The sequence below is a fragment of the Lissotriton helveticus genome, chromosome 12 (assembly GCF_964261635.1).
Source record: "Lissotriton helveticus chromosome 12, aLisHel1.1, whole genome shotgun sequence".
NCBI lineage: Eukaryota > Metazoa > Chordata > Amphibia > Caudata > Salamandridae > Lissotriton > Lissotriton helveticus.
In genome coordinates, this window is record NC_136073.1 from 914,701,399 (window position 1) to 914,906,144 (window position 204,746).

General features: G+C 45.4%; 1 protein-coding gene across 1 annotated transcript; it reads right to left on the minus strand.

Annotated features, from left to right (window-relative positions):
* Window positions 1-50,121: 50,121 nt before the first annotated feature.
* LOC144798230 (extracellular calcium-sensing receptor-like) lies at window positions 50,122-152,393 on the minus strand. The gene is made up of 6 exons (XM_078668978.1): window positions 152,176-152,393; window positions 108,195-108,486; window positions 95,306-96,148; window positions 81,432-81,659; window positions 70,272-70,395; window positions 50,122-51,044 (listed from the first exon to the last, which is right to left on the minus strand). Exons 1-6 carry the CDS (start codon window positions 152,391-152,393, stop codon window positions 50,122-50,124), a joined length of 2,628 nt encoding a protein of 875 aa, XP_078525104.1.
* Window positions 152,394-204,746: the final 52,353 nt, after the last annotated feature.

Here is a 204,746-nt window from a genome sequence, read left to right on the forward strand (position 1 = left end):
GCCTCGATTTGATCGGTCACGAACAGAACCTCCTAAGAGTAGTGAAGAGAATTCTGTAGAAGAGCCCATGCAGATTGGAACAGTAAGGGGCCCGCTCTCCATGGAGGAGAGAGAAAAGAGACGTAAAGGCAAATTGTGTATGTATTGTGGTCAGTCGGGCCATTTTGTTAAGGACTGTCCCAAGAAGTCTAAGTCAAATTCGTGGGTAAAAGACAAGCTCCACCAGTAGACGGAGTTGCTCTGGTGGGAGCAGCACAAGAGCCAACTCCCCAGTCACTTCAATTGGCAAATACTCTACAACCGGCAGCTCCACATTTAATTTTATCCTGTATCATTCGGTTTGGAGAATCTCAGGAGGAAATGGTTTCAATAATGTTGGATTCCGGAGCAACTGGAAACTTTTGTGATCTTCAGTTTGCAAAATCATTGGGAATTCGCTTTGAGAAGAAATTGAAACCGGAACCAGTGCGTGCTGTGGACGGCACAGAATTATCATCGGGTCCTATAGCTTTTGATACTGAGAAGATAACTGTGGTGGGTCCGGGAGAACATCGAAGTTATTTAAGTTTCAATCTCATTGACGCACCTCAATTCCAGATGATTCTTGGTCTGCCTTGGCTCACGGAGCATAACCCTCAGATCGATTGGGCTAAGCGTACAGTGGAGATGAATTCCAAATTTTGTGCTGAAAATTGTTTTCATAAACAGTCAGTTCCTTCTCACACTACCTTGTCTGTAAGTCTGGCTAATCAAACACAAATGATTTGTACCGTGGAGATTCCTGAGGTTCCGGAAGAATATCTAGATTTGAAGGAAGTATTCAATGAAAAGGAGGCATCTAAACTACCCCCTCACAGGGAGTACGATTGCAGAATTGAGTTAGAGCCTGGGGCCTCCTTACCTTGTAGTCGAATTTACGCTCTGTCTGAACCTGAGAATCAGCATTTGAAAGAGTATATAGAGCAAAGTTTGGCTAGTGGATTCATCCGTCCTTCGCAGTCTCCTGTTTCTTCCCCGCTCTTTTTTATCCCGAAGAAGGATGGATCTTTGCGAACTTGTATAGACTATCGGGCACTAAATCTGGTCACAAAAAAGAATTGTTACCCTTTACCTCTCATTTCCGAGCTTCTCGATCAAGTGAAGAAAGCCAGTATTTATACCAAGTTGGATTTGAGAGGGGCTTACCATTTGGTGCGAATGGCAGACGGCGAGGAATGGAAAACTGCATTTCGCACTAGATTGGGATTGTTTGAGTATCAAGTGATGCCTTTCGGCCTCTGTAATGCCCCAGCTGCGTTTCAGCATTTTGTAAATGATGTTCTTCGGGAATGTCTAGATCGCTTTGCAGTGGTTTATATTGATGATATACTCATCTTTTCCAACAGTTTAGAGGAACATATCCATCATGTGAGAGCCATTCTGGAGCGGTTATTGCAGACTCAGCTTTTTGTCAAACTGGAGAAATGTGTCTTTCATACTTCCAGAGTAGAATTTCTGGGGTTTATTCTCTCCCCTGAAGGAGTTTTTATGGATGACACCAAGCTGCAAGCAATCAAATCTTGGCCAGCTCCGAGATCTGTCAAGGAAATTCAGAGTTTCCTGGGATTCGCCAATTTCTATCGCCGGTTCATCCAGAGTTTCTCAGAGAAGGTGGGTCCAATCACTCGATTGTTGAAGAAAAATGAACCATTCGTTTGGGGAAAAGAGTCTGAAGAAGCCTTTCAGCAACTGAAAGCGGCTTTTGTATCTGCACCTGTTTTGCAGCATCCTGACCTTACCGAGCCATTTTTTGTGGAAGCTGATGCCTCCAATCTGGCAATTGGAGGGATTTTGTCCCAGCGTCACAAGCAAACTGGTCAGTTGCATCCGGTGGCATATCATTCTAGAAAGTTGTCAACAGCAGAAATAAACTATTGTATTGCTGACAAGGAATTGTTGGCTGTTAAGGATGCATTTAAGGTGTGGAGACATTATTTGCTGGGTGTGAAACATGTAATCACAGTGTTTACGGATCATCGCAATTTACAGTTTTTAAAGTCAGCGAGAACTTTGACTCCACGGCAACTGCGATGGTCTCTTTTCTTTGCTGATTATGATTTTGTTCTGACTTACAAACCTGGAGCTGATAATGGAAAGGCGGATGCCTTATCCCGTTTAAGTCTTGGAGATACTTCGGAAAAGATGGAAGAGGGTTTTATCATTCCACAAGAGAAGATTGTCGCTACAGTAGTAGAGAATGAACTGGAATCCAGAGTCAGAAAAGAATTTCAGGCAATTCGTTTCGCCAATTGGAAAATGGAAGGTCCAGATCGTGAAGTAAGGAATGGAAAGCCTTATTTTCAAGGGAAATTGTTTGTTCCCAATGAAGAATTGCAGACTGAAGTCATCCAGCAGTTTCACGACCATCCGTTGGCAGGACATAAGGGAGCAGTCAAAACTCTTGAACTGGTGAAGAGGAACTTCTTTTGGCCTGGGATGGACGCGCAGATTAGGCAGCACGTCGCCACTTGTAAACTGTGTATTAAGGGCAAGAGTTCTAGGCAATCCCCACAAGGTTTGCTTATGCCTTTACCTGTGGCCCCCTCTCCTTGGCATTCTATCTCCATGGATTTTATTGTAGAGTTACCCACTAGTCAAGGATGTTCTGTCATATGGGTGGTAGTGGATCAGTTTACTAAGATGAGTCACTTCATTCCTCTAAAGGGTTTGCCCACTGCTCCCCAATTGGCCTCTTTGTTTGTTCAGCATGTAGTCAGATTGCATGGGATTCCTAGGGTGGTCATTTCTGATAGAGGGTCCCAATTTGTTTCCCGGTTCTGGAGATCCTTCTTAAAGGGATTGGGAGTGGATTCACGTCTGTCTACCAGTTTTCATCCAGAGACCGATGGACAGACGGAGAGGGTAAATCAAGATCTCGAGCAATACCTTCGTCTGTATTTGATGGACCAAGAGGGCGAATGGCCCTCCCTATTAAGTACTGCGGAGTTTGCTTACAACAACTCAGTTCATTCTGCCACTGGTTACTCCCCATTTTTTCTCAATTCAGGCAGGCATCCAAATATGCTAGTGGGTAGCGAAGAGGTTGAGGTTCCTGCAGCTGAGGAAGTCTTACAGAACTTGCATAAAGCTTTTCAGTCCGCTTCACTGAATCTGTCGAGGGCAAAATCAGATTATAAGAAGCAAGCAGATAAGAAGCGTAGAGAGAGCCCAATTTTTGAAACTGGAGACCAGGTTTGGATCTCCACCCGTCACATGCGATTGGTGGGGAATAGGAAATTCCAGCCTCGATTTATTGGTCCATATTCTGTGATTAGAATGGTGAATCCTGTTTGTGTGAGGGTTGCTCTTCCAAAGTCCATGAAAATTCACCCTACCTTTCATGTCTCTTTGATAAAACGGAATCCACCAAATCTCAGACGAGAACTTCCACCAACCCCCATCCAAGTTCAATCAGCAGAAGAATTCGAGGTAAAAAGGATTTTGGACTCCAAATGGAGAAAAGACAGTCTGTACTACTTAGTCGATTGGAAAGGTTTTGGTCCTGAGGATCGATCGTGGGAGCCGAGTCAGAATGTTCATGCTCCACGATTGGTATTGGAATTTCACAAGACTATCCTCAGAAACCTAGAGAGGGGGCTTTGGTGGGGGGTACTGTCAGATCCCAGTTTCAGATTGGTAGGCAGATTCCCAAACCTTCTTTTAGGTTAAAGTCTGTGCAAGCTTCTCCATTCCCTGTTTGGAGTTGGAGGCAGCTATGGTCAGAAGTGATTGCAAAAAGATGCTGAGTTAGATTTTCTTAGCATTATACAACTAGGAATCAGTTGTTGTAAATACTTCCTGGTTGGGCCATTGTAATCCAAGGTTAGCATTCTAGTCTTTTTAAACTGTCGGCCATTTTGTGCGCTCGCGTTTTATACGCGGCACACTTCAACTGAAGTTTCTGACGGTTCAGACGTGTTCCTGTTTCGTCGTCTGAATGCCGTTAATTCTGAGCACTAAGTGTCCGTTTGGTTCTGGCAGCATTCAAAACTTGAAGGCAGCGTATTCTGCGGACTTCGTTTGAGTTAGCTCCGACTCTTCTGTTGCGTGCAGCTAGCAGCGCAACCTTCTGGGAGCTTCTGTACCTCATGAAACTCTTCTCGTTCAGTAAGAAGTCACGGTAGGCTGTGCCGAGTAATTCAGCAGTTTCAGTTCCAGTACTGCGGTAAGAGTTTCAGCTCCGAGTGTAGTCTGTTCCTACTAGGAAGTCTTGGTTACCTGCAGTAATTCAATTTAATCCAGTCATAGCATGGAGTGATGCCATTTTCTGAATGAAACTCTGTTGAACTATTTAAAATTACTTTGGAACATTACGAGTGCAGTAACTCGTTTTGGAATCTATCTGCCAATTGTACTGAAGATTATTTCAACCAGCACCATCAAGTAAATTGGGGTATTATTATATGCATATGATATTACGTTAGTTTACCACCTGTAATTCTTCTGAGAACTGCCAAGATTACCATTACATACAGAGACTATTTCCAGCCATTCAGCAACTGGATATTTAATGCTCATTTAAGAGAGAGGCTAATGTCCACACATAATAAGGTAAAGAGAGAGAGCAGAGATATAAACAGGTTAGAGAGAGAGTGAAATATTCAGTGAATGGGACTGTATTAATGTGTGCTTACTGTTTCAGGTGAATTCCAGCCTGTATAGCTGAGAAGACGAAGACACCTGTGTGGCAGTCTCTCTTGTCTTTCCACTTCCCCTTTCCCCGTCGCTTCTGCTCTTGGAGAAATCCAGGTGCAGGGGAGTCAGGGAGTTGGGAATTATTCAGCTGGGTGAATTCCTTCAAGCCATCAGCTCCCACGGAAACCTTGGAGTCCAGGTACTTTCTGACACGGAACCGCTCCGTCATCAGCGTCGGTTGAGCTGTGCTGATGACGGAGCGGTTCCGTCACGGCCCACCCAGCTCGATAGAACGCTCATGCGCGAATTCCGCGCCTGCGCTGAGCGTTCTATTGAGCGGGGCGGGCCGTGACGGAACCCCTCCGTCACGAGCACAGCTCAACCGACGCTCGTGACGGAGCGGCTCCGTCACGAGCATGCGGCCGCCGCGCGGCCGCCCCAAACAGTTAGCACTGCGGCGGAATAGCCGCCGCAGTGAAGGTGTTAATCTTCCCAACGGCCCCCAGCGCCGAGGAACCCCTATGTGGGTGATTCGTGCGCTATACAAGTACTGGATTTATTTATTTATTAACACAAGCAGGGCAGCCTGGTTTATAACTTTAGTAACTCTTTTATTCCAGTAAATTAATTGTTTATTCCCCTGAAGATGGGACAGGTTATTGTTGATTTTTGGTCGGTTACCCTCAAAGCAGTATCAAGTTTAATGCTACACCTGCTCCCTGTGCCCTGCCATGTGCTTGTCACATGAGGAAAGCATCAAGAAGACACAGGGAGTCAACTTTCTTCCAGGTAACCACTGCAAAATGTGAACATGTAAACATCCTCAAACAGCTATGGAATGATCAAGAAATAGGAATAACACCTGACACAACCAGTGACTGAAGGAAGCACAATGGCTGCAGGAAGCCTACACATAGCTGCTCTCTGTACATTATGTGTGGTGTGTTGTTGTGCTGAGATGAGCAGACGGCAGGTTGCCCAGCAGACCAAAAACAGAGAGAGGGTTACAGAAAAAGGAAATAAAAAACAGAGATTTAATGCAGTTAACACCCAACTGCTAAGTTCTTCCACACACAAGAAGAGACTGAGACACATCAACAACAGCTAGAACTTGGATTAATATGAAAACATACATCTGAACCTAGACAAAGAGGGAGGCAAAGGAAGTAACAGAGGCCAGGATGTTTTACTGTTGCCTGGCAGAAGTCTGTAAGCAATGCTGGTTACCCTTCTGTCCTAAAGCCCCGCCTTAAACCAACAACTGGCAAAGGTACAGGGCAGCAAAAGCTTCATAGGAACCGGGCTCACAGGATTAAGGGACTAGAAGAAGCTAGAAAATTAAATGTGCGGAGTACAAATCAGATGGATACCTACCATTTGTATCCCTCCAGATGCAAAGCTAGGACACGGTGTGGGGGATGCGACAACATCTCAACAGCACCTAAAAAGGCAAGAGAAGGAGGTGATGAGTTTCTGTCAGAAAGGATTAGGTCAAAAACAGATTAGACACCAGCAAGGGTGCCACAGATGTGATGTGTCTACTCTTGTACCAGAAGAGGAGAAGGTGAGGTAAAGTAAGCCTTCTTGAACCCCCAACAACATGTTACTCCTTGTTGCTTCACACCTCTGACATTCCCTCTCCGGAGCACACCTGCAACCAACTAACATCCCAACACCCATGCACATCTAGGCGCCTACAAACCGACACTGGCCCATGCATCTGCTGGTCTGGGTGAACACGTTTGCATCTATATGCACTGGGGACAGCCCTGCCGGTGAGCACACATCTATATGAACTGGGGACAGCCCTGCCAGTGAGCACACTTGCATCTACATGCACTGGGGCGCCCTGACCGTGAGCACACTTGCATCTACATGCACTGGGGCGCCCTGACGGTGAGCACACTTGCATCTTTATGCACTGGGGACAGCTCTGCCGGTGAGCACACTTGCATCTATATGTACTGGGGCACCCTGTCGGTAAGTACACTTGCATCTACATGCACTGGGGACAGCGCTGTCGGTGAGTACACTTGCATCTATATGCACTGGGGTGCCCTGTCGGGTAAGCATGCTCACGTCTATATGCACTGGGGCGCCCTGCCAGTGAGCACGCTCGCATCTATATGCACTGGGGGCAACCCTGCCAGTGAGCACGCTCTCGTCTATATGCGTTATGGTCAGCCCTGCCAGTGAGCACACTTGCATCCATATGCACTGGGAACAACCCTGCTGGTGAGCATGCTTGCATCTATATGCACTGGGGACTGCCCTGCCGGTGAGCACACATCTATATGAAGTGGGGACAGCTCTGCCGGTGAGCACACTTGCATCTACATGCACTGGGGTGCCCTGTCGGTGAGCACACTTGCATCTATATGCACTGGGGACAGTTCTGCCGGTGAGCACACTTGCATCTATATCCACTGGGGCACCCTGTCGTTGAGTACACTTGCATCTATATGCACTGGGGCACGCTGTCGGTGAGTACACTTGCATCTATATGCACTGGGGACAGCTCTGACTGTGAGCACACTTGCATCTATATGCACTGGGGTGCCCTGATGGTGAGAATGCTCACATCTATATGCACTGGGGCACCCTGCCGGTGAGCACGCTCACGTCTATATGCACTGGGGGCAACCCTGCCGGTGAGCACGCTCTCGTCTATATGCACTGGGGACAGCCCTGCCGGTGAGCACGTTTGCATCTATATGCACTGGGGACAGCCCTGCCGGTGAGCACACTTGCATCTATATGTACTGGGGCATCCTGTCGGTAAGTACACTCTCATCTATATGCACTGGGGACAGCGCTGATGGTGAGCACACTTGCATCTATATGCACTGGGGTGCCCTGTCGGTGAGCATGCTCACATCTATATGCAATGGGGCGCCCTGCCGGTGAGCACGCTCGCATCTATATGCACTGGGGGCAACAATGCCGGTGAGCATGCTCTCGTCTATATGCGCTGGGGACAGCCCTGCCAGTGAGCACACTTGCATCCATATGCACTGGGAACAACCCTGCTGGTGAGCATGCTTGCATCTATATGCACTGGGGACTGCCCTGCCGGTGAGCACACATCTATATGAAGTGGGGACAGCTCTGCCGGTGAGCACACTTGCATCTACATGCACTGGGGTGCCCTGTCGGTGAGCACACTTGCATCTATATGCACTGGGGACAGTTCTGCCGGTGAGCACACTTGCATCTATATCCACTGGGGCACCCTGTCGTTGAGTACACTTGCATCTATATGCACTGGTGACAGCGCTGACTGTGAGCACACTTGCATCTATATGCACTGGGGTGCCCTGATGGTGAGAATGCTCACATCTATATGCACTGGGGCCCCCTGCCGGTGAGCACGCTCACGTCTATATGCACTGGGGGCAACCCTGCCGGTGAGCACGCTCTCGTCTATATGCACTGGGGACAGCCCTGCCGGTGAGCACGTTTGCATCTATATGCACTGGGGACAGCCCTGCCGGTGAGCACACTTGCATCTACAAGTACTGGGGCGCCCTGACGGTGAGCACACTTGCATCTACATGCACTGGGGCACCCTGACGGTGAGCACACTTGCATCTATATGCACTGGGGTGCCCTGCCGGTGAACACACTTGCATCTTTATGCACTGTAGCACGCTGTCGGTGAGTACACTTGCATCTATATGCCCTGGGGACAGCTTTGACGGTGACCACGCTCGCATCTATATGCACTGGGGGCAACGCTGCCGGTGAGCACGCTCTCGTCTATATGCGTTAGGGGCAGCCCTGCCAGTGAGCACACTTGCATCTACATGCACTGGGGCGCCCTGACGGTAAGCACACTTGCATCTATATGCACTGGGGTGCCCTGCCGGTGAGCACACTTGCATCTTTATGCACTGGGGACAGCCCCGCCGGTGAGCACACTTGCATCTATATGTACTGGGGCACCCTGTCGGTAAGTACACTTGCATCTACATGCACTGGGGACAGCGCTGACGGTGAGTACACTTGCATCTATATGCACTGGGTTGCCCTGTCGGTGAGCATGCTCACATCTATATGCACTGGGGCGCCCTGCCACTGAGCACACATGCATCCATATGCACTGGGAACAACCCTACTGGTGAGCATGCTTGCATCTACATGCACTGGGGACAGCCCTGCCGGTGAGCACACATCTCTATGAACTGGGGACAGCCCTGCCGGTGAGCACACTTGCATCTACATGCACTGGGGCGCCGTGATGAGGAGCACACTTGCATCTATATGCACTAGGGACAGCCCTGCCGGTGAGCACACTTGCATCTATAGGCACTGGAGACAGCCCTGCCGGTGAGCACACTTGCATCTATATCCACTGGGGCACGCTGTCGGTGAGTACACTGCCATCTATATGCACTGGGGACAGCTCTGACGGTGACCACAATCGCATCTATATGCACTGGGGGCAACCCTGCCGGTGAGCACGCTCTCATCTATATGCGTTAGGGACAGCCCTGCCAGTGAGCACACTTGCATCCATATGCACTGGGGTGCCCTGACGGTGAGCACACTTGCATCTACATGCACTGGGGTGCCCTGACGGTGAGCACACTTGCATCTATATGCACTGGGGTGCCCTGCCGGTGAGCACGTTTGCATCTATATGCACTGGGGACAGCCCTGCCGGTGAGCACACTTGCATCTATATGTACTGGGGCATCCTGTCGGTAAGTACACTCTCATCTATATGCACTGGGGACAGCGCTGATGGTGAGCACACTTGCATCTATATGCACTGGGGTGCCCTGTCGGTGAGCATGCTCACATCTATATGCAATGGGGCGCCCTGCCGGTGAGCACGCTCGCATCTATATGCACTGGGGGCAACCCTGCCGGTGAGCACGCTCTCGTCTATATGCGCTGGGGACAGCCCTGCCAGTGAGCACACTTGCATCCATATGCACTGGGAACAACCCTGCTGGTGAGCATGCTTGCATCTATATGCACTGGGGACAGCTCTGCCGGTGAGCACACTTGCATCTACATGCACTGGGGTGCCCTGTCGGTGAGCACACTTGCATCTATATGCACTGGGGACAGTTCTGCCGGTGAGCACACTTGCATCTATATCCACTGGGGCACCCTGTCGGTAAGTACACTTGCATCTACATGCACTAGGGACAGTGCTGACGGTGAGCACACTTGCATCTATATGCACTGGGGTGCCCTGATGGTGAGAATGCTCACATCTATATGCACTGGGGCCCCCTGCCGGTGAGCACGCTCACGTCTATATGCACTGGGGGCAACGCTGCCGGTGAGCACGCTCTCGTCTATATGCGTTAGGGGCAGCCCTGCCAGTGAGCACACTTGCATCTACATGCACTGGGGCGCCCTGACGGTAAGCACACTTGCATCTATATGCACTGGGGTGCCCTGCCGGTGAGCACACTTGCATCTTTATGCACTGGAGACAGCCCTGCCGGTGAGCACACTTGCATCTATATGTACTGGGGCACCCTGTCGGTAAGTACACTTGCATCTACATGCACTGGGGACAGCGCTGACGGTGAGTACACTTGCATCTATATGCACTGGGGCGCCGTGATGGGGAGCACACTTGCATCTATATGCACTAGGGACAGCCCTGCCGGTGAGCACACTTGCATCTATAGGCACTGGAGACATCCCTGCCGGTGAGCACACTTGCATCTATATCCACTGGGGCACGCTGTCGGTGAGTACACTGCCATCTATATGCACTGGGGACAGCTCTGACGGTGACCACAATCGCATCTATATGCACTGGGGGCAACCCTGCCGGTGAGCACGCTCTCATCGATATGCGTTAGGGACAGCCCTGCCAGTGAGCACACTTGCATCCATATGCACTGGGGTGCCCTGACGGTGAGCACACTCGCATCTACATGCACTGGGGTGCCCTGACGGTGAGCACACTTGCATCTATATGCACTGGGGTGCCCTGCCGGTGAGCACGTTTGCATCTATATGCACTGGGGACAGCCCTGCCGGTGAGCACACTTGCATCTATATGTACTGGGGCATCCTGTCGGTAAGTACACTCTCATCTATATGCACTGGGGACAGCGCTGACTGTGAGCACACTTGCATCTATATGCACTGGGGTGCCCTGTCGGTGAGCATGCTCACATCTATATGCACTGGGGCCCCCTGCCGGTGAGCACGCTCACGTCTATATGCACTGGGGTCAACCCTGCCGGTGAGCACACTTGCATCTATATGCACTGGGGACAGTTCTGCCGGTGAGCACACTTGCATTTATATCCACTGGGGCACCCTGTCGTTGAGTACACTTGCATCTACATGCACTGGGGCACGCTGTCGGTGAGTACACTTGCATCTATATGCACTGGGGACAGCGCTGACTGTGAGCACACTTGCATCTATATGCACTGGGGTGCCCTGATGGTGAGAATGCTCACATCTATATGCACTGGGGTCCCCTGCCGGTGAGTACACTTGCATCTATATGCACTGGGGCGACATGATGGGGAGCACACTTGCATCTATATGCACTAGGGACAGCCCTGCCGGTGAGCACACTTGCATCTATAGGCACTGGAGACAGCCCTGCCGGTGAGCACACTTGCATCTATATCCACTGGGGCACGCTGTCGGTGAGTACACTGCCATCTATATGCACTGGGGACAGCTCTGACGGTGACCACAATCGCATCTATATGCACTGGGGGCAACCCTGCCGGTGAGCACGCTCTCATCTATATGCGTTAGGGACAGCCCTGCCAGTGAGCACACTTGCATCCATATGCACTGGGGTGCCCTGACGGTGAGCACACTTGCATCTACATGCACTGGGGTGCCCTGACGGTGAGCACACTTGCATCTATATGCACTGGGGTGCCCTGCCGGTGAGCACGTTTGCATCTATATGCACTGGGGACAGCCCTGCCGGTGAGCACACTTGCATCTATATGTACTGGGGCATCCTGTCGGTAAGTACACTCTCATCTATATGCACTGGGGACAGCGCTGATGGTGAGCACACTTGCATCTATATGCACTGGGGTGCCCTGTCGGTGAGCATGCTCACATCTATATGCAATGGGGCGCCCTGCCGGTGAGCACGCTCGCATCTATATGCACTGGGGGCAACCCTGCCGGTGAGCACGCTCTCGTCTATATGCGCTGGGGACAGCCCTGCCAGTGAGCACACTTGCATCCATATGCACTGGGAACAACCCTGCTGGTGAGCATGCTTGCATCTATATGCACTGGGGACAGCTCTGCCGGTGAGCACACTTGCATCTACATGCACTGGGGTGCCCTGTCGGTGAGCACACTTGCATCTATATGCACTGGGGACAGTTCTGCCGGTGAGCACACTTGCATCTATATCCACTGGGGCACCCTGTCGGTAAGTACACTAGCATCTACATGCACTAGGGACAGTGCTGACGGTGAGCACACTTGCATCTATATCCACTGGGGCACCCTTTCGTTGAGTACACTTGCATCTATATGCACTGGGGCACGCTGTCGGTGAGTACACTTGCATCTATATGCACTGGGGACAGCGCTGACTGTGAGCACACTTGCATCTATATGCACTGGGGTGCCCTGATGGTGAGAATGCTCACATCTATATGCACTGGGGCCCCCTGCCGGTGAGCACGCTCACGTCTATATGCACTGGGGGCAACCCTGCCGGTGAGCACACTTGCATCTATATGCACTGGGGACAGTTCTGCCGGTGAGCACACTTGCATTTATATCCACTGGGGCACCCTGTCGTTGAGTACACTTGCATCTACATGCACTGGGGCACGCTGTCGGTGAGTACACTTGCATCTATATGCACTGGGAACAGCGCTGACTGTGAGCACACTTGCATCTATATGCACTGGGGTGCCCTGATGGTGAGAATGCTCACATCTATATGCACTGGGGTCCCCTGCCGGTGAGCACGCTCTCGTCTATATGCACTGGGGACAGCCCTGCCGGTGAGCACACTTGCATCCATATGCACTGGAAACAACCCTGCTGGTGAGCACGCTTGCATCTATATGCACTGGGGACAGCCCTTCCAGTGAGCACACATCTATATGAACTGGGGACAGCCCTGCCGGTGAGCACACATCTATATGAACTGGGGACAGCCCTGCCGGTGAGCACACATCTATATGAACTGGGGACAGCCCTGCCGGTAAGCATGCGTCTATATGCACTAGGAACAACCCTGCCACTGAGATCACATCTATATGCACTGGGGAAAACCCTGCCGGTGAGCACATTTGCATCTATATGCACTGGAACAACCCTGCAGGTGAGCACGCCTGCGTCTATATGCACTGGGAACAACCCTGCCACTGAGCTCGCGTATATATGCACTGGGAACAAGCCTGCAGGTGAGCATGCTTGTGTCTATAAGCACTGGGCACAGCCCTGCTGGTGAGTACGCTCACCCCTATATGCACTGGAGACAACCCTGCCGGTGAGCACGCTCACGTCTATATGCATTGGGGACAACCCTACCAGTGAGCACTCTCGCGTCTATATGCACTGGGAACAACCCTGCCACTGAGCTTGCGTCTATTTGCACTGGGGACAACCCTGCCAGTGAGCACGCTCGTGTCTATATGCACTGGGAACAACCCGGCCGGTGAGCAAGCTTGCGTCTATATGCGCTGGGAACAACCCTGCCACTGAGCTTGCGTCTATATGCACTGGGGACAACCCTGCTGGTGAGCACGCTCGTGTCTATATGCACTGGTGACAATCCTGCCGGTGAGCACACTTGCATTTATATGCACTGGGGACAACCCTGTCGGTGAGCACATGTCTATGTGCATTGGGGACAGCCCTGCCGGTGAGCACACATCTATATGTACTGGGGACAGCCCTGCCGTGAGCACACGTCTGTATGCACTCGGGACAACCCTGCCAGTGTGCATGCATCTATATGCACTGGGAACAACCCTGCCGGTGATCACGCTCGCATCTATATGCACTAAGGACAGCCCTGCTAGTGAGCACACATCTATATGTACTGGGAACAGATTTGCCGGTGAGCACACGTCTGTATGCACTCGGGGCAACCCTGCCAGTGAGCACGCATCTATATGCACTGGGGATAGCCCTGCCAGTGAGAACACCTCTATATGTTCTGAGGACTGCCCTGCTGGTGAGCACACATCTATATGTACTGGGGACAACCCTGCCGGTGTGCACACATCTATATGCTCAGGGGCAGCCCTGCTGTTGAACACATGTCTATATGCACTGGGGACAACCCTGCCAGTGTGCACGCATCTATATGTTCTGGGGCAACCCTGCCGGTGAGCACACGTCTGTATGCACTCGGGACAACCATGTCAGTGTGCTCGCGTCTATATGGACTGGGGATAGCTCCGCCGGTGAGCACACCTCTATATGTTGTGAGGACGGCCCTGCTGGTAAGCACGCGTCTATATTCACTGGGGATAACCCTGCCGGTGTGCACGCATCTATATGTACTGAGGACAGCCTTGCCGGTGAGCACACATCTGTATGCACTCGGGACAACCCTGCCAGTGTGAATGCGTCGATATGCACTGGTGATAGCCCTAACGGTGACACATCTCTATATGTTTTGAGGACAGTCCTGCCGGTGAGCACACCTCTATATGCACTGGGGACAACCCTGCCGGTGTGCACACATCTATTTTTTATTTTTATTTTATTTAGGAAGTTTTCTATAGCGCTGTCAAGACCCGGAGGTAGCAGAGCGCTTTACAGTAATAGAATGACAAAAATCTGTATAAACATATACATAACATAAACATGAACATGAACATAACATATGTAAGGTATAAGCATTCAATGAGTGACATTGTAAGCGGAACATGGGTGAGTTGCCGAGCTTCTTTGGTTATGGGATTCACTGTAGTCACATAGTTCAGGGGTTGCTTGCTGACCTCGGTTATCCACAGCCAAGGGAGCGGATCAGGAACAAGGATTTGAGTTGCCTTTTGAATTCCACAAAAGAAGGAATAGTTCTGATGTGCGGGGGGATGGAGTTCCAGATTTTGAAGGAGCAGTCCGCTGTTCTTTTCTTTCTGGTTTTGGGTAGGATGAGCAGGAAGGAGTTAGAGCTTCTCAGATTTCTGGCTTGGCCTGCTTTTTTGAGTTTATTTGCCAGGTATTCGGGTTTGCCGGTATGGAGGGCTTTGTGGGTTAGGCAGGCCGTTCTAAAGTTACTACGCATTTCTACTGGGAGCCATTTGAGTTCCTTGAGTGCTGGGGAGATGTGATCCGATTTTTTGATGCCGGTAATCATTCTAGCTGCAGCATGTAGTGTTGTTTTGATCGGTGCCAAGTTCGATTTCGGGATGCCTGTTAGGATTGCGTTCCCATAGTCTAGTCTTGACAGTACCAGATATTGAGTGGCCAGTTTGAGATCCTTGTTAGGAATGTAGGGTTTGATCTTGTTCAACAGTCTGAGGTTAAAGAAAGCACATTTGGCTGCATTCTTGATGTGTTTTACCATGTTTAGTTTGGGGTCTATGATGATGCCAAGAGATTTAACAGAGTCGGCTAGAGTAAGATTTCCTTTAAGCGCATCGATTGCTTTTAGCCATTCAGTGATTTGAGGGTTGTCTTCCTTGTTCGAGATGAGGAGTGTCTCAGTTTTGTCTGGATTCAGTTTCAAGTGATTGTTTGTCAGCCATTGTTGAACATCTTTCAGGACATTATTTAGTCTATGTATGTCAGTGAGAGAGGAAGTTTCCAAATAGATTTGTGTATCGTCCGCGTAGAGGTGAAAGCGGATGTTGGCTTTTCTGAGTAGCTTGGAAAGTGGTTCCATATAGATGTTAAAAAGCTGAGGCGAGAGCACCGAACCTTGGGGGACGCCCTTATTGACCTGCTGGGTTTCGGAGGTGAAGTTCTTGATTTTTATTATTTGTGTTCGGTTGTGTATGAATGAGGAGAACCATTTGAGAACTACTTCGCCGAGGCCAGCTCTTTCTTGAAGAGCCTTGGTGAGGAGTTTGTGATCCACCGTATCGAATGCTGCAGAAAGGTCAAGGAGAATGAGGAGGTAGCATTTGTCTGAATCCAGAGATCCGTGGATATCGTCTATGATGTTCAGCATCGCTGTTTCTGTGCTGCATCCTTGTCTGAAGCCAGACTGGAGGGGGTCTAGGAGATTGATGTTGTCCAGATGATGAGTCAGTTGCAGGAGTGCCCAGCGTTCCAATGTTTTGGCTAGTAGAGGGAGGTTAGATATTGGTCTGAAGTTGTTCAGGTCTGTTGAGTCAAGACCTGTTTTTTTCAGCAGGGGGGTAACTTGCCCAATTTTTAGGCAGTAAGGGACCACTCCGTTTTTTAGGGAGCTGTTTATGATGTTGCCCCATATAGGTGCAAGAGAGTGCTTCATTTTCATGATTAGTGAGGGAGGGATGGGGTCAGAGATATGAGCTGATGGTTTGAAGGACGAGATCAGCAAGATTATCTCTGCGTCTGGGACGGGGCGGAAGCTAAGCCAGGGGGTGCTCAAAGAGCCGGGAGAGAGAGCCTGAGGAGCAGCCGAATTGGTCTTCTTGGGGTGTGAATTGTTGGGGTCAAGTGAAAGTTCAATTTTTGTGATCTTTTCGTTGAAGAAGTGGGCGAAATTGTCGCAAAGATCTTTGGACGCTAGCACAGAAGAAGACAGTGGTTTGGACGTTTGTTGCCTGATGATGCTGTAAAGTTCCTTCGGTCTATTTTTGGCTATGTCCAGTGCCTCGCGGAAGAAGCTGGATTTTTTGTTTTTGATGTGGTTGTTGTATTTCCTTCGGGCTGCTTTCAGTTGATCACGAAGGATGGCCGTTGGGTTGTTTCTCCACTTTCTTTCCTTGGCTCTTAGAGTTCTCCTTTCTGCGTTGAGGTCAGCGTTGAACCACGTTCTGGAAGGGATAACTCTGCTTCTTTTGAGCTTTAGTGGCGCAAGTTTGTCGAGTATGGACACTAGCTCGGAGTTGTAGCAGTCGATGAGCTCATTGGTGGAAAGGTGCGCTTTGTTGGCCGGAAGAAGAGAGCTTAACTGATCATCCAGGATATCCAGGGGTATTTGAGAGAGGTTTCTTGTCAATTTGGGGGGGTCTTGAGGGGGTTTATGTGAGGTAATGGGGTGATTGATATGAAAGAGGATTATGTGGTGGTCTGACCAGTCGACGGGAAGAATGTGGTTGATCGTGATTGATTTCTTTTGTGAGATGATAGCATCAAGTGTGGCTCCTTTGTAATGAGTCTCCTCGGTGCAATGATGTTGCAGGTTGTTATCATGAAGGAGGCTGGATAGCGATTGGATCTATATGTTCAGGGGCAACGCTGCCGGTGAGCACATGTCTGTATGCACTAGGGACAGCCTTGCCGGTGAGCACACATCTGTATGCAATCGGGACAAACCTGCTAGTGTGAATGTGTCTATATACACTGATGACAGCCCTGTCGGTGAGCACACCTCTATATGTTCCGAGGACGGCCCTGCCAGTGAGCACACCTCTATATGCACTGGGGACAACCCTGCCGGTGTGCACACATCTATATGTTCAGGGGCAACCCTGCCGGTGAGCACACGTCTGTATGCACTGGGAACAGCCCTGCCGATGAGCACACATCCATATGTACTGGGGACAGCCCTACCGGAGAGCACACATCTGTATGCACTTGGGACAACCCTGCCGGTGAGCATGCGTCTATATGCACTGGGGGCAGCCCTGCCGATAAGCACACATCTTTCTTCACTGGGGACAACCCTGCCGGTGAGCACGCTCTCGTCGATACACACTGGGGACAGCCCTGCCAGTGAGCATGTGTCTATACACCCTGGGGACAGTCTTGCTGGTGAGCACACCTCTACATGTTCTGAGGACAGCCCTGCCGGTGAGCACGCGTCTATATGCACTGGGGACAGCCCTGCTGGTGTGCACGCATCTATATGCTCAGGGGGAGCGTTGCAGGTGTGCAGGCATCTATATGTTCAGGGGCTGCCCTGCCAGTGAACACACATCTATATGCACTGGGGACAACCCTGCCGGTGTGAATGCATCTATATGCACTGGGGGCAGCCCTGCCGATAAGCACACATCTTTCTTCACTGGGGACAACCCTGCCGGTGAGCACGCTCTCGTCGATACACACTGGGGACAGCCCTGCCAGTGAGCATGTGTCTATACACACTGGGGACAGTCTTGCTGGTGAGCACACCTCTACATGTTCTGAGGACAGCCCTGCCGGTGAGCACGCGTCTATATGCACTGGGGACAGCCCTGCTGGTGTGCACGCATCTATATGCTCAGGGGGAGCCTTGCAGGTGTGCAGGCATCTATATGTTCAGGGGCTGCCCTGCCAGTGAACACACATCTATATGCACTGGAGACAACCCTGCCGGTGTGCACGCATCTATATGTTCAGGGGCAACCCTGCCGGTGAGCACACATCTATATGCACTGGGGACAACCCTGCCGGTGTGAATGCATCTATATGCACTGGTGATAGACCTGCCGGTGAGCACACCTCTATATATTCTGAGGAGGGCCGTGCCGGTGAGCACACCTCTATATGCACTAGGGACAATCCTGCCGGTGTATCACATCTATATGTTCAACAGGTTGGCAGAAAGGGTCAGTAGAGTGGAAAAGGACACTGAATAGCAGTATTTACAGGAGGAGAGTGAAAAATGATTGTTGAACGGACATGCTCCATCTACGAGGCATGAAAGGTCACCGAAGATGAAGATGTTTCATGGGAAGCTGGATGGGCAAAAGCAGGGTACAACGCATCATCATTGCATCATGCTCAACTACAGTGATGCCAGCTTGATACACATGTGCTTCTTTGAACAGGTCGCCCACAGCAAGAATCTTCAACAGCATAATAAACACCAGTGGAGTGAATAAACTAATATTCAATAAAAGCCTATCCTGCATGAAACCTTTCCTTTTTACAACTGGAAACATAAACTACTCTTCTAGGAAAAGAGTGTAAAATAGGGAAATGAGTGATGGTTGGGGGACACCTTGTCACACTGGGTGGTGTAATATGGATTGGAGCGCTCGGTGTAAAGAAAATCTAAGGTTGTGTCATGACATTATTTTAAGTAACCCTGGGAGTAGTTCGCGAAGTAGCGCTACGCGTAGCTATGCGAAGTGCACTTCCCGAGCTACGTGTAGCTACGCGAACTGCGTAGTGCACTGTGCAAAATGCTGTTTGCACTGATTGCACAGTGCCGGCTGCTTGTCCGCACTGTGCAATCAGTGCAAACCGCGTCTTGCAAGGTGCAAGCGGTCGTTTCTGCCGCTCGAGTAGATTTCTACTCGAGCGGCAGCTTTTTCAAAGCGGACTGGTAGTTTCTCATCACGAGCGGTCGCGAGCATACGCGACTACTCGCAATGGGAAGCCTGATCTCCCCGCATTGAGAATCTCTCCGGGAGGTTTATTTTCCACACTCGCCATCGGCAACTTGATGTTGCTGATCGCGAACGAGGAAAAGTTTCTCTAGGATGTCATTGTCATTTTGCTTGCTCGCGGTTGGCAACTTGACGTTGAGGACCGCGAGCAAACAAAAAATGACCACTGCACTATGCTACTTTACGCTACACGTGTTTGCACTGTGCTACATGCAATTCGCGTAGTGCGAAGTAGCGCAAACTTTGCATACTACGCGAGCGTAGCGTAGTGCTTTGCCCAGGGTTAATTTTATGGGGTACCCCAATAAATCAAAGGACCTGGATATCAATTGATATAAAACAACAATGGTCCTCGATATATCTTCAAAAATCAATGAATGTGTTACTCGTTATTCATATATCAGGAAAATTAGTTTGCAACAATGGACACGAGAATATCACTATTTACAAAAGCCAATATTATATCTCAATATGTATTATAACTGCACTCTTGCAGTCTTTCTTTCATCTAATTGTTTTTTATGAATGTTGTAAATAAATTGAAAATATATTTACTGATAAAAGAGATTGGCTGTCCTTTGGAGTATGTTGGGTACTACATATTGAGATATAATATTGGCTTTTGTAAATAGTGATATTCTCGTGTCCATTGTTGCGAATTAATTTCCCTGATATATGAATAACGAGTAACATATTCATTGATTTTTGAAGATATATCGAGGACCATTGTTGTTTTATATCAGGGTTAATTTTAAGCACGTTTGGAGCTATTTATTCGTGTCACCTGTGTACCAGTACCTATTGCGCTCTTACGAGACAATGTAACGTGTAGTTATAGGGTAATGTTTTTAAGAAAGGTGCCTAATATTTTGTTGCATTTCTCAAATAAACAAATATAAATTCCAGGATGCTAACCACAGAAACATTGGGTTCATTTTCTAAGACTTGAAAATGTTGTGGGGATGTGGTGTCCACAATCAATCAGATATTAGTAAAGATCACTCAAGTTGTGGCAGATATCAAACATTATGCAAAGTACAAACCTGTACATTTCCAAGTATTTTCATGCTAGGATATCTACTGGTGCAAGAATGACAACACTAGGGTATCTACTGGTCCAAGTGTGACCATCCTAGGGTCTTTACTGGTGCAAGTGTGACCATTCTAGGGTATCTACTGGTGCAAGCGTAACCATCCTAGGGTATCTACAGGTGCAAGCATGACCATCCCAGGGTATCTACTGGTGCAAGCGTGACCATCTTAGGGTATCTACTGGTGCAAGCATGACCATCCTAGGGTATCTACTGGTACAAGTGTGACCATCTGGCTCTCTGTGTGCTAGGAACAATTTGGCCATTTTTCGAAAACAACTAAAACTAGAATTCGAAAAGATAATTTTTGTTTTATATTTCCTCTTCTGCTCTCACTGAGCACTATAGCTTTCGGCATGCTCAGTCGGTATTACAGTATATTGACTTTCTAGAGGATTCATAGGGCTTTGTTACTGCAACATCATTTACTTTTAAACATATACTGTTTTTTTAACTATTTTTATACTCATATTTTAGCAATGTTTTTATGCATTTATTATTATGTTGTCCAGTCGATGAGGAGGGGGTGTTATGAACCCCAATGTACCCCAATATAGGCCTAGGTAGTTACACAACCTTGTACCTACATCTGTCCTACCATTGTTCAACATAACGGGTCTGACACTGACCTTTTACCTAGTTTGGTGCTAGATGACTGTCATGTGGTTTCCTTCGAAAACTAGCCTTGTGTATTATGCATGAGGATTTGAAGTATCACAGCAAGATTTCCATCTTCGGCATAAAAACTGTATAAAGGTCACCTCTATCGTCATCCTTGCCCGACATGCCCATAGTACACTTGTAGGTAGAACCCCTAAGGGTACCTTTCGGATATATAAGCATTACATCTTCGCTGGGCAAACCAGTGGAGAAAAAGACTTCCATGCTGACACGGTGACGCGAGGCGCTGAGGTTCCTGCATGCAGACACTCCAGGACGCAGTGGTCTAATATCCCTCGCGTGGTGTCCATCTCGAGACCAAGACGGGGTCCTTCATTCTCTCACATTAGATAATGGGGTTGGCTTCATCCTAACAGGATTCTTGGCTCAACACCTAAGTACATGCTAGGTACACTTAGGTACATCTAGTTAGAGTTGCATGAAAGGAGTATGCATTATTACTGTTATATATTCATATTCTTGCATATATTCATTGTTTTAGCACTATGATAGAATTCTACCTTTTCTTTACTCTGCTGGTGCTTAGAACCATATACATCTGTTTCTGACTCATGGTTGTTGCAGCACATGTATGTTATACTATAATGACGCTGGTTCAATAAATGCTTATTGAAAATGTCCCCATCATTTATTCTTTGTATCTTTCTGAGACAAAGGGAGCACGAGTGACTTTGCCAAAAGTACTGTACTGTTTCCATGATCCCTGAGGGGTCAGGTTGTCATGTTCGATAGTTGTCAGAACCTGTTCGCTCCTTGGTAAGAGGGACTCATAGTGGCACTGTGAGCTAGCTGGTCCACAGACTAACATTATCCTCTAGGAGTGTCTGGAATTGGTCTGAACACCAATCCCTTAGTTTAAGTTGTCTAAATGCGCAGATCCTATTTAGATTTGAAGGAAATGCACAACATGGAACCGCCAACGTTTGTTTGGTTCTTATTTAATGGTCAAATCTGAATAGTTTAGTCCTACTTTCTGAGAGACTTCTACTCACATTTAGCCAGAGACGTCTGGAGTGGGAAGGGAAAATCCGCCGCAGTTGAGTAGATATAGCCTATATATTGGCTGTAGTTTTATTCAAGCTTGAAGGATTATAGCTCACTACATTATGCATAAAACCGTATCTCATTTTCCTTGAAACAATTTTTAACAATGTCTGTCAAAGATAGCGCTGCGGCAGCATTACATACAAATGCAGTGGTAGAGACAGAGCAGGAAGGTGCAATAAATATTTCAACAAATGCTCAACATGTATTTACTTTAAAATTAGAAGATTTTTCAAATCCCAGCATTAGGTGGGACTGTTACCTTTGTGGTTGAGGCACACAAAGCACACAGAACGGAGGTGTTCTATTTGTGGATTAAATTCCCACCTGCAGATGCACGCACACATACATTTCATTCTTTCACTCCAGATGAAATAACAGAAGAATACAATGCATACTGGGACAGAGAGGTCGTCTTACTGTACCAGGAACATGCAAACTGGTATAAAGGCACCCTCCCATACACCACAGAAAAAGTGAGACTCGATCCGCTCAGCAAGACGGATGGACTTGGCTGGTTCAAGCTACTTACACGCCGCATTCAGATGTTGACACATTGCCAATAGCAGACTTACTCCACTACATAAAGAAATAATAAAACTTTACAGAAATCTGACACAGTTTGTTATGGGAACACTCACATTTCAGCCCACAAGGATTACCCCAGCAAGTCAACTACAAGGGACAGCAACTAAAAACACCCCACAAACACTGAACGCAGTTATGGGAAGAATGCCCACTAAACGTGAACAAATGAAATTCTGGATAGCACAGAAAATAGCACAGTTAGAGGCAGTGTTTCCATACACAGGCCCACAACAAAAACACAGAAAATTGACAATCTACTTGCCAATGGGCATAGCTCCAGGATAGAGGATTGTACCACTTGGGGTATGGTTTTCGCTGCCATCTATACCAGGACTCATGGAACCCCTTCAATAGCATTGATGCCAGAAGTATTAAGGCAACTACAGAATGCGTATGGAGCAGAAAATGCTCTAAATTTAGGGATGAGATTAATTGGTAATTTTTCTCAGGTATCTACAATTATCTTAGCAAACATAAAAGGGAAGGCAGCAGCAGTGGCTACACGCAATCAGCTGAGGGAATACACTCCTGCAGGAGCAGGATTTACCAAAAATACTCAAAGATTCTTATGCTCAATTAGGTAGAGATAATTTGGGAGCCAGACCTATGAAACCACAAGTAATGGGTAATCCTGAAAAGGATAACACTAAGCAAACAACAGAATTGCAAAAACATTCATATGCACAGGAGTGAGCAGTACCATTAGCTCCTGCATTATACCGCAATCATGTAGGGTGGGATACTGAGTCTCTTCACCATGAAATTCCATTAAAAATACTCCATCTCCATAGAGAGAGTACCCAATACAACATAATGTGAAAAAACAAGTCACGGTGATCAACTTGTCAACCAAGTTGTAATAGACAATTGCACTTGTTCCATGAATAATCCTTTGTTTCCTGTAATGAAACCTGATAATTCATACCGTCTGGATTAGACAACAGAAATTTGAACACATGCACGAATACATTTGCAGTACAAAATTCACACAGTGCCACATTAATGAATATTATTGGCGGAAAAATACAAAACAACACTAGATATCTCAAATGGATTATTTTGCCAAAATATAGCGCCTGACAGCATACTCAGCCCTAGGCTCTCAGGGTCAATTCTGTAGACTGCCACAAGGGTATAACAATAGCATGGGGTTGTTCTCAGCAAGAGTATCAGAGTTACTTCAAAATTTTGATGAGGAGGCATTGTCCTATGCAGATGATATTTATCTGATGAACGATGAACTATTGGATCATTTGGCCAGGGTGAACAATATCATTTTGGGGTTCGCCTCAGAGGGCTACAAATATAACTTTAAAAAATTTTTGTTTTAGGGATATGAGCTCTAAAGTGAAAAATGTGCACTGCTCCAAACTCCAAAGACTCTGAAGAACTTACAATCCATTTTCAGATTCCAAAATTTTTGCAGAACGTACATTTTGGATTATGCAGAAAGAGTGAAACCTTTCTACAACTTAATTAGACCTGATTTCTCAGTTCAACATTGGACACAGAAGAGGGGCGTGGCTTGGGCGAGCAGCGTAATGGCCGTGCATTAGAACGGCTCCGCCGGCCGGGCCAATTAATCCGATATAGATCCGTCTAACAACACGCAGCACCGAGTTCCAATCGGGCAATAAGTTGTCAGAAACGGGCCGACAGCTGATGGAAGCCGTGCTGAGCCGATAACACCATTAGGGAGGCTGGTGGACTTCGGCACCGCGGCTGGGCCTGGTTGCTGCGTAGAGCCGGTACCTAAATTTGTTGCACGCCCCGGACATAGAGGAGTGGGACCCGGAGGCCGGAACTGCTGTGGCGGACTGCATAAAACCAAAGAGGTTGATGACTGCGGAGGCGGCACTTACCTTTGGACGGCCGTAGACCCGACTCACGCTGTGGGTTTGTGAGAGGCTGGAGCGTGGTTTGGTGAGCCGCTCTCCCACTAGCGATTAGGGGGCGGTCCTGCGGGACGGCCGCGGCTGCTGGGGCTTGCGCGTCCGGGAGAGAGGACGTAAATATAGCTGGCGTTCTCTGGCTGCGGAGGCGCTGGGGAGGCTCTGTGGCAGCGACGGCCTCCCGGGCAATCAGGCGGAAGCACGGAGGACCGGCACAGCGCTGGGGGTCCCGCAGGGCACACCCGCCTATGTAACAGGTGCCAAGAAATAATGGAGGTATGAGCAGCACTCTGCCTGGGCTGAAGTGGCTATAACGCTGTCGATTTGGGGCATTGATACGCAGATGCAGCATACCGGGGGCAAGCATACTGACGAGGGGCCAGCCTGCCAAGATGGTACTGGTAGTTATAGATTTTGGCGCTCAGACTAAGGGCATAAATAGTAGATCCTGAAAGAAGAGCACAGAATACTGGAAGGTAGCGCTACTGAAGGTGGTTCATTGTGCGAACTGGCGGAAGATATTAGCAGCCTATTTGGACAAGGGAGCTGGCGCTGCTGTGCCCGTTGTGTGGTGCTGAAGCGCAACATAGATACCGCTGGGACCTATTGGTCGAGCTGCTTCTGTTGGATTAGAGGGAGGATCGCTCCTGGCGTGTTGTGCAACCTGTAACAACTCTGCGGACTAGTCCGGGTCTGGCTGCAAGGAGAATACATTTGACATCGCAAAGCAGATACCGGCGTATAACAATTTAATTGGACTGCACCGGATGTCAATTTTGACTCCCTGTAAAGAAACGCTGCCTACGTAGAGGTGCTGTTGGAGGGACTCACGATTGTGGTGGGGAGTAGAGGAAAAATGGGGAAGCCGGACACTAGACAGCCTCGGCTCAATTTTGACAAGAAAACCGCAAAGGGGTCTGACGCGGTATCGTCTCATCAGGACCCAGTTGGGGAGAGCGCGGCGAGCCCGCCGCCAACCGACGACATACGTGAAATGTTTAAGGATCTTACAACCAGCCTACAAGGCCTAGATGCCAAGATGGATTCATTGGCTGAAAGAATGGACCGTATAACACAGAGAATGGAGAAACAGGAAGGGCGGGTCAGCCTTCTGGAAACCAGGGTGAAAGAAACTGAGGAGGGGCAGACCGAAATGGACAAGAAAATACGTCAGATGGACGGCGTGTTGTATGCTATACAACAAAAAAATGAGGATTTGGAAGCCAGGTCGAGGCACAATAATATACGCGTTACAGGAATTGCGGAAACCACGGATATCCAAAACATGGAGAAGTACATCGAGACCATGATGATGGATCTTTTTGGTCAGGACCTGTCGGTAATGTTCCTCATTGAATGCGCACATAGTACGCTGGGTCCGAGACCCAGACCTGGAGCGCCGGCGAGGCCAATACTTGCACGCGTCCTCAATTATAGAGATTGCGATACAATATTGAGACTGGCCAGGGAGAGAGGTGATATACAATATAAGGGCAATCATATTGCGCTATACCCGGACTTCACGCTTCAGGTCCAGGCAGCCCGGAGAGAGTTCATTCCTGCAAAAAAGATCTTTCAGCAGTTGAGCACCACGTAGTCTTTGATATATCCGGCCAAATTGAGAGTACAGGGGCCAGGAAAGCCTACTTTTTTCACTGACGCCAAGGCAGCACTCTCATATGCTAAACAATTAGTGAAGGATAATAAGCAGAAGATGGCGGCCAGTGAACAACAGTCTGAACGCACTCTCAGTGACATTGAATGATGATCGGAGGCCCACGAGATGGAGGTTTCAGTACTGATTCCTGGGTAGAGTGCAACTGGGGTCTTATTTTCCGAAGTCTGCAGCCACAGCAATGCTGCATGGGAATTTGTGTCATGTTCAGTTGGACAGTAACTAATCTGGCCATAATTCTAATTTATTGGATTGGATCGGGGTTAAGTGTTCAGTTCCCGGCCACCCTGTCATGAGAACAGGGAAGGTTTGCCGGCAACTCATGTACCCTGCAGGGATGACTCCCGTGGGTTCACTACTGTGGACCATTTGTTTGTAGTTAGGGGAGGTTTGGGGGGCTTTACACAAGCTGATTGGGGGGTTGGTGTGGGTGGGGGGAGAGATGTAAATTTGATTTTCTTCTTTAATATTGTCATGTCATATGCCTCTATGCAAAACACATTGCTGCTTCCAACGTCACAGTTCAATGGTTGGGACGGGTCTGATGCGGGTGTTGTCTCGTGGGCTGATGTCTGTCTCACAACATCCTTGGTTAGGTCATCGGCCTTTAAGCAGCTGACCTCTAATCTTACATATGTACGTCTTGGGTACTCTACATGACAACACTTAAATGCCTTTCCTGGAATGTGAAAGGCTTAAATGATCGCAGAAAGGTCAGACTTGTACATTCTTACCTCCAACGCCACTCAATAGATATCTTTCTATTACAAGAGACCCACTTGGTGCCTGCATCGATTACCACTCTCAAACACTCTAGGTGGGGCGCGGTGGTGGAATCAGGTTTCTCAAATTATTCAAGGGGAGTGGCGATACTGATCTGTAGAGGGCTGCATTGGAAGACACATCACATCATACGCGATAGAGAGGGACGATACATATTATTGATAGGCACACTCTATGACACCCCTGTAGTGCTGGGAAACACATACGGGCCTAACACAGATAATACTGATTTTTTTCCAAACTATACAGCAGAAAATCCATACATTAGACAATGTGGCGGTGTTGTGGGGTGGGGATTTCAATGTCGTGCAGTCACCATCATTGGACAGACAGGGAGCGACCCGCGACCGCCATCCACGCGCAGCAGATATAATGGTTGGAATTATGGATGATCTTGGCTTGGTAGACCCCTGGAGACTCCAAAACCCGACAGCTCGGGAGGGCACTTGCATGACGTATAATCGTAATGCATGGTTGAGGCTGGATTTCTGGCTAGTGACTAGGTACATACAAGTTTGGGTTGCGGATGCCGCCCACCTATCAACAACTCTTTCCGACCACACGCCCATCTCTTGATGCTACAGATTCCGCCACAATATCGCCAGCCGTTTGCCTGGCGTTTTCCGACTGGTGTGTTGAGAGACCAAGTATTCTGTGCAGAATTAAGAGAAAAAATAGTGGATTATTTCTCACGGAAAAGGGTACGGTCGACTCCCCGGGCACACTTTGGGAAGCCTTTTAGGTGGTGATTAGGGGCAATTGCATGGCACTTAAAACCAGTGTTCTGAGGGATATACGTACCACACTAGGTAGACTGGAACGTGAAATAGGGGAATTAGAATGCACAGTCCAACAGAACTTCACACCCATTGACCTGGCACAGTTGAGATCAAAATTGATGGAATATCAGGAGGAGGCGGAGCGAGAGACAGCATATTTGGGAATCACGCACAAGCAAGGAGATACAGGGAAGGGGACAGGGCTGGGAAAACCTTGGCTGGACTGCTTAGAACCCCGAGGGGGGTAAATTATATAACCGAACTTCACACAGAGTCTGATGAAACAGTTCGAACGCCCAGCAAGATCTTGCACACAATGACCCATTTCTACAAACAGCTATACACCTCCCAAAGTAAACCGACCCAGTCAGTGATAGATGAATACCTGGACACTGTAGCCCTGGCCTGGTTCAATAGGGGGCCCAGGGAATATATGGATATGCCTATTACTATAGAAGACATAAAACAGGTGATCGGAGGTATGCCGGCAGATAAATCTCCAGGCGCGGACGGTCTCACAGCAGCCTTTTATAAAGAGTATTACGACATATTAGCTCCGTATCTATTGCAGGTATATATAGAAGCATTGGAAACGGGAGTACTACCCCCCATCCTCAGAGAAGCAACTATCATCACATTGTTAAAACCTGACAAGGACCCCTTCAGGCCAGAGTCATACCGGCCATTGTCATTAATTAATTTGGATGCCAAGATTTACGCTAAGTTGATCGCGAACAGATTACAACCAATGCTACCGCAAATAGCATTGCCTGACCAATCCGGTTTTATCCCGGGTCGCTCAACTGCACATAATCTGAGAACATTGTTTGGGCTATTACACTACTTATCCCCACATGGCCAGGCTATTTTATTTATTTATTTATTTTGAAATTTATAAAGCGCATCATATGCCCGTAGGCGTCTTGGCGCCAAAACTCAGAGGTGCCTCAATATGCTCAATTTACAGTTTTAATTATAGGAAATAATAGGGTGGGGGGTGGAACTTACTGGTCAAACAGCCATGTTTTCAACAGTTTTCTAAATTGTAACAATGTGGGTGTAGATCTAATCACCAATGGAAGCGTGTTCCAAAGTCTGGCTGCAGCATTGGTGAAGCATCTATCTCCCCAAGTGACAGTCTTGGTTCTTGGTACAATAAGTTGAAGTAAATTGGTTGACCTTAATTGTCGAGTGGGGCGATAAAAAATGAGCTTCTGTTTAAGAAACTCCGGCCCTAACTGATGGAGGGCTTTAAAGGTGAGACACAATGTTTTAAATGTAATCCTGTTTTTAACCGTCAGCCAGTGATAGTTCCTGATTACTTGTTTAATCAGTTTAAATTTGGGGGTCCCAGATAGCAGTCTTGCTGCCGCATTCTGGACCAGTTGTAACTTGGCGACCACCCGAGCTTGAGCATTCACAAATAAACCGTTACAGTAATCCAAGGAAGACAGTACCAGTGAGCTCACCACCGTTTTCCCTGCATTTTCTGGGAGAAATGGGATTATATTTCTTAGGAGTTTGAGTTTATAAAATGCTGTGGAAGCTGCTTGATTGGCATGATTAACGAAATTCAGTTCAAAGATGACTCCAAGATTTCTAACTTTCTGCACAGGAGACGGTAGTACTCCAAGTAACGGAGGCCACCAGATTGATGACCAGATGGGAAAAAGTTTACCAAAAATGATCACCTCCGTTTTATCGGAGTTCAGCCTTAAACAGTTGCAGGCTAACGTCAGCATATGTGGTAAGGCTCATCCGGTAGATCTTAATAACCATAGCTAAGTCCGACACATAAATGTTAAAAAGTGTCGGACTCAGGGATGAGCCTTGAGGCACTCCACAGGGTAGAGCTAGGTCGACCGATCTGAATGGCCCCAGAGTTACTGCCTGCGTTCTGCCTGCCAAAAAGGAAGCAAGCAAAGCTCCAGCCTTGGAATGGATACCCAGCTCTCCGACATGGTCAATCAAGATGGAATGATTGACCGTGTTGAAGGCCGCAGATAGATCTAACATAACCAGAACCGCTGTACCACCCTGGTCTCTAATGGCTCTGATATCATCAGCGGCCTTGATGAGCGTAGTCTCGGTACCATGCATTTTCCGAAAGCCAAACTGTGAATCATCGAGCAAATCATTATGTTCAATATATTCTGAAAGCTGAACATTCATTACTTTCTCAACCACTTTGGCTAAGTAAGGCAGGCTGGCAATGGGCCTATAGTTTTTCAGTGACTTTTTATCCAAGCCTGGCTTTTTCAGAAGTGGTTTTAGTAACGTGTTCTTTAACCTATCAGGAAAAACCCCTGATATGAACATCGCATTACAGATTTGCATGGTGAATACAGGAGGAAAAATCTTGGGAGGACAAGGGTCAAGGGCTGAACCTGAATTAATTAGTTTAATGATGTCTGTAATTTGATCCTCATTTGCCTCTTTAAATTGGGCGAATGAGCACTCAAGTTGTTTACTAGAGAAAGTAGATGCTGAATTAGTTGGTTTATTAATCACTGAGAACTCGGCGCAAATATCGTTTACTTTTGAGAAGAAACAATTTGCCAAAGCGTCGCAAAACGCCTGAGAGGGCGGGGGAACCAAATCGAGCGATTTTCCAGCCAATTACTTCACCACCTCATACAGTTGTCTGCTGGAGTTTTTTGCGCTTTCAATTTGTTCCCCATAAAAATTATTTTTGGCCTCAATAATCATTTTTTTGTAGACGGCCAATGTCTGTTTATATGATATTTTACTTTCGCTATCATAGGCTTTTCGCCATTTTCTTTCATGATTCCTGCAGATTTGTTTTTGCTTTCTCAGTGTTTCCGTGAACCAAGGTGCCGAAGGCATCCTCCTATTTCTGGAGATAGTTTTTAAGGGGGCCAATGTCTCTACCGCCGAACCTAGCCAGTCAGAGAATTGCTGCACGGCTACATTAGAATCAACAGAAATGGTCGGCCAGGTGTCAATTAGGGATGTTCTTAAGATCACCTTGTCAATATCCTTCCAAACTCTAAAAGGTTCTTGAGTTGGAGAGTTCTGTTTAGGTTTATTGGCCTGGCTAATGACAATGTTTCTCAGGATAGCAAAATGATCAGACCAGGTAAGGGGCAATATCTCTTTTACTGTTATCTCGTTTATGTTGGTGAAAATGCCGTCCAATGTGTGACCAGCCTCATGTGTAGGTGCTGTTACCAACTGGGCTAATCCTAAAGTGGCAAAATCGGCCATAAGAGATTTGTTTACGGTATCTTCAAGTTTTTCCATATGGAAATTTAGGTCCACCAATACCATAAAGGTATTTTCAATTGCCAGGGGTTCCATAAGTGACATAAACGAGGACAGCAATTCAGCGCGTGCCCCCGGTGGTCTATAAATAAGTGCTCTTTTTAGATTATATGATGGAGTAAGCTTAATGGTGAAGTGCAGAGCTTCGCATGTTTTAGAGGGTATGGGCGAGATTCTAACTGGAAAGTTGTTACGGGTGATAATTGCCAAGCCCCCACCTTTTTTCCCCTGTCTATCTTGCCGATATACAGTAAAACCACTGGGCACAGCCACCACTAAATCAGGGCCAGATGTCTCATCCATCCATGTTTCTGTGATGAAAAGCAAATCTATTTTCTTATCCTGAATCAGGTCGGTGATTTCCTGTCTGTGCCTTCCCAAGGAACGTGCATTTATAAGTGAGATGGTAATGTTCTTAGGCTTGTTATTATGTGATTGAGATGATATGGATTTGTAATAAAAAAACGGTACGAAGATTTTACAACCAGGACAATAGGTACTCACTCCGCCAATGTTGCCGGGGTCGTGTTGGGAGCATACATGCCCCCTAGAGGGTCTCAGCTGATGTAAATCGACTGCGGAGTATCTAATCCATTCGCGCATTGCTGAACCAGGGGTCACGGCGCTAGGCGCGGGCCCGGAGCGGACGGGCTCAGACGGGCTTGCCTTTGGCGCGCCTTTGGCGCACCGCCGGCGCGCCCGCCCGCTGCGCGGACGAGCCAACATTCTCCTTTTATCCAATGCTGAGGAGGGTGGGAGACGTCCAGCTACTGGAACGCCACCCTTCCTTCTCCCAATATGGCGGCTGTAATCCCCGGCGTCAGCACGTAGTCTGCTGCGCTGGGAACAGCGTGGGGAAGCTGCGATTCCTTCCGGTGAGGCTCGCAATATTTAAAAAGGACAGAAGTTTTAAACAAAATGCCACAAATTAATAATAAATGCACACTTTTAAAAAATGAAATTGAGCCCCCGGCTTCCGCCTCAGGGGTGAGACCACAAATGAAGTCTCCACATGTCCAGGCTATAGCAGCCCTGTTGGATGCCACTAAGGCATTCGACTCCTTGGAATGGAAACATCTGTTTACCCTCTTGCCTAAATTAGGATTAAGCCCAATGTTTATTAGTCAGATAGCGGTGATATACAATATGCCAATAGCACGTGTGAGGGTTAATGGGTAAATATCAGAACCGTTTGGTATTACAAGAGGGACAAGGCAGGGGTGTCCACTCTCGCCGTTGCTGTTCGCCGTTGCAACAGAACCACTAGCGGCCAGACTTCGCCAACACCACACACACAGAAGCATAGGTTTTACAGCCAGGGGGCTATTAATATCGATGTATGCAGACGATATGACAGTGTACCTAGTAAATCCCAGAGATAATTTTGATGTAATAATGAGGGAAATGGTTCTGTTTGGTGGTTTGACGGGTATCCAGATTAACTGGCAAAAATCTTCGTTGCTGCCGCTCACGGATGATACGGCCCATTGCGACACTGAATTTCCAATTGGGTGGGCGTTACCTGGGTATATGGGTAAGCAGAAATATGCAAGAAATATGGCTAACCAATTATGGTAAAGTTTTGAATTGGATGGACAGCAAAGTCCAAGGTTGGAGTAAACTTCCATAGTCTCTTATGGGTAGAACAGCCATTATAAAAATGGTGATACACCCCAAGCTTCTCTATTTGTTTGTGAACATACCAATGCCCCTGAATACTCAGTTTTTTAGGAGACTCCGCTCAAGTATTATTGGTCTGGCATGGGCGGGGAGGCAACTCCGGGTCTCATGGAACCTGCTAACACTTCCCTTTGATCAGGGTGGTCTCGGCGCACCTGACTTTGAACTCTATGCATACAGTGTGCAAGCGCAATATCTACACTTTTGGCAACACCCTGCACCGTTTCAACCGCACGTAGCGAGAGAAATAGATAGAGTTGCGCCCACTCCGTTAAATACAGCGCTGTACTGCCCCTACAAACAGCCCAATATGGAAATTGATACAGTGGAAATAACACGCTGGGCATGGAAGAGTATAGCTAAGAGGGCGGGTCATAGTGAGCTTTACGCACCTTCCATGCCACTGGGGGGTAATCCTCTATTAGCACCATTGAAAGACAAAGCCACTACTAAGAGGGCCCAGGCACATGGCCTCCTTCAAGGCAGTGATTTGTATCCGGAGGGCGAATTTCTTACACTCCAGCAGATGTGTAGGCAGCAGGCACCGTCGGCATTGGATATGTTGCTGTACTATCAGCTGAGATCGGCCAGCAGACCTAGATACACAGAGGGGCATATTACCAAGCAATAGCGATAATTATCGCTATTGCTTGGTTAGAGACGAAATTTTACAGCTGAACTGCGGCAATTTTTATCGCAGATAAACCTTGGTATTACCAAGGTTTATCGCAAATGCGATAAAAAACGGCCGCAATGCATGAATATCGCTGAAAAGTCAGCGATATTCATGCATTACCGAGCTAATGCTCTTAGCCATGTTATCCACCTCCCATTGGATAACATGGTGAAGAACTGCTCAGGGCAGGTGTTAGCTTTTGGAGATATTCGCGCTTAGCGCGAATATCTCCAAAAGTTGGTAATAGGAGATAGCGATGTTAGCGACTGTTTCCAGTCGCTAACATCTTGGCACGCCCACTTTGCATGTCATTAGCGATAATTATCGCTGACATGCAAAGTGGGGCCCAAGATGGTCGCTATCTCCTACTAGCTCTCGCTAACTGGTGTTAGCGACAGCTAGGTAATGGGGAGATAATTTTATCTCTGCTTTCTTGGCTTTTAAAGCCAAAAAAGCGGAGATAAATCCCCTTGATAATATGCCCCAGAGTTCTCGAAAGAGCCCACCACGTTAGCTGCCCTGGAGGATATTTTAGCGAACCCCTCTTCTCATAAATTGATAACACGTTTATACAGGGCGACACAAAACCAATCACCTATAACCACTAGTCAGTCTAAAGTACACTGGGAGAGTGAAATTGATTCAGTGATAACTGATGGGCAATGGAGTTTTTGCTGTTCGCAATTGGAACACCTTTCACCTAACTACCGGCTGAGGCTCATTCATTTTAACTTCTTACACAGACTATATCATACACCAATTCAATTACATCGCATGGGCCTACAGCAGACCACGGGATGCTGGAGATGTGGGGCGCTAGACGCGACTTTTTTACATTTGGCATGGTACTGTGGTCCGATAGCTAGATATTTGACTGAAACTGGTAGACACATTGCCAACATTCTTGACACTCCTATACACCTGACCTCACTAGTGGCGCTGCTGGGGTTTGTGGCAGAGATACCAAGGTGCTCCCGCAAACTCGCGGCTATGTTGCTGCTGTTCGCTAAACGGCAGGTCAACATACATTGGGAAAAAAGCAACCCTCCTACAGTAGCCGGATGGATAAATTCGGCAATGTATTGTAGAGACCAACTGACGAATTATTGGGACCTGATGCCTGACAGGTCTAGACCAGTAGACATTTGGGGGCCATTCGAGAGGTGGAGCGGATCACCGTAGTGATGTCTAAATTGTAACTGTAATATCAGGATATAAAGTAGAGAAGGTTACTACGATCAAGGGTCGGCTGAAGGGATACATGTCATAGGACAAAACACAATGAGATGACAAACAATAACTGTGACAGGATAGATGGTAGACAACTGCGTGTGTTTTATATTATGAGGCTTGCAGAAGGGCACTGACATACTACGATGGAACACGAGGGGGAGTTCAGGGGGGAGGTTAGGGTTCCTTTTTAGAAGTTTGTTAGAAATATAGTTTAGTACAATACATAGTTTTGCACACACAGAATCAAAATGTGGAATTATATAGCGAGTATGTGCCAACTAACTGTATGCTGCCGGGCCCCAGGGATGTCGGCTAAACAGCAGTGTAAACTATGCAATAAGGGGGGGGGAATGTACAATGCCGGCCCCAGGGTTGTAGGCTAATTGATGTGCAATCTAAGTGTTTGGAAATAAAGCACTTTTCAACTAATAAAAACAAAAAAACAAAAAAAGCATTGGACACAGGAACACACACATGTCCCCATCCCAAATGTTTATTTCCTTATTTACTTTTCAGTGCCAAACTTGTTTTGCGCTGGAAGGTAGTAACACAACGCAGTGAAAGTGCTTTGCGTTACATAGCTCCAAGTAGGCGTTACATAGACATTCCCATGCTACCACCGATCCCTTTTGGTGTGCATGGTGGTGGGCACTGGTATGTTCTACGCTCTCTGTTAGTGGTGGCAGGGTGAGGCTGTACTGCTATCCACATGTCCCATGGATCTCCCATGATGAATATTAATGAGATTTTGTCTCTATCGTCTTACGATGAATGAACAAGCTTGGTACCCTGCCCATCCCTCCCTCGAAAACCCCCAGTGAAATGGCAAGATCACCCCTCCCCAGAACAAGTTCTCCATTGGTTGACCAAGCTCTGGGCACAGTGGGTGAGTAGCCCCGGCCTGTTTATGCCTGTAGGTGGGGGCAGCCAAAGCCTTCTAGGTGTCAGCAGGGTTCTTGAAATAAAAGGCACCCAAGCCCAGCAACTGTATAATAAATGTAACATAGCAGTAAGGACAATACTACATCATGGAATGACGGGTGGTAGTGGGTCAGTAATATGTCACCATAGGGCTGCACTAAGTGGGCCATTTCAAACATCCCAGTGATAAGCTTACCGTCCCCTCCAGCATTCATTCCAACCATCATGTCACAGGTCTGTTCTTCTGCACAGTGTGTGGACTCCTTCCGGTACAGCCAGCAGTGCTGGTCGACTGATCGCCCTTCACCTTTTTGAGGAGTCAGTTCCTTGTGCAGCCTCAGTGTAAACATGGGGTTTTCCATTGACTGCTCCTCAAAGCTGTGCAGGGTGGAGGCCACCAAGGGTCACAGGAGCTTGCTGGAGTTTTATTTTGACCAACATGAATGAGCTCCTTGATTGGTGTGAGTCTGAGATCACCAGAGTACACCCGGCCAACAACGATGGTGCAAAGAACAAACAGGAGCAGGGTTGTGGCTTGGCTGGGGGCCACCAGAGTCTTGAAGAAGAGTGTCTGGTGGCAGCGAAGCCAGAGGGAGACGGGAGAGTGTACCAAAAATAGAGTGTGCTCGTAATTCTTGAAGTCCATCACATCGAAACACAAGTGATGACAGAGGTGCAGCTGAGTAACCAACCATAGAGTGCTTGGAGCACACCCCATGGAAGGAACTTAACTATTTCAATTTTTAGAGGAGTGCAGGTCTGCCGGCTGCAGAGGTACTCCACCCACATGCTGCTCCTCAGACTACTGAGAGGCTGATGAGAGGTGTTACCTCGAAACCGGGCCGGTCCTCGGATGCTTGTTTCCGTTCTGGGAAGGACATGGCTTTTGTAGTTCGGACTGGACTGTTCCCATGGGGCACAGGGTCAGCGCTGATTTGCATATCGCCATTGTCTAACCCAGGGTGGTGTGGAGTGGAAAAACGATGGATTTGGGCCCAGATCTTTGGACTGGGGTGAATGTGTGACATTGATCCACATTCTGTCCATCACTGTTGTGTTTGCAGGTACCGCTCCTCAGACTACAACACATACAGCAGATCTCATGTGTGTGCAGAGTCCACACCCTGCAGCACACAACACACAGCGGATCTGGTGTGTGTGCTGAGTCCACACCCTGCAGCACACAACACACAGTGGATCTGGTGTGTGTGCTGAGTCCACACCCTGCAGCACACAACACACAGCGGATCAGGTGTGTGTGCTGAGTCCACACCCGGCAGCACACAACACACAGTGGATCTGGTGTGTGTGCTGAGTCCACACCCTGCAGCACACCACACACAGCGGATCAGGTGTGTGTGCTGAGTCCACACCCTGCAGCACACAACACACAGCGGATCAGGTGTGTGTGCTGAGTCCACACCCGGCAGCACACAACACACAGCGGATTAGGTGTGTGTGCTGAGTCCACACCCGGCAGCACACAACACACAGCGGATCTGGTGTGTGTGGTGAGTCCACACCCGGCAGCACACAACACACAGCGGATCTGGTGTGTGTGCTGAGTCCACACCCTGCAGCACACAACACACAGCGGATCAGGTGTGTGTGCTCAGTCCACACCCGGCAGCACACAACACACAGCGGATCAGGTGTGTGTGCTGAGTCCACACCCTGCAGCACACAACACACAGCGGATCTGGTGTGTGTGCATATCCCACACCCGGCAGCCTACAACACATACAGCAGATCCAATGTGTTTGCAGATTTCACACCCTGCAGCCTACAAGACACACAGCATACCCGGTCTGTGTGCAGATCTCTCAACCTGCAGCCTACAACACACACAGCAGATCCGTGTGCAGATTTCACACCCTGCAGTGTCCAACACACACAGCAGATCTAGGTGTGTGTGCAGATTCCACACCCTGCAGTGTACAACACACACAGCAGATCTAGGTGTGTGTGCAGATCTCACACCCTGCAGCCTACAACACACAACGCATATCTAGTGTGTGTGTAGATTCCATACCCTGCAGCCAACAACACACACAGTGGATCCGGTCTGTGTGCAGATCCCACACACTGCAGCCTACAACACACACAGTAGATCCGGTCTGTGTGCAGATCCCACACACTGCAGCCTACAACACACACAGTAGATCCGGTCTTCATGGAGATCCCCGCGTATAGAAGGCAAACAGGTTCCATTGCTGTCTTATGCAGATGATACAGTTCTGATGACCCTAACGGCCAAAAGCCTTAAAAAATGTCTGAATGCGTTTACCGAGTTTATGATGGCATTGGACCTAAAAATAAATTTTAGCAAATCATTTATTAAGGTATGCAGTCCCAATCAAACACAAATAAGAAAATGTATAGTAAAGGAAAAAACTATTGATAAGGTGCCAAATGTTACTTACCTGGGAAATGTTTTTAATAATAAATTAAATTGGGACCATCGAATTGTGGCTAGAATTCAACATAACAGCAGAATAATAAAGGGGCTGTTTCGCTTTGCTTGCAAGGTTGGACATAAGCCGGTAGCAGAAATGATAACTTTTTACAAATCAAAATGTCTGTCAGTAGCTACTTTTGGGGCAGGAGTATGGGCTACCATAAAAGTTCCCAGATTCAGATTTTAGAGAACAAATTATTTTAAAGATTACTGATGATTTCTAGCAGTTCTCCAACACTTTGTTGTCACTCTGAGGTGGGTCTGGAATATATATAAAATAGGATAAATATTGCCCCATTGATTTTATGGGGGAAAATCTGGACTTCAGAGGACTTATTATTCTTAAGGAATATCCTTAGAGATTGTATGAATCTTAATGATGCAATGTCTCCCCCCTGGCTTCGTTATGTCAAAGATACTTTTTATAAAATAGACTTGGAAAATTATTAGGAAAATCCCAATGGTATCCAACCAAACATGAAAGAGGTTATAAAAAATGCATATCGCACTGAATTATGTATGTCTGACCAGGATTATGGGATCCCAGATTGTGCGTTTCTAAGTCAACAGCAATTTTATTGTCTTTTACCTTGCATGTTCAATCGCGTTTCCTTATGACTCGATTTCAACTTTGTACATTGTACTTTCTCTGGGCTTTCCCCAAACAGGCTGGTTGGTGTGAGAGACTAACCCCCTGTCCCTGTAATAATTCAGCCCATCAGAGCACAATGCACTTCATGCTGTTTTACACACTTTATAAAGACCCAAGGGCACGTATCATGAAGCCCATTTTAAAGAAAATCCGTCCTTGTTCGCATCAGGAGGGTTTTGATCACTTGCGGTCACTGTCCCATGCTGCCATCTGCAGCGCTGTGCTTAACTTTATTAGAATCATATTTCTAATCAGGAAGCGTTATGAATCTTAAAATGAATTCAAGTTTTTAATGATTTTATAGGTTTTAATATTTAAGTATAAATGTGTTGTAGAACGGAAGGAGGTCTTTACATTCTTAGAATCTGCATTGGGGTAATATGACTTAGGAAAAGTCAATATGTGTAATGTATTTTTTAATACCTGCACAACACTTTTTTTATTGTTTATTGTTATATTATTAATTAATGTATGTATGCAAACTTTTATGATTCAATTGAATCGAATAAAGTTATTTGAACTGAACTGAGATCCCACACCCTGCAGCCTACAACACACACATCGGATCTGGTCTGCATACATAATCCCACACCCTGCAGCCTACAACACACACATCGGATCTGGTCTGCATACATAATCCCACACCCTGCAGCCTACAATACACAGTAGATCCAATGTGGGTGCAGATCCCACACCCTGCAGCCTAAAACACACACAGTGGATCCGGTGTGTATGCAGAATCCACACCCTGCAGTCTACAGAGCACAGTGGATCCAGTGTGTGTGCAGATCCCACACCCTGCACCCTACAAAACACACAGCGGGTCCAATGTGCGAGCAGATCCCACACCCTGCAGCCTACAATACACATCAGATCTGGTATTTATGCAGATCCCACACCCTGCAGCCTACAATACACATCAGATCTGGTGTGTGTGCATATTCCACACCGTGCAGCGTACAATACTCACAGTGGATCCGGTCCGTGTGCAGATCCCACACCCTGGAGCCTACAAATCACAGCGGATCTGGTGTGTGTGCAGATCCCACACCCGGCAGCCTTTAACAGACACAGCGGATCCGATGTGTGTGTGTAGATTCCACATCCGGCAGCCTACCATACACAGAGCAGATCTGGTGTGCGTGCAGATCCACCACCCTGCAATCTACAACACATACAGCGGATCCGGTGTCTGTGCAGATCCCACACCCTGCGGCCTACAACACACACAGCGGATCCGGTGTGTGCAGAGCCCACACCCTGCAGCCTACAAATCACAGCAGATCTGGTGTGTGTGCAGATCCCACACCCGGCAGCCTTTAACAGACACAGCGGATCCGATGTGTGTGTGTAGATTCCACATCCGGCAGCCTACCATACACAGAGCAGATCTGGTGTGTGTGCAGATCCACCACCCTGCAATCTACAACACATACAGCGGAACCGGTGTCTGTGCAGATCCCACACCCTGCAGCCTACAACACACACAGAGGATCCAGTGTGTGCAGAGCCCACACCCTGCAGCCTACAACACCCACAGCGGATCCGGTGTGTGCAGAGCCCACACCCTGCAGCCTACAAGACACACACCAGATCTGGTGTGTGTACAGATTCTACACACTGCGCCTCCTCGAGTGGCCCTGATGCCACCCGAGGACACGCTGCAAAATTTGATTGGGAGCCCGCGACTGCCAAACCAAAAATCCACATAGTTGGGGGAGGTGGCACCCCCACTGAAGATACATCTATGCCTGTGAAGTACTTCACTAGTCCTTTTCTCTCACATACAAGTTCCTGTTTTCTGCGTGAGTCAGCTCTTGATGATACTGTCCCCAAGTTAGGTAAGTAGTTAGGCAGCTAGTAAAGCCAAATAAGATGAAGCGCCTTAAAGCAGCCGCCCAGTATAGATGAAACAAAAGCTTCTTGTTTCCCAGTCCTGCATCTCTACAATCACCAACAACAAGAGTTGTAGAATGGTTCTGTGTCAGGTGGAGATGTGCGATGCCCCTTTAATGCCAGATGTTGTCCGCACCTCTGAAGTGAGTCCCACACGGGCAGATAGTTTATCCCTCAAGCCACTACCTGTCATTTATCACAAGACTTGCATCGCTTCATCATTCACGGCCTCTGTGGTTGTCCCTCAACATGACAAGACTTTGCACTGCATTCATATTTGTGGGACTAGCATTATTTGTTTATGGCATTTCTCCTGAAGAAGAACCCCCCCCCCAAAAAAAAGGGGTTGAAACGATCATTGACCTCTTGTAATTTTATTAACGTGTCTTCATTAGATAGAGCAGTGAACACAATATTTATCCGTTCTCTGAAGAATTTTATCAATTATGATGTTTTGAATCACTTACACCAGCATGCGGCATCTGTAGTCTTTGTCACCACATAATGTCTCTGTAAATGGTAGTCTTATGCTTAGCTTTGGTTGGATCCCTGAATACTCAGCTGTACTTGAGAAGGCAATTCTTATTTAGGAAAACAGAAATGTTAAAACAAATTATTAAAGGCTACCTGCTTAACCCCTTAAGTGCTGCCGTCGGCCAACGGTCGTCACGGGCACTACCTCCCCAGTGCTGCGCACGACCGTTGGACGTCCAGTTCAGCACCGGATAATGGACAGCGCAGCACTGGGGAGGTTTGTTTACTAGCTTTAAAGGGGTTAAATATGTTCTAAATACTGCCTCTGGGACCCCTAGGATACTGACTTGTGCACAAGGGCAGCTTAACAAGGGTGGCAGTGCAATAATGGTGAAATGTCACATGAAACAATAACTTGGCAAAGACAGGGCAATGCTATGTTAGCAGGAAAAAGGCAGAGAGAGTGAGCTTGGATCAGTCTACATATAAAAAATACACGTTATTTCTCACACTTACTTCAGAGAACAGCTTCAACCCTGCTGCCAGTGCACACTTGATGAACCAAGGGAGGAAGAGGCTATAAAGTATCTTTAGCATCCCCTTGAGGCCAAAGGCTGCTGCATGTCTAGTTACATTTATAATCAATTCCCAAAAGCAACGTTCCTCTTGTCCCCAGAAGGCCACAAGGTGTCTCTCTGGTGCACACACCCAGTTGAGCCTCTGGCCCCTGAAATTAAGCAGCCTGTTGTAATGCCATTCCTGTCAAGGTAGAAAAATAAAACCAAATAAAAACAGAAATGTGTCTGGTTTAATAATCCAAAGTAAAATAAAATTAAGGAAATGCAAAGCAGAGATGAAAAAGCTTGGATAAAGTAGAAAATAAACAAAAAAAGATCAAACTAAACAAAATGTGTTCACCATGTTTAAGACATAGCTACACAACAAAAAGGAAAAAGAGGCTAATTTAGCAAGTAAATGTAAATGAGATACATATAGTAAAGTAGAAACTAGAAACCAAAAGGAGCAATAATTTATCAATGAGCAAGCAGCATTAAGGCAGGAAGCTGGCTGAGGCACACTGTCCTTTGACTGGTGTCTGGTGCCCAGAGGGGCGCCTTTGGCAATGCCACTGTGAGACCCCACCACAAACGCCACCGCTGAACAGGCGCATTCTGCAAAGACAGACCCATGCAGGGATTTCCTCCGGCTGGTGGATGAGGGATGCGCTCATTCTCCTATCAACTAAACCCTGCGTGGCACAACTCTAAAGCATCATGCAAAAGTGCAATGTGAGAGTTGCCAACAACCTTCTCATTTGGAGATCATGGCAAGCTGATTTTTAGTTATCCTGAACTTCGTTTCATGTGCTGAGGTCATAAACTCATTTGTGGGATTTATCTTTAGATGCTGCCTCAAGACAGCTTGAGTTGTCTGTTGTCAAAGACCAATTGTCTACAGCACTTCCATGGCGGGCCATGAACCTCTGAAACCCACTGCTGTGGTATATTTGGTGCAGGACTGTTGCTGCTTCTGGGGGGACACTATAGACCATTGCATATGTTGTTTGAAAGATTAGGAGTGTCCACCTGTGTGTCTATCTTTTCATCCTATTAATCTTTTTCTCAATGTCTGGGAATTTATAAGGATTGATAAAACTTCATCAATCATCAAATTCGCAACTTGGGAACTAGTTTTAGTTCTTAGCTTGACAATGAAGCTCCTTTCATTGCTGAAGTCTTGGATTTACTGAAGCAATCTATGACAAAATGTCACCATACAAACACAAACCATATGCACACCTTCTGCCTCTCTAATACCTCCCAACTGCATTGACTCAGAAGAATCTACTACTCTAATCCCTTCTGTTTTATGCAGCACTAATAATATTTATGTCTTGTCTCATTTTGGATCAGACAAACACGGATCCAACTGGCCCCTAACACTACACACTCATCACAGTTGTTAAGAAGATTATCCACCTGCATTAAGACATCTTTCATTCACTGCAAAGGTCTTGATAAGACACTCTTTTCACTTCTGCCAATTAATAAGAGAGCTCACTATTTTCTACAAGTCATGGTTGCTATATTTAGAGGGTCATTAACTGTGTATGCCTTAGTAGGCTGAGCCAAATCTGGATTTGTATGGACAATAAGTTGCAGGACAAAGTTGAAATGCCTACTCAAGCTAAAACTGTGAAAAAAAGACATTATTGGAATCGATGGCACTGCTTTGACTTCTGGAGCAATGAAGGGGAGTGATGTTCAGGCAAACCCTCCAATTTGAGAAAATCTGTTTTGATTAGTTATATGCACTCTGCTTACCAAATATACTCAGTTCCACTTGGCTGAGACTTTATCATCCAGACAATGATTGAATCGAGACAAACAAGAAATTACCTTTGCATCATTTAAAAAACCTGTATTTTCAGATAACAGCACATCAGAAGACTCAGCCACTGACCTGTTGTGCTCTGCAACAACCTTCATCAGCTCACGCCAAAAGGACATTGCAGGAAGCAAATACTATTCCAGCAACTTATAAAGAATTCACAGATGAATTCAGCAAAACAAAAACCTGATTCTCTTCCCCCTCACAGGAAGTGCAACTGTTGAATCAATGTTATTAATAAAAAACAACTCTATGTGGTCAAATATAACTCTTACTGATTAAAGAAGTTGAGATTTTGAGACAATACCTGCAAGAAAATCTTGATGACTGAATCATTTAGCACTCCACTTCACTAGCAGGAGCACCACTCTCTTTTGTCACTGGAGCCAATGGCGAAAACAGACTTGTATCGATTACAAGGAACTTAATGCAATCACAAATCATAACCAATATTTTCTTCCTGTCATCACTGTAGGCTTTATTAGGTGAAATCTTCCAAGATTTTTACCAAACTGGATCTAAGAGGTGTTTACAACCCACTATGAACAAAAAGGGGATAAGTGGATACTGCCATTAAAACTCACTATGGTGAATTTGAGTACCTTGTGATGCCCTTCGGTCTTTGCAGTGCCCGTGCAGCTTTCCAGCACCTCATGAATTCTATATTCAGAGATCTACGAGATGTATTTACGGCTGTCTACTGGTCTAATAACTTAATATACTCCAAACCATTAGAAGAATGCAGAAAGCAGGTTAGGTAGGCACTCACCACACTCAGAAATATCTTGTTTTATGCGAAGGTGGGAATATTTTCAATTGAGGTACCTCACATCACATTTCTAGGCTTTGCGGTATTAGGATAAGACATCAGTATGGACCCTATAAAGTTAAAAGCAGCGTTGGGGTGGCCCTCTCCACAAACATAGGCATAACTTCGGAGATGCATTTCCCTTGTTAATTTCTACAGGGAAATTGTTCACAATGATTCTATCTTCATGTAGGCTTTTGCAGGGATTCTGCACATACACAGAACTATGCGCAAGAAAATGGGACCTCGGTGTATAGGGTCTAAACGTTCCCCCCACCTTAGTGCCAACGAACCCAGGAACAACTAGATATAATGTTTCCCTCGCTCTCATACTCACAAATGAAAAAACAATGATTAGACAACACAGCACTCCCGGATCTCTCAGGAATCGCCGTAACAAGACAAACCTTTTCGCTCACACTCTCGTACTTGTCCACAATACGATCTGACAGAAATGTGAAAATAGTTGAAAATATTTATTTTAGCCAACATGCTGTATACGAGTAACCACCATCAGTAACATGCATAATATCAATACTGTTAGCATTGCAGCAAGGCCATATATCATAAAGGGAGAGGTCATTTTATAAAGACAGTGGATAAAGGACTATAAGTCCTAACCACCCTCCACTTGGCAACATTTTCAGAATGTTTCCATCTTCATGTAGGCCATAGTTCAGTTGACTTGGTAAAGTAGGAAATTTGTTTCTAAAGAGAAACTAGAGCAAGTGTTCACTTGACTCAAGACCGCTGTCACTTATGCTTCCATTCCAAGACACTCTGGTGACAAACTTCCTTTTATCATTGAAATTGATGTCTCATCCTTTGCCGTAAGGGTAGTTCTTTCACCACATGCACCAGACACTAATAAACTACATCTGATCACTTATTACGCTTGAACTCTGGCAAATACTGAAAAGAAATCTAAGATTTACAACTGAGAACTCCTAGCTGTAAAGGAAGCCTTCTCTCACTGGAGAAATCACTTATTGGGTGCATGTCACAAGAACAGTATGTACTGATTATGAAACCCTATTAGATCTAAGAAGCATGAAGTACACAAATGTGAGACATGCATGTGGGGAACGCTTTATCTTTCACTTTGATTACCACAGAACCTACTGATCAGGAAACAGGCACAGAAAAACTAGCACATTATTGATAAGACAACCACCGTGTGGTGTTTCACTGCTGATGTGTAGGTGCAGCTTCCAGATTCCAATCCCTCCACCTTCTAAGTCCACATCACTGGAATTCGCCTCCTCCTGAGATCAGAGTTTGGCATAGAGTCACCTCATAGTGCCACCTGCTTTCCTTCCACCAAGGAAAGCCAATCTCTAGGTCAATCCTTAGAGGGTTACGGTTAGTGGAGAAGTGTGGCTCACTGGTTAGAGGAGGCAGACCTGGAAGCAGAGGTCAGCCCGGGACCAGGGTTCATTTCCCGGCTCGGCGGGGTCTTGAGTCCTAAAATGTCCATGGACTCGACAATTCTCGCTCCGGTGCCTACTCGATTCACGGGTTCACACTCTGCGACTCTGGGCAATAGCTTGCTTAATCTCCACAACGGCCCCTCGCGGCGGGATGCCTGGCTTTCACCTTGCGGATACCCTGCTGGGGTTATCTCACAGGGGAATACCAGGACGGGTTCCCTAAGCAAGCGCTTAGAAACCACTTGGTGATTTGCGCTATATAAATTCCTGTACATTTACATTTACATTTACACGGAGGTTTGTGCCCCACAACACTCAGGGGTGTACCTATGATGCCACACTAGTTATTGGTTTACTGACCCAAGACAGGTGTAATACACTTTTGGGTTACAGATCACCTTGGAGGGAGGAATCACCCCTACCATAGTGATTGGAGAGAGGTAAGGAACTGTATCTGTCTTGTGCTGGATATACTCTAAGCTGTGTATAATAGGGTGAAGCTGGTAGAGTGAGTTTATTTTCACCAGTGCTCTAGATGGCCACAGAATGCCCTCAGTTCAGAGATTTGTTGCCCTGCTGTGACTGAAGCATGTGTACATAAATGCCTGGAGTACAGCACCCAGTTTGCTGGGCATGTCTTGTTCTTGAGACAGCAGCACATTGAGTACAAGGGTTTCCTAGACCATAGTGACAAGGTGGAGACTCTAACCCATAGTAACCAGGTGGAGACCCTAGACCACAATAACCAGGTGGCGAGCCAAGACAATGGTGACCAGTCAGAGACCCTTGACCACGATAACCAGGTGAAGACCCTAGACCATGGTGACCAGGCCTAGTCTCTAGACCACAATGACCAGGTGGAGACCTTAGACCACAGTGACCAGGTGGAGACTCTTGACCACAGTGACATGGTGAGTCCCTGGACCAAAGAAAACAGGTGAAGACACTACACCAGTTTAACCAGGCGGAGACGCTAGACCACAGTAGCCAGGTGGAGACCCAAGACCACAGTGACCAGGTAGAACCCTAGACCACAGTAACCAGGTGGAGCCCCAAGACCACGGTAACCAGATGGAAACAAGGTGATGAGGTGGTGATCCTAGGTCATGCTCACAAGGTGGAGATCCTAGATCAAGGTGACAAGGTGGAGACTCCAGACCACAGTGACCAGGTGGAGACCCTAGACCACCGTGACCAAGTGGAGACCATGGTAACCAGGTGGAGACCCTAGACCAGGATTACCAGGTGGAGATCCTAGACCACGGTGTCTAGGTGGAAACAAGGTGACACAGTGGAGACCCTAGACCACAGTAACCAGGTGAAGACCCTAGAGCACAGTGACTATGTGGAGACCATGGTAACCAGGTGGACACCCTGGACCACAGTGACCAGGTGGAGACCATGGTAACCAGGTGGAGACCCTGGACCACAGTGACCAAGTAGGGACCCTAGAATATGGTAACCAGGTGGAGACCCAAGACCACAGTGATCATGTGGAGACCATGGTAACCAGGTGGATACCCTGGATCACAGTGACCAGGTGGAGACCATGGTAACCAGGTAGAGACCCTGGACCACAGTGGCCAGGTGGAAATCCTAGCTCATGGTACCCAGGTGGAGACCCTAGACTACAGTGACCAGGTGGAGACCATGGTAACCAGGTGGAAACCCTGGATCACAGCGACCAGGTGGAAACCCTAGACCATGGTAATCAGGTGGAGATCCTAGACCACAGTGTCCAAGTTGAGACCCTGGTAACCAGGTGGAAACTCAAGACAACGGTGACAAGGTGGAGACCCTAGACCAAGGTGACCAGGTGGAGACCCTGATAACCAGGTGGTGACCCTAGACCATGATGACCAGTTGGAGATCCTATACCCACGGCTACTACATGGAAACAAGGTGACACAGTGGAGACCCTAGACCACAGTGACCAGGTGGAGACCCTAGACCACAGTGACCAGGTGGAGACCCTAGACCACAGTGACCAGGTGAAGACCCAGGACCACAGTGACCAGGTGGAGACCCTAGACCACAGTGACCAGGTGAAGACCCTGGACCACAGTGACCAGGTGAAGACCCTGGATCACAGTGCCCAGGTGGAGTGCTCTAGACCACAGTGACCAGGTGGAGACTCTAGACCACAGTGAACAGGTGAAGACCCTGGACCACAGTGACCAGGTGCAGACTCTAGACCACAGTGACCAGGTGGAGACCCTAGACCATGGTGACCAAGTAAAGACCCTAGACCACGGTGACCAGGTGGAGACCCCAGACCTCAGCGACGAGGTCGAGACCTTGGACCACAGTGGCGATCCTTGATCACGGTCACACAGTGGAGATCCTAGATCACAGTGACCAGGTGGATACCCTAGACCAGGGTAACCAGGTGGAGACCCTAGACCACGGTGACCAGGTGGAGACTCTAGACCTCAGTGACCAAGTGGAGAACCTAGACCACAGTGAACAAGTGGAGACCCTAGACCTCAGTGACAAGGTGGAGACCTTGGACCATGGTGGAGTGGTGGAGAACCTTGATCATGGTCCAAGGTGGAGATCCTAGACCACAGTGACCAAGTGGAGAACCTATACCATGGTGGCCAAGTGGAGAACCTAGACCACGGTGACCAGCTGGAGAACCTAGACCTCAGTGACAAGGTCGAATTCATGGACCACACTGGCATGGTGGAGACCCTAGTCCACAATGACTAAGTGGAGACCCTAGACCACAGTGAACAAATGGAGATCCTAGACCACAGTGAACAAGTGGAGACCCTAGACCTCAGTGAGAAGGTCGAGACCTTGGACCACGGTGGCGTGGTGGAGATCCTTGATCATGGTGGAATGGTGGAGATCCTTGATCATGGTCACAAGGTGGAGATTCTAGACCATGGTGACCAAGTGGAGACCCTAGACCACAGTTACTAGGTGGAGACCATACACCTTCGTGGCCAAGTGGATAACCTATACCTCGGTGACAAGGTCGAGGCCCTAGTCCACGGTGACCAGGTGGAGACCCTAGACCTCAGTGACCAAGTGGAGACCCTATACCTCGGTGACAAGGTCCAGACCCTAGACCATGGTGACCAAGTGGAGACCCTAGACCACGGTGACAAGGTCTAGACCTTGGACCACAGTGGCATGGTGGAGATCTTTGATCACGGTGATCAGGTGGAGACCCTAGACCATGGTGACCAAGTGCAGAACCTAGGCCCCAGTGACAAGCTTGAGACCTTGGACCACAGAGGCATGGTGAAGACCCTAGACCGCGGTGGCATGGTGGAGTTCCTTGATCATGGTCACAAGGTGGATATCCTAGACCATGGTTACCAGGTCAAGACCCCACATTGTGGATGTTTGATAATTGTTCATTTCCCCTGAATTGACCGGCATGCTGCATTAGGTCAAGCTAATACATGCTTCCGGAGGGAGCAGAACATAACATAACAGCAAATAATGTCTTTAAATATCTTTAACACACAAATTAAAACATTATTCTCTAAAAAAAGGCTTCAGTTCCAGACCTTCTAATCAAACACTCCTGATTTACAGCATTTAGCTAAATGTTTCACTGGGAGTGGTGTGTTTTTAATGAGTCATGTAGGATGTGTTGTTGCTGTGTTTTTCAAGGGGTTCATTGTGAACATTCTCAATTTGCTAAATTAATTCTAGAAAACTGACAATTATGGAAAATGCAGGTGGCAATAGCAACCGAGAATTTAGGGGAATTATCATCTAAGGACCCGATTCACAGAATGAACTTAAGACTAAATCCTAAACTTACTACTATTTGGTATTCACAGAATGCACTTACTACTTTCGGGATTCACAGAGTGAACTTACTACTTTAGAGATTCACAGAATGAATTTACTACTTTCTGTATTCACAGAATAGATTTAAGACTACTAACTTTACGTCTGCACTCGGGCCGGAAATTCTGGCCTGGAGGCGGAGTTTCCGGCCCGGAGGTGGACCTTCTGGCTTGGGGGTGGAGCTTGTGGCCCGGAGGCGGAGATTGGGGCCCAGAGGTGGAGATTTCAGCCGTGGCTAAATCCCCACCTCTGAGCCAGAAGCTCCGCCCCCAGGCCGGAAGCTCCGCCTCCGGGCCGGAATTTCCGGCCCGAGTGCGGACGTAAAGTTAGTAGTCCTAAATCTATTCTGTGAATACCGAAAGTAGTAAGTTCATTCTGTAAATCCCGAAAGTAGTAAGTTCACTCTGTGAATACCAAATAGTAGTAAGTTTAGGATTTAGTCTTAAGTTCATTCTGTGAATCGGGCCCTATGTTTCTCCAAAGTAACCTCATGTAACAGCCGAAACTCATATTTATATCTTTTATTCAGAGGACTTGACTGTTGCTCCTTAGACTTAAGTGGAGTATCACAGATAAAATGGAATATGAAAGTGGGTTAATTAGCCGGCTATGTTGGAAGATGCATTGGGGAGTCGGTCATCATGCTTAACCAGTGTCGAGGCAAATTCAATACATAGGGAGCTGAGCAGTGCCAGATCTAGAGGGTTCAATGCTGAAGAGGGTTTTCAAGGAATCACAAGCTGATGAGGGCCGAGAAGCAGGTGGCACAATCGCCACAGCACTGAGTCAATATCTTTTCTGTTTAACTTTTTCTCTTCGTCCCATTAAATGTTCCTTAGTGTTCATTTCTGGTCGTAGTAAAATGATGTAAATTTTGGGTAAAAAGATGCAGCTCAGCATCCCAGCACTGGAAGCCAAGATGGCAAAGACCTCGACTGCCACCATATGCTTCCCCCTCGTGCTTAGGTAAGCTGGGATGAAGGAGAACCACACAGTCACAAACACCAGCATGCTGAAGGTGATCAACTTGGCCTCGTTGAAACTGTCCGGCAGTGTCCGGGCAAGAAAAGCCACAATCAGAGTGACCGTAGCCAGAAACCCCATGTATCCGAGCATCAACCAGAAGGCCATTGTGGAGCCCTCATTACATTCACTGATGATTCGCCGAGCTGAGCTCCTGAAATTGAGTTCATGGAACGGTGGTGCAAGAATGAGCCAGGCAGCGCACAGCACGAGCTGCAGAGAAGAACAGACGATGGTGATGCAAAAGGGAACTTTCAATCCCGTCCAGTTCCTCAGCTTGCTACTTGGTCTTGTGGCACCAAATGCAAGCAAAACTGTGATAGTCTTTGCTAGAATGCAAGAAACACATAGAGCAAAGACAGTGCCAAATGCAGCCTGGCGCAGCAGACACGTCCACTGGAGGGGTTGTCCAATGAACATGTAAGGACATAGAAAGCAGAGTATGAGAGCGCAGAGAAGCAGGTAGCTCAGGGGTAAGTTGTTCGCCTTCACCACTGGGGTTTGGTTATATCGGATGAAGATGAGGAAAACCAATAATGAAAAAAAACAGTAGCAGACCGAGAAGCCAGCCAAGACGGCTCCAAGTGGTTCCTGATAAGAGAGATACTCAACAGGTTTCGACACACACCTGTCCTGTCTCTCATTCGGCATCTGGTCTTCTGGGCACTTAAAGCATTCGATGGAGTCTTAAAGGAAGCAGAGAATTGATCAATAACAGTCAATAGAAGATGTTCTAAATACTAAATTCCCAACTTAAGAAATGTAAAGAATACCATAATGAAACAAGAAACGTATGGTGAATTGTTCTTTGAACATTATATTAACTGTAATAAAATACAGATGCTGAACTATATAATGACAAAAACACCTGTGGCTGTGCTAACCCTAAACTAACCTTAACCTTCAAATGTAGGGGGATATGTACAAGAGAAGTGGCAGAGTGAGGTGTTATCCGTCATGGCTTAACGCCTCACTCCACCACTTCAGAAACGCAAGGCCGCACCATATTTATAACAATATGCTGCAGCTTTGTGTTTCCCCCTGTGCTGATGCTACACTTACCACCAATGCAGGCACCCTTGCGCCTTAGAGCAAGGGTGTCTGCGTGCAGAGGAAAGATTGTTTAGGTCCCCCTTCCCGTACATAAACAATCTTGAAATGCAATTTTGCCACTTCTATGTGTGCTGCTTAATGCACAAAATGTAATTTTTTAAAATATTGTTTATGTACAGGAAGGGGGAGCTTCCTACCTTCCTGTACATGAACAATAAAAGGCATTTTGCTTTTTCCATATTTGCTGCACAAGGCAGCAAACATGGAAAAAAAAACAGCCATATGAGACCTTTGTTGGCTGTAAAGCACAGATGCAGTTCAGCTTCCTAGGAAGGGCGGAGTTCTATTGGAACAAACCAATCAGCAATAACTAACACTTTCCATCTCTTTGGAATAGATCCAGATTCATCTCTCCTCTCCATGTGTTTCTAAGGTAATGACAGCTTTGGCTGATAACTCTCTCCTCCTACCCTAAAACAGGTTTATAAATCTAAAACAGAAATGACTGGATCTTTATAATGTACCATATGTATAAGATTATTTTGCAGGCCATGGTCTGGAAGAATTAGTGGATGGGTGATGGTTGAGTCACAAAGAGCAGTTTATGGGGGATTTCTGTAACATAATCCTCAGTTCAACGCCTGGTAGTTATTGCACAGAGCAGGCAGTGTTTATCTAAAGAAAATGTTTGAAAAATATAGCAGCTAAAGAGTTAAAATATCAAAAACACAATGCAATAAAAATACCACTCCAATTTATAAAAATAGAGAGGAATTGAATGAAGTAAAGGACAGAAAAATTACAAAAATCCAAAAAGAGGGACCAGAGATATTATTTTTTAAACTTCAAAATAAAAATAGTTGCAAAAAGCACTAACATCCAATGCAGTCATCTGGTGCGGTACCTAGGTATGATCTATGGCTGACCGTGATGGAGCATGGGTTCGACGTAGAGATAAGGTTCAATCCAGTTTGAAGTTTTACCTCCTGACTTAATCTCTGAAATGGAAGTCAAAATACTCACGGCAGCAGGTTGTGGCTGGGAAGGGTTCCACGAGGTAGAACAGTCAGCAGACCACCAGACGAGGTTCCAGGGAAGCCTTTGCGTTTTAGTGAGAAAGTGCAGAGTGAGAGATATCCAAAATTTCTATCCTCACCAGCCATATACTTTTCGAGCCTTCTACTGATGAAGATTCCTACATTCAGATTTAGTCCCATTTTTGATGCTCAGATTCCCCCAGCAGACGAGGCTGCAAGACGAAGCAGGACAGGGCTTCACGAGGCCAGATACTCTCTCTGCGATGTTCTTCTGAAAAGGATGTGCTGCTGGTGAGAAACCTTCAAGCAGGAGCAACCTGATTCTTTGGTCCAGCTGCAACACACATTTGTCAGATTGACTTGACAAGTCCCAGGTTTCTCACAATATTCGGAGGAGGCCACTTTGACACAGCCACGGGTTCCAGAACCTCAGGACCGGCATTTGGAGTTCAAGACTCACTCCAGTAGAAGCCACCAGCAGGGTCCCGGTCGGGTCCAGTTGGAACTAGTGATCAGGGCTCATCAGGAACAGGGCTTCTGGCAGCTTGGTGGATGCCTATGTCTTCACAGGAGGAGAGCGAACTGACCCTTGGAGTTCACCTCTTTGTCTGGGACAGGTAGGACCAAGTCCAACGTTTCAGGTCTCCTCACATGTCCCAACAGCATGTGCAGTTCTTCTGTCTTCCTCTGATATATTAGTGTTCTGAAGTGGTGCTCAGGGGTGCCACATTTTTGCCTGGCACTACCCTGTGAGTAGGGGTGTCTTCTGGGCACTCCCTATCCACTAACGAAAGGTTACCAGTGGTAACCATGTCTACTTTTCAGCATTTCCCGCATGGCCAACTGCAAACAATCTCACTGTGCCCACCTCTAACTAAAACCAAGATGGCAGAACCTTTTCTCCCCTAAACAGAGCTCATATGCCCACCCCAGAGATGGGGCAAGGGAAATTAACCTCCTCAGTGGTCACTTTTAGAAGTTCTGGGGGCAGATCCTCTACCTTGCCTGTCTGGCTAGCTGGACAAAAGAGCCCAGGCGTCAGCTTATATTTGCTGTAACTTAGTAGACCTGTTTGAAGTTAATGAAATGTTCCTGGGTCCAGCCCAGGTTGTCTTACTACCAAAGGAACGGAACACCTCACTACACTCAACACCTTTTTCTCAACTCTGGGAGTAAGTTCATACCTCATCAAGGGGGCTATCTAGCTCCTAGGTAAAAGCTGGAATCTAATGAAAATAGACTTTTAGAGGCTTTAGGAAAGGAAAAGGTAACTTTCTCAAAGTAGCTTTTTCTAAAATATTTATTGCAAACCCAACATTTGCAGTGAATTGGGTTAGTAAAAAATATTTTTTTAAGTCAGAGAATTAACTTTTTAGCCATTTCCTACATGAAGATAACTTTATTATATCTAATATTGTATCCCAATGATTTCCTATGGGAAAGCTAACCCTGCACCAGCGAAAATAGCTTGTGGGTCCTTGTCACTGTAAGGACATGTTTAACATTAAACTTTTACATGTCCTACTTTTAAATACCATGGGTGGGTAGAAAGACGTACCTAGGGGTGAGTTACTAGTATTTAAAAGGATGATTAAGGCTTGTCAAAAGGGCTTATTTTGGCAGGATGAATCGAAATTTTTAAACTGCATTGGCAGGCTACAGTGTAAGGCCTGCAGTCATGTTTGCACTGTCACTGTAGTGGTTGGTAATAGGCTGCTGCAGACCAATAGTGATATTTAAGAAAGGACCGGGGTACACTCTGACTCATACAGTAGTGACTTATAGGTAAGTTAAATATGCAAATTAAAAGAATAACTGATTTCAATATGTTTTTAGGGTGCGAGCACATGCATTGGGGCTGTTTAGCGGAGTCCCGATGTACAGACTTTAAAAAAAATCAGCATCAGTGCAAATAAATGGAGGCGATCATGCAAGACGAGGTATTTTCCTAGCTTCTGCAATAATCTTTTTATAAGTAAAAACACTTTTGCAACTCACAAAATGTGGTTTTATACTAGTAGAAATATTTACTCTCTCAAAGGTATTTGTGTAAGTGAATCTACTTCCACAGAGAGGAGTGGACATTCCAGAAGGGAATGGGTTGAAAGGTTGTGCACATAGATGATTATTAGCATATAAAGGCCTTTTCCACTCTACTTTCATCCTCAGAATAGTCAGATGCTCTCTTGTCAAGGGCTGGCGTAAATCTCTTTCCAGGGTGGGACTGGAATGGTAACAGCCCCAATCTTGCTGGAAGTGTAGTGGACGAGGTTTCTCTGAGGGCAAATATTCTCTGAAGAGAGAAAGGTTCCTTATCCCATGTACAGTTGCACATATCATATGATTTCATAGGTGGAGGAGTCTTCATGTGCTCGTATTCCACAAGGCGGGCACAAATGTTTCTAACGACATACCTGAAAAACTACAACAGTCACCTCTTTCAAGTGGCACCTTGCAAACCTTGGTAAGTTAAAAAGATGAAAATCAGCACACATGCAAGGGCTCAAAGCTGCAGCTCCAGATTTCAGAATGTTTATCTAAAGTGGGGCTTCAGCTGGTCACATTGTACCCAGATCAGATATCAACATCTAAGACTAAACTCCTTCACCATCCACAGCTAATCAACAAAATACAAACACATTGCGCAAATGAAATCAAGCAGAATTGCATACTCCCTGTGCATACTTAATGCGGTGCTAATGAGCATCTCATGTGAATGTGCGCAGACTGACATAAAACACCACTGTGTCAAGCATCTTGTGTACCCCTACCCCTGTGGACCAGGGATTGGTCAGTCCTTGTAGGGTGCCCAAGTAGGGACTCACAGAATGGGGCAGAAAATGGATCTTCTACATTTTGGGTGTCTGACTTCATAGCCTTTAACAGTGGATTCCTCATATAGGATAATAAATACAGTGCTAATGTTCAACATAACTCGTCTTTAAAGCTGTGCTTCTGTCACTGACATCCCCTCAAGCACTGGTAATAACAGGTGCATTAACCACCACACTAACTTTTCTGGGCCGTGAACAACAGACACAGTCCCTTGGAGTCTGCACACTGCCCTAGCTCTTCCCTCCTCCTCTGCTTGGGCCCCTCTGCTTCTTGTTTGTTGTAATAAGGCACCTTGCATGTATGTACATAGTCAGTCCTTCCAAGTGCGCTGTTCAAGGGTGGATGTATGTCACTCTATGCCTCTGCTTGCTTCTCATTGTGTGTAAATGTTCCTCTCCTCTTTCTCTTTAGTCTTAGCATGTCTTTGGGGGCCTCTTTTTTCCTGTCCCTGTTGGTTTTCTCTTCTCCCTCTTGGTCACTCATTCTGCCTTCTCTGAGTATCACAGTCTTTATAGCATTCCATGACATCCTGCACCCCAACATGTGACTCATGTGCTATTCCATGACCTCCTGCACCCCTCCTTGTGGCTTCTGTGCTATTCCATGACATCCTGCACCCCTCCATGTGACTTGTGTGCTATTCCATGACATCCTGCACCCCTCCTTGTGACTCGTGTGCTATTCCATGACATCCTGCACCCCTCCTTGTGACTCGTGTACTATTCCATGACATCCTGCACCACTCCTTGTGACTCGTGAGCTATTCCATGACATCCTGCACCCCTCCTTGTGACTCGTGTGCTAGTCCATGACCTCCTGCACCCCTCCTTGTCACTCGTGTGCTAGTCCATGACCTCCTGCACCCCTCCTTGTGACTCGTGAGCTATTCCATGACCTCCTGCACCCCTTATTGTGGCTCGTGTGCTATTCCATGACCTCCTGCAACCCTCCTTGTGACTCGTGTGCTATTCCATGACCTCATGCACCCCTCCTTGTGACTCGTGTGCTATTCCATGACATCCTGCAGCCCTCCTTGTGACTCGTGAGCTATTCCATGACATCCTGCACCCCTACTTGTGACTTGTGTGCTATTCCATGACCTCCTGCACCCCTTATTGTGGCTCGTGAGCTATTCCATGACATCCTGCACCCCTCCATGTGACAGGGTGTTATTCCATGACCTCCTGCACCCCTCCTTGTGACTCGTGAGCTATTGCATGACCTCCTGCACCCCTCCATGTGCCTCGTGTGCTATTCCATGACCTCCTGCACCCCTCCATGTGACTTGTGTGCTATTCCATGACCTCCTGCACCCCTCCTTGTGAGAGGTGTGCTAGTCCATGACCTCCTGCACCCCTCCTTGTGACTTGTGTGCTAGTCCATGACCTCCTGCACCCCTCCTTGTGACTTGTGTGCTATTCCATGACATCCTGCACCCCTCCTTGTGACTTGTGTGCTATTCCATGACCTCCTGCACCCCTCCTTGTGACTCGTGAGCTATTCCATGACATCCTGCACCCCTCCTTGTGACTCGTGTGCTAGTCCATGACCTCCTGCACCCCTCCTTGTGACTCGTGTGCTAGTCCATGACCTCCTGCACCCCTCCTTGTGACTCGTGAGCTATTCCATGACCTCCTGCACCCCTTATTGTGGCTCGTGTGCTATTCCATGACCTCCTGCAACCCTCCTTGTGACTCGTGTGCAAGTCCATGACATCCTGCACCCCTCCTTGTGACTCGTGTGCTAGTCCATGACCTCCTGCACCCCTCCTTGTGACTCGTGAGCTATTCCATGGCCTCCTGCACCCCTTATTGTGGCTCGTGTGCTATTCCATGACCTCCTACAACCCTCCTTGTGACTCGTGTGCTATTCCATGACATCCTGCAGCCCTCCTTGTGACTCGTGAGCTATTCCATGACATCCTGCACCCCTACTTGTGACTTGTGTGCTATTCCATGACCTCCTGAACCCCTTATTGTGGCTCGTGAGCTATTCCATGACATCCTGCACCCCTCCATGTGACTCGTGAGCTATTGCATGACCTCCTGCACCCCTCCATGTGACTCGTGTGCTATTCCATGACCTCCTGCACCCCTCCATGTGACTTGTGTGCTATTCCATGACCTCCTGCACCCCTCCTTGTGACTCGTGAGCTATTGCATGACCTCCTGCACCCCTCCATGTGACTCGTGTGCTATTCCATGACCTCCTGCACCCCTCCATGTGACTTGTGTGCTATTCCATGACCTCCTGCACCCCTCCTTGTGAGAGGTGTGCTAGTCCATGACCTCCTGCACCCCTCCTTGTGACTTGTGTGCTAGTCCATGACCTCCTGCACCCCTCCTTCTGACTTGTGTGCTATTCCATGACATCCTGCACCCCTCCTTGTGACTTGTGTGCTATTCCATGACATCCTGCACCCCTCCTTGTGACTCGTGTGCTAGTCCATGACCTCCTGCACCCCTCCTTGTGACTCGTGTGCTAGTCCATGACCTCCTGCACCCCTCCTTGTGACTCGTGAGCTATTCCATGACCTCCTGCACCCCTTATTGTGGCTCGTGTGCTATTCCATGACCTCCTGCAACCCTCCTTGTGACTCGTGTGCAAGTCCATGACATCCTGCACCCCTCCTTGTGACTCGTGTGCTAGTCCATGACCTCCTGCACCCCTCCTTGTGACTCGTGAGCTATTCCATTACCTCCTGCACCCCTTATTGTGGCTCGTGTGCTATTTCATGACCTCCTGCAACCCTCCTTGTGACTCGTGTGCTATTCCATGACCTCATGCACCCCTCCTTGTGACTCGTGTGCTATTCCATGACATTCTGCAGCCCTCCTTGTGACTCGTGAGCTATTCCATGACATCCTGCACCCCTACTTGTGACTTGTGTGCTATTCCATGACCTCCTGCACCCCTTATTGTGGCTCGTGAGCTATTCCATGACATCCTGCACCCCTCCATGTGACAGGGTGTTATTCCATGACCTCCTGCACCCCTCCTTGTGACTCGTGAGCTATTGCATGACCTCCTGCACCCCTCCATGTGACTCGTGTGCTATTCCATGACCTCCTGCACCCCTCCATGTGACTTGTGTGCTATTCCATGACCTCCTGCACCCCTCCTTGTGAGAGGTGTGCTAGTCCATGACCTCCTGCACCCCTCCTTGTGACTTGTGTGCTAGTCCATGACCTCCTGCACCCCTCCTTGTGACTTGTGTGCTATTCCATGACATCCTGCACCCCTCCTTGTGACTTGTGTGCTATTCCATGACATCCTGCACCCCTCCTTGTGACTCGTGAGCTATTCCATGACATCCTGCACCCCTCCTTGTGACTCGTGTGCTAGTCCATGACCTCCTGCACCCCTCCTTGTGACTCGTGTGCTAGTCCATGACCTCCTGCACCCCTCCTTGTGACTCGTGAGCTATTCCATGACCTCCTGCACCCCTTATTGTGGCTCGTGTGCTATTCCATGACCTCCTGCAACCCTCCTTGTGACTCGTGTGCAAGTCCATGACATCCTGCACCCCTCCTTGTGACTCGTGTGCTAGTCCATGACCTCCTGCACCCCTCCTTGTGACTCGTGAGCTATTCCATGACCTCCTGCACCCCTTATTGTGGCTCGTGTGCTATTCCATGACCTCCTGCAACCCTCCTTGTGACTCGTGTGCTATTCCATGACCTCATGCACCCCTCCTTGTGACTCGTGTGCTATTCCATGACATCCTGCAGCCCTTCTTGTGACTTGTGAGCTATTCCATGACATCCTGCACCCCTACTTGTGACTTGTGTGCTATTCCATGACCTCCTGCACCCCTTATTGTGGCTCATGAGCTATTCCATGACATCCTGCACCCCTCCATGTGACAGGGTGTTATTCCATGACCTCCTGCACCCCTCCTTGTGACTCGTGAGCTATTGCATGACCTCCTGCACCCCTCCATGTGACTCGTGTGCTATTCCATGACCTCCTGCACCCCTCCATGTGACTTGTGTGCTATTCCATGACCTCCTGCACCCCTCCTTGTGAGAGGTGTGCTAGTCCATGACCTCCTGCACCCCTCCTTGTGACTTGTGTGCTAGTCCATGACCTCCTGCACCCCTCCTTGTGACTTGTGTGCTATTCCATGACATCCTGCACCTCTCCTTGTGACTTGTGTGCTATTCCATGATCTCCTGCACCCCTTATTGTGGCTTGTGTGCTAGTCCATGACCTCCTGCACCCCTCCTTGTGACTCGTGTGCTATTCCATGACCTCCTGCACCCCTCCTTGTGACTCGTGTGCTAGTCCATGACCTCCTGCACCCCTCCTTGTGACTCGTGTGCTAGTCCATGACCTCCTGCACCCCTCCTTGTGACTCGTGAGCTATTCCATGACCTCCTGCACCCCTTATTGTGGCTCGTGTGCTAGTCCATGACCTCCTGCACCCCTCCTTGTGACTCGTGTGCAAGTCCATGACATCCTGCACCCCTCCTTGTGACTCGTGTGCTAGTCCATGACATCCTGCACCCCTCCTTGTGACTCGTGAGCTATTCCATGACCTCCTGCACCCCTTATTGTGGCTCGTGTGCTATTCCATGACCTCCTGCAACCCTCCTTGTGACTCGTGAGCTATTCCATGACATCCTACACCCTCCTTGTGACTCGTGAGCTATTCCATGACATCCTGCACCCCTACTTGTGACTTGTGTGCTATTCCATGACCTCCTGCACCCCTTATTGTGGCTCGTGTGCTATTCCATGACCTCCTGCAACCCTCCTTGTGACTCGTGAGCTATTCCATGACATCCTGCACCCCTCCTTGTGACTCGTGAGCTATTCCATGACATCCTGCACCCCTCCTTGTGACTTGTGTGCTATTCCATGACCTCCTGCACCCCTCCTTCCTTGTGACTCGTGTGCTATTCCATGACCTCCTGCACCCCTCCTTGTAGCTCCTGTGCTATTCCATGACCTCCTGCACCCCTCCTTGTGACTCGTGAGCTATTATATGACATCCTGCACCCCTCCTTGTGACTCGTGTGCTATTGCATGACCTCCTGCACCCCTCCATGTGACTTGTGTGCTATTCCATGACCTCCTGCACCCCCCTTGTGACATGTGTGCTATTCCATGACCTCCTGCACCCCTCCTAGTGACAGGTGTGCTATTGCATGACCTCCTGCACCCCTCCATGTGACTTGTGTGCTATTCCATGACCTCCTGCACCCCTCCATGTGACTTGTGTGCTATTCCATGACCTCCTGCACCCCTCCTTGTGACTCGGGTGCTATTCCATGACCTCCTGTACCCTCCTTGTGACAGGTGTGCTATTCCATGACATCCTGCACCCCTCCATGTGACTCGTGTGCTATTCCATGACCTCCTGCACCCCTACTTGTGACTTGTGTGCTATTCCATGACCTCCTGCACCCCTCCTTCCTTGTGACTCGTGTGCTATTCCATGACCTCCTGCACCCCCCTTGTGACATGTGTGCTATTCCATGACCTCCTGCGTCACTCTTTGTTACAGGTGTGCTATTCCATGACCTCCTGCACCCCTCCTTGTAGCTCCTGTGCTATTCCATGACCTCCTGCACCCCTCCTTGTGACTCGTGAGCTATTATATGACATCCTGCACCCCTCCTTGTGACTCGTGTGCTATTCCATGACCTCCTGCACCCCTCCTTGTGACAGGTGTGCTATTGCATGACCTCCTGCACCCCTCCATGTGACTTGTGTGCTATGCCATGACATCCTGCACCCCCCTAGTGACATGTGTGCTATTTCATGACCTCCTGCACCCCTCCTTGTGACAGGTGTGCTATTGCATGACCTCCTGCACCCCTCCATGTGACTTGTGTGCTATTCCATGACCTCCTGCACCCCTCCATGTGACTTGTGTGCTATTCCATGACCTCCTGCACCCCTACTTGTGACTCGGGTGCTATTCCATGACCTCCTGTACCCTCCTTGTGACAGATGTGCTATTGCATGACCTCCTGCACCCCTCCATGTGACTTGTGTGCTATTCCATGACCTCCTGCACCCCTCCATGTGACTCGTGTGCTATTCCATGACCTCCTGCACCCCTCCTTGTGACTCGAGTGCTATTCCATGACCTCCTGTACCCTCCTTGTGACAGGTGTGCTATTCCATGACATCCTGCACCCCTCCATGTGACTCGTGTGCTATTCCATGACCGCATGCACCCCTCCTTGGGACTCGTGAGCTATTCCATGACCTCCTGCACCCCTCCTTGTGACTCGTGAGCTATGATATGACATCCTGCACCCCTCCTTGTGACTCGTGAGCTATTCCATGACATCCTGCACCCCTCCTTGTGACTCGAGTGCTATTGCATGACCTCCTGCACCCCTCCATGTGACTTGTGTGCTATTCCATGACATCCTGCACCCCTCCTTGTGTCTTGTGTACTATTCCATGACTTTCTGCACCCCTCATTGTGACTCCTGTGCTATTCCATGACCTCCTGCACCCCTCCTTGTAGCTCCTGTGCTATTCCATGACCTCCTGCACCCCTCCTTGTGACTCGTGAGCTATTCCATGACATCCTGCACCCCTCCTTGTGACTCGTGTGCTATTCCATGACCTCCTGCACCCCTCCTTGTGAGAGGTGTGCTATTGCATGACCTCCTGCACCCTTCCTTGTGACTTGTGTGTTATTCCATGACCTCCTGCACCCCTCCTTGTGACTCTTGTGGTATTCCATGACCTCCTGCACCCCTCCTTGTGACTCGGGTGCTATTCCATGACCTCCTGCACCCCTCCTTGTGACTCTTGTGGTATTCCATGACCTTCTGCACCCCTCCTTGTGACTTGTGTGCTATTCCATGACCTCCTGCACCCCTCCTTGTGACAGGTGTGCTATTCCATGACCTCCTGCACCCCTCCTTGTGGCAGGTGTGCTATTCCATGACCTCCTGCACCCCTGCCGGTGACTTGTGTGCTATTCCATGACCTCCTGCACCCCTCCTTGTGACTCGTGAGCTATTCCATGACATCCTGCACCCCTCCTTGTGGCTTCTGTGCTATTCCATGACCTCCTGCACCCCTCCTTGTGGCTCGTGTGCTATTCCATGACCTCCTGCACCCCTCCTTGTGACATGTGTGGTAGTCCATGACCTCCTGCACCCCTCCTTGTGGCAGGTGTGCTATTCCATGACCTCCTGCACCCCTCCTTGTGGCAGGTGTGCTATTCCATGACATCCTGCACCCCTCCATGTGACTCGTGTGCTATTCCATGACCTCCTGCACCCTTCCTTGTGACTCGTGAGCTATTCCATGACCTCCTGCACCCCTCCTTGTGACATGTGTGGTAGTCCATGACCTCCAGCACCCCTCCTTGTGACTCGTGAGCTATTCCATGACCTCCAGCACCCCTCCTTGTGACTCGTGAGCTATTCCATGACCTCCAGCACCCCTCCTTGTGACTAGTGAGCTATTCCATGACATCCTGCACCCCTACTTGTGACTTGTGTGCTATTCCATGACCTCCTGCACCCCTACTTGTGACTCAGGTGCTATTCCATGACCTCCTGCACCCCTCCTTGTGACTCGTGAGCTATTGCATGACCTCCTGCACCCCTCCATGTGACTCGTGTGCTATTCCATGACCTCCTGCACCCCTACTTGTGGCTTGTGAGCTATTCCATGACCTCCTTCACCCCTCCATGTGACTTGTGTGCTATTCCATGACCTCCTGCACCCCTACTTGTGACTCGGGTGCTATTCCATGACCTCCTGCACCCCTCCTTGTGACTCGTGAGCTATTGCATGACCTCCTGCACCCCTCCATGTGACTCGTGTGCTATTCCATGACCTCCTGCACCCCTCCTTGTGGCTCCTGTGCTATTCCATGACCTCCTGCACCCCTCCTTGTGACTCGTGTGCTATTCCATGACCTCCTGCACCCCTCCTTGTGAGAGGTGTGCTATTCCATGACATCCTGCACCCCTCCATGTGACTCGTGTGCTATTCCATGACCTCCTGCACCCCTCCATGTGACTTGTGTGCTATTCCATGACCTCCTGCACCCCTGCTTGTGACTCGGGTGCTATTCCATGACCTCCTGCACCCCTCCTTGTGACTCGTGAGCTATTGCATGACCTCCTGCACCCCTCCATGTGACTCGTGTGCTATTCCATGACCTCCTGCACCCCTCCTTGTGACTCGTGAGCTATTGCATGACCTCCTGCACCCCTCCTTGTGACTCGTGAGCTATTGCATGACCTCCTGCACCCCTCCTTGTGACTTGTGTGCTATTCCATGACGTCCTGCACCACTGCTTGTGACTCTTGTGATATTCCATGACCTCATGCACCCCTACTTGTGACTCGGGTGCTATTCCATGACATCCTGCACCCCTCCATGTGACTCGTGTGCTATTCCATGACCTCCTGCACCCCTACTTGTGACTCGGGTGCTATTCCATGACATCCTGCACCCCTCCTTGTGACTCGTGTGCTATTCCATGACCTCCTGCACCCCTACTTGTGACTTGGGTGCTATTCCATGACATCCTGCACCCCTCCTTGTGACTCGGGTGCTATTCCATGACATCCTGCACCCCTACTTGTGACTCGGGTGCTATTCCATGACATCCTGCACCCCTCCTTGTGACTCGGGTGCTATTCCATGACATCCTGCACCCCTCCTTGTGACTCGGGTGCTATTCCATGACATCCTGCACCCCTCCTTGTGACAGGTGTGCTATTCCATGACCTTCTGCACCCCTCCTTGTGACAGGTGTGCTATTCCATGACCTCCTGCACCCCTCCTTGTGCCATATGTGGTAGTCCATGACCTCCTGCACCACTCCTTGTGAAAGGTGTGCTACTCCATGACGTTATGCACCCCTCCTTGTGACGGCTGAGCTAGTCCTAGTCCATGAACGCCTGCACCCCTCCTTGTGACAGTTGTATTATTCCATGACATTCTGACGTGAAGTGGAACAGTGAGTTAGATACTACAGCGCAGCATATTAGGACTCGTGTTTTACAAGATTTTTGTTGTTCTAATGACAGGCACTTTATGTGTAAATCTCACCATTATTATTCTCCCACCAATGTGATTGGTTAGAAGTTTTTATATATTTATTTGCAGGTTTGCCTCAAAGTTTATTTCCTTTCTTTACCAAGTTTGGTTTGGTTACATTTGAACATATATTAACTTACACTACAAAAAACGTATTGTTTTTTTCAGGTCATGGCAACACAATCTATTCCTCCTCCAACTACTCATGACGAGCACAGCTCGTCATGAGCCACGGCGCTCCTGTGCTCATGACGAGCTGAGCCGTAACAGGTGCACCGGCTCCAGTGGAACGCTCAGCACAGCAGGGGAATTCTCCCCGCACCTGAGCGTTTCACGGGCCATGACGAGCTGAGCTCATCATGAGCACCGGAGCGCCATAGCTCATGACGAGCTCAGCTCGTCATGAGCATGGGAGGGGTTAACAACACCACTATATCTCATTCCACAAGAGATGCACAAGGTGACAGTGATACGGATTTAAAAGTGGTGGTAGTGGGAAATGTTATTAATTGAGATCAGAAATCAATGAATGTATATATGCCGCCTAAGTGTTTTGTTTCTATAAATAACATTGATGTACACATGTGGGCAGAACTTTGTTCCCCTTTCACTTTGTTAGACAAACAGAAGTTGGGAGAGTTGGGAGCCAAAGAATTAACTCCAACTGACATTGAGCCTCAGGGCTATTGTGGAATTAAATTACCTGTGTGGGGATATTTTAATGTTATGGTGTTGTTTAAAGGGAGAAAAACTGAAGCAAAAATGTATGTGGTAGAAGCAAGAAAATGTTTATTATGATGGAAGGAACAGAAAAACTTGGGTATTATTCTTGATCCAAATCATCCTTTACAAGTTTTATGAACAAATTTTGCCGATAACAAATGGGTTGAGGAGTTTCCTAATTTGTTTAAGGAAGGATTAGGATGTCTCAAAGAGTTTGAACATCGGATAGTGTTAAAAAAGGATCCCATACCTAAAGTGCACAAAGTTCGTAATGTACCTATGGCGTTGAGAGGAAAATTGAAGGATCAACTACAAAGGTTGTGCAAGGAAGAGATCATGAAACCAATAGATTGGAATCGCACACAAACCTAATGGAAATATTCGCAGGTGTGTGGACTCGAGAGACTTGAATGAGTGTATATGGGTGGACAGACATTCTTTGCCACGCATAAATGAAATGCTCTCCAGTGTTGCTGGTTGTAGGTACTTTACTACAATGGACTTATCCAGTGCATACCACCAGGTGCGTTTGCAACCTGAATCAAACCATTTGACGTCCTTAATAACACCAGAAGGGGCATCTCAATTTGTCTGAATGCCTTTTGGCCTTGCTTCGGCATCTGCTGTGTTTCAACGGGTGATGCAATGCATTTTGAAGGATGTAAAAAATGTTTTCGTATTTCAAGACGATGTCATGATATGGGGAAAGGATGAAAAACACCATGCGGCGGTTTTGTTAGGAGTGCTTACAAAGCTGGAAGCAGATGGTCTCATTCTGTGAACGTGAAGTAGATTATTTGGGACACACATTGTCGTTCCATGGAATCAAACCTAAGTTAAATCTTGTGGAAGATTTAGAAAAAGCTCCTTCTCCACATGACAAGGTTCAATTAAGATCATTTCTCAGTTTAGCCGAGTATTATGCCAAATTTGTACAAAATTTTTCTGAATTGGTGCATACTTTGTGCGAACTCATGAAAAAAGGGGTGACATTTCAATGGACACATGAGTGCCAGTCAGCATTCGAGGCAGTGAAGAAAGCTGTGGCTAGTACTACAGCTTTGAGGCCATATAACCCCCAGGACAAAACCATAATTGTAACTTATGCCAGTGGTTATGGACTGGGAGCTGTGCTCATGCAAAGGAGTGAAGGCAAGGAAAAGGTGGTGGCTTTTGCATCACGTACCCTTAAGGGTGCAGAGGTGTCATTCCACCATAGAAAAGGAGGCTCTATCTTGCTGGTGGGGTGTACAGCATTTTCGTGTGTATGTTTGGGGCACAAGGTTCAAACTCTACGTGGAGCACAGACCTTTGTTAGATATATTTACCGCAGCAGGAACTAGTAGGTCTACTCCACGCATTGCTAAATGTCTGTATCATCTTCAAGAATTTTCGTTTGACTTGAAATATGTTCCTGAAGTGAAGAACGTGAATGCAGACTGTTTGTCTCACTTACCTGTAGAGGGCGATAGGAAAGATTATAAAGATGATGATGAATGGATGGTGGCAAACATTGTTGATGGATGTCAGGCCATCAGCGAAAATCAGTGGAAGGAAGCTATTTCTTCTGATGCTTTTTTGGTGAAAGTGATCGAAAGTTTGCCTACGGTGTTTGGATGGAAATTTGACGATGATGTTGTGATGTATAAAGATGTGTGGGAGGAGTTATCTGTTGCGGATGATGTTGTGAGAAGGTGTGACAAGTTGGTTATGCCTGAACCCTTGAGGATCAGGTTGATGGGTTTATTACATGAAGGCCAAGGTGGAAAATCTGCTGTTAAAAAAAAAAAGCAAGAATGGATTTTTAGTGGCTGGGCATGGATAGAGACATAGAAAAATTTGTGATGGAATGTGTATCCTGCAAGTGTAGCGATAAATCTAATATATTCAGAGAATCTCCCATAACTCCTACTAAGCTACTAGAAAAAGCGTGGGAAAGTCTTACCATTGATATCTTTGGTCCATTTGATAGTTTAGGAGTGTCTGAAAAAAAATGCAATTGTAATGATGGATTATTATTTAAAGTGGCCGGAGGTGGCATTTGTCAGCGAAGTCAAATCCAGCAATGTCATTGCATTTTGTGAGGAGATGTTTCGGATGGACGGTTGCCCTGCAATTTTCACAGATAATGGTCCTCAATTTATTTCTGAATAATTCGGTAAATGTCTCAAGAAGTGGGGCATCAAACACTTGAGAACCTCTGTTTATCATCCCTGGACAAACGGTTTAGTGGAACGCTTTAACTGTGTTTGGGCGAAAACTAACCCTGGGCGAAGCACTACGCTACGCTCGTGGAGTTTGCGAAGTTTTTGCAACTTCGCACTACGCTAGCTGCACGTAGCACAGTGCGAACATGCGTAGTGCAGCGTAGCGTAGTGCAGCGGTCATTTTTTGCTTGTTCGCAGTCCTGAACGTCATGTTCGCGACCGCGAGCAAGCAAAATGACATCCCGGCAAGATTCTCAACGCGAGGAGGTCAGGTTTCTCATTGTGAGTGGTTGCGAATGCTCGCGACCGCGCTCAATGAGAAACTACCTGTTCGCGTTGAGAAAGCTGCCGCTCGAGTAATAATCTACTCGAGCAGCAGAAAACTACAGCTCGCACTGTGCAAGATGCCGTTTTCAATGCTTGCACAGTGCCGGATGCTTGTCCGCACTGTGCAATCATTGAAAACGCATCTTGCACAGTGCGAACATGCTACTACGCAGCTCGCGTAGTGCTACGTGAAGTTCGCGTAGTGCGAAGTGCACTTCGCGTAGATTCGCGTAGCTCCGCGTAGCGCTACTTCGCGAACTACGCCCACCCTTAGTGAAAACACCCAATTGACCATATGTATAAATGGGTGTTGGAGAACACAAGTTTAGAAAATGTTGTGGAATTACCGGACCACTCCCTATTCAGTAACAGGACAAACTCCCTTTTGTTCCTTGCACTGTGGCGGTACCATCATGGATGGCCAGGAGCGGTAAGAGAAATATCAATGATGAAGATATGCACACCAAGGTGGAAAAATGCCAAGATCCCTATCGAAAAAGGCATAATGATAGATAGGAAAGTGTTGCTGGGTTTACAAAGAAGGTGATTTCCTAAGATTGTGTCCTGGTGATATTGTAAAGAAGGGTGCTTCCAAGTTATCTAAACTGAAGGAAGTAGTAAGGGTTGAAGGCAAATTGCTTAAATTGTCTGATGGTAAGTGGTGGTGACGCTGAAGTGAAATTTTGAATGAACAAAAACTCAGAATAATTCAAGTGAAGTGGGTAGAAGAGTTCCCAGTGAACGTTTAAAATTTAGACAAAACAAACTGGAGAGTTATGTTTGCAATTGATTGATGGTCTTTAATGCATTCATGTTCTGCATTACTGATGCATTCTGTTAGTATTTTTTTATGTTATTTGGTCAATGTTCATTTATTTCCTATTAAAAAGTGTAGATGTGTTATGTTTTCATGTAAACTGTAGTATTAGTGCTTCTCTTTCATCTCTTAGCAACAATGTTCTACTGCTGGAATCATGATTGAAGAGTCCAGCAGTGAAACTTGGCTTAAGAGCTGAGAGGCTGGCAGCTGGGGGTCATTGTACCCATAAAGCGCCAGGATACCCTTTGGGTGACAGTACGCGCTATATAAGTATGCTATACAATACAATACAATACAATACAATCTACAATAAATCCTCTAAATCCTAGAAGGGTGTCCTGTGATCTCAAAAGGTGTGTTATTCCATGACCTCCTCTACCCCTCCTTATGACAGGTGTGCTAGTCCATGATCTCCTGCACCCCTCATTGTGACGTGTGCTAGTCCATGACCTCCTGCACCCCTCATTGTGACGTGTGCTAGTCCATGACCTCCTGCACCCCTCCTTGTGACTCGTGTACTACTCCATGATCTCCTGTGCAACTCCTTGACGTCCTGCACCCCTCCTTCTGACTCGTGTGCCATTCCATGACATCCTCTACCCCTCCTTCTGACTTGTGTGCCATTCCATGACCTCCTGCACCCCTCCTTCTGACTCGTGTGCTATTCCATGACCTCCTGCACCCCTCCTTCTGACTCGTGTGCTATTCCATGACCTCCTGCACCCCTCCTTGGGACAGGTGTGCCATTCCATGACCTCCTGCACCCCTCCTTGGGACAGGTGTGCCATTCCATGACATCCTCTACCCCTCCTTCTGACTCGTGTGCATTCCATGACCTCCTGCACCCCTCCTTGGGACAGGTGTGCCATTCCATGACCTCCTGCACCCCTCCTTCTGACTCGTGTGCCATTCCATGACATCCTGCACCCCTCCTTCTGACTCGTGTGCCATTCCATGACCTCCTGCACCCCTCCTTCTGACTCGTGTGCCATTCCATGACCTCCTGCACCCCTCCTTCTGACTCGTGTGCTATTCCATGACCTCCTGCACCCCTCCTTCTGACTTGTGTGCTATTCCATGACCTCATGCACCCCTCCTTGGGACAGGTGTGCCATTCCATGACCTCCTGCACCCCTCCTTGGGACAGGTGTGCCATTCCATGACATCTTCTACCCCTCCTTCTGACTTGTGTGCTATTCCATGACATCCTGCACCTCTCCTTGTGATTAGTATACTTCTTCATGGAATTCTGCACCCCTCCTTGTGACCCATGTGCAATTCTTGACCTCCTACACTTCCTTCTTGTTACACATGCACAATTCCATGACCTCCTGCATCGCTCCTTGTGACAGTTGTGTAATTCCATGACCTCCTGCACCGCTCCTTGTGACAGTTGTGTAATTCCATGACCTCCTGCACCCCTCCTTTTGACAGGTGTACTAGTCCATGACCTCCTGCACCTCTCCTTGTGACAGGTGGGGGTATAGATCTACGTAGTGAGTCGAAGGGCGCCCAGACTGACCACAGACAGCTTGTTAAACCTGCACTGATCTAAGGTGAGATGAGGATAAAAAATCCATGATGTCCTGCACCCCTTCTTGTGACAGGTGTGCTAATCCATGGTGTCCTGCACCCCTCCGTGTGACAGGTGTGCTAATCCATGATGTTCTGCACCCCTCCGTGTGACTCGTGTGCTATTCCTTGACCTCCCGCACCCCTCCTTGTCACAGGTGTGCTAGTCCATGACATCCTGTACCCCTCCTTCTGACTCGTGTGCTATTCCATGACCTCCTGCACCCCTCCTTGTGACAGGTGTACTTCTCCATCGCATTCTGCACCCCTTCTTTGTGGCAGGTATTCATACACATTGCACACCTGTGTGGTTGGAGATTTCCTCTTCTGAGCAGGGCACACAGTCATAGCAACAGCTGGCCTGGCCCTCGCGGGCAGCTTTCCTGTACCCCTCCAAGCAACTGGCACTGCACAGTGAGACTGGGACCTAGGGAAAGAGTAGAAAGACAAGCTTGGTGAGACAGAGTCATGAGGTAAACAGTAAGTGAAGGACTGAGCCTGAGTGTGAAAAGAGAGAAATTAGCCTACTAGGAAGAAGACATAGGGTGAACAGTGAGAAAAGTGTTGGGTCTCTGCATAATGAGCCATAAGATTAATTTAAAGTGTCACTAGCCGGTCAACTTTCCCTCTTGTTACACTGTTATGTTTTATGAAAGATTTTAGTTCAGTACTCTCTGACCGGGAGGTCTCTTGGCTCTTCGAAGAAGGAACAGAAGAGGTCAGTAGAGTGGGCAAAAATATTTAGTTAAGAGGAACGTGTCAGCTTTTCCCTGAGCCCAAAGTGAGAATGGATGGATTTGAGATTAAGTTGTGAACGTTCAAGAGTATTGATGCCAGGTGGGAAAATACGTAATCTCCTTAAATAGATATACTGGCATGAAGTCCATTAATCTAGTCCTTTTCTGATTATGACATGAAGTTTTAAACCTAATTCTGGCTCAAATAGGTAATTCTGGGCAGTGATGGCTTTTAACAATGGTGAAAATCTAGAGTGCAAGTCCAGCTTCCTGATCTGGAAGCATCAAAGCTGATAAGGAAGTTATTCATTGACACCAGAGGAAAGGGTGGTGAAGTAGTCAAGGCGCGAGCCAACGTTGCTGATGTTAATGCTTGATAACAATCAAAGGCGAGAAGAGAAAAGATGGCTTCTAGGTTGTGCCTGAAGAAGGTATATAACGTAGCCATGGTCGAAACCTGGACATCCATCTTAAGTTTGCGATATAGCGTTAGAGCCCAACCTAGCAGGCTCTACCGGCCATTAAATGCCCACTCTAGCATTAAATACCCGAGCCAAACATGTCAAGAGCATGAGAGAGGCTCAGATCTATCCTGAGGGCCCAAAACATGGGGCCCAGAGGTTGGTGTTTCCACGTTTGATCAGCACCCCTGATTTGTTCTTATTAATCTTCACATCCAGTCCCTGACCTAGAAGATGCAGCCCTCGATTAGAAATGGTTATGCATGCCGCCCAGACCACCGGGAGTATAAGTGGCTGATTGACGTGAGAGATTGCATTCAATGCTGGTCAATTACCTTATTTTAATTTGAAACAAGCTCATAAAACCTACATAAACACATTGTAGAAAATAAATCGAAACCTTCAGCAATCATTTAACACATATGTGCCGCTTAAAAGCAAATGCCAAAAGATAATGAAAATGCAATAGCACTAGTTGAAAAGATTTAACAACAAATATCTCCTTGCACAAGACAAATTGTGATCAAAATGAATAAAAACATTTAATAATCTAATTTTATCAATTCCTCACGAGTCCTCCATGAGTTCAATAACTGTCAGGCCACCACAAATACAAGCTGGACAGCTGTTGACTTTCTTTCCAAGTCTGCTTTCCCAGACCCACAGTCCTAATGCACTTTGCCCAACATTTGTGAAATAACCATCAAATCTCAAAGAACTTTAACCCCTTCCACACTCATGACGAGCTGGGCTCATCATGAAGTAGCCTCCTCGCACGCTCATGACGAGCCCAGCTCGTCATGAATAAAGGGATTTACAAATTCTCAGCACAGGAGGGGAATATGCTGAGCATCCATGGGGTTAATAGTGGCTGTGGGACTTGGCCCTTTCCCCAGAAATTTTTCGTTTTTTTACCCCCTTTTAATTTAGAATGCCCCTATTGTAACAACAATGTATAGGCCTTGTGTAGTGAGGAAAGCCCTGTGTACTGTGTAACTGATGTTAAGATGCAGGTGTCTTATACCCCTAACATGGCTGCCACTGACCACTGCTGCTGCAGCGGGGTTTAGTGGGCGCATTCTAGTGGCTAGGGCCTGGCTGGAACCCTCCAAACAATGTATCAACTTAGCCTGCCAGCCTGCCCACAGGTAGAATGGTGGAACCTCCTAGAACCCCCTGGAACCTTCTGGAACAGGTGAGGTGACACCAACTGCCACTGCCAACTGTCAACTGGCACTGTATAAGGAAAGGAAGGTAAACTTTCCTGTGAGAGGGACTAAGGGGAGACCTGGGGAAGTACCTACGCAGGAGGATAGGCAGTGGGGGTCAGGGCAGGGTCTTATGATGCTGGAATGACAGGGCCTAGTGTGCTGCTTTACAAGTATTGAGGCATCCTGTACCCCCCCCCACTGACCTAACCCCGCGGCAGGGAACCCCCAGGGACCACTTGAAGGGATTGGCTGAGAAGAACTTGGAACACCAGCCACCAAACTATTCCCCCCTTCAAGGAACAAGAAACCAAGCAACAAAACTAAGGGCGTAAGGAACATCACGCCAACAAGAAACTAAGCTTCTATTTACAAGGGCGCAAGAAACATCACGCCAACAAGAAACTAAGCCTCTATTTACAAGGGCGCAAGAAACCTAAAGCGCTAAGAAGAAATTAAATCATCACAGGACTTTTGAAGAAGCAAACAGGTATTGGCGCGGTACTGACCCTGCGTTTCCTGATGTCACCTGGGGTCTCCCTTGCTAACCTGCTACTGGGGTGTCACCTGTCCTGTATATCTAGCGCTGCCCTTGCTGACCCTGTGAAGAGCGCTGAAGTAATGGAGGGGGTTGCTGCCTTCTGAAGCGCTATATTTGCCTGAACTGCAGCACCCTGAACTGAATGTTATTAGACCTGCTGGTCTTTCCCCCACCTCGTGTGGGCCAAAGCGCTATAGCCCTGCACCCTGCTGTCTGTGAAGCGCTAGAATCCTGGGCGTGATTCCTGCCTGAAGCGCTATATTCTGTGGTGCCCTTCAGCAGCGCTACCTGGAATGAACTGTCTGCCGAGCGCTACCTCTGCTGTGAATTGCCTGCTATATCGTAGCGCTGTGAATCCTGAAAAGCGCTATCCCCCTGAAGCGCTGTGTCACCAAGAACTTCTGTGGCTCTAGAAGTTGCTGCCTTCTGAAGCGCTGACTCCCTGCTCCCCCAACGCTCCTTTGCTGTCCCTGTGAAGAGTGCTGAGGTACTGAAGGGGGTTGCTGCCTTGTGAAGTGATGTACCTGCAGGGTGCTATTATCTAAACCTGATTGCCTGCTGAAGCGCTGTCCCCAGCATTGCCTGTGGCCAAGCGCTGTCATGTGAGGAACTGAGGTAGTGCCCAGGGAAGCGCTGTAATTTCACTCCAAGCGCTTTCTTGAATGTCCCATAGAAGCGCTGTAATTGTGCCTCCAAGCGCTCTCTTGTAGGCCCCAGAGAAACGCTGTATTTTTGACCTTAAGTGCTCACCTGTTGGCCCCTATGTGCCTCTAGTGACGTGGAGGCCATTAAGTTACTGTTTATGCCTGAGGACAGGCTTGCCATTCATTAACTGTTTGGGCCCTGGTTCCGGCGTAGGCCTAAATACATACTGAGTTCACCTGCGATGGCTTAGCCCTGCATAGGGGAGTCCAAGGCATAGTAAAATGCTCATTGAGAATGCTTTACTGAATTGCTTATTGAAATGTTCACCTTAATTAACAGAAATGTTTTACTAGTCTAAAGCAAGGCCTGTGCTTGCTTAATGAGATGTTGCTCTCTAGCAATGAGTAATGTTCTATTTATAAGTTACTTAATGAAATGCCTATGCCTGATTCCTTCCCTGTAATGTTTACTCCTGATTAGGGGGATGTTACCTATGATTGGGGAAGAGTTTTAAAGTGGTTATTCCAGCTTGGAACCAGGATTATTCTGAACTATAGAAGTTTTATTACACCCCTGCCCCAGTGTTATAACCTCTACTTATTTACAGGATTACTCTTGGGTGCTGAAAGGTTTATGCCTGCTTAATGTAGGAATTAGAATGTTGATCCTGGCCTGGGGGTGGAAACGCCAACAGCTGCATAATGAACTGTGTCTGCTGACTAATGAAACATTTATTCATGTTGGTTGAAAGGTGGAGCACATGCCCACAGTTATGGAGTGAGGTGCTCCTTGCTTTAAAAGAAATGTTTACATTTACTAAAAGGCTTTACATGCATAAACCAAGTCTTCTAAGCTCAGGCTTGCCTGTTAAAAATGGTTATCTCTGCCTTGAAGATTTGTTAACTGTTGATTGCTGAGTAGGGGAACGTTAATGCTATAAGGATATAGTTACACTGCCTAATGAGATGTTTTATCCGCAGTGGCGTGTTTTTATTCCTGCCATAGGAGTTTCATTCCTGCCTAAGGAAATGGTAAATGAAATGTTTCATATTTAAGGAAATGTTTGAACTACACTTAACGAATTGTTTATTCCTACAGCGGGGAGATGTTTCTGTTATGGAACTGTCCCTTTGTTTACCTGAGGAAATGGATATTGATGCTTAATGCAGTGTTGTTCTTATGACTTTGAGATGTATTCCTTTCAGGTACTGACCAAGAAGCAAGGCGTAGGTCGGGCCTGTGTCCCACTAAAAATGTATTTAACTATTTATTGATCCAATATTTAATATTTATTGCAGAACGGATATTTATTCATCTAATATTGATCGCAAGTTTTGAGACACATGTATTTTAAATGAATTTATGATTTCCCTGATCCTGCTCTATCTATCTGATTATTTATCTTAATACAAATCACTTGTTTTATACAAGCTCTGGAGTGGAGTCATTTATTGCGTGCCCAGGTTTCTGTCTCAGTGTGAGTGTGTGCTGCATGATCGCTTAACACATGTGCTTTTGGATGCCTACCCGCTCGTGCCATGCTACCCTAGGGGACTGGTGACCCCAGTTCCAACAGTGGCATAAAAGAAAAAACATGATTTCCCTCTTAACCGTCACAGAGGTGCAGCATAGGGTGGCTGAAAAACTCACCATCAGATGTCCAATGGTAGACTCTCCATCTGAACCGTAGAAAACTGAGGACCTTATTTATGACACATTTGTGCTGCTGTTGAGTCATTTTATGTAACGCACCCGCAGGGTAGAAAATGCGCCATGTTGCAACCTATTTACAAAGGAGGAGCCTTGACTAAAAAGCCTTCTGGCACATGCCCGTCGTCCTCTGGTTTTAATTGCAAGGCGAAGTGGATGTGATAAGGAAATCCCACATTCTGAAGACTGTTTTGTTCCTACAATCACGGACTAGTCTACTTGAATCGTACGTTTGCAGGCCCGTATTGATAAATCAAGCACTATAGGACATACATGGGGATTGGCATAACATTGTGGAGCACCAAGACCCCCTTAGAACATTTGATAGTTTCAGCACCATCTCTGATGAAGCGTTTGGGAGACATCAAGGGGGTCATTAGGATTGCGGGCGGAGTTAGTCCGCCCCCAAATCCTATCGGTAATTGGGACCGCCCGCCAAAAGGGCGGGGGTCCCGTGGGAGGTAATAGGATGCGCCCGCCCTGTGGCGGTCGCATCCTGCATTTTTAGCATTGTGGCGGGCGGTGCTCTCAGCACCGCCTGCAACAATGCTAAAAATGCACGTATGCATTTGCATAAACAAAGCGGCAGGCACCGTGCGGTGCCTGCCGCTTTGTTTATGCAAATGCAGGGGGGTACCACAGGTACCCCCCGTGTGCACCTCCCACCTCTCCTTCACTCTGGGGGCCCACAGGGGGCCCCCAAAATGAAGACCGCATGCCTGTCCGTGGCGGCATAGCCACCACGGAAAGGCATCTAAAAATGCCCATGCTAATATGGCTGGTGGTGTCTCTTAGACACCACCACCATATTAGACCTTTTCCATCCCAGCGACCGGGGCAGAGAAGCAGCAGCCGGTCTTTCCATCCGCCGCGGTCCCCCGCCATACTAATATGGCGGGGGGTCATTTAGGTGAGGATGGCGGGGGCAATCCGCCCGCCACCCTAATGGGCCCCCAAGTATTTTTGCCTGAAGAAGGTGGTTGGAACTTTTGATACCACTGAAACTCGTAGCGCTGCATTTCAAAGCACTAAATCAAACTGCTTTGGTCACCAAGATATGCACTGTATATAATGATATGTTGACCATGACATTACTGTTTGATTAGTGCGCCTAATGTAATAAAACTCTCTTTATATCTAGTTTAATCTCCCAATTTAGGAGTATTGTGTTTTATATGTAACCTGTTAGATGTGATTATTGATTTGTGATATAAAAATTGTTTCTTGGTTTTTAATGTTTTAACGCACTTCGGAAATAGAAGGTTTTTATAATTACTATTGAACTTGGGATTCATTTAATAAAACATTTTTATTTAGATTGGGTGATTTTTCAATACTTACTGTGGCATATTGTATGGTTTTTATGGAACTGATGAACGAATGATAGTGTGCTCTTTAAAACATTCAAAAGGGAAATTGTTGTTCTGACTTTTCTTGAGGGGTGCTAGGGTGTTTGCGCAGTTGGAGATCCATCAGTGGCAGTTGCGCGCTATGGTACGGTTTGTAGGCATTGGCAGAGTGGTGGAGCTGAGGCAGTTGACGAGAAGTTCTTTCGTGGACTTGATCCAGTTGCAAGGGGGGCAATGATGGCGGTGGTGTACAGTGGGCGCCGTGAAGACATGATGTATACAATGATGGTCGGTCCAGGAGAGTCCGGTGGGGTGGCTGTAGTTGAAGTTCCCTCTGATGGAGGAGACGTGCTTGACCGTGTGTCCTGCTATATGGCTTGCTGAGGTGACTAGTCTGATGTTAGCGAGCTTCTCCAGGAAGGGGTTGTGTTCTTGTCACCAGGGTTGTCCAGTGGAAGTAGAGTTCACAGAGTATGATGTCGTCGGTGAATGGGAGAGCCTGGGGTGCAATGAGGTCTACAATGGTATCTGAGAATGGGGGTCCATAGCCCGGGGGCCTGCAGATGAGGGTGCTGCAGTGGATGGGGTTGGAGTTGGTCCGGATATGGAAGTTGAGGTGTTCAATGGTCACCCGGTCATTAGAGTCATGGTCAGTGGAGTGTGCTTCTGTAGGTAATTGCAATGCCTCCTCCTGGAAGGTTGGGGTGGTCCTTGCAGGTGATTTAGTAGCCATCAATGAAGGGGATGGTGATGTTCAGTCCAGAGCAGAGCTTGGTCCTAGCAGGCGATGTGGCATCCAGGGTTGATGGCGAGGACGGTGCTGGCGTTGTAGCAGTGGAAAGCCAAGAGGAAGGTGCCTTGGTGGTGAGCATGGTCCAGGGGCAGACGGACGCAGACGGGCTATGGCTTTCCTTTGGCACATGAGAAGTCCATTACAACGCAGGCATTACATCATAATGCCTTTACAACACAACTACAACAACGCAGGTGCCTTTAAATCGCATTCCATTCCAATGCATTGTGGGGTTGGTACTGGTGTTTTTCAAGTTTTAGGGTGGATATGGACTTTGGGGGTCACAGATGAAAATTGGGGGGGTTGGGCTTAAATATGAATTTTAAGGTGTGATTTGTGGGATAAAATATGAATTTTAGGGTACAGGGTGTGTTTTAGGGTGCAAGGGTTAGATTTAGTGTTGCACTCACTGAAGTGGGAATAGTTTTTTCATCTCCGTTATCCAGCACTTTCCCTACTGTTGCAATATGCGTAGTATTAGAATGCATTGTAATGGAATGCGTTGTAATGGTATGCGTTGTAACATCATATATGCCTGTGGCACACGAGTGGTACGGCCACTGCTCATGGGGACACAGCGCCCGCCATAGAAAAGTACTGCGGGGGAGATTGGACCGCTGGGAGGTGGGAAATGCCGAAAAGGGCACTGAATGGGGTGGGGACGCGGGTGTGTGTGACCGGATGTTGTTAATATTTAAATGAAAGACCTTTTACACTGAGGCTGTGTCCCGTGTCTTCATTGCTCCTGCTCTCCTGGGTCTGCTTGAAAACAGCAGGGTGATGCTCTTCCATCATTGTGGGTGTGCTGCCCCCGGGGGTATGTCACACCAGGTGCTAGGCCTGGGTGACTCAACCCCCGGTCCTCCTCTGATATGCGTCCCACCTTCTTACCTGGACATTGACACCATGGTGCAATCAGCTGCACTCTCTCTAAATCTGTGGCTCAGCCAGCAGGAACCTCAGCCAGGTGGGATTTCAGAAGCCTGGGGACAGCAGTCATCGCCAAGTCCCCTGGTGAAATTCCCGATGCAGGTAATGCAGCAGGGCCCCCTTAGGCGTGAAGTAGCTATGCTCCCGCCACACAAGTTGGGTGCAGCTTAGGGTCCTCACCCTCCACAGTGTCCGGCCAGCGCAAATTCATCTGGCCTGTGATGCAGTGAGGCGACGCCCACTGTCGGCAATCCCCTCCATGCACCCCGGTGTAGTGGTGGATTGTAGTATGCGATGCAGACCTCCCTACGTTGGTGCGCAGGAGCGCCTCTACCATTCGCAGCTTTAAGGGGTTCAAGACGGTCTCCTCACAGGTCAGCAACGTGTCTCTGTGTGCCCTGCCACACTTCTCCACCAGGTAAGGGCGATCACCGCACCTCAATGTCTACTGCAATGGCTCATCGACTCCATAGCACCACCGCATCCCACTCCATGCTCCAGACGAAGGTTCAGCTAGGCATACAGGCTCCAGATGCAGGACCAGCGAGGCATCCAAGCTCCAGACACAGGACCAGCGAGGCATCCAGGCTCCAGACGCAGGTCCAGCGAGGCCTCCGGGCCCCAGGGACTGTTCCGCTTTCAAGGTTTTGGATGACATGGTGTTGCGAAGAGTGCGTAATGAGAAGTGATGCATCACTGGTGTTGCACCACAATGCACCTTTTTTCATGGATGTAGCCCTGCATTTCCACTTCCCCAGGGACTCTGGCTGGTCACCCTGGATGTTGGGGACTTGAGGGGATTGTTGATCTATGCTGCACTTGGCCCTGGCTGCTCCATTCTGCATTCCATTTTATTTCCCTACTTTTTCATTGGAGGTCGACTGATAGGCTATTTTTGGCTATAGAGGCAAAAAAACTCATGTTGTGCTGACTAACGTGCATTTTTTGCAGCTAATGGGCCTTTGCGTTAGTTTACACCCGCTAACGCCGGAATTCCTATCGCCATCACGCTAATGTTGCCAGCAGTTTTAACCACAGATCCCTGAAGCTATTGCCATGTGGCGACGTCTTGTTAATACGTTGCTAACAAGGTGATAGTTTTCAGCGGTACATGTGGTAAGAAAACTGCTGCTAAATAGTGTTAGCGGTAGTTATCGCCAGTCCTTGTACATATGTCCCTCTGTTTAAACTGACCGTCAGTCGCCTCTCACCTATACACTTCGCTTGAGAGATCGGCAGCAACAAGGACAGGAGAGCCGCCATGAAGCTTTGCAGATGATGCAGCAGGTTTAGAAGATGCAGAAATGAGATTACTAAAGTTTACTTGGAAAAAACGTTCTAATCAGGAGTTAAAATCAAAAGATTTGTAAGTCACTACTTGTCAGAAGAATCTAACATCTGGGCATATGATTTGTTCAGCAGTGGCTCTCAATTTATCATGTTTAGGTTGTTTTCTCATCACTGGCCACTTTTCTGTAAGATCTACATCCTAAAGGGTTTCCAAAGAATATGCATCTGTTCCTTTGATGTTAAAAAGAGGTCTTGCTTAGCCTTGCGACAAACTTTGTCAAAGTAAGTGAGGACTTCTATAATCTAGTTATTTTTTGGAGACCGGCTCAGTTAAGGGAGGTTTAAAAATCTTTTAATTTGAGCGGAAATGGTAACAAAGCTGCTACCTCTATGTAAAGACACTAATAAAATGCTCAAAGAAAGGCAGTAGTTGGTTCAACAATGCTGGGGGCATGGTAGTAAGATCAATATATTCAATGCATCTTCTCTTAAATAGATATACTAATGAGCAATTAATGAAGGATAAATATTATAATTACTGATTCAAGATGGCTGCCAGAGAGGACAACCTAGATGTAGCCCCTCTCCAACACTAGGCTTAAGGCATCCTTGAGGCCACCTTCCAGGGAACTTCTCAGCAAAACACAACCGGCTATGCTTACTGTTGCCTATATATAGAATCTATGCTCCTGCTCCTTACCTAAAAGAAACAAAATATAAAAAGGAGAAGGACAAAGAAATGAAACTGAGTGGTAAATCCCACAGGCTGACCCAGGGTGATCTTGAGGCACAAAAGGTGACAGTAGCAGTTCTGAGACCAGTTTTCTGGTCATGTGTCAACTTTAAGACCTCACAAATCAACCATCAACCACTTAAAGGAGAAGAACCACATTTAATCCATCTGTGTCACCTCGCTTTACTCTCTGGATGCTGATGAACAAGCCTCTTCCCCGCTCTCCAGCCCAGCTGATGATGCTTTGATGGACCTCTGCTGGAGTCAAACTGAGGCAGAAGAGACTTCTTTATTTCCACACTTCGCAGCATTGGAGGGCATCCGGAGACTCTCATGCCGTTGATCAGCAGGTGATGAAACTTCTATACAATAATTTGTTTGTGGGGGAGTATTTTGTGTTTAGTCCTCTTAGCACAGTCTCATGTTTTGCAGAACTTCAGGCATGAGGTAGGATAACAGAGATGCCATCCCCAGGTTCCTATAAAGGGTTTCCCTGCATCCTTAAAATCCAGCCTTCTTCATTGCTTCTTCGCTCATCGCTGGCTTCTCATCCTTTCACTTCTCATTTTGCTGTTTCTTCTCAGTTCCTGTCCTTGTACAAAAACGTGTAGCCATTTAACTTTCCAGCTCCACTGATAAGACTGACATCTAGCCCTGCTTCAATCGGGCTTTGCAAGAGGTTCAGCACTGAATGTGAAAGATCTAACGTCGCTGATGACATTCGTCGTCTGATGGATAATGGTGCTTCTAGTGTCGCCATCCTTATGGATCTTCCTGCGGCTACCAGAGGTTCTGAAGTCATGCTTGCGGACAGCTGTGAAGCTGTGTGTGTAACCTTATGAAATGTCCAAACAACACTCATCTGGCAACGTATAGTGCATTTCATGACCTCCCTGTGCTATGGAGTATCTCATGTACCATTTCCAGCAGGTGACAGCTAAAACCTATTCGCCTACCTCTAGTAATGACATCATGTCATATCATGCTATGTGATCTGTGATGTAATGGCCATGTGCTCTCTTGGGTCTTCATTTGTGGATACATGTGTGTCTAGAACCCATCTCACCTGCTCTCCCTCTTGATTCCACACGATGGCGCTCTCATTGAAAATAAATTGGTGCCCTTGTGGGGCGCTGTAGTCGAAGGTGCCCACTTTCACATGCTGGATGGACCCATCTTCTTGGCGCTGCCAGTTCAAGATTTCAAACCTCGGAGGAGGGTCGCCGTTCTCATTGAAGTAGACCTCCTCTCCTTCTGGGTTCCGGAAGTGAACCTTCTTCAGGTAGTGCAGGAGCTGGAGAGGAAAGACAGGATTTAGAACTTGGCCCAGGTGTGTTCTTGATGACACAGCCATGCCTATCTCACACTGATATGTCAATTGTTTTAAAAATATTTTGCAGAATTGATGTATGTTTTTTCTTGTATTATGCTTTTATGATTTAATATTTGAATCAAATAAAGCGAATTTTGATTTTGATTTGATTTGCTATATTAGGTTAGCAGTGTGCGGCTAAATTATTCATCATTCACATCCGTTTCATGCAACCCACTGAGTTATCCCTGCAATGTGTAAGCTTTAGTTAGCGTGTGTGACTCCATTATGCATTTCGTAATCCCTATGACGCTGTGTCTGAACTAGGCCTCATTATTCGTATTGCTTGCCTCAGCAGAACACTGTATTCAGTTATTATTTTCCTTTACTTTTCAAGTTTGTATTCTGACTTACTAATGAAAAGGCCATTCTGCCTTCCATGCCTATCCCTGTGCGTAACTCAGATCCCACATTAGGAGACACCGAGCCCCAGCAAGGCAACCTTGAGATAGTGATAACATGTACCCAACTAGCAGGTGGTAGCGCATCCTCTGGGCCTCCTTTGTTCATGTTCGGCCTAAGCCGGTAACTTTCCCCTGTGGGCGTGGTTGGGAGTTCTTGGAGGAATGATTATGCGTTGCAGACTGTTAGGGGGCCAGTCCCTCTGCAGACATCTTAGGGTGCAGGTCAGATTGGACTCCTCGGCAGAGTATTACTAATAAATAGCTTTTTGTATTCTCTACTGTCTGCCCAACTCTTTATTTGTACAGAAGGCAATTAGGTGGTTGTAGATAACCCGGGTGGCCCTTAAGGGCCACTTTCTTCATGGTGAGGAGCCGATATCACACAGTGGTAGGAAAAGGTGCTGAAACCCACTGTAAATACTGTTTTTCCATCTCGTTTCCAGAGGCTTAGAACTGACAACATTCATTAAGGGGTGTGATAACACCCCAGGACATTGGCACCAGACTCAGCAAGATTTTGTCTTTTTTTTGGAGCAGGGGGTTTGGGGGTCTGGACGGGGCAAAAATGCATCTAAGGTACTTCTGGGCATAAGGACCCGCCCCCTCCTCAGACAGGGAAAAGGCTGATTTAGTTGACAGGTCTGCATTAGGGAAGTTTGAAGTTTATTGATGCCTAATCAGAGCTAGGGGTGGGCGGTAAAGTCCGCTTCGTCGGAGGAGTTTGCAGAGTTTAGCTCTCTCCGTGTTGCACATACAACACAAAGTTTGGCAAAACTCCATCCGTTGAGGAGTTTTTTCTCGTGCGCGGCTCACCAATGGTAAGTTGATATGCCAACTACGCCGGCTCGCCGAAATCTGGTGAACTCTTCAGACTGAAAGCAGAGAGACAGATTTATTGGATTGCAGTGTATTCTTTAGTGATGCAAGATCCAGAAAGGACCATGCCCTTATTTTGGTGGTCTCCTCCAACTTAATCACCAGAAGCGTAACTTCCTCACGACTACCCGTAGAAGTAGCCAAATGCGTGTAGCTCTCTGCCTTTGCAGCATTGGCTAATTTTACAGTGCGTGACTACAAGGCGCGCCCCTCTCCGGAACCCTGAGGGACAGACAAGGGATAAAGATCATGTACGAACCCTAAGCCTACCTGCGTCTGAGTGGTTGCACTCTGCGCGGGTCTGCCCGACTCTGATGACCATAAATGTTTAACGGGATGGAGCAATAGTAGGCCAACTTTCTATGAGCACTTAAAAGGTTCACAGAAAGTGTAAAGGATTAAAGGTTGATTAGGGGTCTTCTTTGGGTGGACACCACAGAGACACATGATCACATAGCACCAGAATCGTTGCTCAAAACTGTGAAACTACCAATTAGCACAATTGCTTAAAATGATGAAAATGGATCACATGCAGTTAAGAATAATAATGATATTGTCACTAAAGGGAATGTTTTCTCCCTTTCTTTTTACCTTAAGAATATGGGGAAGTCCTCCAGGATCATCTTGTAAGAAAGCTTTTGAGTCTTTGTAAGTGAACAAAGTTTGCTTGTGAAAGACAAAATTACTTAAGGAGTTTTGGAAATGTAGGGACCTGTTTAGGTCCTGAGGAAAGCCACATGACCAGAGACTGGTGGAAAAAGGTAGCTGAAACATGGACACTGCGAAAGATGCTCGAGTAATCAAACTTCAAAGGCATCACATCTAGTTTTTAATCTTGTGACATGGACCCATATTAAATTACAAATCTAGGATCTGTGGAGACAGTTTTATTCTTTCAAGCTCCCTCCCAATATACTTAGTGCCCGAAGGGTTGGGGTCGCGAGCACGCCTGATACACCCAGTATCGGGGGGGAGAGAACTCTATGATGAAGCATCCACTGTACAGATCAGTGGGTGAGAGTTAGTTTATCAAAACAAATACTATCCTCATGTAAGTAGACTTGGGAGCTGGGAGTTCTCAGTGCAGCATACTAGGGGGTTCACTCTCTCTTCTGATTATTATTATCAATCAATGAATCAGGGAACTTGTAAAGTGTGCTACTTACCCATGAGGGTCCCAAGGCGCTGAGGGGAGGGGGGGTTGCTGCTACTGCTTGAAGAGCCCGGTCTTAAGGAGCCTTCTAAAGTGGAGAAGGTCATGGGTCTGCCGTATGTGGGTAGGGAGGGTGTTCCAGGTCCTGGCGGTGGGGTACGAGAAGGATCTGCCGCTGGAGGTCATTCGTTGGATGCGGTGGACGGTGACGAGGGCGAGGCTGGCGGAGCGGAGCTGGTGGGTGGGGGTGTGGAAGCTGAGTCTGCTGTTCAGGTAGGCTGGTCCGGCGCTGTGGAGTGCTTTGTGTGCGTGGATGAGGAGCCAGTGTAAGTCTCTCAGGTGGGGGGTGATGTGGCTGCGGCAGGGGACGTTGACGATCAGTCGGGCGGAGGCGTTTTGGATGCGTTGTAGTCGTCTTAGGTGTTTGGCTGGGATTCTTGCGTAGAGTGCGTTGCCATAATCCAGTCTGCTGCTGACGAGGGCCTGTGTCATCGTTCTTCTTGTTTCGGTCGGGATCCACTTGTAGATCCTGCAGAGCATGCTGAGGGAGTTGTAGCAGGAGGAGGAGACAGCGATGACCTGCTTAGACATGGAGAGGGAGGAGTTGAGGATGAATACTAGATTGGGTGCATGGTCGGTGGGTGTTGGTGCTGTTCCCAGTGTGGTTTGAGTTTGAGTTTGAGTTTAAAAATTCTTATATAGCGCTCTTACACCAGCGGTTTCATGGCGCTGTAACTGGCAGATCTCCACGAAAGACAGGGAAGGGAGGTCGGGTAACAGGGAATTAAATGAAAATTTTACTGAAGAAGTAGGCTTTAAGTTTCTTTCGAAACTGGGAATATGGGGTTAAAGATCTAAGATCAAGGGGTAATGAGTTCCAAAGGGTTGGGGCAAGGGTCGCAAATTTTGAGCCCCCCCACTTTTTCCGGCGAAACCGGGGAACCATCAGAAGGGATTGAGAAGAAGATCGGAGCTCCCTCGCTGGCAAGTAGGGGATAATCTCCGAAGAAATAAATGCTGGGGCCGTACCCAATCGAGCCTGGTAAGTAATAGATGCAAGCTTGAATTGGATACGTTCCCGAACCGGAAGCCAATGTAAAAGTTTCAGAAGGGGGGTGACATGTGAGGATTTAGGAAGGTTAAAGACCAGCCGCGCCGCCTGGTTTTGGATCATCTGCAACCGCCTGAGACTATATGCAGGAATACCCGCATATAGGGCGTTGCCATAATCCAGGCGGGAGATGACCATCGCAAGGATGATCAACTTCAAGGCCTCAAAGGTGAAAAATCGAGAGACCTTGCGGATGGTACGAAGAGACAGGAAAGAGGAAGAAACCACAGAACTAACCTGGGAGTGAAGGGTAAGGTGAGAGTTGAGTTTAATACCAAGGGTTTTTACCGAAGAAGAGGGGACCGGAGAGGGACCAAGGGAAGGGGGCCAAAAAAGTGAAGACCAGGGACTGGAGCAACCACCTGTCAGCACCAACTCGGTCTTATCAGGGTTGAGTTTCAGGTGGTTGAAATCCATCCAGTCCCTGATGAAAATCATAGTAGACTGGAAATTAGAGATAGAGGCAGAAGAAGAGGACAGATTGAAGACAAGTTGAAGGTCATCCGCATAGTTGTATACGGTGACCTCCATTTGTTGTAAAGAAAAAATGAGGGGAGAAATGTAAAGATTAAACAGAAGCGGTGACAGGGAGGAGCCTTGGGGGACCCCGCACAGGACCTTCCGAAAGTCCGCAGTGAAGTCACCCAGGCGAACTGCCTGGGTGCGGTCCCTCAGGAAGGAGGACAACCAAACCAGGGCCGTACCCCCGATCCCCGCTGCCGCGACACGGGAAAGTAAGATGGTATGATCCACCGTGTCGAAGGCGGCAGAGAGATCGAGGAGGACCAGAGCTTGGAATTAATTGGTGTCCCTCCCCTCCCTGAGGTTGTCAAGGACCGAGAGGACTACGGACTCCGTAGAGTGTGCCACCAGGAGTTGTCCCAGGCTGAGGGGGTGGGTCCGAGGATGAGGACCTCCGTCTTGTCCGAGTTCAGCTTCAGATGGCTGCTCCTCATCCAGTCGGCGAAGGCCTTCATTCCCTCCTGGAGGTTGGTTTTGGCGGTGTGTGGGTCCTTGGTGAGGGAGAGGATGAGCTGGGTGTCGTCGGCGTAGGAGATGATGTTGAGGTCGTGATGGCGGGCCACTTGTGCGAGGGGGGCCATGTAGATGTTTAACAGCGTGAGGCTGAGGGATGAGCCCTGTGGGACGCCGCAGATGATGTCGGGGCTTCGGATCGGAAGGGTGGGAGGCGGACGCTCTGGGTTCTGTCGGAGAGGAAGGACGTGGTCCAGTCAAGAGCCTTCTCTGAAGTTATTGAGAAGCAGGATCAACCCATGTGGATCACCCGCCTCTCCACCTCATCCTTTCTGATTTAACCCCTTCCCTGGACAGTAGCATGAAGGTGCTCAGTGGGATAGTGAACATGGGGGGGTTTGGTGCAAGAAACAGACATTTAAAAATTATAGCTTTTTAAGCTAGAAGTTTGGAAGATAAAATATTGCAACAAGTGAAAGTAGTGTGAATCTTGGGAGGTGTGAGAGCTATCCTTGGGCTAGCCAGGCCCGGAACACTGTCTCATTTTAGGGTTTTGCTGCATCTGTTCATCCATGTAAGTCTCTGCATCCTGGAAGTATGTTGGGGCGCCTCCTATGTCTGCACTTTTCTATGGTTATCTCTCAGTTTGATGCCTGTTAGCCTGCACTCTGCTGCTATCTAAATTACATATATTGCCACTGAACTGTTCATAGACTCGAATTAGGCTCTATATAAAATGCTCTGCTTGGCCTTGTAGATTAATTACTTAGTTAATCAATTACTTAAATAAATAAATAAACATGGGTGCAGGGTCAGCATTTGGGTAGTGTTTTTGGTTGAGATCAGGGTCAGGTGAAGGATTTGAGTCATGCTCAGTGTTCAGATATGTTTAGGATAAAATGTAAGAAGTGGCGTCATGAACAATGGATTCCTTGTGGGTGTTCAGACAGTATTTCACCATTCTTTTTTATCTTGGACACAATATAAGTGAGCAGCAGTTTGCAGTATTGCTGAAGGGCTGGGTAACCCAAAAGTTACTGATCACCTTAATGACTTGTTTGTTGTATACTCTGTTCTCCTAAAAATGTTAATTCCCCATCGGGACGATCTTTACTCATTAGGATTTGGTGAATGACATCAGGTAAGGCCTGATCTACTGTTTTCAGTAAATCAGAAATAGGGCGAAGGATGGTGGTGGACAAGTGGATGTAAGCTGCAGTATGTAAAATATAACTTGTGAGTAGTTCACAAAAAACAAATCAAATTCACTATCAACCCCTATCAGCAGTAGGAGTTCCACATTACCTGGCCATATAATGCAAAAACTAAAATACATTATTGGTAATACCAAAATTATAAACAATTTGAAAAGGGCTGTTTACAGCAATTTCCCTTGAAGCAGAAGAGATACATTTTTACCCATGGCTTAAAATGTTTTACCACCCTTAGCGGTAAACAGGGCATATGAGTAGGAAAACACGAGTTCCCTGCTTCATTAAAGAGGTACTTCAAATTAAAAAAATATTGGACTTAAGCAATATCTTCTCTCAGCATGTAGATATGTGCAAAGTGTGAATATATGTGCTACAGTTTGTGCCAACATGAACAGAATGTACATAGTGTGTGCTTATTGGATGCTCTACTTCAGTCTTCCCTCCATTCCCCCAAAGGCAGAATTCTGTCTGCCTCATTTGGGGACAAACAGATGAATCTAAGTGACCTTGCTTCATCCTATCTTTCATAGAGGATCTAATGTTGGAATTGATGCATCTAAGTAACCTTGCTTCATCCTAGCTTTCATAGGAGGATCTAATGTTGGCATTGATGCATCTAAGTGACCGTGTTTCATCTTAGCTTTCATTGGAGGATCTAATGTTGGCATTGATGCATCTAAGTAACCTTGCTTCATCCTAACTTTCATAGGAGGATCCAGTGTTGGCATTGATGCATCTAAGTGACCTTGCTTCATCCTAGCTTTCATAGGAGGATCTAATGTTGGCATTAATGCTTCTAAGTGACCTTGATTCATCCTAGCTTTCATAGGAGGATCTAATGTTGGCATTAATGCTTCTAAGTGACCTTGATTCATCCTAGCTTTCATAGGAGGATCTAATGTTGGCATTAATGCTTCTAAGTGACCTTGATTCATCCTAGCTTTCATAGGAGGATCTAATGTTGGCATTAATGCTTCTAAGTGACCTTGATTCATCCTAGCTTTCATAGGAGGATCTAATGTTGGCATTAATGTTTCTAAGTGACCTTGCTTCATCGTAGCTTTCATAGGAGGATCTAATGTTGGCATTAATGCTTCTAAGTGACCTTGATTCATCCTAGCTTTCATAGGAGGATCTAATGTTGGCATTAATGCTTCTAAGTGACCTTGATTCATCCTAGCTTTCATAGGAGGATCTAATGTTGGCATTAATGTTTCTAAGTGACCTTGCTTCATCGTAGCTTTCATAGGAGGATCTAATGTTGGCATTAATGCTTCTAAGTGACCTTGATTCATCCTAGCTTTCATAGGAGGATCTAATGTTGGCATTAATGCTTCTAAGTGACCTTGATTCATCCTAGCTTTCATAGGAGGATCTAATGTTGGCATTAATGTTGCTAAGTGACCTTGCTTCATCGTAGCTTTCATAGGAGGATCTAATGTTGGCATTAATGTTGCTAAGTGACCTTGCTTCATCCTAGCTTTCATAGGAGGATCTAATGTTGGCATTAATGCTTCTAAGTGACCTTGATTCATCCTAGCTTTCATAGGAGGATCTAATGTTGGCATTAATCCTTCTAAGTGACCTTGCTTCATCGTAGCTTTCATAGGAGGATCTAATGTTGGCATTAATCCTTCTAAGTGACCTTGCTTCATCGTAGCTTTCATGGGAGGATCTAATGTTGGCATTAATGCTTCTAAGTGACCTTGATTCATCCTAGCTTTCATAGGAGGATCTAATGTTGGCATTAATGCATCTAAGTAAACTTGCTTCATCCTAGCTTACATGGGAGGATCTAATGTTGGCATTAATGCTTCTAAGTGACCTTGATTCATCCTAGCTTTCATAGGAGGATCTAATGTTGGCATTAATGTTTCTAAGTGACCTTGCTTCATCGTAGCTTTCATAGGAGGATCTAATGTTGGCATTAATGCTTCTAAGTGACCTTGATTCATCCTAGCTTTCATAGGAGGATCTAATGTTGGCATTAATGTTTCTAAGTGACCATGCTTCATCGTAGCTTTCATAGGAGGATCTAATGTTGGCATTAATGCTTCTAAGTGACCTTGATTCATCCTAGCTTTCATAGGAGGATCTAATGTTGGCATTAATGCTTCTAAGTGACCTTGATTCATCCTAGCTTTCATAGGAGGATCTAATGTTGGCATTAATGTTTCTAAGTGACCTTGCTTCATCGTAGCTTTCATAGGAGGATCTAATGTTGGCATTAATGCTTCTAAGTGACCTTGATTCATCCTAGCTTTCATAGGAGGATCTAATGTTGGCATTAATGTTTCTAAGTGACCTTGCTTCATCGTAGCTTTCATAGGAGGATCTAATGTTGGCATTAATGCTTCTAAGTGACCTTGATTCATCCTAGCTTTCATAGGAGGATCTAATGTTGGCATTAATGCTTCTAAGTGACCTTGATTCATCCTAGCTTTCATAGGAGGATCTAATGTTGGCATTAATGTTTCTAAGTGACCTTGCTTCATCGTAGCTTTCATAGGAGGATCTAATGTTGGCATTATTGCTTCTAAGTGACCTTGATTCATCCTAGCTTTCATAGGAGGATCTAATGTTGGCATTAATGCTTCTAAGTGACCTTGATTCATCCTAGCTTTCATAGGAGGATCTAATGTTGGCATTAATGTTTCTAAGTGACCTTGCTTCATCGTAGCTTTCATAGGAGGATCTAATGTTGGCATTAATGCTTCTAAGTGACCTTGATTCATCCTAGCTTTCATAGGAGGATCTAATGTTGGCATTAATCCTTCTAAGTGACCTTGCTTCATCGTAGCTTTCATGGGAGGATCTAATGTTGGCATTGATGCTTCTAAGTGACCTTGATTCATCCTAGCTTTCATAGGAGGATCTAATGTTGGCATTAATCCTTCTAAGTGACCTTGCTTCATCGTAGCTTTCATGGGAGGATCTAATGTTGGCATTAATGCTTCTAAGTGACCTTGATTCATCCTAGCTTTCATAGGAGGATCTAATGTTGGCATTAATGCATCTAAGTAAACTTGCTTCATCCTAGCTTACATAGGAGGATCTAATGTTGGCATTGATGCATCTCAGTAACCTTGCTTCATCCTAGCTTTCATAGGAGGATCTAATGACATTAATGCATCTAATTAACCTTGCTTCATCCTAACCTGCATAGGAGGATCCAATGTTGGCATGAATTTCCTGTTCCAGAGTATCTGGTAGGGTAAATGTCTGGGCCCACATTCTTGCACCTTCTGGATCTTGAAGGTGTTGTGGAGATGCAATGATCACACTGATTGAAATGGAGTTTGACATTGACTGTGCTCGGCTTTGAGGCGATGGTGGCCTTAGAGTGACATCGCACACGCGTCTTCGTATATTGTACAGTGATAGGTTAACACTCCTTCCAGTGCTGCTAACTTGGCTGTGCACTTGGAGTCTAGGCGAAGCAAGATTGTGCAGGGTGTCACTGTTGGTGTATCCCTTGGCTAGATACAGGCTACGTGATTGGCTCCTATTCCTTTGGTTGGTGATTCTGTGTGGTGGGAAGGGGGCATAGAAGTTTGGATCCTGGGTAGCTGTGTCAGTAGACTGGGTCCTGCTTAGAGAAACGTGAGGGCTGACTCTTGTTGGACTACTTCTCCAGCACGGTATGCCAAGGGGACAGAGGCTACTTCTGGGGCAGAAGCTTGACCCTAAAGTTCATACAGACTGCCTAATAATTCCCATTCCTGCTTCTTACAGTCATATAAGACAAAACTGCTAAGGGTCATATCCATCACACACTAGTGTACTAGTCCACAGCAATCAACCACCCATTACTGTCCGATCAGGTGTGGAATAACTGAAGAGATCTTCTACATGCCTCTAGCCTACAGAGAACTCTAATTTAGTCCACCACTGCAGGTCCCGACTAGACACTTTTTGGCCTCTCACAACAATAATCAGATTTCAGATGATATTAACAAAGACCAACCCATCTCTCCACCAATTTCCCCTTTTGCACATGCCTGCTAAAAACTTAGGGACTCATTTACAAGAAAGTGCAGCAGCGCAGCACCACAAGCCCTTTGGCTGCAACACGCTGCAGCACTTTCAGAGCACAGGGATGTGACATATTTACATTAATATGTTACATTCCTAAGCTCTCCCCTTCGCTGGTGCTCAATGAGCTGCCATGTGCCGACGCAGGCACCCTTGCACCATGGTGCAAGAAATGCCTTCGGCATGGGTGATGATTTTTTATGTGCAGGAAGGTGTCCCTTCCTATACATAAACAATCTGAAATGGCATTTTTCAACTCCTACGTGTTCTGCATTAGCACACAAAGAACTTGCAACACATAATTTTTTTAAAGGTTATGTATCTGCAGGAAGGGACATCTTCCTCTACATAAACAATCACCAGAGGTGAGTTCCTCGTTCTATGTGTGTTGCACAATGCAGCATGCATTGAAAGAGGGAAATAATGAGGAGAAATTAATACATTTCTCCTCGTTGCGCCTCCCTACGCCTCCCCTGGGAAGGCATAACATTCAGATGCTTTTCCAGGTTTAGGATTTCTCGTAAATCTGGAAATGTGTCAGTTTCCATGGGTGTTGCGTGGGAACACCCACAGCAACACCCATGGAACACCCCTTTCACGCAAAGTGTTGTGTGCAAAGGGGCCATATTTACAAGGACAGGAAAAGCCACGCAGGGTGGCTTTTCTTGTCCTTGTAAATACTGGGCAAAAAAATGCGCCTCCGGTGCTTCATAAATAGTGACGCACCTGTGGCGCAAGGGGCTTGTAAAGCTTCCCCCAAATACTTTAAACAATATATATATATATATATAGAGTGGTCAACCCAGTGCAGTAACCAGCTAAGTGGACCATGAACATGAGAAATACCAAATGTGACCTGCAGAGCAGCTCAAAGCTGAAAAACATAAAATGCATGCCTGTCTTTAACACTTCTTCAGTCATCACGCTGCTAAGAACTGTGTCTCATATCACAATAACCACCACCTTGGTGGTCCTCACACACAACATGGAACCACATCCCACACAGAATAAAAACAGAGAAAACACACTACCAACCAAACACTACCTATGTAAGCAAGTCAAGTCAAGTCAAGTCAGAGAATTTATATAGCGCACTACATACCCAGAGGGTCTCAAGGCGCTTAGGGAGGGGAGGAGGATTACTTGTCAAATATCCACGTTTTAAGTTGCTTTCTGAATGCTAGGTGGTTCTGGGTAAGGCGAAGGTAAGTGGGGAGTGAGTTCCATGTTTTGGCTGCCAAGTATGAGAAGGATCTTCCTCCCATGGTGGTCTTGTTGATGCGGGGTACAGTGGCGAGGGCTTGGCTGGAAGAACGTAGTTGGCGGGAGGGGGTGTAGAAGGACAGTCGTGAGTTGAGGCATTCTGGTCCGATGTCGTAGAGTGATTTGTGTGCGTGGGTTAGCAGTCGGAAAGTGATCCTCTTATTGACGGGTAGCCAGTGGAGGTCTTTCAGGTGGCCAGAGATGTGTTCGTTACGCGGGATGTCTAATATGATCCTGGCTGAGGCGTTTTGGATTCGTTGGAGTTTCTTCTGGATTTTAGCGGTAGTACCTGCGTAGAGGGTGTTTCCGTAGTCCAGTCGGCTTGTAACCAGAGCATGGGTGACTGTTTTTCTGGTTTCGGTGGGGATCCAGCGAAATGTTTTTTTGAGCATGCGAAGAATGTTGAAGCAGGATGAGGATACGGCGTTGACTTGTCTGTTCATTGAAAGTGAAGAATCCAGGATAACGCCTAGGTTCCGTGCGTGGTCTGTCGGGATGGGTGCTTTTCCAAGGTCTTCCGGCCACCAAGAGTCGTCCCATGCAGAGGGGGATGTACCTAAGATGAGGACTTCTGTTTTATCTGAGTTCAGTTTCAGACGGCTGTGTTTCATCCATTCGGCAACTTCTTTCATTCCTTCGTGTAGGTTGGTTTTGGCGGTGCTGGGGTCATTGGTGAGAGAAAGGATCAGTTGAGTGTCATCCGCGTAGGAGATGATGTTGAGATTGTGTTGGCGAGCGATGGCCGCAAGGGGGCTCATGTATACGTTGAAGAGGGTGGGACTGAGTGAGGATCCTTGTGGTACGCCACAGATGACTTCAGTGGCCTCGGACTTGTATGGTGGAAGGCGGACTCTCTGGGTTCTTCCGGTGAGGAACGAGGTGATCCATTCAAGTGCTTTTCCTTGTATTCCGATGTTTCTGAGGCGTTGTAAAAGGGTGCTGTGGCAGACTGTGTCGAAGGCTGCAGAGAGGTCGAGGAGGATGAGGGCGACTGTGTCTCCATTGTCCAGTAGAGTTCGAATGTCGTCTGTTGCTGCGATGAGGGCGGTCTCAGTGCTGTGTTTTGCTCGGAAGCCAGATTGTGAGGAGTCGAGGGATTTGTTGGCTTCGAGGAAAGCGGCGAGTTGGTTGTTGACAGCTTTCTCGATGACTTTGGCCGGGAAAGGAAGGAGCGATATGGGGCGGTAATTTTTGAGTTCGGTGGGGTCCGCTGTGGGTTTTTTCAGAAGGGCGGTGAGTTCAGCGTGTTTCCAGCTTTCCGGGAAGGTGGCGGAGTTGAAGGAGCCGTTGATGACGTCTCGGAGGTGCGGTGCTATGACGGAGTCTGCTTTGTTGAAGATGTGGTGAGGACATGGGTCTGTGGGGGATCCTGAGTGGATGGAGTTCATCAGGCGGATGGTGTCCTCAGTGGAGATTGGGTTCCAATCGTTGAGGGTGTTCAAGGGGGGAGAATGTTCACCATATGGTTGGGTGGGTTGGTCTCCGGGTTGGTTGTCGAAGCTGTTGTGGATGTCTGCAATTTTGTTGTGGAAGAATAAAGCCAGGGAGTCGCAGAGGGCTTGAGAGGGGGTGATGTCGTTGGAGTTGGCCGAGGGGTTGGAAAATTCCTTGACGATGTTGAAAAGTTCCTTGCTGTTGTGGGCGTTGTTGTCTAGTCGATCCTTGAATGCTGTTTTCTTGGCCTTTCGGATTAGTTGGTGGTGTGTGCGGGTAGCGTTTTTGAAGGCGGCCTTGGTGCTAGTGGTTGGGTCTTTTTTCCAGGCCTTTTCAAGGGAGCGGCAGAGTTTCTTGGACTTCTTAAGATCATCGTTGAACCATGAGGCCTTCTTGCTGCCAGGTTTGCTTTGACGTTTTTTCAGTGGTGCTAGAATGTCGGCGGTGTTGGATAGCCATAGGGTGAAGTTGGCGGCGGCTTGGTCTGGGTTAGAAGAGTGGGCTGGGGTGTTTAGAAGGAGCGATGAGGAGATCTGGTCGATGGTGATTTTGTTCCAGTTTCTTTGCAGAGTTGGTTGGAGGTGGTTGGTGGGTTTCGGCTTGTTGTAGGTGAAGTGAACGCAGCTGTGGTCAGTCCAGAGGAGATCCGTAGTGTGGCTGAAGGAGACATGATTGCTGGAGGTGAAGATGGGGTCGAGTGTGTGACCTGCGATGTGGGTGGGGGAAGTGACCAGTTGTTTAAGTCCGAGGTTGGCGAGGTTGTCCAAGAGGGTGGTGGTGTTGCGGTCGTTGTTCTTTTCAAGGTGAAAGTTGAGGTCTCCCAGAAGGATGTAATCTTTGGAGGGGAGCGCGTGTGGAGTGATGAAGTCCGTGATGTCCTCACTGAATTTTGCGCGGGGTCCTGGTGGTCTGTAGAGGAGGGTGCCTCTGAGTGTGGTCTTGGGGTCGATGTGGATCTGGAAGTGAAGGTGTTCAGAGTTGGCGAGGTTGACGTCAGAGCTGGTTGAGATGTGGATTGATTTTTTATGGACGATAGCGATAGCAAGCATTTCAACACCTCACATAGGCATAGTTTGGGCTGAATAATTGTTGCAATACAATACCTGCCAAGGTCTGAAGTGATGTATGTTTGCACACGTCCCATTAAGAAAAGGTCCTTTGCCCGGCCGACAAGAAAGAAGATTGTGCAAAGCATGAGACGTAGCATAAATGGCATTGTACATGTTATTCGTTAGCCTAAAATTGTTGGCATCCAGGACATGAGGCTTCAAGCCCAGAAGGTCCTCAGACCCAGTACAGAGTGGTTTTCGCTGATAGTCTTCAGATGTGGAATTGCTGATGTTAGTGAAAACTTCTGGCCAGGTGCAGCCAAAGGCTACTTCCCAAAACTCTTTGGTGAATAGATCCTCTGGATTTCGAAGTGGGTGCAGATTATAAAGAAATTCTTTCAGTCCAGGGATGACTCCCCTGCGGATAGCAAAGCCAATTGTTCCAGTGAGGACTGTGGAGTAGTCAACAACAGAGAGAAGAGAAGAGCTGGCCCACACATGAGTAGCAATCCAAATTATTCCTGTGATGTTCTGTCTGGCAACTTCCTCCAAGAAAGGAAGCAGATAAGGCTCTGGGCAGATGGTGACCACAGCTTTAGCAGAAGACGTTTTTAAGACCTCTACCAGATGAAGCAGCTTTGTGGTAGAATACAGTGTGGGTATCTCTTCCCAAAAAGCAATGCATGCCCCAGTCTTCAGAATGTCCTGCTTGACAAGAAGCATTGTTGACTGGGTGGAATCTTTGTCCAATGAGAGAAGTCCAATCCAAGTCCATCCAAAGTGATTCACTAGCATGGAAACCCCAACACTCACGGTATCTGCGTTGGGCATTGTACGCATGAAGGACGGGAACTGTATCTTATCACTCAACAGTTGGAGGTGAGCACCATGGCTGATCTGTGAAAATAAGAACACATGCTAAATTAAAAGAATTGCAGTTTGTGCTTTAGGCAAAGATGTGTTCTATTGAAATACTTAAGGGAAGATTTACTGATCTATCACACAATGCTATTCATCAAGGTAAGAGACCTGAATTGTGCCATATTTACAAACAAATGGAGCTGTTTACCACTCTTCCTGATCTGGCACACTTGTGGCTGCCTAGTGTCAATACAGGCTCCTTTGCCCCATGGTGTAAGGTTGCTCTTGTTGTGAGTAGGATTTGTTTTTGTGCAGGAAAGGCTACCATTCTGCACTATAGATGTATATTTGTATGTGTGCTGAAGAATGCAGCACTCTTGCAAAGAGGGAGTGATGAGGAGAAATGAAAATATTTCTCCTTGTTACGCCTGCCTTGGGTAGGCGTACCATTTTGGTGCAAACACAGGTTTATAGCCTGAAGTAAATATGGGAATGCGTCAATTTCCAGCGTTGGATACCCGGGGACGCCCATACTCCACCCATGGCACGCCTGCCAAACGCAAGGCAACTCACTGCAGTGCTATGCGACGCATTACTTTTTTTCCTACGGAGCCATGCAAAGCCAGGCAAATCGGGTTTTAAGATGTTCAGTAAATATGTAAATACATTTTGGGCTGGGCAGTGTCTAAAAAGTAATACAAGTCCTATGTGAAATGTTAGTAAATCTGAGCCTAAGTTTTTAATATCAACCTGCACTTACATTGACTCCAGAATATCAAGATTGTAATAGTGATCTTAACTTACATCGATCCCACAAAATTGAGATTTTAATATCAACCTGCACACATATATACTGTAATTTTTATTTTCAACCTACACGTATATCGACTCAACAATGCTGAGATTTTAAGATCGATCCGCACTTGTATCGACGTACTGTGACTCCACCATATTGAGATTTTAAAATCAATCTGAACCTATATTGACTGCACAACATTGACATTACGACATCAACCTGCACTTAAATTGACTTCTCAATATTGACTTCCAATATTTTGTCAAAGAAAGAAGATGTGGAGGTAAGAATTATACATATAAACTTCCCTATGTTTGGGTTCCTTGATTGTAGGTAGTCGATACGGAGGAGTCTGCATATGTGCAGCCGATATTATTGGCCTCAATATTCTGACAAAAAACAACTATAAAGTTTGTGAAGAGATTGTTGCTTTCAATCTAGCTTCCACTTACCGTGATTGCAGCGTTAGGACATCTGAGAAATGTTTCTCACCCACATATCTCCTTTTCCTGATAATTTTCAGCTTTGATTTTACCTGACTTGGTTATTGCTATTTCTGTGACTCTAGCTGCTTCTGTGGTAGTTTTCGCAATTGTAGGCAATACAATCTTATCTGCCATTTAGTTTAAAGGCAGCAGCCAATGTATAATGGTGCTCTTTGTGGCATCTCTTCTCTCTGCTCTACCTAAATGGTATCTTTTTGGAGATGATTAGTGTTGCCCTGATTCACCAAAGACACTGCAAACCTTGCAATGACAGACTAAATCATCTACCAGCTCAGTGGCAAGACTGGTTCCTTATTCCCAAAACTCAGACCTCTTAAATGAAGCATAAGGGAATCCCTCAACTACAACTGGAAGCACACTCAGAGGACAGAGTGTGCAGAGTGCCCAAAAAAACGCAAACTCTTCTCTTTAAAAACTGCACAATCTGGTAGAATTTTTTTTACTGTTAATAGCTTAAAATCACACAAAAAAAGCATCTGATGAACAAGTGTTCATGTCCTTTCAGGCTCTGTTCCAGCGCCCGAGGCTCGCATGTCACTCCTATACTGATCATTCTCTCTCTCTCTGTCTCTCACACTCTTGACCTCTCCTCCTCAGGTTTGTAGACTTTCTCTGTTTTGTGACACATTTGTTTTATTTTGTGGCTTTGTTTCTCTGTCTTTTCCTATTTTTTTCTCTGCCAAGTTCCATTTTGCTCTGTTTTTTGCTCAGGTCGGTGCCTCTTTTGCTCTGTTTTTGAACCCTCAGCTTTGATGTCTCTCCTCAGTGCCCCTCTTTGCCCTAAGCACTTTATCTTCTGCCCCTTTTGTTTTGTTTAGTGCTTCTTTAGCTCTACTTTGTGCCACTTTTGCTCTGTTTTACATCTTTTGTTTTTCCTGGGTCTTCTCTCAGTTTAGTACTTTTTTCACTTTGTTCTGTGCCTCTTTTCTCAATGCCCATTCCCCTTTGCCCTCTGCATGTGCCCTTTTGTTTGTGACTTTTGTCTTTGGCCTTAGTTTTTTCCCACACTTTTCCTCACCTCTAGTGGTCCTTACTTCTGTCCCGCTCTCCTGCTTCACACCTCCTCCTGTCCACTTCCTGAACTTTTCAATGCCTCTCACCACCCCAAGCACTCCAACCCTCTCCCTTAACAACTTAATGACTGCAAAAGCCATGGATGCATTGAAAGTGTATCAAAAGGTAAGGCGTTCTCTGCCCGTGCACACCTGGACCATGTCCTGCACCAGCAACCCTGGCCCTACTCCCACTCACTGCTAATCTGCTTCAGCAGTTCTCACCCCAACCAACCCTACTGCTCGCTTAGCTCCTTGTGCACCTTACCACACACCACCCAGGAAGCGTTCTTCTGGGCTTCTGCTAAATACTCATGCACTGTCCCACACACTTCTCCCAACCCCTTCACAGACAGCACACAATACGCCGTCGTACACTCACATAGACTAAACACCACCCATACAGCATCCCAACACTCTCATGCATACTCCTCAACAGCTGCTCGCTCATGAAACATGCACAAAGATCTTGGAGCTGCTGTACAACCATGTGTCAGACCTTCTAGTTCTCAAGGAAACATGACTGAACTCATCCTTGGCAGCTGACATTGCTATAGCCACCCTCACTGGCTACCAGATTGTGAGGCAGGCCCTCAACCAAACCCTGTCTCCCTCACAACTCGACTTTCCATCACACTCAAAGAACAGATCGTTACCTCATAGCCCAACATAACTACAAATGAGACTACCCCCAACATGAAGACCATTCACTCCAGAGCCCCGTCAGGCTCCTGTCCCCATCACGCCTTTAACAAAGGACCCCTAACTGTCAGTAAAGTTTTAACACCCACCCTCAACACCTCCATTGACTTAACTTCCATCCCAGATGCATGGAAATATTCCTCAGTCATGCCCCTGCTCAAGAAACATTAAGCAGAACCAGTAATAATTTCCAACTATAGTTCGATCTCCGTCCTACTCTATTTCACCAAAGTCTTTGAGAAGATTATCGATACATGTCTCTCCAACCACCTCATCAACCACCAGGTCCTCTACACCACACAGTATAGCTTTATGTCCAACTACAGCACTGAAACAGCATCCATCACCACATCAGATGGCATCCGCATGATCCTGGACAGAGCACACGCCACCGGTCCCCTCCTCCTGGGACATTTGACATGGTTGCAAAATCCACTGTCATCAGCTGCCTCCACAATATTGAGATCTAAGGAGCTGCTCTCTGCTGGACCTGCTCCGTCTTGACAAATAGAACTCAATTTGTCAGCCTGGCACCATACTCGTGCTAATCCAGCTCCAGCAGGACGATAACCAGGAGCATTCAATGTTTTATCTCTCCTATGTCCTGAATTCATGTGAGTAAGAGCATCCAGTTCTGCAAAATGAGCTCTTACCCTTTAAGCATGCTTGTATTTAGTGGCAGCATCTTTTAATGGGAGCAGTTAAACCTTTTGAGGTTCGGACAAACCAACAAAAACACGTTTCTGAAGAGCACTCAATGAAGAAACAGCAGACACATTTGCTGGGCCTATTGCTTTTATCAATATGATTTCAATATTACTCACATCCCAGGCATAAAGATTTTTCTTGAATCTTTCGAATACCTCGTCTAGATGCACCATTTTGGTTGAAGACACTGAGACTCCTGTCCGTTTGCATCCTGAAAAAGTTCTCTGTGCGGCAAAGTAGGTTTTACAGTGTATGAAAGAGAAGCTCATGATGGGATCTCTCCAGAAGACCTTGATGCTTTGCAGAGTCAAATACTCTTGGCCTACAAACAGAATTTTTCTTTTTCTTGCTGGTGTTGTTGATCCCTACAGAGGTCCTTCAAACTGAGGTTCTGGGAATGTTTCAAGGCACTACAGTACCAAAAAGAAACATCATATCGCTAGAATCTATCTCCCCATGTGACTGGACTGATCATTACAGTATCTTCTTCTCCATCAAGAGTGAGGTAACTCCAAAACAAAACCAACCTACAAAAACAAAACAATGGAAATGGAATATCCGGAATATCAATGCTAACGCCTTGGTGTCCCAATGCAATTCCGCCCTGACACCATCAGCAGACATGGCCGATGTCCAAGATCTTACGGACTTTTACAATGCCACTATGCTTGAAATGCTGGATACCACAGCGCCCCTTCAAGAAAAAAATTTCTCCACCAAAATCTCCAAACCATGGTTCAATGAGAATCTTAACTCGGACCGGCGCAAATTAAGTCTAGCTGAATGAGCATGGAAAGCAGCACCTTCCACTGATCATCTACACCAACTTAGGGCACTGAGAAACACTTACAACAGAAAAATCTTAAAAGATAAAGCAGACATCTTCAAAACACAGCTGAACCAACCCATTAACCATCCTAAAAAACTATTCAAAATCGTAAAACAACAATCGCGTAACTCTGCAAACGTAGTGGAGCTAAGCAACCCGGCTACCCCTAACTGCGACGAACTGGCCAAATTCTTCCTAGAAAAGACTCGAACCATTGAAAATGACATTCAGTCCAAGAAAGAACCCCAACTATCTACTGACCAAGAAAAAATTATTTACTCACAGATCAAGGACCTTTTCTTCCTAGCGACCGGAGTTCCAAAGAACAATGCCAACTGGCACTCTTTCTCGTCCATCACTGAACACCAAATGTATAGCACCCTGCTAGCATTCAGCCCTGCCAATCATTTCTCCGATCCCCTACCCCCATCTATATTCAAAATTATAAAGTACTCTATTCTACCACTATGGGCAAAAATTGTCAACGCCTCTCTTAGGCAAGGTTCCATACCGGACTGTCTGAAAATAGGGCAGGTCACATCTATACTAAAGAAAGCCAACTCCCTCTCCACAGACCTCAACAACTTTCAACCTATATCCAGCATCCCCATGCTGGCAAAGTTAATGGAAAAATCTGTATAACTTCAACCTCCTAGAGAAATACCAATCCGGTTTCCGTCAAGGTCACAGTACTAAATCAGCCCTCACCCACATAATGGATGACATTTTAAAAATGTTGGATCCCAACGAATTTTGCCTATTGATACTTTTTGACCTATCTTCCGCCTTCGACATGGTTAAACACGACAATCTACTGTTTCTACTTGAACAAAGGATGGACCCAACCGGTCCAGTGTTACAATGGTTTACCTCCTTCCTAAGCAACAGAACCCAAAGAATCAAGTTGAAGCAATCATTCTCTCAACCTTCCATGGTCACACTAGGAGTCCCACAGGGATCAGCATTATCACCTATACTCTTTAATCTACTCATGGAACCCCTTGCTAATGGGCTTAGCTCTGCAAACATTCTATATAATCTATACGCGGACGGCACTCGACTTTATTTTAAAATCTCCTCATCAGATGACTTCATCTCCCTCAACGCCATTCTTCATAATACTCAAAGTTGGCTCAATGGCAACCACCTCATGCTTAACACCAAAACAACTGAGTTCCTCCTCATCTCCCCTCCCAATCATGCACCCAACATAGACTTATGGCTGAAACATCTTACTTCCTTTGATTGCGCCCCTTACATCATTGACTCCGTAAAATCCCTGAGAGTTACCCTTGACAAACATTTAAATATGCAGGAAAAATCTACAATACCACCAAAGGAGCCAACTTTCAGCTGAGTATCTTAAGAAAACTTAAACCCTTCCTCCCACAGACTGATCTAAAAATGGCGGTCCAAACCCTAGTACTACCAAGACTGGACTATGGAAGCACCACTCTTTGCGGTCTTTCAAAATACAAACGAGCTCCGATCAGGGCATCGCTTAACGCTGCGGCCAGGCCGGTCTCTGGAATAAAAAGAAATAACCACATCCTCGCAGCCCTGAAGGCTTTGAACTGGTTACCATACGAGTCGAGAATACAACTAAAGATCGCCTGCATGACACATAAAGCCTTACATAACAACACATCCAGCTATTTAGCACAAAAGCTAGAGCGGTCGGGAGGTTGCAGACATTCCCGAAGCGCAAGCTCACTACTACTAAAACCTCAATCCTTCCACAAAAAGAGAACTGGGTGCAGAGCTTTCTCAGGTATCGCACCGAAGATTTGGAACAACCTTCCCCCAGGCGTACGCAGAATCTCTTCTTTTACCGCCTTCAAAAAGGAAGCGAAAATGTTTCTCATGAACGAATTAACATCCTAAACCTTTAACTCTCTGAAGCCTACTTGCCACCGCTTTTAATCAAACAGCAATGTCTACATCATTTGTATTATATGGGATTCCCGATTGTATGCATAACCTGTTATAATTATGTACTGTAAAGCGCTCTGATACCCCCGTGGGTCATGTCTGCGCTATATAAAACATTACAAATAAAAATAAATAAATAAATAAACAGTAACAGCTCCTCTTGAGGTTACATCAACCTTAGAGTCTTTTATTGAGTTTCTGTTCACAAGGTTGGCGAGCTTCATGCTGAAACATGTCCTCTTTGTGCACAATCCAAGGCAGCCCATGATAACCCTGTTGGCTTTCTCCAGTCTTTGTCTGTCCCTGCTCATCCATTGCACACATTTTCACCCATGTTATTGTAGATTTGTAGATGTACCCCTGATGGTTGGAGTGTTAATGGTTACAGTAGGCCACTTTCCTAAGACGTTTCTTTGTTCTGGAGGCCTCAATCTGCCAGCATTATTGCAAGGATATTACTGGCTGATATTTTCCACCTGCATGGGATCCCCAACACTATGATCTTAGACAGGGCTCTCAGTAAATGTCTAGATTCTGGTGATCAATTTACCCTAACATGCATATCAATCGCCATGGGTATCCATCAAGCTCTGTCCTCGGGTCACCAACTGCAATCCAATGCACAGACAGACAGGGTGAACCAGAATCTTGAACAGTATCTGTGATGTTTCTGCTATGCCACTCAAGCCAATTTGGAAGAATTCTAACCCTTAGCAGAGATTTTGCATAGCACCTCTGTTCACTCTACTACCAAGGTCTCCATGCTATTGCACCCAGAGTTTGCATCCTTGTTCCTTTCCATCTTCTCCACTGCACACTCCTCTTGTGCTTGCTGCTTCTGATTTCCTGGAGGGACTTGACTCTGAAAGAAAAGTGATTGTCATATATTTACAACATTTTACAGCTATTATAAAGGCTAGAACCAACTGGTACAAGACTTTTAGATAGAAGAGATGGTTTGGTTCTCTTCCAGGTTCTTGCCCACTTGAAAGTATTGCCAGTCCTCTTTTGTTCTTAAGTTGTTGGTCCCTTTGTTTTGACTAAACAAATCAATCCTGTTGCATTTAGGTTCAGCCTTCTTAACTCTTTGAATATTCACCCTATTTCTATGTCTTCCAGAGGAAGTCTTTTGTACTTGATCCTTTTTGTTGGAGCTCTCCTCCCCTCCTTTTAGTGTGATCTGGGAATTCCAGATTTTCAGAGGCTACTTACGGTTCTTTGTTTAGTGGATGGGCTATCCTGGTTTTCTTCAATTTGTTGTAGTATTTATCAAGCAAGGAGGTTTGAAACGCCTTGACTTTTTCCTCATGAGAAGGCGACAGCTTCTTGAGGGCACTTGCCCACCACATATTCGAGTACCTGATGATATTGTGACTTCCATAAACAATTATAGTGGACACAGCTCTTACATACATATCTCAATCACTTTACATGAGCACACTGAGCTTCATATCCTGTCACATCTGAACCTGGAGCTTACATGAGGTGCGATGTAGCAAGAGGAAGACAGCACCTTCCTGCACTTCATGCTCATAGCCTGGTGAGGGGCTGCACACCCAGTTTACGACACTCAGAACTCATCAGCATTTCACAGTCGCTGTCACCAAACAGCCTGCAGGAAACACCAGCAGTGAAAGGCAGTGGTTCAGGTATGAAGGCTTGTTCAGAAAGGTAGATGTCAAGCTTGAGATTATTCTTCTGATATCAGACATACGCTATACTCCAGAAGCTGAGGTTGTGGCTTATGTGAGCTCTTTCCAAGATGGTGATATCTTCAGAGATTGTGCCATGAAGTTCCCAAACAAAGAAGGAGCTAGCTCGCCTCCTGTAATTCACCTCCTGTTTAGAACATATGAAGAGGGCTTTAAGATGAGATAGATATGCCACATTGCATTGGCTAATGTATCTTTCTATGTGTTCATTCCCCAGGTAGTATCATTTATGTTCCTGTTTTGATGCATTTTTTAGTGCCAAGATTTTTGTTGGATTCCCTATTTCTGGAAGACCTATAGTGGCTCTCCTCTATGCTATGAATCATGAAGGGCTTGGTGACTTTCTCCCTACATTTGCATCACACACAGATTCAATCAGGAGCCACAGGATAGCCTAGGGTTTTTTTTCTCCCTTTGTGACTTTTTTCTCCTACATGGGAATATCTTAAGGAGCTACCTAACACTTTGCACAAGTGTGGCTACTGGGAGGAATCAGGAAGGCAATTTCGAAGACCTTCACAGAACCCAGTCCTTGACATGTTGACTGACAAATTGAACGTTTGTGATGTACCTCCTTTTACACCCACAAGCACTGCTGATACTGATGACAGTATGATCACATTGAATGTGGTTATCTGTAAGTGCTTTGCACTAATAAGTTATCACAGGGCCGGTTGAACAGACCAGGGCAGTGTGAGTCCTAAACGACGAGGGCCCAAGGCAAATAAAGGAAACCAACACAAGGCAAAATTCAAAGTGTAAACCATGAAGGTTTATTTAAAGTGAAGCTTTGTTACAGAAAGCAAAAGGCTATTGGTTAGTATAAAATCATCAAAATGTCTGATGTTGGACTTGGCTCTTTTTGAAGGGTCATCCTTGAACTTTTTGCCTTCCTCCTGTATTTTGTCTGACCTGGTTATGTTGCTTTTATGACTCTGAGCCCTTTACCACTGCTGATCAGTGCTAAAGTGCATATGCTCTCTCTATTATAAATTGATGTATGGATTAGTGACTCCATGAGTGGCTGGTTTGGTTTACTTGTCAGACCCTAGTAAAGTGCACTGCGTGTGCCCAGGGCTTGTAAATCAAATGCTGCTGGTGGGCTTGCAGCACTGGTTGTGCCACCGACAGAAGCAGCCTGTAAAATGTTTCTCAGGTCTGCCATTGCAGAGCCTGTGTGCAGTCTGGTACTGCCATGCTGACTGGGCAAGTGCACCCACTTGCCAGTCCCTAAACATTCCCTTTTCTGCATATTAGTCACCCCTATGGTAGGCCCAAGAGCAGGGTGCATTGTAGGTAAAAGGTAGGACAAGCCCTGATGTGTGTGGCATGTCTTAATAGTAAATTACAGCCATTTTCGTTTTCACTATTGCGAGGCTACCAGTTCCCCATAGGCCAGAATGGGCAGTTTCACTATAACATCCCATAATCCTAACTGACTCAGGGAACTAGGTAGAAATTCAAGTTTAGTATGCCTAAACTCAGAATGATAAAATTCTTATTTTAGTGAAGTTGGTTTTAACATTCTGGGGTCGATTCCGATCCGGTAAAAAGCTCCCTGAATCGTCGTACGGAGTGTTTTTTCCCCGTACGAATCGTACCTGTAAACGTCCCGTACGTACGACGAAGTACGATTCGTACCAGGAGCCGTACTCCGTACGAGTCGTACAAGACACTGTACGACTCTAATCTCCGTACGATTCTCCCTCGGAACCCGCTGTACGCGACATCTGAACGGTTTGCGGCTGGTTTTTATGACCCAGCAAGTACGATACATGTCGGGTACGCACCGTATGACCCTTTTTCTACGGGAGCTGAAAACAGCCGTAAAAGCAGAGTTTGCGCCGAAACAGGTACGGAACGGCCCCCCCGGGTACGGTGCGTACCCCCATGATCGCAGGGGTACGCACCGTACCCCTGCGATCATGGGGTGTAGGAGCCGTACCCCCATTGTACGATGGGTGTACGAGCCGTAGCCCATGTACGATCGATGTACGAGCCGTACCCCCATTGTACAATCGGTGTACGAGCCGTACCCCCATTGTACGATGGATGTACGGCTCTTATACCGATCGTACATGGGGTACGGCTCGTACACCGATCGTACATGGGGTACGGCTCGTACACCGATCGTACATGGTGTACGGCTCGTACACCGATCGTACAATGGGGGTACGGCTCGTACACCGATCGTACACCGTACGGATCGCGACGATTCGGACGGATTGACGGAATACGAATCGTACTTCGTGACTCGGACGGACGGGTACTGTCGTGGCATCACTGAAGAAGGGTGTCGCTGCTTCGCATCGCAGTAGCACTTTGCATCGCCGGAGAAGAGTGTCACCATCGCATCAGACACCGTTGCATCATCGGAGGAGCGTGTCGCCACGGCAGCTGCTGACATTGCATCACTGAAGAAGTGTGTCGCTGCTGCAGCTATCACATTGCTGAAGCATCCTGCATCACCGGAGTAGAGGGTCACCGTCGCATCAGACACCTTCGCATCACCAGAAAAGCGTGTCGCAGGGCCTGTCGCAGCTCAGAAAAATCGTTGAGTCGCGGCACAGCTATCGGGCATGCACGCATCATGTTGCATCAAGGAGAAGACGCATTTCTGTTTCATTGGACCGGATCTTCATCGCATCACGGCACTGCTGGTCGCATTGCCACGGAAGCGCAGTAAGCATGAAGTGTGTCTCTGTAGAAAGCATGGTAAAGTCTGGCAAACATGATTCTAAGTACAGAATTAAATATCAAACTGCCATGAAGACTGCTTCATATCAAAGCAAGGAAAGGTCTGTCACACATCCCCAAACCAATCAACATTACAACAATTGTTTTACAGAAAACAGGCTTACTCTAAGAAGCTGCCTGAAATTAGTAAACTATTATTCCCTTTAACCTATATTCAAGGGACAATAACATTGCACTACTAACCCTGATCTATTAAATAAGGAATAGGAGCTCAGTTTAACGAGCAGACAGTATTAGTCATGAACATTTGCATCATCATGAGAACTTCTCCCACATGGCTTCCTTTAAAGCACAATATTTTTACAGCATGAAAAGCTTCACCACAAACCAGTTCAATTTAAAGTATTTAATGAAAAGAAAGATAATGTGGAGAGAACACATGCATACATCACACTTTTCATTGTACTTTTAAAAAGCCAAGTTATATTAAGCTGTCAACTATTTGTAAAGCGCATGTTCACCCAGAAGGGTATCTTGGCGCTGAATATTAGATGTTTACTGTTACCTAACTTAATGGTACTCATTGTATTGATCTCAGAAGGATGAAAGGCTGAGTGAACCCGCTAGGATTTGAGCCTATGACCATGAGGTTGAACACTGGTCCCTACAGTGGATGCATTAGCCCACTAATCCAGCAGACCTGGCATGAGCGATGAGGTTACAGTGTTGTACTACGCTTATATGTCTCCGCTGGTCTCTACAGCGTGGCATGTCCACTTGGCATATCTTTCATTCCCTGGACTCCCCTTTGGTCCCAGGGGGCACAAACGAGGATTCCTCATTCTAATTGAGAGTTGATGTGAGGTGTCTTAGAAAGTTGTGGTTGCGGTTGTGGTTTGTGGTCGTGGTTCACATTTTGTGGTTGCCGTCCAACAACGCGTTCCCTAAAGCAAGTTGTTGACATAGATCTCTGTCGGGCAGTGACTATGTTGTAAAGATAGCTTGTTGTTCTGACTGCGGAGTAAAGGAGGTTTCCCTCGCCAAACTGTTCCCAAAATGTACGGTTCACACTACACCATGTCCTTCCAGCACCTCATTTCATGAAAGTACAGACACCTGTCCCACTTGTTCTACAATTCGTTCCTTACCTGTGGGTACCGATGAAGTCCCAGGATCCTTGCGATTGCCAGAGTAACGGAGGAATAGACATCTCCAATGACAGCGGCGAGAGGCGAGTGCGACCTGCACTGGAAGTTGGGCACCTCTTCCTCGCGCCCCGGCAGGAGGCACATTGCCAGCTTGGTGGCCTTGGTCTCATCGTAGCAGGAGTCGTGAACCCTGAAGCCCAGGGTGATGTTGGTAAGGATGGAAGGGTTTTGGTTGATTTCGTTAACCGCAAAAGCAACAGCTTGCACATAGCGGAAAGCCCTGGTCACAAACCTGCAAGACATAAGAGAACAGGACATTACACAGGCTCCTGTAGTCAATGACTGGCTTCAAACACAACTAAGCAGTACTCAAGCAGAGCTCAAGGTGCATTGGCGCTCTGACAAGTACATATTACATGGTTGCCCTATGTTGGACCAAAAAGACCAGAGCCTTTGGGATAACCACAGATGCTCTATATGATTGACATATATACTGGATCTACGTCAATTCATCACACATCTTTACATTCTGGGGTGAAACCGGCCCTCAGGGACCAAAGATGATCACCAGTGACAAACCTCATAACAGTGGGATTGTACTGGTGTTGTACTGGGATAGCTCTGTGATAGTACTGGGATAGTAATAAGATTCTGCTGGGATTTTACTAGGATTTTATACTGGGATATTACTGGGATTATACTAGGATTGTACTGGGATTGTACTGGATTGTACAGGGATAGTACTGGGATTATACTGGGATTCTACTGGGATTGTATTCTGATAGTACTGGGAGTATACTGGGCCAGTACTGGGATTCTACTTGGATAGCACTGGGATTGTACAGCTGAATATCGCCGCCCAGAACATTGTGGTGCAACCGGGGAGAGAATATTGATGGACAAAATTGAAAGGTAAATGCATAGAGGGAAGTGTAAATTTACTGTTCCTATCTGCCTCGAACAGACATTTATATATTACCTACTGGCAGTCGCCAGTAGGTAGTTATAGTTAGGACCTATTATGCATAGGAAATCATCAACATTCTTTTGACAATTACTTTGGCGTCGATTGATGAATCTGTGCGAAATTTCCCAAACTTTTGGCCAGCTCAGTTCCGCTCCTTCCCTGAAAGTCTAGGGGTGATTGGTCAAGCGGGGGCCGAGAAAAAAGGGGGGGTCCCAAAACGTGTTTTCCCCATGCAATTGCCAGTAGGACCTTTAGCCACGGCTACAGCCCGAATGGCTCAACAGAATTATACCAAATTTGGCAAAGAGGTAGTCCTCAGTTCAGACTTATGCCTTTTGCTTATTTGGTGTGAATCTGTTCAGTAGTTTCTGAGAAAATGACATTAAAAAGTACATACATATCTATGGCCGCGCAGGTGCCACTCATCCTGAGTGCACCCTAAGGGCACCATCCCGATCGTGCGCTAAATGCTAATTAGCTGTCAAGTGGTTGTCAACATTCAAAACCAGGAAGTGTTGGCAGCCATTTTGTGCCTCTGTAGATGCGAGGCTCAAGATGTTACTGGAACAAGTGTGCAAGACATGTAAAGGGGCAGGGTAGAAATACCCTGACCCTCTAGGCCTGCCTTGGGGGGGGGGTTCCACAAGGAGTCCCAGGGCCCCCACAATTTATTTATTTTTAAACAGCAAAGTACACGCAGAGTGCGCAGATCCTGCCGTAAAAAAAAGAAATATATATATAACGGAGCTTCTTTCATAATTAGCCCCGGGGGCCAAATCCTGGGGGCATATTATTAAAATTTATGAGAGTGGCCCCCCAACCCCGGGGAGCATCACCCCGGGATATAAAATAAATGGTTGGGGGGCTCCAAGGCCCCCACCTGCAAAATTAGTGATTGGGGGCCTCAAAGACCCCTCAAGCCCCGGGTACCACCACCCCCTGGGGCTTTCTGTATTGTGGGAGGGGGCTGTGTGGCCCTCCTCCTGGAGCCCTTGAGGGCCCTGAGGACCGCCACCACCCAGGGCTGGCTCCTGCAGTATCCCAGGGTGCCCACCCCCTGGACACTGCTGTTTGCTATGGTAGGGCGGGAGCCGAGGCTTCCGCCCTCCCATCGCAAACTTGGTTTGGATTTTGAAAGAGAGAGCAGGGAAACCTGCTCTCTCTTTCAAAATCCAAACCAGAATACTTTTCCACACGGGGAGCTGCATGTTAGCATCTCCCCATGTGGAAAAGCAATGGCAGCTCCCGAAGGACGCGGGGGGACCTTGGGGGCATTGGGGCTCCCCCCACGGTCTCCAATGTTTTTTATAAGCCCCGGGGGATGGGGTCCCTGGGGATAATTGAAATAAGTGATAGGGGCTAATTTTTTTATGGTAAAATTAGGAGTTGCGTACCCAGCGCATTGCTCAGTGCGGCCCCCTGGTGTGCACGCATTTGATGCACGACTCCTAACCTGCAGGGTGCATGACTCCAGCGTGTTTGGTGCACAACTTCTACTCGTTGGGTGCACGACTTTGAGGCGTTGGGTGCGCGACTCCAAGCAAAAAAACAAATAATATTTTTCAGATATACATCAAGCTTATGTGTTTAGTTCTTCACTTCTTGAGAGATTTTGGTACCTACAAGTAAGTACCTATGCAGACTCTAAAGTTCAAGAGGAAGACTCTGTTACCCTCATCTGTAAAATGTACACCATCTCTCCTATAGATGCCATCAATATTGAAACGCAGATTGTTGTGGTAAATGGACCCCATCCTATAATCTCAGAGAAAAGCAGAAACAGATTTATTGACATGATTCCTAGCGTTCTCAATCTGTGGACAAAATTGATTGGACCAGTTCCATTTTTGCCTTTGGCAAATGTTAGAATAGACGAAGGCAGTGCGGGGGAAAAGTGACATAAATCATGTAAAGGTGTCCTTTAGAATCATTTCCAGACCTACTCCAGTGAAAGTGCCTAGGTCATTGCCACCACAGTTCACAATTATGAGGTCAGGGTGTTGGAGATGCAATGCAAAAAGGATTTAACCAATGGCCTCAATTGGTGCCACTTTAACCCTCTTTGTCCAATCCATTTAATGTCTACATTTGGCAAAGATAGGTCTTTGTTCATTCATCTGCTTTCTGCATACCTTTGGCTCCAGAAAATATAGCCGTGTCCCACAATTCACACTCTAAGCATCATGAAAGGAGGTCTGGATGCACTCAGATGGTCTCTGTAAATGAAATGGTAGTTTGAAAACTGAGATTTTTCTAAAATGGTGGATAAGATGCAGTTTTGAAAAAAAGAAGAGAAAGGATTGGTTGTTTGAGAACATTCTAGACTGAAAATTAGGGTGCATGTTTTTGTTTTTTAAAAGTATATTTCTTATTGATTAACAAAAACTGTTGAAAAGGAACATTACATAGGATAAGCTGATATATTGAAAAGTCAAGCACACTTTCTGTTTTGATTAGCAACATTGTGTGCTGAACTTGTGACCTCTGTGCAGAGTTGAGTGTTCTATGAACTGGTACTATGGTAACAGGTAGTGAGCAGATTTGGGGTAGGGTCAAATGCATGTCACTTGGAAAGGGCTGAAATGTGTAACCAATCGAAATGTGTGTTAGCTTTGAATTAATGTGGGAAGCAATGTGATTTGATATTTACATGTATATGTCTGGAGAATGAGAGGGGAAGCTTGCCATTTTTTGGTTTTGCTAAGAGCTGAGAGTACAGAGATTCTGTATAGGAAAATATGGTGTGTGACTGACATACTTCTAAATCTACAAATCAATTTGAAAGGTAAATTATTCTTTTGTGAGAGGTTGTATGTGGTGTGTTTGTTTTTAATAAGATTAATGTGTTTCTTTTTTAAAGTACAGGGAGTAGTCTTGCTTGTCTAGATGCAGTTTATGAGACTGTGTATTAAAATATGTGGAATGTGTGCAGTCATGTTACCTGTGACAGACTACTAAGGGGCAGATTTATGAAGGCCTTGCGCTGCCGGTGCGTCACTTTTAACATGAGAAAAAGTGACGCACCGGCTTCATAAATCTGCCCCTAAATGTTTTTGCTAAAGTTCAAGGGATAGTGTTATTTGCCTAGAATCACACTGTGAGTCAGTGTGCATTTGGGAAAATTGAGAGAGAATTATGTGGTTGCTTGATGTGTTTGCAGATACATAAGTGCTTACAAATCTTTCTTGTTAAGTTTTGGTAGGATTAGAAAATAGACATTGCTTATGTATTTGGAAAATGAGTTAGGCTTTAATACTGAAATGTAGAAATGAAATGTGTGAAATGTGTGCGTTCACTGAGTGTCTCTCCTTATGGTATAGTAATCATTCAGTCAGTATGCATGTAGTCATGCAGTGAGGCAGGCTTTAGGGCACAGAGTGCTTCAAACTAATATGTACTATGGATGTACTAGTCTAACCACCTTCACACTTCGGTTTCAGGCCTACAATTTCCCAGTTAGTATCCATACACTCCAGGAAACACTCTGTAAGTGCTCTTGCAATCCCATAGTGACTCTTTCAGCACCATGTAGTAATTCTTTCAGTAAAGTAAAACTGAATCAATGATGAATTCACCCACTGTCTCATCTTATAGTACTGTCATTATTTAGTCAGTATGCATGTACTGATGCAGTGAGCCAGAATTTAGGGCACAGAGTGCTTCAAACTGCTATGCACTATGCATGAAGTAGTCTAAAAGCCTTTACACTTGTGTTTAAGCCCTACAATTTCCCAGTTAGTATCCATACACTCGAGCAAATACCCTGTAAGTGCTCTTGCAATGCTATAGTAACTTTTTCAGTATCATGTACTAATCCATTTCACTAAAGTAAAACTGAATGAATTATAAATTCACCCACTGTCTCTCCTTATAGTACTGTAATCATTCAGTCACTATGCATGAACTCATACAGTGAGCCAGGATTTAGGGCATGGAGTGCTTCAAACTCCTATGTACTACACATATAGTAGTCTAACCACCTTCACACTTGCGTTTCAGGCCTACAATTCCCTAGTTAGTATCCATACACTCCAGCAAACACCCTGTGAGTGCTCTTGCAATCCCATAATGAGTCTTTCAGTATCATGTCCTAATCTTTTCACTAAAGTAAAAGTCCATGAATTATGAATTCACCCAATGTCTCTTCTTATACAACTGTAATTATTCAGTCACTATGCATGTACTGGAGCCACAATGAACGGTTCCTATGGAAAATTGCATAGGGAAAACATGTTTTGGGACCCCCTTTTTTCTCGGCCCCTGCTTGACAAATCACCTCGACACTTTCAGGATAGGAGCGGACTGGAGAGCCCCACCAGTTTTGAAAATTTTGCGAAGATTCGTAAACCGGCGCCAAAGTTATTCCAAATAGAATGTTGCGGATTTCCTCTGGAAAATAGGTCCTAACTATAACTACCTACTGACGACCACCAGTAGGTAATATATATATATATATATATATATATATATATATATATATATATATATATATATATATATATATATATAAATATATATATATATATATATACTCTGAAAAAACCATAGGTTTCAGGCCTTATATAGTTAGGAATTAGTATTTAAAAAACCTTTAAAATTCACTCAAAAAACTATAAGTTTTAGGGGTGTTATAGTTAGCTGGACATTTCACTCATACAAAACCATGGAAATTGCTCCTATATAGTTAGTTATACTAACTATATTTCGCGCACCCGCAATCCCCTGCTGATGATGTCACATATTACATAATTCATGACATGGTCAGTGACATCACTGATGACACCTCAAAAGACATCACTGATGTAATTTTAAATGCTAATTCCTAACTATATAAGGCCTGAAACCTATGGTTTTTTCAGTGAATTTCAAAGATTTTTTTAATGCTAATTTCTAACTATATAAGACCTGAAACCCCACCAGGAATCTCCAGTATGCGCCAGGGGACTGCATTGCAGAGAGGTGTAATGAAGCCACGCCCCTTTTTAGCAGCAGGAGGTCAGACTTGTGTCGGGCAGCAGCATCCATTTTGTGATGCTGAGGCTCTGGTTAGGATTAACCGCGTTTAAAGTAAAGTAACATGTCTTCTCCCACTAGAAGGGTGGAATGTTACTCCCGTCACCAGAACTGGCGAGGGGGTAGTATTCCAAAGTGTATGACACCAAACACGACATGTTTTGATAAAGCCAAACCAAAGTTAGCATTAACCGCGGGGATTATAATGCACTTAAGAGTATATGGTATGGCAGTATCACTGGAACAGCAGTAAGGAAATGGTTCCGAACACTGCAGACAGGCTTGGCTCATGCTGGAGCACCATCTCACATAAAAACAAGCACTCTGCCTCTAGGATTGTAAAGGCCTGCCATAGGAGTGACTTATAGGTGCATATGTGTCCAGATATAGGTTTAGACATAGGTATACTATATCTAAGCAAGGGGTGAGTACACCACCTTGCCCCAGCTGTGTGAACAGCCAGTTGTGTTGATTTAAGTACCAGCCAGGGGTGGCAAAAGATATGCTGCAGCCCCTGGTAGGCCTTGGATGCACCTATGCCCTGAGTACCTATAGTGCATGGTACAGGGGCTGACAAGGTGTCCAGTACCAAATTGATGATGTACCTATAGTACATGATTATGAATTTAGAGAGAGAACAGCAGGCTGTGGGTCTGATTAGCAGGCCCACAGCCACATTAAGTCGAAAACCAGTAAAGCAAAAAGGAAAAATTGGGGTGACCTTAGGATAGCAGGCCCTACTCTCCTACACTCACTCCCTGCTACTCACTATCTACTACTCTCTACTACTCACTCTCTACTACTCTCTACTCTCTACTACTCACTCTCTACTACTTTCTCTCTACTACTCACTCTTTACTACTCCCTCTCTACTACTCTCTACTACTCACTCTCTACTTCTCACTTTCTACTACTCACTCTCTTCTACTCTCTCTCTACTACTCTCTACTACTCACTCTCTACTACTCACTCTACTACTCACCCTCTACTACTCTCTACTACTCACTCTCTACTACTCTCTCTCTATTACTCTCTACTACTCACTCTACTACTCACTCTCTACTACTCTCTACTATTCTCTCTCTCTGCTACTCACTCTCTACCACCTACTCTCTACTACTCTCTACTACTCACTCTCTACTACTCTCTACTACTCACTCTTTACTACTCTCTACTACTCACTCTCTACTGTTCTCTACTACTCACTCTACTACTTACTCTCTACTACTCTCTACTACTCACTCTCTACTACTCACTCTCTACTACTCTCTACTACTCACTCTACTATTCACTCTACTACTCTCTACTACTCACTCTCTGCTACGCTCTCTACTGCTCTCTACTACTCTCTACTACTCACTCTCTACTCTCTACCTCTCTACCTCTCTCTACTTCTCTCTCTACTAGTCTCTACCTCTCTACCTCTACCTCTCTACCTCTACCTCTCTACCTCTACACCTCTACCTCTCTACCTCTCTCTACACGCACACATATACACAATATATGTATGTGTATATTACCTACTGGCGGTCGCCAGTAGGTATATATAGTTAGGATTTTTTCTCTATGGGATTTTTGAAAATTCTATGTCTAATAACTTTAGCGTTTGTGGACGGAATTGGCTGAAATTTTCAGGAAAATGGAACATTTTGCTTATGAGCAGCCCCTGAAAAATTGGGGGGGGTTCGTCAAGGGGGGGCCGAGAAAAAATGGGGGTCCCAAAACGTGTTTTTAACATTGAGTTTTCCATAGGGCGGTTGGACTCGCTTTTAGCTTGAATGGCTGAATGGATTTCCACAAAACTTGGCAAAATTGTAGGGACTGGTAGCCCGATGTGCCTTTGCTATGTCTCAAGATATATGCTCCAGTGGTTTTTACGAAAATGTACTTTGAAAAATATATATTGGGCTACATTGGGCTATATATATGTTGGAGCCCAAATGTAGCCCAATGTAGCCCAATGTAGCCCAAAGATGGCCACCAGAGACAAAATAGCCCAAATGTAGCCCAAATGTCATCCAGATGTAGCCCAACTATAGCCCAGTGACAGAATGTCCCAGAGTGTTCTAAAGAACAACTAGAGCGCTAACAGTCTTACTTATGACAAAAGTATGGCACACCTGAAGTCATCTTGATTGGAATAAAGTGTTAACACTTAAAACATTTAATTTGCAAAGGAACAAAATGAGGGGTTTCATTTTGCCATAGAAATGTTATATATTACCTACTGGCGGTCGCCAGTAGGTATATATAGTTAGGATTTTTTTGAATAGGGATTTCTGAAAATTCTATGTTGAATAACTTTGGCGTTGATGGACGGAATTGGCTGAAATTTTCAGGAAAATGGCACATTTTGTTTCTGAGCGTCCCCTAAAAGTTTGGGGGGGTTTCGTCAAGCGGGGGCCGAGAAAAAAGGGGGGTCCAAAAACGTGTTTTTAACATTGAGTTTTCCATAGGGCGGTTGGACTCACTCTAAGCTCGAACGGCTGAATGGATTTCCACAAAACTTGGCAAAATTGTAGGGACTGGTAGCCCGATGTGCCTTTGCTATGTCTCAAGATATATGCTCCAGTGGTTTTTACGAAAATTAACTTTGAAAAATATATATTGGGCTACATTGGGCTATATATATGTTAGAGCCCAAATGTAGCCCAATGTAGCCCATTGTAGCCCAATGTAGCCCAAAGATGGCCACCAGAGACAAAAAAAAACAAATGTAGCCCAAATATCAGCCAGATGTAGCCCAACTATAGCCCAGTGACAGAATGTCCCAGAGTGTTCTAAAGAACAACTAGAGCGCTAACAGTCTTACTTATGACAAAAGTATGGCACACCTGAAGTCATCTTGATTGGAATAAAGTGTTAACACTTAAAACATTTAATTTGCAAAGGAACAAAATGAGGGGTTAAATTTTGCCATAGAAATGTTATATATTACCTACTGGCGGTCGCCAGTAGGTATATATAGTTAGGATTTTTTCTCTATGGGATTTTTGAAAATTCTATGTCTAATAACTTTGGCGTTTGTGGACGGAATTGGCTGAAATTTTCAGGAAAATGGAACATTTTGTTTCTGAGCAGCCCCTGAAAATTTGGGGGGGGTTCGTCAAGGGGGGGCCGAGAAAAAAGGGGGGTCCCAAAACGTGTTTTTAACATTGAGTTTTCCATAGGGCGGTTGGCCTCACTTTTAGCCCGAACGGCTGAAAGGATTTGCACGAAACTTGGCAAAATTGTAGGGACTGGTAGCCCGATGTGCCTTTTGTAGGTCTCAATATATGTGCTTCAGTGGATTTTGAGAAATTAAGGTTAAAAAAAAGATATATATCTGTAACCGCGGACTGGGCAGCGCTCCGCTACGCGTACTTTTCGCGCAACGGAGCTTTGTGAAGCGAAGCTGATTGGTTCTCCGGCGTCTGTCAACATTCCAAACAGTCCGTAGCGGCCGCCATCTTGTCTCTCGGTAGGATCGAGAGACAAGAGGAGGCGAAAGCGAAGGGGCAAATGACCATAAGGGGGAATAGTAGATCCTCGCTGACCCCCTAGGTTTGATGTGGAGGTTTTAAAAGGGCCCCGCGGGGCAAAAAAAAAAAATAATAATAATAATCGAACGGCTGAATGGATTTGCACGAAACTTGGTAAAATATTAGGGACTGGTAGCCCGATGTGCCTTTGCTAGGTCTCAATATATGTGCTCCAGTGGATTTTGAGAAATTAACGTTCAAAAAAAGATATATATCTGTAACAGCGCTCCGCTTCGCGTACTTTTCGCGTTACGGAGCTTTGCGAAGCTGATTGGTTCTCCGGCGTCTGTCAACATTCCAAACAGTCCGTAGCGGCCGCCATCTTGTCTCTCGGTAGGATTGAGAGACAAGAGGAGGCCAAAGCGAAGGGGGAAATGACCATAAGGGGGCATAGTAGATCCTTCCTGACCTCTTAGGTTTGATGTACCATTTTGCCAAGTTTGGTGTAATTCCGTTCAGCCATTCAGGCTGTAGACGTATGTAAATGTCCTATGGAAAATTGCATGGGGAAAACACATTTGAAAGTGTTGAAATTTAGAACCAATTAAAATGTTACTTTGGTTTTGTATTTGTGTGTGATGAAAGTTAATTGGTTATGTATATATGTCAAATGAGAGGAAACCACAGCCATTTTGTGATACTACTGTCTGAGGTACATTTGTGAGGAATTTTTGGTGGTGAATTTCTGGTGTTTGATTTACACAGTACTAACACTTTTCCTACTTTTGAAAAGGTGAGTTGTTAATTTGTAAGGGGAACTATGTTGTACACTTGAAGATAATTTGAAAAATGTTTTCTGTTATTTATTTGCAGTCCTTCTGTTATACTAAATACTTGATAAAGTTAGTTTTATATTATGTATTACTAAAAACGATAAATGAAAGTGATTATTTTTTTCTGCAATTTACAGCAAGCAATTTCAAAATAAAATGGCTCACAATGAAGAGTCCGTGGCAATTTCTTTTGAATCGTCCACTACATTGATTGAAATTGAGAGCACCAATAATGAAACATTGTCACAAGGAGGACATGACTTGTATGATTCCATTAGATTGATTGAAATGGACAGCACCAAGAATGAAATATTGTCACAAGGAGATGACTTGAATGATTCCACTACGTTGATTGAAATTGAGAGCAGCAATAATGAAATATTGTCACAAGGAGGAGATGACTTGTATGATTCCATTAGATTGATTGAAATGGACAGCACCAATAATGAAATATTGTCACAAGGAGGAGATGACTTGAATGATTCCACTACATTGATTGAAATTGAGAGCACCAATAATGAAATATTGTCACGAGGAGATGACTTGAATGATTCCACTACATTGATTGAAATTGACAGCACCAATAATGAAATATTGTCAGAAGGAGGAGATGACTTGAATGATTTTTTTTATCAATCTCTTGATGGCGAATTTATCGAGTGTTTGGAGACCATAGAGTTACAAGAATCATTATTGGAGACTTTTCATGAGGACATTGCTGATGAGGACATGTTACTAGTTCTTTCAAATTTAGAAAATTCTGAAGAATAAATTTATATTTAGAAATCAAAAATTGTTTGAGACATTATTCATTTTTATTTTTAATTTATGAGGTTGTAGCGAAGTGATTGTAGTATAAAATGAGACTTATAGTATAGAGTGCAACATTTTTATGTTACATGGTAAGTTTACTCATATTTACTTCCCTTCTGCCACTATATTATCTCCAATGTGTATTTGACATCTCTTCTTCATCTCCGGCCTCCTTTCTCTCACTGTGTGTCTCCGGTGCATCTTATCGCTGCTATTTTGTGTAATTACAGAAGAGAGTAAAATAAAATAGTTCGGAACGTGAAAAGGGGGCAAAGTAGAGTACTCCTCACCCCCTAGGCCTTTTTAGGCGGTCCCAAAAGGATCAGTTTCTGCTTTCCTGAGAGATTATGGTATGAGTTCCATATACCACAATAACTTGCATTACAACATGCAAGATATCTATCTCCTATTACCAACTTTTGGAGATATTCGCGCTAAGCGCGAATATCTCCAAAAAGTAACACCTGCCCTGAGCAGTTCTTAGCCATGTTATCCAATGGGAGGTGGATAACATGGCTAAGAGCATTAGCTCGGTAATGTATGAATATCGCTGAGTTTTTAGCGATATTCATGCATTGCGGCCGTTTATTATCGCATTTGTGATAAACCTTGATAATAGCAAGGTTTATCTTCGATAATTTCTGATGATGCTTAGCGGTAAAAAATTCGTTGGTAAGCATCGTTAGCGATAAATATCGCTTAACTTTGGTAATATGCCCCAACGTCTGTTAACGTTCGATTCGAAGGAAATGAGGAAGTGTTGAAAAACATTGTCTGCGCCATCTTGCCTTCTTTGAAATGCCACACTTTTGTCGTGCACGGCAGCCATTTTAGATGTCTTGACCAGACCCACTCTCTGCACGCTGTCGATTCGTAGCATGGCTCCTCACCCTCGCAAGCATCTTCCCCAGGCACTGGTCACCCCCGCTCTCTGTCTTATGCATGGGCAATAAACCTCCCCCCATCTGCGCTGCTCTTCCCTGAGAATCACACTGTGCCCGCCCGACACCTCCCTTTCGCCCTATTCACTACCGCACCCTCTGACACTCCTCTTCCTCTGTGTCCGATTGTCCAGGCTATCAGCTAGCCCTGCAGATGTAGTTTATGGCCCCAGCTGTAAAGAATCACCCCTCTTCAAAGGAGTTATAGTAGATGAAGGCCCACACCCGATGAGATCCGTCACACCACACGTGTTCCTACTATCTGAAAACCATCCTGTATTGTGATTGGGGAGGGGACCGAGCCTGAAGCGGAAGATTCCAGGAATCACTCTTTGTACATCAAAGTTTTTACAATTATGTGTCACATTAAAAATATATAGCACTCCAACAAAGTAGTAGGAATATAAAACTTTAATAACATATAAATATATACAACAAAACAAAAACAGTAAAAACATTTTAACAACGAAGAGACCGTGGCAATTTCTTTTGAATTATCCAATAGATTTATTGAAATTGACAGCACCAATAATGAAATATTCTTGTCAGTAGCGGTCTGTTGTGCGAATAGTTCCAAGGCAGCAGAACGCGCTGAAATCTAGATGGCACGAAAGTGATGTCTAGCAAGTTGCCGCCCAGCAAATAACGGCGTGGGGCGCCGCGGGGGTGAGTGAGTCCAGTAGGCACCACAGCTATTCTTACCGGCATTGCAGAATTACTGCTGGGGACAATGCCTGTGCTGTAGCAGGGTCACAGCAGAAACAAAAAGGATTCTGTTGAAGATGTTGTTGGTTTTCAATTTGAAAACAGTTCTGGTGTCAACTGCTATGTTATTGTAGTGGTTAATGTTTTGTTTTCTCTAGAAAATGTAAAAGAGGGGGAGGCAGTCCAAAGTTCCATTAAAAGGGCAAAGGAAAGGATCGGTGGTTTGAACTATCAGTCAAAAAGGGGAGGGGGTGCAACAATTTTTCCTACCGGGTCACACTGTGCTTTCACCGGAAGTGAGGTCTGCAGGATTCTAGTAATTCAAAGTGAGGCTGGCGCCGACGTCCCGCGGATACAGTTTCGTCACTCCACGGGTGATCATGGCAGTCATTCCCCATCGGGGGTCGGAGACTCCCGCGGCTCCTCTAGAATCTTCAAGGTCGTGGAGGACTACGGTGGTGGAGTCAACCAGTGACCGGGCCATTTCTTTATGCTGGGCCCGCTCTTGCCAGGTCGACCGCCATTTTGAGAGTTTGGTAGCTACTGGCGATCGCGGGGTCAAATGAGCGGACGGGCTCCACCCTGCCGGGCGAGACGTTGCAGCATGGCCACAGTGGAAGAACCCTTTTCCGGGCGCCTGGAGCGCTGAGGGTGCAGCTGGGAAGCCTCCACCTGGGGAGGCGGGAGAGGCCTGTTCGCACCGTCTCTCCCTCCCAGTGCACCCCACGGCGTCTCGCTTGAGATTTGTTATGGCCGGACCAGGCGATGAGGACGAGGGGGGGGGGTCGGAGGCATGTGCAAGACATCCCCCCCCAGGGTTGTTGCAGCAATTATACAAGAAAGAAGAAGTGTCCCGTCCGTCTTCGGGCCGGGCTTCCGGTAGATGTCGGCCGGACGCCCCTGGCTCTGGCCCCATGAACGGGTTTCTTGGTTTATTGGCTGCAGCCGGATCCCGTCGGCCTCGGCCCCCCGACCGTTGGTGGCCGGACCGGAAGAGCATGTGGCGGGACTACCTGCAACTCTCAAGGGCCACCGCGGCCGGACTGGGAGAGAGAGGGGAGGGTCGAGGAGACATTCCCCCCCCCCCTGCAACTGTTCAGCGTTGTAAAGGCAATCCCCTGGCCGTGTCCCGCTGGTCTCGGCCTCTCCTCCGGCTACACCCTACGTTAGGATCTCCTGGCCGAGGCGTGGCAGCAGGACCTGCCTTACATGGGCTGCTCCCGGCTGGGCGTAGCCGGAACCCTGCCCCACCTTGGAAGTTTCCAGAGTGGGGGCGGATGTTCTACTGACTTGCATTTTCCCTAGTCTATCGATTTTTTTGGCGTGGCAGGCGGTGGGACAGCGAGGGGTGATTTGGTTTCTCTTACTGTTTTTCTGGTCTCTCACCACTGGCATATTTCGAACGTTTTCTTGTTTCTAGGACATTAATAGGTTTTATCATTACGTTATGTTATCGTTTCTTTGTTCGTTGTTTAATAAAAGTTCATGTTCATCAGTGGCCTACTGATTTTCGATTTCCTATTCTTTTCTTTCCAGGTTGTTTCATGCTAAAGTTTCTGTTAACAGGATACAGTGATCACTTCGTTATTATTGCATATGTCCTTTTCACTAGGGGTGCTCTCTGGTCGGGCCAGATGACGTATGTCTAGTAAATGGTCCGGGTGAAACAGGTGCATCAATCAGTGGGGAGTAGATAGGCATGACAGATTACAACGGGGGAGAAAGGTCCGCATTACGTACCCTTTCACTACTTGCAAAGATTTTCCTACGTTTATTTGCAAACAGGGAATACCTCCAAAAAGAACTAATTCCCAAACAGTCAATGTTCGGACAATCAATCAATCAATGAGGAATGAAATAGGTACGACGTGTTAAAGGCTTGCGTTACCTACCCTTCACTATCTGCAAAGGGAGAGAGAATATTCCTATTCTTCCTCGTTTGCAGGCAGAGAAGATCCTTAAGAGAACCAACTTCGAACAATTCAATGCTCGATTCAAACAATCAACAAGGGGTACTGTGAACACAAATGAACGCCGCTTATGTACATACGCATTGCTATTTTCAACAGGTTGTTCCTAATGTTTCTATTTTAGCGAGGTCAAAAAGAGATCCCATTAGTGGCCTACTGATTTTGCTCGATTCCTTTTGTTTTTTTACACGGTTTTTCGCTATCTGCAAAGACTAAACAGAGTATTTTGACTCTGTGCTTGTTTGTAAATAGAGAATGAACCAAAGAGAACAATCAATCAAATGGAGAGAGAAGCAGGCACGACGGATTACAAAGGGGGCAAAGGGCTGCGTTAACTACCCTTCACTATCTGCAAAGAGAGAGTACTCCTAATAGAAATGAGGGGTGGGGGGCAGCATTCAAAGCAGATCAGTGTGCATAAACACGAAAATGTTTTTACTTACCACGTACTTGACATTCGACAGCTTATGATATTTGCTATTAAAAAAACATTGAAATTCACTGAAAAAACCATAGGTTATAGACCATATATAGTTAGGAATTAGCATTTACAAAACCTTGAAAATTCACTGAAAAAACCATAGGTTATAGACCATATATAGTTAGGAATTAGCATTTAAAAAACCTTATTTTACTCACACAAAACCATTGAAATTCCATATATAGTTAGTTGCACTAACTATATATCGCGCACCCGCAATCCACTGCTGATAATGTCACATATTACATCATTCATGACATGGTCAGTGACATCACTGATGACATCACTGATGACATCTTAAATGACATCACTGATGACATCACACTTGACATCAATGATCACATCACTGATGATATCATTCATGTGATAATACAATGCATCTCCTCACACTGTAATATAACCTCCGTTACACCCAGTGTTAAATAGAGAGTATCATTTTTGAAACCATTGACACACCAATACTAGTTACTACATACGCACTCACTGATTCCTATGTCTACACACACATTCACTTATACAATCATTCATACATACAATCACTCATCTTTACAACACTATCATATGCACTCATACACTTATACAGACACTCACACTCTGCCACTCATTCATGGAGTTACTCACACACCTAGTCAGTCCTGAAAAGAATCAATCACACTTCCATTTTCTCATCTATACAGTTAAACACAGAACACCTTACATTTTTGAAACATATACTAACACATAGTTACTCTCTTATAGAATCACTGATACAAGTACACATTGATCTGCACAGAGTCACACACCTCCCAGCCAGCCATACACACACTCAGTCTCCCATACAAATACTTGTGCAACCAATCAATAACCCATATAGCTACTTATATAGCTACTGATCAACACATGCAGCAGCTTGCACAACAACAGAGATACTGATGCACACTTTCAGACAGTTTAGTCACTAACCCGTGCATTCAGTAAGACGCATTTAATCACTCACTCATACAGTCAATCACGCACCTACTAAAACCTTCATTCAGACACTTATACATCCACTCATTCTTCAATATGTAAAACATATTTAAACTTTACAGAAACACATAATCACTGGATGTTGTCATCAGTGATGTCATCAGTGATGTCATCAGTGATGTCACTGACCATGTCATGAATGATGTAATATGTGACATCATCAGCAGTGGATTGCGGGTGCGCGATATATAGTTAGTGCAACTAACTATATATGGAATTTCAATGGTTTTGTGTGAGTAAAATAAGGTTTTTTAAATGCTAATTCCTAACTATATATGGTCTATAACCTATGGTTTTTTCAGTGAATATATCTATATATATATATATCTATTACCTACTGGCGGTCGCCAGTAGGTATATATAGTTAGGATTTTTTCTCTATGGGATTTTTGAAAATTCTATGTCTAATAACTTTGGCGTTTGTGGACGGAATTGGCTGAAACTTTCAGGAAAATGGAACATTTTGTTTCTGAGCAGTCCCTGAAAATTGGGGGGGTTTCGTCAAGGGGGGGCCGAGAAAAAAGGGGGTCCCAAAACGCGTTTTTCCCATGTTAATTTCCATAGGGCGGTTGGCCTCACTTTTAGCCCGAACGGCTGAATGGATTTGCACGAAACTTGGCAAAATTGTAGGGACTGTTAGCCCGATGTGCCTTTGCTAGGTCTCAATATATGTGCTCCAGTGGATTTTGATAAATTAACGTTCAAAAAAATATATATATCTGTAACAGCGCTCCGGGTAGTGCTCCGGTTCGCGTACTTGACGCGTAACGGAACTTCGCGAAGCGAAGCTGATTGGCTCTCCGGTGTCTGTCAACATTCTAAACAGTCCGGAGCGGCCGCCATCTTGTCTCTCGGTAGGATCGAGAGACAAGAGGAGGCCAAAACAAAGGGGGAAATGACCATAAGGGGGCATAGTAGATCCTCCCTGACCCCCTAGGTTTGATGTGGAGGCTTTAAAAGGGCCCCGCGGGGCAAAAAAAACAAAAAAAAAACGTTTTTTTTTGCGTGGGGAGCGCCCGGTACGCTTTTGTGCAATGGGCGGTGGTAATCTAAATGATGAGGGGAGGGGGCAGCGTTCAAAGCACATCAGCGTGCATAAACACGAAAATGTTTTTATCTACCACGTACTTGACTTATCTCTCTGAGATGCATTCCCTTGTGTTTCGGCAATGGTAGTCTGTTCATTACATAGATCGCCCGAGGGCGGTAGTAAAGACCGCGCGTAGGAAAGGGTCAAAAGCCAGGGGTATAGGAGTATGTAACAAGCGAGCCATTTAATTGAAAAAACTAAACGTGACAAACGGTTGCAGGATCAGTGAAGGTTGATTTTATACATGAAAGTATAACAGGATCAGTTACAATAAAATCGTCCATACGCACACCATGGGCGAGTATCATGGGTAACATTACTTTGAAGCTTTATTAATACAATAATCAATAATGAAAAATCGACATCCATAGGGTTGTCCGTATTCCCAGTCAGTACCATTCCCCGCCCGCCATGTGCACAAAGACCGCATACATCCCCCATAACGTCAAGGCTAAGTAACTAGAACGTCATAGGGAGTTGCAAGTCGCTCCCATACTGGTGCCATTTTGGTCGAGGCCAGGCAGGTCCAGAGTATAGTTCAATGTCTCTAATAAGTAGCGGCAGGACCAGAATCCCTTTCGGCAGTTCTGGCTTCATCATTACGAGCACTAGAAAACAAGACATTCTGGGCAATACCACCCTTGACGCAGCCCTTTATTCTACAAGATGGTGTCTTTCAAAAGCCAGGGGTATAGGAGTATGTAACAAGCGAGCCATTTAATTGAAAAAACTAAACGTGACAAACGGTTGCAGGATCAGCGAAGGTTGATTTTATAATTGAAAGTATAACAGGATCAGTTACAATAAAATCGTCCATACGCACACCATGGGCGAGTATCATGGGTAACATTACTTCGAAGCTTTATTAATACAATAATCAATAATGAAAAATCGACATCAATAGGGTTGTCCGTATTCCCAGTCAGTACCCTTCCCCGCCCGCCATGTGCACAAAGACCGCATACATCCCCCATAACCTCAAGGCTAAGTAACTAGAACGTCATAAGGAGTTGCAAGTCGCTCCCATACTGGCGCCATTTTGGTCGAGGCCAGGCAGGTCCAGAGTATAGTTCAATGTCTCTAATAAGTAGCGGCAGGACCAGAATCCCTTTCGGCAGTTCTGGCTTCGTCATTACGAGCACTAGAAAACAAGACATTCTGGGCAATACCACCCTTGACGCAGCCCTTTATGCTACAAGATGGTGTCTTCCATTCAGAAAATATTGTTGGCAGCATTTTGAAAGGAAAGATAAACGGCCGTTCTCCTAGTGAGTCTCACATTGTTACATTTATGAAGAATGTTGAAGAGTAGTATGTTGAAAATCTGAAGCCATCGTTCTACAAACTCTCAACCAGCCTTGGATGGAAAAATCCTGAAGAATGTACAAACTGAAAACCAGTTTTTGTCTGCATAGCATCAGCAGCAACACTTGAGTCAGCTTTGTGATGTCATCAGTGATGTCATCAGTGATGTCACTGACCATGTCATGAATGATGTAATATGTGACATCATCAGCAGTGGATTGCGGGTGCGCGATATATAGTTAGTGCAACTAACTATATATGGAATTTCAATGGTTTTGTGTGAGTAAAATAAGGTTTTGTAAATGCTAATTCCTAACTATATATGGTCTATAACCTATGTTTTTTTCAGTGAATTTTCAAGGTTTTGTAAATGCTAATTCCTAACTATATATGGTCTATAACCTATGGTTTTTTCAGTGAATATATATATATATATATATATATACATACATATATAAACATATATAATCTACATATCTATATAAATACAAATTTAAATGCATGCAAACATATACATATATGAATACATATGCATGTTATTTACATGAAAGTTTTAAAAACACTAATAAAAGCAAAGGTAAAAAGCCACCTCATTACAAACAGAATGGCTTTAACTTACACGAGGGCGAGATCTATTGCATTTTCAATGCTTGTTTACTTTGGTTCCATCAAGAAGGCATTCAGATGTGTCACACATTTGCCATAAATTCTGAATGTTAGCACTCTAGTTGCTCATTAGATCACTGCAGTAAAGCTACTGCTCACCAGGGAAGTCTGCTGCTGGTATTCAAAGTGCATGTTTCAGTCTGCATGTCAGAATTTTTTTCATGAAATAGAAGAGGATTTGAGAAGTCACACAAAATGTGCCCTAATTTTTCTTTCTGAAGCACTAATCATACTTTCTATGGCAAAATGAACCCCCTCATTTTGTTCCTTTTTAAATTAAATGTTTTCAAACTTACCACTTCATTCCAATCAAGATGGCTTCTGGTGTGCCATACTTTTGTCATGAGTAAGACTGTTAGCGCTCTAGTAGTTCTTTAGAACACTCTGGGACATTCTGTCATTGGGCTATACTTGGGCTACATCTGGGTGATATTTGGGCTACACTTGGGCTCTTTTGTCTCTGGTGGCCATCTTGGGAGACTACGTGTCAGAATATTTTTAATGAAATAGAAGAGGATTTGAGAAGTCACTCAAAATGTGCCCTAATTTTTCTTTCTGAAGCACTAATCATACTTTCTATGGCAAAATTAACCCCCTCATTTTGTTCCTTTTTAAATTAAATGCTTTCAGACTTACCACTTCATTCCAATCAAGATGGCTTCTGGTGTGCCATACTTTTGTCATAAGTAAGACTGTTAGCGCTCTAGTTGTTCTTTAGAATACTCTGGGACATTCTGCCATTGGGCTATACTTGGGCTACATCTGGGTGAAATTTGGGCTACATTTGGGCTCTTTTGTCTCTGGTGGCCATCTTGGGAGACTGCATGTCAGAATTTTTTTAATGAAATAGAAGAGGATTTGAGAAGTCACTCAAAATGTGCCCTCATTTTTCTTTCTGCAGCACTAATCATACTTTCTATGGAAATTGATACCACCTCATTTTGTTCCTTTTTAAATTAAATGTTTTAAGAGTTACCACTTTATTCCAATCAAGATAGCTTCAGGTGTGCCATACGTTTCTCATAAGTAGGACTGTTAGCGCTCTAGTTGTTCTTTAGAACACTCTAGGAGGCTGAAGTAGAACACAAAGGAATCAACTGATAGTCTCTGTCCTTGATGGATGTACATGTTTTACTGAGAATGTCAGACTTTATTCTCACATGACTGAGAAAGATAATGTGAATTTACAGAAAATATGCTTTCAGCTTAGCTTATAGATCCCCTTCCAAACCACTGTGGGAAAAGCATGAGATAATAGTTTTCTTTCAAACATGATTCATGATATCCCAGCAGAAGGCTTTATCACATGGTAAAATCACCTTAGAACACACCACAATTCCTAGGGAGAATGGATAGTGAGGATTGTCTATGAAATCGTAGCTTTGAGTATAGGGACAATGAGCCCGTTCTAAAACTCACTGCGAAAAAAGTAATAGAATATATTCAAACTTGAGTGAAGGGTAAAGTAACGTCGCTTATTTTACTGGCAATGCAGGATTTCTATGGTGGGTTAAAGTCCTGCCAGGATTTCATGTATATGTAGTTAGGGAAACTTTCCGTTTGAAAGTGCGTAAATGTTTTTGTAATCCCGTTCGAGTCAAACTTTGAATTGTTACTTTATGTACATTCAGAGAGAAACGAGATCGTTATTACTTGTTTGAGGGGTAGAGTAAAGATTTACTTTATCAACAAATGTATATTCTGTGAGAATAACGTTGTCTATTCCACACAAAAGAATACTTGTATGATTGTAAAACTGTCACTTTATTTTAGTGAAACAGACAAATGGTTTGTTCTTTTTGTCGTTATTAATTGAGATACAGTGAAAAGTTATTCTTAAAATGGCGCTGTGAAAAGTTTTTGTGAAGGAGGGGTGAGTTCTGAGAGTGAGACACGGGAAGCCGCAGCGGCTGTATACGTCACAGGGTCCGCGCTGTGATTGGCTAACATACGTCACAGCTAGAGCACTGATTGGCTCATGCGACTGAGTCAAGCTGTAAGGTGATTGGCTCTTCTAAAAAGCTCCATTTCTATTGGTTGAGCAGGGTGGTGACGTGGCTTAACCTGATTGGTTTGTTGGTGTGTTTCGCGCACGGATTGGCTAAATTAGCGGAACAACCAGGAAATATTCTTGATCATTTCCAATTAAGCGGATTTGATTAAAACATGAGTTATTATTACAAGAAAGAAGAGAAAAAGCTTACATGGCTTCAAAAATGAAAAATTTTATTTCACCCAAAAGAAAATTGAAACACGAGGTGGAAAATTACTTCATAAGTACAAAACACCTGCAGCTTATATGGAAGGTGAATATGGTTATAATACTTGCCTTTGGTTTGATGCTTGGATGCAGTACACTAAAAACTAAGGTGTTTTAGCCTGGCCGGAAGATGGTTCATTTAATATGAGAATTTAAAAAAATTTAAGAGAGAAAATGACAGCTCTTGTGCCAAAGCCTAGACGTACACAATTTGAGGCTTTAGTTGAATGGGAAGATGAGATGTTTCAACTTCAGCGGGAAGCAAATGGTATGATAAGACCTCCAAATTCATCAAAATTTAAACATGAAACTCATGAAGATAGAATGCGTCGGTGGAGACAGGCAGATATGTGTGATGGTCTCTACTTAGTGAGAGAAATGATTACAGAAATACCAGGTCAAAAGAATATCCAAAAGAAAAATAATACTGTTGTTGAAAGTGAATCAGAAGACCCAGTTCTAGAAGAAATTTATTTAGCAAATAAAAAAACAGACTCCTTTAAAACCTGCTTGTTCTTGGTCTACTCCGATGGTTTCTAATGGAACCACACCGAGTGCTCCTCCATTAAATGAAGAATCACCCAGATTGTATCCGAATAATTCTAAATCTTTTGAAACTCCTATGAGGTTAGAAACAAGAACTGACTCTAGTGTTTATGATGAAAGCAGAAATTTTCGTGAAACTCCAGTGAGAAAAGAAACTTCTAGAAATTTGATGAGAACTAGTGGAGTTGAGGAAGTTACAGATAATTCAGAATACTTACGATCAAAAGAGGAATTAATAAAGGCATGGAAGCAGTGACAGTTCCGGTAACGATTGGTCCTGTTCAACCTGTTTTTGATCAGGGAGAAATTAAGCAACCAGGTTTGACAATTCCATTAAATGCAGAAATTCAAAAGGTAGCTGAAAAATTTTACTCAGAACTAACTGAATTACATCGAGAAAAAACAAGGATGCCTGACTTAACTTTTAATCCAGATTCATTATGTAAAACATCAATGGGTGCAGAATCAGATACTGAATTACCAGAGAAAACAGATTCTACTACAAAGCTTGATGTTGCGAGACTAAAAGCGGATTTAGAAGAGTTAATAATTGGCAGAATTGGTCCTGACAGTCTAAAACATTATCAAGGTGATGAACTCTTGTTCATTTGCAAAAGCATTCAATGGAAAACAAAAAATAAATATGACCAACTGGAAGAATTGGCTGCAGAATTAGAAATTGATATTAATAAACAAAAGAATTTGGGAAAACACTACAGATTAGAATTTTCTGAAAAGGCCATTGGAAATGTTAATGCAATGGGAAGAATAATGCACATAAAAGATTTGATTGTGTACATCAAAAAATTGGGTGACTTGAGTAAATGGAGAGTGAAGTGGACCAAAAAGAAGGAAGAGGAAAGGTTAGAAAAGTTAGCAAAACAGTTCCCAATGAGAGAAATTGCTGTTGGTGGTTATGTTCATGTTCCTTGGTCAAGACAGGACATTTTGTTATTCACAAATGATTTCCCTCGGTTGAGAGAAAAACCAGTGGAATGGTATCGACAGGTTAATAGATTCATCAAGGTATCAAAGGTTCTGTGGATTGATCTTGATGGATTCTTTGACATAGTTGTCCCATCAGATCCTTGGACAGAATGTAAAATCGCTGTGAGTTGGCCCAAGGTAGAACCAGCTCGAGATAAAGAGACAGGTGCTCCATCGTCAGAAGTCATGGGACTGTATGACAAAGTGATTTACTGGTTAAAGCAAAAGATTCCCCCAAAAGAAGTAGATTGGGTAAAAATAGACAGAACAAACCAGGAGCCAAAAGAATCAGTTCATTCATTTTATGAAAGGTTACTGTTGGTTTTCAAACAATACAGTGGCTATGAAAAATTAAATGAAAAGGACATGAGTCACTTCATTTACAGATTTGTTTATGGTCTTAGACTTGAAATTGGTGAAATGATTAGAAATAATATTGTCAGATGGCAATCAAATTCAGTTGACAAAATTTTGAGAAAAGCAAAATATTGCAGTGATGAATTAGATGTTAAACAGAAGAAATTAAAATAGCAAGCAATGTGGGCACAGCTGAAAGAAGCTGAACATCAAATTGCTAGTCTAGAAAATAAAAATATGAATTTAAATCAGAATCAGGGTCTGAGAAAAATCAAAGGAAACTTCAATAAACCAAAATTTAATGTTAATATTGAGGAGCTGAAACAAAAATTGCCTTGTTTTAATTGCGGCGAAATTGGACACTTGAAGCGCGAGTGTAAAAATCCACCCAGAAATTTTAAAAATGCATCATTAAATCCACAGATGCAGAATGATGTAAATCTGCAGCAATAGCTACAGCGACAAATTAATGAATTGAATCTGCAGCAACAGCTACAGCGACAGTTAATGAATCAGCAGGGTCAAATTCCACAGCCTCCTCTCCCAAACTGTGGAGGTGTTCAAAGGTTTAATTCCGAGACAGGATTCTGCAGAGGTGATCAGGTAATTAGAACATATAGAGCAAATGTGTCAAATGCATCTGGACAATTTTTGTTAACAGAAAATCAAGGGTGTGATTCTGATGACTACTTATGACCGTGCCTGAGAGAGGGGGAAGAGAGTGTACTTGGAGCCACTCTTGAGGTTGACCAGTCTGGTCCATTTGTAAATGGTAAAGTGAATGATGTAGAAATCACTTTTCTTGTGGACACTGGTGCTACCCGTTCTACTGTTAGATTAGTGGAAATTGAAAACCTGCCTCTCTCTGGGGATACCATCCAAGTAGTTGGTGTAACAAATCAGCAAATTAAAACAGATTTGATAGAGCCTGTGAAAATAGAAATTGGAAATTTCACAGACAAACACAGATTTGTAGTTTGTAACAGCAGTCCTGTAAACTTGCTGGGAAGAGACATCCTTTGCAAGATGAACTGCAAAATATATTGCTCACCGGAGGGTATTGAGCTACAAACTATGGAGGAAGATGGGCTTTATAAATTAACAATGTTAATGGTTGAAGCAGAGAAAATAAAATTATTTCCTGTTTTTGACAAAGAAAATTTACCAGAAGAATTAAAAAAGACAGTTAAAACTGAAATTTGGGATTTAACAGGAAGTGAAATGGGCTTGATGAAACATGTTGATCCAGTTAAAATTACTGTAAAACAGGGAGTAGAATTTCCAAACATTCCTCAGTACAAGATGAAAACTGAAACAATTGAAGGTGTCATTCCTGTAATTGAAAAATTTATAAAGCAAGATGTCTTAAAAGAAATTGAATGTAGTCCTTGTAATTCACCGATTATGGGGATTAAAAAGCCAAATGGAACATACAGAATTGTTCAGGATCTAAGAAAGATTAATCAGATAGTTGTTCCTTTTTGCCCAGTTGTCCCAAATCCTGCAGTGATTCTTTATCAAATTCCACATGATGCAGAATGATACACTGTCATTGATCTGTGCAATGCGTTCTTTACTGTTCCATTACGTCCAGAGAGTCAGGAAATATTTGCGTTTCGGTTCCAAGGTCGCACACTAGCATTGTGCCGTATTCCTCAAGGGTATACAGAGAGTCCTTCTATCTTTAATGAATTATTAAAGAAATCATTGGAAAATCTAAATTTACCTGGAAGATCAACATTGGTTCAGTATATTGACGACCTTCTTGTTGCAGTAAAAACGAGAGATAACTGTGTTACAGATACAATTATTCTTTTGAATCACCTGGCAGATGAGGGACATAAAGTGTCACCTGCTAAATTGCAGTTTTGTAAGCAAGAAGTAAAATACCTTGGTCACAGAATTGCAAAGGGAACAAGACAAGTGACAATTGAGAGAATTAAAATGATTCAAGGGATGCAGCCTCCAAAAACTCAGAGACAGGTTAGAATGTTTTTGGGAATGGTTGGCTTTTGTCGTCAATGGATTAGTGGATTTTCAGTAATTGCAAAACCACTGCAGAGATTGACAAAATCAGATATAAAAGACCCAATTGTCCTTACAGAAATTGAGATGGAAGCTTTTGAAAAGCTAAAAAGAAGTTTGTGTGAAGCTCCTGCTCTGGGCATGCCAGACTATGAGAAAGATTTTGAGCTGTACTGTAGTGAAAGAGAAGGATGTGCATTGTCTGTGTTGATTCAGAGACATGGTAAATTGAGAAAACCCATTGCATACTTCTCAGCAGTGCTAGATCCAGTTGCAAAGGCATTACCAGGCTGCTTAAAAGCAGTAGCTGCAACTAGTGTAAGTCTTGAACAAAGTGAAGGAATCATAATGGGATTTCCTGTGAAAGTCTATGTTCCTCATTCAGTTGAAATTCTCCTTACTAGGAGTAAAACGCAGCACTTGACGAGTAACAGACTTACAAAATATGAAAAAAATTATTCTGGGATCAGATAATGTTTCAATTGCAAGATGTGTGAATTTAAATCCTTCCACATTATTGTCTGATGGTACTGTTACAGAAATAAGAAACAAAATTGATGTTGATCATGAGTGCTTGGATGTTTTAGAATATTGTACCAAGCCTAGGCAGGACATTAGGGATGTCCCGTTGCCTGTTTCAGATTATGTTTACTTTGTTGATGGTTCTAGTTTGTGGACAGAGGAAGGCTTTTTGAGAGCAGCTTACTCTGTCTGCACAGTTGCAAATGTTGTGGAAGCATCATGTCTTGAAGGAATTCGTTCAGCTCAAGTAGCAGAATTGATTGCTTTAATTCGTGTGTGTGAAAGAGCAATAAATTTGAAATTCACGATAATAACTGATAGCCAGTATGGGTACGGAGTTGTGCATGATTATGGACAGCTTTGTTCTCAGAGGGGCTACTTGACATCTGCAGGATCACCAATCAGAAATGCAAATTTAATAAAAAGATTGATCGATGGCATACAGTTACCAGAGAAAATTGCTGTTGTGAAATGTGCAGCGTATCAGAAAGGAGATGATTTCATAACAAAAGGAAATGCTTACGCAGATGAGATAGCCAAATACTGCGCAAGAAACAATTTTGCAATTAATCGGGAAAGAAATGATGAGCATGCTTTGAATTCATTAATGCTAACATCAATAGTTGAGACATGGCAAGAAGTCAAAGATTTACAAGATGAGGCTGATGATGAGGAGAAAAACACATGGTTGAGAGCAGAATGTAGGCAGCGAGATGAGGATGGAGTCTGGACTTACAAAGATGGTAGAGTAGTTTTACCAAACTGCATGATTGCTGACATGGCCAGGATGTATCATGGCCTGGGACATATTGGAAGAGATTCAATGGTCAGACTTTTCAGAGAAACTTGGTTTAATACCAAATTCAGAACCATTGCAGAATCTCTCTGTCAGAGGTGTTTGACTTGCCAGCAAATGAACCCAATAAGGAAAACTGTTGTGGGAATGGGAACCATAGGACGGGAGGGTGGTCCATTCACCAGGTTACAAATGGATTTCATTGAGATGCCACTACATAATAAACTGCGTTATGTTTTGGTGTTTGTCTGTTTGTTTTCAAGATGGGTTGAAGCGTTTCCCACACGTGCCAACGATGCAATTACTGTTGCAAAGTTACTTTTGATGGAGATTATACCAAGGTACGGTTTCCCAGTGACTGTGGAGAGTGATCGCGGAAGACATTTTGAAAACAGATTGTTAAAATTGATTTGTGAAGCATAGCATATTGAGCAGAAGTTGCATTGTGCATACAGACCAGAGGCATCTGGAGTTGTTGAGCAGATTAATGGAACTATCAAGAACATAATTGCAAAAATGTGTCTAGCTACAGGTATAAAGTGGACAGATGCTCTTCCACTTGTTCTGATGACTCTAAGAAGTACACCAGATAAAAAGACAGGTTTAAGTCCCGATTTGACATTCTTATGGGCAGAGTTATGAGACAAGCATTCATACCAGTAGGGAAATTGTTGACCATTAATGATAGTGCCATTTTAGAATATTGCAGGAAATTGTCTGATGTCGTGACTTCTTTGTCTAATCAGGTGGGAACCGAAGTACAGTCAAGAGAAAAAGAGCAAGCACATGATCTATCACCTGGTGATTGGGTGAGAACAAAAGTTCATCGAAGAAGAAACTGTTTGGTACCAAGGTGGCAGAAAGCAAGACAAGTGATTCTTGTGACAACAAATGCAGTGAAGTGTAGAGGCATAAAAAGGTGGATACATGCTAGTCATACCATTCGTGTGCCTACACCTGAAAATTCTGATGAAGAAAGTGATACTACAACTGATTCGGATTCAGAAGAAGAACCGGAAAGAAATCCAGATTCTGAAAATTGACAGGTTGGTCGACATCTGGAAAATTCTTCTGTGAATGGAGAACTAAATGAAAAAGATTTGGGGATCATAGTTGTAGACTCTGAAAATAATGAAGATCTGCTAGAAAAAGAAGCAGTAAAAGAGTCTGATCAAGCTCAGAATCAAGACCAGGAAAGTATCGAAAAGCAGAAAAGAAGCTCTGAATTAAGGGACAAGAAATCCAAAGCTGGGAAGTTGAAGGTAATTGAAGAAGAGGAGGAAGACGAATTGCCAAGTACCAGTTATAAAGATGATGTTCCTAACGGAGTGAGGCTGCCTAGTAGAGAAGAACCTGAGTCCAGAATTGAAATTTCTGACACTGATACAGATGAGAAAGATGAAGATTCTCAAATAAGAAAATTCAGAAAAAGAGCTTGGAGAACAGAATGTAATGTGACAGAGCCAAAGAAGAAATTACCAAGAAAATGTGATAATTGGCCAAGTGAAAACGAAGGGTTGAAATTCAAGTTGATTAAGAAATCAAAGGAGCAAGTAAACGAAATAACTAGATTCTGAAAAGAAAATTGAGACTGGGAAAAAAATAGAAGTCATTAGTAGAAAGACAAAAAGAGCTTTGAAGCCAAACCAAAAGTATAAATCGCCTGAGTGGACGTACATCATTATTCCGCCTGTAGTTGAGATAAATAGTAGCAGTCAGGAAGAGATTGAAGACAATAGTGACAATGATTGAAATACTTACCTGTTAAATTTTGGGGTTTTCTGTTTTTGGCATAAGGCCGAAGAAAATGTGTTAGGTGACACAAGGTCGTAGAAATTGTGTTAGCTTGAAAATAAATTGTGACGCAAGGTCGAAGAAAAGCTGTTAGAGGGTTTGAAGTGATATAAAAAAATTTTTACAAAAAAAGAATTTTAATTGGGGGGTGTTAGAATTTTAGAAAATTAGAAAATTAATTTTTTTTCTTTTTTTTGTGGCAAACTTAGTGAAAATGCCTTATGTTTTTTGTAAATAATAGCTCAAGATGCTCCATCTTTAAAAGATGCTGTAGGATATCTCTGATATGTATGCTCTTGATAATTCTGCTCTGGTTAGTATTAGCTGTCATCTTTCCTTTCGGGATCGATAAGGAGATGTACAAGGTCAACATGACAAGCAAAGCTTCAGTTAGTCAAGACAAACATAGTGCAACAGGCAAAACTAACAAAGTTATTGATCACAGACCTGAGGCTCATCAAGATAGGTCTGTTGGTGATTTTTCTAGCAATACTTTTTCAAGACTTCTAGCTGAATATGTAAAGGTTATGGAAGTCAAAGACTGCTACATTTGTGTGAAGTTACCTGCTTCTGTTTCAGAGGGAGTGACATACAATATGCTTCCTCTTACTTATGGCATAACTTGCAGTAAATGTAAATGTAAATGTATAGGCATTTATATAGCGCACTACTTACCCGTAGGGTCCCAAGGCGCTTCGACTGCTGCGAAACCCTTCCTGGCTTCCCTGAGAGATGGTCCCTTAATGGGTATCTCCAGGGTGAGACCAGGCATCCCCGGCGGTCTGGTGGGGCCGTTAGTGAAGATGAGGCAAGCTAATGCCCAGAGTTGCCGAGTGTGAACGCTGATCAGAGTGGGCACCGAGGCGAGAGAATTATCGAGTCCGCTGACCCTGGTCCAGAAACCTGCCGCGCCGGGAATCGAACCCTGGTCCCGGGCCGTCCTCTGCTCTCGGGTCTGCCGCCTCTAACCAGTGAGCCACACTACTTCACTACTGCAGTGTGATAGCTAGCTTATTTTATCAGACTGGTCGTTTAGAGTATTATTACTCTAATTATGATGAGATTTTTGCAAACCTGAAAATTGAGAAAAGTTTAAATAAACATAAGCAAGCTAAACAGATGTGGGAATTTTTCATTGTGACTAATGAACTCACATATGAGTATGCTTTTAGAAATAATCTAACATGCAGATTGAGAACTGAGGAAAAGAATTTCCTGAACATTGTTGAGGAGAGAAGGGCAATTTATAAAAGAAATGAGATGGTCAAACAGACCAAATCGAATTTCTGGCAAAAGGAAGATGAAAAACTTAATGGCAAATCTTTTGAGAATGTTGCAATTCACATAGACAAACCAATTAGTGGCAAGTTTTGTATTAGAAGGGATAATACTCTGTTCGATAATTATTTTGTTGGAGCTAGCAATTGTGAGGACACATATCAAATCATGGGGGGTTGGGGTTTCAAGGGAGGTAGAGACCCAATTTTTCCTGGAATTTATTTTGTTTGTGGAGACAAAGCCTATTATAACCTCCCAGACCATTGGTATTGGACGTGTTTTGTTGGACTTGTTTTTCCAAAAATATTTCATGTTGACAGAAATGCAGAAGGTTCATTTGAAATTAGTAATCATGTAAATAGGTACAAAAGAGAAAGTTTCACTGAAATTTTGGGAGACATTTTTGAGGCAGTAATACCTTTGGTAAGAATAACCCTGAATGCAGGAAGAATCAGAAAATTGTCCACAATTGTTGACAGATTGTCAACTGACACAGCTGGAGGTTTCCAATTCGTGGATACCGAGGTTATCGCAATCAGATCTATGGTAATGCAAAATCGTCTTGCTTTAGACATACTCCTAGCAAAAGAGGGAGGAGTCTGTGGCATTTTACATGTCCAACACTGTTGTACGTATATCCCCAATGAGAGTAAAAACATTGAAATGTACATCAAAAATATTACAGAAATGCACTCAGAAATTGTTCCCTTAGAAGAGGAGGATTTATCAGAACGTCTTTCCAAAAGATTTCAGGCGATCAAAACCTGGTTTCAAGAAATTGGTGGTTCAGTTCTTGGCAAGATTCTAACACCTTTAATTGTAATCATTTTTGTGATACTTTTGTTGAAGATTAGTTGTATGTTACACAAAAGAAAGAAATATCTGAGAGAAAAGAAGAGAATTTACAAAATCAAAAAAAGAACAGGAAAGAGAAATAGAGCTGGAGGAGTTTCGTAAAGCTCAATATGAAAGTTGCAGACAGACAGTTGAAACAAGTCTTTAGAAATACTAATACAGTGAAATCAAATCATGTTCATCCTAAGAAAATTTTGCTAAAATTTGGATGTGGTTTGGTGATTTAGAAATCACCAGATGAGGGAGTTGATGGAGCGAGATTTAGAAATATATTTATTTCTACTTGTGAAGTTAAACTTCCAGAAGAATAATGAATTAATTCTGTCTATTGTCATGTCAAAACTAAATGCGGCTGTTTATTAATGGCATGTGCTTATTTCTGTGTGCTCATGTTTTATTTTTCTGTCTTAAATGTTGCACGAATCTGTTTGTTGCTTTATTTGCCTATGCTAGGTAACTTAGATTAATGGGTTAATAATTAACAAAGGAGGGTGGGTAACAGAACGAACATTATTTCTTGCATTAATTATTCTTTTGTGTTTGTTTATACACTAGTTAACGAAAAGAGGGTTTGAGGCCTAGTGCATCTAATTGAGCAGTTGGCTGAATCCTGCTCAGTGAAAGCAAGATTCCGGTGTGGAAAAATTCATGCCAAGTTTCTGAAAGAAGGAAATGCAAACTTCATTGTACAAATGAACTGACTGTACTTTTGGTCAGTGTGGCCAAGGACAGGAACCGGCAGAAAGATTTTCAAGCTAAGGAAGTCGCGAGTGAAATTATTAAATGTTACAAACTGAAGGAAGCTTCATGACTTGGAATAAAGGATAATAAACTCTTTAAAAAAAAAGTCGGAACTGGGCTCCAAAGAATGTGGTGACATTATGGTCTGTCACTTGTCAGCCAATGAGGACTCAGAATGGCAGAAAAGTATTTAATTTTTCTTAGATTAAGTTAGTTAGAAAGGTATAAAAACTGTCCCTACGGGAGGGAAGCTGCTGCTGCTTGCTGTTTACCAGAAGGGCGTATCGTGCTGTTGGACTTAACTTGGAGCACGTAAGAATCCTTTAGACTTAAAGACTTTTTCCCTTTTTCTTTAATGGGGCAAGTGTAGCTAGGGACTTAGGGTTTAGATGATGCCAAACTGCTATTTCTAATTTGTATTATGCTACTTGATTTAGCCTAAAACTGTCATTACCTTTTGCAAAAATCTCAACAATAATGCTTGAATAAAAAGATTTCTAATGCATTTTCTTTGAATAAATAGTTAATAAATAATATCTTTGAAAAACAAGCTGGCCTTGTTATTTCATGTGTTTAGGTAACCATTAGCAGATCTATTTGCCTCAGTGGCTTAATTAATTATAGGGTTTATTGGTTAGGATGAAGACGTTTTCTGCAGATGTATATAAATGTATATAATTTTATGAATAGGTTTATTAATTAGGTCACATGGTTCAGTTGCTCAAAATATGTCATGTTAGTTTATGGGCCTTGTGAATGATTTATGATTAATGGTGAATATTGTGGAGTTGGGTAGCGTAGTTTATGGCATATTTTCTATAGGGGCGCTGGATCAGTACCATCAACAAATGATTTATAATGTAACTAAAGTCCTAAAACCCTCTATTAACTACAATGCTTTTTAATGAGGTGCTATCATGTATATTGGTCCCAAGATGGCTGCCAACACTTCTTGGATGAAGTGCTGACAGCCAATCAGATCTCACGCGTACCCCGCGATTTTTCAACAACACAAAATTGGGGGGGGCTGGGGGGTCCTTGTGGGACCCCCTGAGCAGGCCTAGGGGGTCAGGGTGCTTCTACCTTGCCCCTTTTTGAGTTCTACATGTTTGTTTTTCTGCTTTCCTGTGCCTCAGACTACCGAGGTACAAGATGGCTGCCAACAATTTCTGTTTTGGAGTGTTGACAGACATTGGCAGCCAATCAGAATGCAGCTCGTACTCGGGAAGGTACAGAGTACAGTAAGCTTACAGTAAGCTTATATAGATATATATGTGTTTTTGAAGTTAATTTTCATAAAAACCATTGGAGCAATTTTCACCAAATATAGAAAAGGCACTTCTGCGTACCAGTCCCTACAATTTTGCAAAGTTTGGTGTAATTCCATTCAGCGGTTTGGGCTGTAACCTTGTCTATTCGTCCTATGGAAATTAACATGGGAATAACACGTTTTGGGACCCCCCTTTTTTCTCGGCCCCCGCATGACAAATCCCCCCAAAACTTCCAGGGAAGAAGCGGAGCGGAGCTGGCCTAATTTTTGGAAAATTACACGCAAATTCCTCGACCGGCGCCAAAGTTATTCCCAATAGAATGTTGTGGATTTCCTATGGTAGCTAGGTCCTAACTATATATACCTACTGGCTATCGCCAGTAGGTAATATACATATATATTGATATATATATTTTTATATATATATATATACATACATACATATATGTACATATATATATATACACCCACCACGGAGTGGAGTAATGTATACATATATTACCTACTGGCGGTCGCCAGTAAGTAGTTATAGTTACAACATAGTTTCTATAGGAAAAGCATTTTTTGATTGGCTAATGACTTTGGCGTCGTTTGACGAATCTATGCGAAATTCTCACCAAAAAAAGTCTATCCAGGTCAGCTCCTATCCTGAAAGTTTGGGGGTGATTAGTCAAGCGGGGGCTGAGAAAAAAGGGGGGTCCCAAAATACGTTTTCCCCATGTTAATATCCATAGGATATTTTGCGACGAGCTTCAGCCGAACTGCTGAACGGAATTACTCCAAATTTGGCAGAAAGGTAGAACTTGGCTCAGAAAGTGACTTTTTTTAAATGGTGTAAATCTGTTCAATAGTTTTTGAGAAATTCAAAAAATAAGAATCAAAAAATCAATTTCCCATATGAAACTTTGTGCAAGGCTACCTCCGAAACTACTGAACGGAATTACCCCAAATTTGGCACAAAGGTAGTGCTTGGATCAGAAAGCGGCCTTTTTTAAATAGTGTAAATCTGTTCAGTAGTTGCTGAGAAATTAGAAAAATTAAATTTTGAGATCTTGGCGGAGCCGAAGTCCCGTGCACGAGCTTCACTGTGATTGGATGCCAATACTCCAAACCAGGAAGTGTTGGTAGCCATCTTGTGGCTCGGTAGAAGCAAGTCGCTAGAAAACAGAGAAAAAAAAGCCATAAAACAAGAGAAGGGGGCAGGGTGGAAACACCCTGAGCCCCTAGGCCTGGTCAGGGGATCCCAGAAGGACCCCAGGGGCCCAAAAAAGATTTTTTTTTTTTTTATTCGGCACGTTAGCACAGTGGTGCAGGGAGGGGCCGTGTTCTGACATAGTAAGTCTGCAAACGCACCCCCTAGCACATTGTAAATTGTGGGATTAAGTTCTGCTTCAATCCTGAGGGTCCCTGGGGGCCAACTAGCCCACCAGGTACCTCCAGTATGCACCAGGGACCTGCGTTGCAGAGAGGTGTTCAGAAGCCACGCCCCTTTTTACACCTCTCTGCAACGCAGCTCTGTGACGCTTACTGGAGGTACCTGGTGGGCTAGTTGTCCGCCAGGGACCAACAGGACTCAAGGGGAATTAATTCCCCAGCTAAGCACGTTCCTGGGGGTGCATTTGCACAGTGGTGAAAGGAGGGGGCGCTCCTGACAATAGCAAGTGTGCAAACGCACCCCCTGGCACATTGTAAATTGGGGGATTAATTCCCCTTCAGCCCTGAGGGTCCCTGCGGGTGAACTAGCCCACCAGGTACTTCCAGTATGCGGCAGGGAGCTGCATTGTAGAGAGGTGTTCAGAGGCCACGCCCCTTTTTACACCTCTCTGCAGTGCCGCTCTGTGGTGCTTACTGGAGGTAGCTGGTGGGCTGGTTGGCCCCCAGGGACCCTTAGGACTCAATGGGATTGAATTCCCCAATTGACAACGCTCCAGGGGTGCGTTTGCACAGTGGTGCAGGGAGGGGCATGGCCTGATGCGTCAAGTGTGCAAACGTGTGGCGCATTTTAAGTTGGGGGATTAAGTCCTCTTGAAACCTGAGGGTCCCTCGGAGCCAACTAGCCCTCCAGGTAACTCCAGTAAGCACCAGGGAGCTGTGTTGTAGAGAGCTGGTTCAAGGCTGCGCCCCTTTTTACACCTCTCTGCAACGCAGCTCTGTGGCGCTTACTAGAGGTCGCTGGTGGGCTAGTTAGCCCCCAGGGACCCTCAGGACTCAAGGGGACTTAATCCCCTAATTTACAATGCACCAGGGGGTGCGTTTGCACAGTGGTGCAGGGAGGGGGCGTGGCCTGATGTGACATGGGTACAAACGCGCCCTGTGGCACATTTTAAATTGGGGGATTAAGCCCCCTTGAATCCTGAGGGTCCCTGGGGCTAACTAGCTCACCAGGTACCTCCAGTATGCGCCAGGGAGCTGCATTCCAGAGAGGTGTTCCAAGGCCATGCCCTGTTTTACACCTCTCTACAACGCAGCTCTGTGACGATAACTGGAGGTACCTGGTCAGCTAGTTGGCTCCCAGGGACCATCATGACTCAAGTGGAATTAATCCCCCAACTTAAAACGCGCCAGGCGGTGTGTTTGCACAGTGGTGAAGGGAGGGGGCGGGGCCTGACAAAGCAAGTGTGCAAATGTACCCCCTGGTACATTGTAAATTGGGGGATTAAGTCCCCTTCAATCCTGAGGGTCCCTGGGCGTGAACTAACCCACCAGGTACTTCGAATATGCACTAGGGAGTTGCATTGCAGAGAAGTGTTTAGAGGCCATGCCCCTTTTTACACCGCTCTGCAACACAGCTTGTGGCGCTTACTGGAGGTAGCTGGTGGGCTAGTTGGCCCCCAGGGACCCTTAGGACTCAAGGGGACTTAATCCCCCAGTTTACAACGCACCCGGGGGTGCTTTTCACAGTGGTGCAGGGAGGGGGCATGGTCTGATGTGACAAGTGTGCAAACGCGCCCAGTGGTGCATTTTAAGTTGGGGGATTAAGACGCCTTGAATCCTGAGGGTACCTGGGGGCCAACTAGCCCACCAGGTACATCCAGTAAACGCCACAGTGTTGCGTTGCAGAGAGGTGTAAAAAGGGGCATGGCCCCAGACCACCTCTCTGCAACGCAGCTCTGTGGCACTCACTAAAGGTACCTGGTGAGCTAGTTCTCCCCCGGGGACCCTCAGGATTCAAGGGGAATTAATCCCCCAACTTAGAACCCACCTGGGGGCGCATTTGCACAGGGGTAAAGGGAGGGGGCGGGGCCTGATGTGACTTTTGTGTACTACAATCAGTCTGCCAAAACCCAAGCACTCATAAATTCACCATGCACTCTCCTTGCAGTACTCTAATCATCCACTCAGTACCCATTTACTCATGCAATGACCCAGGCAATAACTCAATACAGAGGAGGTCAAGCTAATCACAGGGGTACCGCAACGCATATTGTTCCCTAGTGTATGTAGGTGTTTTCACTGTATTCTAAGTGTCTTTTAGCATAGTACTGGCTCCAGTCCTGGTTAGTCAGAGTTGGTTACCACCAGTAACCGTCAGTAAAAAGTTGGGTGCACAGGAGGGCTTTCTGCTCTTCGGTTGGTTCTTTCTGCACAATTCTTGCTTCTTCCTGCACTTTTGTTCATCTTTCTGGACTTCTGTTGACTCTTTCAGCTTTTTTCTGCGCTTGTCTTCCTCTTTCTTCACAAGTCATACCTTTGTAGGCATAGTTAGAAATTAGCATTTAAAAAACCATTGAAATTCACTGAAAAAACTATTGGTTTCAGGGACATTATAGTTACAAATTAGCATTTAAAAAACCTTTGAAATTCACTGAAAAAAACATAGGTTTCAGGGACGTTATAGTTAGTTGGACATTTCACTCATATAAAACCATAGAAATGACGCCCTTAAAGTTAGTTGAGCTAACTATAACTCATGCCCCCGTAATGCACTGCTGATTACGTCACATATTACATCATTCATGACATGGTCAGTAACATCAATGATAACATCTCAAATTACAAAACATGTTTTCTCCATGTTAATTTCCATAGGAAACTTTAGACAAGGCTAAAGGTCGAACGGGTGAACTGAATTACCCCAAATTTGGCAGGGAGAAGGGTCTTGGTCTAGAAAGCATGCTTTTGTTTACTTGGTGTAAATCCGTTCAGTAGTTTTGGAGAAATATCGAAATGTACAGATATCAATATCTGGGAATTCTGCCATCTGATTGGATGAGGCGTTACAAGCACGAGCTTGCTGTTATTGGCTGCGCGCGGTGCGAGCGGTTGCAACTAGGAAGTGTTGGCAGCAATTTTGTGATTCCATTTAGAATAAGTAAGGGGAAAAAAGGGCAAAAAGAGTAGGAAACAGGTGTATAGGAGCACTATAACCTCTGTGGGGGAGTGCGAAGCGAAGTAGTCACTCCCACCGGTCTGAAAGTGTGGTGTTGCTCAGAGTGACATGGTGCTGAGGTGCGATGCTGCTACACTTGGGTATGAAACCGAGAGCCTAAACCGTGAGCTCATTGCTGTAAGGTGATGTGCTCTGGTCATTGTAGCATACCTGTGCAAGTAGTGTTAGTAGGCAATTATACCATAGAGGGAGTGGGAAGCAAACTACTGACCCCTACTGTGCGTTTATACTATATCAGAAGTGGGAAGCGAGTATCACGCCTACCGGTGTGAAGACTCGGGGATCAAATTGAACTGATTGCTGAACAGTGATGGGCTCTGGGTGCTGTAGCATACTGATGCTGTAGTATAACTGTGTGAGTAGTGTTAGTATGCGTTTATACTAGACAGGGAGTGGGAAGCGAACAACTCACACCTACTTGTCTGACAACTCGGGGATTCAACTGTGAGCTCATTGCTGTAAAGTGATGTGCTCTGGGTGCTGTAGCATACCTGTGGAAGTAGTGTTAGATTGCGTTTATACAATAGAGGGGGTAGGAAGCGAACTACTCACCCCTACTGGTCTCAAGACTCGTGGATGAAACCATGAGCTCATTGCTGTAAAGTCATGTGTCCCGTGTAGTATTCCAATGTAGGTCATAGTAGAATGTTAGTATGTAATGCTAGTAGAATGTAAGTATGTAATGTTAGAATGTAGGGCTGTCATGGGGGGAATCTTGGGGAGTTTGTACACGGTGCTGGAGAAGACAGTTGCCTTGCTGTCTGCTCCTGTTGGTGGCTGTTTAAGCTGTCTTGTTTTCCTGCAATAAATCTACTTATCGGATCAACTGCTGTCTGCCTCTTCACTACATAAATTTGGCAACGAGCGGGAGAAGGTAAAAAGTAGGCTGCACTCACCAATATTTTAAGCTTCCTTGCGTTCTGCTGTAGACCCGTTTTCTTCGTGCAGCTGTTTCTACTCATCCAGGGTCGTCAGCTCATCAAACTATGTCATCTGACCTCTGGTAGGATTTATATTTTTTAATTTTGAGCTTCCTCTGCCTCTTCAATAAACTCTAGTCGCTGTACTACACATGTGCTAGTAGTATTGGCATGCGTTTATACTGATTCTGTAGTTATTGAGTAACCAATGCATCATGGCCCTAGGCAGTGCCACCTCCCAGGCGCAGCTCATAGAATCTACCGAGGTGTGCATCTGCAGGACATTTATGTTTGCTATTACAGGGCGGTGCATGGCTTCCACCCTGTGATAGCAAATCCTTGTTTGTCTTGTTGAAGCGAGAGTAGGAAAACCTAGTATCGCTTTAATAAAGGGGATCCAGATGGTAAAAATGGAGAAAAAAAAATGAAGCAGGGTCTCACCCGTTCATTTAAATTAGCCCCCTGGTGGGTAATGTTCCGGGGCAAATCCAATTAATATATTGCGGGGTTTCTGCAGCACTGGGGACCTTAATCTCACATGTAAATTAGGCGCGGGAGGGCACAGAGACGTTTCGGAGCCTAGGGGATCACCACCTTCCCGGGTGTTGTTTACGAATTGTTCGGGGGGCTTCAAGGCCAACTCAAGTCCAGGGATCGCCACCCTCTGGGGCTTTACTTAAATATGCAGGGTGGGCCTCGCCAGTCCCTGAAGCCTTGGCGGCCCTAGGCATTGCCTTATTGGTTCTGTAATCACACAGGCAGTACTCAGGGTGTTATAAAGTGATAGACTCATAGAACCCTTGCAGTTGTAGAATTACCCAGGCTTCATTTATGTAATAGTATGTTGATTTATATTTGGTAGGTGCACCGTAAAAAGGAGAGGGGGTGCACGTGTCATGCTCCGGACACTTCATGGTCACAGACCAGCAGGTCTGCAGCACCACGACCCTGAGGTGGCTCTGGGCTCTCAAAGGCGGATGAAAGGCGTGCAGTAGATGGTCCGCAATCCTCCTGACCAGGGACGTTTTTAGGGTTTGTGGGCCCTGGGCCAATCGTCTTTGGGGGCTTCTATTCAGAACAGTTTTGAATTTATGATCCAATATCAGCTCTTTCATGCCCTCTTTGCCCTCTTTGGCCAGGTCACTGGCAGTGCACAGGCAGACTCGTCCAAATTCCAAATGTGTTTACACCTTATATTCAGGGATAGTGATGTGTTTTTTCAATATTTTTAATACAGCAGCAGATCACTAATATTACTGCAAAAAATCTCTGTGAAACCCTCCCGTTTCTTATATCTTAGATCCTGTTTTGATCTAAAAGAAACCTTTTTATTGATGGTGCATGAACCACAAACACACTCCCTGTAAAATGTCTGTAATAGACTCTCGCACATCACCCACATTAAAGATAAAGAAATCCATATCTAAAACAATTTATTTAAGAGGTATTAAAGGTCATTGGGGCAATACTGTCTGCAGAACAGATCGGGCTCTATCAGGGGCCCCCTGAAAGGCTGGGGCCCTGGGGCAGAGCCCACTTTGACCATGCCTTAAAACATCTTTGCTCCTGACCAAACGTTATCGAACTAGCAATGGCACCATAGCTCCAACAGACCCTGGTCCATGCACCACCTGGTTCACCACGGAAAAAACAAGATATTTGTGCGAAGATACCGTCTCCACCCACTCTCTTTTTTTATTACAAGGAAAATGTACAACACTTGGGGCATATTTACAAGCGAATGGTGGAGTGCGGGTTTGCTCCAGAATTGCTAAGGCCGCACTCCATCACATCAGAAACGCAGGGATGTACCGTATTTACAAGCAAATGGTGCAGCCCTGCGCATTATTTAGATGCCTGGCACCAACACAGGTGCCCTTGCACCATAGTGCAAGGCTGCTTACATTGAGGGAATGTTTGTTTATGTGCAGGAAGGTGACCCTTGCAGGGGTGCATTGTATTGTTGTAAATACTGCGCATCCCTGCGCTTCAGAAAGGACGGAGCAATGCGTTAGCAATATTGGGACATATCCGTGCCCCGCCACTTGCTTGTAAATATGCCCCATAGAAATGGCAAATTGCGATTTTTTACATTATTGTTTATGTGCGTGAAGGGACACCTTCCTGCACATAAACAATTATTCACTGTGTTTTGCTGTTTCTATGTGTGCTGCACAATGCCGCACACATGGAGACAGCAACAATGTGGAGAAATAAAGCATTTCTCCTCATTTCCCTTGTTTAAGAACAGGTTTTCCCTGGTCCTAATTTTGGCACTGCCTCCTATTTATGTCACCCTTGTAAATATGGAGAAGCATCAAAATCAATGGGTGTTGCGGTGGAACACCCACTAGAACACCCATTGCACGCCATTGCAGGCAAAGGTTTTATCACCACAGGAACATTCCTCTGGAGACGGGGGCTTGTAAATATGCCTAAAGGTGTCTGTGGCTTTACCACACTCATGTAGGCCGCTTCACTCAAGGCCCAGATGGAGGTACTCAGGACCATAAGAACTCCAAGAGACCTGGGATGATGTTCAGTACAGTAAATGCATCAAAGAAACCTCACTGACTATGGATTACAAGCTACACACCATGTGACTCCCCAGCTGCACTACCACCAAAACCCAAGGAAGCACAATTCACACAAGATGACAACCGACAAAACGCTAAGGCTGTGATTGACAGCCCATTAAAGCAACAGCAAACCATGAAAATTCCCTGGAAGCCTTGAAAGCCATGGCAGTCATGAAAGTAAACATTCAACATCGTAACATCCGTGTCATTTTAGGTACCACACACTAAGGCACTGGCGGTGAGTGTGCGATAGGAATATATAACGTTGCAACCCATGCGTTTACAATGCATGCCTTTACAACGCGGTCAGTACAACAACCACATTGTAACCGTGCATACCATAACAACACAAGTCGTTACAATGACTTGCTGTAGTGAGTTTGGAATAGTATAATTTACTATTCCAACTTCAGTCTGTGCAACAGTAGGGAAGGTGTTGGATTGCAAATACAACACCTAAAGCCCACTACAGCAAGTCGTTGTAATGACTTGCATTGTAATGGTATGCGTGGTAACAACGCAGTCATTGTATTGACACATTGTAATGGTACCGCATTGAACCAACAGCGTTGTAAACGTTGTTTCCCATGCAACAGTATTGGGTGTTGTATCAAGTCCTAACCACCCTTGGGTCCTCCTTCGCCGACAAAAACGTTTATAAATAAATGTACTGCCCAAAAAAGAGCTGCAATGTGCGTGAAGCTTCATATAACCAGTGATTACACCCTCCCTTTATTGACACGCACAGGCAGGAGATATATATAGCAGCTTGAATCAAAAGAGAGATGTAGGAGGTTCTGTGGTGACACCGTCTCTTTTCAAACGCAACACACATGTAAACACAAATTAATTTAGAAGTGCTGCGGATTTACATAAATAAAGTGATTTTCTCAGGGGCAGACGGAAGTTAAAGAAAACTGACATTAGGAGAGATTGTGGTTAGGGAGGTGTGATAGTCAGTGTAGAACACTGTAAAAAGTTTAGGTATACCACCTACTATATTCAGCAGCACTCAGGGATCACCCAGCCAAGCACACAGCCAATACAAACAGTTCAAGTCCACCCATCGTCCTCAAAGCAGCGCCCAGGGCCCCCGATCGTCCCATGCCGCCCTGTAGCCGAGCCGTACAACCACTTGATGATGCGGGCCTTCCCCTCAATGACCGATGGCTGTGCGGCTGTCCCTGAAGCATGTCCTCCTGCAGCTTCTGCGTGTCGCTGTGACAGCTGAAGCCGCTGTCTTAGGTTGCCAGGCTGATGCTACACAGCATGGCAGCGGGCAGCTCGGCTGAGAAGCACCCTGGCCTAGCGCCTCGATGACCTCAGGCTCTAGGCCACAGTGGCAGTAGAAGGAGTCGAACTCCAAGAATAGGGTGACCAGGCATCCCCGTTTTGCCAGGACGGTCTCTGTTTTTAACCAGCTGTCCCAGCAAATTTCAAGAAATTTAGCTCATGTCCCTGTTTTTGGAGAGGGTCGACTGAAAACGGTGGGAGGTGTTTTTTATGTTTTACAAAGCAGAGAAAGTTAGCAGTTGTTTCAAGAAAGCAATTTAATTAACAGGCAAGCTACTGGGCTTAAACATTACATTTTATGTATGTTCTTTCTGCCTGTTCTGTAATTTTCTGCTGAGGAGCGCTCTCACTGCTTGAAGTAAAATTGTAGTCCTTCTTCTATTTTTGAGAAATGTCCCGATTTTTACTTTAAAATTCTGGTCACCCTATCCAAGGAGGACTTGGAGTAGTCCTTCAGTGAAACTGAAAGCACGCATGGCGCTCTGAAAATTAAAACAACACAAGCAACGGTCAAGGCAGGAAGCATCAATTAAAATAAAACAAAGAGTTCTCCCACACAGCGTATGAAGAGGGACATCGGAAGGAAACTGTAATTGACCGGTGCGCCTAAGACTCGCCGGGAAGTGAAGTATTGGCAATTGCAACGAGTTAGGAGGCAGCAAGGAAAAGCGACAGTGTAGTTAGCCAATTGTAAGTAGGAGGCGGGAAAAAGCGGTGGTATTGATTATAACAGGATTTGCAGACAGAGCATGCGCGCTGATGCTCAACCTAAAACTAATATTGCCCTAGGATTTCAAGGAGCGCATTGCACGTTTGTTTTTTCATCAATTGTTCCATCTCGGAAGTGTCCATTTGTAGGTGCATGCATGTGGAAAGCATTTCCTCTCTTTTTCCCTACTCTCTCTCCGCTCCAGCAGAGGCCCTAAAAAACTGACCACTGAAGCCCAAGTACACCAAACCACACTTCCCTCTTCCTGCCATGTGAGTACACACCTACACACACAAATAGACACATTCATACATGAGGACAAGCCATTGACCACAATAAAATGTGTATTTACTATTCGGGCTCCACACGCGCCCAGGTACATGCAACAGTTTTACAACGGACAAAAGTAAATATGTTTGTTTCCAATGTTTTTGATCCACTGCCTTGAAATTCCTCAAACACATTCAGGAATGATCTTCAATGTGGAGTGGTCTTCACAGCTGTGGTGTTAATGTGAGTTTAGTTGTTTGTCTAACTTTTTCTGGGTGTGCTAGTACAGTTGGGATTAGTCCTGAGAGCTGTGGTGTTTATCTGGCTTTGTCAGGGTTTACCAGTCCAGTGAAGAGTCATCCTCACAGCTGTGATGCTTATCTGACTTTGTCTGTGTGTATCAGTAGAATGAGGAGTGCTCTACACAGTTGTGTTTGTGTGGCTTTGGCTGTATTTACTTGTTGATATGGCTTTGTCAGGGTTAACCAGTCCAGTGAGGAGTAGTCCTCACAGCTGTGATGCTTATCTGGCTTTACCTTTTTTTATCAGTAGAATGAGATGTGCTCTTCACAGTTGTGTTTGTGTGGCTATGTCTGTGTTTACTTGTTTATCTGGCTTTGTCAGGGTTTACCAGTCCAGTGAGGAGTAGTCGTCACAGCTTTGATTATTATGACCCACACACAGGAATATGGTAAGTTAATCATATACATTGCACACTTACCTGGAAATTAACACATTCTTCTAGGTATGTGCAGAGTACAAAGTAAGTAAATTAAAGCATATAGCCAACCGCAAGCCTGTAGGCTGTACCTATCGGACAATGATAGCACTCTACATGTCCTTGACACTTATAAATTCATGTGCCTGGAGTCAGAGATACATGAAAACACGTCTGAGATCCTGGATGAGAACCCCTTTTCTGCAACTCTGATGAAGAGACAGAACACTGGGTTCTTTGCAGATGTCTGACCTCACAGACAGGTCCTGTAGGGATCACACAGGAAGGTACAGTGGTATACTCAATATGCCTAATCAGGAACTACCACACCCCTTCTGCCACACATTGTCAGGTAATATCCAATGTTTACCACAATAAGATACAACAAAAAAGATCCAGGGTCACAGCGGAGACTCACGTTTTGCAGGACGCCTGGCGGGGGGTTATGGTGTAATTGGCTTGCGGATAGTCGTTGTCAAAATGGACAGCAAAAATGGCCCCAATGTTGATGTCCCCATTGCTGGTGAAGGCATCCTCAGTGGGGGTCCAGAGGGAGCAGGACGCACCCTGCGCTACAATGTGAACAAGCACTGGCTGCAACAAGAGGGGCAGAAATCCCACAACAAGACCCCTCATGATGACTTGGCCATCAGTCTAAGAGAGAAACGTTTATAAGCCCCATCATTCCTTAGGACTTCCGTGTCTTCTCTGTGGGATCGGTATTCACCCTAATCCATCTTCCAACCGTACATTATATCCCAGCTGTCCTACTGGGGACAAAAGGACACTCTTTACAACCTCTGTTCTCTAGTGAGCCAAACTCTTGCATGGAAGTCTCTTTCTTCTCTATGTATACTAATGTTCTCTTGTCAGGATCCACATATGTGTAAATGTTCAATTTCCTCTCAGTTTGGTGCTCAACAGATGTGAGCTCCCATTTATAGGTCCATATACAATTAAAATAGGAAGAGCTTTACCCAGAAGGGAGGGATAAATGTATATATTTGACAAATTACATAGCAGAGCAGAGTTTCTGTGCCAGGTGAGCACACAGCATCTGAGATGGGATAATAATAGACAATCAGAGGAGGCAGAACCCTGATAAAAACTATAAATTACTGTCCAATGACATGTCATTACCAGAGCACCTTCCACTGGGAGGCAGAAAGATGTAAGATGTGTCTGAGGAATAGTGTGCGCTCTCTGACTTCAATGATTGTATCTAGAAATGGGCCTCATGAGATTTCTGCGATGCACCACGTCACATACGGACATTACAAGGCTCACTCCCTGTCCGCACACTCTGGCTAAAGTCGACCAGAGCCTGTTTGGGGATTAATGGATTATGTAAGGCAAAACAGGCATATTACTTGGATCCTATTGCTAATTTTCTGCAGAAAGTGTTTCATTTAACACTGCAATCTGGAATGTTTTCTACTGCATGGAAGGAAGCGGTTGTCACACTGCTTCTTAAGGAGCCTAACTCAGACACCGATGACATAAAAAATCTCCACCCCCATCTCTCTGCTGTCTGCCTGCTAAAATCTTAGAAAAGTTCAAGAGCCGAGAATTGGTTACATTTACTGATACCCTGGGTGTCCTTCTCAAAATTAGTTTTGAGCTGGTCATAGCATTGAGACGGCCCTCATTTTAGCAACGGATAGTATTCACCACATAAGTCTATCAGGGAAGGGAGGCTTGCTTGGTAATGCTCGATCTGTCTGCAGTATTTGACAAGTCTCATCTGTACGGATTGTGCAATGTCTGCAGCAAGCCGGGGTAAGCAGGACTTTCATTGCAGCTTCTCCACTCTTTTTTGACCAACAGGGTACATACTGTCAGCTGTGGTGATTTTAAGGCATTTAGCCTTCCATGTGGGGTACCTCGGGCTCGTTCTTGAGCCCTACTCTATTCAATCTCTATGTGGCCCCTCTGTCTTCAATGGTGCGGTCATTTGGGTTTCAAGCACTGTTGTACGCTGGCGATACTCAAAGTATCATCTCCATCTCTAACAACCCGACTTCAGTGGCTGAGAGGTTCACCCAGTGTATGTCTCGTAAGAGCATATATAATATAGAAAGCAGCCAAGAGCTTAAAATGGATTGTATTCTCAAATCCTACCCAGAAAATCTGGTTTCTGACCTCTAGTTCTTCATGAACTAAGGAGCCCTAACAAGTGACCTCATCCTTTACACAAAGAGACGTGCTCAATGCAGGAAGGCCCTGCTCTCATGGCTCTTGATCTCCACGTCCAGGAAAACTCATCATGGTCTGAGCGGCTTGGTTTCCACTTCATCAGTTTACAGAGCGGAAGCAACCATCACCATTTACAACATTGGGCTCATCCCCATACAATCATCCGACGCAACCTAGAAATATATGAGGACATTTTCACCCTCATCAATAAAGCTGCAGCGAGGACTGAATCCTCCCCTGTCCAAAGCCTTCCTAACTCCGTATGCAACACTAACCCATCACCTGCATCTGAGCCCTCCTTCCTCAATCATCATTCCACATTTCAACCTCACTCCACATCCAGAGCAGCTACTTCTGAAAAACCAGGCCAAGACATTCATTCCCTCACCCTAACGTCTCATCCGACCCCCACATCCTGCAACCTATGCCCTGCCCGATGTCTGATCCCTTAACTATGCCTAGCAAACTATCTCCAGCACCCCCTCTCCCCCATTTTTTGAGCTCCTTTACTTTTCCTGCCTAGGCCAATAGTCTTCCAACTCTTTTAACTCCAACCCCCCCTCTAACTTGCCACCCACCCCTAGACACAATAACTTGTACCCACACATCACTAGACCCCAGACTTCATGAGATCAAAAACTACCTACAACAACTCAAAGCTCACCTACAAAGCCTTATTGGCCTCACCTTACAGCCATCCAAGAATTGGTGGGTTGAGAGGGATCTCAATATGAACAGTCTTATTCATGGCCAATCCCCCCACCTCCCCACCTTGCCTACCACACACCACCCAACCAACAGGATCTCACTTTCTCCGGAGCCCATGCACTTGGGATGGATACATTTACCCTACCCCAAGGCACCTACCCGTTCCACTAAAATAAAATATCCTCTATCTGACAAAGATATCCACTCCCTCCTCCTCTCTAATAACTCGTCACACCATGGCATTGATTTATCACTCCCTGCTGACGAAGACAATCACGTTTTAATCCAATCCATGCCTCCAAATCCACATAGGGAATCAAGACCCAACCACAGAGTAGTAAACAAACACAACCTTCACCAAGTTACCATCACACAAACCACCCTACCTAATTCCAAACCTTGTCTGAAATACATGCTACTCAATTGCAGATCAGCCACAAGCTACTCGGCGGACATTGACGACCTTATCCTCAAACATGATCTTGACCTCCTAATCCTGATTGAAACTTGGTTAAATGATTCATCTGCACCCACCCTTGATGTGCTAGTCCCCCCTAATGATGGCATCACTAGATTACACAGATTCTGCAGATCAGGTGGAGGTATTTTCTGGATACACCATAAGAGCTTATCTGTTAAACAGTCACATTTCCCCGTTCTATCCTCATGCAAATACTTATCCATCAATATCGCATGCAACAACGGGCAAGTTTACAAATTGCACATATTGTACCAGCCTCCAGGGGACAACCTTTCTGTCATTGAACAGATTATGGATATTATCACAACAAACATGGGACATCACAGTACCCAAATCTCCCTCAGAGACTGAAACCTACACTGGAATGGCCTGAATGACTAGAGTAAACAGCCTTCAAACATTTCTTTTGGACCTAAATGTGATCCAAATCTGCAACAGCCTCACTCACAACAAGGGAGCGACCTTAAATCTTATCATGGCCAAAGCCAACTCCATTCAAATTGAATCTATCCTCCCGTGTGACTGTTCTGACCACTACTGCATCACATTCCTCATCAATGTCTGTGAATTAACATCTTTCAGTGGCAACATCCTGCCTCCTTTCGGAGACATGTCAGATGTCCAGGATCTCACAAACACTCCACTAGTGCCATGAAAAATATTGTAAACTTTATTGCACTGCTACAACTAAAACGATTATCCACCAATGACTCCAAACCATAGTATAATGGTAGTTTCAATACTGAAAGACAGAACCAGAGACTAGCTGAGCAATGGTGGGGAACCTCTCCGTCCCTTGAACAACTGAATCATTTGAGAAGAATGAGGAACTCATACTACAAAGGTATCAGAAAGTCAAAAGCTAACTTCTTCAGAAACCAATTTGATCAAGCTAGAAACCAACCAAAATAATGTTTTGAACTTGTTAAACTACAATCAAATGGCCTACCCAACCCACCTCAAGTTGGTTCCATTGCGTAACCTAACTGCAAGGGTTTTGCCACCTTCTCCCTTGAGAAGATCGAAAGCATGGAAATTGATTTACAGAGGGGTTTTGAACATCGTCCTCTTTTACCTCTCTTACCTATCTCCATCCTCCCTGATGGCTTTATGCTCTTGTCCACCTGGGCACACCTGCAAAAATAACTCCTCATGGACTTACTTCAAAACCTTTAAGGAATGCCATATCCGCAAAACCCACAAACCACTTCAACAACCCTCTTCCCTCCAACTTCTTCAATGAGTTGAAATCATCAATACTCCTACTCTGGACAAAAAATGTTAATGCCTCTCTACTGCAAGGCTCTATTCCTGACTGCCTACAGTTGGGGCATGTGTCCCCAAAACTTAAAAAACAATCAGAATATAGAACTCCAATAGAAACCCAGGTTACACATCTAACCTGGGCTTCTATGGGAATTCTCTAGGGCATATTACCAAGCCACTTATCGCCACTTTAGTGGCAGTTTCCTGCTGAAAAAGCGGCGATAATTGTATCGCCCCATCTTGATAATATGCCCCATAGAGTATTAATCATGAACAAATTTAAGCCCTAGAACCTAGGATCTCATCTCGCAGCACCTCTCTTGATTCGTCAAGTACTCCCATGACTACTGCTTGCTGTCATTGTTTTGAAGATTGTTCTTGTTATGATTATTGCATTTGTACTTCTGCTTCCATATATTTTGTTCTAAACTCTCCCATATGTCGGGAGCCTTACTTGTTTCCATATGTCTTTGCTCTCTGAACATGTATAAAGCACTCTGATACCCGCATGGGCTATGTTCGCACTATATAAAACTTTTTAAATAAAATAAAATAAATTACCAGCTGGATGAGAGACAACTCTTTGAAGCTGAATGCAGAAATGACTGAGTTTCTTCTGTTTGTGTCTTAGGAACCCGTTTGGTCTAACATCTGGTGGCCAGAAGTCTGTGGACCTCTCCCCACTCGAGAAAAGGAAGCAAAAAATCTTGGTATTGTATTTGACGATACCTTGAGTTTTTACCCACAGGTCAGTTTTAGTAATAGCACTTGTTTCTACATCGTAAGGATTCTGAAAAAGATCTTTCCTTATCTCCAGACAGAGTTTAAGCAATCTGTCATCATCGCCTTAGTCACCAGGAGGCTTAATTATCGTAACGTTCTGTACCTGAACATGAAAAGTTCCTCCCTGATCAAACTTCAGGCTGCACAGTATGCAGCTGCCCGCCTTCTTGTAATCATCCTCAAGAGACGCTTGGTCAGAGTTGGCATCTGTTATGTTATGTTATGGTATGTTATGTTAATAGGAACATTTATAGCGCTCGTTCACCAATGGTTTCTTGGCACTGGAGGAGTTACTTTCCATAAAGAGTTACTGGTAAGGATTGTCCTGGTCTAACTGTAAGCGTGGTGAAGAGCCAGGTCTTCAGCATCTTCCTAAAATGAAAGAGGTCTGACTCAAGTCTCAATGGGGGAGAAGAGCGTTCCAGAGTTTGGGTCCTAATACTGAGAAGCGTGAGCCTCCTGTTCTTTTGCGTCTAAAAACTGAAACCTTTAAGTAGTTCATGTGCATAGATCTTAAAGTATGGTGGGGGATGTACTTATGAAGTTTTTATGAAATGTACTTAGGGCCGGTCCCATGCAAGGCTTTAAAAAGAATACTCCCTTAATTTGCTTCTAGTTGGGAGCGCATCTCCTAAAAGGCTCTGTACACTGTCTCTTTGGCATTGCATAACTAGAGCCCCAGCCAACTGAATGCACAATTTCACTGGTAAACACCTAATCGGTCTCTCAGACCTGCTCACCTCAAAGTTGCGACTCCTAGATTTAGGAAGGAAAGATGGGGAGGGCGCTCCTTTTCAGTTGCCTCTGTACAGCTGTGAAACACCCTTCCCTTCCATATTTCTGAAGCGGACTCTATTGTGTCCTTTAAAAAACATTTGAAAACCTGGCTTTCCTCACTATAGTTTCCTGTTTTCTTTATTGGTTTCTCTCTGTTGATTAGTCTGTCTCGCAATAGGGCTTTGGCACCTGAGGGTTTTAGTGCACTTTATGATATTTTATCCTATCATATCACAATGGTAACAATGTTTTGGGGAATATTTGTGGTTATTTTGTGTGTGCTGATGAAGCCAAGCTCACCATCTGCTTGTAAACTGGTGCCTGGAAACAAACCAGCCTCAAATGATGTCCACCCACCAGTAGCACCTGGAACACAATGTCTGACATGTTACTGTTGTGACGATTCCAATCTCGTACCCTCCAGTCCTGGTTACTTCCCCAATATTAGGCAACATGTTTTTGACTCAGGTTATTTCCTCACCGATGAACCTTTGATGGAGCAAGGTTTCATACGTAAAGAAACGTGCTCAACATGGTTTGTAAGTGATAATAATTGCACCAGACGACATTTTGGTATCTAGGGGATGCTTTTAAATGTGCTTTACTAACCAGTAACCCGAGTGTTTTAAAATGGCTGCCGAAAATGCAGGAACTCTTCTACGCATGCGTCTACTGCATCTACGTAGTATGACGGCTTTCGCTTTTGGTGGGAATTCTCTGCAGCTGCCAGTAGTGCTTGAAATGGCCGCTTGAAACTCACATGCTAATGCATATGCTTTTGCTTGAACTAAAACTTGTGTGTTTTGCTAATCTGCTAATGCAATAATTAAAATAAAGTAATGGGATTAGAGTAGAAATAAGTGGTATACAGTGCATTGATTTATTTTCGTATTCTAATGTGTCTTTCGTTGACTTTATTATTAGCTCGTATTTGGGCCTGAAGGTTGGCTTGTATCGCCATCTTGAAATCCGAATGCGCATGTGCGTGGAACACTGTGGGACCTCGAACAATGACATTAAGGAGCTGCCAAGATCCATCTTTCCAGCAGTGTGCCTGAGAACCTTACCTCTTGACCCTAAGAGAGGAAGAGGATTAAATAAATTGTTATACATTGTATATTAAATAATGTGAATGTTGCTGGAAGGAATAAAAAGCATGAGAAAATAAAATTGTGGGTGGGAACTTAGAAATTAAACTAAAAAGATGACTTCATATTAGTATGGTGTGATGACTTCTCCCCTCCTACTGACCAATCAAATGAAGGGAATACACGTATTTGCAACATTGGCGAGTCGTACATACCCTGGAAAATGGTATAACTAAGGTACGCTTAGTCAGTTAGATTGTCCGACTTGTTACATACCTGTCACTGACCCAATCTATGCTGAAGAAGAATCGTGGATGCCGCAGACCTCAGGGGGCTGGTCGAGCACTCTGAAGAAGATTCGAGAAATTGCTGAAGGAGAAGACTCTGTCCATTAGAAGGGGAACAAGAGTAACTGCAGAGAGGGGTGTGGCGCTGGCGTTGCACTAACTGGAGGGTACCTGTCCTGACCTGCTGGCTCTTGTTTAGTCGGGAGCCCTTTTTTCCCAGCTCTTGGCCAGGGGTTCGTCCTCGCACCAAGCTAGGTAAATACAATCTGTGTGGTATGTCTTTGTACCGTTTCCTTTTCTCACCCTTCCCAGGTACCAATGTCTAGAAATTTTGCAAAGTCTCTAAAGATTTTTTCTTTGATCATTATTTTCTACTTGAAAAGTTATAATCCGACCTTTGTTGGTACTTGACTCACAAAATATTGCATAGATAAAGTGTTTAAAACATTCTCGAGTCTGTGGTTATTTCATGATAAAGTACATTGTTATTTCATACCTATTATTCTAACTACCTTGATCCGTTAGCCTAAGAGATTAGAATTAAAGTGACAAGGAATTGGTAAGTTATGATGCTCAGGTATAAATAATAATAAGGTAAATAAAATCCTGATCAGCTGAAATAGATTAGCGGTTTAAAGTGTGTAGGTTTATGGGCCCAGGTGAGTATGGTGCTTTAGAAATATCCGAAACTGGTTACTAAAGGTAATGCTGCGTTGCATTACTTCAGATTTTTTGTGCTACTCAAAGACACGCAAAATGTCTTTGCATGGTTTTATAAGTCTGACTTAGAGGTTTGCGTCATGCATGTATCATGTTCTGTCATGCAAGAGCGACGCAAAGCCCTCGTAAATGTGCCCCCCAGTGGTTACCGGACTTTAAATGAGGAATCTGCCAATTATTTCCCATTTCTACCCAATGAAATAACCCTTTCATGTTCCCCAGATAGAAAGCCTGATGCCTTTACTGTCATCATAGTTTAATTTGGGTTTATTATTAGGTTGCTGTGCTTTTTTATTTTGATTGATTACTGTAATCACCAGCTAGTTCCTAGGACATTTCGCCAGGAGCAGTTTGATCCCATGGCATTCTGCATCAAACAATTTGCCTTGATGTAAACTTTAGTTTTCCTCTCTTGCTTCACACAGTTCATATTTCCTAATTTAATCACAGTTGCTGCAGTTTACAATAATGTACCAGGTGATTTTCACACCCATAATGCACTGGGGTGACCTTGTCTTCCAATTGGAATTGTCATAGCATGTGATGTATTTTCTGACCACATATAACCCTTCTACTTCCGGGGAACTCTCCTTCCATTTCTACCCCAGGTTTACCTCGTCTACCATGACAAAGGGCAAAGGTCAAGTTTGAGAGGTCAGTCGTGGCTCCCACCCCTCACTTGCACAATAACAGCTTCTCACAGACTCCAGCAGAGACAGAATACTCCAGTAGGGTACGTGTTCTTGTGTGTTCAGTTCAAGCCACTGGCAGGAGTGCCATAGAAGCTGTGATCAGGGTATTTCATGTCCTTCATGTTTATGTGTTTGAAAACATCAGTACACTGTAGAGACCATGATGTGCAAGGAGGAGTGACAGGTGGGACAGCCATTCCTAGTTTTTTTAAATCCAGTTGAACATATGACAATTGTGTCTGGGTTAATATACTCGCTAATAAATATAACTTTAGATCAGTTTTTATTTATGTTTCCATCACCCTATCTGACGTCTCTATTGGAGTTTTAGTTACTTTCACCCACAATTGTACTACTCTATGCCACTGAACTCTACGCCACTCAATGCAATGCCACTCTACTCTATCCAACTCTACTCTACGCTACTCCACTCACCACTTTTCTACACCACTCCGCTCCAATCTACATCACTTTATTCTACTCTATGCCACTCCACTCTACGCAACACCATGCCACTTCACTTCACACCTTCTAAGTGACTCTACTCTGTGCCACTCTATTCTATACCACTCTACTCCACTCCAAGCCACTCCAGTCCACACCACTCTACTCCACTCTACCCGGCGTCACTCTACTAAATGCCACTCTACTCTACAACCCCCTACTCAATGCTGTTCAATACTATACCACTCCATTTCATTCTACGTCACACCATTCTACACCACTAACTGTATGCAATGTTTTGCCACTCCATGCTAATCAATCAATCAATCAATTAGTCATTTGTTAAGCGCACTACATACCCACGAGGGTCTCAAGGCGCTGGGGAGGAGGTGGGGGCTGCTACTGATCGAACAGCCAGGTCTTCAGTATCCTCCTGAAGGTCAGCAGGTCTTGGGTCTGTCGTAGGCTCAGTGGGAGGGTATTCCATGTCTTGTCGGCGAGGTGGGATAAGGATCTCCCGCCGGTGGTTGTTCTTCGGATGCACGGGACTGTGGCGAGTGAGAGGTCGGCGGAGCGTAGCTGGCGGTTTGGGGTGTAGAAGGAGAGCCGTCTGTTGAGGTAGGCTGGGCCGGTCTTGTGGAGTGCCTTGTGTGCATGGATGAGGAGTTTGAAGGATATCCTCTTGTTGACGGGGAGCCAGTGCAGGTTTCTCAGGTGGGGGGTGATGTGGCCGTGACGTGGTACATCGAGGATCAGTCATGCCGCACTCCACTCTTCTCAATGCCTTTCTACTAATGCCACACCTCCTTATGCCAGTACAACACTCTACGTCAATGTATGCCACTGCACTCTACCACACTCCACTCTATGTTGGCCTACTCTATGCCACTGTAAGCAATGCCACTCCATTCTACTCTATGCTGCTCCACTCTATGCCACACCCTTCTACTCTACTCTACACCACTCCACACCATTCTGTGCCACTCCCCTGTATGCAACTCTATGCCACTCCATTCAATGCCACAACTCTATACCACTCTACTCCATGCCACACTACTCCACTCCACCCCACTCTACACCACTCTATACTACGCCATTCTACTCTACGCCACTCTGTGCCATTCCACTCTACCCCACTCCTCTCTACTCAACTCCACTCTGGTGGAAGTGACCCATTTGGGCCACCCGGGTCACCAACGGCCACCTCCCTGTCTTCCACACCAAATGAAGAGTCAGGCGGTCAGTGGAGAATATGAGCCAATAATTGTTTATTCATATACACTCAGAGTGGAGCCCCGTCTGCACAGTCTCTGAGAGTGCTACAGCGGGAACCAAAAAACAGCAAGCATAGAGATACATAATGTACATTTCATAGATGGGCAAAGACACGCCCACAGTGGAATTTACCAGGCAGATGCAGCTGGACAGTGAAATACAAAAATAAGGTTTCTAGTCTCGTATCTTGCACAACCTAGCACAGTCCAAGGTCGTTTCACCCTGGGCCGTGATCAAACTCCACCATCAGACACGTGAGAGAGGGTCTCTATTTAGTGAGAAGGCTATGTGCTGGCATGAGCAGTTTACTCATTACCGAAATGAAACGTTACATTACAGAAAAGAAACTTAGCAAAGGGCATTTCTCAGAAATGAACAAGATCTGTTTTGAATAGCCTTAGATGGTGCCTGCAAAGAAAATGGTGTAGCGAATGCTAACTAAAACATGGCATTGCATGAGCATTAACGGGCCTAATCTACCAGACTCAAATTTTAGCATGAGCTAAAAAACATTTTCTAATAAGTAAAAGGGAAATAAAAGTGATACATAGGCAACAGTACTAGAGCAATATCAGCATGTCAGAAAACGATGAAACATTAAAATTAAAAGGTAAATGAGAAGGAATTATGGGCACTCCTTACAATCAACGTTAGAAAGGGGAACCGCAGGGAGAGAGGAATCCTGAAATATTCCTTCGTCAATATGCCTTAAGTTGTCAATGTCACTCTGTAACATCATAGCGGCATTTGTAACATGAGCTGATATTTTCTGTTTGGGTGTAAAAACAGAGGCACAATAGGAACAATAGAAAGGAAGACATTGAATAAGGATGCAGCAAAACACCAACACCACTATAAGGTAAATCAGTTCCTTAAAAATCCAACCCCAACTACCAAAAAGGGACCAATTCCAATTCCCACTTTCCATGCCCTTGACATTTTCAATGATGTCCAGAATGTGTTGTGTTATGTTTTTCTCCAAATGTTCTGTTCCCATAACACACTGATCGTCAATTAAATCGCAAACACCACAAGACTTAGACAATATAAAATCTACTGCATATCTAGTCTGTTCCGAATACTTTCCATTTGGGTAGTAATATCTCTCAAGGCTGCCACTGTGGTATTGGACAAACTTTGCAATTTACATCTGAAAGCCATACCACCCAGGGTAAATATGGAGGACAGGATTTACCCAAATGTGATACCCTTGCTATAGCTATTCACTTATCAATCTGTAACTCCTTCGCAAAACTCTTTCGTTAATGTCCTTTTTACCCATTTCTTTTTCGGTTCGATATCCTTACATGGAACACCTAGAGGGAACACCATTCCAAGAGCCACGTCGTCAGTCCCATTATAAACATTGGAATAAGTTCCATTGGACAAAAAATAAAACCGAAGGTGTGCATATATCGGCCCCTCATAATTTACTGCGGTATACCTGGAATTCATTCCAATCATATTTGGATCTGATTCATGCTCTAGGGAAAATGTTTGTTTGTAAAACATTGTTTCTGAATAATTGATATACAAAGAAGTGTCCATAAAATTCACTATGGGGCAACACGCAGCATAGTAACCAGCCTTTCGGGGTACTGGTATTTATTTATAATACCAACCCACAAGTGTGACATTCTGCTCTTCTATTTTTAAATTATCACAATATGTGCTATTATCACAACCAGAATATCCTCCCCCCGGGGGCTTTCTGTAGTATAAACATGGCCCGGGATAGCGCAGTTCAAACATACCCTTCACTTCTACGAAATCTGGTTGTCGAGTGTACGTGTATTTAACAAGTGACAAGGGATTTGCTGTCCAGAGGCTAGCAACAGAACTGACCCCTCACCCTGCAGCCTACAACACAAACAGTGGATCTGGTGTTTATGCAGATCCTACATGCTGCAGCCTACAATGCACATAGCAAATCCGGTGTGTGCAGATTCCACACCCTGCAGCCTACAAAGCATAGCTGATCCAGGTGTGTATGCAGATCCCACACCCTGCAGCCTACAAAGCACAGTGGATCCTGAGTGTGTGCATATTCCACACCATGCAGCCTACAAACCACTGCAGATCCGATGTGTATGCAGATCCCTCACACTGCAGCCTACAATACACACAGCTGATCCAATGTGTGTGCAGATTTCACACCCTGTAGCCTACAACACACACAGCAGATCTGGTGTTTATGCAGATTCCACACCCTGAAGCCTACAAAGCACAGCGGATCCAGTGTGTGTGCAGATTCCACACCCTACAGTCTACAACACACAGTGGACCGGTCTGCATGTAGTTTCCACACCCTGCAACATACAACACACACAGTGGATCTGGTTTGTGCACAGCTCCCACACCCTGCTGCTTACAATGCACAGCAGATCCAGGTGTGTGTGCAGATCCCACACCCTGCAGCCTACAACACACACAGCGGATCAGGTCTGTGTGCAGATCCCACACCCCACAGCCTACAACACACTGCGGATCCAGTGTGTGCACAGATTCCACACCCTGCAGCCTACAATACACAGCAGGTCCAGTGTGTTTGTAAATTCCACACCCTGCAGCATACAAAGCACAGCGGATCCAGTGTGTGTGCAGATTCCACACCCTACACCCTTCAACACACAGTGGACCAGTCTGCATGCAGTTTCCATACCCTGCAACATACAACACACACAGTGGATCTGGTTTGTGTACAGATCCCACACCCTGCAGCCTACAACACACACAGCGGATCAGGTCTGTGTGCAGATCCCACACCCCACAGCCTACAACACACTGCAGATCCAGTGTGTTACAGATTCCACACCCTGCAGCATACAAAGTACAGCGGATCCAGTGTGTGTGCAGATTCCACACCCTTCAGCCTACAACACACAGTGGATCGGTCTGCAGGCAGTTCCCACACCCTGCAACATACAACACACACAGTGGATCTGGTTTGTGTGCAGATCCCACACCCTGCAGCCTACAACACACACAGCGGATCGGGTCTGTGTGCAGATCCCACAGCCTACAACACACTGCAGATTCAGTGTGTGTACAGATTCCACACCCTGCCGTCTACAATACACAATACACAGCAGATCTAGTGTGTTTGCAGATTCTACATCCTGCAGTCTACAAAGCACCATGGATCCTGGTGTGTCTGTAGATTCCACTTCCTGTAGCCTCAACACATGCAGCGGATCCGGTGTGTGTGCAGATTCCATATCCTGCAGCCTACAACACAAACAGTGGATGTAGTGTTTAAGCAAAACCCACTCCCTGCAGCCTACAAAGCCCAGCTGACCTGGTGTTTGAGCAGATCCCACGCATTGAAGCCTACAATACTCACAGCAGATCCAGTGTGTGTGCAGATTCCACACCCTGCAGCCTACAAAGCACAGCGGATCCAGGTCTGTATGCAAATCCCACACCCTGCAGCATACAAAGTACAGTGGATTGTGTGTGTGTGCAGATTCCCTACCATGCAGCCTACAAAGCACTGCAGATCCAATGTGTATGCAGATCTTACACCCTGCAGCCTACAACACACACAGCTGATCTGGTGTGTGTGCAGATTCCACACCCTACAGCATACAACACCTAGAGAAGATCTGGTATTTATGCAGATTCCACACCCTGAAGCAGATAAAGCACAGCGGATCCAGTGTGTGTGCAGATTGGACACAACCTACAGACTACAACACACACAGTGGACCGATCTGCATGCAGATACCACACCCTGGAACATACAATACAAAAAACGGACGCGTCTCTGTGCAGATCCCACACCCCACAGCCTACAACACACTTCGGATCTAGAGTGTGTACAGATTCCAAACCGTGCAGCCTACAACACACAGCGGATCCAGTGTGTGTGCAGATTCCACACCCTGCAGCCTACAATACACAGTGGATACAGTTTGCAGATTGTACTCCCTACAGAATACAAAGCACCATGGATCCAGTTGTGTCTGTAGGTTCTACACCCTGCAGCCTACAACACACACAGCAGATCCGGTGCGTGTGCAGATTACACACCCTGCAGTCTACAACACAAACAGTGGATTTGGTATTTAAGCAGATCCCACTCCCTGCAGCCTACAACACAAACAGTGGATTCAGTGTGTGCAGATTCCACACACAGCCTACAATACACAGTGGCTCTGGTGTGTGTTGAGGTTTCACACCTTACAGCCTACAATACAGATTGGATATGGTGTGTGTTCAGATCCAACACTGCAGCCTACACCACACACAGCAGATCCAGTGTGTGTAGATCCCACACCCTGCAGTCTACAATGCACAGCGGTTCCGCTGTGTGTGCAGATTCCGCACCCTGCAGCCCACAATACACAGTGGATCTAGTGTGTGTTGAGATTTCACACCTTTCAGCCTATAATACAGATTGGATCTGGTAAGTGTTCAAATCCCATACACTGCAGCCTACACCACACACAGAAGATACAGTGTGTGTGTAGATCCCACACCCCACAGCCTACAATACAAAGCGGATCTGGTGTGTGTGCAGATTCCACACCCTGCAGCCTACAATACACAGCAGATCCAGTGTGTGTGAAGATTCAACACCCTGCAGCCTGCAAATCACAGCAGATCCAGGTGGGTATGTAGATTTCACATCCTGCTGCCTACAACACACACAGAAGATCCAGTGTGTGTGCAAATTCCACACCCTGCAGCCTATAATACACACAGCAGATCTGGTGTGGCTGCAGATTCATTAGAGGACCCTAGTAATTTAGGATCATGTAAAAGATAGACATACACTAAATAGTTTGTATGTCCTTTGTCCAGCCGGACAGGAATTTTATTCACTTGGATATTTTGTACCGATTCATGTGGTAAACATTTATATACAAGTGGGCACAACGCCGCCAACGCTTCAGACCTGGGAGTTCCGAGAACAGTTTGGATGCTACCTTAATTTTGCCGCTCGTAGCCGTGCGTGCGTGGAGAGCACTTTTCTACTTGAATAACTTTTGCCGCTTTTGAGGAGGAGAGGCCCTGACACCGACCACAGAGGTCTCCTGCTGCTCTTGGGGAATCTTTGACACTGCGGAGAGTGTTTCCAGCGGGCGCGGGACTGCGAGTCCCAGCAGGCGCAGCGCCGCTGACATCAGGCGCACCTGCGACTCTTCCCGCCCCTCCCCCCGTGGACACCTGAAAACGGCTCGCGGCCCCCGCTTCGCGGGAGCCGCTCGTAGCCGTGCGTGGAGAGCACTTTTCTACTTGAATAACTTTTGCCGCTTTTGAGGAGGAGAGGCCCTGACACCGACCACAGAGGTCTCCTGCTGCTCTTGGGGAATCTTTAACACTGCGGAGAGTGTTTCCAGCGGGCGCGGGACTGCGAGTCCCAGCAGGCGCAGCGCCGCTGACATCAGGCGCACCTGCGACTCTTCCCGCGCCTTCCCCCTTTAGTACATAGGCTAGCACGAAACCGTACACGCGGGACGCGCGCGGGCGTGTGCCGGGCTAAGCCCGGGCAAAGGGCGGGCCGTTTGAGGCCGTTAGAGGACTGGCGAGACTGGACTGGGCTATTCCCTTTTCATTTACATTCTATCTTGTGTTTTTCTCTGCTACTGTTGGGGTATAATGGTGGTGACCAGAGGGAAAAAAACCAAGGCCCCGGGCAGCGTGGGTAAACTGCTTGGTCCCATGGATGATTTTATAACGAAGGCGAATACATTCATAGACCAAAGCATATCACTGATAGAAGAAAGAGTATCCCTAGACCTCGCCTTCGCCAAGAGATCCTCCCTGGGTATCCTGGCTGACGCTAGAACACCAGTTGTAGGGAACATCAACGAGAGGGAGGGGGAGAGTCGTGGGAGACGAAGTCTGCCAAATAACGTGGATCTATCTGTGTCTCAGGTTGCAGATTCACAGTTAAGCACAGATTTAGAAAGAACCCCTGAATTACTACCTCAAACCCCCATACAAATGACCTCTCTGGAGAGAATACATGAAAGGGGAAGGAGGGAGGGTGCGATAAGCAAGAGAACGAGTGATATAGAAAACTCTAGCTCTAAAATGCTGGATTGCATTCCAAGCGCCCCACAGAATCCACCACCCAGGGTAGAACACCTAGTGGTTACTGCACTAATTCACAATAAGGAGCATGAAACCCCCACCCTTATTGATCTGGAATCCCCTACCTTATTATCTAACAATGGAGGACTAGGAGATGGCGTAAATACACAGCTGTTAAAGAAGATCGCTGACCTATTTAAATTATCTTTGCAACCATTAGAAAATAGGTTAACACAGCTGGAGATTCAGATATGCAAGCTCGTTAAATCTCAACAACAAAAACAATTAGTAGGGGCTCAAAAAATAGGGGGAAATAATCATAAAAATCAACCTCCCACAAAGCCTCTAAATGCCCCTTCGAAACCTGCATCCGTTCAAAAGAACGTAACTCAAGCTGTAACATCCGCATTGTTGACTACCAAGAGCACATTGAATACATCAACTAAGGCACTTACTACCTTGCCACAGGGAAACTTCCAGCCACCAACTACACCAGCTCCAAACTTAGTGGCTACTAATAAGGCTATAAGCAAAGTAACATCTAAAACACCTGCACCTCAACTATTGGCCCCTAATCCCCCGGCCCCCAAAGCTTATAGAAATATTCCCAGAGGTTCCGGGGAGGGCAGACTTCCAGTTGATTTGCCACCTGAGGCCTCACTGTATGTAGCGGTCATGACAGGTGTCCCAGAAATAGCGGACCACAATGCGGAACCTGGTTGGTCCCTGAAAAACAAGACACAACATTGGTTACAGAACAATCGTCCCTTCCCTCCAACTTGGAATGGAAGGATTTTGTCAGTTCGTAGGACTTCATGGGTGGGTAAAGCTAGAAAAACGATTCCTGGGGATTGTATTGTGATCACCTTTGAGGACCTTCGTATAGCAGATTATATCTGCTCCTGGGAAGATACAAACGTAAATGGAGGCATCAGTGTTAAACCACTTTCTTTTTTCTATCCTTTAAGACAACTGAAGGGTTTCTTCCAGGATTATGATCCCCCATGGCCTGTTCCAGCTCCCCGACATATTGATTTTTACAATAACGGATATCAAGGGGCCCCCAGATACCGTGACCAAGACAACTCATGGCAAGTAGTGGGACCACGCCACCAGGGTGGAGGTTGGGAAGAATGGAGGCCTCCTATGCAAAGGACGGCATATAGATAACCGCCCCGGTGGGAACCGTGGTATAGCATCCCGCTGACAAATAGATTCAGCGGGCTTCAAATGGTCGACTGACCACCAACCGATACAGAATCTGTTAATCCTTGCTCACCCTACTCTAGTTCTAAAATAATTTCCCCTCTGGCATCCATAGAACCAATTGTACCAGAGGTTGACACACCTCCTATACCCATCCTCTTTTGGAATGTAGCAGGGCTGCGCTCCAAGATCGAGGATGGGACGGCCCAAAACTTCTTAGAACCCTATAAAATAATTTGTTTGCAGGAATCATGGTCTACTACTGAGCTTCATTTACTAAGATTTAAAACATTTTTCATCCCAGCGGTCCGTAGTACAATAGGTAGGCCTAAAGGAGGGTTAATAACGTATATCGCGAATACCCTGAACCACCTAAAAGTGACCACTATCCATTCTGATCCTAATTGCCAAATTCTTTCACTTTCCTTTGTGAACAAGGAGACCATTCTTCTGACCAACTTCTATAATAACTTAGAGGAAGATCAATGTACGACTCTTCTTAGAGACGTTTATGAAAGACTAAGTCAACTCTATCAGTGGAAAGGCAGCCATGGGGCAATTCACTTACTGTGGGGAGGAGATTTTAACCTTCACCCGTGCCCACTGGCGAATTCACACTGCTGTGGGATCGTGGATGAATTCGAGCTCCCATTAGTGCATCTTGCTCACAGCAAGGCGGGGGATGCCTTAAACAATGCGCTCTCCGAACTGGACCTGCAAATTGCTAACCGTCCAAGTTCGGACTCCAATTCCCTAATTCCAACTTACGTGGGCAGAGGTTACCAAACAACAGTGGATTATATCTTCTTGTCCCCTGGATTGCTAGATATAGCCAAAGATTTCCAGGTTATTGATAACTCTCTGAGTGACCACTCCGCGCTGCGGATGCATCTTCATCTACCTAAATATAAGCACCAAAACATAGAAATAGTAAATACTCTTGCCCAGAATAACTTAGAACTTGGCAAACAGAATGGCTTCACAATAAAATGGGAAAAAATTAACCCAACCGAAATCACCAAAAAACTGGTTAAGCTGGCCTATCCCAATATAATTAAATGCTTGGACCTCTCGGTAAATTACGAGGAAGTCCTAGTTAATTTCAAGCAGATTCTAGAGAAAATCAAGGGATTACTTTCGTCCAAGCTAATGTCCAAGCACTCCGGCAAGAATGGGTGGTTCAATCATAATTGTACTATAGCCCTCACTAAACTAAAACTTGCCCTACATAATAAACCCAGAGATATGGGACAGATCCAACTTCTTAGACGCCAATATATCGGGGAACGCAAGCTATGAACCAAAGAATTGAAGCAGAAACTTTGGGAAGATCTGCATAAGAGTGCTGTCTCAAAAAATAGTGAGGCCTTTTGGCGCACGGTTAGAGCTCCTTATCTCGCCGACAACAATATCCCCAAGATCGAAGTAGCTATTGATGAAGAAACCTGGGTGGCCCATTTCACTAAGATTTTTAAAAATGACTCAATTATAGATTGTCCTGATAACATGCTTCCAAAAGTACATTACCCCATCCCGCTGCTCTTTGACATACCCGACCTGTTAGTGGCCTTGGAAACAAGTAAAACGGGGAAAGCCCCAGGCCCGGATGGGGTCCCAGTGGATTTTTTTAAACACAATTTGGACCTCTGGGCACCCATTCTCACAAGAGTATGCACAGCCGCAGTCAACGAGGGAGTTTTGAACTCTTGGACTAGGTCCATCATGGTCCCCATATTTAAAAAAGGGGACTGCCAAGACGTGAAATGCTATCGCCCCATCTCATTGCTGGACTCGCTCGGCAAGGTTGTGGGGAGAGTAATTTTAGAGCGACTTCAGCAATGGGCTGAGGAGAGAGGCATTATTTCCGACCTCCAATTCGGTTTTCGGGAGGGGTTCGGAACAGTAGAGCAGGCCCTGAATCCTAGCCTTATAGTGGGTAAATATACACAGGCTAAAGAGAATATGATTTACATGGTCTATGTAGACCTATCCGCAGCTTTTGATTGCGTCTCGCACTCAAAACTGTGGATGTTCTTAAGCCAGATGGGAGTGGAACCCCCCCTCCTAGATTTTCTGAGGGAGCTCTATTCAGGAGCCTCGGCCAGAGTACGTTTTGGTCAGAATGGCGAGTTGACTGCACCGTTTAGAGTGGAGCGTGGAGTCAGGCAAGGATGTGTCCTGGCCCCCTTCCTCTTCTCACTCTACACCAACGGTTTGGAGAGGGGGATGCTGAGGGGGCCCAGGACCTCCCACGTATAAAACAGCGCATGATTCCCGCTCTGCTCTACGCGGACGATGCCGTCATTCTCGCGCGTACCCCGCGCGAGCTACAGAGCTCCCTGAATAGATACACGACATTCATGGGAGGTCTGGACCTACGGGTAAACGTCAAGAAAACGTTTGTCATGATAGCAGGTACCAAGAAAAAAGGAGTAAAAGAGATCTATCTCGACAACCAAAAACTCGAAGGTTACTCAACATTATCCGTACCTTGGTATCATGATAGACAAACGATTGACATGGAAGCCAGCAGTAGAGACAAGATGCCATCTATTTAAAAGATCAATAGCGGCCCTGATGAGTTTCTCTCAGAGATTGGGGAGAAGGGCCCCAGTTGAGTTATTGAAAATTTATAGTGCCAAATGTCAGGCCATTGCTTTCTATGGAGCCGGGGTCTGGGGACACACGGACACTAGCTCCATCCAAGTAGCAGAAAATGCCTTTCTAAGATTTCTTTTAGTTACTCCAAGAGGCACCTCAACCTATGCCTCACATTTGGAACTAGGAATTCCTTACCTGGAAGACTTGATTAAGATTCAACCACTGATGCTGTGGCGGCGCATTTGGATATCTGTGAAAAATGCCTTGTCCCAGTCCATTGTAGCTGATACAATGACCCTTGACAAGTCTTCTAAGGTAAGATGGCTTTCCTATATTAGAAACTTTTTTAAAGATCTTGGCCTTGAAAAATACTATCTTCATCCAGAGACCATAGTTGACTTTCCGAAGAGAGCATTAAAACAACAAGCCCTCTGTCATCTAGAGACTCTGAGAATGGCTTCGGAATCCTTAAAACATGCGGTTATTCACGCGAATATGGTCCAAATAACGCACAGTATCCAGCCTCATCTAACATTACAGGTGACAACATATGATAGAATGCTGTTGACCAGATTTAAGTTGGATACATTTTTTAGACTGGTCGCGTTCCCGATCAAAAATGGATGGGTCTCAAGTTTTCCCCCTTGTCCTTGCGACGAGAAATCAATCCAGTCTAATTTACATGTTATCATGTTCTGCAAATTCCATCACGCACATAGGAAAATTTGGCTACTGCCTACATTGAGGAGTTGGGGCCTTAGACAATGTAGGCCGGCATGTCTTAGACTCCAAATGCTTGAATCTGAGTCTGTCTGCTATTTTGTTCTCAACTTTTTAAAATGTATCACGAAACACAGGAAAAGTCTATAAAAAGTATTCTATAACTATATCTTGAGGAAATGAAATGGATTGAAAATTCTTTTTTAAATATTGTCTTATTATGAACTTCCTTGAATCTACCTTTTTAAAAAAAAAATGTATATTTGTGTAGAAAATGTAAACTGTTCTTTTTTATGTCTCTTTTATGGTTTTTCTATATGAAAATGCCGAATAAAGAAGTTTATATATAAGTGGGCACAACCTGTAACCCACAGAAAGCAAGACAAAACAAGTAAAAGCAAATTATGTAAGGGCGCACAAGGCGGTCTGTACTAGTATTCAGTATTACAGACTAGAATTCATTTTAGCAAACCATTGTAAAAGACATTTTGTGACTTTGTAAGAAACATATGGTGCTTCAGGTCGACGACGTTTCGATGCAATTATAAATGTGAGCATTATCATCAGGACAAAGAATAAATCATGTTTGTCTTGAGAACATATTCCTAGTAACATAGCCTCTATGACATTTTACATAACAGCATAATTAAGTATGGGGGGAAAAAAGTAAGGGAAACATAAATAAAATTGTGGTTAGAATTCGAATATGCTAGGCATGATTTCATTACTTGTTCTGGTACTGCGATAGACTAGCACGCTGTGTGACACTATATTGGCAGAAAAAGGAAAGTGACTCCGAATGGGTATAGTTATTGATAACAGCTAAGCGAAATTTTTTATACAAAGCATTCGTGAATGCATGCTTAACATGCAACGGGTAATCATTGATAATTTCAGGTGATAAGACACGTGACAATGTTACATAAAAAATCCGGCGCGGTGAAATAATCTCGGCGCAGTGAAATAAGTGCAAAGAAATGGGAAAGATTAATCCAAAGTGGTATACCTGCGTGGGGACCGTATCACGCGTATATCCAAAAATGGTGGGGGTAGCGGTCTGTTATTTTGCTCTATCTGGCAGTGGTTCTGTCCGAGCAGGTAAAAGAGGAGAAGTATTAGGTAAACATCGGATACTAAAGGGCAGTGGGGCTCGGTTCTCGCTAAGTGTTCATGTGATAGATACTCACATTAACCGACAGATCCAGGAGCGCGGCAAGTTAGGTAGATGAATGACTGGGGGGAAAAAAGGGAGGAATAATCAGATGGCTGAAAGTCATGGATAAGTAAACCGGCGGGCCTCGTGGGACTTACTTAGTTCGGCGGATTTGCAGGGTCGCATGCACGGCAGCACAATGCTCCGGCGTGTACAATTCTGGGGAAAGAAAGGTGGGATCATAAATTCTTGCAATCTGGTGACAGTGCGTAAGTGCGCAAGGGAAGGGGTCAGAGCTTGGGATTACTTACTCTGTGATGTCTTGCTCGATGGCAGGACGGTTGGGGTTCCGGCGCTGATCGCTGCCGGGATGTGGGCGGGGGGATGTTTTAAGACTTAATTAAGAAACCGAGATGGGACTCGGGCAGGCCAGGGGAGTCGCAATGGGTGGATAGTCGGGCGGTCATCTTAGAATATGATCTTAATGAAAAAGAGGAGTTGTCCTCTTCATTGGAAGTTTTAATGTTTGTCAAATATTACAACAATGATGTCCAATCCTCAACCCTGTTCAGGCCTTTTCTCATACTGTCCGTTCTCAGGATCCAATGTAACTCCTCTTTGTTCATGATTTGAGAAATGTCTGCTCCCCGAGGGGGGGCTTTTATCTGTGTGATCACAGTCCATGTCAAGTCATTCTCTGTGTGACTTTTTTCCAAGAAGTGTTCCACAAGGGGCGCATTGGCAGTTTGACAGCGGATCCTGCTTCTGTGTTGTCCTATCCTTAGTTTAATCTTCTGGCTTGTTTGTCCTATATATATCAGCATGCATTCCAATGAAGAGGACAACTCCTCTTTTTCATTAAGATCATATTGTAAATTTTGATTAGGTGTTTCTGTTGTACATAAATATAAAAGTCACTCGTTTTAAACCCCACTTGTCACTTTTTCTCTACTCTTGTGTTTCATCCCCACCACTCTAAGATGGCCGCCCGACTATCCACCCATTGCGACTCCCCTGGCCTGCCCGAGTTCCATCTCGGTTTCTTAATTAAGTCTTAAAACATCCCCCCGCCCACATCCCGGCAGCAATCACCGCCAGAAACCCAACCGTCCGGCCATCGGGCAAGACATCACAGAGTAAGTAATCCCAAGCTCTGACCCCTTCCCTTGCGCACTCACGCACTGTCACCAGATTGCAAGAACTTATGATCTCACCTTTCTTTCCCCAGAATTGTACACGCCGGAGCATTGTGCTGCCGTGCATGCGACCCTGCAAATCCGCGGAACTAAGTAAGTCCCACGAGGCCCGCCGGCCATTCATTTACTTATCCATGACATTCAGCCATCTGAATATTCCTCCCCTTTTCCCCCCCCAGTCATTCATCTACCTAACTCGCCGCGCTCCTGGATCTGTCGGTTAATGTGAGTATCTATCACATGAACACTTAGCGAGCACCAAGCCCCACTGCCCTTTAGTATCCGATGTTTACCTAATACTTCTCCTCTTTTACCTGCTCGGACAGAACCACTGCCAGATAGAGCAAAATAACAGACCGCTACCCCCCACCATTTTTGGATATACGCGTGATACGGTCCCCACGCAGGTATACCACTTTGGATTAATCTTTCCCATTTCTTTGCACTTATTTCACTGCGCCGAGATTATTTCACCGCGCCGGATTTTTTATGTAACATTGTCACGTGTCTTATCACCTGAAATTATCAATGATTACCCGTTGCATGTTAAGCATGCATTCACGAATGCTTTGTATAAATAATTTCGCTTAGCTGTTATCAATAACTATACTTGGTGTGCCGCTCGCAGCCTCTGGGAATCACTTAGCTGCATATCTGCATTTTTAAATCCTTTTTAACCTTCTGGGTGCATCTCCCCGTCTCTGAACAGCAAGGACTGGGGACCGAAGCGGACGCGACCGGGGCCGGGACTGCGAGAGCCAGGGTGCACAGCGCTTGAAGATCCCAGCGCACCTGGTGTCTCTTCCCGCCCCCAGCCCTCCGCCCTTGATTGCTCTCATCAGCCTCCACCAGCTACTTAAGGCTCGCGGCCCCCGCTCCGCGGGTGCCGCTCGCAGCCTCTGGGAATCACTTAGCTGCATATCTGCATTTTTAAATCCTTTTTAACCTTCTGGGTGCATCTCCCCGTCTCTGAACAGCAAGGACTGGGGACCGAAGCGGACGCGACCGGGGCCGGGACTGCGAGAGCCAGGGTGCACAGCGCTTGAAGATCCCAGCGCACCTGGTGTCTCTTCCCGCCCCCAGCCCTCCGCCCTTGATTGCTCTCATCAGCCTCCACCAGCTACTTAAGGCTCGCGGCCCCCGCTCCGCGGGTGCCGCTCGCAGCCTCTGGGAATCACTTAGCTGCATATCTGCATTTTTAAATCCTTTTTAACCTTCTGGGTGCATCTCCCCGTCTCTGAACAGCAAGGACTGGGGACCGAAGCGGACGCGACCGGGGCCGGGACTGCGAGAGCCAGGGTGCACAGCGCTTGAAGATCCCAGCGCACCTGGTGTCTCTTCCCGCCCCCAACCCTCCTATTTTAACGCACTGGTGAGCGCGCACGCGGGACGCGCGCGGGACACAGCCCGGGGCTAAGCCCGGGCAAAGGGCGGGCCCTCTGAGGCCCTCCGAGGACCGAAAGGACTGGACTGGCGGTAACCCTTGGCGTATTTTTAGACTATTGTTGTTGCTACAAAGCCTCTATATTGTTTATGTATGTTTGATCAGTTCTTGACGTTTATAGTGTATTGGTTCATTGTAGGATTATTGTGATTTGCGGGGGTTAGTATCTAAGTAGTGGTCCTCTTTCATTTTCGTATAGTATCACCGATAGTAAAGTGTTGATTTATTTATGTCTTCACGGACAACCCGAAGCCAGGTGGGGGCAGGGATAAAAAATACTAAAACCAAAAATTGACTAAAACACTTGATAGTTTTATCCTTCGTACTAACACCTTAATTGACGAAGGTATTATTTTGATGGAACGGAGGGTTTCCCAAGATCTGCTACATGCCAAAAGATCGTCATTGGGTAATATAGCCCTGGCTCGTACTCCGACTAAAGATTTGCCTTTACCAGTCACGCCAGAAACAATATCTACTCATGTGATACCAGTATTAACTTCGGCCCAGCGTCAATGTATAAATAAACCCTTGGTTCCCTTATTATCAGTATCCCCAATCGAGTCTGTTACCCCAACTACCGCACTGGTTACCGATGTTCTTATACACTCAGTCCCCCCAGAGTTACAAGAGCTTCCTGTAGTAGGTTTAGTATCCTCTCCAAAACTAACCGCCCCTGAGGTGCTTAGTGATATTGTACCTTGTTTGGAGAATATAGCTTGTTTGGGAACAGGTACACAGGTGGAAGGGTTAAGTGTGGTTGCTACAGTTGATACAGCTGGGACTCATCGTGTATCGCACCCCCTGCCCCTAGAGTTGCCCGATGTAACTGTATTGGATTCTAGCATAGATAGCATTCTTAATGATGGTAGCCCTGATGTGTCTGCAGAGAGTGAAGAGGATGCGGATGCGCCCTTTTTTGATTCCTTAGCGGATCTTATTAGGTCTTTACTTTCACCCCTTGAAGTCAGACTCCAGGGCATAGAAAAACAACTTGGAATTATATCAAAGGAGTTGGAATGCAAGGGGGGGGATAAAACTCATGTAACCCAGAAGAATACAGTGGTTGAGAAACCCTTAATAGTACCTACCCAGCAAATTAAGACCTGTCCGGCTGCCCCAATGGTAGAGAAGGGTGGTAAAATGGTCACAAAACCAGTTTCTGCAGAAGTCAAAAAACCCCCGGTAAAAGCAGACTCTATCGCACCTAGCGCTACCCCTCTCCTACCTGCTGTAAAGGCACCAAGGGCACGGCGGAATATTAATTTACCATCTGACGCCTGCCCATTTGTGATCGTGTTAACCGGTGTCCCTGAGCTTACCTCTGACACCCCTGAATCATTTTGGGGCCTTAAAAATAAAGTTTGTCATTGGTTGGACAGGAACTTTCCACCACCTCCAAATATTAATAAAAATATTCTTATGGTAGAGAGAGCTCCATGGGTTGGTGAAAAAAAGAAACATCTTAAAGGCGATTGCGTGGTGATCACATTTGAAGACCCTTGCCTAGTAGAGTTTATTTCTTTAGGGCATCCCCGTAACACTGAGTCCGGGATCCTTGTCAAACCTCTGTCATATTTTTATATGCCTTCGGGTAATCACGATAATAGATGGAGTTGGCTTAAAGCTACCACGCATGAAACTGGTTGGAGGAGATCTGAAATCCAAGGGAATCAGCGCTATAACAATTGGGGAGGGGCCGCTAGTGGCGACTGGCAGGAAGTACGTAGAGGGAGAGGTAGACCTTATAATGAGGGAAATAGGTTTAAGGAGGGATGGTTGGGTCCACAGTTGGATTATCCTATCCAATGTTACAACCGCTTCAATGGCCTGGAGGAAGTCGATTGACTTACTAACGGGTCCATTGAGCGCTTGGGAAGAGGGGTGTTGTATCCCCAGCTGGAAGATCAAGTAAATCTGCCTGTAGATACAGTGGCTAATGCTGGCTTTAGCTCAGATACAATTGAATCCCTGGTAGTAGCTGGTAATTGTACTCAGGATATAGTCTCAACAGGACAATTGGAAATTAAGGCACTGGGTTCTTCAATTAATATTTTATCATGGAATATTGCTGGTTTAAAGAAAAATTTAGCAAATCCAGATTGGAATATCTTTATTAACCAATATGATATTTGTATGTTCCAAGAAACGTGGTGCAAACTCCCTGAATACATGAATGGTTATTCTACTTTCTATGTTCCAGCTGTTTCACTGGGGAGAGGGCGCCCCTCTGGTGGGTTACACATCTGGGTAAAAATATCTCTGAACTGTAGTGTCTCTTCCAATAAGTATGTTTCGAATGATATCTTGCACATCACTTTAAAGAACAGTGTAGGAGGCCACAGATATGAAATCTTTTGTATCTATGCTAGAGGTCTCCAGGGAGGGCTTGTTTCTCCAGTATTAGAACTGTTGGATGTGGAGCTGTCTAAACTCCCGGCCAGATCTAAAATAATAGTCGGGGGAGACTTTAATTGTACGTTCGAACCGTTAGATATGGAAGAAGAATTAGGACCCAATGTAGTTGAAGGAAGATCATTTATACCCCGCTTAACCCTTAGTCCAGTTAAGAAATGGTCACCTAGGGTCATTCAGTTGAATGCCTTGGTGTTAGACTACAATCTTTGGGCTCTTAATGGCCGTACAAACTCTGACCGCGAGGGAGCAATGACATTTAATAGGCTGGGGTGCCCCTCTCGTATTGACTACATCCTTTTAGATGAATACTCCTGGCCTGACTTAATCGATATGGTGGTTAGGGAGTCTTCCTATAGTGACCACAACCCCTTATGTTTGCAACTTAAATGGGTATGTGGTCGGAACTCTAGACAGGAAGCGGAGATGATAACCAAAGAGGTCTTCCTTGTAAATAATAATCGGAAGTTAAAATGGAATGTGGTCAAATGCGACGAGGGGAAGCTAAAAAATATCAAAGACTTGGTATTTAATGAAATTAGTAGTTTGGCAGCCTTAGAGTCTGTTCCAGTTAACCTAGCCGATCCTAGCTTGTCGGTCTCCTATAGTAATCTAATAGGTAAAGTGGGAGCCCACTTTTGTAAGAAGCAATCGGGCAAAACCCGTCCAAATGGTACCAAATTAAATAGTAATCCTTGGTATACGAGTAATTGTAGAAGCAAAAGGGAAGCAATTACTAAAGCAATATGTAGTAAGGATTCCGTGGCCGTGCGGCTAGCCAGGAAAGATTATGCGTGCAGTATAAAAACTGCCAAAAGAGAATGGGAGGAAGAGCATTGGCAACAGTTGAAAGAAGCAGCTTGTGGGAAAAATACTGTTGCCTTTTGGAAATTAATTAATGCTCTAGATAGAAAGGGAGCAGGTCCCATTTTAAATCATATTACGGACCAGGAATGGTATTCCCATTTTTTTAAACTATATTGTGAGGAGAATGTGGATAGCTTGACAATATTATCAGCTAATATCCCTGACAGCACGCCATGTGGTAATTTTATTTTCAACACAGATCCATTTTCCCAGAGAGAAGTACTAGATGCCATCTCTAAATTATTGCCAGGGAAGGCCCCAGGCCAAGATGGTCTTCCAGGGGATTTGTTAAAGTATGAACCGAATGTGTGGGCTAAATACATTTCTAATTTGATGAATTTGATACAAGCTGGTCATCCAGTTCCCGATTCCTGGAAAGGTGCTGAGGTAATAACCATTTATAAAAAGGGCGATAGGGATGACCCTTCCAATTACAGACCAATAAGTCTGATAGACACAATTCAGAAGGTGGTTGGAAGGGTGATCATAAACCGTACAGAAGTATGGCTTGTGGATAAGAGTATTTTGTCCCATTTCCAGGCCGGGTTTAGAAGCAATATAGGTGCAATAGACCAGGTATTTAGATTCTGTGCAGTCTGTTGGAAGTCAGTGTTAATTACTAAGGGTAGTCTATATCTGGCTTTCATAGACTTGAAGACCGCATTTGATGTGATCCCACGGAATAAGCTCTGGTCGGTCCTATCCGATATGGGCTTTCCTGGTTACCTCCTACAATTCATTATTAAACTCCATGAGGGGAACTATGCCAGGATCCGATGGGGATCCCAGGGTCAACTGACAGAGAAGATCCCGGTAAATAGGGGAGTGAGGCAAGGGTGTGTGATGGCTCCAACCTTGTTCTCCCTCTTTATTAATGGGGTTGTAGCCCATCTGAGGGAGGATCCTGCTGATGCCCCCGTCCTTGCAGGAGAGAAAACACCCACTCTCCTCTTTGCCGACGATACTCTGCTCATGTCAAAGTCCCCCATGGGTTTGCAAAAACTACTCGATCGTTTTTGCAGTTTTTGTATAGATAGGGGGTTGTCAATAAACACCTCAAAAACAAAGCTAATGGTGTTATCTAATAAAAAGAAACATAGGAAGGTAAACCTCAGGCTGAATGACACCCCGCTGGAGGTGGTAGAGGAATTTGATTACCTCGGGGTGAGACTTTGTAATAACCTGAGCTGGTCAGCCCATATCGCCAAAATGGTTTTAAACCTCAAAAGGGTTGCAGGAGTAATCCTTAAGAACCAGCGTCGATCTTTCAGTCATCCCATAGCCCCAACCCTGGCAATTTATGAAGGGAAAGCATTGGCAGCGGCAGTTTATGGTTCAGAACTTTGGGGGGCGGAAAATACCAAAGTTTTAGCGGTAGCTGAGAATAAGTTTATTAGAGATATGGTCTCGCTACCCTTATCGGCCCCTCTGAAACCCCTTTTTCTTGACATGGGTAAAAAATCGGTTGTTGATCTAGTGCAAATTCGTCCTTTGTTATTCTGGGTCCGTCTTAGAAGGACCCCAGAACTTCATAATTATGCTCAGGTTCTGGATGAGCTGATTAGTTTAAACGTAGCAAATAAAATCAAATGGCTCAATAATTTAAAGAGGCTTGTTAAATCAATAGGCCTAGAAGAGAGTTGGATTTCGCAACTGCCACCCCCAAAGGCAATTGTTAAAAAACTTTATTGGGATTGGGTTGTTGCCAAAGAACACAGGAATCCAAACCGGGGTCACCTAACTAGTACCTTCCTTGATCACAAGCCCCTTAGGAAGTTAGAGCCTTTTTTGGATTTTATCCAGGTCCCACGTGATAGAACACTGTTTTTGAAACTCCGTTATGGTATTCTACCCCTTAACACATTCAAGGCAGGTTGGAAGGGATATAGAGGAACAGAGCAGAAATGCCCAGGCTGTCCCTGTCCAAAAGAATCGTTGGGCCACTTCCTATTTGCATGTGTAGCCTACAAAATACCAAGAGGAAGGTGGCTGAAACCTGTTTGTAAGAACCTAGGGGTGAGGGATCATAGATTAGCCATGCGTATTTTTTTTAACAGATGTTTCTTCAATGCACATTGTCTGTGGGGTGGCTAAATTTGTGGCGAATGCTTGGTTTATTAGATCAAAACTCGTACCCATTGTCTGAATTGTTTCATGATTATGACTTGTTTTATGTACAGTTTTATGGATTTATTATGGATACTGTATATGTACTTTTATGAAATTTTGTTTCGAATAAAGTATTTCAAAAAAAATAACTATACCCATTCGGAGTCACTTTCCTTTTTCTGCCAATATAGTGTCACACAGCGTGCTAGTCTATCGCAGTACCAGAACAAGTAATGAAATCATGCCTAGCATATTCGAATTCTAACCACAATTTTATTTGTGTTTCCCTTCCTTTTTTTCCCCCCATACTTAATTATGCTGTTATGTAAAATGTCATAGAGGATATGTTACTAGGAATATGTTCTCAAGACAAACATGATTTATTCTTTGTCCTGATGATGATGCTCACATTTATAATTGCATCGAAACGTCGCCGACCTGAAAGCACCATATGTTTCTTACACAGTCACAAAACGTCTTTTACAATGGTTTGCTAAAATGAATTCTAGTCTGTAATACTGAATACTAGTACAGACCGCCTTGTGCGCCCTTACATAATTTGCTTTTACTTGTTTTGTCTTGCTTTCTGTGGGTTACAGGTTGTGCCCACTTGTATATAAATGTTTACTACATGAATCGGTACAAAATATCCAAGTGAATAACATTCCTGTCCGGCTGGACAAAGGACATACAAACTATTTAGTGTATGTCTATCTTTTACATGATCCTAAATTACTAGGGTCCTCTGTTTTGTGAAATAGACTACTGCCCAAGGACCCTAGTGCTATTCCTTTTGGGTTTCCCTTGTTGTGTTCAACAGCAGATTCCTTAGAGGCAGCCTAGAATCATATGACAAACTTGGGCCTCCCACCTGTGTCTACTATATTGCCTTATTATGTTTTATATTTTAATATTTAGGAACAGGGGTAGGAGCACACTGCTTCACCCCCCAGCAAGGTTCACAACTGGCATTATGGTAAATGCAGTCTCATGTTGCTTGCTTTGCTAGAATATTTACAAATATTTCGCCAAAGTTGGCGCAGATGGTGCTGATCACTAAACATGCGTTTCTGGTTCTTTAACCGTCATCAGTAAAGAATACAGTCTTGTATTTTAGGGTTTACTGAGTAGGCTGCCAAACATCACATCAGGTCAGGTACCTCTCACTGGCGAGCAGGTGCTTCTTCCACAAGCTCGTCAGCTCAATGACTCACGGGAGTACATATAAACAAGAACAGGGGTGGGAGCACACCGCTTCACCCCCCAACAAGGTTCGCCCCTGGCATTATGGTAAATGCAGTCTCATCTTGCTTGCTTTGCTAAAACATTTACGAGTGTTTCGCCAGAGTTGGTGCAGATGTTGCTGATCTGACATGTGTTTCTGGTTCTTTAACCGTCATCAGTAGAGATTACAGGCTTCAAATTTGGGGTTTGCTGAGTAGGCTGCCAAACATCACATCAGGTCAGGTACCTCTCACTGGTGCGTGGGTGCTCCTTCAACGAGCTCCTCAGCTCAATGACTCACAGGAGTACTTTTGAACAGGAACAGGTGTGGGAGCACACCGCTTCACCCCCCAGCATGGTTCGCCCCTGATATTATGGTAAATATAGTCTGATGTTGCTTGCTTTGCTAGAATATTTACAAGTGTTTCGCCAAAGTTGGCTCAGATGGTGCTGATCTCTAGACACCTGTTCCTGGTTCTTTAACCATCATCAGTAGAGAATATAGGCTTCAAATTTGGGGTTTGCTGAGTAGGCTGCCAAACATCAGATCAAGTCAGGTACCTCTCACTGCCGCGCGGGTGCTTCTTCCACGAGCTCGTCTGTTTAAAAGCACTCCTGTGAGTCTTTGAGCTGACGAGCTTGTGGAAGAAGCACCTGCGCACAAGTGAGAGGAACATGACCTGATGTGATGATTGGCAGCCTACTCAGCAAACCCCAAATTTGCAGAGATCAGCACCATCTGCGCCAACTCTGGTGAAACGCTCATAAATATTTTAGCAAAGCAAGCAACATGAGACTGCATTTACCATAATGCCAGGGCCGAACCTTGCTGGGAGGTGAAGTGGTGTACTCCCACCCCTGTTCCTATTTTAATATTTAATATACACTCACAGGGTGTTGGATCTGGACATCCAGAAAAAATGAGCTCACTGGCATCCTTGTGTGTTGCCTTCTCTCTTTTGCCCTGTTAGAAATGAAGCCAGAATTCCTGCCTGTTGTACACACTGTCTGTTCCTCTTCTCCCACCCCCTTGGCATGCCTCTCATCCTTTCAAGTCAAACTGGTACTCCTATCCACAGAACTGCCATGTATTACTTATGCCCATCTATTTTTACGCAGCGCTCCTCCTGTACCTTACACCATTGATTCCCAGGTATGACCTCATAAACCACACATCCATTACCATGTTCTCATGACTTCCATTGGCTGCATCTTTGCCACTCCTGCATAAACCTCTGAAACCCACTGTTGTGGTGTCTTTGGGGCAGCACTATTGCTGCTTCTGGGGGGACCCTATAGACCATTGCATGTGTTGTTTGAGAATTTAAGGGTTTCCTCCTGTGTGCCTGCCTTTTCATCCTATAAATCTTTTTTTCCAATGTCTGGAATTTGTAAGGATTGGTGAAACTTAAGGTCCATATAATTCCCAGATGCTTCAGAAGCTAAAAGTCCTGACATTATATTATCCTGACATTCTGAAAAAATCATCTTTATAGTTATTATCAAATACACAACTTGGGAACTGGCTTAAGTTCTTAGCTTGACAATGAAGCTTCTTTCATTGTTGAGGGTTCTAGTTTTTCTGTTGGCATCACTATTGATGTTGTCTGATTTGTTAAAGTCTTGGATTTACTTATGCAATCTCTGACAAAATGCCCTCTCTTTTAACCATAGAAACACAAACCATATGCACACCTTCTGTCTCTGATACCTCCCAACTGCATTGACTCCCAACAATCTACTACTCTAATCCCTTCTCCCTTATACAGCACTAGTAATATGTATGTATTTTCTCATTTTGGTTCAGACAAACAATGATGCAACTGGACCCCTAACACTACAAACTTATCACAGTTGTTAAGACGATTAATCACCTGCACTAAGACATCCTTCAATTCACTATAACGGTCTTGAAAACACTCTTTTCACTTCTGCCCATTAATAATCAAGCTCATTATTTTCTAGAAAACAATACCTGCAGAAAATCTTGATAACTAAATCATTTAGCACGCCACTTCACTAGCAGGAACACCAATCTATGTTGTCACTGGGGCCAATGGAGAATACAGAACTTGTATCGATTACAGGGAACTCAATGCAATCACAAATCATAACCAATATTTTCTTCTGCTCATTTCTGCAGTCAGTTCAGTTCAGTTCAGTTCAAATCTTTTATTCGATTAGCCATTTTGTTAATCATAAAAAGTACATCATATTTAAACATTTCATCGTAAAAACACAGTTATTATTAATACATTAGTTTAGTGAGTTTTTGTTTAAAAAAGTAAAATATAGGAAAATACAGTTTTAGTTCATTTACAAAGTTTGTACAGATATTCACAATTTCAGGTAAGATTCATTTCTAAAGTTTTGCGGATAGTTATACATGATTTCAGGAACAGGGCTAAATTCTTTGCCACATGTTGTGATTCAAACTGCTGTAAGGCTAGAAACGCCGGGCGACAGGTCCTCAACCCCATTTGGCGCAACAATGGTAAAACCCAGCGCCTGCGTATTTCTGCATAGTAATGACAAAACAGTACTACGTGCATGGTTGATTGGGGGGAGACCTTGTCACATGGACATTTATCCAGATCGTGTGACCAAGTTAGCGTTTTAGGGAAAGTAACCAATCGAAAAAACAGATTAAAACGCAACCTAGTCAGTAGGTATTTTTCGTGGTTGGATATATGATACGATAGGTAAGGCTGTATTCCTGGAGATACCTGAGCCATCATAATGTGGGCGTTGGATTGTTTGGATATCTCACCAGACATACGGAGTTCCCTTAAATGATTAAGGCAATGATGTTTCAGAGTTTTTCTACTCATCCCAGTGATAGCTGAAGGCTCAATGGTATACTGTATAAGGTCAAGATCTTTCAAGAAGTTGACCACATAAGCCAGCCATGGGATGTTTTTCCAGGACGACATCTCGAGACATTCTGAAACCAGGGCACGTGTAAGATGGCACTGAGGCTTTGTCCATATGCGATGCCATAGGAGCATTGGTTGGCATTTTGTGGTGTTGGGTTCAAATCAGGCCTACATACTCTGCTAAACTCTCGAACGCCTTAGTATAGAAGTTGGCACGGACACTGGAAAAGGTAAAAGACAAGTTTATTAAGACCCCATGGGGTGGTGATACATTCCTACAGCACCCTTCGGCAATGTAAGAAGTAGCACACCGAACATTGGTGCGCGACCTCTTTTATACAGTTTAATAGCAATAAAAAGATAGGCGGTTACAAGTTACACATTTTAGGTACATATAAGGTCATTTTTGGAACACAGCCAGCACGTGGGAGGAGTTCAACAGCACTGGTCAGTTAGTGTGAACATTCCTAAAGAGTGACCAGTTGATGCATAGTGCGCATGTGCGCTTGACCAGTACTAAAAATAGCCTGTTGCCGAGCAGAATAGTGACCATGGGTATCGAGAAAGGACGAAAGGGCATACTGACCACGAGGCAGCGTGTTCATAGGAAACGGAAGTCAGAGGGATTCAAAATGGCCCCCGTTCGTTTTGGTCAAGTTAACAGAAAAGACCGTGTAGCTGTGCTAAACGCTAACTCAGGAGCTGCCAAAACACGACAGACGGCCCTTTTAGCGTTTAGCAAAAGCTACCTCATAGTGGACGTAGTCAGAATGTTCATCCTCAATGTTAATAGCCATTATTTTCAATACTTCATCATTGATCAGTTTCTCTTGCTTAACAATAGCTCGTTTGGACGGAATACAGGCTGTGATACATACAGAACATAATGTAGGGCCACATTGAATACATAGACAAAGGAAAAATAGTACTCCAATAAAAACACAGAGAATCGTTAATAATTTCCAACCCCAAGTACTAAGCAGGGTCCAGAACCAACCAGAAAAGGTCCATGTTCCATTTTCTGGGTGGATCTCAGCAGCTATCTTATGTAATTTTGTAATCGAATCATATACAGAAGGTGAGTTATCTGGTACGTACACGCAACAACTACTTCCGATGACGCGGCATGCTCCACCTCTATCAGCTAGTATCACATCTAGAACCATTCGATTCTGGAGCGCCACAATTCTGGTAATTTGCAATTCCTCAGTAATATTCCCTAAAGCGGAGGCAGTTTCGTTAGCGACTGCTTCCACCACACGCGTAAGCCGCCTTATCTTCCTGCTATTCAGTGCAGCTCCTACGAATGAGAATAACCCCAAATTGAAATCTACATATTGTTGTAAAGTGGTATCAGTCTGGTCTATTTCATCAAGATCTACTGTTCGTTTGACCCTGTTCAGTATGAAATCATGGTACAGAACGTAATCATTGTGGTACATGGGAGGAGCAATAAATACAGGTGGTAATACAAAAGCTATATAACACGTTCCCAACCATCCCAATGGTAGACGATGGTATCCCTTATTTCCACAAATGAAATATGTGTTACGTGAAGCTACAAATGCAATTCCAATTGGTGTATCAAAGGTAAGTGTAATATTACATTCACTGCGGCCTACAGGGATTGTACCTTTATTTCTAATACACAAATCTGCTTTTGTATCGATAACTGTTATCATGTATAGGCTTGTCACATTTATAAGTCTTTGGTTCGTATATACACGAGGTGTAGAAACATTGTCCGGACGGTACTCTTCCCATTCAAACTTAGTTCCTTCAGCGTGTGGATAGCCATCTTTGTCGTTATAACATATTTTATTCAACCGAAAAAGTAGTCCACCTTTCGTTGGCCATCGCAGAGTAAAAAGAAGAGTGTACCAAGCATGACAAGAACCATTATGAGAAAACGGGAGAGGAATGAGTGGTGTTCCTCCCTTCTTCTGATGTCCGGGCAACATTCCACATACCCAACAATTGGACGTGTTGGTCATGTTATGAGTATGATGCAGAAGCTTAATAAAGCTGTTATTCAAATAAGTCTGCCTATGTCTTTCTTCGTGAAAAGGCAGAGTGAAATGAAAATGTTCAGATGGACTTGGAGTGGTGGGCAGCAAATGCTCTCGTACAGGAAACAACAGTTCTATAGTCCAAGCTAATACTGCGATCACCACTACGGTCAAGACAAACAAAACAGCACCAAGAATTCTCCCTCTTCGTGTCGAAGGAGATGCCATAGTTCACAAAACAATACTCTTCAAAAACAACACTAAGCGGGAAAAATAAAAACGATGGTTCTGAACCGAGGCTGCCGTTGATTTGTTCTCCGGGATTCAAGACGGGTGTCGCTACACTGGGCAGAACTGATCCCCCCCCCTTGATATTCCCGGCTTCCGTTTCACAAACCTCAGAGCGGTTACCAACCAGTTTCAAAAACACAAAAGGAATCTTATTTCCTGGGGCGTAGATTGTACTTCACTTTATCAGAAACAACGTGGTCCGGAAAGGCTCCCTTCAATTCATCAGGCGTGACAGCTCGGCTCTTTTCTGTATCCAAAATCTTTCTGTAGTCGGATAGTACCACAGGGCTCACCAGATCCGGAGAGACACGTCGGCAGTGCGTTGAATGTATCCACCGCTTCTTGTTAGTGACTCTCACAGCAGTTCGCGTAGCCAGCAGCACTTGCTCAGGGCCATGCCATCTCGGTTCCAAACTGCTGGATCGTTCAAATACTTTGACCATCACGTGGTCCCCAGGGCGGAGATCGTGAGCCTCACCAGTGAAGTTATCAGGGAGCGCCTCTCGAACCTGTTGATGAATAGAAAGCAAATCATTTGTTAATCGTGCCAGATAATCGTTCATCATTATGCAAGGCATATCATGTATCAAACGAGGTTTTGGAACTCCCCAAATATTCATAGGCCTTCCAAACACCACTTCGTAGGGTGTGAGGCCAGATCGAGAATGTGGCACTGATCGAATGGACAGCAATGCCAGAGGCAAAGCATCCGGCCATTTCAGAGATGTAGATGCCACTATCTTTGCTAGCTTCAGCTTCAGAGTTGCATTGTATCGTTCTACTAAACCTGCTGATTGCGGATGAAAGACAGCATGGAATCGTTGCTTGATTCCCAATCCTTTCAGGACGTATTCCACTACTTTCCCAATGAAATGAGGGCCATTATCACTCCACATAAGTTTACAAACACCGTAGCGCGGGAAGTACTCCTTAAGTAACACCTTAGCTGTTGTCAATGCTGTATTGTCTTTCGTAGGGTAAGCCTCAATCCATTTGCTGAAGGCACACACCACTACTAGGACATACCTGAGATTATTACAGCGTTCCAGCTGGATGTAATCCATTTGTAGTACTTCGAATGGTGCAGTAGGTGGAACAAACCCTCCTTTAGGAGTATGAGTCCCTTGTCCAGGATTGTGCTGCAAACATATCAGACAGGTCTGTACTACTCTCTTAGCCGTGCTAGCAATGTCAGCATTTTCCCAAACTCGTGTAAGCAATTTAGTAATTGCGAGAGCTCCAATGTGTGCCAGTCCGTGTGTCATTTGCACCATTGTTTGTAAATAGGCCATGGGTAGTTTCCATCTCTCCATATCTTTACTACGCCAGCAACCCTCATCATCCAATACTCCTTCAGTGGCCCATTTCATAAGTTCTGCCTCTGATGCTGACTTCTGTATATCTAATATTTCTTCTCTAGCATCATGCCACCGCTCAGCTTGTGACTTCACCACATACATGGGGAAATTATTTTGCAGCATAGCGGTCTCTCTTGCAATGCGGTCTGCAAAAGCATTGCCTTGCCCTATTTTGTCCGTCACCTTTTTATGTGCACTGCACTTGACTATTGCAACTTTCTCTGGGCATAACAGTGCATTCAGGAGATCGCGTACCAATTCTCCATGCATGATGTGTACTCCATGTGAAGTCAGGAATCCTCGTTCCTTCCAAAGTAGGCCAAAATCACGCACTACTCCAAAAGCGTAACGACTATCCGTGTAAATGTTCACACATAGTCCAGCACTTAACTCACATGCTTTCGTTAAGGCTATCAATTCAGCTGCCTGAGCCGATTTCTGGGGTATTCGTGCTGCTTCTACCACGGTCTTAAGTGTCGTGATCGCATAAGCTGCGGAAGTCGTACCATCTGGTAACCTCACGTACGATCCATCAACCCACAGTTCCCCATCTACATCTGGAAATGGCGTATCCTGTAAATCGATACGACCCTTTGTCTGTTCCTCAGTCAGAAAAACACAATCATGTTGTTCTTCCTTCTGGGTCTCAGCAACAGGATCCGGCAGTAAAGTAGCAGGATTTAGTGTCGCACATCGTTTTAGTGTGATGTGCGGCGCCAACAACGTTAGCTCATATCCTGTCAGACGGGCACTAGTTAGATGCTGTGTTTTCGTTTGATTCAGTAACGCATCTACCGCATGGGGAACTAGCACCAACAATTTGTGTGACAAAACTATTCCCTCACTTTGTCGTATCGCAACTGCTGTTGCTGCAACTGCTCGAAAACATCCAGGCAATCCTCGAGCCACAGGGTCGAGTACCGCCGAGAAGTATGCACAAGGCCTCTGTTTGTCTCCGTGTGTCTGCACTAACATTGACAATGCGCACCCATCCTTCTCGTGTACATATAATGTAAAGATCTTCGTGTAATCAGGTGTACCCAACACTGGTGCAGAACAAAGAGCTTGTCTCAATTGCTCAAAAGCATTCTGACATTCATCCGTCCATTCAATGGGAATCGGTGTATCTTTAGACAACAATGCCAACAATGGTTTAACGATATGTGAAAAACCCAATATCCATTGCCTACAAAAAGACGTCAAACCTATAAAGGCGCGAACATCTTTCTGAGTGCGAGGGACTGGAGTATCTAGGATTGCTTGAATTCGATCTGGTGTCAATGCACGGCCCTCCTTAGACAAAAGATGACCGAGGTAGGTCACCTTTGGTCTACAATATTGCAGCTTTTTCTTCGAAACTTTATGATTATGTTTGGCCAGGAAGGAAAGCAAAGAAAAGGTACTCTTCTCACATTGTTCTAACGTGTCTGCAGCAAGTAAGATATCGTCTACATATTGAATGAGAACCACTCCCTCTTGTAAGTCAAAGGAATCAAGCTGTCTTTTTAATGCCTGACTATAAATGCTAGGACTTTCAGTATAGCCTTGAGGAACTCGACAGAATCTGTACGATTTATTATTTAATGTAAAGCCGAATAGATATCGACTGTCAGGATGTACAGGGATCGAAAAGAAGGCATTCTTCAAATCGATGACTGTAAAAGTAGTTGCCGTCGATGGAACCAACGTAAGCAACGTGGTGATGTCAGACACCACCGGGTACTGAGGCACTACTATCTTGTTTATTTCCCTCAAATCAATAATGAAACGGTAAACCTTAGCATCTGTATCTCTTTTAAGGATCGGTAAAATTGGGCTATTGCAAACATTGTAGGGGACTTCCTCAACTACTCCTGCCAAAATCAAATCGTTCACAATGTGCATCAAAGCAAGTTCTCCTTCTCTGGAAATCTTATATTGTGGGACACGTGGTAGAGATACTCCCTCCTTTACAGTAATACGTACTGGAGGGATTAACATCTGCCCCACATCCGTGTCAGAAGTGGCCCACAACGTGTTTGGTAAGGAGGCCAATACTTCAGATTCATGGAGAAAACACACTCGCTCAAAGTCTGGGTAATTCTCATTCAACACAACTCGCACTCCTTCTGGGGCACAGCGAATAGTAGCTCGAAAGTGTTTTAACATATCGAGTCCAATAATATTATCTGGTGTATTTGGAGACAACAAAAAGGGACAAGGGGCAGCAAATTTATCAACATGAAATGCAACTGGTTGAGACAATGGGCTAGAAGTAGGTGTTCCATCGAACCCTATTGCTGTAATTACCTCGCCAGACAGGGGAGCCCTTGGAACCAAGTATTTGGACAAAGCGCTACGAGTAGCTCCTGTATCGACCAGAAATTGATCAGTGGAACCCAGAACATGTGCTTCTATGTATGGACCCCTTTGATCAACTGGTACCTCAACCGATTCCACACCCCATCCTACGCAATCCTATGCATAATGCTCATCCCGTGGTTCAGCAGGACCACCCTCATTTATCTGATATTGATTGCGGTTATCAAACGTATTATAATCAGACTGACCACGACCCCTTGCTCCATATCCTCCACGATCATTCGTACCATAGCCTCCTCGATCATTCGTGCCATAACCTCCTCTTGACCCTCCATAATAATTCCTAGACCTTCCACTTCCTCGTCCCCTCAAATTACGCTGCTCTCGAAACACCGGACAGTCTGCAATCCAATGCCCAAACTGTTTGCAGTATGCACATTGATTCACAGAAATGTCAGAACGAGGGGGAGGAGCATTACTGTATGATCCTCGCCCTCCTCTGTTATTTCCTCTCGTAGCCTGAACCTGGGCTAACATTACCTTCGTCTTCAAATCCTTTGCTTTCTTTTCACTACTTTCTTTTGCCTCTAATTCCTGTCTTTCATAATATTGAGCCATAGTCAATAAAGAAGCAGGGGTTGCTGTGGTCCATGAACTTTCACTCGTTTTCAATCGTTTCGCAATCTCCGGTAGGAGATTAGCCACATACTTATCAACGAATAAATGCCTGCCAGTATCTTCTGTCAATAATTGACCACTGTAATCATGGAACGCTTCCTCGAAGCGAGAGAAAAAATCGGAAACTGATTCATCCGCTTTCTGCTTACAAGAGGCTAATATAGTCCAATCAATCTTTTTAGCGGGAGCAAGAGTCTTTAGTTTTGTTAGTATGGCCCCTGGAAGGTCTAATATTAATTGACACGGCTTACATGCTGGTTCTCTATCTAAATCAGCCTGAACAAGATCTTTCCAAGTGGCCCCGAGAGTCGTGAGGTCATCAAACCTACGAATCGCTCTCCACATATCAGGGGGCAATATCAACCCGAAAAATAGATCAATATCAACTAACGTCATAATACACGAAGAAATTGCGCTTTCAACATTTTCATAAAAAGCCGCAGGGTTTTTACGGGGATCAGGTAAAGCATTCTTAAGCGCCATAACATCTGCTCTATTCCAAGGCGTATAAACCCAATTATATACAAAATACCCTTTCGCGTCTTTGGATCTTTTATCATCATCTGTGCCATCCCCTTTATGAGGGACATATAAAGGCGCAGCTTCTCGCATAGGTCTAACATTAATCGCAGCGATCTTATCTGTTTCAAAGATAGGGCATTCTTTGGATATCCCCGTCGCTCCGGACGTAGACGAATTCTTTGACTTTTCCAACTCCCGTAGTCGTGTCGCCTCATTACGCAGTTCAATCAAACGCTTGAAGAAGTCGTCCGTATCTGAAAGAACAAAAAGACCTTTACGAAAATTCTCACGACCCTTGGATATCTCCTTTGGTTCTAACTCGAGAGAATATTTTCTATACCGCTCAACAACTTCATCTCCAAAATGATCTAAAAAATACAGTCGTTCCTTATCAGGCCACTGTTCCATTTGTTCAGTAACGTCAGAAACAGTAACAGTATTAATATTTAGTTTTCGTGCAAATGAACGTAATTCCGCAGCTCGTTCCGCATGTAACCTGGTACGCTGTGTTCGATCACTATCCTCGTCCGAGTCCTCGTTCGGAGCCGTAGGTACGACGTACGGAGGCGGACAACGATCTAGTAATGAAAAATCATCTGTTTCATTAGTAAGGACTGGATAAAGAGGACGCCTGATAGGGAATTGACCATTAACCTGTAAATTGCGTTCTCGTCTCTCCCTCACTTTCTTTTCCTGTAATTCCTTCTCCTGTAGCTGTAAAGCTTTGTCATGTGCAGCCTTCCGCTTCACTTTCTCCGCCAAGGCTTCCTCACGCTTCGCTCGTTCACGCACCTCTTTCTCCCACATACGCACACAATCAAACATATCTTGTCTAGACCTTCGCTGAAACAAACACTGCTCTACATACTGTACCTTTCGAAGGTCAAACGACCCATATAGCGGCCACTGTAATTCACGATCAGTTTTAGTATACTTATGCCATAATGTACTATACATTATAGGTGGAATACCGAATTTGACATACATTTCACGATTTGGAGTCCCCTCTGGGGGAGCCGGCTGCTTTTCACTTAATCGATAATTGGTACCATTTTCAGAACAGCACATCCTACGGAGTGTGCTAAAAACAGGCATGTTTCAAAAAGTACCACGAAAATGTGATACTACAAAAATGCCACCTAACGCGGTGTACCGTTCAAATCAAATAAATCAGAGAAATATCCCTACATGCCTGCCTATGTGAGGTGCACTTCACATATTCAAATTCAAATTCAAAGATTCAAAACGTTAGCTAACAAATTCAAATTCAAATTCAAAGTTTCAAAAAGCCACAGTAAGTGTCAGTAGACTACCTCACCGCTCAAAAGCTTACCAAATATTTTCAAACGTCCAAAGTCCAACTGCCAAGTTCTGTGGTCAAATCAGCCAAAACGGCACATCACGACAATCCAAGATCAGAATCTCAGTCGAGGACCGGTGCCACCTGGAAGGTCAGATCGGAAGGAAGGGAAAACACACCGTGGGTGCCAAGACTCAGGTCACTCAGTGGCAGCGTACGCGTCCATGGCGAGTTTCCTGACCTTCGTCACGACCTCTCCTTCGGGCATCCGAGTCGCCGATGAGTCCCTTCGTGGTCGCCAATTGTGGTGTTGGGTTCAAATCAGGCCTACATACTCTGCTAAACTCTCGAACGCCTTAGTATAGAAGTTAATTTACAACACGGGGTGGTGATGGACAGAGTCTCTGAATTAAGCAGAGTACTCTCACCCAGTCAAGAGATCAGGGCTAGATCCAACACCGTTTTTTAGCTCATTGCACCATCCCAGTTTCAGAACCTGGCTGTATGCAAATTAGTCTGTCCCTGGCCCAGTGCATCATGGGAACAGGGCAGACCAGACTACAAAAGCCAATTCTTACACTGGGAAGGAAACAAGCTTCCGGGGACCGGTTTCTTCCATTTCAGGCGTCTTCGGCCCGGCTTGCTTGAATCCTGATGGTGCAATGAGCAAGGGACTCACATCTGAGTATACCCTTCCACGCTTAGGGTGGACAAAATAATTTACAACACGGGGTGGTGATGGACAGAGTCTCTGAATTAAGCAGAGTACTCTCACCCAGTCAAGAGATCCAACACCGTTTTTTAGCTCATTGCACCATCCCAGTTTCAGAACCTGGCTGTATGCAAATTAGTCTGTCCCTGGCCCAGTGCATCACTGGTAGCTTGTCTCCTTTCTGGTGAAGAATTGGCTTGGTAGTTTGGTCTGCCCTGTTCCCATGATGCACTGGGCCAGGGACAGACTAATTTGCATATAGCCAGGTTCTGAGCTGGGATGGGGCAGTGAGATAAATAACGGTGATGGATCAAGCCCTGATCTTTGGACTGGGTAAGAGTGGTCTGCTTAATTCAGGCACTCTGTTCATCACCACCCCCTTTTCTGTATCGTTTTTGGCCACTATAGGTGTGGCAGGGTATACTCAGACATGAGTCCCTTTCTCACTGCTCCATCAGGATTCAAGCAAGCTGGGCCGAAGAGGCTGAAATGCCAGAAACCGGTCCCTGGTAGCTTGTCTCCTTTCTGGTGAAGAATTGGCTTGGTAGTTTGGTCTGCCCTGTTCCCATGATGCACTGGGCCAGGGACAGACTAATTTGCATATAGCCAGGTTCTGAGCTGGGATGGGGTAGTGAGATAAATAACGGTGATGGATCAAGCCCTGATCTTTGGACTGGGTAAGAGTGGTCTGCTTAATTCAGGCACTCTGTTCATCACCACCCCCTTTTCTGTATCGTTAGTATAGAAGTTGGCACGGACACTGGAAAAGGTAAAAGACAAGTTTATTAAGACCCCATGGGGTGGTGATACATTCCTACAGCACCCTTCGGCAATGTAAGAAGTAGCACACCGAACATTGGTGCGCGACCTCTTTTATACAGTTTAATAGCAATAAAAAGATAGGCGGTTACAAGTTACACATTTTAGGTACATATAAGGTCATTTTTGGAACACAGCCAGCACGTGGGAGGAGTTCAACAGCACTGGTCAGTTAGTGTGAACATTCCTAAAGAGTGACCAGTTGATGCATAGTGCGCATGTGCGCTTGACCAGTACTAAAAATAGCCTGTTGCCGAGCAGAATAGTGACCATGGGTATCGAGAAAGGACGAAAGGGCATACTGACCACGAGGCAGCGTGTTCATAGGAAACGGAAGTCAGAGGGATTCAAAATGGCCCCCGTTCGTTTTGGTCAAGTTAACAGAAAAGACCGTGTAGCTGTGCTAAACGCTAACTCAGGAGCTGCCAAAACACGACAATTTGATATAGTCTGTTAAATAGTCTATCCCAAGCTCAATATGACAGCCAAAAGTAGGGGCGCTCCGTGGGAGGGCCAAGAGGTATTTTACAAAGCCATTCTGAATTTTTTGTAATTCGTCCGAGTTTACGTAGCCCCATACTCCGGCTCCGTATGTGGCGATGCTCAAGCATTTGGCTTGGTGAATTTTTAGCAGTGCAGGGGGAGATGGTTTACCCATTTTTCTGGAAAAAGAGACGAGGGCGGAAGTTGCTCGCTGGTAAAGCAACCTCCTGGTTACCATCGCCCTTTTCCATGTTAACTTATCGTCTACTAGGATGCCCAAGTAGGGGTATTCTCTAACGCGTTCCAGTTTTGATTGCTCGATGCAAAGAGGCTTAGAGCTTTTTACCTTGGGCCCTGATTGCATGACAAAGGTCTTGGTCTTATTAACCTTTAACCCAAGTGAAAGCATGTAGTTGCAATATTTATCCAGCTGCTTCTGAAGCTGCACTAAGGTCCTAGCAAAAATTACGGAGTCATCAGCGTAGAGAAGTGCTGGAATTGGGCGCTTATTGATGGTAGGTAGATCCTGGCTCCCCTCTAACATGGCTGCTTCCAAGCCATTGGTGTATAAGTTAAATAGGAAGGGAGCCAGGACGCAGCCCTGTCTTACTCCGCGGTTTATTGGAAAAGAAGGTGTTAACTCTCCACCCGTACCAAATCTTACGCAAGCCGAAGCGCCAGTATAAAGCTCGCGCAGAAACTTGATAAGGGGAGGGTCAACGCCCAACTTGTCCAAAATGGACCACAGCTTAGCGTGGATTACGCAATCAAACGCCGCACTGAGGTCGACGTAGACCATGAATAGGTTACCCCGTTTTACTCCAACATACTTCCCTATTAAAAGTGTTAGGTTTAGGGCCTGTTCGACAGTGCCCAGTCCCTCGCCGAATCCGTACTGTAAGTCCGTAATGATATTATTCTCTACCGCCCAGTCCTGTAAACGGTCCAGGATTAGACGACCCGCGACTTTACCCAACGAATCCAGGAGGGAGATGGGCCTGTAGCAGGCAGGATTATTTCTCTCACCTTTTTTAAAGATTGGGAGCAGTATGGAGGATGACCAAGAATCCAAAAGGCCATCTTTTAATACTGCCGCAATTAGCTGGGTAATTATTGGAGACCATAAGTCGATGTTTAGTAAAAATAGGTCTAGTGGAGCACCGTCTGGACCTGGGGCCTTTCCAGATTTTGAAGAAGATAATGCACTTATGACCTCTCCGAGGGTGAAATTGAGGTCAATTGGATAGACCCCTTTATCATGGGACTCGGTCACTGGATTGGAATGTGCAACACATTCCGGGGGGGGGTCGCTAAAGATTTTAGAAAAGTGTATCACCCACTCATCCGCAGACACTGCTACATCCAGATGCTGATGTGAACTACCCTCGCATAGGAAAGGAGATTTTACTATTTTCCAGAATAGAGTGCTGTCGTTTCTATTACAACTCTCATGTAGTTGGGCCCATAGTTCGTTTTTATGGTCTCTCTTACAGCTTAATTGAGCCTGCTTATATTCAGATCTTAATTTGGCTATTTTAGGTTGGTCTCTGATTGGATTGTGGAGCTCTTTTTTTAGGGCGTTTAAGGCTTTCCGGCTAGCCGTATCAAACCAGCCTGGCTCCGTGTGACAGCCTGGTTTACGGGTTCGAGATAGTACCTTCTGTATAACTTTCAGGATTTCCCCAAAGCTGGAGATGATTTGCGCTGGGGAAGATGCCTCATTCAGACATGTATTTTTCCAGGGGAGTGCTTTGGAGATCACAGAGCTTGATGTTTCTACTGGATCTATCCTTGTCCATTTCACTGAGTAGCCATTAGTTTTAGCCATGGACAATGCCTTTTGGGTCAATAGGCTTATCTTTATGGGGTGGGGAGCGCTCATGGGTAGGGATAGCACTATCGTATTGGGGAAACGGTCTCCTGAAATTTCTGGTCCTGTACTGAACTGTGAAACTTTACCCTTTAGAGAGTATGAACAAAGTATAAAATCTATGGTGCTAAAACAGCCCCTGCCGTGAAAGGTAGGATTAAATTCCACTGGAGGGTCAGTGAGTTCGTTGCCGTAGATCAGTTCCAACGACATTAGACTAGCATTAAGAGAATCTCCTACAGAAGAGTGGGTAAAATGTGTCATAGGGCAGTCGTTTTCATCTAGGAGGCCACAATCAGATTTCTTATAATGAGAACACAATTGTACATTGAAGTCCCCTCCCCAGATTACATTACACATAGTTGATGCGTGCTTAGCTCGTTGGTCGCCAATAAAGAGTGAAATTTCAGACACAATTTTTACACATTCTGCGGGAGAAAGATTGTTGTAAAAATTAATAAGACTATATGATATACCATTTTTAAAAGTAATCAAAAGAATTTGATAGTACAAAGAGGTACACTGAAGGGAAATTTTCTTTACTTCAAGCTTGTTAGATATATATACCACAAGACCCCCCTTGGGTCTGCCATGTATTGATGGGCTGGCCAGAGAGTGGTACGTTAAATAGCCTTGTATGTGCAACGGGTCGGTTATCCATGTCTCTTGGAAACACATTATCTTGTGCGAGGTGACAAAAGCCAGCCATGATGCCGATAGCATCCTGGGTCGCAGTCCAGCTACGTTCCAGAATAGTATAGGCAGTAAGGAGGATGATGATGGTCCGTTTGTAGGTGCTGGCCTTCCATTTTGGGGTAGTTTGTGTCGTGGTGAGCTAGAGATAATGTTAGGAGAGGAGGACAAACTTTCTTGATGCTTGACACACGGAACGATGGAATAAGGCTGGGAACCAGCGTGATGGGAGGTATGTAAACCCACTGTGTCAGTTAACATAGCCAATGGTTGTAGGGGCGTAGTTTTAATTGGCAGAATAGGGGGAACGGAAGGACTTACTGGCATCGGTGGTGAAGACCCTGGAGTGGGGGAATTCCCATCGGCCAGGACATTGACTGTTGGTGGTCAGTCCACCATCTCTAAACAGTCATACCTGTTGTACGTGGGAACGCCCCTCCAGTCCAAGGGAGGCATGATGTTTCTACCTCCTTGTCCTTGCCAGTTTATCCAGTCCGGATTTCTGTTCCGGTTCCCTACCTGGGTCCAATTCCACTCCGGGGCCGGTGGGTGGGAATGGGCAGGAGGGTAAAAGAAAGCTAACCTTTTCGTGCCAATTCCTTCAGTAGATGTTTGGTCGCCCCATGGGCAAATATGTTCTACGGTTTGGGGGTCTTCGAAGGTTATTATAATGCAGTCTCCTGGGATAGTTTTTTGCTCCTTCCCTACCCAGGGAACTCTGCGGACTGAAACAACACCATTGTTGGCAAAGGGGGGAAGTGGTCGGTTCATCGACAACCAATGAAGAACCTTATTTTTTAACGACCATCCGGGTTCCTCAGAATTAGCAAGCAATGCTGGGACCCCGGTCATGATAACCACATACGGTGTTGCTTCTGGCGGGAGGTGGGCTGAGCGGGGTGCATTGCGTTTTATATTATAAGTTGCGTTTTTAGTAGCTGGTGTTTTAGCTATTGGGCGTGTCATTGGTAGGCTAGTAAGGTTGCCCATTTGGGCAGGAGGACCAGGCAGGGAGGGGATAATAGGTTTTTTTACAGCTAGGTTGGTTGGTATTTGCTGTGATTTAGTGCTAATTGTATGGAGAGGTTTTTGATGAACCACCGCTGTGGTGGTCACCACTTTGGTAGCTTGAGGGGTTTGTTGGGGGAGAGTGCCCCCGGGCTTTGTCAGTTTTGGGTTGGGTTGATGAGTCACAGAAACAGCGGGCATAGAGGTCGTGCTGTTCTTATTTTTTAATTCAGATGTCAATAAAGCTAATGACTTCTCAATCTTAGATAAGACTGATTTGATGGGGTTAAGATGAAGTTTAATTAAGGCCTCTATGGAGGCTAAAGTATGTAGATCTTGTGACGAGGACTCCCCCCCTTTACGTACATTTCCTTCCGGGGCAGTGTTGGGAATGTCAGATGAAAGATTTATTATTTCTGACATTGTCATGATGTTAGACTGCTGTAAAATTTCGGATGGAAATAGGGGCTGAGCTAGTGTAGGGGAAACGTCGTTGGATTGTGGCAGGGGAACCTGTTGAGAGTCGGTAATGTTTAGGGAGGGGTTTTTATTATCTTTTTGTCCCTTTCTCTTTTTCGGGATGGCACCTTCCCGCTGGCCCCGAGTATTAGGGGATAGAGGGGTCTCCTCCAGGTTGGAGAAGAGGGTGGGGGTTCTCTCAATTGATCGAGAGGAATGTGGTGCAGAATGTTGGGATATTTGTGTTGTGGAAAGGTCAATAGATACTGATAAGTCCACTATCCCAGGAACGGACTGGGTCTCGTGTTGGAAGTCGGGCACTAAGACGCGTTGCGGTGTTATGGCAGTGGCCAGTAAGCCCAGTGAAGAGCGCCTGGCTGCAGCTAAGTCTTGTGAGACCCTTCTTTCCAACAAAAGCACACCCTGGTTTATGGCGTCATTAGCTTTGGCAATGAATTGGTCTATTGGGCCTACGATCTGGGCGACATGCGCAGCCTTACTATTTCTGGTTATTCTAGGAGACATGTTTATCGCAAACAATATAAACAGTTACACAGCAAAAAGTCCAAAATGGGCGCCTGAAGGTAAAAACTGAAATGTTCTAGTGGGGGCACACAAAATGAAATGTTAATAAGGTGGCCCAGTCCAGTCTTACCCGGTCTGTAACGGGCTAGAACGGGCCCGCCCTTGGCCCGGGCTTCGCCCGGCGTCCCGCGAGACGGGGGTGACGCGCTATTTCAGCGCCTCCTGGCGCGCAGATGACGCGGCGTGCGCCGCTCGGGATGCTGGGGAGTGTGGTTTCTGTTCCCCCTCGTCCCACGCTCCACTCGGCTGCCGGGACTCCTGGATGACAGGGGAGTCAGGCAGCGGGAGGCGGGAGGGCGCTCAACCGAGGGCTCTAGAAAGCTGGCAGGACAGGTAGGCGTCAGGGCAGATTGCAGCAACAAGACTCTGTAGGCAAAGAAAGTTCCCCCCCTCGACCGGGGTGACGCGCTATTTCAGCGCCTCCTGGCGCGCAGATGACGCGGCGTGCGCCGCTCGGGATGCTGGGGAGTGTGGTTTCTGTTCCCCCTCGTCCCACGCTCCACTCGGCTGCCGGGACTCCTGGATGACAGGGGAGTCAGGCAGCGGGAGGCGGGAGGGCGCTCAACCGAGGGCTCTAGAAAGCTGGCAGGACAGGTAGGCGTCAGGGCAGATTGCAGCAACAAGACTCTGTAGTCTTTTTTAGGTGTAATCAGCCAAGATCTTTACCGAACTGGTTCTAAGAGGTGCTTGCAACCTACTATGAACACAAAGGGGAAAAGTGGAAGATTGCCTTTTAACACCCACTATGGTGACTTTGAGTCCCTCGTGATGCCCTTCGGTCTTTGCAGTGCCTGTGCTGCTTTCCAACACTTCATGAATTATATATTCAGAGATCTTCCCTGGTATTTAGGGTTGTCTAACTGCATAATAACTTAATATACTCCAAACCACTAGACGAACACTGAAAGCAGGTTAGGTAGGTACTCACCAAACTCAGAAAGATCTTGTGTTATGCGAAGGTGGGAACATTTGTAATTGAGGTACCTCACATCATATTTCTAGGCTTTGCAGTATTAGGATATGACATCAGTATGGACCCTATAAAGTTAAAAGCAGTGTTGTGGTGGCCCTCTCAACAGCCAGTGGCATAAGTTCTGAGATTAATTTCGCTTTCTTATTTCTACAGGCAAATTTTTCTGAATGTTTTCATCTTCATGTAGGCCAAAGTTCAGTTGACCAGGAAAGGTAGGACATTTTTTTCTGAAGAGAAACTAGAGCAAGAGTTCACTCGACTCAAGAACGCTGTCACTTATGGTTCCATTCTAAGACACACTGGTGAGACTTCCTTTTATCGTTGAAACTGATGCCTCATCCTTTGCTGTAGGGGCAGTTCTTTTACCACATGCACCAGACACTAATAAACTACATCTGGTCACTTATTTTGCTTACACTCCGACAGATACTGAAAAAAAGTATACGATCTACAACTCCTAGCTATTGAATTAAGGAAGCCTTCTCTCACTGGAGACATCACCTAAAGGGTGCACATCACAAGATAACAGTGTAGACTGATTATATAACCCCATTATATCTAAGAATTATGAAGTACACAAATGTGAGAGATGCATGTGGGGTACACTTTATCTTTCAATTTGATTACCATATACCTATTGATCTGGAAACAGGCACAGAAAAGCTAGCACATTATTGATAAGGTAACAACCCTGTGGTGTTTCACTGCAGATAAGTAGGTGCAGCTTCCATATTCCAATCCCTCCACCTTCGAAGTGCACATCACTGGAATTCACCACCTCCTGAGATCGGAGTTTGGCATGGAGTCACCTCATAGTGCCACCAGCTTTCCACCAAGGAAAGCCAATCTCTAGGTCAACCCTCAGGGGGTTGCAAAGGTTTGTGCCCCACACCCTCAGGTATGTGCCTATGATGCAACACTAGTTATTGGTTTACTGACCCAAGACAGGTATAATACACCTTTGGGTTGCAGATCACCATGGAGGGATGAATCATCCCTACCATAGTGATGGGAGAGAGGTAAGGAACAGTGTCTGTCTTGTGGTAGACATAGTGTAAGTTGTGTATAATAGGGTGAAGCTGGTAGAGTGTGTTTATTTTCACCAGTGCTCTAGATGGCCACAGAGTGTCCTCAGTTCAGAGAGTTGTCGCCCTGCTGTGACAGAAGCATGTGTAAATAAATGCCTGGTGTACAGCACCCAGTTTGCTGGGCATGTTTTTGTTCTTGAGACAGCAGCACATTGTGTACAAGGGTTTCCTAGACCATAGTGACCAGGTGGAGACTCTAACCCATAGTATCTAGGTGGAGACCCAAGACCAGAACCAGGTGGCAAGCCAAGACAATGGTGACCAGTAGGAGACCCTTGACCACAGTGACCAAGTGGAGAACTTAGACCACATTGACCAGGCAGAGACTCTAGACCACAGTGAACAGGTGAGACCCTGGACCACATTCAACAGGTGAAGAACCAACACCAGTTTAACCAGGTGGAGACCCTGGACCACAGTAACCAGGTGGAGACCCAAGACCTTGGTAACCAGATGGAAACAAGATTACAAGTTGATTATCCTGGTCATGGTCACAAGGTGGCAATCCTAGACCACGGTGCCCAGGTGGAGACCCTAGACCACAGTGACTAGGTGAGACCCTGGACCACAGTAAACAGATGAGGACCCTACTCAAGTTTTACCAGGTGGAGACCCTAGGCCACAGTAACCAGGTGGAGACCTAGACCATGGTAACCAGATGGCGTCCATAGACCACAGTGACAGGTGGAGACCCAAGGCCACGATAACCTGATGGAAACAATGTGATGAGGTGGTGATCCTAGGTTATGGTCAAAAGGTGGCAATCTTAGACCATGGTAACCAGGTGGAGACCCTAGACCATGATGACCGGGTAGAGATCCTAGACCACGGTGTCTAGGTGGAAACAAGGTGACACAGTGGAGACCCTAGACCACGGTGACCAGGTGGAGACCCAAGACCACGGTGACCAGGTGGAGACCCCTGATTGTAGATGTTCGATACTCGTTAATTTCCCCTGAATTGACCGGCATGCTGCACAATAGTAAATATTGTCTTTAAAGATCTTTGACTCACAAATTAAAACATTATTCCCTAAAAAAGGGCTTTAGTTCCAGACCTTCCAACCAAACACTCCTGATTTACAGCATTTAGCAAAATGTTTCACTGGGAATGGTGTGTTTTTAATGAGACATGTTGGATGTGTTGTTGCTGTGTATTTCAAGGTGTCCACTGTGAACATTCTGAATTTGCTAAATTAATTCTAAAGAACTGCAAATTATGGAAAATGTAGGTAGCAGTATAAACCAAGAAATTAGGAGAATTAGATCTA

Excerpts from the sequence above, each read along its gene's own strand:
- LOC144798230 (XM_078668978.1), bottom strand. The coding sequence starts at position 152,393 with ATGAGGGGTCTTGTTGTGGGATTTCTGCCCCTCTTGTTGCAGCCAGTG. Across the intron at positions 81,660-95,305 it reads ATCACTTCAGACCTTGGCAG|CTCCTGCACTACCTGAAGAA; the intron begins GTATTGTATTGC and ends TTTCCTCTCCAG. Across the intron at positions 70,396-81,431 it reads GGAATCAAGAGGGAGAGCAG|GTCCCAGTCTCACTGTGCAG; the intron begins GTGAGATGGGTT and ends CTCTTTCCCTAG.